The 288,358-nt window shown below is 37.4% G+C and overlaps 2 protein-coding genes across 2 annotated transcripts; both read right to left on the bottom strand.

The window, feature by feature from the left end:
• Positions 1 to 15,083: 15,083 nt before the first annotated feature.
• ALX1 (ALX homeobox 1) lies at positions 15,084 to 35,694 on the bottom strand. The gene is made up of 4 exons (XM_007516213.2): positions 35,301 to 35,694; positions 32,237 to 32,541; positions 29,196 to 29,324; positions 15,084 to 15,712 (listed from the first exon to the last, which is right to left on the bottom strand). The coding sequence occupies exons 1-4, from the start codon at positions 35,524 to 35,526 to the stop codon at positions 15,392 to 15,394; spliced, it is 981 nt and encodes a 326-aa protein (XP_007516275.1). The 5' UTR covers positions 35,527 to 35,694; the 3' UTR covers positions 15,084 to 15,391.
• A 19,838-nt stretch (positions 35,695 to 55,532) lies between these two features.
• Positions 55,533 to 277,121, bottom strand: LRRIQ1 (leucine rich repeats and IQ motif containing 1). The gene is made up of 29 exons (XM_060193536.1): positions 276,920 to 277,121; positions 275,690 to 275,702; positions 274,326 to 274,464; positions 271,767 to 271,878; positions 259,636 to 259,727; positions 257,416 to 257,533; positions 256,340 to 256,563; positions 250,111 to 250,185; positions 245,297 to 246,913; positions 243,357 to 243,509; positions 241,439 to 241,589; positions 215,588 to 215,781; positions 214,895 to 215,022; positions 209,568 to 209,641; positions 208,183 to 208,276; positions 196,822 to 197,001; positions 193,346 to 193,795; positions 189,739 to 189,946; positions 184,957 to 185,076; positions 161,629 to 161,718; positions 160,845 to 160,960; positions 160,224 to 160,319; positions 159,909 to 159,991; positions 148,338 to 148,439; positions 97,110 to 97,178; positions 89,257 to 89,389; positions 84,891 to 84,951; positions 78,358 to 78,478; positions 55,533 to 56,042 (listed from the first exon to the last, which is right to left on the bottom strand). The coding sequence occupies exons 1-29, from the start codon at positions 277,119 to 277,121 to the stop codon at positions 55,900 to 55,902; spliced, it is 5,358 nt and encodes a 1,785-aa protein (XP_060049519.1). The 3' UTR covers positions 55,533 to 55,899.
• Between the last annotated feature and the right edge of the window lie 11,237 nt (positions 277,122 to 288,358).

Below are 288,358 nucleotides of genomic sequence, written 5' to 3'. Positions count from 1 at the left end.
GATGCGACCACTCATTAGTATCTCATATGCATAATAGCCCTGCATTCATAAGAAAAATTAAATGCTAAAGTGACTTTTTGTCTCTTTAACAAATGGTTGCAGCCCTGGGGCTTGAAGCCACACCCTCAGCAATGCCAGATGGCTCAGTGACTAGCTTGTTGGCATCCATGAGCAGGTTCTTACCTGAGGCCCTGGGTCTCACCTGCTCTCTCAGATCATTCTGGACAGGTTCTTTTAAGCTGTCAGGCCACAGGCTGTTTCCAAGAAATCAAGAAAAAGAAACAAAAAGAAGAGAAGGAAAGAAGACACACACAAGACAAGAAAAGAAAAAAGAATAGGGGAAGGGAGGGGCATTGAACCAAGAGGCTGCTCATCTCCTGTGTCGTCTCCTGAGTTGGATACTCAGCATTTTTTTTAAAAAAAATTAATTTAATTCTTTCTTTTACCATCTGAAAAAGTCAACCTGGGGTAGAGATACCCCATTGACAACAGTTTATTATCATTTTATTGTGGAAATGTTAATTGACAGGGTCGTCATTATCACAAGGGTGTATGTCCACAACCCCCCAAGATAGATGTCATTACATTTCCCCCTCCAAAGAAACCTCAGCACTGCATTTATTATTTTTTTTCTTAAAGACTTATTTACCTATTTATTAGAGAGAAATAGAACACCTGGGCATCACTCTGGCACATGTGGTCATGGGCAATGAACTTATGACCTCATGCACACAAGTTTGTTGTTATACTGCTGCTGCAACAACTCTCAGGCCATCCCCAGCACTATTTGTTCATTTGGTGCTTGCTTGAGCACACATGTTACCATGCACAAATACCTGGGTTCAAGCCCCTGGTCCTCACGTATAGGGAGGAAGAGTCAATAGTGATGAAGCAGAGCTACAGGTGTTTCTCTTTCTCTCTCCCTCTCTACTCCCCTCCCCTCTCAAATTCTCTCTGTCCTATCAAACAAAAGAAAAAAAGGAGAAATGGCCAGCAGGAACAGTGGATTTGTCATAAAGGCACACAATAATATTGGTGAAAAAAAGTCCCCCCACATATGCACCCCTATGTTCATAGCTGCATTATTCCCAACAGCCAAATATTGGACGCAGCCAAAATTTCTATCAACAGATGGTGGGCTAAAGAAGTTATGTCACAAATATCCCATGGAATACTACTCTGCAATCAAAAAAAGATGATATTGTGTCCTTTGGGACAAAATGGACAAAACAGATGCTTAGTGAAATAAGTAAAGAAATGAAAGACAGGCAGGGGGAGATAGCATAATGGTTATGCAAACTGACTCTCATGCCTGAGGCTCCAAAGTCCCAGGTTCAATCCCCTGCACCACCATAAGCCAGAACTGAGCGGTGCTCTGGTAATAGAAAGAAAGAAAGAAAGAAAGAAAGAGAGAGAGAGAAAGGAAGGAAAGACAACTGACAGTTTCACTCTTGTGTGGAATCTAGAGGTTGGATACACATGGACTTGGGGGGAAAAAAAGGCAGAAGCAAGCAAAGTGTTTTTAAGACTCATAAGAACTATGGTGATGGGGCTGGGTGGTGGCACACCTGGTTGAGAGCACATGTTACAATGTGCAAGGACCCAGGTTCAAGCCCCCATTCCCCACCTTCAGGGGGGAAAGCTTCAGGAATGGTGAAGCAGGGATGCAGGTGTCACTCTGTCTCTCTCCTTCTTTATCTCCCCTCTTGTTTTCTGGCTGTCTCTATCCAGTAAATAAATAAAGATAATAAAACATTTTTAAAAGATTAAAAAAAGAACTATGGTGGTTATCTGTGGTTATCTTTGGGAGGTGGTAGTGTGGGGGGCATAACTTTGGTTGCAGGTATGGTATGGAGCTATATACACTGCAATCTTATAGTCTTATAACATTCTATTAACAAATAAAAAAGTTTCTGTTCTCCCATGTAGTTATATGTGCACTCTAATAAATGAGCTAGTTCCTGACCCTAGAAAAATGATATTAATAAAGCATTTCAGACATACACAAATGAACAAAGAATAATGCATATCTATGACTCCAACAACTCACATTCTCTGCTCTATCTGCAGTTAAATCTGACAGATGGAGTCAATTGCAGTCCTGATTCGGGTATTTATCCTTTCCTGCATCTGCTTATTGTTCAATGTATCCCTGTTGTGTTGGAGGGGGTGTGGGGATGGGAATGAAGGGATTAGACTTTTGCCGAACACAATTCAACCCAGAAGTGACTTGAAAATGGTCATTGGATTTAATTTGGTGATCCTGAAAAAAATTAAATTTCCATGGTCTAGGAAAAATCCAACTGTAACTTGAATGTGAGAGAGCCAAGGTTTGATCCCCTGCACCATCAATAGCCAGAGCTGAGCAATACTCTAGTCAAAAAAAAAGTAGAAATTTATTTATTTTTTTAAAATTTTTATTTATAAAAAGGGAACACTGACAAAACCATAGGATAAGAGGGGTATGACTTCACGCAAGTCCCACCACCAAACTTCCGTATCCCATCCCCTCCCCTGATAGCTTTCCTATTCTTTAACCCTCTGGGAGTATGAACACAAGATCATTGTGGGATGCAGGAGGTTGAAGGTCTGGCTTCTGTAATTGCTTCCCCGATGAACATGGGTGTTGACAGGTCAATCCATACTCCCAGCCTGTCTCTCTCTTTCCCTAGTTGGGAAGTGCTCTGGGGAAGCAGAGCTCCAAGGCACATTGGTGGGGTCGTCTATCCAAGGAAGTCTGGTTGGCATCATGCTAGCATCTGGAACCTGGTGGCTGAAAAGAGAGTTAACATACAAATCAAATCAAATCGTTGAACAATCATAGATGAAAGGCTAAAATAGTGCAGATGAAGAGTTGGGAGGTCCTCAATTTTATAGATAGCTAGTAGGCATATTTTAGTTATATTTCAGGGCCTGTAGCTATACTAGTGTTTTTTGCTTTGTTTTGTTTTTTGCCTGAACCTGAAATCTGATATGTAGGTGGATCCTAATTATTGTCTGGGGAGATGATGCCATGGCTGGGAGAAAGACCAGAAAGCTGGATCAGGGAAGAGAGTAGCTCCCTAATATGGGAAAGGGATATAAATATTGTAGTAGAAATTTCAATGTAGAAGTTTGAATAGTGAGTAACTGAGAACAGATACGCCTCCATAGAAAATCCCAACACCAATCCAGACATAATGAAATGACATGAAAAATTTTCTCACACTTTAATAATTGTTTTTTTTTTATTTTTTTTATTTAAGAAAGGATTAATTAACAAAACCATAGGGTAGGAGGGGTACAACTCCACACAATTCCCACCACCCAATCTCCATAACCCAACCCCTCCCATGATAGCTTTCCCATTCTCTATCCCTCTGGGAGCATGGACCCAGGGTCATTGTGGGTTGCAGAAGGTAGAAGGTCTGGCTTCTGTAATTGCTTCCCCGCTGAACATGGGCGTTGACTGGTCGGTCCATACTCCCAGTCTGCCTCTCTCTTTCCCTAGTAGGGTGTGTCTCTGGGGAAGCTGAGCTCCAGGACACATTGGTGGGGTCTTCGGTCTAGGGAAGCCTGGCCGGCATCCTGATAACATCTGGAACCTGGTGACTGAAAAGAGAGTTAACATACGAAGCCAAACAAATTGTTGAGCAATCATGGATCCCAAGCTTGGAATAGTGGAGAGGAAGTGTTAGGGGGGTACTCACTGCAAACTCTAGTGTACTTCTGCTTTCAGGTATATATTTTGCAGTAGTTTATGGATACGTGTGAACATATGCTCTCTCTCACAGAAACTGGTGTATATCTAGGTTTTGGGACTTTGTTAGAAAGTGAACCACCTGAGATGGAATTAGAGTATACTATGAAAGGTAAGGTCTCACCCGAGTAATGAAGCTGAAGGGTTGTCATTCCACATGTGAAGTCTCTGGACATAGTCTGAGGTGAAGCATGTTGAGGTGGCAATCGTTGCGTTGGTTAGGTTGTGATCGGCGGATGCAATATTATTTGGTTTGGATTGGGAGAGGCATACGGGAAAGTGGGCCCTATCCAAGGGTTCCAGGACTGGGGGAAGTAGGGGCTCTATAGTGGAGATGTGAGGTTCCTGCTCTCTTTGGGTTCGAAAAGACAATCGATAGTTAATGTTATCATCACATTATTTGGTAATTGGGTTAACTTTGAAAAGTCCTTTTGTTATGGTTTGCTGTACAGTATCCAGTATCTTGTATATAGCTGTGCTATTGGATGCTTCTAATCTACTTGGTTTAGGCTTTTGAGAGAGTCCGCATATCAAATACACAGCCTATATATTAAAAAAATTCAGTTTGTGTTTTGAAAAACTTTGAGACATACATAATAATTGTTTTTTAAACAAACTAGATTTGGTATATGGCAGAAAGGAGAAGTTGAAACATACTGGAGATAGTTAAAAACTAACAAGATGAGAACCTATGCAATCTGGAACAAAGGTTAGAATTAGAATAGCAGGGAGTCGGGCGGTAGCGCAGCGTGTTAAGCACAGGTGGCACAAAGCCCAAGGACCAGCGTAAGGATCATGGTTAGAGCACTTGGCTCCCCACCTGCCGAGGAATCCCTTCACAGGCGGTGATGCAGGTCTGCAGGTGTCTATCTTTCTCTCCCCCTCTCTGTCTTCCCCTCCTCTCTCCATTTCTCTCTATCCTCTCCAACAATTACATTTATAACAACAACAATAACTACAACAATAAAATAACAAGGGCAACAAAAGGGAATAAATACATATAAAAAATTAGAATAGCTCTTACCCTAAAATAAGCCAGAAGATTAAGAAAAACACTTCTGGATATAGGTAGGCTTGTAAATGTCGTAACAGGGAATTGACAGAGTTTCTTTAGGACTTTTTTCTTTGTGAACACGGTGCAGTGAGGTAGGGGAGCATTAAGATAAGAGATGTGAAGAGTGAGCAAACTTTGAAGTGTTAATGGAAAATAGGAAAGAAGTGTTCAGGCATGTGGAGGATCCCCTAGTGATCAATAATCAACATTTTTAGAGGATATACATTCTTCTAGCAGAGCTAATCTGCATACATCCCTCCTTGTGTTTTCTTTAGTGTTGTTCCCTAACCCATCTGAGGCAGGTGTGATAAAGGGAAAACAGCAGGCCTTTGATGGCACTGGCCAGAGAGTAGTTGAAAGAATAAGGACTGAGAAAACTGGTAAGAAATGTAAACTGACTGGAAGGGGGTGTCAGAGAAAACTGCTGAGACTGCTAGACTGAAAGACTTGATGAGGTCAGATAATGAGATCATTGAAAAGACTAAGTTAAACAGTTTTGGGGTGGTGTAGAGTATGGCCAGAGAACGGGACATTTCAGATTTCCACTTGGGCACAATTATAGATAACCTGAAATTTGGGGATGTCACCAAGAATGATAGGAATTACTGAAACTACAGACAAAACACCAGTGACAATCTACTTACTAAAGTTTAAAACTATTCTCAGTATTTGTCAGAATATAAAGTCAAATATTTAGAGGAATATATTTATTTTGCAAAGTACCCAGTATATATGGATTCTGAGCAAAATGATGACTTGGTCAACACCTCTTTGTTGGTGTTTTTCATTTCTGCTAGCTTGTCTACTTTGCCCCCATAATAATCCCACACAACCACTGCCAGTAGAAAACCACCTTGCAGGTGGGGGGGTAGATAGCATAATGGTTATGCAAAGAGACACTCCTGCCTGAGGCTCCAAAGTCCCAGGTTCAATCCCCAGCATCACCATAAGCCAAAGCTGAACAGTGCTCTGGTATTTCTCTGTTTCTCTCCCTCTCTCTCTCTCTCTCTCCCTCTCCCTCTCCCTCCCTCTCCCTCTCTTCATCTCTCTGAAAAATTAGATTTAAAAAAAAGAAAGCAAAGAAAACATCTTTGCTTCCTAAACACTGCCCCATACCCCTAGAACTTCCATGCTTATCACACTGGACATTGTTTTAATGGCTTTGATTTTCAAGCTGGTTCCTTAAAATTGTTGAGTAGATGAATGACTGATTTATACAAGTGAATTGAGAAGGAGCAAAGCAGAGAGAGCATAAATGAGGTTAACTTCCTGGGCCAAATACTTGTTCAACCACTTACTGACTTTATGACATAAGGAAATCTTGACCTCTCTGCATTTCAACTTTCTTATCAGAAGAGAGGTCTACTCATCTGTCACATAACAAGCACTGTTTAAGTGTTTGTTAAATAAATTAGTCTTGCTGAGTATGTGTTCTCCACATGCAACTGATGCAACTCCCAGGCGCAACACTTTAACAGAGAGTTAAGTCAGTGGAGAGAATTTCACACCAGTCAGCCTAAGTGGTGATATCTTCATACAAGTCACATTAGTGTAGACATCTCTTACACTTGTATAGTGCCATCTGCTGGTAATAATGATGATTATGACAGTAATAACTGGGTTTAATATTTGCTTCAGTATAATTGTTTCCAATTTTTTTAATTTTTATTTACGAAATGGAAATATTGATAAGACTATAAGATAAGAGGAGTACATTTCTACACAGTGGCCACCCCCAGAGCTCCATATTCAACCCCCTCCCTTGATATTGTCCATATTCTTTATCCCTCGGAGAGTATGGGCCCAGGATCATTGTGGGGTGCAGAAGGTGGAAGGTCTGGCTTCTGTAATTGCTTCTCTGCTGAACATGGGCATTGGCAGGTCAATCCATACCCCCAGCCTGTCTCTCTCTTTCCCTAGTGGGCATGGATCTGGGGAGGCAGAGCTCCAAGCAACATGGTGGGGTCATCTGCCCAGAGAAGTCAAGTTGGCATCATGGTATCATCTGGAATCTGGTGGCTGACTAATGAAGCTGAAGGGTTGACATTCTACATCTGAAGTCTCTGGACACAGTCCGAAGTGAAGCATGCTGAGGTGGTACTGGTTGCATTCAACCAGGTTGGGATCAGCAGATGCAGTATCACTTGGTACAAATTGAGAGAAGTGTGCAGGAAAGTGAGGCCCGCCCTAGGGGTTCCCAGACTGGGAGATGTATGAGCTTTATAGAGAAAGGGGAAGGTTCCTGCTGTCTTAGGGTTTAAGAAGGTAATAGATAGTTATTGCCATAACAAATTATTTGGCAATTGGTTTTACTTTGAAAATCCCATTGTTAGGATTTGCTGTATCATATAAGACCGAACCATAATTTATGTCCTTTTGTGCTATTTATATAGAGCTGTATCTTACAAAATAACACCACCTGTTGCTCCTGTTCTCCCTGGTCTAAGCTTTGAGGAAATTTAATATTTCAATGAACAAGCCATTAGAAATGTATGAACAGTTTGAGCGCACTGTTAAAATTCAATCTGACTACTACTTTGAAGTCTTAAGTGCTTAGATTGAAGGAACTTATACCCAGCCTATGGTCTATGCATCAAAAAGTTTGAGACATTCAATCCATTATTCCCCTCTCATATTAATTAAATAGTTATCCCAGCACCAAAAGGCTGTCTCTCCCCCACCCCAAGTGAACATCTACCCTCCCCCTCCACCCAGAGATTTTTACTTTGGTGCCATATTCCAAACTCAGACTCCACTTTGAGTTTCCCATTCCGTTCTTCTTTCTCAACATCTATTTATGAGTGGGATCATCCCATACTCATCTATGTCTTTCTGACTTATATCACTTAACATAATTCCTTCTAGCTCCATCCAAGATGGGTCAGAGAAGGTGGGGACATTGTTCTTAATAGCTGCATAGTATTCCATTGTGTATATATACCACAGCTTTCTCAGCCATTCTTCTATTGTTGGGCACCTGGTTTGCTTCCAGGTTTTAGCTATTACAAATTGTGTTGCTATGAACATAGACGTACACATCTTTTTGGTTGGGTGTTATGGAGTCCTTAGGCTATATCCCCAGGACAGAAATTACTGGGTCATATTGGAGTTCTATTTCTAGCCTTGTGAGAGTCCTCCAGACTGCTCTCCACAGAGGTTGGGCCAATTTACATTCCCACTAGCAGTGTTGGAGGGTTCCTTAGTCCTCACAACCACTCCAGCATTTGTTGCTGCTGTCATTTTTGATGTATGCCATTCTCACAGGGGTGAGGTGGTATCTCAGTATTGTCTTTATTTGCATTTCTCTGACAATCAGTGATCTGGAACTATTTTTCACATGTTTGTTAGCCTTTTGGATCTCTTCTGTTCCTTTTCTTTTAATTGCATTTAGCTCACACATCTTTTGCTTGTCTGATATACTACTCCCCTCCTATTATTTTGTTTTTTTGAAGATAGGTTTTGTGACACCATATATATATATATATATATATATATATATACACACACAGCGTTTTTGAAAGGAATGTCTGTCAACAAGTGCCTGGAATTGACTGGTTTATTTGCAAAATAAACAAAAACTTTTAAAGGGTTATTCTAGTGTCTAAATTGCTGAGTGGTTTCAAAACTCCTTCAGAAAAACAACTAAGACTGCAAGAATACAGTATTATAAGTCTATGGGAGATGAGTATTCCCCTGGAAGTTTACTAGTTAGATTCACTCAAGATTATGTCATTCATCTCAATAGAATTCAATGAAATGTACTCGGGGGGAAAGTAAGGAAGTTATCTTCTGACTGACATTATCCCACAGACAAGTAGCTGCTCTTTCCCTAAATGCCACATACCCCGTTGGTGCTTTCAGAAAGAGGATAGCAGATTTTTTTTTTTAAAGGAGGAAGGCTAAAGAGTAAGGGGAAATGATAAAATGAAAATCATGAAATGAGGAGTTATATTAATTAAAGGAGCTCATCACCTAATGGGTCAATGAGAGAGATGCAAAGTGTAACCAACATTTTTTCTTAGGAATTGTACATCATCTTTGAATTGGATTTTTCATTATTTTATAGTTCACACTAATGTTGATCTCTAGCTTTGTTTTATAAGGTGCTACAAAGCTGGTTTTATGGGTATCTTAAATGATTTCTAATTATGTTGACTTATTGGTACTTGATTTTTGATAGATGACGATAAATCTACATGATCTTTAAAATGTCTTTGAATTTCTCTTTGCATGAAAAGACTTACAATTAGAGATGGCATATCCCACATTTTAGATTCTTTTCAAGTGATGAGATTAAAAAATCTCTGCTACAGAGCTGTGTGCACATTAAAAAATTAAAAATGCTTCTGTTAGAGGACTAGGATAATGGTAACCACTCCTCCTCCACCCCCCAGAGGTTTGTTTGTTAATTGCTTTGGTCCACTTTACAAGGTCAAATCCATTCTCCTAATGACGAATCTCATCTGTTCTGGCAGAGAAAGAAATGTTTTCTTTCACTTCTACGTGTGGCAAGAGCTCATTCATCTCAGTAAGTTCTGAAGAAAAAATCTAGCTACATCAGAGAGAGGAGGATTCAAAGGGCAACTGATGGCCAGGAAGATAGATGGGATTCACTTTCCTGAGACAGACATTCAAATGGTAACAAGTGATAGAAAACAGCTCTATATTTCAGCATGATGTGTGTTCGCTCCTGATGATTAACCCCCCTGTGAGCCATCTGCATTTAATGGGTTAGAACGACTTTGTAGCTGCAGGTTTTTTTTCCTCCCACTGCTCTCTTATTTATTTGAGAGGAGACCCAACGTCACTCTTTAATGTAAGAATCCCTGCCAAGAGAATCAGGGGAAAAAGAGGCAAATTTACAGTCTAGTGTTGTTTTAAGCATTTAGTAGTATAAATAAGAAGTGTAGATAAATGTGTACAAGTAGACGCATAATGACCCTCTGTTTATCTTAGTTAACTATTTGCCTAAATTCCAAAGTAGAATTAACCCAATTAGTTTATATAATGGCTAATGCTGTCCCTCTGCTGAGCTATTAGGGATGTGCATAATTGATATTAGACAGCAAGTGGTGTTATTTTACTTCTGAGTCAAGCCTTGGGGACTGTGATTTGTATCCAATGTTTTTTGCAGATAAAAATCAGAATTCAGCGTTGAAATTAGTGTATCTCAAAGCAGTATACACAAGTGGTGTGATTAATGCAATTAAGTTGACTTCTGGTTTAAAACACCAGTAATGATAAAGGCTTTCTAGATGTGGTGCTATCGTATTCAAGACAAGTCACATTTTACTAGCATCTCATTAGTTTTCTCTGACTTAGAAAAGTCAACAGCCATAAGCACTCAGTAAATATTTGCTGAAGTGAATTGAACTCTGAGAACTGAGAGGTAAGGTGGCAATGATTATCAGTGACAGATCTGGGATCAGTCCTGACTCTATTCAGCTAAATCGTGACCTTGGCCAAAGCCAAAGTAAATGTCACCTGAAATAGTTTAAATCGGAAAAAAAATGTTCACACAGCGACAACTGTTCATCTGAGTCCTAGAACTATATAAGCCTCACAAGTTGTCTTTTGCTACTTATTTTTATTCTTAGTACCTTGACTAATTTCAGAGTTGCCCTTCTTAATTACATTTAGCTACATAGCTCTTTTCCTTAACATTATATATTTTTTTCCTAAGCTATTTCCCTGAATATTTCCCCTGAATATTTTCCCTGAATATTCCCTGAATATTTCCCTGAATATTTCAGAAAACATATCTACAAGGGGCTTTAAAAAAAATCAATCAATTTCACAGCTAGAAATAGAAGGTCAAAATGAGAGGAAACAATTCCTCTGGTAAACCTACAGGCAAGAAATTTGTATTATGTGAGACAAACATTAGCCGTATTAGGGAAGACAAAGAGTTAAAGATACAAAAAGAAGCATCCAGATGCTAGTTCTCCCCCACCCCCAGAATAAGGAGTAATTTTCCTGCAATAAACTCAGAAACTTTTTCTTTTTCTTGGTTAGAGATCAAGGGGAATGCTAGGGTGAAATGTTACAGGACTTTTCAAGCAAATTTCTGTAGATGGTTATTTTGAAGACAGTTACATTTTTCCTAAATATATCAAATTTAAGATATATATATATTGTTTTCTATCACTTGTTTCCCAACTAAGATATCTTAAAATGTCTCTTCTCTTTTCATATTGGGCAAGTTTCACCAAATGTCATCATCTAAGTGACCCAAATATTCTTTTTTTTTAGATTTTTTTATATTTATTTATTTTCCCTTTTGTTGCCCTTGTTTTTTATTGTTGTTGTAGTTATTATTGTCATTGTTATTGATGTCATCATTGTTGGATAGGACAGAGAGAAATGGAAAGAGGAGGGCAAGACAGAGAGGGGAAAAGAAAGACACCTGCAGTCCTGCTTCACCGCCTGTGAAGCGACTCCTCTGCAGGTGGGGAGCCGGGCTTGAACCGGGATCCTTACGCTGGTCCTTGGGCACCACATGCACTAAACCTGCTGCGCTACTGCCCGACTCTCTAACCCAAATATTCTTTACAATAAAAGCCATGGACAGTATTTATTCCATTCAAAATCTGAAGGCGCACTTATATATTACTGTAACATTATGAGCTTAGCCCTGCACATATTAATTGAGTTATTTGAGATTCAAAAGTTTGATAAAAAAAATTACTGGGTACAAACTTTTATATGGTTAACCCAAAAACTGGTTCAGTTAATAAGATAAAGTCATCTTTAAAATTAGAGAAAAGTTGTGATAAGGAATAAATAATAGATTGCTAATGTTTTAGCTAAATTGAACACAGCTTATAGAAATTCATTTGGGTTCTCTTGCAGAGAAAAAGAGACAAAAGTGCTATATTCTTCTAATTACTTCTTCATCTCTTAGGTATGGCTCAAATGTCACCTCTTCTCTCAATCTTTCCATGATTTAAACAGGGTTGAATAAATTGTCTTTTAGCTACATTCCAGCAGTATTTTCCATGAGTCACTCTTATGTCATGCTATGATTATTAACTGTACTGATAGTTGTTATACTTTTTGTCTCCTCAACCATCATGTTAATTTATTTAAGGTTTTGACAAAAAGGGGCTGCTAATGTTGGAAAAAAAATTGAGTTTAAATATTAAAAATAAAGAACAAATTAACATTTACTAAATAAGAAGAAACTTTAGAGCTGGTAAAAATGCATTTTTTAAGCATTACACTAATTACAATGAAGCATTTTTCAAATGTATATTCCAAATTATTTTTTTCACGGTTATAAGGAAATTCTATAGAATAAGAAATCAGAAGAAGAGGTTTTGGATTTAGAAGTTCCTTATACACTATAACTAAACATTTTTTAAAATTTATATTATCTTTATTTATTTATTGGAGACAGTGCAAAATTGAGAGGGAAGAGGGAGATAGGGGGAGAGACAGAGAGACACATGCAGCCCTGCATCACTACTTGTGAAGCTTTCCCCCTGCAGGTGGGGACCAGGGGCTTGAACCTGGGTCCTTGTGCACTGTAATGTGTGCTTAACCAGGTGTGCCACTGCCTGGCTCCCACATTAAACATTCCTTCATCTGTGAAATGATGACAATAATACCATTGTCACATAGTTGTGATAGTCAAATGAGAAAAGATACATCAAAGTACCCTGTTACAGTTTTATGCAACTTTTCCAGTTAAGGATGAGGAAAAAAAAGTCTCCAAGGAATTGAATGACCCACCTAAAGCTTTAAAACTGATTATGCTAAAATTAGGGTTCTCTAGAACACATTTTCTGTGACGCTGCCCAAATTATTTGGCCTCACTTCCAATGCCTAGTCCCTGCCTACTGTATCCTGACCTTTACCTATACACTAAAATGTACACACACTAAATGATTCATTCATTCACTCAGTCATGCATTCATTCAATAATAAATGTGCTGGGACTGCTTTAAAAGTTTCCATTTATTTAAGACCTACATACTGCCTGTGAGAGAGAACCTGATAAATTATTTTATTCCTCCTATAACACATGACCATCCACGAGGAGAAATAACCCGGTAGATACAAAGAGTTTCTTAATCCTTTTTGTTGCATGGCCCCCTGGAGCAGTTAGTGATCTTACCAACTATTTGTTAGATAATGTCATTTAACAATTATAATGCATATGCTTCAGAAAGAAGCCAATTATAATATATTGAAAATGTAGTCATCCAAAATATTCACAAAATAATTTCAGAATGAAAGTCTATGTGCAACTTCATAAATAGATTATTCTGCAACAAAGTAAAGGAAAAAAAAAGTATCATTGGTATTTCACTGCTCCAGGTCTGTACTGCTCCATTATCCATCGAAGTCTCTTAGTGGGTCATATTTGGTGCTCCAACACATATAAAGCTGTAATTTTATTAGTTTAGCAGCAAAACATAAAGCTCAGGAAGTTTGTGTAAAAATTGATCTCTTAGTCAAGTATTTGCAGCATGGAAGTATAAATACAAAATAAAACAAAACATTTTTCTAAGAATTATATTATTGCATGAGTCTTTCCCTTTTCACTTCCTTGGAAGTGAAAAAAGAGAGAGAGATGAATCTAGTACCCCCCTATAGTTTACACACACAATTTCATGAATTACCTCAAGGTTTTATAAGTTAAGTAACTCTTACACTTTTTAGGTATGTTATCGGGACTTAAGGCAAAGATTGAAGTAATTTGTTTTCTATTTTCATAAGAAGTTGTACAAGAAAGTAACCAATACTCAATATTCATATACTAAATACTAAACTTGCAAAAAATACAGTTTCCTGAAATTTCAGTGTTTATGAAAAAGATAAAATTTACCCAATTCTCCATTAAATGTATCTCTTAGAGGGCCCAAACTTAATCATGTTACTCAGGAAACAATACAGAAATCATCACTTAAAGCTTTTTAAATCTTTTTTTCTTACTTCTTTAGTTCACAAATTCCTACTAGCCATATATATACATATATATATTAAAAAACACATACTCTTAAAATACATGAAAGTTACTGCCTAGACAATCCTTTACACAAGCTCCTTCCTATAAGCATAATTCGCAAGGCCAAAGTTGAATGACTTGTCTTGGGAACAAAACTAAAAAGAGAGAACAAAAGAAGTAATAAAGAAGTTATTATAAAATCAGAGAATGTTTGTTTAGGACATCAGTTATAACCATCCTCTGCTTGATTTAAAATTTTACTACAGAAGATGTCTAACTGCTGTAAATAGTTTCCCACTAAGAAGAATCACTTAGTGCATTCAAATTTTTTTTTTCTAAAATTTAACTTTCAAAATTCATTTATTCTTGTCCTTTGGCCTTTAGGGCTTCCAAGTCTATCCTAAAGACTTTAGGAACCACAAGAAGATTCTAAGAAGTACAAAGAGAAGATCTTGCTCTGATCCAAGCCATGGAAGTCATCTTCATTTCAATTAATTTATTTTGCCTTTATGAACTTAAGAATCTTTCAAGGAGGTTGACATTTCACTCATCTGAGAAAGCTTGGAATGTGACAGGGGAAAGGGAGGAGAAGTAAATCAAAGAGGTTAGCAATTTTCCAGATGCGATGTATATTTCTTCTTTTCCACCAGAATTTTAGAAAGCTTTCTGACATTTTAATTCCCTACTCAAAAACCACAGTAGCAAAAAAAAAAAAAAAAAAAACCAAAGACATGCATAAACGTGCATATACACATGTCCATGAGATAAGTATAAATTCCAGTTCACTGCTCCTTTAGCTTGTTTCTTTCATATTTACTAGACATCGATCTATAGATTCTCATAGACACACTTTTAGCAACAAGTTTTGTAATTTTACTTTTACTTCTGTGTGATAACTTAGTCACACTATACTTTTCATTGAAAAAGTTGGCATTTAAAAAAATGGCTCTTGTGACTTTATTTTAGATTATACCTGAATATTTCAGTTATTGCCTTTCGCCACATGGTTTCAGGAAACAGTGACCCAAAATTTCATGCAAATGATGAGTCATTTTAGGGGACTTTTGTTGTTTGGGCTCTTTAGTTTTTAGGGGCATTTACAAAAATCACTGGAGGCTAAAAAAAAAAAAAAAGGTTGAGACCTGGAGATAACTTCTGAACCCACTGCTTATTGGAGCTCGAGAAAGAGAAATGGCAACTAACATCCCAAACTTCTGTGCTTCAATACTTATCTGACCGCTTTGGTATCTCAACATTTTCCTCAGTGCATCAGGTATTATTTTACAAGATAGTTCTTGTTATACAGAACCAACATAAATCAATCTATAACAGAGGTCTTTGTTTAATACATTTATTCTTTTAAGTTGAATGATCATATTTCATCAATTCATACAATAGGAAAAAATCTTACTACTAGAACAGAGTTTGTGGAGACTGGTGTATGGTAAATCTATTTAGTCTTTTTCAGAGATTCATTCTTAGGTTTTAATGTTAAATAATAACAACTATTCATTTAAGCTGGCCTCAATGTATATCTTGACCTTTAGCAATTCCACACACAGCAGCTTATTGTGGTATCCTTTAAATATGAGAAATAAGAATGTTTTACTTTGCCATTAAAAGAAAAATAAAAGAGTACTGTATGTTACATGGCCCATGAAATATTGGCAGTGTGCTCCTTGGCTTTCATTCGAAGAACTGCAATACTGGAAGACCTCCTTTCAAACTCTGGCTTTGTTTCAAAGGCATGTCCATTGGTAGCCCCAGTAAGAAGAGAGTCAGTAAAAAAATTGTTGAGGGGCACATGGCTGAACTGGTTCTGGTGGTTTGAAAACCCTGTGTAACTGGAATCTGTCCGAGGGGAGTGAGAATAAGGTGTCATACAGGAGGAAGTGTCACGTGGTAACATACATGACGTAACCACAGAACCACCACTTGCGTTTCCTGCCCACAAGTTGTTCTGAATCTGGAATACACAAAACAACAAATATTATATGTATGCATTCTCATTTTTCCTCCTTTACTTTAAACTATATCTAGCAAATTTTAAGACCACCCTATTGGGTGGTCTGTAATCAGAATTTGAGTACAAAAGATGATTACTGAAAAATTATTTGAGAGATTCTTCGAGTTTGTTATACTGTAATAGATCACCAAGTCCCACATACTTGAACCACATAAGATACTCCAAAAACATGTCAATCTTTTGAGCTAGTTTTTGTAGTAATGGTTTTTTATTTTTAAATTTTGTCGCTACAAGGATTATCGCTGGGGCTGGCTCCTGGCACTATTAATTCACCACTCCTGGATGCCATTTTCCCTTTTTCATCAAACTCATTTTGGAAAAAAAAAAAAGATTAATTTCTTGTAGTTTTGAATATGTTGCTCTATGAATATGAGAAACATACATTTGAAACATTTATTGTATAATTTGTGTGTGTGTGATATAGTAATATTGTAAAAGATATATGACATGTAAAACATATTTAGATTTTAAACCTTGACCATCATATAGTGGAAGGGTAGCTGAGCAAAAGATGAATATATCAGCAAAATTATCATACGGGTATAAATTAGAAATTACAGAAAGTGTTACATAAGATTAAAACTGGTTTATCAACTGTGCCCACGAAATTTACATGTCATATTTCTAAATCACTACAGGAAATAATTCAGTGCAATATCACCAACAAACAAATTTCTCTAAAGTTAAAGAAATGTACCGTGAGGACTTTAGAGTTAGCATAACAACTATGCAAACAATTTTCATGTTGAAGACTCTGAGGTCCCAGGTTCAATCCCCAGAACCACTATATGCCAGAGCTGAGCAATGCTCTAGCAAAAACACAAGGAAAGCAGGAGGGAAGAAGGGAAGCAGAGGAGGAAGGAAAAAGTGAAAGGGAAAAGAAATGTAACGTGAAAAAACACTAAACAGAATTAGCAATAATGTGAACTTTTAAGGAGAGGTATTTTAGATAATCTATTTAAACATGAAGAGAAAAAAAAACAGATACACAGGTATTACTGAGAGCCACAGACAGGTTCATGACTCAGTACAGAGCGGGGGGGGAGAGGGGGAGAGGAAATAGTGTAATATGACAGAGGTATGCCTTCAGAGAAGATGGAATTTTCAAACTGTGCCTTTTGGCAGCATTATTGTAATGTATAGAACTAGAACACAGAAACAATATATATTCATAAATATTTATGTATGGATTATTTCATTTGGCTTTTTTCTATTTTTGAAACCATAATTAGAGTGAAATAATTATTCAAACACATGTACAACTGAAGTTTAAATACTTTTTCTTTACAGAGATTCTGACCTCCTGCATAAAAATTCTGGTAAGGTAATATAGTACCCAAATTTAAATCATACTTTCTTTGACAACTTTCAATGAATATCAAAAAATATATACTAAGGACTCTTCTAGATTGTACTGGTAGAAATACTACTCTATCACTGAACAACTAATTTCATTTCTTAGATGCAATTTTAATAATTGGCATAATGCTCAACTCACTATTTTTTAGAAAATGGTTCTTTATATAACTCTAAGTTACTGTATGTTAAACTTGTGAGATATATCTACAGATATGATGTGCGTATTTCAAAATTCATACCATGGCCTATATTGTTATGATTTTTGCCAGTGGTTGCTGAATTATGTATCTCCGACTCAAAACGAGTGGCTGTTAATATCATTACTCTGTCAGACTAGCTCTTCTAACTTGATCTGGGTGATTTTCCTATGCCATTCAATCAGACGTTGTGCTACACTGCAAAAAACACAGTCACATGTCTGACAAAAGGGCTTTCATGAAGTGAAAGTGAACTTGCCTGTTTATTTTTGTTTAAAAAAATTTAATGAAAGTCAAAATAATAGCAAATTTTAATTACATTTCCTACTTAGTAAAGGATTCCTCAATCTACATACAAGTTGCTAGCATTTACTAACATCATCTACTTATATTGCAAATATAATTCACCAGTCAGGGGGAAAAGTCAATGCAAGCGATAAATGGAAATTAAGAATATCACTCTTCCCTAAAAATAGGAAAATCTATATAGAATAATCTGTACATTAAAAATGAAATTTACCTGTTTCCATGACAGAGAAGAAATTTCATGATGCATTTTTGTACACAGTAAATATGTCATGACTTTTCTGATAACCCAATACTTAAAAATTATCAAGCAAGTTAAATTTGTTACTTTTGGTGAAAAGAATTTCTAACATATAGAAATGTCATGTATACAAAACAACACACTAAAGAAGTATTATATCTAGACTTGAAAATAGTCAAATATTCACCGGGCCTGTAAGTGACAAAGCCCTTTTTTTTGGGGGGGGGGTGGTAATATGTCCTCTTTCCAAGAGATCTAGCTCCACTGGCCCTTCTTCATCTTACATATCTTCATTTGACTTTAGGGATCAAGTTGTTTGTTTGTTTTAATCAAAAGTTAGGTGCAAATCATAAAAGATAACCCCTGTGAATTGAGGTTTTGCTTCCTCTAAAACTTTTCCCCTGACTGTTCAAACATCTGATAATACCATTCAAAATTATGTTTATGACAGCTAAGTAATCAATTAATTACCTTGTATTAGACATTATTTTAAACACATTATAAAGACTTTTAGTCAAATCAGTACATCAAAAATTCTAATTAAGCATAAGGAATGGCTCAAGTGAACTGTGGTAAAATGACAATGATAATAAAATAAAATATGCAATTTTAAAAATGGGAGGTGGTAGGAAATACTAGTATAGCTTGTCTTTTTCGCAAATGCAAAAACTGTTTTTACACTTTCCACTGTGCCTACTTCTTGAGAAAAAAAGCACACCAGGGCGAAGGACATAGCATAATGGTTATGCAAACACACTCTCATGCCTAAGGCTCCCAGGTCATAATGGGTTCAATCCCCCGTGCCACCATAAACTAGAGTTGAGCAGTACTCTGGAAAACACAAAACACACACACAAAATGCACCTGTTTAAAAAGTATCCCATTTCCTCTTGGATAAAAAGTGAGCTATTAATGTCCTGTACATATCACTTCTATTTCTGTATCTTAAAAATGAAACAGAATAAGCATTCTTTTTACAAGGGCAATTAAAAATATTGTTATATTTCTAATATAATAAGTCTCTTTCATCTAAGCATTCCAGATATGACATGACTTCCAGACAGCATTATTCCAGTCACCTTCCTGTGGATTGTCTGAAGGTTACCAACACCCTTCAAATTTACCAAAATATGACATGTGTCATATTACAGTGCAAGGACCACCTGATCACTGTAGGCAATGCTTTCAGGCAGATATCTTTGCTCTATTTTGTCTACTCATACTAAAATTTGACTAAGATATCTGATTAAATAACAAAGTCATTTGATCTTGAGGTTTATTAAATCTACTATTTGGGTAGGTTTAATCTACTAGTGCCCTATCAGTTGTTTGTTTTTGTTTTTTTCTCATATAAGCAGTCGTTATTAAACTAGAACTGCATCTACATTACCATATGTATGTCAACAGGAAATCCATACCAAAATCTCACATTCTGACTATTTGCACTTGAAATTTAGAATGAAAGAATATGTTCTTCAGTAGAATCCTTACTTTTCATTTTTCAGACTAATTTACAGAAACCCTAAACATGTACTATATTCAAGGCATCTACAATCATGAACAAATCTATCAAAATAGTACTCACAACCTTCTTTCATGTTTACTTGAAGGGAATGTCTCTGTCTCTCTCTGTCTCTCTATAATACTCTCTCTCTCTCTCTCTCTCCCCTTATGTTTAAAAGTAATGTGGAGAAACTAAAAGCATTCCAATGTTTTAATGTGCTTTGCAAATTTTCTTTTAAGTTCTAGGGGTATATGTTGAAAATGTTGTCTAGGGAACTTGGCCAACAACCTTCCATTAGCATGAATGGAAGAGAAGCTGACTTACTACATTCCACTTTGAACATTTGCCTCTTAATGTTTTTCTAATCAAATAAAAACTTAACACTTAATTATGCCATGACTTACAAATTTTGGAGCAAAACTGCTTTTCTGTATAAATCTTTCCAAACTGAAATCGATTCATTTAGCATTTGTTTTTTCTTCCATGGAATTAAAAGTTATAGGTAGTTTAGAAGAGAACCGAAAAATATTGGGCTGCTGGAAAAGTCATGATGCATTTTTGGATAGAAAGACATAGAAAAACATACATTATGACTTCTGACAACCCAATATTTATATGTATGTAAAACATTTGTAAAACAATATGCATATTCAGAAAGTCATTTAATATTGAAATATGTTTTGCATAAATATGGTAAATAAAAAATTTAAGTATTTTTATTAAATTAAAAATATCACCTTAACTATAGATACTTAGTATAGATATTTATTCTTTACAACCAAAACTACAGAGAACTTTTAGTATGCTAAGTCTGGCATATATTTCTAAATACATTTTCTGATCTTACTGTGGTCATTTTTATACTTTAAAGAAACTTTTCACTTAGTCCTCCCTCCTTCATATAGGACCACTACGTGCCAGACATCTGTACATACACACATCAAAAAGTTACATACATATGTATGGCTATGTATGTACACATACATACAGTACTATTCTCATACACACTTCCGGGGGCCAGGGGGGTAAAGGCTGCTTTAAAAAGATAGAGATGAGGGATTCACAAGAATGTGATGTTACAACAACAGTTTTCTTGCAGTAAAATCAAAAAGTTGGTTTTGGTTTCACCTTTCTGACAGACTGTTTATACTTGTTGATTATTTCATATATTATTTGTACCTATTATACAAATTTATCGCTATTATGTCACTGAATAATAATATTTACCAGTTTTTAATATTGCTTTAAAAAAGTGCAAGCCATTCTTACAAAAATCACATGAGATATTCTTACCAGTATATGCCTTCCTTCGAAACACAGATGACAAAAATATAATGAAAGTCGTATGTTTAGTAACTTGCAGATCCTTTTAGCTCCTGACTAACTTAAGAATTTGATTAACTTTTCTAGTAACTACATCAGTAGGTTGCTGTCAAAAAATAAAAAGTAATTATCTTCCTAAATGGCAAACTTGCTACCCATTAACACACACTGAGACTTTGTTGATCTTTAAAAAATCCTAATTTGAATTAATTATATAATGAAAGGATTAATTGAATAAATTATACAGTGAAAAGTAAGAATGATTCGATACTACCTGGGTGATATGAGTGTACAATTTTTTTATTATAGCCTACTTATTTAAGTTTTACCATTTTAAAAAGAAAACATGCAAATATGTAGATTTTCAATGAGCTCTACATTTAAAAAATTCCCAAAGCACATTTTTCAATATGAATATTATTAAGCTGAAACAATTATAATTTTATTCATTAGGAAATGTTAACAATTGATTAAAACTTCGATTTTTTGAAATGAAAAATATGTAAATATCCTATACACCTCGAAACTAAGCTTTTCAGATCAACTCACTTAAGAAGAGAATAAAATAATAGCACTTAGTCTTTGCCATTTTCAAACTATCATCAGGTGTATTATTTTCCAAGTGTCCATTGTAGCATTACCCATAACATTACATTTCATGTATTTCAGTACATGTATGATAATTACTACTGATTCATCAGTGTTGAATTCATCTTAAGGACAAAATTCTCCTGTTAAAAGTTCTCCATTACAACACAAAAGTTAAAATTAAGTTTTCCAGTAACTTACAAATCAAATGTGCAGTTAACTACTCACAGAGTAGTTTTAATCTTAGCAACTATAACTCAAATCAAAATATAATTCATATGTGAGTTTTGAATTAATTCTGAAATTCCTTTGTAAAACTATTATATTCATCTTGTATTTATGTTAACTACTGTTGAAATTCTATTTTTATAATGTTCAAGTCAACTCTGAGTTTGTGCAGATGTTTTTTTCTATTTAATACTGTTATTTAGAATAACAGAGGCTTAATAAATACATCACAGACATATAAATGGCTTAAAATATAGAATAAGGGTCTTATCAACAATAATAGTGTGAACTACAGGTTTCAACCCACTGATATGTTCTAATATGCTTTTCTGGTTTTGATGGTTTAATTTTCCTGCTAATTCTTCTAATATTGGTACTCTGGTGTGATACACATACAAACACACAAGCATACACACACACAATCTAACACTGGGACTCCTTAATAATTTATTTTTCAATTTTTCTTATTATTGGTTTTAGTGATTGATTTATTGACTTATTTAAGCTTTCCTCTTAAAATATAAAATTGTTATGACCAAGTCAATTAAATTCAATACTTTAATAGTGGTCACCTTTCACAAACAAAAGAGAAAAATCAGTTACAGTTATTATTGAGTAGAGTAAGGCAGATTATAATTTAATATTATGTTTTCCTCAAAAGAGTGTGTTTTCATAATCTAAAATATATGTATCTTCTTTAAGGTTTTGTATTATCTACAAAATTAAATGATTCACTGTGTCCTTTGGGACAAATGGATGACTTAAAGGGGATTATGCTTAGTGAAGTAAGAAGTTGAAAGATATCTAAAGGATAGTTTCACTCATATATGGAAAATAGAAAATATAAAGGGATGAAACACACTAGCTTATAAAAAAAGTAGCATAACTGCACACTGTCTCTTAAGACTGTGAAAATTAAGGTGGATGTTGATGGTGGGTGCTTTTGGAACTAAACTCTGTAATTTTATAATATTGTAAAATAAATTACTATTTGTGTAAATCACCTTAATCTAATTGATACTGGCAAAATCTGCCTCATGCTATGTAAAGTTTACTTCAATATATACATATACAAAATAGTTCTCATGGATGTGTACTCAATTATATAAGTACTATATCAGCTACTTTACCTATTGTAAAAACTGTTTTTAATTGAATAAGAGACTATATATTTCTTTGACTTAAAAATGCTTAAGCTTACAGTCAGTAAGGATCTGTATATGACTTTTTGACCTAATGTTGTCAACATTTTTGTCGCCCCCTATTCATAAAGACAATTATTTATATCACATTAATTTCGCTTAAATAAAGGCAGATTTAAGATTAGTACAGAATATGGTGATAGGTGAAAAGACAGGATTAAAAATATCTTCATCATCACTATGGAAACTTCAAATTTTCATTCTATGAAGTGTAAATTACAGTGTTTGAAACAGAATTTGTTAAATTTGAAATGTTACACCCATCTTAATTTATGGTTTTTTTTTAATTTAAGAAAGGAGCCATTAACAAAACCATGGGATAAGAGGGGTACAGTTCCACACAATTCCCACTACTCCATCTCCATATCTCATCCCCTCCCCTGATAGCTTTCCCATTCTCTATCCCTCTTGGAGTATGGATCCAGGGTCGTTGTGAGTTTTAAATAATATCAAGGGCTACAAATTATCTTTAACTATTATCTAACTCTTGTTAGGCTGAAATTCCAAGGGAATGTATATTTATAAAGTGACCAAGAAAGCCACAGAAAACAAGATATTGTGTGCTTCCATCCTTGTAGACATTTGGTGAATATATTTTTAGTTATGATTCTCACTGGAAATTTTGATGGAAAAGAACTCTGCAATTCTTTTCACTTAAATTTTTGATGAAAATTATTTCCTCATGAGAAAACAATTCCATTAATTTAAAATATGCTCAAACTCTTCTAAAGCTATCATGTTTGGCTGTTTCAGTTTAAAGAAGAAAGTATGTTTAACTAACTTAATATTTCCCTAGGTCCCTATACAGTAAATTTACTCAACTATTAGATCAGTTTAAATAATCCAATGTAAGAGAATGCCCAAATGGTTGAGCTAGCTCTCTACAGTAAACAAAAATGAAAAATAACTGATGGTTGATATGTTAGTATTTGACTACTTGTTATATACAAAGCAATGTCCTAAATACTTCACATAAATCTTTGTGTAATCTTCAAAATAGAATATTAACTTTTATCTCCATTGTATAAATAAGGAGGAGTGTTCCTAGAGGTTATTTCATTTTCAAATCTTTTTAAATCTACTAAGCAGCATAGTCAAGAATTGAACTCAAGATGTATCGATTATAATGCCCATAGTGAGTCCCTTAATTTCTTTTCTTTTTCTTTAACCAGAGCACTGCTCAGCTCTGGTTTATGGTGGTGTGGGGCACTGAACCTGGGACCTCAGGCAGGAGAGTCTCTTTGTATAACCATTATGCTGTCTCCCCCACCCTCCTTAAATTTCTGACTGCCCTCAAATCACAATAATTAATTCCATAGACATTTTAGAAATCAACTTAATTCTATCAACAACAGAACAAGCATTATAATGATCATTTTACACCAACTCTAGCACCAACCATAGCTGCATTTTACAAATGGAGATTAAGAATTTAAGAAACTTATCCAGGTAGTAAATGACAAATTATATGTAATCTAAACCAAGCCTAATGGCATGAGATTAGCATTCTCTTTAAGAGTATGGTTGGCTATACAACCTACAAGAGAACGCTAATACCATCACACAAAATATTTTGCTTCAGTAAAATGATAATTTTAGAAAGACTTCGGTTTTAAAAAAATAAAATCAGAATTTAATGTCAATAGGTACTTTGTTGCTATATAAGCTCAAGAAAAAAATTAGTTTGCAAGTTTAATTTGCTTCAAGAACGGCTTGCAGAATTTGATGTAAATATCACCTACTGTATAATCTCTACATAAACTAGAAGGTTTTGCCTAGATCATTCTCAGAGCCCCATGCCTGAGACATGGGGCTGTTACATACTATTTGGGTAAAATAGAAATTACTTCAGAAGAAAAATAAATAAGTAAGTAAATAAATAAATGCTGCTATGCAGAATCTTTCTCCCTTTTAGGCGAGGAAGAAGTGAAACTCAAAGAGGGAAAGCTAACTGCTAAAAACCTTAACTTAGAAATCAGCTTTTTAAGTGAAAACTTATTTTTAGTTTTATAATCTACTCCTGTATAAAAACTAGAATGAATCAGTAGTACTTTATATCAACACAAAATAAGCATGGTTTCCTTAATAACATGCTGAAAAAGGGTGAGCACAAATTGAATAATCTTCATAACATTTTAGAGTGTGTAGGGTGATAGATATTTTATGCAGCCCACAAGAATGTCAATGAGAGAATAATTAGTGTTGACGGAAGGAGAACAGAAAGAGGGTTGAATGGAGGAAATAGGGTTTAGGTGATGGAAAAAAACAAAGGCAAGAAATTCCGTATTAGCAAAGAGGCTGGGTTTTAAAGTGTCATGTACTGGAGAACAACAGGTACTTAAATTTAGTTACATCATAATGTTTACAAATAGTAAGTGACACTGTGAGTCACAATGATAGACTAAAAATAACACTGGGCCCATGAGATAGCATTATGGTTATGTATACTTTCATGCTTGAAGGTCCAAGGTCCCAGATCAGTTCCTGTCACCATAATAAGCCAAAGTTAAGCAGTTCTCTGATTAAAATAAAAAAAAGACAAAAGATACTATTTCAGTATATTAAGATATATTGCCCTAAAGTAATATACTATTATTTATATAGTTATTACAGAGAGCATATTTTCTTTTTCTTATTAAGTATGACCAAGCTTAAGAAAAATAATTATCTTCAGTCATAGAAACATCTGTACTTTGAAAATAATTATTTTATCATTTTAATGTAGGCATCTTTATTATTAATAATTTAACCTGTTTAATAAAAACATACCATTTCACAGGCAGTGTTACACCCACGTGTGGCAGATAGCTCACTTCACATGCCACCAAAGTTTCTGTGTACGCCCCTCCCCACACACACACCTCTGATGGACACCAGGATTTCACGAAGACTAGGCCACTGTTTTGTTGCTATTTCTGTCCATGTTTGTATATTCTAGTTATCAATAATTCCTATTTCCAGAAGGACACTATGCTTCAACATTGAAACAGGATGATTTGATTCCTCAGTGATGAATTAGAGAGAAAATGTTGCCCCAGGAACCCAGGATTCCTCAACTCAGAAAACCTGGGTTCACATTAAATGAACTACTGACTGTAAGAATGTGGCCTAGCTTAAAATAGACCCTCAACTGGTAGTTATTATACTTACTTTCAAGGTTGATGCTAAATATACTGGTACTATAGTGCAATGAAAAGCACAGGAAACAAAACACTAAAATGTGAGAAAATATTAACTGCTGCTCATAAATAAAAGTTCCTATCCCATGTACCTATAGATACCTTTACACTAGGTTAGATTACTACCCACACTGAGCAGGCTTGAGGGGATGATTTTACTAAAGCATCTGTTTTGCATGTATTTCTGTGTATGCTTTTGCTTTCCTGCCAAATTTCTAATTCTTTATTTCTGTCCTGCCTCCAACATTTTCTAGTTTCCAATTCTTATTGTAATTAATTTTTTTCTGTAATTAGTAACAGTAAGTAAGTTCAATGTTTTATAGCAATGGGTTGTTGGATTCGATTTCAGCTCTGATTTTTCCCATTATAAAATGCTATTTTCAAGACACATGATAAAACTTTTTTTTTTATTTCCTTTAGGCTGAAACTTGGGGAATAAAATCTTGGCATAATTATTTTTTTCAAACAAACTGAAAAAAAAAAGTCAACCGCATGTTTCTAAGTTAAAATGGAAATTTCCCTTGGTTTTATCCAATAGCTACAGTAGGGAGTGAAAGACTGGATTTCAGAGTGTTTTTGGCAACCAAACATTACATGACTAACCAATACAGAAAAATACTATGGATCTTAAGGTATTGATTTTCATTATTGTAAATGAGTTGCACAGTCAAATAGCTTCTAAATATGATCTATTCATACCCATATTTAAATTAAGAGGTAATATAATTAAAACAAAAATTATGAAGATATCCCAGGGAGATAATTCATTAAAAAAAAAAAAATCACAGAATTTGCGAGGAGGCAACTTATAACATGAATCCACTGTTAAGTGAAAAAAAAAAAAAGATGACTTGTATGTGTGATTTGCTTATATCATTTTTTTCTGCTTTAACAACTAGATTAATTCATTCTGTTCATTAATAATATCTAAATCTGGGAGGCACGATGTCAAGAAAATTTAGGTGTATGTAGCTAGTCAAGAGTATGTTAAGCTATATTAAGCCTTTATAGAGAGCTTAATTGGCCTGGCACTATTCTGAATGTTTCATGCTATCCTGAAGAAGAAAGGTATTGTTCAATATAAGTCAACCAATAGCCAAGAACAGAGAAGTGGAAGACAAATGTGGGGTTTACAATGAAGAGTGAAGATAGACATAATAAACATACACACATACACACACACACACACACACACACAGTCAAGCAATGTTGGATAAAATTGTCAGTAAAACTATGTAAAACCCATTTGGAAAAAAATTCATAATTTGTGGCTATTTTTTCAGACCATAGCCAAGTGGTCAAAATTATACAAAGTATCTGCCATTTCCATTTTTACTGTCACTAATTCTGAATACAATCTCTACTTCTCAGTACTGAACTAGAGACTAGAACAATGGGAAATAAGCCTAGTGATCCTTGGTTATTCATTCACCACTCACTCATTCAGCCACATTCACTGGGAGTTTGTTGTGAGGGAGAATAGTTTGCACCTGGGATCAGGATTGATACAAAGTGAAATCTAGGTTCCAATTCCAGCAAAACTGAATAAAGTTACCTCTCAGCATCTTGGTTGCTTCATATAAAATAATAGAAACAACAGCACCTTCTATATCAGGTTGTTAGAGGATTAAATGAGTTTATATATTTCACCTACTTAAGCCAGTACTTGGTATACTCATGACTACAGTGATGTCAACAAATCAGTGTCTGCTCTCAAGGAGCTTACAGGCTAGAGAGTAAACACCCTCACAGCACTTCGTTTAGAATTCAACGAGGGCACTCCCAAATGTGTGGGGAATAAAATTTCATTAATCTTATAATGATAGGCATCTAGGAACAAATCATGACTTTAAATAGGAGAAAAATTAGGTAACTATATTAAGATAATTTCTTTTAATGGCAGGTAATGGCATTTATTCAAAAGATATCCATAACTTTAATTTTCTAGCAAACTGTAACAGAAAATCTTGGGCATAGTAGTCTGTAAGGAACCACTTGTTTGAACACTGACCAATTTCTTAAATTACCTGGGCCTAGTTTCCTAACTTTAAAAATGAAGGGTTGAACTAGGTGACATCTAAGGCTGTTATTTATATATCACATCAATAAATCCTTATAATTTCATTTAGAAGAGAGGTCTCAAGATAGATTTTTTTTAGTATCATATAAGGCATAAAAACACAAATAGCACAAAATTAAAGAACTGGATACATACACAGTATGAATTTGTAGTTAAAGAAAATGAATACCCTTAAGTTTGGGCCTGAAATAAGTTGGCTACTAGAATAGCCAGGTATTTCACAAGCTTATGTTTCAAAGTGGTCTCTTGCAATGCCTATCATTAAACAATAAGAAGGAAATAAAAAGATGGCATACTCCTTCTAATGCAAGTCTGTGTCAAGTACTAATTACAGTTCTGAATAGTATTCAGTAGTAACAAAAAGTAATAACTAATTAGAGAAAAATGTATTTTATTTAAATGCATTACAAAGTATTAAATAGTTCTCTGAATTAAATAATTACAAGAAAAAATCTTCTAAGTAATTTCTGAAACAAAGAGAGCATTATAAATGGAAGTGTTTCTTAGGTAATAAGTATTTTTGACAATGTCTGGTACTATATATGCTTTAAGTCATAAGAGGGCAAATAGTTCCTTGGAACAACGAGCAACTTCAAAGTTGAGAAAAGAGCATAAGAAAAGAATTATCTCCAAGTGAAATTTAATTATTCATAGGTCACCTTTAACACTAGGGTAAGGTAAAGATCATATAGCTGTGATCTCAGAGATGCCATGCCAAGTAATGTGTGTTTATTTTTAAAAGTTAACATAGGTTGTCAGTATGAATAATCAAAGTATAGAGAAATGTAAAAAGTTATATGATTGAGTGGTCCAGGAGGTGGAGCAGTAAATAAAGCATCAGACTCTCAAGCATGAGGTCCTGAGTTCAATCCCTGGCAGCACACGTACCAGGGTGATACCTGGTTTCTTTTCTCTCTCTCTCTTCCTACCTTTTTAATAAATAAATAAGTCTTTAAAAAATGTTATATAATTGGATGATACTGCTTCAGCTGTTGAAATGTGTAACATGGAAGTGACTTAAAATCTTTTAAAAGAAAGCAATAATAAGAAGAAGAAATTAAATATCTTAGTAAAGTGAAAATTTGACTATCGTAAAAGAGATCTTCTAAAGGTTCAGTTTTTCACTCTTGACCATTATATATGTAATAAAACCTGTATTAGCCCTTCTAAGAATCTACGAACCACATTTATTTCTCTCAGTTGTATTTTACTGTACCTGTGGGTAGCTATCAGTCCTTGGCAAAACTGATATGTCATAGGTGGCAGCAAAATGACTTTTAGCTTGTTGTATTTGGCCATAACGTTCTCTTTTTCTCCACTTGGCCCTTCGATTTTGAAACCAAACCTAATTTTAATAAAAGAAGAATTTTAGTTCAGGAATATTTGACAAAACAAACATGATGTTAAAAAGCTTCGACTCAGAAAGGTATAATAGCCAACAAAATTACTTTAAAAGTTGTCTCTTTATCAGAAAAAATATCCACAAATTTTACTTTCTATTATACCCTGACATAAAATGTCCATAAAGCAACATGATAGTCAAGAGACTCTGGGAAAATTTATTTAATATGTCTGAGTTTCTATTCTCATTTACAGAAAAATAAAAGGATTAGATTATGCAATCTTGAAGACTTCTTATAACTCCAAATTACTATAGACAATCTTCCTCTAAGGGAATGCTGCTAGTCTGGAAGACATTCATAACGTTTTAGTTCGGGGTTATGCACATAACATGAACCCAGCCAATCTATAACCACATTAATATCTGGGTCTGTCAAAACAATTATCTTTAAAATATGTCATAAAGTGAAGACTCTCCTGAGTTGCAGCCACACTTAGAAAAATTTCAACATAAAGATTACATCTAAAACATATGGCATCAGCAGAAACAACTACTTAGAAACAGAAAAGTTCTAACATTACATATTTTATATTGAGAATGATGAAAAATGTAGGTAAGATGGAATCATCTGAAGTTACATTGTCATTTTAAAATACACAACTGTACATAATACACAATTCATACTGCTAATAACATCTATATTCCATTATGTAAAATGTTCCCAAAGATTTATAATAATAACTACTCCCATTTAAAATATTTACAGGCAATACAAATGATGAAAGTAGATAGGTATAACCAAGTGACAAGAAAGCCTATGAGTTAGCGAGGTCTCTAAAGGGTCACTAATTTGTCTTCAACAATCACTCTCATTTTATACTAGAAATACTCATCATAACAACTATTTTCCTCAGAGAGATAAATATTCAGCAATTCACATTTACAGCTCTCCAGAGTCTTCATTTTTTTATACTTTAATATATTAAAAGAAGATACAGAAATCATATTCACTTTGGATAATGATATTTCTAGTAGTAATTAGAGGAACAAGTTTTGGGAGTCTCATCTGATAGGATGCTCAGAATATAAATGGTTTAGGAAAGATGCTAAAAATCATAAAGTGTAATTTATAATAAAGTCTCTCATTAAAACTTTCCTGGAATGCTCCCATTTTCAAATTCAATCCTAATGTTTGCTACCTTTACCTATACATTTAAGGCAACTATTAGTATCTGGTTTAATTAAAGTTATACAGCAAATTTTAAGAGATAACTTTGAACAATATTCATCAGTTACCAAATAAGAAAAAGACAGATGCCTGTTCACTTTGGTTTCCTAGAATACTTTTGGGATTTGTGAACTATCTGTTATGTCCAGGACTCAAAATAACAAAACAAAAACAAAGTACATTGCTGTCTCTACAAATAGGAAGGAGGAACAGAGTGAGGGACTTTAGTACTGAGGTTTGTTTGTTTTCAGTGAAAAAAAAAAAAAGGCCTTGACAACCTCCCTTAAAGGAGTGCCAATTACCACTCTAATGTGAAAAGTAGAAAACAGAATCTGAATAAATTGGGTTCAGAGTAACTCTCTGTGCATGCTCTTAGACAAAAATTAATCAGGGCCTGGTAAAATACAAAGGGGAAAACGTGCACTGTGCACAGCTGATCACTCTGTGTATAAACAAATTTTTCTATGGTTACAAGTACAACTAATTTAAATGTATGAACACAAAACAAAAAACATACATGTGGAACTCTAACTCTTAACATTCTAAAATCCCTCCTCGGCATCAACTTTCTAACATATTTACTTCCTGCATTTGGATAAAGTAACCATTGCCTGCACAGACTAAAGCAAAAATCTGCTGCGTGTTATTCCTGCAACACCATGTGCTTTCTTTAATAATGTAAGTATCATCTAGTAGTTAAATCTTCAGAAGAATACTATCACTCAACACTGTACAAAAATATTCACTATTTTTATTTAGCAATTTTTTTAGTGGTCTATGGGAGTTTTTAAAAAACACCTTTTTCCTATTTACATAGCTTGAAACACAACACAGAGTAAAAAGTCATTTTTCTAATTACTATTATTTGGGCATTAATAAAATTGAGTTTTAAATCATCAAATGGAGTAAAAATCAAATACACCCAAGAGGAAGAATTTTACCCAGTGTAGTTTTCTTTTTTTTAAAGTTTTAAAAAAATAGTTTGAATCATCCAATCTGATCATTTTACTACAAATTAAAAAATAGAATTCAGTATGTATTATAAAATTATTTTAAGAAAATCATTTCTATTGTCTCTAAAAAGAACATGTTAAAAATATATAAAGGTATGTATAGGAATGATACTTTTAGCTACTACTGGAGCTAGGTCATTAGAAGTGAACTCTATGAACTCCATGAGTAGTGAAAATAGGTTTTAATAGGAATATAAAATTTGGAATTTGCAACACTCATTTTGTGTTTTATTGTAGCTCCCATTTCAATATGTTCTTAGTAAATCATTATACAAATAACTTACAAGTACCTAGAAATAACAAAAACTTTGATAACCAATAAAGAAAAAAGAAAAAAGTGTGGATTTTTGAATAATTATAATAATAATTTGATAATTATGATGACTGAATAATTATGATTCTGGTTTGTCCTTTAAAAGTGACTTTAAAAATCAGAGATACGCTGTGATTTTTCTCTTCTTTTAAAGTGAATGTTAATTTGTTTATCTATGTAATAGCTTGAATATTCTTTCATTTTATGAGTTCTAAATCCTTTACAAAGAGGACATTTTTTAAGAATATCAATTACATTGCTTTATTAACATATCGTCAGAGAATCAGTGTCTTCCTTTGTGTCAAAAATAACACAACTGAAATATTACTCCCACCACCTGCCCACCACACAAACTTCCTACCTGAACCCTGGCCTCAGTGAGCTCTGTCCGCAGAGCAAGCTGTTCTCTGACATATACATCAGGGTAATGGGTTTTCTGAAAGACCTTCTCCAGTTCCTCCAGCTGCAAGCTGGTGAAGGTCGTTCTGTGTCTCCTTTTCTTGCTGCTGGATACATTGCTGTCACATTTATCCCCAAGTTCATCCAGTTCTCCTTTTTCTGGCATCCCTTTCACAGGAGACATTCTGAGACTACTACAGTTGTCCATAGCTCTGTTCAATTCAGTGTGAAGAGGTTGTCCTTCTACTTTACTGATCCCATAGTTCACTGTATCCAGGGGGGAAAAAACAACAGTTCTCAGAATTGTGAAAAATCTTGATGAAGGAATTAAGTGGAAGTAGTTTGGAACATGAAGAAAGTAGTCTGTTAATAATTTACCTCCTGCCAGCAATAATTCAATTACCATGTCTGTACAATTATTAATTCAGGTAATTGGGCAGGTTTAAAAACATTTCAAATGTGTAGATGAGAATCATAATTTACCAAAATTCATAATTCTATTTTACAGCAACAAATTCATAATTCTGATGCATATAACTATAATCAAGGTCATCAAATTAGGAGGTACTCTAATTTAAACACACACCATAATTTTAAAATGATTTTCCTTTTACAATACACAAACTTTTTTAAAAATGAACCAGTTTTAAAAAAAAATTCCTCCTCAGCAGAGCAAATTTAACTAGTTACACAACACAGGACAATCCAAATTCTTCTTCAAAGTTAGTTTCCTTCTCTACACAAAACCAATAGATTACAGATCTAAGTAAAATATGCTAATATTTCCACTATATTTCCAGTACTGCAATTGTATGATCACGTTAACATTTTTCTTTTCCTTTTTGAAAACGATCAACTAAATTAACAAATGGACTTCGAATTAGTTTCTAGAAATATTTCCTACAGAAAAAAAAAATTTAAGTATACTTCATCAGCTTGAAAACTGACTGGAAGCTCTTAAATATGTCATATTTATTCTTAACTCATGGGATGTGCTAAATAAAGACACCTTTATTTCTCCAACTTGCAGAGAAATCAAAACAACTATTAAAAGATTACAAAAGTTGTCATCTGACATTCAACTAATGGCATTCTGTTTACAGATGTGTAAATTTTAGTCCAATGCTCCAGATTTGATTGGAGGATGTTATGTGTGTTGTGCAATTAAAATATATATATATATATATATATATATATATCCAAAAGAATCCTATGGTACTGCACACACGGGCAGTAGATACATATAATGACATGGGAGAATTGTGTTTTTTTTTAAGTTTATGTCCACCCAGTAACAGCAATTATTACAGTGAACTATCATCTATTTTTGTTTTTAAATGAACTCTCACAATGTTTTCTTACAGCTGCTTTGCTACGTAAGTGATAATATATGCCGCTATAACCAAAGTGCCTACAAGGTTTTATGCAAAAGAAAATGTGATGTAAAACCAAAAGAGCCATGACTGATTAACAAACAATACGGTTTTGTCTCCGTGGGCAGAGTTAAATGGGGAACTGCAGTAATTAGGAAGGCTGGGGGAGGGCAACTGTCCTGTGGCTAAGTGCATCTCAGGAGAAAGATGGGAACTTTCCTACATTTAGTGGACTATTGTCTACATGGTGATATTCTGTATTTGTGTACCAAATCCATTCTAATTGTGTGACGTTTGTTTAAAAGTTGATAGAGCATAAAAATGTCTTACTTTTCTTCTTATTTTGAACTCCCGACAATTAATAGTATGATTGAGACCGACCCTGAAGTCAACGGAATATAACAGAAACATTCTCCTAAACTCAGCGCACTAAATTAACTTAAGTTTAAACTTAAGAATTCCTAAATAAAGATGCTGCCGTTTGGAATACTAGGAAAAAGCTAAAACTTCACTTTATTTAAATGCGCACGAATTTACTGTATTCAGAAATAAATGGATTGACTTAACAGATTTTCACTACCACGTGAGTATTTTTTGGTTTAAACTTAAAACAATAATTTGCAACGCTGAATAAAATAAGTAAATAGTTTTTTCAAAGCTCCCTATGTACAATTATTTACAAAGTGAGCTTCTATGAGTCAAACTTGTCAAATTTTGAACCTCCATTAAAATAGGGGGAGGGAGGCTTGTCATAAATATTTCACACTTAATTCGTTTGTTATTTTAAAGTGACCCGCTCCTTACAGCTTAACTGTGGAATATATACATTGATAAGGAAAAGTCCTCTTGGAATTGTAAACTTGCCTTAGCTGTCGCGATCTGAAAAAAAATAGGTTTGTATTGGGTTACAAGATAGAAAAGATAGATGGTTTGTTTTGATAACATTTTGACTTTGAGATACTTGGCCATTCAAAGTTGAATATTTCACCCAGAAGCATTCCAAAAGTCTTCCGAGATGACTTTTCATGCGAAGTCAGGAAAACAAGGGAATGCAGAATTTGGGAGTCTGAAGAGAACGAATGAGGAAGGATTCTTTGCCTGGAGCTATTTAAAAGTCATTTGATATTTTAGTAAAAGTTGTGTATCAAAAAACAAGCAGAAATCACAAATCCGCCTAAGCGAATCTAGCTCCCGCCAATGCCACAAAGAAAAGTATCACTACCCCACGGGAAAAAAATAAAATAAATAAAGGATTTCTCCTAAATCTTCTTGGTGGGGAACAGTGACATTCCTCTAAAGGAGCTAAGATCGCTTTCAGCTCCCGCAGCCGCAGCAGCGCTGCTGGGTGGGAGGAAGCGCAATCTGATTACCCGCTTATACTCGGTGGAGCGCCCCCTCCGCGCACCGCTGATCCTGGATCCAGAGGCTCCCGCACCCGCGCGGAGCCCAGCCCCGGGGGTGGATGGGGGGGGCAGCCAAAGGAGAACCGCGTGGAGGCAAACCCCCGTGGCGGGTCCTCTCCTTGCCCCCACGAAAGTCTGCGGCCGCCCAGACGCCGCGTCCACCGAGGCGCCCCATTCCCGAAGCCTTTCCTCCCACCCTCCCCAACTGGTCCCCGCAACTACAGTTTGCGGGCGGCGGCGGGCGACTCACCGCTGCTGTCCTGACAGGGCGAAGTCCTCTCCAGGCGCACGTGATGCTCGGCGCGGGGCAGCGGCCCGAAGGCCTGCACGCATTTGCCGGCCGCTGCTTTGCTGTAAAAGGACTCATTGTCCAAGGTCTCCATAACGTGCTCCAACGCGCCGCCTGCGCCCATGTAAAAGTCACTGTTTTTACTCGGCGGGCTCTTGAGGGCAAACTTCTCATTGAGGAACTCCATAGTCCTGGAAGTAGGGCGAGGATCTGGGGGGCACAGAGGCTGGAGAGCACTGGGGGAGGGAGGGAGCGGGTGGGCGGGAGGAGGGAGGGCCGAGAGGAGGGAAAGGGAAGCGAGCGCTGCAGCGCGCAGGCGGGCGGGCGCCGGGAGCAGCCCCGCTCCAAGCCCTTTAATACGTCCCGGCTGGAAAGGGGGCGCCCGAAGTTGCTTTTATATCTTGAAACTCAGCTGGGCTCCCCGGGCAACCTCCCAGTTCTAATGAATATGAAAATAGGCAGGCGGCTAACTCCACCCCGGGTCCCCCCACTCCCTCCACCCTCACTCGCAGGTCCCCCTCCCCCAGCTTACCCGGGCAGGGCGAGTCCTGGCCTCGGTTAGACAGACAGCTCCATTTCAGACAAATGCCAGGAGGGACGAGGCCCCGACACCCCGAAACATTGTCGCCGCGACAGTGGAATGGCATTTCGGAAGAGCTTGGTGAGATCGCAAAAGCAGTTAACCCTCCACTCCCCGAGCTTTGCGCCCTCCCGGGCCTCCAGCCCGGCCCCCTGGCCCCCACCCCGCCCCCACGCCGGCTGCTCCTTCCAGAAAGATTTAGAGGCGTCTTAAGTACTTGAAAGGAAGTATTGCTCTAAAGGGCTTTCATTCCATCCGTAAATCGTTTCTGTGGAAGGTCCACGTTAATCAGAAGCCCAAGAAGCAGGATACATGAGCATCTATTAACTTGGACAGACATGGTTGAAGGGGGTGGGGTCACTTCTGTTTCTAACCCGGAGGAGTTGGGCTTCCCCGGGCGCGGACAAATCCACGGCCTTTACTCTCTCCCTGGAACCCGCCGGCGGGTAGACGGGGTGGCTGGATCAGGGGAGGGAGTAGAGCGAGGGCCACTGAAACCATTAGACCAATATGGATTTATTTCTCCACCCTCCTCCTCCACCCCTCCCTGCGGTCCAGGATTTCTATCACTATCCATATTACTTTAAGGGGAAAAAATATCTGCAAAGGGTTCTTGGTGTAAATCTGTGGGAGGCCAGTTATACAGACGGGGTCGGGGGGAATTATGGGCATCTTCGTGGATCTTGTTTGTTTGCTTTTGTTTAAATTATTATCTTTCAAAGAGTCGCTGTGCGGTTAAGTTACTTGGCAGAGTGCGCGCGGGGAGCTTGGGTAGCGCGCGGAGCTGGGCACACTGGTGCTGTGCATGCTGAGCGCGAGCAGAGTCTGGGCCTAAAATCTGTGTGCTGGGGGGAAAGTGGGCCGCATTGCGGGATCAAAGCCGCCGCCCCCCCCCCACACACACACACCCCGAATGGCTTTAGGCTAGCCAGAGGCTTCCCACCAGGCTTCTGGAGGAAATGCGTCCTGCTTCTTGAGCACCTAAAAGCAGCCATTTGCGACTGGCGCCTTAAACTGGCCAGTCTAGTCCAAAATTACCGCAAATTAGAAACTAAGGATGGCGCCTAGCTAGGGAGGCCTCTGCACCTGGATCCAGACAGCCTGTCCCGCACAGGCCTTCACATGACCATCGCCTTTCCCCAGGCCAATGTGGAAAACACGGCGAGGCTTTGGGAACTCAGGGCAGCTGGGATTCTCCAGGGGGGGCAAGGTCAAGTCCAACCATGGCGGATATTCTGATGGGTTCGGGAATTTACACCCGCCTTGACGACTAGGTTGACCTATGTCTTACTGATAGACCACAGAGTAGGGGAATGATTGCCTAGCTCTGCGTACCACAGAGTTACCCCCTTAGCATTGCCCTAGACATGGAGCTTGTCCGGAACAACTGGATCGCACAAGGAGCAACCCAGGAGAGAGAAGAGAGCAGCCTCTGTTCCCTCAAAAGGCATTTGAGAGATGCAAGTTCTGATCTTCTGGTATCTGTTCATCCGTTCAGCTCGCCCCTGAGCTCTTTCTCTGGTTCTAGAGAACACACACCACACAGGAACCTCTTGGTGTATTGCTACTGCTACCACCACCACCACCACCACCGACCTCGATCTCAGAGCTGTGAGGCCAGCACCATCAAGGAATTGTTAAATTTCATGGGGGCGCAGTCAGAGAAAAGTTTTTCAGGACTATGTTCTGGAAGAAAGCCTGGCTGCACCAAACCTCTGGAACCTCCAAGTCTGGCATCTTCTGCTGATCAGGAGCATGGGGAGGGGGCAGGGAGAGTCAAAGGAAGATAGGAGGGGGAGTGACCAGTAGCACAGAAGGATGATTAAGGCATGGGGGTGCGCCCCTACTGTGTGTATCCTGGGCACTTTCTAGCGGGTTCCAAGGCTTTGATTGTCTAAATACTGGGGTGAATAGTTAAATCACATTCACTTTTGTATGGGTTGCTGGATTTTTCTTCTCTGCTTGTACCTTACTTAAGGTATTCTGAATATCCGAGTTACTCTGATAGAGTCAGGAAGTATAAGATAAATGGTCTTTTAATAGGGCTTTCAGAAATTCACAGCAGCGAGAACCATGCCTTGCTGACTTGAGGAAATATGCAGACAACTCCTAGTTATAAACTTAGTTATGATGTAGAACTTTGTCAGCTTGTTTATAAATGTGCATCTTAAGAGCCCCCAATTCCCTGAAAAACATTCATTGTCTTTTAAATGAAAGACATATGATGCAGGCTTTAGAGTACTTGTATCTCAATAAAGGTTTAGCTCATAGTGGAAACATAGGAGTGCCAAAGACAACAGCTGCTTACTAAACCCATTTCCACCGCATACCTCAAACCCACTTTTGATAGCAGTGGTTGGAGAGATAGGCTCAAGGTGTCACCAACCCCAGTTAACATCCCTTGAGCCCCTTGGAAACCCAAATTTATATTACATGGAATACTGTGTGTTTGGGGACATGTAACCACATGTGACCATAACAGAGGGAGCAACAAATGGAAAACTCCCATAACAAATGCTTAATCTGCAGTTTTTGGCAAGAAACTTGGTTTCTGGTTGCCAAGAGCTGCATTAAATGGATTTTCAGAGGTTGAGATGGAGTTTACACTAACTACATAGATCTAGCCATTGGAGCACTAATAATGAATTTAAAGTAATACTAATTAAAACAATACTAATTAAATGATTTCTTGAAGCTGGAAGGAGAGAGAACAAATCAGATAGGAGGCTGTCTCACCTTCCTTGAGATCTACCTCCCCCCCCCCTCCCTGATGCTCTGAGGATAACCTTCTTGGGAAATTGACCATAGCACTTAGATAAATACTTGCAGCTACTCTGCCTAGACCAGAGCTCTTTCCTGTTCAGCAGGCATTAAAAACCTGTTCCTAATCCTTACTCCATAGCCCAGCGCTCTCCAATTCCAGCATCCTGTTTGGTAGGAATCCTAGGACTCAGTGTTTAGCACCAGGGTTCCAATTTATTAAATAAGGCTCTAACTAGGATTATATCTCAGCAGACTCAGCCCACAACCCCCAGGCTACCATTCACTTCTTCACGCCACTTTCACATTTTACCTGAGAGAGTAATACTCATCTTTTTCTATATACAGAACCATGGCTCTAAATCCAGTATTCAGCTGGATTGGATCCATACCAATCAAGGAATCTACCTAGCATAAAGCTCCTACAGGAAGTGGTGAGTTGAGGTCTGCTGGAGAGAGAGATGAAGAACCCATCGCGTTCTTTTAAAGGCTAAAGATTTTTAGGACATCCTAGGAGTCCAGCTGGTGTTGCTACTAGTGTGTTTCTTCACGTCTCTCTGGTAAGGATGAGCCCCTTTGGAGCATCTCCTGAAGGAATGTGCAGAGTCCAGAAAACAACAGGCTAGGGGTTAATAAGACAGTGCAGGTTCAGCTCTCTGCTTCTTCAAAAATACTATTTTCTCCTCATCCCTCTGGAGGAATTGATGCTTCTAATATAGTGGGAAGCTTATCTTGTGTGACTGGGGTGCTTTCATTTGAAGTTACATTTAAAATTCCTGCACCTAGTTGGTGGTTGTTAGGTGCCAACACTCCAGTGACTTGGAATGTTCTTTTAAAAAGCTTTTTTTTTAAGTTTCCAAGTAACTGAGTAAGTTAAAAATTACTTGATAAATTCATTGAAATGTCTGTCTGCCACCCCCCCCCCCAGGTAGATTCAGATAGGTCAAGTTCAAATAAGAGACTGACTGACTGACAATATGACTGACTTATTTTTACATTCAAATTTTTCTCACGGTCCAAAAGCAGCTTTTAATACCCCTCCCCCAGGAAAATATATTTTTGGAAATGAAAAATATTTTGAGTACATACATCAAAGCAGTGTGGGTAAAGCATATACACAGGCCACTCAAGTCATCTTCTATCTCAAACTTATTGAAAGAAACATCACACTTATACAGTAATAGCAGGGGAATGTCAAGATAGAATTGCAAGAGTTTAAATCTTAGCACTTTCTCTTTGCGGTGAGAATCCGAGGCATAACAAGTAAAGCCTGGAAAATATGCATGTGGAATCAGATGAACTATGCCAAATGTAGAAAAACTAGGGTCTGGAGAGGGGAGGAGAAGTCGGATAGAGGAAAAACTCTCATGAAAAAGTACTAAAATAATTGAATGTCATGTATGATGGCAAGAAGCCAGGTGGCCTCATGTTGTGTGTGCTCTCTGCTGCTGTTTCCTTCCCTGGCTTCCATCTCCAGCCTTCCCACAGTTCTACAGACATAACAGATACAGAAATATATTTTGCATTGAAGCAGCTTAAGATTTTTTAACAAAATTAAAATATATCCACACAAAGAAACATTTAACGACACACACACACACACACACACACACACACACACACACACACACACCATCATCATCATCTATTCCTGAAAATACACTTACAGATCACTTATGTATATATACCTTTGTCACATTTAGAAGTCCATATTTTAATTTAAAGGCAACTGAATTTTAATCAATCCTGTCAGTATTCCAAGGGTGCTGTTAACAAAACCTCTCAAATAACCTACATTAAATTTACCTTTGATTTCAATAATATTATTAAATTTCAGAAAATCACATATTTCACAGAGCTCTGCTTGTTTTTAAATTTTATCTTGTTTCAGGCATAGTTTTCACATAGTTACCCTTTTCTTAGAAAATGATTAAATGTCAACTTTCTAAAAGGATGTGATTTTAATGTAAGCTCAAAGCTCTGTTTTCCTCAAAAGCAAATCTTTTGACCAATCCAAAACATAATTGTCTTCATTTATTATGGAATTGTATTTTATTACAGCCATTTAAAAAAGTTCGAATTCAATCCTGGTAATTTTAATTATCTTTGTTTCTCTCTATGGCTGTTGTCTAAAAATACATACACCCATAGTGGTTAGATTTCACCAATGACACATACTTGTAAACAGCATAAACAAATTAAACTGTATTCAATTCATAAAACCAGGTTTCATTAACAAATGATTTACCTTTTACCTATAACACTTTCTCACTGTTTGAGATACTGTATTGCTTAAACTTCCAATTTTTTTTGCTCTTTTTAAAATTGATTTAATAATCATCTACAGGACCTTAGGACAAGAAGGGTACAATTCCACAGGACTGCCAGCACCAGAGTTCTATAACCCATCCCCACACTTCTATTTTGGACACAGTTTTCCCCGATTTACTACTAGCTGAGTCATAAAGAGTTTATTTTCGAGAAGATGCTGTGCATACACATCCACGCATTGTCTCCACATTTAAGGGAGAGACTTCCTTAAGGATATCTATTCATAGACAAAGTTAAAATGACCTGAGGAAAATTTTCTTCTTCGATTAGAATTATACCATGTAAATATAAAGTCCATGGTCATTAAGCAACCCCCCTCTTCCATAAGTATTCGTATTCAATCTGGACAAGAGAATGCATGTCATTGTCAACAGCAAAAAAATCCCTTCGCAATCTCTATAGCCTAACCTCTTCACTGACGTGATATATATATTCAGATAAAAAGAAGAAAAACACACACACAAAATGTTGATCTCATCAAGGACGGTTCAGAAAGAAAGGGGAGGGAAAGAGGAAGGGCATATGCCAGATTTTTCAGTTCAAAAATCATTCAAGAATTTTAAAGAAAGGTAAAGATTAATAGTCATTCGCTTCTCCTTTTTGATAAGTGAATTTTAATGTTTGAAATATCCTAAGTCGAATTGGGAAACAAAAAGATTCTGTGTTTTGGAGAAGATAGCGGAGTTCGCGGGATGCCCCTCCAGTGCAGAGCCAGGGACTTGGAGCGCGCCCCAACCTTGCGCACCCGTGTCCCAGGGCCCTCACGATGCCCCCCCCCCCCCAGGCATCCCTGCTGCCCCACCTCACTCACTCCAGGGCTTTTTTGTTGCAAACTTGTGCATGAGGTACAAGTGACTCAAACCTCCGCAGGCAATCCCTGCAGCTCAGCTCCATGCACCAGTGGGCCACCACCAGGTGCGCTCCTCCTTGCGGGACCTACTGGGGGTGGCACGGGATAGGGAGAGCTTCTCGGGACTGCCCAGGCGAACCTCTGGGGGTAAGGGTTGAGTCTGCAAAAGCTGCCTGATTTGACCTTAAGGCAGAGTCACCTAAGGAACCAGGTCAACGGAGTGATTAAAGGCGCATCTGTGAAGGAGTCATCCATTCTGAGCAAAAAGAATGAAGTTTCGCTTCTCCTTCAAAGTTAAAAGAGCCTCGACGACTACAGAAAGAAGTTAGTGGTTAACCGATTTGCTGCTAATATTTCATCAGTGGTGCTTTCCCTCTTTTAAAGTCTAACTCTTGGGAAAACAACATATTTTAAGCTTTCCATCCAAATATTGATATTGGCAAATAGATCATCTAACCATCCCCGGGTAAGGACAGTGCCCTTTTTGTTTCACAAGTTGGCAATCAGAATTAATCCATATCACAAATTGCTGCAGATTTAGGGGGATACAGCTGGAAACTTTAACTCTCCTTGACAGTAGCGTGTGTTCTAGAATGTGAGTGTAAGCAGAGAACTGGCGCGCTACCTAACAATTCTGACACTGGGAATGGTCCATGTTTGCTGCCCAATTAGAGAAAGCCAGGTGCTATGATAGTTCCTAGCCGGTACCTAATGCACCAGGCAAGGGTCTAGTCTCTGCTTAAGTTCTTGTGTGCATATTAAAAGCTCCTTCAAATTTCATTGTGTTTATGATGTTCTTTTTGTTAAGCAAAGCTGACCCACTAACTTTTCAGGGTGACATCCCGCTGCTTTCCAGAACTGTGGTTAAAAAAGGACCCTGAGCAGATTACATCATCTGATTAGCTCCCCCAGTTAGATTCCCAGAAAAGTCCTCTACTCGAAAGTCAAATCACTTTTGCTACCTTCACTCTGTTTTCTGGGTTCACAAAACCTTATGAATGCAGTTTATTAATGAATGTCAGACATAGTAGACAATTAAGATATCTACTAGTTTATACCAAATACTTCAGTGAGTATTTTTCTTACAAGTTACTAAAGATACAAGAATTGCTTTTAAAACAATTATTTTATGTTAGATTCTTTCTGATAGCCCAATCACTCAAACAATACCGATAAAATTATTTTTAAAAGCTCAGTTTTTGAGGGGAACTTTAATTTTAAAAGGGTTTTTGTGTGTGGGGGGGAAATGTCTTTCATGCATTTACTTACAGGGAATCCAGATAATTCCAATAAAGTTTCTGACTGACATCAATGAAATCCTTTATTTTACACTGTATTTAATTGCCTTTTGGTGAGAGGCTTTACAGTTATTCTTTTTGCTACATTAAGAATTATTTCATAACTGAATTAAGTAAAATCTAATTATTCTGTTTTGAATAAGAATGCAATTTAATTTTGCACTTTCTAATGTTAGTAAAACTAAAACTTTGAATACTAATCTTGGCAAAATGAGCTAAGGGAAATACTTTATTAATGTAATTTTTGTTGTCATGAAATAAACTAGACCTATGGGCAATGTTTGAATTAAGCCATACAAATTTCTTTGGTTATCTCTAAGTGCTGGATCACAATGGAGGTGAACCATATAATATAGAAGGTCTTCTTTAAAGTATTTCACATAAGTGAACACTAGCATAATGTTGGTAATTAAAAAAAAATCCTTCAGGTAAGATCTACTTAAGGGTGCATTTAAAATTGATTCAATATTTTCATACAAAGTCTCAACTACAAATACTTCCTTCTCTTACAAAGCTTTTACAATTTATCTATTCTTAGGAGAGCTAGGAAGAGCTTTAAAATATAAGAAAAATGGGTGGCAGGTGTTTCTAGAGAAGGTAGAGTGAAGGAAGTGAGCTAAAAGAGATGAAACATCAAGTAAAATTTTAAGGTTAAAAAATAAATATAGCAGCTGGGGAAACAGTTCAATAAGTAGTTCATGGGACTTTCATGCCTGGGGTGACTGGTTCAGTCCTCAGCACTGCATGTACTAGAGTGGCACTCTGGCTTGTCTCTCTCTCTTCTCTCTCTCTCTCAGGTCAGACTCTCTCATTTGTAATGATTAGATAGTGTATCTATAAAACATGAATATAGGAGAGAGGAGACAAAGATCTTAAGAAATGATCCATATGATATAGATCAAATGATATTTTGAATATATAATGACTTTGTTTCCAAGGAAACAAAAGCAAATTTAACTAATGTTACAATAAAACAAGTTAAAGTCACATATCAAGATCACCATACACAGTCCTCATTCTACACTGTTATGCAGAAATCTAGAAAACTGAGTACTTCAACATTTTTATAGAGAAAAAATCTGTGCCCTTATAGTGTGCAATGGGCAAAAAGAAAATTCAGAAAGCATGCCTTTCAAAGAATGGCTAAAAGACATGCCAAAGAGTGTCACATTTATTGTATTTAGTTTAGTCCTGCCTGGAGGTGGAGCTAGAATTTATTTCAGTTAGAAAATATTACTTTGTTAATGTAAAAAGCAAACATTTTAACAATTAAGAGTTCCGGTGACTAACATAGGCTGAATCACAAAGCTGAAAACTACTGGACAAGAACGGTCAGAGGTAAATTAGTGAGGTGAGGTGCAGGTCTCTGTCAAGTCAAAGCTTCCAAAAATGTACTTAATGAATATAGTAGTGACATATCCCTGGTTTCCTTCTCAAAAAGCTCACAGACTATTTATTTGAGAATTAGGATTCATATTGTTTAAGGGGAAAATAATTTGAAACATTTTGGATTAAAGATTAAATTTAGAAGGGCGGGGGTGGTGGCACACCTAGTTGAATGCACATGTTACAATGCTCCAGGAAAAGAGTTCAACCCCCTGGTCCTCATCTTCAGGGGGAGAGCTTTATGAACGGTGAAACAGGGCTTCAGGTCTCTCTACCTATCTCTCCAACACTTTTAATTTCTGGCTGTCTTTATCCAATAAATAAAGACAATTAAAAAACTTTTTTCAAGATTACACTTAGAACATTTTTTTCTGTTAAATAAACATTGCATCATTCAGGCCCATCTATATTTTCATTATATATAAATACACTTTTAGGTTACCCAGTGACAGCAGTTTTGATTAACTGACTACACCTGACTTTAGTCAAAATGCCAGTGTATGCATATCTATTTCAAAAGCATCCTAAAGTATACACTCGATTTAGATTCACTGGATGTGGGTTTGATTTTACCAACAGCTATCTAAAAGATGGAGTGAATATCAATGTAAAATACATTGATACAGTTAAAGCACATAGATACTGAATATTAATACTACATATTTCTGTTAATAGAAATTTTTTAACTCAGGATGGAAAAGCATTGAATAAAATTATGAGGCAAAACTCATTCACAAAACCCAATTTCAAGCCTTAGTACCACCTTCAGAGTGCTTGGCATGGTGGGAGTGCCATTGTGTCTTTCTTTCTCTTTCTCTGCCCCTCCCTTGCCTCTCTGAGTGAAAAAAACAAAAACAAAAGCAAACAAAACTGCAGGGAGGGGGAAGCTTCATGAGTGGTGAAGCAAGGAAATGGCTTTTCTGTATCACTATACTTTTGACTCTGCCAATATCTATACAATACTTAGAAGCTGCTTCACTCAGATTTAAGAAGCATTAGCATATGTAATATCAGCGCTCAGTGGGCTGAGTATCTCCCTTTCTCTTTCCCTCTCCCCCCACCCCTCAAATTCTGTCCTATCAAATTAAAAAAAAGAAAAGTTGCTCAGGAGCTGTGCAATCAAGCATACACATGGTTCCAGCTCTGGGGGGAAAAGACTGGACACAGTGAAAACAAGCGAGTGGTGCCATGAAATAAAAATAACGAAATTATAAATAAAATCAAATTTTAATACTATTAAGTGATTTCATGAGAGAAAAGCCAGAGCACTGCTCAAGCAATTGCTGTGGTGGGTTTTAAACCTAGGTCCTGATGCATAGGAGTCCTCCATCAACCACCTCTATGGATCTAGATTTTAAGTATTTAAATTAAGAACTAATATTACCTCATTGTGATTGTTTGTGATAGGAAAAGGAGAAAGGGTCACATATGACAGCAAATTGTCCTGAGACCTCTATGTTCTGAGGCATGTGTACTTTTCCGAACTACTAGTCAGCTAGGTTGTCACCATAGGTATTACCTCTAACAAATTTCCCAAGATTTTTTAACTTTCAAGGTAAGGTTCCTATCCAAGTTCTAACATTAGTATCTGTGTAACCTATCAATATAATTACCTATGAAACTTTCAGATGCTTTAAAAATATTCTCATAGTAATCCACATATTGAAAAAAAGATTATATTGAAGTTATTTATTAGAAATTGGTGGTAGGAATTGTATACCTTCTTATACCACAATCCTATCAATCATCATTAAATCACTAATAAAAAAATACAATTTTTGTCAAGCCACAGCATTTCTAGATGGATACTTTGGACTTAATGTCTATGTCCCCTCAAGTTATACATGCTGAAATATTATGCTCTAACATGACAGTATATGGAGGTGGACCCTTTCGGAGGAAATTACATGAAATTGTCTTGAGAGTAGAACCCTCATAGTGAAATCAGTAGTGTAGAAGGGACATGAAATATCTCTCCCTGTCATGTGAGGATATGACAAAAAGATAGCCATCTGTTAACTAAGAAGAGAGCCATTACCAAGAACCCAACCATGTTGGAAACATGATCTTGAAAATTCAGACCTCTAGGACCATAAGGAATACATGTTTGTGGTATAATGCTCTCAGTAGATGATACTCTGCTATAGCAGCCTTAGCTAAGAGGTCTTTGATTGAATATTCCCTAAGCAGGTAATAATAGTAATCCCAAATTTTTCCAGCAATTACTAGGCTTAGAGAATTCAGACTAGGCCTTCTGGACCTCTCAGGGAACTCATTCTTTGGGGTGGAACAGTTTGTTCAGGAAATGGCTTTTCTGTATCACTATACTTTTGATTCTGCCAATGTCTATACAATACTTAGAAGCTGTTTCACTCAGATTTAAGAAGCATTAACATAAGTAATATCAGCTCTCAGTGGGCTCTAAAAAAAAGCTGATACCTCTGCGGTTACTCAAGTTTTCTACATTTAACACTAATAAAAAGAGTTCAGAGTACTTATTAGTACAGAACATTGTCTCTAGAGTCCTGTTACTGACTTTTCAGCCTACTTTCTTGAAATAGCTTTTAGTTGTTATGTGAAAAATAAAGTTAACATGTATGCCTTTTGTATTTCTGAAATTTCCTATATATATTTTCTCTGGTGGATGTTCAGTATGTGTGTATTTTAAGCACCTAATTCAACTGTCATTTCAAAGCAAATATAGAGAAGTCTGTATAAATACATATTAAAATACTTTTCGATCACTTCATGGAACTATTTACAGTATAAGGCATACAGAATTGATTCGGTTTTGGAGTTAATTTTACAAGTGTGGTCTGGATAGGCTTTTTTGTGTCTGTCAAGTCTACATTTATTTAGTGATTGTCACCCAAGGTGCTGAGCCAGAACCTTCTTATATACTTTGTCACTTAATCTCACAGCACCTTAAGAGTTATATTCTTAATTTAAAGGTAAGTACATGGACTCCACAAGTTTGCTATTTGCTAAAGATGAAAAATTATGTGAGGATTAGAATATTGGGCAGTTAGGTCACTAAAAACAAAAGAAGTTCCATTTACTTTCTTTCATATACCTTATGCAAAATATATACTAGCAGAATGAAATTACAGAATTGACTTATTACTATATTCTATTTATCATATTGAGTTAGTCTAAACTTTGGTTTCATTTTAAAATTAATAGAAACTGTCCAGTTGGACCACATTAAATATCTTCTTACATTTTTCTGTTGATACATGAATCCTGAGAGAAAATATAAGAAGAAAAATCTTGAATCTAGTAACTGTCAAAGGATACCCAATTTACATATTAAATAGCTAATAAGTAAAGTTGGTATTTACTAGTTTGTGTGGGGTAAATATAGGTAGAGATTTACTGAGACTTACACAGTTATAGTTAGCAACCAGAAATCATTTGTTATATCTTCGAACTTTTTTTTTCACATCTCGGCTTATAAAGTTTTCTTTTGTAAGGCACTATCTTCATATTCCCATTTGTTATATTAAATATATTTGGTTAAGTACAATTTTTTTATGTTTGATAATATGGTTACTAGACAATTTAAAATTACATTTGTGGCTGATGCTATAATTATATTATACAAAACTCCCCTAGAACAATTCTATGAATATCAGAAATTTGAAATTTCCCACTATAGTCTTTGCAGACAAAAATTACATTTCAGAAAATCCAGGGACATTTATTTTTTTTAAAAAATAGATTTTTACTCACGCACTCACCACTGGTAGATACATTCAGGCCTCCATAAAGAAAGTGTGTGGTTTCTCACCTTAGCCCTTGCTACATAAAAATGGTCATAGCTACATTTGCTAGTATGTAGGCAAGCTATGCAGATTACATTTAGTGATGATAAAAACAGGCCTTGAAATAACAAGAAAACTTGGTGTAGTGTTAATTGAACACTTTTCTCCAAAGCTTCATAAAAAGGATCTTTCTGTAGCACCTTGGGTATTGTCCAAAACCATAAATGACACAGTACCAGGGAAGCCCTCATGGTAACCTTCCAGAACATAGCAGACATTACCCTTTCAGGCAGCTTCATACTTCCGTCCTTACTGAGCTCTGAGTCCTCCTCATGTCCCCTTCCTCAGGTGGCCATTTCAGATTAATTCCCCAATAAAGAAATAAATTTAAAAAAAAAAGAATGTTCTTCTTACCTCAATGTCTGGCAGGGCTGTTAGTTATAAATGAAAAGTCTTATTTCAGTTTTTGACTTGGGTAAAATACTGGTTCCTAGGGACAGTAAATGATATTTGGGGAGAAGGAAGAATAGTGGTCAGGCAGTACCACATAAAGTATGTGTTGATTATATGCTTTTTAGAAGTCGTAAACACAGTACATTTGTTCTCATCCAAATGTATTCTATTTATTTATGCAGCTGTTATTGGCCTTTCTAGTTTGAATTTGGATACAAATAAAAATTTGGATACAAATTTCGATACAAAAGGATGCCAAGAATAAAATGGTTTGCATCTAAAAGCTCCATCTATGTCACAGTTCATATTTGAAAATTTAACAACTATATATTGTAAAGCTTATGATGTCACCTATAATGTATGTGCTAATTGTTTTCCTTGCCATCATTAACATAAAGGATTTCAACCTGATTTATAATATATATCTTATTAAGACATACACATCTACAATGTTTTAAGTTAAACTAATGAGAGTTGAATTCAGTCATATCATAAAGTTTAGAGCCACAATGGTTATCATCCATTTTTTCCAAAATGTTCATTTTCTATAGCATAATCAACATTCCTTGTTCTTAGAATTCTGTATCCTATACCCTGTGATAACTATCTTTTTGCTTGTTATCTTACCAATTATTTTCTGTGTGAAATTACCCTTCTTCATAGAACAACCTCTAATTAGTGCTATCCAACAGAAATAGTGCTAACTGTATGTAATTTTGAATTTTCTAGCACATACATTTTCTTATATAAAGATTTAGCTACTATATGAGAGAAGAGAGCACCCCTCAGCTCTGCATATGGTGGTTCCTCAGTCATTCAAGTCCTTTGCACTAACAATGAGATATGTCCTCAGTCCTAAGTGCATTATAAAAGTAAGAAACAGAGATAGATAAAATTATTTATTGCATTTCACTTAATGTAAAAATAATATTCCTTTAAAATGATTGATTTCCATGAGAGAGATTGAGAGAGAGAGGACAGAAAACAATCAACTCTGGCATCAAAGGTGCTGGGAGTTAAACCTGCTCTGAGGACTCAGACATGCTAGTCTGATGAGCTACCATTGAGTACTTGACATGTGCTGTGCATTTTCACACTTACATCATATTTTAATGCAGACTAACCATATTAAAACTATCCTGGGAAGTTGTGCGGTAGCGCAGCGAGTTAAGTGCAGGTGGCGCAAAGCACAAGGACTGGTGTACAGATCCTGGTTCTAGCCCCCAGTTCCCCACCTGCAGGGAAGTCGCTTCACGGGCAGTGAAGCAGGTCTGCAGATGTCTATTTTTCTCTCCTCTTCTGTCTTCCCTTCCTCTCTCCATTTCTCTCTGTCCTATCCAACAATGACATCAATAACAACAACAATAATAACTACTATAATAAAGCAACAAGGGCAACAAAAAGGGAATAAATAAATATATTTTTTAAAAAGTATCCTGGATCACAATGGAATACGGCTATTAAGAATAAGGAACCTACATTCTCCGACCCATCTTGGATGGAGCTAGAAGGAATTATGTTAAGTGGGATAAGTCAGAAAGATAAAGATGAGTATGGTATGATCCCACTCATCAACAGAATTTGAGAAAGAAGAATGGAAAGGGAAACACAAAGCAGAAATTGACTGAGTTTGGAGTATTGCACCAAAGTAAAAAAAAAAAAAACTCTGGGGGTTCGGGTAGGGTAGATCTTTGTTGGGCCTTATAGCCAGCCCCCCTGCTCTGCTTACATAATCATTGTTTTGCCTGAAATATCCCCACCATGTTATCGTCTCAGGGTATTGCTAATTCAGTTAAAACCATCGCAACAGTTGCTAAGGATGCTTCCGCCTTCCCAGGATGCCTTTTGGCTCTCCCCATCCCCTTTCCTAGCCAATCCTGTTCCCGACTTGCCACTTCCGTCTTTACCCTATAAATTCCTCTGCTGTTCCGGTTTTGCCCCTTTTCCTCTTCCGCGTCCTGACTCAGAGAAGACCTAGAGAAGGGCTGGTGGGGATAGTGGGAGGTGGCCATTTTGCTAGCTCCACGTGGCCTAAACCACTGTGCTTACACCCAACTCTGGGGTGTCCATGTGAATAAAGATTTGTGTTCCCGCTCTGCTAAAAGTTCCTGGTCTCTTTTTTCTCCCTCGCAACACAACCCAATAGATTTTCAGCTTTACTATAGGGGGGTGAGAGTAGGGACACAGATCTTTGATGGCTGGAATGGTATTAATACACACTATTAACTTATAGTCATATAAATCACTATTTCGTCGCTATGAGAGGAGGAAAATAGAATGAATATCTAGAAGTTTTTGATGCAGACTCCAGTTCTGAGTATATATTTCTGCAATCTAAGCACTTAAGATTTCAAATTGGTAACCTGATTGAATTTTAACAGTGGACTATAAAAAATAAAACAAAACCAAGTATCCTAGAGCAGCTAGGATGAATGTTTTGAACAGTAGAGATCTATATAATCAATCTGTATCTGTGGGAAATTAAGTTTATCTGAATCTCACAGTCATCAATAACAAAGATAGAAAAGGGGCAGGTGATGGTATACCTGGTTGAACACACATGTTACAAATGACAAAGACAACTCCATTTAGGTAAGCAAAAACATTATGATAGTAGATTTAATCCTTTGAAATGATAGACTTGTTTACCCTATTATTAATTAGTTAGAAGTTGGCCTTGTCAACCATCAGCTCATAGAATGTTTGGGAGTATTCTTACCATATACTGAAGCACTTTCACTAGATAGCTCACTTTCCCCAGATAGCTCACTTTCCCCGACTACAGACATGAAAACCGTTAAGTCCAGATAGAGAAAACCTAGTTGCCTCAAAAGATTAATGACATTTGGTAGAAAATATGACATTATGAGAATTATAGCAGCAGGTGATTTATCCACTTAAGAAATTTACATCAAGTGAATGATAAGTGGATTTTTTTTTTCAAAGAATAAGTGTGCTTGAGTGATAGTTCAACATGCTAGAACACAGAATTTGCATGCTTGAGGCTAAGAGACCCTAGGATAACACCCTGGTACAACCATAAATCAGAATTGAGCAATCCTTTTGGCCTCTTTCTTTCTGCTTCTTTTCTAAGTTACCAAAAAAAAAAAAATCATAGTCACATTGATTATAGCATACTATTAGCCAAATATATCCTACACATTTACATACATTAGTCTGAAACTGAAAGAGATGTAAAAGAAACAGGTTAATGACTCACCAGGTAGAGGGCATAAGTTATCATGCATAAGGGCCTGGGTTCAGGTTCCTGGCCACCACGTAGGAGCATCCACCCTGGAAAGGCTTCATGAGCAGTGGTATAGTGATGTGGTATCTCTCCTCTCTTTCTCTCCCTCTCTCTTATTCTCTGTTTCTTCCTCTCTTGCATTCTCTACATAAGGCAGACCCGGAGTCCCAGTGACACCTTGGTGATCCACCAAGAGAGATACAGAAACTACAACCTCATACGCTGATGTAAGAATTATAAAATAAATGCTTTTTACAACTGTTTATTATTTAGTTTGCTGTTTTAATAATAAAAAAAAAAACCTTTGATTAAACTGTGTGATCCTTGTCTGTGTCTTCCAGGATACTTTTTCTAGTTAAAATGTGCTCAACTTTGTTTTCTTCCCAAAAGAAAAACTTAAAACTGATTTCCAAATATCCTGGTGTAGTCTCTCGCATACAAGGCAAAGCAATGCCTATAGGGGTATTTTGGCTTTTATTATGCTATTCTGTACTTTAGTGAGTGATATACCTCTCACACACTTATGAGAACAGTAAGAAATAAAGATTTGGAATGTTTCTTGAAGCATCCAGTAACATCTTCTATAGTGCACCATGTGTATAAAGATGTGGGCATACAAGTTATCAACTATCAGCACCTTATGGGGAGTTGGACAGTAGTTCACCTGGTTGTATGCACACATTACAGTGCAGACTGACACAGGTTGAAGTTCTTGGTCCCCACTGCAGATGTCTCTCTCCCTATCTTCCTCTTCTCTCTCATTTCCTGTCTGTACCCAATAAAATTAATACATAAAATTTTAAGAAGACCTTATGGAATCATCAAACATCATGTATAACACTTCTACAAGTCTGTTATTACTGGTGCACTTTGCCATTCTTTTTTTTAAAGATATGTATTTTTATTTATGCATTCCCTTTTGTTTCCCTTGTTTTATTGTTGTAGTTATTGATGTTGTTGTTGTTGGATAGGACAGAGAGAAATGGAGAGAGGAGGGGAAGACAGAGGGGGGAGAGAAAGATAGACACCTGTAGATCTGCTTCACCACTTGTTGTTGGTATACTTCTAATTCTGCTTCTAAGACCTTCTGTTTTGATCATCACATTAGGTTTGCTTGCATTGCTTAACAGTGTGGTCTATTTACATAATCACTGTTTGACCTGACACCCGCCCTGCCTGCAGGGCACTGGTTTAATCCCCACTGGTTCACGCTTTTTCCACTCCTCCCCCTCTCCTAGTCACACCCTGTTTTCCACTGTTTAATACCACTGGTTTGCACTCTTTTCGCTCTGCCCCCTCTCCTAGTCACACCCTGTTTTTACACCCTACCATTTCCTTCCTGGAAAGTATACATGCAGATGAATAAAGCCAGCATGGCATGGCATTGCATTGCACTGCTTCCCAGCTCAGCCATGAGTCCCTAGTCCTCTGTCTCCCACCTGCAAAGCTAGCGCAGCATCTGGCGCCTGAACAGGGACTGGCAGCTTGTGAGATGACTCTTCTGCAGGTGGGAAGCCAGGGGCTCCAACTGGGATCCTTAAGCCAGTCCTTGCATATTCCACCAGCTGCATTTTAACCCAGTGTTACTGCCCGACTCCCGCATTTTGCCACTCTTACTAGATACAAATGATGATTGGTTATGAGAATACAGAAAGTGGGGTACAGGTAACAACTGATTCAGAAATCACTGAACATAAGCTGAAGAACTGGAAAAAATGCTATTCTGGATCAAGAATCTGAATAGTGCCTCCACATAGCACCCATTACAACCAATTCAAAATTCAGTGTCAACTAAGTGACATTATAAACTTGTAGTATCACCTTCCCAAATCATAAAAGAAATATTTATCTCATGTTTGCACTCCAAGATAGGCAAAAGAACATGTTATTTGATTTCTTTCAAACTGGACTAACTTTTCTTAAAAGTGTTTTGAACTAGGGCTTAACATTTTTCAAACCTAAGAGTCAATCTTTTTATTTTCATCAATGCAAACTTATGTCACATTGATGTTTGCTTGCTTGATGTGTCCGTCCTACTATGTGCACAGGCCAGGTTCAAGCCTGACCCTCACTACATTGGAAGAAGCTTCAGTGTTATGCTATCTTCCCTCCATCTATCTTTCTTCATCTGAGAAAAATTCACCTTGAGTAGGAAAGCCTCAGTAAAGTGAAAATAAAAACAAATAAATGAAGTTTGTTCTATGAATTTTAATGACTATTTTTACACTGAACACACACATACACACACACACACACACAAAACTAAAACAAAAACAAAAAACACCATCACAGAGAAAAACACAATAAGAAAACTATTTTATTGACATTTATATCAAGCATCGTCTACATATTTAGGAGCATCAACACTAATAATCTTCCTTAATATGATATGAAACAATTACCTAGATCACAGAATAGGGACACTGTAGACTAAAGTTATTTTTAGGTACTAAAATAGTTCAGTCCTAAACATCTAACTTCTCATAAAAGCCTTCTCACTTCATTGATTTAAGCATATGAACCATAAAACCCCACCAATATCTGCTTTAATGTGGTTTTCTCCTGCAAAAAAAAAAGTTCACGATTAGCTGAGATAAAATATTTTCCACTGGTATTTTAAGTTGGTTTGTGAATGCTGTTTGTAAAAAAAAAAAAAAATGACTTAATAGCATGTTCACAAAGCAACTACACAGAGTTGATGTCCCAGAGCTCAATTTCTTGGCCACAACACATGAATCTATAATTTCTTTATTGACTGACAGCTCATGGATGATTAACATTTCTATAGCAATCGAGTAAAGAGATATTTATAAGTTTGAAATACAATGGAGTTCCAAATATAGATGGTGGTACAAACTAAGTAAAGGCATCTCTTAATCTGCTTAGTTATTTTTGATGAAATATTTGATAAAGAATAGGAAACAAAAGAAAGGAAAAAAAAAAAACAAAGTCACTGGGTCTTATTAGATCACAGCATACTAGAATGTCACTGAACATAACTTTGAGAAAAACTTTCCATCTTGGAAAAGAAATAGAGCCTACAGAGCATGAAACAGAAATTTTGCACATTGTGTTCAGTAAGGTTCCATAAAACATTAATCACTCAGAGGCAAGAATTTAATAAAACTGACCAATCATTTTTGAAAAAAAAATTTATTAATGATAAGGTTGGGCTTTGAAAAAATTCTAACCATAATTTTAAGGGAGCTTAACAGAGAGGAAAATGCTATAGTATTTTTGAACTAGCAGAAAAGCCAACATTAGCATCTAACTTTTATAAATGATAAAAGTAACATATAGCTTATGAAATGTTATAAATTCATAGACACTAAAATATACACTTCATTTTAATTTAAGCTATGTTTTTATAACTCTAATATATAGAATATGTCTTATATTTTAAAAGACCACATTCATTACTTATTTTATATTACATCATATACCAATTTATCTTTGAAATATCTGATTATAATAGTATGAACAAGCAAAGCTTACATATGAATTTTTAAAATATCAGTGTCACTAAGATGTAGTAGTTATGTTATCTAATGTGTATGCTATTACAATTTATTATTGATAGCAAAAAGTCTTTAATACATGTATAGTGAAAATTTTAAACAAAAAATAAACTAGACAGGCAAAGTTCATTACACTATTTGTAGAATTAACTTTCTGGAGGACAACCCATGTGAACACAGCAACAGTTGCAGCACTATACAGAAAGGATTCGAAAAGTCCATTAGGAAATAGAATTCTGGAGTCTGCATAAAAATATAAATTAAAACTAGTACTCTTAAACTTTATATACAGTTGGTAATGTGCCAGATATCCACAAAGCTCTTGAAAATAAACCACTTTTTTCATGTAGTTTGCATGTTGACTCTTGCAGGATTACTTTGAAGTTTTCACCTTCTTTTTGCCACTTCCCCATCCACCACTGAGTTGAACAGGATTGTCACGAAATGATATACGTTCTTTCTTAGAAGGTCTTGTGTTTGATATCATTGGTGCAAGTATTCCCTTAACTGAAAAACCTAGACAGTGATATTAAATGTATATTTTCACTTAACTTGATCCAAAAAATATTTTAAAGTACAAAATCTGTTTGTCAGCAACTTGTATTTTAGAACTCTGTGATTTTCAAGTTTTTTTTTTTCAAAAAGTGTGTTTACTGAGTTTCATTTCTGTTTGCAGTATAAATTACATTTAGGTTAAATAAAAGGAACCAACAGAAATTTTAAATAGAGTAGTTCCTATCTACAATCCACATGCCTCTGATCTTTTAAGACTATGAGATGTTTCTTAGTCTTTAGACATTCACATTTGTTTATTTCAAAAGTTATATGTTAAAATTAATGTTTAAAGTTGAATTAAAATTGAATTAAATCTCTTCATAAAAAGGAAATCTTGGTAAAAAGAAAAACATATCAGATCTAGAAAGTAAAGAGATGGGTTCTGGTCTGGTTGCAAAATATACAGTTTTGTAATTCTCTAAGCCTTCATCTTATTTACATTACTGGGATTTTGTGTGGTGTGCCTTTCTGACCATACAGCATTGTGGCTAAGATCAGTAAATTGGGTCATGGGGTAGAGGTCAGGGTTTGCACATGTCCTGAGTTCGATTTCTGCCACCCTTGGCATGTGCTAGAGAGAAGCTGTACTCCAGTCTTTCTCCCTCTCAAAAATAACCAGATAAACCTTAAAAAAAAAAAAGTCTGTGAGAGTGCTTTGTAAACAGGTGCTATGAAAGGGAAGAAATTATAACTTTTATGCAGCAGGATAGAAGTTATCCAGAGAGAAGTAAGAAAAATTGTCAAGAGGCTAAAACAAATAGAAAGACTGGAAGAGTAGATTATAAATGATTGACTCCGCATGGCCCCAAGATACTGTGGCAAACAATACTGTTAAAGAATTATGATCATCTGCTTTAAATTGCCTGAGGATTAAGCAAAGGTATCTGAGGAAAGGGTCTGCAAAGTAACAGAGCAAGAAGCATTCCAGAACTCCCTAGGTATTGGCTGGACGCAAACCACGTGACTCTCCATTGTGATACTTTTGTGCTCAAATGTTTCTCGATGGTAGACATATATTTTCTCAAGATCAACACTCTTCTAATTAAAATTAGAATATACTCTAATCACACACATGTGAAGAAGCATTAAGGAATTTGTGGGGATGGGTCTATAGCTTTACATTTGGTACAGCACGATGGTGAATGTTGATTATACAAGTCCATTTTATATTTAAATTAAAAAAAACCACTCATTTTGGTTTTTATTGTTAAAAATGAATCAAATAGAAATTCAAAGGAATGCTGAGTACAGACAGACCTATGGCACAAGTTTATAATGGCATTAGAACATACAGAGTTGAAGAGTTTAGACTTTCATATGTGAATACGACCTCAGCAGGAGAAAGCAACAAATGTGGTTTCTGATGCCAAGTGCAGTTGGTTTCCATGTGCCAACCAGATTTATCCTCTTTTAAGCTACTTCCTACAAGGCAGTCAGCAGTCCCTCGATAAATGGAAAGACCTCTTTCAGTCATCTGGAATATGACTCATGCATAAAATCTAAACTTTCCTAGTGATAAAATAGTGGAATAAAAAGGCAAGGTAAGAACATGATAGTTTATCCATTTTCTATTAATTAGTCACATACTAGAAATATATATCCAAATACCAAGGCTGAAATGTCTGCCTTGTTATTACAAAACAGAAAAGCAAAACCAAACCAGTAACAGAAGCAGCAAACCCTCACCTTGAACAATGATTTTTTAAAAAATTAAATGAATAAACTGTCTCCTGTCTAGGAAGAATGAATTTATCAAAACACTTTAAGGAGAATGCTGAGCTTGGGAGGGAAGTAGAAGATCAGAAGGATAAAGAGAGCTACTGGGGCACATTTAAAATAAAAATATTCTGTATTACAGAAAAAAACAGATTAATAAGTGGATTTCTAGAAGTGCTTAAAACACATTTTGCTCCGATGATAAAAGCTAAATCAAGTTCCTTTCAAGTCTTATTTAAGGTAGTAAGTAGAAATATATATTTTAAGATAAAATTGAATAGCATGTTATTTAATATTTTGATGAAAATCTCATTATGGTATAAAATGCAAAATTTAATGCCTTTATTTTTAAGTACTTTAAAATGAAAGATTAGATTTAATATGTAAGAAGGGTGGAACTTTTTTTATTTGTGATTTAATACTGATTTACAAAATTACAAGATAACAGGGTAGAAATTTCTATACCGAGGATCAAAATATTTATAAGATCATATGCTTCTAAAATAATTTAAAAATGAAATGTTGACTTGCATTAAAACACAGCTTTTCTCTAGGCCAAATCCTCCTCAGCAAGATTTCTGTGTTCTAAAGGATCTTTCTATTAACTACAGTTATACTGTATGGTATCATTTCCCCAAATATTGTGTTATTGTCTTTGTTCTGTTGAACTTGTTGATAAATCAAGTAATTTTGCACTTGACCACAATGCAGTCATATTGAAAGGGCAGTTTGTAATTTTCTTATTTAGTGTAAAACCTGCAGCAAATAATAATAATTAGAATTTAAGATATTTGTGACAGTATAACAGAACTTCATAGTAATTCTGAATTTTTCAGTGGAATGAAACTGTAGAAATTAGTCTTAAATTACATAAACATATATGTGTATATAGCTTAAAAACAGTATTTTAGATATGATAAAAAGCTAGCATTTTACCATTCTATTATGTGAAAGTAAAATGGTTTGAGCAGTAGTCGATTTAGCTTGTTCTCTTATTGCAGTTAGTGAGTTTTTTTGTTTTCTTAAATTTATTGAACCACGATCTATGCAGAAAATGAAGAGTAAATCAACATATTTGTGAAGAAACTTCATATTGACATTCACTGCAAAGCTATTATTTTGCCTTGTGATTACTCTAAAAATGAAAAAAGAAAATAAAGAAGCAATTTAATACAGTCAATATATAATCAGTTGAAAATTACTACTCACATGAAAGTACAATTGTGAGAGAATCTTGCCTCAGAAATTAATATTAGAGCTAGACTTACTGATGGGGCTCATGAAATAAAAAAAAGATATGACTGATGGAACTTTGGAAAGCTTTTTCTCCTTATTCCTACATGATTGTTTTAGAGTTTATGTTTCTTCAACCAGTCTGTTGTATTTTTTTCAAGTGATCCTACAAATCCACCAATAAGTTTCTTACGAATATGCTAAAACTGTATATAGATAAGTATATAAGTATGCACTATCGTCTCATAAGTCACTTCTTTGCTACATAATCTGTGTTCTGCTAAAGATTTGTTCTGGTCTTTTAAACATTTCTTTTTGTTAAATCCCTGGTCCTTTAACAAATGTCAAGGTCTATATATGCTATGCTTACATAAGTAATTTAATATGCAAAATGCTTTGAATGACTCTCTTGGTATGTATAAAAATAACTTTGTTAAGCAGGTCAAAATAGAAATTTCATGATGTGTAGTAATACGTCATTGGATTACCATCGATACACCCAATACTGTGTGTATGAACACAGAAATCATTTCAAAGTTCTTCCCATATTGGAGTGCTTAACAGCAGATACAGCGTAAGTAAAGCATGGAGAAAAAAGTTCAACATTTTAATGAAAGTGACCAGAACAAATTCTTAGCAGCAAAGCGTTTGAATGAGTTAACTGGCCAAGTCAGAGGTTGAAGTAGCTATTGCAGTATTGAAACATTTGCTTTTTAAGGCCATTGCTATCTCCAGCCTTAAGTTATACTGATCATTACTGTTATCCACTACAATTTAAGGCAGCTAATTTAAAGTCTTACACTAAGAATGAAAATAGAAGTTAGCATACATATTTGCATCATATTCAGATTTTTCTAATGTAAGAGTGATTTTTGCATGTTTTTTGACAGTTTTCAAGATTTTCCAAGGAGTCAGTTTTGTCTATATCATAAAAATATAACAAAAATTTAAAAGATTCCAACTGGATAATGGCCTTTGTAATTATTGTTTAATACCCAATAGCAATTAAACATGTACATTTTAAAGAATCACATTTGGCATATTTTTAAAAAATCACAATAATGGCCATAATAGTATCTGGTGGTGTTGCTTAAACTTTGATGAATATAGTTTTTTAAATCAGCAAGTGAAATAAAATTCACTTTTTATTACATTTATTTAAATAAATATATATACAATTCCTACCTGAGTATGTATGGCAATACATATCATATGAGGCGGAATTTTATTTTGATAAGTATTGCATAGATTTTTACTTTCTCATTTTGCTTATTTCCTGATCTCTTGTAATGCCTATCATTCATGTTTCATGTAGAAATATTGAGACTACTTATAATTTGCATTTTTTCTCAGATTTTATCATTTTAATACAGTATGCTTTCTTCTTAAAAAAAAAAATAGTGTGGTTGTATCTGTATCAGACCGACAAGAATACAGTGCTAAACACACTGTCTTGCTCTGTAAACTCTGTGGTTTCCATGTTGATATTTTTTAGTTTTTATCATTTTTTTCTAGAGGCTTTTTTATCAATATAATTTTAGCTAAAAAATATAAGTAGATTTTCTTACTTTTCCTTAGAAGTAGGTTGGCCACAAAACCCTAAGGTGAACCAAAACTCTTCCTCTTCCTAGTGTTATCTATCTGACAGAACTCTGAGGACTGCAGCTTTCTGACTTCTCACCAAAGCTGTAGATACAGTTTGAATATCAAAACTTCAAAGTTAATTGTTAAAATGTAACTCAGTATTAGTTTAGCATAAAATTAAGAAATCTATAATGTATCTATGCATCTGTTTTCTGCTGCACAGCACGGGGTCTAAAAAAATCAGGCCCTGTGTCTTGTTCTTATCATCTTGAGAAATGTCTGTTGCCAGTAAGTATTCCTACAGGACTGTCTTCACTTCACTATACATGCAACCAACTGTTCATTAAGTGTTAGAATTAAAGAATAATGGTATAAGTAATGCCAATAATTGAGCATTTCTTTTAACTCCGATTGATAGTTTCTTTGAAACAATCCATTCTTAACCACAATATTTTTAACTTCTGACCAGTATTCTTGCCACACCCCTTATTTCCCCATGTTAATTAAGTTCATCCAAGTAATCTTTTAGTAAAAGTATGAATTTTAAGTAAATCCGAAAATGTGTATCCCTTAAGCAGTTGTCCCTTGGAATTTAAAAATTTAAAACCAAAGTTAGATTTTCAAGATTGCTTGTAGTCTCTGAAATATTTAATTACCTTCTTTTTGTCTTTTATTTACAATGTGTAACTACATTTAGCATATATTTCTTTACTGCTTGTAACTGGCAATGTTCTATTCTGCTTTCAGTGGAACTTCCATGCTGACCTTCTATGAGCCAAAAAGTACTCGTAATTGTCATCCTGTAGTTGCTTTCCATTTAACTCTATTCTTATAATTCCATCTTTACAGTCCTCATATGGAACTTGTATAAAACAAATACTTATTTCTACATTCCCAGATAGTGAAGATTTGTGGATAGGTTTCCCAAAATTTTTCATGGAAACTTTCATTACCCCCTTTCATGCTTATTAGTTCTTAGCAGGGAGACATTTGGCAATAATAAACATGACTAGCCTGAGGATTTATTATATTATTGCACTTCAGTTTCATTCATTTGACAAATGCTTTTCACATTTGCCCATACCCATTTATTTTCGCACCATATTAGCTAGTGTAAGAAACTGCTTTGAAAGCAACAGCAATAACAACCAAAAAGTAACAGTAGAACAGTTTAAGAATGAAAATGAAGGAAATGAACAAGGAGTAAAATAACAGTTAGAAGCATGAATCTTTAATCTGCTATCAATAGAGTATACATGGATCCTGTCTTCAAAAATGATAAACAAAATGTGTGTAGCTATTTTCTTATTTTCTTTAAAAAAATCAAAGAATAAGTGATGCTGACAAATGTACAACTAGTTCTCTCAAACAAGTACAGATGAATTTTGTCTTCTGGATAATGTCACTGTTGGTGAAACTAACTACTGTTTTAGATCTGTAAACATTATTCTGTGGTCACTAATAACTGTTATATTTAACTGTGCCTTGAATCGCTGTTGACTGTTTTATTAAAGTCTCTCAGATCTTGGAAACAGGCAGCATCAAGCTGTTAGCGATTTACTGTGTGCCTGTTCTGTGTTAAACTATCAATATAAATATATATTACATGATTCCACTTAGGTATAAACATGTTCTTGGTATAATAATAATTAATTCTGACGGTCCAGTTTTGCTTTTGGGGATATTTTACAGTTTGTTAGTGCTAATGAGTTTGTTTAGTTGTCAAATCTCAGAGGAAAATATCAAAAACCTCACAGATATGTATGCTAAAATAATTGCCTTAGAATATCAGATCAAGAAAAATCAGAATTTATCACTTCAAACAATAATAAAGCTTTAAAATGTAAAATTTCACATTAGATGCCAACTCTTGGTGAACAAAAACAGTAATTCTAGGAAATCTTGCTCTAGTTTCTTTAAACACTTCAGATTTTTTTTTTTTTTAATGTGAAGAGGAAGGGTTGTGTCACACTCACAAGAATACACTCTTTGCCATGTGTGAAGACCCAGGTTCAAGCACCTTCAGTGGGGGAATCTACACGATCGTTGAAGCAAGGCTGCAGGTGTCTCTCCTTCTATTTCACTCTCCCTCTCTATACCTTTGTCCCTCACCCCCTACCAAAAAAAAAAAAAAGTGGACAATAAAGTCAGATTTTATTGTGCATAAAACAAAACTATTTAACCCCGCTACTGCTTACAAAATTTTATCTTTGCATTATTTTATTTGTGGAAAAGTATAATGTCTATAGTAGAACTAAAGTTTGAACCTTCTTAGTGAGAAATCTGGTAATTAAGTTTTCTCCTACAACATTTTGCAAAAATGGCATAAATGGTGTCAATCAAGGCATTGTATTACTAGATAATTTAAGTAGAACATAATCATTTACAAGTATGCCTATCTACTAAGAGTACTAACTTAACAGTTTATTATATACTTAGCACTACCAAATACTGTTTGAAGAGAGTGACATTACTTTTTACCATGAAATCTACCAGGAGTATCATGTTAATGTCCATATTTCTCCCCATCCACTTTTTTTTAGTTCTTATAAATGCAAATTTAACACCCCTGAAATATATTATACAAAGGAGTAGCAGGAATTTAAGAGCCCATGATGTCTCAGATCTAGTAAATGATATTTACATCCTCTTTCAACCTAATTAAATCTCTCCAGAATACACATCACTCTCTGCAAAGATGAGGAATCAGAGACAATGCAGTGGCACACTTGATAGTTGGTATCTTGTTTCATACTCATGACAAAGCAAGCCTCTAGTATAATTATATCATAAAGAAAACCATTAATGCTGTCAATGTGAGATGTCTATCTGTTTTTATATGTCTTGGAATAGAAAAAAACCTGTTCATTTACTAGAGATAGGCCTATGAAATAAAAAGTAAATCAGTGAAAAATAGTGTAGGTTCAATTTCCATAAGAACATTTGTGAAGAAACACAAATGAGAGAAATTTATATCCATATCTACCTATAGCTAAATATGATTTCATAATCCCTAACACAATTTAAAAAACATGTATCTATTTTAAATATTTTATTTATTGGACAGAGACAGAGGGAAATCAAGTGGGAATGGGGGAAGATAGAGGAGAGTTAGAAGGCAACTTCAGCCCTGCTTCACTACTTGTGAAGCTTTCTCCCTGGAGGTAGGGACCAGGGGCTTGAACCGGAATCCTTGCACACTGTAATATGTGCACTTAGCAAGTCTGCCACCATTCAGCCGTAAGTTTCTTCTCCTTTACTTTTATAATTATCTTCCAGCTTACCCTTTAAGGTCTTTGTATATTAGGTGTTACAGGATTTCTAAACTTATTCAAAGAGCACTCTAATATTTGGGTAGGGGAGATAACTCAATTTGAGAACCAGTTTGCATGCCTGCCCAAATATTAAGAGTACTCTCGGAACAACTTTAGAAATTCTGGCCATTACCTTCAAAAAAAATTTAAAGGAATGATCCCATACTTGAATGAGTTTGGCTATATTACATGAACACATGCTTTAGTAAAATAACATTAATGAGTCATGTTACTTTTGAATCTTGAAAAAAAAATGCATGGAATATAAAGAATAGATTTTTTTAAATATTTCATTTTTATTTATTTATTCCCTTTGTTGCCCTTGTTGTTGTTTTTTATTGTTGTAGTTATTATTGTTGTTGTCGTTGTTGGATAGGACAGAGAGAAATGGAGAGCAGAGGGGAAGACAGAGAGAAGGAGAGAAAGATAGACACCTGCAGACCTGCTTCACCGCCTGTGAAGTGACTCCCCTGCAGGTGGGGAGCCGGGGCTCAAACCGGGATCCTTATGCCGGTCCTTGTGCTTTGCGCCACCTGCGCTTAACCCACTGCACTACCGCCCGACTCCCAAGAATAGATTTTTTTTTAAAGATAATATTGAAGGGTATATCATGAAATAGCTGAGAGGGTAAAAAGTGTATGACTTCCCAAGTGTGATGCCTCGGGTTCAATTCCCAGCACCACATAGGAGCACCATGGACAACATCAAGACAGCTCTGTGCATGGCAGTGGGTGCTTTTGTGTCTGTCTCCTGCCATTGGGTGACTCAATAACAACAATAGTAATAACCACAACAACGATTTAAAAAAAACAAAACACAAGGGCAACAAAAAGGAAAAAAAAAAAAAGGCCTCTAGGAGCAGTAGATTCATGGTGCAGGCACCAAGCCTCAGCAATAACCCTGGAGGCAAATAAATAAATAAATAATATAATATATATTATATAACTCTATAACTCTCTTTCTCTTTCTCTCTCTCTCTCTCTCTATATATATATATATATATATATATATATATCCATCTGGAATTTTGAAAAGAGACATTTCAAAAGCGATACCAAGGCTGGTAGAGGGTAGCAGAAGTTTGAGAGAGGCGCCAAGATGACAAATTGGGGAAGTAATCAGTAATCACTACACTGACCTTGGCTATTATACTTATTTATCTTCAACTTCACTACCACTTGATGAAGGGAATGCTGATTTACAAAACTGTGTCGTTGCAGGGTACGATTCTACAAAATAGGTGTCTGTATAGCTCACTCTCCACCAAATTATCATCTTTTCCCACTATAGGGGCTTAGGCCCTCAACCTCCCCTTAGGGCTCTCCTTTCCCCATTCTGAACCCCCAGATTTGCTGTAATAACTCTACAGTGTATGAACTCTGAATTGTCATTTAGTTGTTTCATAGATGCCAGTGATGGTATTGATTACTATACTTATATTTTTCTGACGTTGTACAGGTGATAGTCAGCGAATATAATTACTAGTGTAAAAAAATAGGAGGTAAAGTTCAGTTAGTATTAGTGTGTACATGTGTCTATTTACAATAGCTATATTATTGGTTTGACATTTTATGTAAAATTATAAATTTATGATCCAAGTAAAATACATGGTAAAATGAAAATGCCACATAATTATGGCTTTTCCTTAGCAAAGAGACTTCATAATGGAAAATGTTATTACTCTGGTTGACAGGGGACAATAAAATATTACAGCTACAGATTTTGTGTGTGTGTTTTAAAAGACTCCCTAAATTATTTTAAGCACTAGGAACTAGTCTGTTACCAGAATTAAATTCCTCTAAAAGACACTAGGCACCTCTACTTTGGAGAGTACTATATGGTCCTCAGGTCACTTTCGGGGATGTTCTTAGTATAGTTATTTACTAAGCTTACTGAATTATCTGTGATTTACTAAACTTTAGATAAACCTTAAAGGAATATATGATAGAGTGAGCCATTTAAATTTAGAGGAGTCCCTTATTTCTTTGTGTATGTGTATGCGGTGGTGGGTGGTGGGAGTCCTGATGTTTATTTGCTTTTTCTTTTGCTTTGTGAAACAATCCTATTTATCATGAGAGACAAAGAGCACCTGAACAGTTCTAACTCCCAGCATAAATTGAACCTGTGGTTTCTAAGGCAGGCAAATTATTACTCGAATAGGCTAAGCTACCTCTCCAATAGGTAGAGTCTCTTTAAAGAATACATAATTTGGGGGCCAGGCGGTGATGCACCTGGTTGAATGCACATGCTACAGTGTGCAAGGACTAGGATCAAGCGCCCAGTCCCCACCTGCAGGAAGGAAACTTCACAGCTGGTGAAGCAGTGCTACAGGTGTTTCTCTGTCTGTCTCCCTCTCTGTCTCCCCCCTGCCTCTCAATTTCTGGCTGTCTCTATCAAGTAAATAACGATAATTTAAAAAAATACCTAATTTTTGTCATCCAGTTAAGATTCATAGAGATAGAGAGCTCTGACTACAGATGTGAGTCATCTCACATTAATGACATTAGTATATTTTCACTCAGGTTTTCGGAGAGAGAGAGAGAGAGAGAGAAAGAGAAAGCATTAATTCACAGGAGGCATATTTCAGAAATGCAAAGACAGGCACTTTTTACTCTTTTAAAATAAATATGTAGCCATCATTTTTTTGATAGTAGATGAAATAGAGAAAAGAAGAGACACTTGCAGTACAGCTCCACCATTCATGAAGCTTCACACCTGCAAGTAGGAACTGGGATCTTGAAGCTGGGTCCTCAAACATAGCATAGATGAGCATATCTACCAGGTGAGCCACTATATTATGCTATACTATGTATGCCCAGGTCCATCATTTTCTTCAAAATGTATGTTTCTTCATGAGAAACTATAGACCTGGCCCTTTAAATAATATTTTCCGGGATTTGGGCGGTAGCACAGCGGGTTAAGCACACGTGGCGCAAAGCGCAAGGACCACCAAAAGGATCCTGGTTCGAGCCCTTGGCTCCCCACCTGCAGGGGAGTCGCTTCACAGGCAGTGAAGCAGGTCTGCAGGTGTCTATCTTTCTCTCCCCCCCCCCCCCCGCCCCCGTCTTACCCTCCTCTCTACATTTCTCTCTGTCCTATACAATGAGGACAACATCAATAACAACTACAGCAACAATGAAAAAGAACAAGGGCAACAAAAGGGAAAATAAATTAATTAATTTAAAAACATAATATTTTCATGTCAACCAGGGAGGTATATCAGTGGTAGTCCTCATACCTGAGGGCCTGGATTCCATGATTCCATTTCTGGTACTTCATAATGATGGAGTGGTAATGTGGTTAGTCTCTCTCTCTCTCTCCTCACTCCTCTCTCTCTCTCTCCACCACCACCATCACCACAACAACAAAAATCCCAGTTTTCTATGAAAAAATATTCTCTGATGCTAGGTTCTGATGAACTCTGTTGAACGTACTGCCATATACAAGCACCCAAATCCAAGCCCCTCTTCTGCAGCTGTAGAGGGGAAGCTTCATAAGTGATAATGCAGTGCTGCAGGACTCTCTCTCTGCTTCCTCCTCTGTGTTTCCCCTCCCCCTCAATTTATCATAGTTTCTATCCAATAAAATAAAATAGGGGGTCGGGCGGTGGCGCAGTGGGTTAAGCGCATGTGGCGCAAAGCGTAGGGACCGGCGTAAGGATCCCGGTTTGAGCCCCGGCTCCCCACCTGCAGGGGAGTCGCTTCACAGGTGGTGAAGCAGGTCTGCAGGTGTCTTTCTCTCCCCCTCTCTGTCTTCCCCTCCTCTCTCCATTTCTCTCTGTCCTATCCAACAACGAATTGCATCAACAAGGGCAATAATAATAATAACCACAACGAAGCTACAACAAGGGCAACAAAAGGGGGGAAAAATGGCCTCCAGGAGCGGTGGATAACCCTGGAGGAGGAAAAAATAAAAAATTTTTATTTTTCAAATAAAAATAAAAAATAAAATAAAATATATTCTCCATGAGAATAACAGATTTTTAAAAGCAAGCCCACAGATAAGTCCTCTAAGTTAAAAACATGACATTTCCATTAAAGTGGACAGCTACCTAACATCTTATTATTATATTTATTTTTTTATGTTATTTTCCTTTTTGTTGCCCTTGTTGTTTTTTATTATTGTTATAGTTGTTGTTGTTGTTGATGTCGCCCTTGTTGGATAGGACAGAGAGAAATGGAGAGAGGAGGGGAAGACAGAGAGAGAGAGAGAGAAAGACAGACATCTCAGACCTGCTTCACCACCTGTGAAGCGACTCCCCTGCAGGTGGGGAGCCTGGGGCTCGAACCAAGATCCTTCCACTGGTCCTTGTGCTTTGCATCACGTGTGCTTAACCTGCTGCACTACCGCCCAACTCCCTCCCTAACATCTTATTTCTTTGCTTTTTCTATAGTTAACAGTTTCTCTTTGTACAAAACATCATCGGCTTTATGAATAAATCTATTGACTAAGTTACTGGTACCTGCAAGTACTTATTTCCTCTTTAGTGTATTTAGTATTAAATGTACAAGCAAGATCTCTGAAAAGTAAATGTCTAGCTAAAGATTAAGCTAACCAGCATTTCTAACTATCACCATATGAGGTTTCCACGAGGTTCAAATAGGATTTTCCCCCACTTTTTCAAACAGTTTGTTGGGTCTGCACATGGTAAAGGAGGACCTAACTTGGTGATAGGATTTTTGTGCAGATACCTACGATGGAAGGATAAGAAAGTACGCTCATGTGACAATAACTGACTTGTAAACCATTATTTCCTTAATAAAACAAAAAATGTTTCATGTTATGAAGATGACAACTAGCAATACTATTTACAGTAGAATATTATGTAAGTAAATTATTTTAGTAGGTATGTGGAGTTTTCAGAGCCACTTTTTGGGTTTTCAAAATTCAAATTGATTTCTATATATTAGATGTCACTTCTCATAGATTATGGAATTTTTTGATCTTGGAAAATATTTTTTATTTTTTTATTTATAAAATGGAAATATTGACAAGACTATAGGATAAGAGGGGTACATTTCCACACAGTTCCCACCCCTAGAGCTCCATATCCAATGCCCTCCCTTGATAGCTTCCCTATTCCTCATCCCTCTGGGAGTATGGACCCAGGATCATTGTGGGGTGCAGAAGGTGGAAGGTCTGGAACAATTCATAATAGCTAAAACCTGGAAGCAAACCAGGTGCCCAACAACAGATGAGTGGCTGAGAAAGCTGTGGCATATTTACACAGCGGAATACTACACAGCTATTAAGAACTATGAACCCACCTTCTCTGATGCATCTTGGATGGAGATAGAAGGAATTATGTTAAGTGAGATAAGTCAGAAAGACAGAGAAGAGTATGTGATGATCTCACTCATAAACAGATCTTGAAAAATATTTAAAGGAAAGATTTATTTTTTCCCCATGATTGTTGTGTACGTTTAGCGATAATTTAAAGAGACAGTATAAATGGTTTTCTAATCGGGATCATCTAGAATTATTCTTATATGGAGATATTTTTTCGTTACAAACATGATTTTCATACTACAAAACATCATAAACAAAACTTCTGTTGCTTTTCAATTGGGAAATTGTTGTAGGCAAAGTTTACAGTTCTGGCTACAGATTAATAGAATTTAAGTCATAAGGCTTCTTGTGGCTTTTGTTTGTTTTCCCTTATTTTTATCTTCCCACATTAGCACAAAATACATATTTATATGTTTACCTAAGTTACTGTGACATTTTTAAATGGGTAAACCAAAAATAAAATAACTTCATTCATGTTCATAAAAACATGTGTGACAAATGGAATTCAAATTCAAATCCTGCCAATTCCAAGTTTCTTTCTATCAATCCAGGCTTTATTTTTTTCTATCTATATGTACCTTTTAACCAAAATCATAAACAAACTGGTAACTCAAATTGAAATAAAAAATTGTTCACTAATAGCTAAGCAGACACTAAGGCTACCTCTGGCTGTATATAAAAATGCAACAATGCTTATCAGTCGTCTCTTACCTTTAAATTTTATAACTGCAGTTTAGTGACAATTATATAAGATATTAATATTTATATTATAGCATACAAGCACATATTCATATGATAAAATTCAGTAAAATACTTATCTATTTTCTTAATGTAAGTGCCACGGTTGTGCTAAGCACATATAATTATCATTGTGTCATTTTTGAGAGAAATTGTAATTTACAGTAGTGCAATTTCACTCCGTAACATTGAGATAAATAGAAGCAAAATACTTGTGAAAAATTTTTGGATGGGTAGCCATGGGTGGACATGGGTGGACTTTATTCTAGTAACTAGAAAACCTAGATTTGAGCCCTCCACAACCTTAGGCCACCTTAATGTTGGGAAATTGACCTATGTACAGCTAAATGAAACACTACTTTCTTCCAACATAAATGCCAGACAAGAAATAGCCCTTTCAAATCTTCTTTTTATTTCCACTTTGATTTACTTTAAGTTTTAGAGGAATTTAGGGTTCAAAGAAAAATTGAGAAGGTGCAGAAAGGTCTCATATCTTAACCTACTGGTAGCCACCCCCAACTCACATACTCCCTATCATCTTCCCCACAAAAAACTGCTCTAAATCCAGCTCACTTTTAGTGTTGTACATTCTATGGGTTCAGAAAAAAAAATGAATGGCGTATATTCACCATTACCATACCAGTCAGTATCTTTCCTACCCAAATGTTTATTTAGTAGCTCATCTTTTTTTTTTTTTGCCTCCAGCGTTATTGCTGGGGCTCAATGCCTGCACCATGAATCCACTGCTCCTGGAGGCCATTTTTTACCCCTTTTGTTGCCCTTGTTGTGGTTATTATTGTTATTGTTGATGTCGTTCACTGTTGGACAGGACAGAGAGAAATGGAGAGAGGAGGGGAAGACAGAAAGGGGGAGAGAAAGACAGACACCTGCAGACCTGCTTCACCGCCTGTGAAGCGACTCCCCTGCAGGTGGGGAGCTGGGGGCTTGAACTGGGATCCTTATGCAGGTCCTTGCAATTTGCACCAGGTGCGCTTAACCCGCTGCGCTGCTGTGCCACCGCCCCACCCCTTAGTAGCTCATTTGTTAAAGAACATCCTGGTTGCTTCCAAATTTTGGCACTTATAGACAAAGCTGCTATAAACATCCATGTCCAACTTGTATGAACATAGGCTTCTAGATCCTGAGTAAGTACTGGTTTATATTGTAAAAATATGGTTACAGCAAACCATCTTCCAAAGTAGCTGTACCATTTCTGAACTCCCACCAGCTTAAGTAATGTGACTTCTATTACTTCTGTTACTCCTTAAGTAGTGTCAGTGTTCCAGATTTTGGCGATTTTAAAAGCTATGTAGTAGCAACTACTTCCCTGATTACATAGGCTGTGGAATGGCTTTACATATGCTAACTGCCAGTATATGTATTTGGTGCAATCCCTATTAAGGTTATTGGTTCATTTTAAAATCCAGTTAATTCCCCTTGTGTTTAAAGAATTCTTTCTATATTTTCTATGTTGGTATTTTATCAGATACATCTTCTGAAATATTTCTGTAGTCCATGGCTTGTCTTCATTCTTCCAATAAGGACTTTTGCAGATCAATAATTCTAAATTGTACGAAAATCCATCTGATCAATTATTTCTTTCATGGACTGAGCCTTTGGTGTTGTACTTAAAAAAAAAAAAACATTGCTATATCCAACTTCTAAGAATCTTCCTAGATTACCTTTTGAGTTTTAGTGTTTTGCTTTTTAGGCCTATAATTAATCTTGTGCTAAGTTTTGTGAAAAAGATTATGTATTTGCCAAGATACATTTTTTCTTTATGTAGATGTCCAGTAATTATAGCATCATTTGTTGAAAAGATTATCTTTGTGTGCTTTTATTCCTTTGCTAAAGATTAGTTTACTGTATTTCTGAGCTCTTTATTCTGTTTCATTGATCTTTTTCTATGCATTTCTCAATATTATAGCCATCTTGACTACTGTTGCTTTATATTGCATCTTGAAGTTGGACATATCAGTTTTCCACTCAATATTAAGTCACTTCTTCAATAGTATGTTGACTGTTCCAAGTCTGCTTCTCCGTTTTGTGTTTCCTTAATGGCTTGTATAATGATCTGTGCACATTTTAGTCATATAATTGCTTGCTATCATGGCACAGTTTATAAAGCAAGCCACAGATATATATAGTAATATCTCATACTTGAGTTTACTTAATGTGGGCTTACAAATATATATTATATTTATATAATTCAGCTATACAGCAAAGTATTTAGGAATATATATGTTTATATATATGGGTGTGCATGAATGTATAATATACTAGTATTCTGGACTCCTATTTTTAAATTAGATTATTGGATGTGTCTTTTAGGGTAAACTTTAATAGTTAAAACTCGACTTGTTACTTTAGTTGTCACCATTAGTCACTAATCTGATGATAGTATTGTGCACTAACATGTACTAAAGTATTTTTTAGCTTTGTACTTTTGATTATCAAGATTAATATTTCTTCATAGGGCTGTAAAATTACTTTGTCAATATATTGCAGGTAATTATAATGTTAGAACTGATTCAAAACACTCTCCAACTGATATTATATATTTTAAAATACTAAGGCCTTCTAAGGTGTTTTTGTTAGCTACTTGTCATCAATGGGAAAGTTCTATCTCTTCATTATAAATTCAAACACGGCAAAAACCAGGCTTCATTTTAAACCCAATTTTATCGTTCACTACTTCAGCTTCTGAACCATTCTGACTGGGTAAGAATTGAACCCGGGGCCTTGGAGCCTCAAGTATAAGTCTTTTGCATACCCACTCTATGCTCTCTGTAGGCTCTCTACCTAAAGTGTATCATTAGCTTTTCAAAAATGTGAGGACTTAACCTAGGGACCCATGTTTGCAAGGTATGTGATTTACCATTTAGCCAGCTCTCCATACTGTTTTTTGAGACAGAGAAACAGAGACCAAAGCACCTCTTCACCATCCATGGAGTTCAAATTGCTTTTCTTTGTTGCTCTTTCATGTGGTGCTTGGATAGATGCCAGGGTGTCATACATATAAGGCGTGTACTCTACTGCTGAGCTATCGCCCCCCACCCTTTGCTTTTGTTTATGCAAACTTTTGTCTATTTCATTACTTACTTAAATCCCAAATGTCATTTGAGGTACAGTTTGAATATACATGCTCTAGGAACCCTTCCTCACTTACTTCAGTCACATTACTTGCTGAAAAAATATTTTTCCATAATCTTAAAAAATATAACATATTAAAGGATCTACATTTCATGACAATTTAGGTATGCTCAGAGAAATTGATTTCAGGGGGGGACGGGTGGTAGCGCAGCAAGTTAAGCGCACATAGTGCAAAGGGCAGGAACAGGCTCAAGCATCCCAGTTCGAGCCCCCAGCGGCTCCCTTCCTGCAGGGGGAGGGTCTCTTCCTTCACAGGCGGTGAAGCAGGTCTGCAGGTGTCTATGTTTCTCTCCCCCTCTCTGTCTTCCCCTCCTCTCTCCATTTCTCTCTGTCCTATTCAACAACATCAGCAACGGCAATGAAAACAATAACAATAAATACAACAACAAGGGCAACAAAAATGGAAAAAAAAATGGCCTACAGGAGCAGTGGATTTGTAGTGCAGGCACCCAGCCCCAGCAATAACCCTGGAGGGAAAAAAAAAAAAAAAAGAAGAAGTTGATTTCAGGCTGATTATGCACTTATTACAGAGGTCCTGAGGATTTGTCATTCCCTGGCTAGCTTTTAAAATGGAGTTGTCCAAGCAACTGCAGAGATGATTAGGCAACTAGAAACCTAAATGCTATACAGTAAGCAGTGACCATTCTATAAATAACTCTTGAATAAAGGTACAGAAAATTTGTCAGTTTTATTCTATTCTTATTAAACTATATTTTGATCCACAGAAGAATAACAAGGCAAAGGACATGACAAAGAAAATATGGGTTCAAGTTGATTTCCCTGGAAAGCTTTTGTTCCCCCTCAAATTAAATAAACTCTGAGTGTCATTTATATTAGTAATCAAAGAAAAATAATTACTATAAGTAAGAAAAAATATTAAAGGTAATTTTTACAGTTATAAGTTATTGTAGTAATAGAAGTATTATTATTGCAATGAATTCTTTATTTTAAGTATTAAATGGGAAAATAAAGAAAACCAAAACCACTTAAGGAAATAAAGTAGTTTGTCTAAACATGAAAATCTCTCTATATATTCATTTTATCAATGACAATTTTTGAATGAGGATGTGAACACTTTCACTTCTTTTCAAACATGAGATAAATAGAAAGTTGGGTGACAGAAAAATCAGTGGCCACTTGGAAAAGAGCAGTTAAAACCTAAAAGGCAGGGATGGAAAGCTTGGCAATTCTCCAAGAAAAATAATACTACCGAAAATGACTGACAAGAAGAAAAGAAGTATTATTTGACAGACTTTAGCCTTAATAAAGTGACACATTTTTGATACAGAGAGAAAGCTTGAGGAAAAGAACTTTAAAAATAAGAAAGCTGTAACTGGCTGATTAAGGGTCATGAGTCATAGAACCCGAGGATTTTTGAAGGTCACACTGTTTATGAATAATAGGTTAAGTCACGAATTTTAGTTTAGCAACTTTTAAAAAAAATATGTATTTATTTATTCCCAATTGTTGCGCTTGTTGTTTTATTGTTGTAAATGACATTGTCATTGTTGGATAGGACAGAGAGAAATGGAGGGAGGAGGGGAAGACAGAGGGGGAGAGAAAGACAGACACCTGCAGACCTGCTTCACCGCCTGTGAAGGGACTCCCCTGCAGGTGGGGAGCCAGGGGCTCGAACTGGAATCCTTGAGCCAGTCCTTGTGCTTTGAGCCACGTGTGCTTAACCCGCTGCGCTACTGCCCGACTTCCGTTTAGCAACTATTAAGAGTAGATTTCTTATTCGATGAACTAAAGTCTTTATTCACACTGAGTTTGTTTCAGAGTTCACACCATTATTTTACTGCACTAATATTAGTATAACTGGTTTACTATAGGTAAGAAGTATTCTTTTCTTTTTTTTTTTTTAACCAGAGCATTGTTCAGTTTTGGTTTATGGTGATGTGGAGGATTGAACCTGGGACTTCGGAGCCACAAGCATAACCATTATGCTATTTCCCCCCGCCTCAAAAAGAAGCATTCTGTTTGGGGCCGGACAGTAGCACAGTGGGTTAAGCGAATATGGCACGAAGCGCAAGGACCAGCCTTATAAGGATCTCTGTTTGAGCCCCCAGCTTTCCCACTTGCAGGGGGGGGGGGGTCACCTCACAAGCGGTGAAGCAGGTCTGCAGGTGTCTATCTTTCTCTCCCCCTCTCTGTCTCCCCTCCTCTCTCCATTTCACTCTGTCCTATCCAACAACATCATCATCAATGGCAACAGTAACAAGGGCAACAAAATGGAAAAAAAGTGGCCTCCAGGAGCAGTGAATTCATGGTGCAGGCACCGAGCCCCAGCGATAGATAATCCTGGAGGCAAAAAAAAAAAAAGTATTCTATTCATAATAATTATAATTTAATATTAATGATTTTTCTACAATGGTTTACCTTAAATTGTAACTTAGCAGATAGATTTAGTATTTACAATTTCACTTATTGTTAACTAGTGGAATTAAAGTGATATTCAGCCAGTTTTAATTTTTTAAAGAATTTATTAAGAAATGATCTTTGTGATGGTAGGTGGTGGAACACACAGTAGAGCCAGTAGATCGCACATGTACACTATCTGTGAACACCCAGGCATAATCTCTTGGTCCCTACCTGAAGCAGGGAAAGATTAATGAGCCGAAAAGCAGTCCTGCAGGTGTTTGTCTTTCTTGTTCTCTCCCCATGCCCCCTTCTCTCTGTCTCTATCAGTAAAAGAACATTTAAAAAAAGAAGAAAAAAAAAAGACCACTGGGAATGGTGGAGTCACCATGGTGTAACCGAATCACATTGATAACCCTGTTGACAAAATAATTCAATAAATAAAAATAAAGAACTCTATACAATGATTCTGTATGTTTTGTAATCTAAGATGCAATGACATGTAAGTGCAAGATGAAACACATGTATTCTTAATAGAATCTTTAATATTCTGTAACAAAGAAGACAATTAGCTTACTTTGGCTTGTTTATTTTTTACCTATACTTCTCCAAAGTAACAGTAGATGATTTTAAATGTGCAATATTTAGAATTATTAATTAATATGGGTGGCATAGGTTGATTCTGTTATATGGCCTTAAATGAACGGAATGAAGATATGTAAATAATGCAGACACCTGTACTAGATAATTTTATGGAGGTGAATGAATTCTAAAAAATTTCTGCCTCAACAATATTGACGAATGAAGTCTTTCAGTAATCAAGCTCTAACATCAAGGAAGAAAAATTCAGTCACTCTTAAGAACTTTGAATCCTGGGAAATATTTAAACATTAGATATATTAAAATTAATATTTAAAATCAATTTAAGGAGCCTAGGAGATGGCACAGTGGTAGAATGCAGAACCTTTCAGTGCAAGGCCCCAATGTTGGAACCCTAGTGATGCATATGTCAGAATGATGTTCTGGCTTTCTCTTGCTCACAGATAAATAGATAAATCATTTTTATTTTTTATTTTCTTAAAGATTTTTAAAAGTATATATTTATTTATTCCCTTGTGTTGTCCTTGTTGTTTTATTGTTGTAGTTATTATTGTTGTCGTTGTTGTTGGATAGGACATAGAGAAGTGGACATAGGAGAGGAAGACAGAGAGGGGGAGAGAAAGATAGACACCTTCAGACCTGCTTCACCGCCTGTGAAGTGACTCGCCTGCAGGTGGGGAGCCAGGGGCTCGAACCAGGATCCTTACGCCAGTCCTTGCACTTTGCGCCTTGTGTGTTTAACCTGCTGCTACCGCCCAACTCCTGATAAATCATTTCTACAGGGCCCTAAAACATATCAAATGGAACATTCATGTGTTGACAGATTTAAACGACAGAGGTGTAGTAATGTCAGATACCTAGATGAAAAGCCAAAGTCAATTGGAAGGTTTCATTCATCTAAGCATAGCATGCACAGCATTACAAATTTCCTATTCAATACAAAATGGTTTTGTATGGGTGGATAAGTATTTTTGTCATCACTCAAGCCACACCACTACAAGACAACTTTTCCAAACAAAGATGTGTCAAAGACAGAAAGGGAGAGAGACATCACAACACTGAAACATCTTCAGTGCCACAGGAGGATGGGTAGGCGGGGGGGGGGGGGGGGGGGGGGGCGGTGGAGTGCAAACCTGGGCAGGGCACATGACAAAGCAGTCACCTTCCTTGGTAAGCTGTGTTGCTGGCCCAATTAAAATATTATTCAAGAATGCAAACACTTTTTACTAATAAGCTTAACATTTTGGAAATTATATTAAAATTTCCATGGTGTAAATTAAACGAAGTTAGAATCAATGAGGTTTTTGCTACCCTGAAATACCATGATACATACATAGATGTTTAAAATGTTTACTTTTTTTTTTCAGTTGATAACTACAATGCAGTACTGTTGAAATGTAGGATGTATATAGAAAATAGATTTCAGGGGCCAGGTGCTGGAACATTTGGCTGACTGCACATGTGACTATGTGCAAGGGCCCCAGGTTCAAGGCCCGAGTCTCTATCTGTAGGGGAGAAGTTTCACAACTGTGGATCAGTGCTATAGGTGTCTCTTCTTCCCCCATCTTCCTATGCCCCTCTCTGTCCTATCAAGTGTCAGAAAAATATAATAAAAATGAACATTAAAAAAAAGTAGAACACAAATTTCAGAAAAGTTTTTCTCCTTAAAGGTTACGATGTGTGACAGGTTTGCAAATGTTAAAAAAAGTCAGTACTTCTATTCAGTGGAAATAGTTTCTAAAACCATGGTAAAGTTCTAATGACGGAAACTGTGTGGAATTGTACCCCTCTTATCCTATGGTCTTGTCAATATTTCCATTTTATAAATAAAAATTATACAAAATATAAAATGTATTATCTAAAATTATATTTTTTAAGTTTCCTATAAAAGTTTACTTTACCTACAAAAGTCATTACATCAATGACAAAAGTCCAAGTATACTACTTTGATACAGAAATCCAAGTTTTTTTACAATTAGCCTAGAAATTTCTTTTAGAACTAAATGATCAAAGAATTCAATGTGATCCATGGGGGGTGAGGGAGTGGGGCAGATCACTGAGTCATAGAATACAATTCAAATAAAACCTGATGCTGTTAATTTTAGAAATAATTTAATTTTGTTTATATCAAAAGAAGTCATTTAAAGAAAGGGGGGATCCCAAGACACATTTGGGGGCAGCTCTGGTTGCTGGCATCCTACCCCCTATCTGTAAAAGAATGCTTGTTGGCATTAGGCTCCATCAATTCATTTGTGATTTCTAAATTAATTCTGAAGGAAACCACAACTTACTTGAAGATCCCGCTGAGTGTCTGTGTGCCTGACTTTTTTTCTCTCTCTTCACAGACAAAGCACTTCCACTGGTCATGGAAAAAAGGTCTAAATCCGTGTCTTCTCTGCTTACAAGTCTTGCCTGGGAGCAATGGGAGAGAATGTATACAATCATGAAACAAAATATGGCATTTTCTGACTGCAGCTCACATTACCCCAAATAAACAAACAGGCTCTGTCAAACAACCTTCTTCAAAATGATACCACAATCCTTTATTGCTGCCCAGGCAGAACAAATGCACTATGTCAAAGCATTTTTTGCAAATAAGAGCCGATTTTAAAATTGAGGTTTGCTATTTGAGTCTGTGCAACAAAAGAAAACAGTTTAGTACAGTCATTTTGATGAAAATCTATCTTAAAGGCAACTGATGAAACTTTAAATAGCTAACATTACTTATTTACCAACTCTTATTATTTAGTTGTTAATTGAATACTAGAATTGTTACGAGATATTTTCTGTAGCATTTATCTCTTACCACTTACAAGTATTAGCCTTCTCAATAAAAATCCTAGACTGCCTCCTTTTCATATTTGTTATTTTACAAACTAAACCTTTATCTTCCCATTCTAAGTATTATTACTATAAAATGGTTTATATTTAGCCTAACTTGGGAGCAACTTGAACATGTTTGATGTGACAGAATTAAATGCAATACAGTTAAAACCATCAATGAAAATCCCCATAAGATGACCTTATCATACACTGAAACCAGAATCCGAAGATAATTCTCTTTCAAATTCAGATCTCTGCCATCTCTTTTGGATTATCACCTTTTCAACTTCCCTCACACTCTCACAGTCATAAACTCACTGTTAAATAAGCAAGTTTGCTATTTCAAATTTAGAACGGGAACCATTCTATGTCAGTCATACTTGGCTGCATCTAGCTAAGTTATATAACCATAGTGTCAAAGACCTTCAGCAAGAAAATATTTAAGAGCAGAATTATTCACTTTCTAACAAAGTCCCATAACCTAGATATACACCAGTTTCTGTGAGAGAGAGCTTATGTTCACACATATCCATAAACTACTGCAAAATATATACCTGAAAGCAGAAGTACACTAGAGTTTACAGTGAGTACCTCCCTAACACTTCCTCTCCACTATTCCAAGCTTTGGGTCCATGATTGCTCAACAATTTGTTTGGCTTTGTATGTTAACTCTCTTTTCAATCACCAGGTTCCAGATGCCATCAGGATGCTAGCCAGGCTTCCCTGGATTGAAGACACCACCAATGTGTCCTGGAGCTCAGCTTCCCCAGAGACACACCTTACTAGGGAAAGAGAGAGGCAGACTGGGAGCATGGACCGACCAGTCAACGCCATGTTCAGCGGGGAAGCAATTACAGAAGCCAGACCTTCCACCTTCTGCAACCCTCAACAACCCTGGGTCCATGCTCCCAGAGGGCTAGAGAATGGGAAAGCTATCAGGGGAGGGGGTGGGATATGGAGATTGGGTGGTGGGAATTGTGTGGAGTTGTACCCCTCCTACCCTATGGTTTTGTTAATTAATCCTTCCTTAAATAAAAAAAATAAAAAGAGCAGAATTATTAAGTCATATGTTACATATCTCCCCCCGACCAGTGGCCACAATATTGTCAGCAGCAACATATGAGAGATCCAGCTGCCCCACAGATTTTCACATTTGGTATTAATATTATTATTTTATATTAACCTCAACAGTATATTTATAGTGCCTTCACTTAGAAGCCTTAACAATTTCCCTACTGGTTAATGCTGTGTAAAATATTTTATGTGCTTATTTCCACTTTAATATTTAATATTAATATTTAATATTCAATCCTTGCTCCTTTTCTAGCTATAATGTTCAGATGATTTATATTTTATAAATGACTACTGTGTTGGTTCTTTTATTTTACTTTTTACCAGAACATTGCTCATTTCTGGCTTATGGTGGTGCTGGGATTGAACCTGGGACACTAGATATCTTAAACATAAAAGGCTCTTTCTATAACCATGATGTTATCTTCCCAACCCTGAGATGGTGAATTGCTATGGGTCAATTTGACTGAGCTGTGGGTGTTCAGATATTACACATATTAAACATTATTTCTGGGTGTGTCTCTGTGATGATATCTGGATGAGGTTAGCATCTGAAGCAGGAAACTGAGTGAAGCAGGTTGTATTTCCCAATGAGGTTGGATGCCATCTAATTCTCTGAAGGGCTGAGAATTCTCTCTGCCTGATTGATGGAATTGGGACAGAGATCTGCATTCATACTAGAATTGACATAATCAGTTCTACTGACTCTTAGACCTTGAAGTACAGAATGGAATTTATATATTATTTCCTTATAATAATCTATAACATATACATATTTCTTTATATATATACATAGATGTATATATCAAACTGCCTATTTTCCAAAATTTTCTTTATCATTTTTTACTTTATCAACCATATACAAGAATTCTAGTTGTTTCACAGTTTTTCCACATCTATTTTGCCAAGTTGCTAATTTTAGCCATTTGAGTGCTAGGTAGTGGGACTCTACCACGATTTTAACTTACATTAATGTGCTTATTATTAAAATAGCTATCTTCCTTTGTGAAGTTCTCTAATTTTTTCCTGAGGGTTTGAATATCTTGGAGAGTTTGTCCTTATTATATATACATATATATGTATATATATATTTATACATGTATTCATTAATCCTTGCATATATACAATTTCACCATTTTTTCCCATTCAAATAGAAAGACAGTGACAGAGATACAGATGGGGCTGGGTCGTGGTGCACCTGGTTGAGTACACATGTTACAATGTGCAAGGACCAGAGTTCAGCCACCATTCATGGAGTTCCCTCAGTGCTGTCCATAGTGCTCCCATGTGGTGCTGGAGATCAAACCCAAAGTCTCACACATGATAAGATATGTACTTTCCCAAGAAGCCATCTCCCAGATCCTCCTCTTAATGTTTACTGAGAGAGGGGGGGGATATCAGAGCACACACAGCTATTCTGTGGCATATGTGATACAGGGAACAAACCTGGGGTCTTAAACATAAATCCAATCACCCTTTACTACTTTTCTATTACATGACAATATAGTCATAAGTCTTTTTCTGAACTCATTATTCATACTAATTGTCTTTTTTTTTTTGCCTCCAGGGTTATTGCTGGGGCTCAGTGCCTGCACCACTGCTCCTGGAGGCCATTTTTTCCCTTTTGTTACCCTGGTTGTTTTACCATTGTTGTGGTTATTATTATCATTGTTATTGATGTCGTCGTTGTTGGATAGGACAGAGAGAAATGGAGAGAGGAGGGGAAGACAGAGAGAGAAAGAGAAAGACAGACACCTGCAGACCTGCTTCACCGCCTGTGAAGAGGCGCCCCTGCAGGTGGGGAGCCGGGGGCTCGAACCGGGATCCCTACACCAGTCCTTGCGCTTGGCGCCACGTGTGCCCAACCCGCTGCGCTACCGCCGATCCCCACTAATTGTCTTATTTATCCATGGCTATGCTAGTGCCATAAAATTTCCTTTAGCTTTGTAATAAGGGTTTACATCTAAGACAGAAGTCATTCTTTTTCAAAATAAATTGAGTTTTATTCATCTATATACATTTTAGAATAAGACTTTTCAGGTTTCTAAGAAGGAATATAATTTTGGTTGAAATTGCTTTTTAATTTGTACACTTATTGGGAAACAACTTGTGTGTTTTATGCTTGTTTTATCCATAAATGGGAAACATACTGAGTGGCTGTTTTCTTTTTTCATTAAGATCTATTTATTTGTTTATGGGGGGATCATTCTAGAATGTCACCGTAACACATGTAATGTTGGGGACTGAACTCTAGACTTCATGCTTGACCCACAGCGCTACCTCCAGACTGCAAGAGTGGTTATTTTCATCTTCCACTCAGATTCCTTTTAACAACAGAGTCGGATTTCCCCACTTGCCAAGGAAGTTGAGGCCTGGTGACTATCTGCTGACTACCTCTCTGGAAATGGTCCTTGAGCTGCCTTGTCTAAGTTATACTCCATCTTGAGGAGAGACAGGAGCATTAGCGCCTGGTTCTCTTGATTCAAGCTAAGAAAAGTCAAGAGGGCCTCCTAATTACTGGAGTTCACTTCCTCTGCTACAACTGTCTTACAGTTAGGTCACTTTCTCCCTTTCCTCAGTCCTGCTTCCTTCATCCCTTGAAAGAGTATTTCCTGTTGTCTGGTAAATGGTGGTATGTGGAACTCGCAGGTATGGGGTTTTGAATCTGATGTGTGGTATTGCTTGTGCCAGAGTGATATTCTGGTGCTCTTTTTTGCTAGTTAATAATTTAATACATATGCCATTAAAAACTAACTTTCCATGGCCTGAAAGGTGCCACAGTAGATAAAGTATTGGACCCTCAAGCATGAATTCCCGAGTTCAATCCCTAGAAATACAATTGCCAGAGTGATCTTCTGGTTCTTACTCACAAATAAACCTTTTAAAAATAGTAACTTTGATGAATAAATACCCCCCACCTAGATACAAAAATATCAGACTATATTTCTTGCAGAACCTACACTATAAATGTATCTTCTGCAAAAGGATCTTTTAGTACTGGAGACCATGTTTAATTTAATTAATATAACTGTCTAGATTTATGATATAATACCTGATATTTATTCAAAGTAAGTAAAATGATATCCTGGCTCCATTTTTCTCATTGATATTTACAACAACATATGCTTTGAACTTGTTTGGAAGACTGACGTGTTATTTATCAATTTCCTCAAAAACTAACCTTTAATCTTCGATTATGTCTTATCCTACCTTCAATCTTGCAGATTAGTGGAGAGTTCTGGATGATATTTACACTTATCCCTATTATTAAAAATAACTCCACTGTATCTTAGTATGTGTAACTTACCGGTCAAATTACAATTCCTTTGTAGGTAACCTTTTAATTCACTAATTCTCTGCCTTATTATTATGATAATATGGTTTAATTCCAGGAATTATGATAGGCTCCACTGCATAACCAGCTGTCCTCTAATTAAATATGATCACTTTTGTTTTTGTTTTATAACTGTTCTTTCATTATAAGTATTATTCTTATATTTTGGATGAACCGACAGCACCAGAAGCTATAACTTTCCCCTTCCCTGTTTTCTCCTCAGTTCAGATCTATCTCTAGGTGTGCAATTATCTACCCTAGCACATTCTCTAACACTTCCCTTCCCTTCTGCTCTCCAGCATTTCTACCCTGGACCTTTAGTTAGCATAGTGTCGTCTTATTTATTTATTTATTTTTCTGTACTTTTAATTGGGAGGTTAATAGTTTATGGGTAGTTTCTCATCTCACCAATGTCTGTTGGAGAGGTTGAAGGGTTGTAAAGGAACCCTTTTATACTGCTGCAGGGAATGTCAGTTGGCTCAAGCCCTGTGGAGACCGTAGTCTCTTCTCTTCTTCCTTTTTTTTTTTTTTTTTTTTGCCTCCAGGGTTATTGCTAGGGCTTGGTGCTGACACTAGTTCATGGAGGCTTTTTTTTTTCCAGTTTTTATTGCCTAGGACACAGAGAAATTGAGAAGGGAGGAGGGATACAGAGGGAGAGAGAAAGATAGACACCTGCAGACCTGCTTCACTGCTTGTGAAGCTTCCCCCTACAGGTGAGGACTGGGGACTCAAACCCAGTTCCTTGCACGGGTCCTTACATTTAGTACTATGTGCCACCACCTGACACGCAATCTCTTCTTTATGCAAGTTCTTGATGCCATTCTGTGTCTCCACTCACAAAAAGAGAAAAGCCAAACATACAAGACTGGCTTTCTGTTCTATTGTCATTTCCTTGTTTTGCACTCAGTTACACCTTTTCACTGCTAAAAAAAATTTGAAAGTATCATGGAGTATTCGCCATATATTTGTATGTTGTGCAACATCAAGGGTGTTATCAGATATATTTGGATTTGTAATCTACTCTGTTTTCATTCATTTTTTAGAAATACAAAAGCCAAATGTAGCATCAAATCATTTATCTTAGCTATTAATGTTCCACAGTTATGCTTCAAAATTGGTGGCTCAACATTGACACAAAAATGTTAGCTTTAGTATTGATAGGTTTAGTATTAATATCCTCAAGTAGCAATTTTCCCAGGGTAACTAGGGTATCTATTAAAGTACAAGGAAATATTTGGTGAATAAACATTTCAAATCAGTACACAAATTTTATCAATACTATCATAATTATTTATTGTCCCAGTCTTTCTTCCTTTTACATGAAAGTTCTTTGATTTGTTGTTTTTAAAAATTTTTATTTATAAAAAGGAAACACTGGCAAAACCATAGGATAAGAGGGGTACAACTCCACACAGTTCCCACCACCTTCGTATCCCATCCCCTCCCCTGATAGCTTTCCTATTCTTTAGCCCTCTGGGATAAATACAGTTTGGATATTATAATTATTTAAACTAACTATAGATACATCTTTTAAGTGTCATTTACTGAACACTGGTGTCTACAGAATTTTTCTGTAATGTTAAGTAGATTTCTTACCACAAGCTGAACTCTTCCACCATTGCGTACCTCTGGATCTAATTCAGGCAAGAAGTGATTGCTGTAGAGTGACAATAACAGACATCTTACTGTAATACGAATATAAATATGGTCGAAGCATATGAAAGGAATGCAATGAAAAGTTTGGATGTAATCTCAGTAGCTTACAAATTACAATATCAGTTTTCTTAAATTGGGTTAAATGGAAAGATACATGCAACTTTACACATTTCCATATCATTTTAAAATTCAATTTGATATGAATTTAAATTTCTATTTTAATGCCACACTTCCTTGACAAACACAAACATATACAAAGATCAAAAATGTGAAAGTACCAATAAAATCTAACAAATTATAGACAATGTACATCTTTTGCTTACATTGATTTATTTCTCTTGTAAGAAGGGTAAAGCTTTGTACTTGAAAACTGCTCTAGTGTCTTTGAAGCATTATAGCAGTGCTTACAATTTACTTTGTTTAAAGTTAGAATACTGACAGTTGCCTTTTTTTTTTTAATTGCCACCAGGGTTACCACTGGGGCTCTTTGCCACGACTATGAATCCATGGTTCCTGGCGGCCATTTTCCCCATTTCATTTCAAACATTTTATGAGAGTAATTAATTAAATTTATTTATTTAATGAGAGTGAGAGATGAGAGCACTGCTCACAGTTTGCTAAAGGCCAGAGCCACAGGCTCCTCGTACATGCCGAACCATACTACCCTGGTCACTTTCTTTAATTATTATTTATTCTCTTATCTAATACATTTTCAAAAGAGACTATGCCTAAATACTCACACATTACTTAAATGTGAATTATTTAGGATTAAGGGATACTATTAAGAGTTTAAACATATCTAAAATATATTCTGAAACAGTTGCTGATATTTTTACATTATCTACAGAAATACGTTTAGTTCTCTGAATCAGAGCTGTTACAACTGATTAAAATAAATGGCAATTTATAGGTTATATTTACTTATAGTTCTAAATATGACATTTAATGATTTGACCAATTTCTTTTAAATACAAAAGAAAATTTTCTGACATTTTACTGACAACTATACTTAATAAGATAATTTTCAGATGCTGATGATTTAAGGGGTTCAGAAGAGAGCTTACTTAGTAGGGCTCAGGCCTGGTCATGCTTGTGGCATGGGTTTGAACTCTGATCTAACACAGGAGTGCAAAAACACTGGGGGAAGTTCCCCCCAAAAGAATGAAAACCTGAACCAGGAGTGGTGAAATCATACAGGCATGAGATCCTGACACCACCAACAAAACAAAACAATACAAAAAAAAACAAAACAAAACACCCCCAATTAAATGTGAATCATTTTACTTTTTGTTGTTGTTGCTTAGGATGAAATATGAAGTTACAATTCAGATTACAAAACATTTTAATTTCATTTTCATGTCTATATTTTAAAAGGAATTCCATGCATAGAACTGACGACATAGGAAAGTCTGGTTCATATGTATTTTAAAGGAAATTTATTTTTTAATATAATTTAACTTGTTAAATTAATTATTAACCTTGGATACTTTCAGGATTTTGTTTAGTTGTTATTCATGTATATAGTTACTATTCACAATTTCTAGAAACATTTCCAAAGTGTCATTTATATTTAAATTCAATATAAGACTGAGTATTTAACATGCACTTATTATATATTTTAACTGTCTTGTGAATATCTGCAGGTAAACTTAAAATCTTAAAATCTTAAAATGTATGTTAACAACCATATTCTTTGATTTAAAAAACTCCAGATCAGTGGTTATACACACACAAACACACACACACACGCGCGCTTTATACTATATTGCTATGGACTGAATTTTTCTCCTAAAAATTCCTATGTTAAAGTCCTAAGCCTCAATCCCTCAGAACATTATGGATAAAGGGCCTGCAAAGAGATCCAATTAAGGGTCCAGTCGGCGGCATACCCAGTTGAGTACAAATAGTACAATGTTCAAGGACCCACACAAGCATTCAGGTTTAATTTCCTGGCTGCCCACCTGCAAGGGTTAAGCTTTGCAAGGGCCAAAGCAGGTCTGCAGGTGTCTTTCTGTCTTTCTCTATTTCCACCATCTCCTTAGTTTCTCTGTTTCCAGTTGTGTTGTGTTGTGTTATGGTTGCCCTAACAAAGGAGTACATACATTCATGTAAACATTAATTGGTGTCCTTTATGGTTCACATATCCTTGCAAGTTGCTAATGGATAAAGATATTTGATATCCACAACTTAGTAGACTCTCCCCTCTATCCTGTGGGATATTGTAGACATTGCATCACTATTAAGGGGAAGGACAAGAACTAAAATATTACTGAAAGTTAGTTACATAACTGGCAAAGTGTCAGAGGCTGGGTTGAGTTATAATTTTAACTAACAAACATAAGGGACAATAAAAGTGACACCGGAGAAGGCCTACCTGTAAAATGTACTAAGTTAAAGAATGCCATACATTTTACTTTATAGGGTAGAGACTTTCTTTGGTTCATCTGTTGGTTGAAATAGAGACTTGAAAAATTTTAGAGTAAGAAAAATATAAGAAGTGATTAAGTATAACAAATACACAGCCTATATATTAAAAAGATTCAGTTTGTGTTTCGAGAAACTTAGAGACATACAATTGATTTTCCCCCTCTCATATTAATTAACTACTGATTTATATGTCTACATTTTGCTAGGAGTGTACATAAACACCATTCCCACCACCAAAGGACTGTGACCCATCCCTCCCGCCCACTCCCAACCCCCACTGGCCCAGGAAGCTGCATGTCTACCCCTCACCACTGGGTTTTTACTTTGGTGCCCTACTTACAATTTGATCAGGTCCTGCTTTTAGTTTCCCTTTCAGATCTTCTTAGTCAGCTTCTGTTGATGAGTGGGATCATCCCATACTCATCTGTATCTTTCTGACTTAGTTCACTTAACATAATTCCTTCTAGCTCTGTCCAAGATGGGTCAGAGAAGGTGGGTTCATTGTTCTTGATAGCTGCATAGTATTCTATTGTGTATTTGATATGCGGACTCTCTCAAAAGCCTAGACCAAGTAGATTAGAAGCATCCAATAGCACAGCTATATACAAGATACTGGATACTGTACAGCAAACCATAACAAAAGGACTTTTCAAAGTTAACCCAATTACCAAATAATGTGATGATAACATTAACTATCGATTGTCTTTTTGAACCCTAAGACAGCAGGAACCTCACATCTCCACTATAGAGCCCCTACTTCCCCCAGTCCTGGAACCCTTGGGTAGGGCCCACTTTCCCGTATGCATCTCCCAATCCAAACCAAATAATATTGTATCCGCCGATCACAACCTAACCAACGCAACGATTGCCACCTCAACATGCTTCACCTCAGACTGTGTCCAGAGACTTCACGAGTGGAATGACAACCTTTCAGCTTCATTACACGGGTGAGACCTTTCCTTTTATAGTATACTCTAATTTCATCTCAGGTAGTTCACTTTCTAACAAAGTCCCATAACCTAGATATACACCAGTTTCTGTGAGAGAGAGCTTATGTTCACACATATCCATAAACTACTGCAAAATATATACCTGAAAGCAGAAATACACTAGAGTTTGCAGTGAGTACCTCCCTAACACTTCCTCTCCACTATTCCAAGCTTGGGATCCATGACTGCTCAACAAATTGTTTGGCTTCGTATGTTAACTCTCTTTTCAATCACCAGCTTCCAGATGCCACCAGGATGCTGGCCAGGCTTCCCTGGATTGAAGACCCCACCAATGTGTCCTGGAGCTCAGCTTCCCCAGAGACACACCGTACTAGGGAAAGAGAGAGGCAGACTGGGAGCATGTTCAGCGGGGAAGCAATTACAGAAGCCAGACCTTCTACCTTCTGCAACCCTCAAGGACCCTGGGTCCATGCTCCCAGAGGGCTAGAGAATGGGAAAGCTATCATGGGAGGGGGTGGGTTATGGAGATTGGGTGGTGGGAATTGTGTGGAGTTGTACCCCTCCTACCTTATGTTTTTGTTCATTAATCCTTTCTTAAATAAAAAAAATTTTTAAAAAAAGTGATTAAGTCTATTCTGTAAGAGAATTTTTTTCTTTTTTGTGATTGTTTGCCAAAGCACTGCTCAGCCTCGGCTTATGATGGTGTTGGGGACTGAACCTAGGACTATGGAGCCTCAGGCATGAGAGTCTGTTTGCATAACCATTACACGATCTATCCTCACACCAAGAGAGAATTATTTATAACCTGGGAATGTGGTGTATTGGCCTTTGGCTATATAGTCCTGTTTCTTGTAGCACAATTAACCTAGGTTCCATTTTACATGATATGTTTACAATACAAAAATCTAATTTATATAAAGTGACCTCACCCTTTCATATTTCTGGAACTAGTTGCTTCATGAACTCTAACCTGTGTATGGAGCCATCGGTATGTATATTCCTTACTCTTTTCTAATTTTTCATTTTCAGTGATGTCCTTGTAGATAAAGTCTTCTTCTTTACCTAGTGAAGAAATACAGTTTTTAATTTGCTATTTAAAAATCAAAATCTGGCCAAGTAATTAAATCTTAAATCTTAGCTAAAATTTTTAACACACACACACAAACACACACACACACACACACACACACCTAGTACTTGGAAGCTAAACCATCTGTTAAAAAATGCAAGTCACTTTGAGGGATTAAAGTTTTTCTTCCTATATTTTCAGAACACACGTTGCATAGATAAGGACCTGGATTCAAGCCTGTCCCACACCTTCCTGAGGGAACTTCCCTATTAGTAAAGCAGTGCTGCAGGTGTCTCTCTTTCTCTCCTTCTTTATCTTTCCCTCCCCTCTCAAGTTCTTTCTGTGCTTATCCAAAGTGAGAGAGAGAGAAGGAGGAGAGAAAAGGCACCTGAAGATGTGGATTCATCAAGCAGGTACTGAGCTCAGCAGTAACACTGCTGGCAATTAAAATGATAATAATAATAATCTTTAAAAGAAAAGCATAACCACAATATTATAGGAAATATTTTTGGTATCTAAATTAGAGAAATGAGAGAATTTTGATAGACAGTAGAATTATAATATAAAAAGTGTATGTGTTGGGGGGGGAGATAGTAATGTGCCTGGGTTAAGTGCACACATTACAGTGTGCAAGGTTCTAGGTTCAAGCCCCTGGTCCTCACCTACAGGGGAATAGCTTCACAGGTGGTGAAGCAGGATGCAGGTGTCTCTCTGTATTTTCCCCTATCTCCCACTCCATGTTCAACTTCTCTGTTTTTATCCAATAATATATAAATATATAAATAAATATATTTTTAAAAGTGTATGTGTCCACCATCCCATGACTGTTCAGGCTTCTTTTAAAGTCTAATTGTGCCTTACTACCCTATCCATATGCAGAACTTATAAATTATATTGAAGGAATTTAAAGCAGGATTTTAACTCTAAATTATTTTAATTTATTTATTACTGGATAGAGATAGAAATTCAGAGACAATATGGAAATAGGGAAAGAGACAGAGAGACACCTGCAGACCTGCTTCAGCACTTGTGAAGCTTCTCCCTTGCAGGTGGAAACCAGGGGCTGGAACCCGGGTCCCTGGACACTGTAATGTGTGCACTTAGCCAAGTGTGCCACTGCCTGGCCATAGGATTTTAATTCTATATAATACTATATCTGGAGCTGTTAAGAAAGCCAACCTGCACTGTTTATCTGCATTACCATATACAGTACCCAGATTCAAGCCTGGCCACCACCACACTGGGGGAAGCTTCAGTACTGTGATATCTGCCCCTTCTCTCTGTCTCTTTCTATCTGAAAAGAAAAAAAAGTTACTTTGGAAGGATAAAGCCCTGGTGAAAACAAGAAAAAAAAAATAAAACCAAGCTTGGTTTGTGTGAGCAAATACATTCTTTAAGTTAGGGATATATTTATTGTAAGGGAATCAGTTTTTGATACAACAACTTTTTCAAAGTTGAGGAAGCATAATAATGAAGATGGGTGCAGAAAACATACCAGAGGACAAAATTACATGAGGTACAAACACAAGGTAACAGATATAAAAATGAATAAAGTTGAAAAAAAATCCCAACACAGTCGTGTTAATTTTACTAATATGTTGTTTTTTATTTAATTTATGGCCAATGTGTTATATTTTTAGTTCCATGGAAGAGTTGCTGTAGAGCTTTTCCTTCTTGATCTAAACCATTTAGGCTGCTTCTTTCTAAGTGCCATCACCTTGATGAGGGTCTTAATTGTGCAGACTTGACTGGCAGAACATCAGGGAATGGTACCTCTTAGAAGCAGTCATTGCTATAAAATTCACAGGAATAAACTTTGGTATTTAAAATGTAAATTTATTAATTTGAAATGTTCTTTCACTATTGATCTTTGTACATAGAAGAGTCCCCTTTTAGGGGCCAGGCAGCGGTGCATCTGGTTAAGCACACACATTACTGTGTGCAAGGAGCTAGGTTCAAGCCAATGGTCCCCACCCACAGGAGGAAAGCTTCAGGTGTGTTGAAGCAGGACTGCAGGTGTCTCCTCTGTCTCCCTCTCCATCTCCCCTCTCAATTTCTTTCTGCCTTTATCCAATAATAAATAGAGAAAGGAAAGAAGGAAGGAAGAAAGGGAAGGAGGGAGGGAAGGAAGGATAAAGGAAGGAAGGAAAGGAAAGGAAAGAAGGAAGGAAAGAGAAAGTCACCTTTTATTTGCAAGGTGTTTGGAAAACAAATACAGTGTGAAGTTTATTTTCTTTTTTTTTTTTTGGGAAGTCTATTTTCAAGGTTTGTGCACATACAAACGATGTACACATAAACTTAAAATTTGCCATTCTAAATTTTGAGAAAGACTCATTCATCACAGCTTCCTTTCCTTTAAAATTACCACTTTAATGACATGCCTCTAGCTTTCAATAAAAAGAGACATGAACAATTTGTTTGGCTTCGTATGTTAACTCTCTTTTCAATCACCAGGTTCCAGATGCCACCAGGATGCTGGCCAGGCTTCCCTGGATTGAAGACCCCACCAATGTGTCCTGGAGCTCAGCTTCCCCAGAGACCCACCCTACTAGGGAAAGAGAGAGGCAGACTGGGAGTATGGACCGACCAGTCAACGCCCATGTTCAGCGGGGAAGCAATTACAGAAGCCAGACCTTCTACCTTCTGCAACCCTCAATGACCCTGGATCCATGCTCCCAGAGGGCTAGAGAATGGGAAAGCTACCATGGGAGGGGGTGGGTTATGGAGATTGGGTGGTGGGAATTGTGTGGAGTTGTACCCCTCCTACCTTATGTTTTTGTTCATTAATCCTTTCTTAAAAAAAAAAAAAAGAGACATGAAGACCAGTTCACAGGAAAAGTTTCAAATTTTAATTTTTTTATTCTGTTACTTACCAAAGTTAACTTTCTTCTGTATTTTATGCCATCTATGTTTCTAAGACAGCCAGAATTATGTATCTAACCTTAAACCAACCCACACAAAGTTGCTATATTGGAGAAACAATTACTTATTTACTTGCCTCCAGGGTTATTGCTAGGCCTGCACTATGACCCCACTGCTCCTGGGTCCATTTTTAAAAAAGATTTTATTTATTTATTAATGAGAAAGATAGGAGGCTCAAAGAAAGAACGAACCAGACATCACTCTGGTACATGTGTTGCTGGGGCTTAAACTCAGGACCTCATGCTTGAGAGTCTAGTGCCTTAGCCACTGTGCCACCTCCCGGACCACCCATTTTATTTATTTATTATTATTATTTTTTACTTCATTGGATAGGACAGAGAGAAATTTAGAGGGGAGGGAGAGATAGAGGAGAGAGAAGAACAGACACCTGCAGACCTGCTTTACCACTTGTGAAGCAGACCCCTGCTGGTGGGGAGCGGGGAGGGGGCTCAAACCTGGATCCTTCCATGGGTCCTTGCACTTTGTACTGTGTAAGCTTAACCCAGTGGGTCACTGTCCTGCCCAGAGAACCAATTACTTTATATGTGAAAGCTGACCAATAAATCCATGAGCAGGCATTGTTTTTTGATAATAAGCCTTATAGATATCTAGAAACTACGAAGTAGATGACCAGTCTAAATAGATGTTGGACCCATGAGTTCAGTGACAAAATAATGAGGATTCAATGATCCTAATGAACAACTGAGCAATTTACCTAGTTTTGACACATGGAAGTAATTACTTTATAACAAGTCTATTTTTAGAAAAATAAAACAAGGGCTGGGGAGACAGTATAATGGTATGTAAAAACCTTTCAAGCCTGAGGCTCTGAGGCCTCAGGTTCAATCCCCAGCACCACCATAAGCCTGAGCTAAGCAGTGTTCTGGTCTCTTTCTCTCTAGGTATCTTATCCTCTTTGTCAACTCTTTCTCATTAAAATAAAAATATATATATTAAAAAAACAACAGGGGGTCAGGTGGTAGCGCAGTGAGTTAAGTGCACGTGGCGCAAAGTGCAAGGACAGGCGTAAGGAAACCAGTTTGTGCTCCTGGCTCCCCGCCTGCAGGTGGGCCGCTTAACAAGCAGTGAAGCAGGTCTGTAGGTGTCTGTCTTTCTCTCCTTCTTTCTGTCTTCCCCTCCTGTCTTGGTTTCTCTCTGTCCTATCCAACAACAATGATGACAACAATAATAACAAAGATGATAAACAACAAGGGCAACAAAGAGGAAAAACTAGCCTCCAGGAGCAGTGGATTCATACTGTAGGCACCCAGCCCCAGCAATAACCCTGGAGGCAAAAAAAAAAAAAAAAAACTTGGTGTATTGGTGAGCTATTCTTATAATAGTTCCTTTTAAAAACTCAAATTGAAGAGTTCTCAGCTCTGCTTCCAAACTTCATAAATCTTAAGGGGTTTTACCTCAGACCTTAGTCAATGTTCTAAACAATCCCTGAGGAGAGATGAGAGATGAGAGACTCCTCCAACTTATTTAGCCCCAAGGCCTTTCAATATATTGGCATGAGCTGATGAGCAGGCCCAGTGGAGAAATCGGCTGAATGTACAGTTCAGATGCTGGAGGAAGAAATTCTATTTCAACTAGACCATTTAAGGACTGCTTTTGTCCCAGAGGAGGAGGAGTAAGATTTGCTCTTTGAAGTTTGTAGAAGTCCTGCCTTTACCATCTTGTATAGGAAGGATAATGGTGATCTGGACAACTTAACTGATGCTTATTAGTTTCTAGTTAAGATGCACAGTAAATCTCTCCTTCAGTTTTAGAAGCATCATTCTGTCTATAGAAAGTGAAGTCCTTTATCTCCCATCCAAGTACTAACCAGACCCAACCCTGCTTAGCTTCTGGAATCAGACGAGATCGGGTGTGTTCAGGGTGGTCCTGTCACAGACAAGTCCCTTTATCTACTGTCCTTTTCTACTGTTTGGGTTATTGCTTCATTGATTTCCTGTATCAACTTAGGACATAATAGTCTTCCATTGATTGCTGTTATCCTATGGTAATGATAGCCTATATATGTTCATTTACTTCAAAGCAAAAAAAAAAAAAAGAGCGATTTGTGTTTTTATTGATTGATTGACTAACTATTTATTCTGGATAGTGACAGAAAGAATCTAAGAGGGGAGGGGAGCTAGAGAGAGAGGAAGACACAGAGACACCTGCACAGATGTGCCTCACCACTTCTGAAGCTTCCCCCTGCAGGTGGGGACCAGGGGTTTGAACCAGGGTCCTTGCCCACTGAAGCATGTGCACTCAACCAGGTGTGTCAGTACCAGGCACCTCAAAAACAATTTTCTACCTTCCCTTCCAGATTCTCTTTTCCCCGCTTGCCCAATCTTGAAATAGTAGACAAAGTTTAGACTGTTGATTTAGCTCTATGTTCTTCAGCCTACTATAAGATGACTTCCTCCCTCAGACCATTTCACTGCCACAAACCAAGTGACCTGGTGGTGGCACGCTGGGTTGAACACACACATTACCAGCAAGAGCCTAAAGTCAAGCCTCTGATCACCACCAACTTCAGGAATAGTTAGACAGTGCTAGTCGCGTCCCTCTTCTTCTCTCTCCCACTGTGTTCCTCCCTCCTCTCAATTTCTCTCTCTGTCCTACCAAATTAAAAAAAAAAGTGAAAATGAAAAAAATAATGGCCATTGGGTGTGGTGAATTCTTCCTGCAGTTATCCAAGGCCCAGCAATAACCCTGGTGACAATAAACACAGGAACACTCTGAGGTCACTTTATAAAATGTCCATAATGTACATAGTTCTAGAGGAAAGCAGGTCAACTTTATGAAGTTCATCAAAAGAAAGAAGTCCATTTTTTTTAGATCAGTAGAAACATTATTTTCATGAAAATCAAAATGTGTTCATTAAACCCATATGCTTCAAATAAAAAAACTTTTCTAAAATTTTAATATGGTCTAGTATCCTGAGATTAAGATTTAATTATCTTTTAGGGCACATAAACAAGTTAATTATTTATATTTCTAATACATATGGCAACTTTCCTGTGACTATTTTCTTTTTTCCATTAATTATCTTTCTTAGTAATACAATAATAATAATAATCTTCTTGGTTTTATGAATGGAGATGAATTCATTTCTTTGCCAAAAGGTCCTTGAGGACATAAGTGCATGCTGAGTACAAAGTTTCATGAAATGGAAATATTTTTGGCAACTCTGATAATGCTGATTCTATGTATCTAATGGTGGCAATATGAAAATGATCTTATTTAGATAAATAAGTGGCCTACATATGTTTATTAAAGATGGCATTGCATCACACCTCACAAATACGGCACAAATAAAACTGAAATTTGGCAAAAAAAAAGTTACACTAACAGAGTTTTAAATTCATCAACATCTATATAAATACTCGTTGATAGGCTGTTTATAGCTTCTTCCTTAACCAATCCAATCTGTTGTTGGAAAGTTGACAGCACTGGCATGAAACCAATAATTCTCTATGAGCTATTTGTGTATGACAAGCAACATCCCTATTCTTTAAACATATATCTTAAGATACATGTAATTGATCACGAAGGAAAAATGACTTTATGAATAAAGAAGGGAACTGTTGGTGCAAAAGTTTAGAGCAGAATTTGGGAATATAGCCAAAGCTAAATATAAAGGCCAAAGGTTCACTACAGCACTAATCACTCCTTTACATATTTCACTGTATTTTATGGCAGATAGCATGAAGAAAAAGTACTAGAGTGAATAATACTTGCTAGTTTCTGACATTTAAATTAATTTTCAAGAATTTGTCAGTTTGGAGGTTGGGGTAGTATATGAAGTATATGAATGGCTTTTATGGAAGAAAGAAAAATAAAAGTCAATCACTAAGTTGTAGCTTTTAAAATATGTAGATTTTTAAAGACATAATTTTAAATATTGTGGAGTTTTCAGATCTGAGTTAATCCCTGTAGACAAACAGAAATACCTTTTTATAAAGTAGGTGCAGCTGCTCTTATCCTATTGTAATTGAACCATACACAAGGTAGGTATGACTCTACCTGAAAGAATATTGTTTGCCACTTGTATTGTTCAGTTAAGTTGTAGCTTTTCATTACTACTTTTATAGTAGATTACCAAACACTATATAAGAAATGGCTCTTTGGGTCTATGAGAGCCACATAAGCAAAAAAATATCATGGGCTAATTTTACATTTCAAAGGGCTTACAACTGTTACATATATGAATCTAATTATGGAATAAATTAATTCAGTCTATAAAAGTGAAGTCTAGGGAGTCCAGCGGTAGCGCAGTGTTAAGTTTAAGCGCACGTGGCGCGAATCGCTAGGACCAGTGTAAGGATCCTGGTTTGAGCACCCGGCTCTCCACCTGCAGGGGAGATGCTCCACAGGCGGTGAAGCAGGTCTGCAGGTGTCTGTCTTTCTCTCCCCCTCTGTCTTCCCCTCCTCTTTTCATTTCTCTCTGTCCTGTCCAACAACGACAACATCAATAACAACAATAATAACTACTACAACAACAAAAAGACAACAAGGGCAAAAAAAGGGAAAATAAATAAATATTTAAAAAAGTGAAGTCTATACTTTTATTACTCTATCTGCTTAGGAAATGAACTGCACATTGTGTGTTTTTGTTTGTTTTTTACTGATTTACAGTGTTGAACAACTTTAACTCATTTTTCTTCTTTCATATACACAGCAATGATATAAACTAATAGAACACATATAACACCCAATAAAAAGGTTTTAATTTTTAAGTAAATTCCATTACACATAACTTTAATTCTATGTCAGCTGTGAATGGACAAGACTTACCCATCCTGGAAGCAAGGCTATCAGCAGGGGTTTCTAAATTCAGGCCAAGATCCAGGTTCCAGGGGGTCACTGGCAGAAGGAGGAGATTCCAGAATTAACCACAATACCAAACAGTATGATTTTCTAGGGGGTCAGTTTAGGAAGTAGTCTTTACCAGAATTCTAAATTTGTAACTTCTATTTATTTTTTAATGGATTTTATTTCATACTATATGAGAGCCTTAGTGTGTCTTTAATAAAGAAACATTAATTTCCAAAGATAAGAAGGGTACACAGTCCTAATTGATTTGAAGTTATTTCAAATAATTTTTAGCAATTGCTCAATAATAACCATGAAGGAGGCTCCACTGACAGGATTCTCTCCTGTTTCACTCTTCTCAATTTAATTATCCTTGGAAAATATTCCTTTATCCAACCTAGACTCCCTCAGGGAGTGTTAATATAGCAGGTCATCCAAACTTAGGCCCACCCGATAGAATAATGGAGAGTAGTCTGATGATGTAATTAGATTGGCTTTCAAAGAAGTATGATCGTAGTGGCCACATAAATATTACAGTCACCTGTTTTCTGTTTGGTTTTTGGTATAGTTTTAGACACCAGATTCCTGCCGTGTCAAGTAGTTTCTACTCTTTTGTGAAAAGACATCTCTCATTTTACACTTAGTGATATATAGTGCTTAATGAAAGCTCATGTCCTGTACTAGCTTTATCACAAAAGAAGTCAATTAATGGTAAAATATTCACACTTGATAGAAACTTGATTGGTTGGATTTAACATTTTTATATTGCTGTAATAATCATGGTTATTATTCACAGCTAAAAAAAGAACTTCTCGAGGCATGCATGTCCATATATTGATAATGTTTACCTCGTTCCCATTAACTTTCGACATCAGATCATGTTGTATTTGTCAAACTGAGCTCAGAGGTGCCACATGAAATACTGAAGTTAAATGCAACTAAATTAAAATTGCACTTGCATTATAAAAGCAAAGAGAAAATAGAAATAATTTTCTTTCATACTGTGAGCAACAACGTTTAGAAGTGAATAAACCTGGCCCTTACTGTTTTCTATAGTCAGTAATAAAGCAAAGTTACCTACAGCTTCCTGAAACTTTAAGTTTTCTAAACAGATGCATCATTAAATGTAAATTTTTATTATATTATCGTTAGAGAAGCACAATTTTATTGTATATAGCAGAACTGAACTGGGGGAAAGAATCAGGGTCTCAGTTCATAGATTTCATTTTTACTTGAAAAAGGTAAAAACACTACACTGGAGGCAGGGCGAGTTAAGAGCACATAGCACCAAGCTCAAGGACCGGCTTAAGGATCCCAGTTCAAGCCCCCTGGTTCCCCACCTGCAGGGGGTTGCTTCACAAGCAGTGAAGCAGGTTGGCAGGTGTCTATCTTTTTCTCCCCCTCTGTCTTCCCCTCCTCTCTCGATTTCTCTGTCCTATCCAACAACGACAGATGTTAGATAACACCAACAACAATAACAACAACAACAATAATAATAACAACAACAACGATAAACAAGGGCAACAAGAAAGAAAAAATGGTCTCCAGGAGCAGTGGATTCAAAGTGCAGGCACCAGGCTCCAACAATAATACTAGAGGCAAAAAACAAACAAACAAAAAAAAACACACTACTGGCCTAGGACTGGATTCATCAGGTGGAGTGCCTGCTAGACCATTCCTGCAGCCCAGAAAAGAACTCTAACACCACATGGAAGGTACTACGAAACTGGAGGAGGCTCTAGCATGAGGTCAGTCTCCCCCCTGCCCCCCGTCTCTCTCTGTGTCTCACTACCTCGCTGAAAAAGAGACCAGGGAGGGTAAAAATTGCATACGAGAAAATCACACCCGCATGCACACGGAATCACATTTCACACTAAAGAAATAAAGATAGCCACAATATGTCTTCCCTAAACTTAATATGTCTTTCCTAAACTTTAGAGAGAGAATTTGAAAGGGAAAGAAAAAGGTTAGAGGGAGAGAGGAAAAGGAAAGAGGAAGAAAGAGAGAGACTTGCAGGACTGTTTCACTGCTTGTGAAGCTTCTCCCCTGAACGTGGGACTGGGCCCCGGAACCTAGGTCCTTGAGCACGAAAATGTGTTCACTCAACCATGTGCACTGCCACCTGGCCACCAGAGTTATAATTTTATGTGACTTCAAGAGTTTCTTTTTTGAAGACAAAGGAAGAGGAAGAACTTGTTGCAGGATTTGAAGTTGGGAGACCTTAAAACAAGGCAATTTGTCTAACTTACCAGATTCTTTATTTTGTAATTATGAGTGTCAGAAAGCAAAGAAAACAATTCAAGAAAAACTCCCACATATTTGTTATGTGGTTACTACAATCTCTATGTAATTCCAATTTCAGTATTTGAGTTGCAGAACCTGAGTTCTGGAATCCCTCTTAATGACTTATTATTTTAGTGCCATATGCATAATACATACAAAATACTACATATAATATGTCAATGATGTAGTGGAGCACATACAGATACATTATAAAGATAAGAAATTATACAGTGATACAGAAATTATTTAAAATACAGGCGCGAGGTGGTGGCTCACCCAGTAGAGTGCACATATGACTGTGCCCAAGAGTCAGGATCTATACCCTACTCCCCACCTGCAGGGGAAAAGCTTTCTGAGCGATGGCGCAGTTCTGCAAATATCTCTCCTCTATGCCTCTCTCCCACCTGCCTCTGCCCAACCCCGTCTTTCATCTTCTATCAAAAGCTGGGATTGGTAGAGTCGTACAGACAACAAACTCCAGTGAGAATTCTGGTGTTAAAAAAATTTAATATTTCTATACACAAAGATATAAATGTTCAATGTGCTCATTGATGACTTTAAAAGTAGGCTGTTTACATTTAAGTGTGAAACCTTCCTTGGTTCTCCATATCACAAGATACTCATACCACTCATACCATACTCATACCACCTCTGTGATTTGTCCTCTCACTTATACATCATTCATGAATGCACAAATTCTTAATTTTTAAAACTTATTTTAAAAATCTATACACTTTCCTGCATGCTTCTCTCAATTCATACCAAATGATTTTGCATCCGCCGATCCCAACCTAATCAATGCAAGGAGTACTACCTCAGCATGCTGCACTTAAGACTGTGTCCAGAGACGTCAGGCATGGAATTTTAATTTCTTTATTTAAAGGGGAATTAATGTTTTACATTTGACAGTAAGTGCAACAGTTTGTTCATGCATAGCATTTCCCAGTTTTCCATATAACAATATAACCCCCACTAGGTCCTCTGTCATCCTTTTTTGGACCTGTATTCTCCCCACCACCCACCCCAGAGTCTCTTACTTTGGTGCAATATGCCAATTCCAGTTCATGTTCTATTTGTGTTTTCTCTTCTGATCTTGTTTTTCAACTTCTACCTGAGAGTGAGATCATCCCATATTCATCCTTCTGTTTCTGACTTATTTCACTTAACATAAATTTTTCAAGGTCCATTCAAGATCAGCTGAAAATGGTGGTCATCATTTTTAATAGCTGAATAGTATTCTATTGTGCAAATATATTTCTTTGTTTCTCTCTCTTTTTCCTCTCAATTTCTATCAAAATATCAATATATAAAAATAATTTTAACTGGAGTAGGGCACCAAAGTAAAAATCCTGAGGTGAGGGTAAGGGTGGATATTCAGCTTCCTGAGGCAGTTGGGGGGTGGGAGTGGGGGTGGGTGGGATGGGACACAGTTTTTTGGTGGTGGGAATGGTGTTTATGTACACTCCTACTAATTTGCAGTCATATAAATCACTAATTAATATGAGCGGGGAAAAATTGATTGTTATGTCTCAAACTTTTTTTTTTTACATTTTCTTTTTTTTTCTTTTTCATTTAAGAAAGGATTAATTAACAAAACCATAGGGTAGGAGGGGTACAACTCCACACAATTCCCACCACCCAATCTCCATATCCCACCCCCTCCCCTGATAGCTTTCCCATTCTCTATCCCTCTGGGAGCATGGACTCAGGGGTCATTGTGGGTTGCCCAAGATAGAAAGTCTGGCTTCTGTAATTGCTTCCCCGCTGAACATGGGTGTTGACTGGTCTCAAACTTTTTAAAGCACAGACTGAGTCTTTTTAATACAAAGGCTGAATCTTTGATATGTTGACTGTCTCAAAAGCCTAGACCAAGGAGAACAGAAGCAACCAGTGGCACAGCTATATACAAATAATGTCAAAGGACATAAATTATGGTGATGTTGGGTATTATACAACAAATCCTAACAAAGGAATATTTCAAAGTTAACCCAATTACCAAATAATGTGATTATAACAATAACTATCTATTGTCTTCTTGAACCCTAAGACAGCAGGAACCTCACATTTCCACTATAGAGCCTATATTTCCCCAGTCCTGGAACCTTAGGGTGGGGCGCACCTCCCTGCATGCTTCTCTCAATTCATATCAAATAATATTGCATCCGCCGATCCCAATGTAATCAATGCAACGAGTACCACCTCAGCATGCTTCACTTTAGACTGTCAGGCATGGAATGTCAACCCTTCACCCTCATTACTCAGGTGAGACCTTTCCTTTTCATAGTATTCTCTAATTCCATTCCAGGAGGTTCACTTCCTAACAAAGTCCCAAAACCTAGATATAGACCAGGTCCTGTGAGATAGAGCATATGTTCACATGTATCTATAAACTAGGGCAAAATATATACCTGAAAGCAAAAGTACACAATAGTCTACAGTGAGTCAGTATAAAGTTCCTAATGAAATAGTATCTAATTAGACTTAGATACCCTCCTCACCTACTTCCTATTACAGTTCCACTCCAAAGCTACCTTTAGCAAAGCAAGGACTGCAAAAGCTGAATAAGGGCAAGAGACTGGCATACTTTAACGATGACTCTTCAGTCACTATTAGGCCACCCCATCAGCTGGGGCCCTATTCAGGGAGTCCTGAGATTCCCAAACAGACATGATGGGCCTAGACCTCCAATAAATCCCTCTCTCCATTGTTACAGGCCATCTCTATCAGGAACAACAAAAAAGACCCCTTTGTGGGACCCCTATAGCACCTTGCCCTCAACTTGGATCAACAATGGTAGAGAATGTTCCATCCTCTGAAGGGAGGCTGGACAACATACTCTATGCTACACCTGAGGAAGATGGGTTGATATTGGGGCAGCTTAGAATGTTCCTACTTATGACCACAGAATGTGAGCTCAGATCTACAGGGATACAGAGGTCACATAGGCTCCTAAGCTGAATATGGACCCCAGATCAAATCAAATGGATAGGGTTTACAGTCAACAATATTTATAACCCTTTCCCATATTTGGGAGCTACTCTCTCCCTGATACAGCTTTCTATCCCTTTTCCAGCCATGACATCACCTCCCCAGACAATAACTTGGATCCACCTGCATACCAGATTTCAGGCTCAGAGAAAAAAAAAAAAAACTAGTATAGCTACAAGCCCTTTGAAATATAACTAAAATATGCCTACTAGCTCTCTACAAAATGGAGGACCCCCCCCAACTCTTCATCTGCACTATTCCAGCCTTTAAGTCCATGATTGTGGCTTTGTGTGTTAACTCTCTTTTCAGCCACCAGGTTCCAGATGCTACCATGATGCCAATCAGACTTCCTTGGACAGACAACCCCACCAACGTGTCCTGGAACTCTGCTTCCCTGGAGCCCCACCATACTAGGGAAAGAGGCAAGCTGGGAGTATGGATCGACCAGTCAATGCCATGTTCAGCGGGGAAGCAATTACAGAAGCCAGACCTTCCACTTTCAGCATCCCACAGTGACCTTGGGTCCATACTCCCAGAGGAATAAAGAATAGGAAAGCTATCAGGTCAGAGGATAGAATACGAAGGTCTGCTGGTGGGAACTGTGTGGAGTTGTACCCCTCTTATCCTAGGGTTTTGTTAATGTCTCCTTTTTTAAGTAAAGAAAAAAATTTAAAAATAATTTAAAATATATCAACAAAGGAATACTTTACAAAATAAATTTCACTTTATTATTATGAAAGTGAAAGAGGACAAAATACTACTCAAATGTGGCACAAGGTGATATGAAGATTTTTATTTATTTATTTATTTATTTGCCTCCAGGGTTATCACTGGGGCTTGGTGCCAGCACTATGAATCCACTGCTCCTGAAGGCTATTTTTTCCCACTTTATTGGATAGGACAGAGAGAAATTGAGAGAGGAGGGGGAGTTTGAGAGGGAGAGAAAAAGACACCTGCTTCACTGCTTGTGAAGCAACCACCTGTAGGTGGGGAGCCAGAGTCTCGAACTGGGATTCCTCTTCCATAGGTCCTTGTGCTTCATACTACGTGTGCTTAACCTGGTGCCCACGGCTCTGCCCTGCGATGTGAAGACTGAAGCTACTGCACCTCTGGTGCCCCAGACATGAATGTTCTGTACACTAAAAGATGGAGCTATCTCCTGGATAAGAGTCTTAATTTTAATAAATAGGTTTATCAGCACAATAAACACTTTTAGCATGTTTTAAAACAAACAACCCCATATCCAAGGCTACAAATATGTTCTTTCATATTACCTTATATACATACTTTTATTTTTTACATTTAATGTCATTAATAATGCCACCAGTTTTTTGTTTTTTTTTTTACTATGGGCAATTGTTTAAATACAATTTATTGAAAAGACCTACTCCACTAAGCAAGAATGAAATAACTCCTTTTTGAGTTTGTAAGTAATTTAGCAGTCTTACAAAATCATAATTTCATACCCATCTGGGTAAATCACCATCAATCTTATGTTGAGTAAGCATTCATGAATGAATTTTAATTATTGAATACTTGTCATTTCATATAATACTTTATCTTACTCCACAACTAATATCCTACCAAAAACAGGTAGTACCTCACTACACCACAGCACAGCACAACACACCATCCATACTAGATAATACTATGCCTCGCATCAGATGTGGCCATATAGGTCCTATTATTTGGCATGATATCCCACTTTTTAAAATCATTGTTCAGTATGTTTTGGATATTTATGGATTTTGACTTTCCATACAAATTGTAGATTCTGCCCTTTAACATCCAAATATCTTTCAACAAATGAATATTTCTGGGATTTAACTATAATTGCATAGTATCCATACGTTAATTTGGGAAGAAGTTATATCTTTGAATTTGTTCTTGGAACTTTATCTTAGATTATTCTTTTTTAAAAAAATCCCTCCATTTGGGAAATGCTGATTTACAGGGCAGTTTTCACATGAATGAGATTTTTTATTATCTCTCTGTGATATGTCTGTGCACTACTCCCACTACAAACTTAAGTCCTCAACCAGAATCTTGCGCATTGTCCCCAAACCTCTCTCAATTCTCTGCCTTTTCTTCCCACCAAAGTCCTAGGCTTGGTGCAACAGAACACAAAGTTTCTGGACTATTCTATGCTACTCTCATCTATTTGTCTATGCTTTAATCAGCATCACACCATCTCGATTAATACAATATCTATATCTATATGTATATGATAGAGACAGAGAGCAAGGGACTCCTGAAGCGCTGCTTGGCCGCTTATGAAGCTTTGCCCCTTGGGGAGCAGGAGCTTGAACCAGGGTCCTTATTCACTGTAATCGCTTGGACTCTACCAGGTCTGACACTACCCAGTCCCCAGTTACTGTAGCTTTAGAGAAAATCCTCAAGTTGAATATATCAGTCACACAACTGTGCTTTGGTTGGGCTGTTTTCATCTGGTGTCTCTCCATATAAACTTGATTCTTTTTTTAAAAAAGATTTTATTTATTTATTTATTTATTTATTTAAGAGAGATGGGAAGTCAGAGCATCACTCTGGCCCATGGGGTGCTGGGGATCAGACTCAGGCCCTCATACTTGTAAGTTCAAGTCTCTTTTGAGCCACACCACCTCCATATAAACATTAAGATCAGTTTGTCAGTGTCCACAAAACTGACTTGCTGTAACTTCATTAAATCTATAGATTAAAGTACTAAGGACTGAAATACAACATCTTCCTATCTGTGAATATGAAATATTTATCTATTTATTTAGTTCTTACCAGATCAGTATTTTTAAATTTTTTTTTCGATTAAGACAGAGAGGCAGGGATAGAGAGTGAATGAGACCATAATACTGAAGATTCCTTTAGTGAGTTGGGGACTAGGCTCTAGCCTGGCTCATGCACATGGCAAAGCAGTACACTCTCAAAATAAGTGAGTTCTTTTGCTAGCCCTCAGCTTAGTACATTACACTGTGTAGATCTTGCACATATTTTGATAGAACTAAGTATTAACTTTAGGGTGACAACGTAAATGGCAGTTTGTGTTTTTAACTTTCAAATTCCACTTGTTCTTCACTGGCATACAGGAAAGTGATTGATCTTCATAGGGTAATTTACCTCGTACTCTACAACTTTATTAGAATCATTCATTTCAAAAGTTTTCTTGTCAATTACTTCAGATTTTCTACAGACGAAAAACGAAGTCACTTGCAATGCCGTTTATTTCTTCTTTCTTAATGTATATATGTTATTTGTGTCCTTGGCGTTTTTGCATTCACTAGAACAAAGTTACAAAAAATGATCAGAGACAACTTCCTTTCCTATATCTGACCTTATTGGGAAAGCTTTTGATGTAGTCACCGTTAAGGATAATGTTAGCTTTAAGTTCCAGTAGATATTCTTAACAAACTGAGGAAATTATCTTCATTGCTGTGATGTTGACTTTTTCCCTTCCTTCCTTTTCTTCCTTTCTTTTTTATTTTATTGCCACCAGGGTTATCAGTGGGGCTTGGTGCTTGCATGACAACTCCACTGGTCCTGATGGAATTTTCTTTTCTTTTTTCTTTCTTATCATCTGACAGAGAGGAAGAGAAGTATCCTCCCATTAGGTGGAGACAAGGGTTGATTCTGGATTCTTGCTCATAGCAATGTGTGCACTCCAAGAGGAATGCCACTGCCCAGCCTTGCAATAATATATTTGATAGGACAGAGAGAAATTGAGAGGGGAAGAGGAGATAGAAAGGAAGAGAGAAACAGAGATAACTGCAGTACTGCTTTACCACTTGTGAATCTTCTCTGCAGGTCAGGACTTGGGACTTGAACTTGTATCCTTGGCAAAGAGCCACATTTGCCACCAACTGCTTCCCACACTAACATATTTTTATTAAATCAGTTTTTCTAAGTCAATTTTGCATATCTGTTATAAATTCCACTTGGTAATGGTACCCACATTCTTTTTTTTACTTTCTACTTTATTTGATAGGATAGAGATAAATTGAAAGTGGAAGGAGAGGGGGAGAGAGAAAGATAGACACCTGTAGACCTGCTTCACCACTTGTGGAACATTCCCCCTGTGGGTGGAGAGTGTGAGCTTGAACTGGGGTCCTCCGTGCATGGTAATATGTATACTCAACCGGTGCACCGCTGCCCCATCACCCCTAGATTTATTTTACAGGGGAGCAGGGGGAGGGACATAGAACTTTGGTGGTGGGAATGGTGTTAATATAACCTATTAATTTACAGTCTCACAAATAATGAATTAATATGAGAGGGGAAAAATGGATTGAATGTCTCAAACTTTTTGATGCATAGACCATAGGCTGGGTATAAGTTCCTTCAATCTAACCACTTAAAACTTCAAATTGATTTTCAGATTGAATTTTAAGTGTGCTCAAATTGAATTATTAGAAATACATAATTAGAAATACATAATTAGAAATACATAATTGAATTATTAGAAATACATTTCTAATAATGACTTGTTTTTTGAAATATTAAATCTCCTAAAACCTTAAACCAGGAAGAACCAAAGCAACTGGTGGTGTTACTTTATAAGACACAACTCTAAATAAATAAAAGGACATACATAAATTATGGTGCAGTTTTATATGATACAGTACATCCTAACAATGGGATTTTCAAAGTAAAACCAACTGCCAAATAATTTTGTTATATCAATAACTATCTATTGCCTTCTTAAACCCTAAGACAGCAGAAACCTTCCCCTTTCTCTATAAAGCCCATACATCTCCCAGTTCTAGATCCTCTAGGGTGGGCCTCACTTTCCTGCATGCTTCTCTCAAGTCATACCAACTGATATTGCATCTGCTGATCCCAACCTAATCAATACAACCAGTACCATGTCGGCATGCTTCATTTTGGATTGTGTCCAGAGACTTCAGGCAAGGAATGTCAACCCTTAAGCTTCATTACTCTTACTCTGGAGGTGAAACCTTTCCTTTCTCACAGGAGTCCTTAAACCCATTTCAGGTGTTGCACTTCTTAACAAAACCTCAAAACCTAGATATAGACCAGGGCTCATGAGATAGGGCATATGTACAAGGGTCCATAAGTCAGGGGAAAATATAGACCTTAAAGCAAAAGTGCACAATAATTTGCAGGGAGTCCATAAATGAAGCAAGCAAGTAGAAAAACCTAACAATACAACTTAAAGTACCTAATGAAGCAATTTCTACTTAGATCTAGATACCCTCCTCATCCACCTCCTATTACACATCCCTCAATCACTCCAAAGCTAACCTTGTCAGACAAAGTAAGGACTACAAAAGCTGAAGAAGGGCAAGAGACTGGCAGACTGTAAGGATGACTCTTTAGTCACTACCAGGCCACCCCATCACCTGGGGCTCTGATCAAGGAGTCCTTGATTCCACATAGACATGATGGGGCTAGACCTCTAACAGATCCCTCTCCCCACTGTCACTGGTCATCTCCATCAGGAACAACGTAACGGACCTCTCTGTGGGCCCCTATAAGACCTTGCCCTCAATGTGAATCAACAATGGTAGGGAATGTTCTATTCTCTAAAGGGAGGTTGGACAACATACTCTACCTACTACCTGAGGAAGATATGTCCTGAAATTTAGTGCAGCCTGGAATAGCTGTGACCACAGAATGCAAGCTTAGATCTACAGGGATGCAGAGGTTACACAGGCTTCTGTGCTGAATATGGGCCCCAGATCAAATGATGGGGTTTACAGTCAATATTTATATACTTTCCCCATATTTGGGAGCTAGTCTCTTCCCTGATCCATCTTTCTAGTCCTTTTTCCAACTATGACACCATCTCCCCAGACAATAACCTGGGTCCACCAGCATTTAGATGTCAAGCACAGGCAACAACTAGTAAAGTCATGGACCCCTTCCAATATACCTAAAATAGACCTATTAACTTTTTCCAAAACAGAGACCCCAAATCTTCATCTGTAATATTCTTGCCTTTAGGTTCCTAATTAGTCAACAATTTGTTCTGCTTTATATCTTAACTTTTTCAGTCACAAGGTTCCAGATGATACTATGATACCAACCTGACTTCTCTGGGCAGAGAACCCCAGCATGTGTCCTGGAGGCCCACTTCCACAGATCACTGCCCCACTAGGGAAAGAGAGAGACAGGCTGCGAGTATGGATTGACCTGCCAACACCCATGTTCAGTGGAGAAGCAATTACAGAAGCCAGACCTCCCACCTTCTGCACCCCATAGTGATCCTGGGCCCAGGGGGATAAAGAATATGAAGCTATTAAGGAAGGGGATTGGATACAAGTTCAGGGGCTGGGCATTGTATGGAAATGTACCCTTCTTCTTCTTCTTAAAGTATTTATTTATTGCCACTAGAGTTATTGCTAGGACTGGGTGCTGGCATCATGAATCCACTGCTCTTAGCAGCCATTTTTTTCTTTCTTTCTAATTTTTATTAGGTATGACAGAGAGAAATTGAGAGGGGGCAGGGAGACAGAGAGAAAGACATCTGCAGATCTTCACTGCTCCTGAAGCGGACCCCCTGTAGGTGCTCAAACCTGCCTCCTTGTGCTTGGTAATATGTGTGCTTTACTGGGTGTGCCACTGCCCAGCCCCCAAAAGTTAACAGACTTTTAAAGAGCAGTTTTATTTTACATAAATTTGAGCAAGTAGTACAGGAAAATTCCCACATTAATCCTCACCTCTTTTCCCCTATTAATGACATCTTGCCCACAAGATGATGGTCTTTCAGATAGAGTACTACCTTACTATGTTCAAGATCCTCATTAAGCTCAAGATCACCACATTAAGAAAATGTATATTAATTTGGCATATTTGTTAAAATTGATAAAAGATAAATAAGACAGATTTAGCATTCTTGGAATGGAAAAGTTGCTTGGAAGTTACTTCAGTCTCCTCCTTTCTCTGTCCTTCCTCCTTTCTCTCCCTCTCCGCTTTTTCTTTCCTTTATTTCCAAAAATATATCTCTTAGTAAGTGCCAGCTATTTTTCTTTGAAATAAGAAATGTACCCTTCTTATCCTATAGCCTTTTCCATATTTCCATTTTATAAATAAAAATTTAAAAAGATTTATTTTATAAATTAGATTTATACATTATATATATGGAAGATTAAAAATCTTCTTTTTGTTTTTATTTAGTAAGGGGGTAATTTTGGCATTCTAGAATGGCATGAACACAGGTAATATTCCTGACAATACTGAAAGAATGTGAGGTACAGTCTATAAAGGAACTTCTTGATTCCACCCCCAGAGCATGTCAAGTTTGATGGGAGAGGGCTGATAATTATTATGTCCTCTTACTGTTGAGCCTCGTCATTTGGTTTTCAACTACATCTGGAGACTCCAAATAGACATTTATGGAGAAATCAGTTCCCTAAAAAGAAGCATCAGTAAGCATACCCTGGAATTCCTTGGCTAGAGGAATATCTACTTATCATTCCCTGGGACTCTTACTTCCACTTGATTTTTGAGTCTCACCAATGCTGTACCTATAGATGTCTGGATGCGAGGTCCCTTGCTCTGCTCTGCTCTGCTCTGCTCTGCTCTGCTCTGCTCTGCTCTGCTCTGCTCTGCTCTGCTCTGCTCTGCTCTGCTCTGCTCTGCTCTGCTTTGCTCTGCTCTGCTACTTTAGGTGTCAGCTTACAGAGGAGGAAATAAATCAGCCAGAGAGTAAGGGCTGAAAGCAGGAAGACACTCAAGTAATTATCAGTAGTAGCTAAATAATATATTTCAATATTTAAACAATTAAGTCATATTTACATATTCCTATATCTGCTTTGTTTGTAATTAAACCTTGATTTTAAATTAATTTTTTACAGTGCCATTGCTTCATAAACACACTATTTCAACACTGCAGACATTTTTTCATTCAGATCAAGAGACAGTGAGGCCAGAGAGAGGGAGAAACCACAGCACTAGGGCTTCCTCCAATGCCATACACCTCCTGTGGAGTGAATGGGTTCAACCCTGAGTCAGACATTTGGTCTGGCATGAGCTCTACCCAGAGATCTCTCTTCCATCCTGTCACTTCTATTTCAATGCTTACCAACCTTTACAGCACTCTAATACCTATGACACTTTGATCTTGATGTTGTTTTTATTGAAAAGTAACAAGTGAAGGCTTTTATACAATATGTCAACTACAACATGGCTAATAGCAACTTCTTTCAGTTGCAAATATATTCTGATTGCAGTGAAGTTAAAATGTGCAAAAATGCATACCTGGAATCAAATAGCTGATAAATTATTAGTATATTGTCAGTATTCTCTAATTTGAAATGTAACTATAGACAAATCAATATTGCATCATTAAATTAACATATCCAGAACAAGAACTATGCTATAGGATTTTTGTTACTCTAATATAAATTTGAGATTTTTTTTTCTGAATTACTTCTATTTTCTATCAGGTGCCCATATGTCAATCATTATGTTAAATGCTGAGTAACTAATAGTGAAACAATAGAATCTTGAACTTCAGTAGCACACTAAATAAAAACATTTTAGTTATAGCTATTAAACATATGCTTTTGCACGTGATAAGCACAAAAGACAAGTCAGCCAGTCCTAGCTTCAGGGGGAGTAAATAAGAAGGGAATTACTTTTGATAGCTTAATCAGGTACACTGTTTTATCTTGTGCTTTCTGAAGTCCTAGCAGACTTTGCAATGCATCTCATGGCTCCTATGGGAAGTAGCCAAGAGATCAGACCCACTTCCTAAACCAGAGCAGATGTATTCTTAACTGTTTTATACATTATATTGAATTTTGGGTAATATTTCATTTGAAAAAAAGAGGTTTTCTGCTAAAATATAAAGTTTGAAAACCACTAATCTGGTGGACAAAGCACTAATCTCAGCATGAAAATGTTTAAATTCAATTTCCAACTCTACTGCCCATTTAACTTCAAATAGCCAAACCACGTGTAAACACATGACTGACAAACAAATGATTCTAAATGATTCTGATCCTAGCTTTCAGTTAAACTGTGGAGAAAATTTTGTGAATTATTCTATTTTGACTGCTGCGCATGAAAAAGCCTCTATCTTATCCTGTGATGACAATAACACTACAACTATCTATTTATTGGGCTGTTGGGAAAGTCCTGATGTATTTTTTCTATGTTTTTCTATGCAAAAATGTGTCATGACTTTCCCAACAGCCCAATATTATATGTAGAGACAGATCATAGTTTTCCCTCATTTGGGAAGCACATAAAAAGAATTAATATTACAATAATAATAATAACAATAACAATTATTATTAATGCTTTTGTTACTATTAATAACAAACCTTTTACCATACATTAATTTCATTTATTTTTAATCAATCTCGGGGCAGTGCTGCCCCCATTTTTAAAGTGAGAAAATGAAGGTTCAAAAAAGCCAAGTTTGCTTATGATGCCAAAGGTGAAGCTACAGCCTCCAGCTTTAGATCTCTGTCTCTCTCTATCTTTATCTACCTTTAAGTACAGCATATTACCTCTCTGCATCAAGTCTTCCTATCCCAGGTACGGTTATATTAGCGAAGTGGTTCACAAGAAAAGAGTGTACTTTTCCAAGGTAGACCGAAGTATAAAGGTAAAGTATTGCATACATACACTTTAAAAGGCACTAAAATTATTTGCCTATTAGAAAAAAAATGAGGATATTACAAAACCAGTAAACCACAATTCATTACTATCTGAAAGAATTTAAAATACTTCACTAGTTGTGAAGATGCCATGATTAAAATACCCAGACAGACGTATATACAAAATAACATAGCTCTACACTATGGGGGCATCTATGAGTAATGTAGATGTAACTCAGACTAACAGGGCTGACAAATCTATACAGGCAGATCAACCTTCCTGGCTAAGAACCAGGAGTTACGCTTGTTACTTAGAAATCTCAAGGGTACCATGCAATCAGAGGTCACAATCGAGGCAACAGAAGCAATGTCACCATATCAGAGAATGGGCCAATTCATATCTGGTCTCTGACAGTCACTGAGGTCAAGGCTTGTGGCAAATCATTGTATTCACCAGGAATATTCCCAACACACTTTTAGAATAGTCATCTGAACAAACAAGTCCAGGTCATCTGTAGGTTAAATCTAGTTCTTTCTCGGAGTACTAGAGCTTACTTTCTGATCTCAACTTCCAACAGTTTTTAGATTTACAATTTATAATTTTCTTTTGATAAACTAAATGCAGAATATTTTGTTTACTGACCTCAACTATAAGCCTACATTTAAATGCATACATTTAACACTTCAGTTTTATTCTTTAATAGGAAAAGTGCTCTTAAATTTGACTACAATAAATAAACAATTTCATATTTTATAGTGTAAAGTGAATTGTACTTAAAGACAATAACCTTATAATCAAGCCAAGTAGTCTTAAAATTTGTCAGTTAATTACCTCCTTATCAATACCTCATGGAAACAAAGTCAGAATAGTAACTTCTACTAAAAGATACAAAATTTACTATTAACTACCTAGTAATGAATATATAACAAAAGATGCTTATAAATAAGTAGTGACAACACACATTTACATCTGATATCAAGTATACATTAAAAATAAAAATATACTTATAGTAGAGTAGCATTCATCTTTACGTAAGAGATATGTTCTAAAAATTACATCTTCCTCAGAACATTATGAAACTTATCATTCCCTCCATGTTTTAAGAAAACTTAGACCACACTTAAAAAATTACCGTCAATCTTAGTCCATATTTTAATTTAACAATATGTAAAATATCATTAGTTACACAATTTAATATATTTATTGTTCATTTTACATAAAAATACTGAGATTATTCTTTCTATAAATTTTATTTACACTGCTTCAGAAGCCAGGATTGAAAAATTATGTATATTACAGTTCTTTTTTTTTCACATATATCCCAAAAAATCAGAAAGCCAAGCGTTTGATGCTTAACTTTTATTTTGTAGCTCACTCCTGTAAGTCCTTATAGTTAATACTTATATCTTTAATGTGTAGTTAAATATATATAATATGTACACAATACCATAAAGTAGTTCTAAGAGATAGACTTAATAAATTTAAAATATGGGACTATAAGACTAAAACTGTTACTAGTTCAAGTCAACTGGTAAGAGTAAAATTTTCATGGCTGTATAATTATTTTACCACCAATAGAAAAGCATGGCTTTTGTGATTAATATATCACATTTCAAAACCATATCTAAGATCATACTTTTCTCATTGTTTAATCACATGTCTAATTTTAGTTGCTTACTTTATAATGACTTTTAGAATATGCTAGATCAAAACTGAGAATTCATTTTGTTTGGTAGGTTGCATGATCCCTGTGAAGGTACAAATCTCAGTTTAGTTTAATTAAATCAGAATACATGCCAGCTATGGAAACTTTGCTCATTAAGTCTTACATTTTAAAATCAATATATTTAAGTTTAGTTCTAATATATTGTAAGTCCATAGGTTTATTAACTGTACAAGAAGAACAGTGTATCAAATGTATGTTAAACATTAAAAATATTATTTTAAGGAAACACTTCTTGACCTCATTAAAATAATTAACATTTCATAACATTATATTTCACATCCAAGTTACGGAAGAGCAAAAAAAAATTATCAAAACAAACTACAGTCAATTACATTTTCAGATCAGCAAAATGCACTTGTATGAGTCTTCCTTCCCTAATCCAATTGCCAAAGGCATTTTAGCAGCTTGAATAGGTGGTTAGCAACATTCCTGTCATACTTTCTGGAATACACAGGTTTCATGTTGCTCTTATTCTTTTATTGTTTTCTTTCTGTAGCTATGTCTTCTCATAAAGACAAAAGATTATACTCACACACATTAACACATACACTTACATATATGATTGTAGTTAATTTTTGTTGTCACAATGTTCAAGCTATTCTGGTGAGCTATTGAAGGATAATGTGACTTTACTTACTTGTCTATTTTGTAACCTGAATTACATTAAGACAAAGGGAAGGCTTTTAGTGCAAGTTAATCTTTTAGAGACTCATGATTTCCTATCCTACTGGACAACAGAATTAATGATTTGGGTAGTTATAAGCATGATGAACAAATAGATGGTAATAAGTTTCATTTCGATTCTATCATATTGAATATCTATAATTTCACCTTAAAAGGAAGAATTTTGGCTAAACTATCTTCTACTTTTTAAGTTCTATGACATTTGACTTGTTTCTAAAATTATCTGAGTTTCACACTCTGAGACCTGGGTCACAACCTTATTTAGGGACAGGAAATAGTTATCAGGTCACTGAATGGTCAAATGGAAAAGGATTTGAAATGCTTCAGCACTTAGGACTCTCTATTCATTGATATAATTGACTTCTATATTGTATAAATGTTGAAGTTTCTTTATTGGAAATAGTTAGCTTATGTCTATCTGATTATAGAAGTTTCAAGAAAAAAACCTAGAAAGTATATACAGATACTAAGAATATAAATGAACAATCTTACAGATCAATAGAAAAAGAGTGGTGTATAAGATAAGCACAGATATTTTAACTAACAATTTTAGTCCAAAGCTAGTATAATCTCCTTGGCAGTAAGGTATAGTACAACTGGAGGTAAAAACAAAGGAAAAGGGAATTCCCTTTTTTTTCTTTTAAAGTAGATGCTATTTTTCTTTTAAAATAGAACTCACAACTTCCTGAATTAATTTAGCAGCACCTTTTCCTATGAGGCAGAACAAAATCATATAAGGATTCTTGTATAATAACGATTAATCCAAGTTCATGATTTTTCTTTTATATTCACCTGATATTACTTATTTCTAATTACAAAAATTAGCAAAATAGGAGAATGAGAAACTATGTTACTATTTAATTTGAGTCATATAGCAATGATCAGCATCCCTGAAGTTCATAATCATAACTGGAAGTCAAAGTGATCACTCAACACAGTTTCCTACTACCATAGTATCCCTGACTTTATGCAGAAAGCACTTGGCTAAGAAAGGGTTGTTTTTAAACAGATAAAGAGAGGTAAATGAGAATTAAGTTGAAATATGGCATAAATAACTGACTCCTCAATGTTTAGAAGCCCAAGTGATGAACATTGATGATAATTGTACTAGGTAAAGACATTCCATAATCACATTAACTTTTCTATATATGATCATGAAAACATTAGAGATAGCTGTTTGATTCCCAAACGGTCAAGGAAGCTATCCTATCATTGATAGACAGAAAGTCAGAAAATTAGGCACAGATTTTATTTTTAAGTTTTATTTTATAATAAGAAACTGGGCCATTAAGAGTATGTAACCAAAGCTGGAGTGCGTGGAAGGCCCCTGCAGTCTTTTACAACTTTTCAGAGGCCTCGGTTGTGAACTGGGTTTGCACTCTGCCAGCAGAGCAGCTCTGACCCATGGAGAGCACTCCTTCAGATCAACACTGCCTCAGGCCTTTCTGCTTTCTCCAAGAAGTCTTACATTTCAGGCATCAAGTTGAATTTCTTCTGGAGATGATTAACCCAAACCCATGACAGATTTTTTCCAAGATATCCAACCCCTTATGTTTATTTTATCCTGGCTCTTTTTTGGATGTACTGGACACAAGTAACTTACTCATTTTACATGTTAAAGGGCTGGTGGAGAGCCATTAATTCCTTTAAAAATGAGAAAATATTTCAATGTCTCAGGCTCTATTATGTGAACACACATTAACTACATGATTTAAAATTTTAAGAAAGATGTTTCTCCTCTACTATAGAATTTTTTAAAGCATTTCATCACATCTCAAGATAGGGATCTTACTCTTTCTTAGAAAATGTATTCTCCTGGTGTATTAAAAAGCACAATGTTAGAAGGATCAGTTACTGTTTCCATAAGCCCAGTTTGTAGGGGGTTTCAACTAACCTGAATCTTGGCACACAATTTAGTTAATAGTCAAATAAAAATATATATAAAAGGGCCTATTTCATCTTGTATACTGGTCCTTGCATTTGTTTCTATTCCTATAACATTTTCTTCTTATCAAGGGTGCTATGAATTAAAGGAAAATAATTCAGGTGTTTTATGTCCTTCTCAAAGTAAAAATATTTTAATCTCAGTGGTGACTGGATGACTTTTATGGAAAAAGAGTAGTGGTATTTTTAAGCAAGTAAAATTTTTATACTTTGAAGACATGGTGCAAAAGGATAAGATATTTTTAGCTTGTTTTTGGAAAGCATACCCAAATCTTTGAAGACCCAAGTTGCAAATGTAGTGGAATTATTATTGTGAGCATTCATGCTATTAAAATAGTTTAATACATAAATTCAAAGATATAAAATATTGGGCTCATTCATATAGCAAAAGTAAGATCTATTCAGTGGTACAAATCAACATTTACTCTTAAAATTAACGTAGGTATATCAAAGGAAATATATAAAATTAAAGGAACAGTTTAAATGTATACTGTTCAATAAAGTCTCAATAAGCAAATTAAGGCAAGTATATATATTCCAATTTAATAAAAATTTAATCAGTTGGAAGTTTTATGTATGCACACATATAGGTACAAGAGAACAAATATGAACACAGCAAGCATGAACTAAATAAATAGCTTGAAAACACAGAGCTTTCATGGGCACAAATAATTCTATTTGAACATAGCAAGTTATTTCTTGGTAGTAAATCTGAGAAATTTACAAGTTTGAGTGAGATAAACTTTAAATTTATCAGTTGGGCGATGGTAAAATGTTGACTCTATGATAAATAAGCTTTGTTTCTTATAACTACTATAAGAAACTAAATTTATTTAAATTTAATTCTATTTAGCTAACATATAAATAGTATTTGATACTATCTCTTTAAATAGAAAAATCTCATGTACAAGTTAAGGTTACTGGTACAGAAAATAATAAAATTATATTTTACAAAATTTCAAGGGACAATTTTATTTTGAACAGGGACTGATAAGCACTACAAAATTATTTAAAAATTATAAAACCTAGAATCACAATAATCATGAAAAAATCGATTCACTGCTCTGGACAAGCAATTTTGGAAGTATTTCTTTTTCTGTTCATAAATTTAAAGTAAATTTTATCTTTATAAAATACATATCAATATTTGAATCAAAATATTTTATATCTAAGTAGGGGGATAAAAACTAAGTTAATTTTATAATTAGATTTATTACTGGAATGCTTAAAGGTATCGGTTTCTTCTTTAATTCATGCTTCAACGGGTTACCTAAGTTCAAGACCTTATATAGCATGAAGAAAAGAAATGACAAGGGATAGCATATACATTGGGGGTGGCAGGTTAATGGCAGAAGTGTGACTGATTGATTGATTGACACCACTTTAAGAAATGTGAATTAAAACTGCCTATCAATTTTGTCTAGCTCAAATTTAGGGTATGGATAATTTTCCAGAGTTTCTGTCTTGTCTGTTCACATAATTATATACATATCTACCTCCTCCTAGAAAATCTCTTTTGAAAAAACAATCACTAAGCAAAAACTTAATGTCCCTATAACATACATACCACATTCAAAAATATAAGTTTTAAAGTGAATCCAGTTAATGTAATGAAGCTTAAACTGTAAAGCCTTATTATAAATATTGTTCTTGATGACAGTAATGGGTAAAATATATTAATCTTACTATCATCAGGTAATAGCCCTAGTATTTCATCCGTGGTCACTTATTTAACTCTGTCAGCTATGTATCAGTTAATCTCATTACAACAATTTCACAATGGAAGACACAGACATAGAAAGGCTAAGTGTGGGAGCAGAATCACCTCTAGAAAGGAGTGGAGCTAAGTTTGATTTATTTCTATGTTGTTATTAAGGGACTGCTGGTTTTATAAATCTGTATTTATTTTTGTGAACTATTTCACCTTTTTCCATATTGCCATACCATGCCCACCCTCAAGGAGGTGTCTGTCTCCCTAGCCTCCAGAACACTGGTATTCTTTCTTTCCTCTCCACCCTCTACCCTTCACCCTCCACCCCTACACCCCCTACCCTCACCACCTACCTGCCTGCTCCCCCCAACACTTACACACTGTCTATTCCTCACCCAGCTGTCAATTCTGCTTCTCTCTTTCCCTCTTTATTTCCCGGTCCCTCTCAATTTCTCTGTCTCTGTCTAATAAATAAATAAAAGATTTTTTAAATGAGAGAAACAAAATTGCAAGCAAAAATCACTGTTATCTGAGAAACATAAAAACATATACTGGCATTATTGCTTATTTATAGTCTTCCATTAAGTGTCTCATAAGCTATGAAACAGTAATAGGAAGTTACACTGTTTACAGTGATGAAGTTTTTCAAAATCCTAAACCTCACAGCTGGTTGAGCTTAAGTAGGAAATGATAAAATGAATTCCAAAGTTTGTTAAATAGATCTAAGGGGTGACTGAAGACAGTGGGACCCAAAGCTTGAATGTGAACACTGAATGAGTTGTAAGTTTAAATTGGGAATGGGCCAATATCTGACTCTGAGTAACAGCAATTGGCAGGAAGAGTGTTTCTGAGAATCCAAAGATATTTTTGTTAACTCAGAACTGTTTATTAATTCAATAAATACTTACTGAGTTCCCACTATGGATGAATCTAACACTGTTCCTAGGTTCTAGGACTGGAAGGAAACAGAAATATGATTAAGACTTGATCCCTGACCTTGGAAAGATTTATAGGCAGGGGAGGAAATAGATAAATGCATATAGCTATAGCAAAGCGTTAAAGAGACATGGACAAAGGCCTAAGGGAGACTTGATGGAGTTAGGAATAACTGATAGATGAAATGACATTTATCTGAGTCATGAGGGCTAACAGAAGTCTGAAACAAAAAAAAAGGTAAAGAAAAGCATTAGAGATCAAGGAAACAGCATAAAACATGAATGGGAGATTTTGGGGGGGCGGACAAGCAGCCCATTATATTTGGAAATATATGAAGCAGTTCAATATAGTTTGGGACTATTTCAGAGGAAGGGAGAAGTGACACAAAGTGCTAGAAAGGTATGCTGAGAACAACAGTGTTGTACGCAGAATTAGTTTAGAAAGAATCGCAGGAGAGCTATAAATCATGGCATTTACAAGATTAAGAGGTATGGGTATTAGAAAACAGGCTGTGGCAAGACTTTGCTGTAAGAGATATTGCAGACATTGGTTGATGGAGGTGCAATGGTTTTTGGCTATTCTTTTAATATTTATTTATTTTCCCTTTTGTTGCCCTTGTTGTATTGTTATAGTTATTAATGTTGTTGATATTGATGTCCTTGTTGGATAGAACAGAGAGAAATGGAGAGAGGAGGAGAAGATGGGGGGGAGATAGACACCTGCAGACCTGCTTCACCACTTATGAAGAGTGACTCCCTTGCAGGTGGGGAGTCGGGGGGCTTGAACCCGGATCCTTACACCGGTCCTTGCGCTTTGCGCCACTTATGCTTAACCTGCCGCGCTACCGCCTGACTCCCCTACTTTGGCTATTTTTTTTTCCTTCCTGTTCTCACTTTTTGAAGGGTTAGTGGTTTACAGTATGGTTGTTTACAGTATGGTTGTTGACATAGCCCATGACATTTTTCACACACTCCCAACCTCCCTCCCCAGAGTCTTCTGCCTTGGGCAAGTATGAAGTGCCCAGACCAAGGTTCACTTTGTGTTTTCCTTTACTGATTTGTTTTGTAAATTCCACTTATAATTGAGATCATCTGGTATTTGTCCTTCTCTTTTTGACTTATCTCACATAATGGAATGCCTTCAAATTCTATCCAGGACGAAGTGAAGGAGATGACTTGATTATTTTTTTTGATAGCTGAGTACTATTCCATTGGATATCTGAACCATAACTTGCTTAGCCATTCATCTGTGATTGGACATCTATTTTGTTTCCAAGATTGGGCTATTAAAATTGTGCTGCATCCATATCAAATAATATTGCATCTGCCGATCACAACCTAACCAACACAACGATTGCCACCTCAACATGCTTCACTTCAGACTGTGTCCAGAGACTTCACGTGTGGAATGACAACCCTTCAGCTTCATTACTCGGGTGAGACTTTTCCTTTCATAGTACACTCTAATTTCATCTCAGGTGGTTCACTTTCTAACAAAGTCCCAAAACCTAGATATACACCAGTTTCTGTGAGAGAGAGCTTATGTTCACACGTATCCATAAACTACTGCAAAATATATGCCTGAAAGCAGAAGTTCACTAGAGTTTGCAGTGAGTACCCCCCTAACATTTCCTCTCCACTATTCCAAGCTTTGGGTCCATGATTGCTCAACAATTTGTTTGGCTTCGTATGTTAACTCTCAATCACCAGATGCTATCAGGATGCTGGCCAGGCTTCCCTAGACTGAAGACCCCACCAATATGTCCTGGAGCTCAGCTTCCCCAGAGACCCACCCTACTAGGGAAAGAGAGAGGCAGACTGGGAATATGGACCGACCAGTCAACGCCCATGTTCAGCGGGGAAGCTATTACAGAAGCCAGACCTTCCACCTTCTGCAACCCTCAATGACCCTGGGTCCATGCTCCCAGAGGGATAGAGAATGGGAAAGCTATCAGGGGAGGGGGTGGGATATGGAGATTGGGTGGTGGGAATTGTATGGAATTGTACCCCTCCTACCCTATGGTTTTGTTAATTAATCCTTTCTTAAATAAAAAATAAAAAAATAAAATTGTGCTGCAACCAACACAGGTATACAAAGATCTCTTTAGATGAATGTGTTTGTTTAATTTGGATATATCCCCAAGAAAGCAATTGCTGGGTTATGTGGTAGATACGTTTCTAGTGTTTGGAGAAGACTCTAGGTATAATGTTTTTATTTAGGAAAAGATAAAGAGAGGAATTAAGTATAATTCTAATTTTTTCTACATAAAGTAAATGGTTTGTGCTAAGAGAAACAGTATAGAAAGAACTGGCCAGCCTGGTGGAACTTTTAATTAGGTAGCATTTGAAGTGTGCCAAAAACAAAGATGGAGAGAAATCTAGTTGCCATTGTCTGTAAACACAAGTTATGTATGACAACTAAGCATTAAATCTCGGTGTTTTCATCATGCCAGAAGACTAGACCTGATTAATCCCTTCATGATGCTTTTATTGGCCTATTTATATAAGCTTTTTAATGGGAGGCAAAGGTTGCTTTATAGACAGTGACTGTATCTTATTCACCATTGTATTCTTTGGACAAATGTAATATCTTGCAAAGTAGACATTTGCTATATGAATATGTAACATATTTATTGACTGAATAATGTAAGAAATAAAAGTTCATATCACTAATAGTTAAAGAAGAGGAATAAACAGAGAAGTCAACTAAAAATGAGTGGTCAGATAAATAGGAAGATGAGAAGAAAAATGGGAAGGATGCAAACTGAGAAGAAAAATTCTAGGCAGGGGGCCAGGTAGCGGTGGTGCACTTGGGTAAGTGCACACATCACAGTTCGCAAGGACTTAGGTTCAAGCCCCTGGTCCCCACCTGCAAGGGGGAGGCTTCACAAAGTGGTGAAGCAGAAGTGAGGTGTCACTCTATCTCTTTCCCTCTCTGTATCTCCCTCTCCACTCTCAATTTCTCTTTCTCTAGACAATAATAAATAAATAAAAAGATTTTTTTTAAAAAAGAAAAGAAAACTTCTAGGGAGAAGAATTCCCAAGGGGAAAAAAGTAAGTAGAATGAAGGTAGAAAAGAGCTTTCTTAAGTCCAATTAACAGGCAAACCTGACTACCAAAAGGCATGTATTGGGTTGTCTAAAAAAGGATGATGTATTTTATTTGTTTTGTTTTTCTATGCAAATACAAGTCATGACTTCTCCAACAACCCAAGTGGCTTTTTTAATAGAATGCAGGGCTCTCATCAGACTGTATACTCAGCATAACTATAGAAAACAGCTGGGCATAAGATTATACATTTTACTTTATTGTCGTTTAGTGGGCTGAATTTTTTTTAATTTCTATTTTTTTATTATTCATTTAAAAAAGGAGACATTAACAAAACCATAGGATAAGAGGAGTACAATTCCACACAATTCCCACCACCAGATCTCCGTATCCCATCCCCTCCCCTGATAGCTTATTCTTTATCCCTCTGGGAGTATGGACCCAAGGTCATTGTGGGATGCAGAAGGTGGAAGGTCTGGCTTCTGTAATTGCTTCCCCCACTGGACATGGGCGTTGACTGGTCGATCCATACTCCCATAGGCTGAATTTTTTAGTACCTGTCTATAAATTGTATCTAAGTCTCAAATACAATAAGAGAAAATAGAAGGTTGAAATGATTTAAAAAAAATAAAAGATGTAAAACAAAATGAAGAATAAAGATCTGGATTCGACTAATACAGTGATAAGAAAAAAGAGAGAGATGAACAGTATCCTGAAAACAAGGCAGCATCACATTTTCAATGGCAGAGAAGCAGCTTTTGCATATGCTCATCTCAGGAAATTAGTGGATATCACAGAGGGTAAGTATAAGAGATGAAAGACAGGGGTCCAGGGGTGGCACACCTGGTTGAGCTCACATGTTATGACGTACAAGGATCCAGGTTCAAGCCCCTGATCCCCACCTGCAGGGGAAAAGCTCTGTGAGTGTGAAGCAGTTATTTAGGTGACTCTCTGCCACTCTTCCTCTCTATCAGTCCCTTCCCTCTCAATATCTGGTAGTCTCTACCAATAAATAAAGATAAGAAAAAAGATTTTTAAAAATATTGTGTGCGAGAGAGACAGTATGTGGGATATCATGAAATCAAGCAGATAACATCTGAAGATTTATCCAAATAAAAGATGAATTTTAGCATTGGAAAAATTTGTCAGGGCTGTGGACATAGCATAATGCTTATGCAAAAAGACTGCCATGCCTGCAACACCAAAGTCCCAGGTTCAAGCCTCAGCACCACCAAAAGCTAGAACTGAACAGTGCTCTGATAAAACAAAAACAAACCAACCAACCAAAAAAAAAAATACAGAAAAATTTGTCATAATTTATTAAGAGAGAAAAAAAAAACCCACAGTGAAGTTCAGAATGCTAATGGAAATAAAAGAAAAATGATTACTGCTATAGCCAGAGTACTGTGTTGAACAATACTTTCACACTTCATCATTTTTCTATGGACTCTATAGGTGAGAAACAAGTTATGCATACTCATAGCTCATAAACACCTTTTAAAAAGAATTTTGCTTTTCTTCCCTTTTATTTCTCTGTCTACAGTATTCACCCTGGCTCAAGCTACCACCTCCATGCTGAATCAGTGCAATGACCTTCTGACCGGTCTTAGGTTCACACTTAAGTCTCTTCTACTGTTCACCAGATATTCCATCAAAATTACTTTAAAAAATCTGACCACATCATCTTTTGCTTATAATGATGGCTCTTGGAATAGAAAAAGTCAAATCGTCAATCTAGACTCAAAGGAACTGATTAAAATTGCTACCTGCTGTCCACCTCTCCAGATTCATCCTACTCTTTGTTTTCTGGTTCTATTTTCCTTCTGTCGCTTGAATGTCCTCAGAATTTCTGTCTTTAAGATTTTTCCATAGGCCTGGCACACTTACTGCTACACTACTTTTCCTTTGCCTGGTTACTCCTACTCAAACTTCAAATTGAACCCCAGTGTCACTTTTTCTCTATCATTCTGGGCTAGATTTATAATGAACTTTCCTTACAGCTGTGTTACACATGCCAGGACAAATTTCCCCATCTGCTCTCACCCCTTTCCAGTCAGCTCCTGTAACCACAGCCTGCACTTATTTCACTCATAACCATATCCTCTTATCTTTTCACAGTGACAACTTCATGATGGACAGAAGATAACTATGTGCTAGTAGATTATACAGGGAAGGAAAGGAATTCAGTATTAATTTCTGCATTCTGAAGGCAAGCTCATTTTAATTTCTTCTAAATATTTTTTGTCCAATTCACCCAGTGACTTTATGTGGAATATATTGTTTTCTCTAATTAATTAGTGAAAAGGAGTCAAGAATGCCCTGTAGTTAAATAATAGGAAAGCTATCAAGGGAGGGGAGGGGATACCGAGCTCTGGTGGTGGGAATTGTATGGTTGTAACCCTCTTATCCTATGGTTTTGTCAGTGTTTCCTTTTTATAAATAAATAAAAATTTAAAAAAAGAATGTCCTATAGTATTTACTCTTGTGTTGGCCTGTTGGTGAAAATTACTGCTTTGCTATTAAAAGTGTCATCCCCCCTCCCTTTTATATTGTTTACTGGGGGGATGACTTGCAGTTCAGTTGTTGACACCTGGATACAAACTCCCATGACAAGTGGCTACAAAACATTCTCGCCCTCAAAATAAGTCCTTTTCCTCCACTGTGCATCAGGACTCCAAAACCCTCTTCATCACCTCACACTCCTCCCCAGCCATCCCCAGAAATCATTGCTTTGGTGCAGTACACCATAACTAGTTCAAGATTCACTCTGTATTCTCTCTTTCCTTGTGACTTAAGGTCTACCTAAAAATGAGATCATCTAGTATTCATCTTTCTCCGTTTGACTTATGTCACCTACTATGATTCCTGTGAGGTTATCCAAGATTTGGCAATGGAGATGTTTTCATCATTTCTACAATTGAGCAATATTCATTGTGGATGTATACCACAACTTCCTTAGACATTCATCTATCTGTAGTTCTACATCTAGGTTGCTTCCAAGTTTGAGCTAATGCAAACTGTGCTTCTAACAATATAGGTAGGTATAGATCTCTTTGTATATATGCCTTTGCTTCTTTTGGATATAATTCCAGGATAGGAACTGCTGGGTCATAAGAAAGGTCCATTTCTAGAATTCTGAGAAGTCTCCAAATGTTTCCACAGGGGTTAGACCCCATTTGTATTCATACCAGCAGCGCAGAAATGTTCCTTTCCCCTGACATTCTTGCCAGGACTCTTTTAAAAATATCATTTTACTGCAATTTATTTTTTATTTATTACATTTTCAAAAAAGCCAGATGCATAAATGAGTAATTTAAGAGACATTTCATTTTATAATTTAAAAAAAAAATCAAACATCAAGGCTGTATATGTTTTAAAAATAGAAAGTGGTTATACTAAAGTCTACTCTCCAGACCCAAATTATACTTTTAAAGCAACCAAGCTGCAATGCATTTGCCATTTCTCTATTAAATATTCTATTCATTATAATTTATTACATTACCTATTGATTTCACAATACAAAAGATAAAGATTAATCTATTTTAAAACACCTACCTGATATCTGAAGCAAATAAACATTTTTGTTACATCATAAATCAATGTTCTATCTCTATATGACTGCAAAATCACTCATAGCTGAATCATATAAGGTACCAGAAGATAAAAGTTAATGATTTTCTATAATTTCTGGGAGATATGAGAATTTTAACCTCAAGTCAAGAAATTTTCAGAGGGGGGCAGAGCCAAGATGGTGAATTGTAAGCAGTGGCTGGCGTGAGCTCCAACAAACAGAAGCTTGTGACCAGGGATTCTCTGGATAGGGTAGGATACTGGGCTGTCACAGGAGTGTGAATAAGGGGGTCCTAAGAGTGAGACCACTCTTGGGCTAGAAAATTATTTCTGAAGCTTACCCCTTGCCCTCAACCCCAGAACCAGCCCCCAGGGGTTGGAGAGCCACTCCCAGCAGGCTCCCCGCTGAGCTAATTTCTTTACCAAGATTCATGGCTCACCAGGGGTGTCATTCCAAACCTTTTCCTTCTATTTTTTTTTTTTTTTTAAGTGGCTGGAGCTCTATTTGAGTGACAAAATACCTGACCAATCAGAGCCTCACCCCTTCATGGGAAAGACTACCTGGAGGGTTTGTTTTTTTTTTTCCTTACAATTGGATACTTCTTACAATTGGCTGTCTTTGCTCAGGCTGCCTGATCCTGAGCAGTCCAAGCTGCAGGCTGACTATTAGGGTTTTTTACTCTATTCTATTTTATTATTACTATGTTATATACATGTGTCCCTTTTGCCCCCTCCTTTTTTAGGTTGACCAAATATAACTGTTGCTATTTTCTCCATTGCTAGGTGACTGGGTGTTCTATCCAGTGTAAGAGGAACTTGTATCTCTCTACTGCATCCCTTCACTCTCCTTTCTCCCTCCTCCTAGCTAATTTAAAAAAAAAAAACTCTTTCCATTCACTGCTTTTTTTTTCTTTTCTATTTCTTTCTTGTTCTTGTCTTCTTTTTCTCCTTCCACTTTCTTTTGATTTCTGAATTCACTGATAATCATTTGTGAATTATTTTGGGGAAGAAATCTGACTCAAAGTGGACTCTCTGTGTGTGCCTCTCTTCTCTAGTTCCCTCTCTCCTCTTGCTATCCCTAGAATTTACAGTGGACAATAGATTTGCATAATTGTCTATTCTTGATTTCCCTTATTTCCTTTCTCATTCTTTTTTCCTTTGGATTTGGTTGCTATTTTTTCTTGGACTGGAGGTGTTGTTTGACTAACTGGTATTGGCTGAACTGCATGAATCCGTGCTTAAGTTACTATTGTTGTAATTTCTGAGGTTAAAGGTATTTAATATAGCATGGCTTGTATTCAAAACACAACAACTGAAGAACGGCAGAACAGAAAAATAAAAAACACATCAATAAAAAGAAAATGGTTAAATCAAGAACAAATAAAACTGCTACCACAATGAATGGACCTACCCTATGATCCTGCTATTCCTCTCCTGGGGCTATATCCTAAGGAACTCAACACACCCATCCAAAAAGATCTGTGTACACATATGTTCTTAGCAGCACAATTTGTAATAGCCAAAACCTGGAAGCAACCCAGGTGTCCAACAACAGATGAGTGGCTGAGCAAGTTGTGGTATATATACACAATGGAATACTACTCAGCTATAAAAAATGGTGACTTCACTGTTTTCTTGGATGGAACTTGAAAAATTCCTGTTAAGTGAAATAAGTCAGAAACAGAAGGATGAATATGGGATGATCTCACCCTCAGGCAGAAGTTGAAAAACAAGATCAGAAGAGAAAACACAAGTAGAATCTGAATTGGAACTGGCGTAATGCACCAAAGTAAAAGATTCTGGAGTAGGTGGGGAGAATATAGGTGCAAGAAGGATGACAGAGATCCTAGTGGGGGTTGTATTGTTATATGGAAAACTGAGAAATGTTATGCATGTACAAACTATTGTATTTACTGTTGAATGTAAAACATTAATTCCACAATACAGTAATTAAAAAAAACTGCTACCACAAAGAATCAAGAGAGGAGCTCAGAAGAAACTCTAAATCAGTCAGAAGTAACCATAGATAAGAAAAGTATGCAATCAATAGTAAACCTAATAATCACAGAAATGAAGAAAACTATGGAGGAAAGGGCTATCAGAATTAGGGAACAACAGATGAGACCCTCAAGGAAAACACAAGCTACCTCAAGGTAATTAGAGAACTGAGAGCTGAAATAGCTGAACTATAAGGTCAATTAGCAGAACAAGATAATACTATAACTGAATTGAAGAAAGAAGCTAAGGGAAGGTAAATCAGACTAACAGAAGCAGAAAGCAGAATTAGCCAGACAGAGGATAAGCTAGAGAAAACTAAGAAAGAGTTAAAAGAGCTCAAAAAGAGATTGAGAGACACTGAAAACAACAACAGAGACATATGGGATGATCTCAAAAGAAGTAACATTCGTATAATTGGCCTGCCAGAGAAAAAAAGAGAGGAAGGGGAAGTAAACATTATAGAGGAAATTATAGAAGAAAACTTCACAGACCTAAACAACAGAAAGGACATTAAGATTCAAGAGGCTTAAAGAGTCCCAAACAGAATCAACCCAGACCTGAAGACACCAGGACACATCATAGTTACAATGAAAAGAAGTAAGGATAAAGAAAGGATCCTAAAGGCTGCAAAAGAAAAACAAAAAGTCACATACAGGGGGAAACCCATAAGAATATCAGCAGACTTCTCCACTCAAACTGTAAAATCCAAAAGAGAATGACAAGATATCTATTGAGCCCTGAATGAAAAAAGGTTTCAACCAAGGATAATATATCCTGGTAGACTTTCATTCAGACTAGATGAAGGGATCAAAACCTTCTCAGACAGACAACAGTTAAAGGAGGCAACCATCACCAAGCCTGCCCTGAAAGAGGTTCTAAAAGACCTCTTATAAGCAAGAACATCACCATAATACTTGCCATATATCAGAGCAAATAAAAATTATAGAATAATGGCATTACAATATTAAATCCATAATATCAGTAACTGTCAATGGCTTAAATTCATCCATTAAAAAGCACAAAGTGCGAGGATGAATCAGAAAACACAACCCAATTATATGCTGCTTGCAAGAATCCCATCTGACCCAACAGATAAACACAGGCTTAAAGTGAAGGAATGAAAACTATCCTACAAGCTAATGGACCACAAAAAAGGCCTTCCATTCTCATCTCTGACACAATCAACTTTAAATAAAGTAATAAAATATAGGCAAGGCCATTACATAATGATTAGAGGATCAATCAACCAAGAATATTTAACAATTATTAACATGTATGTACCCAATGAGGGCCCATTTAAATACATCAAACATCTACTAAAACAACTACAAAAATACATCAATAGTAATACAATAATAGTGGGAGATTTTAACACCCAATTCTCACACACAGATCAATGGAGCAGAGAATCAACAAAGAAACAAGAGAATTAAATGAAGAGATGGACAGACTAGACCTCCTGGACATTTTCAGAGTTCTTCACCCCAAAAAACTGGAATACACATTCTTTTCAAATCCACACAGCACATACTCAATGATAGACCACATGTTAGGCCACAAAGACAGTATCAACAAATTCAAGAGCATTGAAATCATCCCAATTATCTTCTCAGACCACAGTGGAGTAAAGCTAACATTTAACAACAAACAGAAAATTACTAAAAGTCACAGAATTTGGAAACTCAACAACATGCTGCTTAAGAACCGCTGGGTCAGAGAGACAGTCAAGCAAGAAATTCAAATGTTCCTGGGAACAAATGAAAATGAAGACACAAGCTATCAAAATATTTGGGACATAGCTAAAGCAGTACTGAGAGGGAAATTCATATCCATACAATCACATATTAGAGAACAAGAAAAAGCTCAAATAAATGACCTTACTGCATGATTTAAGGACTTAGAGGAAGAGGAAAAAGGAACCCTAAAGCAATCAGAAGGAAAAAAATCACTAAAATTAGAGCAGAAACGAACAACATCAAAAATAAGAGAACCATACAAAAGATCAATGAAGCCAAATGTTGGTTCTATGAAAAATTAAACAAGATTGACAAATCCCTAGCCAGACTCACTAAAAAAAAATGGGGGGGAGAAGATTCAAATAAACAAAATTGCAAATGATAGAGGAGATATCAAAACTGACACTACAGAAATCCAGAAAATCATGCGAAACTTCTATGAAGAATGTTACACCACCAAGCTAGAGAACCTGAAGAAACGTTAGAATTCCTAGAAACATACGCCCTTCCAAAACTGAATCAAGAAGAACTACAAAACCTAAATGCATTAATCACAGACAAAGAAATCGAAACAGTTATTAAGACTCTTCCCAACAACAAAAGTCCTGGTCCAGATGGCTTCACAAATGAATTCTACAAAATCTTCAGGAACAGTTAACACCTACACTTCTAAAGCTTTTCCACAAGATCAAAGAAACAAGAACATTCCCTTCCACCTTCTATGAAGCCAACATCACCCTGATACCAAAAGCAGATAGGGACAAGACAATAAAGGAAAACTACAGACCAATATCTCTGATGAATATAGATGCCAAAATATTAAACAAGATCCTGGCCAATGGAATACAGCAGTATATCAAAAAGATTGTTCATCACGGCCAAGTGGGATTTATCCCAGGAGTGAAAGGCTGGTTCAACATACGTAATTCAATCAGTGTCATTCACCACATCAATAAAAGCAAAACCAAAAACAACATGATTATCTCAATAGATGCAGAGAAAACCTTTGACAAAATTCAGTACCCATTCATGCTCAAAATACTACAAAAATGGGAATAGATGGGAAATTCCTCAAGATAATAGACTCCACATATAGCAAACCTACAGCCAACATCATACTCAATGGACAGAAGCTGAAAGCATTCCCCGTCAGATCGGGGAATAGACAGGGCTGTCCATTATCACCATTACTCTTCAACATAGTACTGGAAGTTCTTGCCACAGCAATTAGGCAAGAGAAAGAAATCAAAGGAATACAGATTAGAAAGGAAGAAGTCAAGCTCTCACTATTTGCAGATGATATGATAGAATACATAGAAAAACCTAAAGAATCCAGCAGAAAATTACTGGAAGTTATTAGGCAATATAGCAAGGTGTCAGGCTACAGTATCAGTGTACAAAGATCAGTGGCATTTCTTTATGCAAACACGAAATCTGAAAAAGAAGACATCCAGAAATCACTCCCATTCACTGTTTTAGAAAAATCAATAAAATACATAGGAATAAACCTGACCAAAGAAGTAAAAGACTTGTATACTGAAAACTATGAATCACAATTCAAGGAAATTGAAACTGATACCACGAAATGGAAAGACATCCCATGCTCATGGATTGGAAGAATTAATATCATCAAAATGAATATTCTCCCCAGAGAATATTCATATATAAATGTAACACGATGCTCATCAAAGTTCCACCAAGCTTCTTTAAGAGAATAGAACAAAAACTACAATCATTTATCAGCAACCAAAAAACACCTAGAATTGCCAAAACAATCTTGAGGAAAAGAAAAAGAAATGGAGGCTTCATACTCCCAGATCTCAAACTATATTATAAAGCCATCATCATCAAAACAGCCTGGTACTGGAACAAAAATAGGCACACAGACCAGTGGAACAGAATTGAAAGCCCAAAACTAAACCCCCACACCTATGGACAACTAATCTTTGACAAGGGGGCCCAAAGTATTAAATGGAGGAAGGAGGCTCTCTTCAATAAGTGGTGCTGGGAAAACTGGGTTGAAACATGCAGAAGAATGAAACTGTACCATCATATCTCACCAGAAACAAAAATCAACTTCAAATGGATCAAGGACATGGATGTTAGACCAGAAACTATCAAATACTTAGAGGAAAACATTGGTGGAATACTTTCCAACCTAAACCTCAATGACATCTTTGATGAAACAAACCCAATTGCAAGGAAGACTAAAGCAGAAACAAACCAATGGGACTACATCAAATTGAAAAGCTTCTGCACAGTCAAAGAATCTATCACAAAAACAAAGAGACCCCTCACAGAATGGGAGAAGATCTTCACATGCCATACATCAGACAAGAGACTAATCACCAAAATATACAAAGAGCTCAGCAAACTTAGCAACAAAAAAACAAATAACTCCATCCCAAAATGGGCAGAGGATGTGAATAGAGCATTCACTACAGAAGAGATCCAAAAGGCTAACAAACATGTGAAAAATTACTCCAGGTCGCTGATTGTCAGAGAAATGCAAATAAATGGCATACATCAAAAAGGACAGCAGCAACAAATGCTGGAGAGGTTGTGAGGACAGAGGAACCCTTCTGCACTGCTGGTGGGAATATAAACTGGTCCAGCCTCAGTGGAGAGCTGTCTGGAGAACACTCACAAGGCTAGACATGGACCTTCCATATGACTCAGTAATCCCTCTCCTAGGGATATACCCCAAGGACTCCATAATACCCAACCAAAAAGAAATGTGTATACCTAAGTTCATTGCAGCACAATTCATAATAGCTAAAACCTGGAAGCAACACAGGTGCCCAACAACATATGAGTGGCTGAGAAAGCTGTGGTATATATACACAGTGGAATACTACACAGCTATTAAGAACAATGAACCCACCTTCTCTGACCCAACTTGAATGGAGCTACAAGGAATTATGCTAAGTGAGCTAAGGTGGAAAGATAAAGATAGGTATGGGATGATCCCAATCATAAACAGAAGTTGAGGGAGTCGGGCGGTAGTACAGTGGGTTAAACGCAAATGGTGCAAAGCACAAGGACCAGCATAAGGATCCCGGTTTGAGCCTCCGACTTCCCACCTGCAGGGGAGTCACTGAACAAGCCATGAAGCAGGTCTGCAGGTGTCTTTCTTTCTCTCCCCATCTCTGTCTTCCCCTCCTCTCCATTTTTCTCTGTCATATCCAACAACAACGACATCAACAACAACAACATCAATAATAACTACAGCAATAAAGGAATTGAGAAAGAATAACAGAAAGGGAAACTCAAAGCAGGATTTGACTGAATTTGGAGTAGGGCACCAAAGTAAAAACTATGGGTTGAGGGTAAGGGTGAATGTTCAGCTTCATGGGGTGGGAGTTGGGGGTGAGACACAGTCTTTTGGTGGTGGGAATGGTGGTTATGTACGCTGCTATCAATATATAGTCATATAAATCACTAATTAATATGAGAAAGGAAAAATTGATTGACATCTCAAAACTTTTATATCACAGAGTCTCTTTAATACATAGACTGAGTCTTTGATATGTTGACTCTTTTAAAAGCTTAGAGCAGGGAGAACAGAAGCAACTGGTGGCACAGCTATATACAAATAATGTCAGAGAGCATAAATAATGGTGAGGTTATGTATGATACAGCAAATCCTAACAAAGTGATATTTCAAAGTTAACCCAAATGCCAAATAATGTGATTATAGCAATAACTATCTATTGTCTTCTTAAACCCTAAGACAGCAGGAACTTCCCATTTCCTCTTTAGAGCCTATATATCCCTCAGTCCCGGAACCTCTAGGGTGGGCCTCACTTTCCTGCAAGCTTCTCTCAGTTCATACCAAATCATGTTGCACCCGCCAATCCCAAGTAATCAATGCAACGAATACCACCTCAGCATGCTTCACTTCAGACTGTGTCCAGAGCATCAGGCATGGAATGACAACCCTTCAGCCTCATTACTCAGGTGAGACCTTTCCTTTCATAGTGTTCTCTAATTCCAATCCAGGGGGTTCACTTCCTAACAAAATCCCAAAACCTAGATATAGACCAGGTCCCATAAGATGGAGCATATGTTCATATGTATACATAAATTAGGGCAAAATATATATATTGAAAGCAAAAATACACAACAGTCTGTAGTGAGTCAGCATCAAGTTCATAATGAAAGTGTCTACTGAGACTTAGATACCCTCCTCACCTACTTCCTATTACAGTTCTCTCAAACACTCCAAAGCTAACCTTAGCAAAGAAAGGACTGCAAAAGCTGAATAAGGGCAAGAGACTGGCATACTTTAACGATGACTCTTCAGTCACTATCAGGCCACCCCATCAGCTGGGGCTTTATTCGGGGAGTCTTGAGATTCCCAAACAGACATGATGGCCTAGACCTCGAATAAATCTCTCTCTTCATTGTTACCAGTCATTCCTAGCAGGAACAACACAACAGGCCCCTTTGTGGGCCCCCATAGGACCTTGCCCTCAACTTGGATCAACAATGGTAGAGAATGTTCCATCCTATGAAGGGAGGCTGGACAACATACTCTATGCTACACCTGAGGAAGATGGGTCCTGATATTGGGGCAGCTTGGAATGTTCCTACTTATGACGCGAAGATAACAGCAGTTTTGAAACCAAAGAAAGACCCAACACTGGCCGCCAGCTATAGACCAATTTCTCTCCTCTCCGTGTGTTACAAACTCCTTGAGAGGCTGCTTCTGTCACGTATTTCTCATCTTACAGAGAAATTCCTATCACCCGCCCAAGCTGGTTTCCGCCCAGGAAGATCTACCTGCGAACAAGCCCTGGCCCTCTCAACTTACATTGAAAATGGATTCCAGAAGAATTTAAAGACGGGTGCTGTCTTTGTTGATCTCACAGCAGCCTATGACACGGTCTGGCACCGTGGTCTCCTAGTCAAGATCTCAAGATGCCTGCCTCCATGGGTGGCCAACACTATATCGTTTCTTCTCCAAAACAGAAGATTCCGGGTGCATCTGGGTGACAAGTCTAGCAGATGGAGACTTGTCTCAAGTGGCCTCCCCCAGGGCTCTGTTCTGGCTCCTACGCTATTTAATATTTACATCAATGACCTCCCAGAAACTTCTTCAAGGAAGTTCATCTCCGCCGATGACATCTGCTGTGCAACTCAGGCATCCAAGTTCCACATCCTCGAGGAAACACTCACGAAAGACATGTCTCTGATATCTGATTACTGTAAAAAATGGTGACTAATCCCTAGCACTGCAAAAACGGTATCATCTGTTTTCCATCTACACCATGCCTCAGCCTCGCGTGAGCTTAATGTGCAGCTTGGCAATACGAGAATCCGGCATGAAGCCCAGCCAGTCTATCTTGGCGTTACTCTCGATCGCACTCTGTCATTTCACGAACATCTCATAAAAACTGCAGCAAAGGTGGGCGCGAGGAATAACATCATTGCAAGACTGGCCAGCTCCTCATGGGGCGCGAGCGCTTCCACACTACGATCATCCTCTCTGGCATTATGCTATTCCACTGCAGAATACTGTGCCCCAGTATGGTTCCGTAGCCCCCATGTCCACTTGGTCGATTCCAAATTATATTCCTCCATGAGGATCATTTCTGGAATCATCTGTTCCACCCCGGTTCCATGGCTGCCAGTTCTTAGCAACATCACCCCGCCAGATATTCGTCGGGATGCGGCATCATCTAAGTTTATTTCCCATGTCTATGCTCGACCGGACCTGCCAATATACGTGGATATCTTCGCCCACCCTGTCCAACGCTTGACGTCTCGTCACCCAATCTGGTCCCCTACGCCTACACTGAACTTCTCTGTTCCAGACTCTTGGAAACAGAGTTGGCAGTCAGCTGAGGTAAAGAACAAACATCTCATCACAGACCCCTGCAAGCGTCAATCTGGCTTTGACCTAGCATGTTATGATTGGGCCCTCCTCAATCGGTATCGAACAGGCCATGGCCGGTGCGCCGCTATGTTCCATCGCTGGGGAGCCAGAGATGACCCGAACTGCCCCTGCGGCTACAGACAGACTATGACCCACATAGTTAACGACTGCCACCTCTCCAGATTCAAAGGAGGTCTTGAAACTTTACATCAGGCTCAACCTGACGCTGTTGACTGGTTACGGAAGAAGGGCAAATGCTAGAAGAAGACTTATGAACACAGAATGTGAGCTCAGATCTACAGGGATGCAGAGATCACATACGCTCATAAGCTGAATATGGGCCCTAGATCACATCAAATTGATGGGGTTTACAGACAATAATATTTACGCACCTTTCCCATATTTGGGAGCTATTCTCTTTCCTGATCCAGCTTTCTGGCCCTTCTGCCAGCCATGACACCACCTCCCCAGACAATAATTAGGATCCACATGCATATCAGATTTCAAGGTCAGGCAAAAAAAACAAAACAAACAAACAAACAAAAAAAAACACTAGTATAGCCACAGGCCCTTTGGAATATAAATAAAATATGCCTACTAGCTATCTACAAAATGGAGGGGCCCCCAACTCTTCATCTGCACTATTCCAGCCTTTAGGTCCATGATTGTTCAACAATTTGTTTGGCTTTGTATGTTAACACTCTTTTCAACTACCAGGTTCCAGATGCTAGCATGATTCCGACCAGACTTCCTTGGACAGACGACCCCACCAATGTGTCCTGGAGCTCTGCTTCCCCACAGCCCTTCCCCACTAGGGAAAGAGAGAGACAGGCTGGGAGTATAGATCAACCTGTCAACGTCCATGTTCAGCAGGGAAGCAATTACAGAAGCCAGACCTTCCACCTTCTGCATCCCACAATGACCTTGGGTCCATCCTCCCAGAGGGTTAAAGAATAGGAAAGCTATCAGGGGAGGGGATGGGATACAGAGTTCTGGTGGTGGGAATTGTGTGAAGTTGTACCCCTCTTATCCTATGGTTTAGTCAATGTTTCCTTTTTATAGATAAAAAATTAAATAAATAAAAAATTTAAAAAACAGAAAACAAATGAACAAATTTTTTTTAGAATTTAATCTATACTAAGCCTAAGATAACGTAAATGCAAATTCATCTTTAGACTTCCTTAAAGCAAAGTAGACTAATTGTTCTATGAAGCCACTCTGTTTATGAATTTGTTAATTAGAACTCAAAATATATAGCTACTAACAGATAAAAGTGACATGGCTACTAACAGATAATAGTGACATGGCAGTGAGATTAAATTTCCTTTCATAACCTTTTTGCTACTCACATTATTTCATTTTGTACACTGAATTTTATCTTTCTATGTTCCCCCATTAACTTCAAGATTGTTAGAAGGATATATCTACTTCTATGTTCATGTGTCAGAATTCTTTATATATACTTATTATATTACATATTTACATATGTATTTTCCGTATACATTTCACACATACATTTTACATGTATATGTATTATATATACATACTGTCATATATAATATATACATATTATAAACATCTGTAGGTCATCCCCAAACTGTTTTCCAGAGCAGTGTCTCTCTCATTAGTATGTTCAAGCACATTAAAACAGTCAGAAAGACTGTTGTCTAAGTGAAATTGCCAACTATGTTTTCTGTAGTCATACAGCACTTAACAAGCCTGGGTAAGTTGTGATGCTTGTACTGGTCACCATTATTTGCCTTTTTCCCTAGCTACAGCGTATGTATCTCTTTTTTACATTTTGTCTTTCATATAAGTACCGCGCGCTCACCGATTGCGCCACTGGAGTTCCCGTTTTGTTCTTGAGGCAGTTCTTGAGCAGCTTCCTGAGAAAGGTTTTATGGGAGATAAATGAAGATTTGACATGGTTTAATGTATTTTTTAAATAAAAATTCTTTTTATTTTGTTGGGGAAACTATAGTTTATAGAGCAGTTGTCGACAGATGGGTATAGTTTCTTATCTCCCCCATGATAGGTATCCATAAACCACTCCTACTACCAAATTAAATTCTTCTTCACCATCTTGAGTGGCAACCTGAAGCCTTCAGCAGCCCCTTCCCAGCCCAAAGTCCATTATTTTAGTGAAATTCAGCCAGTCCCAATTCCACCCTGTGTTTCCTTTCTCTTGCTGCTTCTTAAGTACTACCTTGAAGTGTAATTATCTGGTATTTATTCTTCTTTTAGCTTATCTCACCCCACATGATTCCTTCCAAAATACGGACAAAGAGACTATTTCCTCATTTCTTACAGCTGAGTAGTACTCTATGGTGTATATATACCACGACTTTCTTAACCACTCGTCTTTCTTTGGTTACCTGGTTTGCTTCCAGGTTTGGGCTACTGCAAAAAGCACTGCTTTGAACATAAATGTTCATAGGGGAACGTAGATCTCTTTGGGTATGTCTGTGTTCTTTGTTAAGTCCTTAAGGGACGAAATGCTAAATCATAAGGAAGATCCATGTCTGGCGTTGTGAGGAACGTCCAGACTGTTTTCCATAGGAGTTGAACCAATTTGTTCTTCCCCATATCAGCTCGTTGCTTGTCCTTTGCAATGTATGAAAGTCTCACAAGTGCAAAGTAGTATCTCACCGTTGCCTTTATTTGCCTTTGTCCAGTCTTTGGTGACTTTGTGTTCATCATCTGAATAGCTTCTTTAGTAAAAATTGTATTTATGTCCTCTCCCCAATTTAGTTTTTTGTCCATTTGCTGCTGAGTTTTGTGAGTACCTCCTATTTCTTGGTATTGGCCCTTTGTCTGGTACATAGCATCCCATTCAGTAGGGTGTCTTTCTGTTTTGTTTTCCACCATTTGTTGAAAAGACTCCTCTTTCTCCATTTAGTGTTTTGGGCTCCTTTGTCAAAATGAATTGTCCATAGATGTGGGTATATGTTTTTATATTTTTTAAGTTTTAGTAAACGTTTACTTATTTATTGGTAAATATACTGAGGTTCTAAGAGCAATACTGGGAATTTCAATGATTTCTGAGAGTAAGCTATTTTTCTTTCAGGAAGTCTTTAAAGCTTTTTTTTTTTCTTTTTCTTTTTTCTTTCCTCCAGGGTTATCGCTGCGACTCAGTGCCTGCTATGAATCTATGAATCCACTGCTCCTGTGGCCATTTTCTTGATTTTTTTAGAGGGTGGAGGAGGATAGGACAGAGAGAAATTGAGAGGGGAGGAGAAGGTAGAGAGGAGGAGAGAGACAGACACCTACAGACCTGCTTTACCACTTGTGAAGCGACTCCCCTGCAGATGGGAAGCGGGGACTCGAACCACGATCCTTTCACATGTCCTTGCGCTTCATTCATACCATATGTGTCCTTAACCTGGCATGCCACCGTTCAACCCCCTAAACCTCTTTTCTTTGTCCTGGTTTTATGACATTTTCCCAAGTTATGCCATAAATATGGGTTATGCACTGACTTCCTAATATTTAGTTGGACCTGTTGATTTAGAAAGTTGTATCCCTAATTTTTGGAAACTGGGAAAATGATTTTTCTGATAATTTCATCAATCTGCTTGTTTTTGTGTTTTTTCTTCTAGAGATCTTACTATTTCTCAAAGTTTGTATCTCCTGAATACGGCTCTTTAACATTTTTTTCTCATGTTTTCCATCACTTGTTTTTTGTTTGTTTTGTTATTGTTCCAGTTTTCTGGGAAATCTCTTTAACAGTCTTCTAACTTTATCTTCTGCCAAGTTTTCAGTTATGTTATCATGTTTTAATTTTCAAAGAGATATCTGTGGCTCTCTGACTTCTTTCTCATTATAGCATCTCATTCTTATTTCATAGTCTTTTTTTCTCTGAGAATAATAATGAAGTTTCAAAAAGAGCTTTCTACCTAGTACAGTGTCTGTTTCTTTCAAATTGATTATGACACAGTTACCTGTGTGTTTTCAGCTTTAAGACTATTTATTAGTGAGGACTGAGGAGTGGTGCACCTGGCTGAGTGCACACATTACATCACGTCAGGTCTTGAGTTCAAGCCTCCAACCTCACATAATGGGCGGAATCAGGGCTGCAGGTTCTGTCTCTCTTTTCCCTCCCCTATCAATGTCTCTCTGTCCTATCAAATAAATAAATAACTGTTTTTAAATAAACAGAAGGAGTCGGGCGGTAGCGCAGCAGGTTAAACACACATGACGAGGAGCTCAAGGACCAGCGTAAGGATGTCGGTTTGAGCCCCCAGCTCCCCAACTGCAAGGGGGGGGGTCACTTCACAAGCGGTGAAGCAGTTCTTCAGGTGTCTATCTTTCTTCCCTCTTCTCTCGATTTCTCTCTGTCCTGTCCAACAAAAACATCAATAGCAACAATAACAATAATGACAGCAACAAGGGCAACAAAATGGGAAAAAATGGCCTCCAGGAACAGTGGATTCATAGTGCAGGCACCGAGCCCCAGCAATACCCCTGAAGGCAAAAAAAAAGCAAAAAAACCAGAATCATTACTTGTGCACTTCATTTTAGAGTAAGGTATTAAAAGATTTATAGGAAATTATGAACACAGTTTCCATTTTTGTATTTGTGATTAATAGTGGGTTACAAGATTGTAACCCACCACCAAAGCTGAGCAAATGATTGAGGCCTATAGTTTCAGAGCTTCAATTTGGTGACCTGAGATTTATATTGGCAACACTTATGTCTAGATCTGTCTAATTTAGATGTTTCCTCTTGAACCAATGAGAATATCCATAAAGGCTTTTCTAATCTTTTCCATTATGGCCAAAGACATAGTGTACAGTGTGATTGCCTCTCCAAAACTCGTAAGTTGAAACTGTTAAACCATTGTGATAGTATTTGGATATAGGATCTTTGATGGGTATATCTGACTAGACTTGGTTATGGGTTAAGGGTCTCATGATGACATTAGTGGCCACAGAAAAAAGCAATCAGAAATAACTCTTTTGCTACACACATATATATGAACCAAGGAGAGGTCAAATCTACCTATCTGTAGTCAGGAAGAGAACTTCTACTAGCAAGTGAATCAGCCATTAGCTTGACCACAAAGTTCTATAGATTATTTATTTATTTTTTGTTCTGGCTATTCAAGATGACACAATTAGCATTTTGGGAGATGCTGAGCTGAGAGATGGCATAACGCCTGAGAAACACACACACACACACACACACACACACACACACACTGAGAGAGAGAGAAAGATAGAGGAGAGAAAGAGAGAGAGAGACTGACTGACTTTAACAAGGTACCAATGATTTTAAAGCAATTACAGAAGCCAGACCTTCAACCTTCTGCATCCCACAATGACCTTGGGTCCATACTCCCAGAGGGATAAAGAATAGGAAAGCTATCAGGAGAGGGGATGAGATACAGAGATGTGGTGGTGGGAATTGTGTGGAGTTGTACCCCTCTTATCCTATGGTTTTGTCAATGCTTCCTTTTATAAATAAAAAAAATTTAGACTTTCCAGATAGGATACTCGATCTTATCCTATATAAAGAATGAAGTTCACAATTTTTTCAAGGGGTAACCAAGGATTATTTATCTTATTACATACATTCCTTAACCCATTTCCAGAGGACCTAATATCATTAATTCCTGAGTTTTGAGCTTCAGTTTTCATATTTCATAATGGTTTAAACATTTGCTATCACAATGTTGTGAAAAAATTTAAATTTTAGTCTAGTCTATTGCTGTTCCTTCTTATACACTCATATTTATTAATATGTATCTTCAAATATTTCCAATAAATTATACAGGCTAAATGCCCCAGCAAAGCCTAAGTGGGGAAAAACAAAACAAAACAAAACTCCACTTAAGTTTTACTTACTGTTCTTTTTTTAATTCAAATAGAAACTGAGAGGGAAGGAGGTGAGAGAAAGAGAAAGGCTGAGAGAGAGAGAGAGAGAGAGAGAGAGAGAGGCAGACCTGCAGCATTCTTTCAGCACTTATGAAGCTTCCCTCTGCAGGTAGGTTCTGGGGGCTTAAACCCAGGTCTCTGTGCATTGTAACATATATGGTCTATCAGGAGTGTCACCACCCAGTCCCCTTATTACTATTTTCATATTCATCACCTTTATGTAGAAGACCATAGATTACCATTTAATTTTCAAAATGCAAATTTATGAGAAAAAAACTACAGACCTTCCCAATTGCAGACAAGGAGCCATAAAGAAGGCTCAGGTAGCAAGTGAACATCTATGCAAGATTCAAACCTGTTTCTCAGATTAAGTCCTTTGCCATTTTATTATCTGAGGTCATTTTCTTAGGAGGTTAAGTCCTTGAGGATTAACTTTATATGGTGTTATATCAATTTTGTGAGACATTTATAAGTTTATTGGCTATCCCAAAAATACAGTAAGTGTCTTGGTAAGTAGGTAGAAACCTGATATAAGTGAGGAAAATCCCCCCCCCCCCAGGTAGTAAAGGACAAAACAAATAAAGAAAGACTGCCATGGGATTCTTCTAAAATCGCCATATTTCCCAATGTGTGGGCAATTTGGACTCAAGAATGCAAATGTTCTCCTCTTTCATCTGTGTGACTGCAGAGTAGCAGCAAGTGGAAAACTGGCTGGCACAGGTGCCTTGCTTTCATTTTTGAAGTTCTGTTAGGCTTTCAGGGTGAAACCCACTTTCTTCTAGTATGTTGAAGATATGTTACATTGTCTATAAATCATCATCAACACTCATAATAAAATGCCACAGACTGGATACTTCAACAATAGTAGTTTTTTTTTTTTCCCTTCAAAGTACCAGAGATGAGAATATTGAGTTTAAGGTGCCAACAACTCTAGTCTCCAGAGATCTCTCTCTCCTTGGTTTAAGAGGTTCAGTCACTTAACTATGTCCCTATATGACCTTCTTTCTATATGAGCTCTTGACATCTCTTCCTTTTCTGGTAACGATAAGTTCTGTCTTTAACATACAGATGATCAACAGACACATGAAAAAATGGTAAATGTCACTTATCAGAGAAATACAAGTCAAAACAATGAGATACCCACTCATACCTGTGAGAATGTCATACATTAAAAGTAATGTCAGGGGGTCGGGCGGTGGCGCAGTGGGTTAAGCACATGTGGCGCAAAGCGCAGGAACCGGCGTAAGGATCCCGGTTCGAGCCCCCGGCTCCCCACCTGCAGGGGAGTCGCTTCACAGGCGGTGAAGCAGGTCTGCAGGTGTCTTTCTCTCCCCTTCTCTTTCTTCCCCTCCTCTCTCCATTTCTCTCTGTCCTATCCAACAACGAATTGCGTCAACAAGGGCAATAATAATAACCACAACGAAGCTACAACAAGGGCAACAAAAGGGGGGAAAAATGGCCTCCAGGAGCGCTGGATTCATGGTGCAGGCACCCAGCCCAGCAATAACCCTGGAGGAGGGAAAGAAAAAAAAAAAGTAATGTCATACATTAAAAGTGTGAAGAAAAAAGAATCCTTTTAACACTGTTGGACCAGACCCCCTGGAAAACAGATCGGAGATTCTTCAAAATATTAAAAAAACAAACAAAAAATACTTGGTGTATTGCACCAAAGTAAAAGACTCTGGGGTGGCACGGAGGGTGCAGGTCCTAGAACATGATGGCAGAGGAGGACCTAGTGGGGGTTGAATTGTTATGTGGAAAACTGGGAAATGTTATGCATGTACAAACTATTATATTTTACACTGTAAATCATTAATCCCCCAATAAAGAAATTAAAAAAGCATATGATTTAGCAATTACTCTTAGGCATCTATCCAAAGAACACAAGAACACATCCAAAGAGATCTATGTATACGCATGTTGATCACAATGCTACTTATGATAGCTCCGAATTGGAAATAATCTAAATGTCAAATGACTGATGAGTGACTAAGGAAACTGAGTTGTACAGACAAAATGCAGTACTATTCAGCTGTGAGAAAAGATGACATCTTCACTTTTGCTACAAAATGAATGAAGCCAGTAAGAATTGTGTTAAGTGAAATAAGTCAGAAGGAGAAAAACAAATAGAAAGCATTTTATAAGCCTTTTTAGCCATGTCTGCTTTTACTGATATTGAGTCTTGCTCCATGGAAATAAGATTGTGAAAAATCTCTTTTTAAATGTATATCTTCATATATTCTTTAGCTGCCCAAATAACTTGTAGCAGTTATTTTTACAGTTCTCGATACCTTATCACACCACTATTAGAATGTACTCTACACAGCTCTGGAAATACAAGACCTACTTTCAAACAATCATCACGATGTGACTCTAAACTCTTAGCTGGTATTAAAAGGGAGAAAGCTAGAGAAGAAAATGCTTGTAATCATAGAGTAAAAAAACTCCACAAAAGAAGATGGTTGGATTAGAGATGCTCTGAAGTAAAAGTACAGAAGTTAAAGGTCTTTTCAGTGCTTTCAATACCAAAAAACCTAATACAAAAACAACATCTATGATGTAGAAGAACATATGGTACGTGTAAATCTTCAGTTTTATAAGAGAAGAACTAAGGAGCATGTTAGTGATGACAGCACGAGACTGAGAATTAAGAAAACCTGACTATGAAATCAAGTGAAATTTTCTCAGATATTGGAAAAGCCAAAACTGAACCTGTCTGTCAAAGGAGATTATTGGACTCAATCCAACTTTTTCCCTGGCTTGTCTAGAATCCATCTGTGGTCAAAGCCTGAAATATGAATTTGACATTAGCTTTAGGAGTAGAAAATTTTTAAATTTTTGCAGATGAAATCAATGAACATTTATGTATTAAAAATAGAAATAAATGAGGTAACATTCTAGGTTTATTTTCAAGCTATGTGGAGAGAGACTGTCAACTACCTCAAAATTAAAGTGACTGGAAATGTGGTCACTCATTCAAATCTAGTGGAAGTTATGAGAAAAGAACATTGAACAAAACTGAGTATTACTTCCCATGGGTCTATAAATTTGTCTCAATTTTTTCTTAAATATTTTGACTTTATGTTTATGCATTTCAGGACAATATAAAACTTTGACCGTAATTACCTGCATTTTGTTTGATTTTTTTTTTTGCTAACTTTGTCTTGCTAAATACATTATCCCCTTCTCCCATCAGCTGCTCTCTATATGCTCATGAACAAGTCACTTGTCAAAATAAGCAATTCCCTCATCTATAAAACATTGAGTTATATTTAACCAATAATTAACATTAATGTTGAATCAGAAAATTCAAGCCTAATCAGCACAGAAGTATAACAAATACTACATAGTGGAAACAAGAGAAAAATATCAACTTTTAAATACTTTAAAAAACAACTTTGCAACGAGCATATATTGTGTATATTTGTTATGTATTTACAGTATGTATTTCAAATAATCTGTAAAAAGATTCCATTTAATCCCTTACAACTAGGTGCTTCTCTAGTGCTGTGGGGGTTGGACTCTAACACAATTAAGGATTATTTCACAAGTGAAGATTAATGCTGAACAGAGAAGTTACGTGATGTCCCCAAAGCCCACAAAGTTAATAGAAAATGGTAGACTGACGATTCCATTCATGTCAAAGTAACTCAAGATTTTGCACTTACATTTATTACACTATTTTGAATATTACTGATAGGTTAAGATAATGAAACCAGGAAAAAAAAGGAAACTTGTTGAGTAACATGCAAGGTCATAATGAAGAAAGTATCTGAAATTATTCTACGGCAAGATCAGATATTGAAACCCTCATGGTGGTGAAGACTTAAGTTCGTGGTAGGAGTGGGGTGCCAATGCCTATCAAGGAGAGAAAAGAGATACCCAGACTAGGAGGCAGCTGCTGGCGTGAGCTCCAATAAGCAGTGGCTTATTCCAGATGCTAGCATGATGCCAACCAGGCTTCCCTGGACAGAGGACCCCACCAATGTGTCCTGGAGCTCCGCTTCCCCAGAGCCCTTCCCTACTAGGGAAAGAGAGAGACAGACTGGGAGTATAGATCGACCTGTCAACGCCCATGTTCAGCGGGGAAACAATTACAGAAGCCAGATCTTCATCTTCTGTATCCCACAATGACCTTGGGTCCAGACTCCCAGAGGGTTAAAGAATAGGAAAGCTATCAGGGGAGGGGATGGGATATAGAGTTCTGGTGGTGGGAATTGTACAAAGCTGTACCCCTCTTATCCTATGGTTTTGTCAATGTTTCCTTTTTATAAATAAAAAATAAAGAAAAGAAATTGTACCCATGTTCTGTAAACCACTATTTGCCTAATAAAGTGATGGGGCAAAAGTGCCCTCTACTGGTAAGGAAGGGATAAACCATCTGTTAATGTGAAAACTAACTGGGTTGTGACCAGCCAGAAAATAGTGTGTCTCAGACAGAGCCACGAAGGCCAAGGCAGCAGCTACAGATATGAAGTTCAATGATCAAACTATCTTTGCTTTTTTTTCCTTACAAAAGGAAGTAGAAATATGCTAAGTAGGAAAAGAAAAGTTCTGCCATGTGAAGCATTTTTCCTAGTCCATTTCTTTCAAAAGGAAATATATATATATATATATATATATATATATATATATATATATATATATATGAAAAGAAAAAGTTAAGTAGGAAAAGCACTAGATTCAATTTACATCATCACTACATAAGATGTCAGAATGGTGCTCTGTTCTTATGCTCTTGCTAAACTTAATACATTTCAAAATATGTCTTTACAAATCCTTAAATGTCTGTTAATCACTAGATGATCTGGTATTACCTTAGGGCCACTTAGTGAAATTAATGATTTGTAAAATGTACTTGAGAGTGCAAAATATACATGGCAGGAAATGTTACAAATCCTATAGGTCACATTCTCTCTCTTTATTTTACATATTCCCAATATACCATGTACTAAGACAAAATTAATGCCTTCCCTTCATACACACAATTTTTGATGGGAGTGTGCCTTTTCCATTTCAGAGGACAAGAAGTATTTTAGGCTACATCTTTTCTGATTTTGATGCTCATGCTAGCTTAAAGGGCAAAGATGCTTCAAATACATATCTTCTTACACATTTCCTTTCTAAAGTGATAATGTTCTGATGAAATGGTAAGCATCTATGGAGTTCTTACTAATTTTAACAGAATTTCCATTTCTTTTTAAGACAATGAAATGGTAAAATTAAGACTTTCAGATGGCAATAAAACCTGGTTAAAACTGATGTTTTAATTTATATTGGAAACATTTTGATTCTAATAAAATAATAACCTCAGATGTTTTTGAATATTGATTTTGAACATTCACTGACCACCATTTAATGCTTTACTACAATATTCAGTTTAAATGAATAAATAAATGGTAAAAAAAATCTCCATATACCATAATATATTGATGTATTATTTTCAGTAATTTTCTTTTTCTTTCTTCCTTTTTTTTTTTTTTTTTTTGGCCACCAGGGTTATCTCTGAGGCTAGGTGCCTAGGTACCCACACGACGAATCCACTGCTACTGGCAGTCATATTTTCTTTCTATTTTTTTACTTGATAGGGCAGAGAGACTGAGAGGGGTAGGGAGATAGAGATGGGGAGAGGAAGACACTTGCAGACCTGCTTCATCGCTCGTGAAGCTCCTCCCATGCAGGTGGGGAGTGGGGGATTGAACTCGTGTCCTTGCACATGGTGTTATGTGTGCTTAAAAGAGTGTGCCACCATTTGGCCCTTCAGTAATTTTCCATACTTGCTTTGCCAACTATTCTATGTATATATTTTCTACTATATGCTTTATGGTGGACTCCATATCTTCCACTCTTACATGCATAATATAAATCTCTAGAAATGCATAAAATCAGAACAATTATTATTTTTGAGACCTTGCTGAATAGAAATGTAAAGCAAAATTCATCTTTTTAAAAGTGTGACACAAAAAGATATAAAAAACCAAAGTATTAAAATTCTAAATAGTTCACTTCCATTCAAAGACATTACTTCATTTCTGTTAGAACTTATGTAACAATAATATTAGCTAAACCATGAATATTTTAATTTTAAAGAGGAAGCAATGGCACACTGGCATTGACTCATTTTGGTGCTCATTTAAATATTTCTGTTCAGTAAGACCATATGATTTGCTTGAATGCTGAAATTAGATATAAAATGTACCTCATAGATTTGAAAATCCCTTAGTTCAAAAGTGAATTTTGGGAACTGAGTGCACATATTACAGTACACAAGGAACCAGGTTCAAGCCCGGGGTCCCTGTCTGCAGAGAGAAGATTCAGGGAGAAGTGGTAAAGTAATGTTGCCAGTATCTCTCTGTCTCTCTCTCTATCTCCCTTCTCCTCTTAATTTCTCTCAGTTCTATGAAATAAAATAAGGCACTAAAAAAGTGAACAGGGCAAGAGAGATATTGCAATTTTTCATTTATTGCCTCCTGTGTTATCGCTGGGGTTTGGTGCCTGCACTGTGAATCCACTGCTCCTGTAGCCATTTTTTCCATTGTATTGGATAGGACAGAGAGAAATAGAGCAGGGAGGGGAAGACAGAGAAGGAAAGAGAAAGAAAGACACCTGTAGACCTGCTTCACCGCTTGTGAAGCGACCAGGGCCCCTGCAGGTGGGGGAGAGGGGTCCAGGGGGTGGGGATGATTGCGTGAGTCCTTGCGCTTTGTACTATGTGTGTTTAACACAGTGTTCCACCACCTGGCTCCCGTAATTAAAAAAAAATTTTTTTAATCTTTTCATTTTACTTATTTATTATAGGAAAGAGACAGAAAGAAACTGGGAGGGGTGGGGGACATACAGAGGGAAAGAGACAGAGAGAACCTGCAGCCCTACTTCACCACTTGTGAAGCTTTCCCACTGCAGGTGGGGACAAGGGGCTTGAACCTAGGTCCTTGTGCACTGTCATTTGTGCACATAACCAGGTGTACCACTACCTGGCCCTAATAATGTAAAATATTTAAAATTCCAAATAGAAGGAAATTAAATTTATAAGCTTTACTATATTATTATATATGCATTGATAGAAATACTAAATTACTATTCTAACATATAACTACAAGAATCAGTACTTTTTAACTCCAACAACAATATTTGACTTTTATTTAATAATATTTTAAGGATAATTTTTCAAATATGTACGTTAAGACTGACTACTGAATAGGTTTAAATTTGTTTAAATATAATTTTCATCTTTTTTACCTTCCTGTGTATCTGTAGTTAATTTCCTACCTTCAAAGTAACCATCTCTCCTGGACTGTGTCTTCTTAGGAGACTTTGCCACAGAAACTTTATTTTCATTGCTCTTGAATAATGCTAGTCTCATAGTAGGATCTAGACAAAAAGAAGAATATTAAACAAAAGTTCAACTCTAGTTAATTTATCTATCAAATGGTTACATCTTCTGTAATGAAAATATTTTAAAAAATAAACTGCATTCTATAAGACTATGAAATTCTTTATGATTTCATTTTTGAAAACAGATAATATGAAAAGGTAACCAACCATTGTTGGTTTTCTGACTAAACATATAATTAGTGTTTACTACATATAGAAGAAATACTAACAATGTGAAAAAAGTAATAAAGTTTCTAGTTATGGTGTCATCTTTATTTGGAGAGATGATTAACTGTTTATTATTTTGGCTCCTTAACTGATTTTTATGCTGAAGTAGAGCAAAATTTACATAAATATAAAATAGGTAAAAACTGTTTACAATAGGAAAAATTATATGCCCTTTGATCCTGTCTAAATTATTTGTTGCTTGGATATAGAAGATCGAAGAAAAACAAGTAGTGGAAAAAGGAACTGGTAGGAGAAAAAACTATTTCATAAATTTAACAATAAACAGGTGGTTTTCTTTTTGCTTTAATATGCTGTATTATATAACAAAGAAGTTGTACAAATTCTATACCTATATCCCAAAGCATTATTTCTTAATTTTATAAAATAGTATGTAAGAGTAAAGCAATGCAACTTTGTATTACATTAAAATTCTATACAATGTGTAACTAGGGAATTGGTTTAATTATATTGTGATAAAAGGTTTTTTGCCTGTTGAAGAACTGCAAGAAAAGAAAGCAGTGATGTAAGTATGAAGGAGTATTATAAAGAGTGGAAAGTTATGCCTTTATATTAGGTTAACATAAAACCACAACTCATGGCAGTGTACATTTTTTTAGTATCTGATGTCATCTTGCAAAAAGAGACTTTAGGAATCTTTGACTAATATCTGGTGTGGCAGAATTGAATATGTCAAATGGAAAAATGAGATTTTAAACATAATAAAGTCTAAATTACATATTTTAAGAAAATGCTTAAGGCAGCATGTTTTAGCATGAATTAGTAAAGCAAAATATTGATACTTTCAGAGTTGTCTTTAAGCATAAGCAAACTGAAAACTTTAGTCCTATAGTAACAATTTTTTCTATATGTGTTTATTTATTTATTGGCTAGGGCCAGCAGGAAATCGAGAGACAATGGGGAGACAGAGATAGATTAGATAGATAAGTAGAGAGAAAAACAGATAGAGAGAGAGAGACACCTGCAATATTGTTCTATGACTCATGAAGCTTCCCCCCCCCCCGCCCACATGTAGGGACCAGAGACTTGAACCTGGGTCCTTGAGCATTGTAACACATATGCTTTACCAGGTGTGCCACTGCCAAGCCCTTCTGGTAGTAACGTATACTTACTAAATATTATTTATATATTTAAAGAGATAATGTATCTCTCATATTATAAAGACCAATATCTGAACATTTTTCATAACTATATGTGACTAAAGTATTATAAGAGTTGAGTCTTCTATATGAATTAAATTTGAATTATAACTGATAATCCTTTATGCATATTTAAATTAATAAGCATTATAAAGCAGCTAACTTATTTACACAATTATTGATATGTTGGTGAGAGAAGACAGATTACCGCAGCTTTACATTCTATATGATATGAAAAATGCTAATGATTTTTCTACACATCTCTCCTATTCTTCTTGTCAACTATTGATGTATTTCCTGAGCAAAGACATTACAGTTTCACAGACCTGAATTATATCCAAGTTCCAAACTTTACTTTAGTTACTTTTACTTTAGTTGTATGACTATGAACAAATTGTTTTTACCCTTTATCCTCCCTCAGTCCACATTTAAGTATCACTGTAAGAATTCATGAGATAACACATATATACGTATAGTGGTATCATGACTCATGGTTACAAAGTGTTTGTGTTCAAACAGATGTCAACTAGCAAAGATCTAATTACAAAATAGCATCTACAGGTTGTATTCTTGGAAAACAGCTTTTGAAAGAATAAAGTGAGATATATAGGAAACAGATCACAATTATTACCATAACACATGGAATAAATGTTATGAATCTTTTCTTAGTTCTTTGGCACTCCCTTGAGCAAATAATGGCTCTGTGACTCAGTTTCTTAATATATGAGACACGAAAAACAATAGTACTTGTCTTCACATTATCAAGACTAAATTGATGCATTTAAATATGGCTTAGCTCTATTTATGCAATCATTTACTTTCATCCAAGGTGTCAAGAGTCATTTTTGTATTTTACTTTTTAAAGAAAAATTCTTCTCTTAAAATATATTATAAATTAAAAAGGGATAAGAAGAAGAAGAAGCTAGAAGTATAACAATACTAGATGGGGAACAAGTCACTTGGTTCTGATAACAACTGAAAGTTCTATCGTAAATGCTTTGGTTTAATGTTTTAAAACTCTATTTTAATATATTTAAGTTTTCCATTAATAATGTCTGCAGAGAATTTTTATGAAGATATACTTATTTATTTTGCCTATTATTTTAAAAATAAAAAGTACCAGGGCCAGGCAGTGGCTCACTCAGGTGAGTGAACATGTTACTATGAGCAAGGGCCCTGGTTCAAGCCCATCCCTTCTCCTACCCCTGTAGTCACCTGCAGAAAATAAGCTGCAGATGTCTCTTTATTTCTATCTTTGTATATCCCTTTACCCTCTCAATTTCTTGCTAACAAATAAAAAGGAAAAAATTAATAAAAACAGCACTATTATCAATCACTCTCAGACCTCACTATTCCCATTATATTCAGTGTTATTCTGAACTGGTATGATCCTGTTACTGTTACTTCTTGCTATTGTTTTTTTTTTTAAAGAAAGCACATGTTGGTACACTGTGCATATGTGTTTATGTGCATAAGAAAGACCTTTTCCAAGCAAAGAAACTTTCAGGGTATGACATGTAGTTCTTTATTAAAACACTATTCCTAGCCTCAAAAAGACTCAAGAATGTCCAGAGAGAGTATTTTAAATACGGATTGTCGTTGACAGGAAAATAGCTGAACTAGCAGAGTTTAGGTCTAGCAGCTTGATTTGCCCAATCTGTTCTCCAGCACTGCATGTGATGCAGGGGTGCTCTGTCCTCCCTCTCTTTCTCTTCCTGTGTTTTTTATTTTTATTTTTATTTTTATTGCCACCAGATCTATTGCTGGGCCTCAGTGCTTGCTCAAGGAATCCACAGCTCCTGGTACCCATCCTCCCCCCACCTCTCCACCTTTTATGACAAGAAAGAGAGAAACTAGAAGGGAGAAGGGGAAGTCAGTAAGTAAGAAAGACACCTGCAGACTTGCTTTAAAGTTTGTGAAGCTTCCTCCCTAAAGGTTGGGACCTGGAGCTTGAAGCCAAGTCCTTGCATGTGGTATTGAGTGCTCTACTGGGGGTTTCACCATTCATCCCCTGCCTCCCCATCTTCAATGTAATGATCTCTCATGGAATTTAAATAGTAATTTTAAAATAATGCAGGCTTTTGGCACCTTTTCTTACATTAGAGTGCCAGTTTTGTACTTTAAAGTCTATTCCTCTGAGATTATCAAAGCAGATCTATATTGATATTTTTGTTCAAATTCTTTGTGTCTTTCAAGTGTCTGGGAAACCACTATACTCATTCAAAAATCATGAAACAGTTAAATTTCTACTAATTACATTAAATATATTTAAATGACCCACAATCCAGTCATGTACCTATACATAGTTAAATGTATTAGTGACTTTGTCTATTACAGATTTGGTTAACAGTGATTACTAAAACATTTACTATATGTGAGGTATGATGTTAGGCTCTGGTAATTCAGAGAGAAACAAGTATAGGTTTGGCTCTCAAGGATCTTCCTATTCATATAGCTCTTACTATTGTTTTGTTAAGAATAATACAAAAGGGGGTGGAGTGGTGGTGCTATGGTGTGCTTCGTTAAAGCGCACCCAGTGCAAAACACAAGGAACCCACTCAAGAATCCCGGCTCCCCACCTGCAGGGCGGTCACTTCACAAGCAGTGAAGCAGGTCTACAGGGGTCTATGTTGCTCTCTCCCTCTCTACCTCCCCCTCCCCTCTCAATTTCTCTCTGTCCTATCCAATAAAATGGGGAAAAAAAATGGCCACCGAGAGCAGTGGATTCCTGGTGCTTGCACAGAGCCCCAGTGATAACCCTGGAGGCAGGAAAAAAAAACAACAGTACAAAGTAATGTAATAGCTGATCAGTTGATCAATATTCTTGTGATTTATTTTTGGAAATTACAAAGGTAAACAGAAAAGAATCACCAACAAACTTCATTTTGCCATCATGGTGTCCATTATGATTTCTTACCTTTCCCACTTAGCATTCCTTAGTCACCTATTATTGTGCTTCATCTCTATTATACCGCATGAACTGCTTAATTTAAAAAACAAACAAACAAACAAAAACCTTATCAGAGTAAGGACTACAAAAGCTGAATAAGGGCAAGAGACTAGCATACTTTAATGATGACTCTTTAGTCACTATCGGCCACCCTGTCATCTGGGGCCCTACTCAGAGAGTCCTGGGATTCCCACACAGACATGATGGGCCTAGACCTCAAATACATCACTCTCTCCATTGTCACTGGTCATCTCCATCAGAAACAACATAATGGACCCCTTTGTGGGCCCCCACAGGACCTTGCGCTCAATGTGGATCAACAATGGTAGAGAAAGTTCCATCCTCCGAAGGAAGGTTGGATAACATACTCTACCACCTGAGGAAGATGGGTCCTGAATTAGGTACAACTTGGAATGTTCCTCCTCATGACCACAGAATGTAAGCCCAGATCTACAGGGATGCAGAGGTTACATATGCTAAATATGGGCCCCAGATCAAACTGATGGAGTTTACAGTCAACAATATTTATACACCTATTCATACAGCTACTCTCTTCCCTGATCCAACTTTCTAGCCCTTTTTCCAGCCATGAATGACATCATCTCCCCAGATAATAACTTGGGTCCACCTGCATTTAGATATCAGTCTCAGGAAAAAAACTAGTACAGTCATGGGCCCTTTGGAATATAACAAAAATAGACCTACTAGCTATCTCCAAAACAGAGACCTCAAATCTTCATCTGCAATATTCCAGCCTTTAGGTTCTTGATTAGCCAACAATTTGTTCTGCTTTATATGTTAACTCTTTTTTTTCAGCTACCAGGTTCTAGATGCTACCATGATGCCAACTGGACTTCCCTGGGCAGAGGACCCCACCAATGTGTGCTGGAGCCCCACTTCCCCAGAGCCCTGCCCCACTAGAGAAAGAGAGAGACAAGCTGGGAGTATGGATTGACCTGCCAATGCCCATGTTTATCGGGGAAGCAATTACAATAACCAGGCCTTCCACCTTCTGCACCCCATAATGACCCTGGGTCCACACTCCCAGAAGGTTAAAGAATAGGAAAGCTATCATCAGGGGAGGGAATGGGATACAAAGTTCTAGTGGTGGGAATTGTGTGGAATTGTACCCCTCTTATCCTATGGTCTTGACAGTGTTTTCATTTTATAAATAAAAACTTAAAAAAAAAAAAGTTAGCTCGTAAGCTCAAGGACACACCCAAGGACCTGGGTTCGAGCCCCTACTCTCCACTGGCAACTAGGATACTTCACAAGTGGTGAAACAGGGCTGCAGGTGTCTATTTTTCTCTCTCCCTCTCTATCTCTACTCCCCTCCCAACTTCTTTCTGTCCTGGCAAATAAAATTGGGGGTGGGGTGGGCGAGGCCGCTATGAGTGGTGGATTCGTAATGCTGGCACAGAGCCCCAGAAATAGCCCTGGATAAAATAAATAAATAAATATTAAAATAGCTTTTATCATCTACTGGACTGAATTAACAACTAAATATTAACATAATCTCAGGGCTAAAGAGATGTCAGAATAGTTATGCAAATGTTATGCCTAAGGCTCTGAGGCCCCAGGTTCACTCAGTCTGTCTGTCTATCTATCTATCTATCTATCTATCTATCTATCTATCTATCTATCACCACCATCAACTCTCACTAAAATAAGTTTAAAAATAAAATATAAGGGGCTGGGTGCTAGAGCTGGTTGACAGCATGTTACAATGCGAAGGGTCCAGGTTGAGGACCCCAGAGTACCACCTGTAGGAGGAAAGCTTTGCAAGTAGTGAAGCAGTGCTGCAACTAACCCCCCCCTCTCTTCCCCCTCAATTTCTGGCTTTCTCTATCCAATAAATAAATAAAGATAAAAATAAAATATAAAAAATATTGGTAAGGGATTTCAAGGTCAGAAAAACATACTTCAAAATTGAAAAAATTTTAAAATAAAGGATCGAAATATTAGCACTAGTCTATGAGAAACTTTTGGCTACTTAAAAAAAACAATCTCAAGCTATTTTTTTCATGGACATAAAATCAACAAATATTAACTGAACTCTTAACATGTATTTGACTCTTAACATGCGGCCTTTAAAAAAGCTGTAAGATTTTTTTTTTTTCTTGTCATCATTGGGACTTCACTGCTCCAGGGAAATTTTTTTCACATAGAAAGAGAGAGATAAAGACACCACAGCAAGGAAGCTCTTTTCAGTATGGTAGGGACTGGGTTTAACCTGAGTTGTGTGCATGACACAATTAGCTCATTATCCAAGTGAATCACTTTGCTGGCCCTGTACGATAATTCTTATCCCTATTTGTGCCTCTACCATCACAGTTTAATTAATTTTGCTTGATTCTGTTTTCATTCCATTAGCCATGCCATTTGAAATAAATATGATATAGGTAGGGAAACCACATCATGTTTTTATTCTTTAATTCTTAGCCCTTAAACTTATTAGCTATACTTAGACCTTATCATCAGAGTGTTTTCCACCAAAACTATTTTTTTTACACTTTGTTTTTCTCTTCATCCAGTTCACATCAGACTTGTCAGTAACTCTGCTCACAACCTTCAGTTAGCAAGGTTTTGATATAAAACTTTTACATGATGCTCTTCACCTCAGTACTACACTCTAACTTGTCTGGATACTTTCTAAACTCTAATATAGATAACCAAATTCTAAATTAATTCTTTGCTTGAGGAAACAATTACAAAACAAAATAAAACTACCGAAACAAAACCAGTTGTTACTGGTTTGTGATTATGACCATTCTAAGAGAAACAGCAACACTTACTAGGAGTTAATAGCAGTCAGAAACCAAATACAAATAAAATCAGTATTTTTTTGTTCCGTCTCCGGCTGCTGCTTCTCCTTTTTTAAAAAATCATCCAAAACTTAACAACCAAGAACTACCCCCTGATGACTGTTCATAAAGCATGTTACCTCAGCCTTTTCCTTCATCAGTCAGCACCCTCCCCGTTAATGGCATTCTTCTTCTATCTGTCACTTCCTCTAAATAACTGACCACTGACTTTTGCCATGCTTTTATTATCACCTTAAATTACCTCTTAGCTAATAAATACATGTACAAGAAGCAAACAGAATATTAAGTGCTTGCTGCTGAGCAACTTGCTTTATGGTTTTTCGTGTCAGAAACTGGAATTAAAACTTTCATACACCATGTAGTTAAGCTCCGCCTTCTTAAGGAATATTTATTTGTTAGGATGTAGGGTGTAACAGTTTCTATGTAATTACATTTCTAGGTTTCTATGTAATTAAATTTCTAGTCTCTGATCCCTACTGCCACAAGCAGGTGTTAGTTTCTTATAAGCAGGTTAGTCTTATATGGACAACGTTGCCCTCTGGTGGCTCAGAAAATCCAAATTTACAAACAGTCCACATATTGGAAAAATCACTAGTAAATTTTTAGTGTGTAACAGAACTTAAGTATTGGAGGTATCGTTCAGTATATTAGTGAGTTAAGTTTTAATCTGTGGTCATTGTTTGTTTTAGTCATTATCAGGAGGGGGGGACATCTCACTACCAGGCTGCATGCCATGAAGCATTTGGTCTGGCCCTGCAGACCACAATAGCAGGGGAGGGGAGGGGAGGATGAGGTAGTCAAGTAGTTTCATCCTTCAGATTTTTGTGTTCAACAACTTTCACTATTATAGTTTATATCTGTTATCAAATGACTTGCATTTCTCTGAAAGACAACTGCCAGTTGGCTGCACTTTATGTACAATATAAAGATCTAAAACACATGAACTTATTAAAGAAAAAAAAATAGCCAGTCTGTTGCTGAAATTGTGTGAAAATTATGCTGGTTATCTAAGTCAGACTGCAGGGGGCTAGAGGGGTGGTGAGTAGCCTAACTGTGATGGTGGATTGCACTGTGGAACTATATCCATGTAATCTTACAAATTTGTAAACCATTATTAAATCACTAGTAAAAATAAATTAAAAAAAAGAAATTCAAAGGGTCTGGGTAGTAGCACATCTGGTTAAGTGCACATTGTATCATATGCAAAGACCCAGGCTCAAGGCACTGTTCCCCACCTGCAGCGGGTGAATGAAACAGCAACTTCACAAGCAGTGAAACAGGTCTGCAGGTGTCTCTTTCTTTCTCTCTCTTTCTACCCCCTTGTCCTCTCTCAATTTTTCACTACCAAATAAAAATAGAAAGAAGAAGAAGGAAAAAAAAAAAAGGTCACCAGGACCACTGGCACTGAGTCCCAAAGATAACCCTGGAAGCAAAAAAAAAAAAAAAAAAAGGAAGAAAAATTCAATAAATCTAAGAATTTTTCATAATACTTAATCTTAATTTTTAAGCTAATCACTGTGTATGTCCTTCAAATGATGTTATAAATACCTAAATGGCCCTTTTTAGGCAATTTACATTAGCAAATACATTAATAATGTGTCAATGAATTACTAAACTAGAAAAATAATAGAAATTATTTTACTATAAATATTAGTCTTATTCACTCATGAGTACAAAATATTGTAAGTAGCACATCATTGTATATTATATGAACACATAGATTTCACCGATTTTATGTTTTCAATCTTAACTTGGCTGTATCTGTTGTAAGGGGTAGAGAAAAAAGCAAGAAAACAAAGTCCATCATTAAATTGCACATCCAGTATTCAAACTGTAATGAGCAAGCTTTTATTTTTATCAATTTTTCAATTAATTTAAAGCAAGAAAGCTTTTCATATTCAAAATCTCACACAATAATACAAATACAATTTGGTCTACATTCATGTAATTAAATTAGTAATAATGATACAAATTCTGTTAAAGTATTTTTGGATAGTTACTTAACATATTTTGCTAATAACCACTGTCAAAATGTTACACTAAAAATGAAATAATTAACTAGCGTTTCTAGATGTACTTTTTGAATTGTTACCCTACTATGCCCCCTTGTGACTGGTTAAAAGACATAATCATTTTGTCTTCATAATAATTATGTTTAATTCTCAACCATTTCTAAAGCAATGATTTTTTTATATGAACAAATATTACTCACTGGAACTTTTGCAAAACCATTATTTACTGTGCTTATTTATGTGTTCAGCCTAAAAATAAATTCATCAGTCATAGGAATTATCAATAAATATGTATTTCCAGAGACAGATTCATATGAAAAATCTAAAATGATAGATTTTTCTTAGCTTCACTAAAAAAGGCAGGTGGAAGCACATATCTTTGTAAAGTATCTTAAATGTAAGTAATAAATATTCATTATTTATATAATGAGTTCATAATTTATATAATAAATATTACTCATTATTACTTCTATTTGGGTGACAATCTCTAATTCATTCTGATATTAAAATTTCTCTGAATTCTTGATATAATTTATGTGAAGTTTACATAATGTTGTAAATCAACGTTCACTCAAGAAATTTCTAAAAATTAGATTTGTTCTGCTTTCAGAAACTTGTTATTCTTAAGACAGCTCTGAAAGAAATATTTGTTGATTCTATTGAAGATGAGTAGAAATATATACTTATCAAAGTTATAAAAATGTCTTTAAAACTACCTTGATTTACTATACTGGATTCCACTTCCCCAGGGCTAAAAGAGAGTCTCCTACCATTAAGGGTTTGCAGTTACTATGTTTCTGGCTATGCTCTATATATACCATATGTTTGCCATAGCATTCATTTCACAGAACTCTTAATGAACTTAATAGGGGTTTATAAAATAAGGTGCAGAAAGCACAAAGCATTTGACAAAGAGAGACTAAATTAACCTCAAAAATACTTAAAATTTCAGTATTTTAAATCTCACAAACTTTTAAGAGCATAATAAAATATGATTTATCACAAAGAGATAAAATTATAATATCACTAACAGAAAATCAAAAAGGAAAGTTGGGCATTTGTTAATATAAAAATAAATCATCCATAACTGGGAAATCAACAGTATTTTCCTTATTTTTATTTTCACTGATATATACAATATACATTACATCTAATATATATGTACACTCCTTAAAATAATGTGAAATTTCATAAAAGATAAAAATATATGACTTTACAGAGAGGTAAAATGCTAATATTTCTTAAATTTGTATAGCAAATTTGTATGACAAAAATGTGTATCACCATAAATCAATAATAAATGGACAAAATTTTAATTAAAAAAATCTTCTGAATGCTTCTTTGTCTATCTGCCTATGGCAGAATAGAATTATAAGGTTAGATATATTCCTTACTCTTCTCATGAGTGATGATAATTTTATGGAAACATTTCACAGACAGTAATATCTTCATAAAGTAAACCAATGAGCCAGATAAACACAAAACAGCTTTAAAATAGCATTTCACTAATATTGCATGTGAGCTAATTACTGAATATTCAGAAAGTTATAATTAAATGTAATGTTCCATGCAACAAATATGTCAAAATTTCAACTTTCATTTTAAATCTTTTTTTTTAATTTATTCCCTTTTGTTGCCCTTGTTGTTTTATTTTTGTAGTTGTTGTTGATCTTGTTGTTGTTGGATAGGACAGAGAGAAATGGAGAGAGGAGGGGAAGACAAAGAAGGGGAGAGAAAGACAGACACCTGCAGTCCTGCTTCACCGCTTGTGAAGCGATTCCCCTGCAGGTGGTCAACTTTCATTTTAAAACTAGAATAACCTGCCAGTTTTCCCTGACACTTACACACTACTCTGCATATTAAGAAATTCTATCAAAATGATTAGAGGATCCAAAGAAAGACATGAATTTAAACAGCCTGGCAAGGCTAGTTAGTAATCATGCTGAATGAGCACATGGAACAGATGTATTTAGAATCAATATATACCAAAACAATCCCACTTAGGAACAAATTGCAGTATATTTCTCAGTGCATAATAGGTAGACAATCAATAATGAAGTAGATAAGAAGCAGGGGAAGTGTGAAAATACCAATTAAAAGGATAACAAATCATTCAATGTAGTAGCAGTTTTCTCTAAGTCTTTTTCTTTGTGATTCTGGAATTATTATCATTGCTAAGCTCTTTTATCTGTGCATTTCACTTGTGTTCTTATTACATACAATTTTAGAAAAGGACTTAAAAATTATCATCAATATATAACACAGTTATTATTCCAAAAGATTTGATTACCTACCCAAGTTTTTCCTTAATTTCTTTGACTTCATTTTCTGTGCTCTCTTCAGCATCTGCTGAGCAGTAGAAACATCCTTGAACCCCCTATTAGAGGATTAAATTTAATAAAGGCAAAATAAAATAATCATATAAACATACATGTCTGGACTACAATATAATGAAACAAATTTGGATTCCCATTGCGGAATCCACATTTAACAGATGTACAGTTTCTTAAAAACTAATAAACATATTCTTGAAATCTTGAAAAATATCTTTCTTAGACATCTAAATATAATTTTTTAAAACAATATTTTGTGTAAAGTAGGCCACATACCATTCTTCTGAAATTTTCCCTTCTTTTTCAGATATTAGCACATTCTTTCTACTGGTTTTTGATTCAGGTACCCAGGACAAAGTACTACTTTCTGATCTGGCAATAGGAAAAAACACACACTTAACCGACTCAACACTAGTATATCAGCAGTTTCTAAAACTACAAACTGTTTATGTTGTCCCAAAGTAGGAAATAAAATCAATGTAAGTTACAGAAAACTTATCTTGAAAAGTAATAAAAGTCTGCCATTAATTTAAAATGTTTACATTTCAATTACTTCAAGCATATTTCAATCCTTTCGTCAAGAGTAATTTAACCCTGGAATTTTTATTCTAACCCTTATCTCTACCTATATAGCAATATTTAAAAGCTCACATGCTTACAATTAATTACATTACTTTACTGACACTTAAATATTGTAGTTGTTTTAATGTCCCAGCCTCATAGATTTTTCTTATACTTAAAACTCCATAAAAATCATATTCCTGACACAAAATGTTTTTACATCTACCAAGCAAGGCAATTCACATATATTTTTATCACCTTATTATTTCTGGAAAAAAAGTATATGTAGTATTCTAGTTCGTGAGTTGATCCTCTAAATGTCTTAATTTAGCTTACCTGCTATATGTTTGTTCAGATGAAAATAAGTTTTCTTTCTCATTACATAGCCATGCTTGAGTTGGATGACTTGGTAAATTAAGTGAAGTATCGTCACATTTTAAGGTTCCAGGGAACTTATAAAGAAAATATATATACATATATGTATTAAAAAACAGACATTTTAGCACTTATACTGTATTACTTTCCATGCATATTACACCAGATAATCTCCTAAGGAAAAGTCACATAAGCTGGAAATCTGTAATAAAATAAAAATCAACGAATTACAGATACAAATGTCCTTTGTTGTAGTTTTGAGGAAAATGCTTTTTGCTATAGTTTGCATATATAAAATGATTGATTGCAAAGATCTTTTAAAAAAAATCCCAGAAAACAAAAACTTCAAAGATTATCAAATAAATAACAGATATTGCAGTCCATTGACCTTTGACTGAGAATCTTCAGCTGTTGCCCTCTTAATGCATGTTTTTGTATTTTTAAAAGTGCTGTCAACTAGTGATTTCAGTCCACTGCCAAATATGCAGCTGAAGTATATCATTTTTTTTTTTGCTACTGTGAAATAAAGTGTTGAAAGAAATCCAAAATAAAGAAAAAAAAATCAGGAGCAAATGAAAGAAAAGCTACATGAAAAATTACATCTGGGGATGAGGAGGAAGTCAGAGGCTTCTAAAAGTAATTGTGTTTTTCAAGTCAATAAATTGCATTATTAATCACTCCAGCATAGCATAACCCTAAGAAATGAGCAAAGATGGAGCACTCAGAGGTTTCCATGACATGTTACCTTTGGCCAGTGCAGCTGGTTTGGGAGAGGCAGTGTTTGTGAAGGGAAGCGGGTGGAATCTGAAGCTAGCCATTCTTTCTCCAAGGCAGCCTGCACAAATAACAACATTAAAATGTACATAATTTAGTTTGAATAACTTTTACAAAGAGTCTTTTTTAAAAATGTCTTAGATGCTACATAGGTTAAGGATATCAGAATTTTTATTCCTAGGAAAATTTGCCTCTCGTTATTGTGAGGTGCTATGCAGCTCTTTAGTAAACAGCTAGAAAAAAAAAAAAAGGTGGGTGGGTAATATTTTTCATCTTCATTTCAGGTAAATGAGAAGAACTAGGCCTCTTATCAGAAACTTGCAAGTCCAGAAGGCAGTGCTAAAAGGAAATTATAACCATCAATCTTGTACCTTGCAAAATTGTTTTTCAAAATTAAAGGACATTTAAAGATGAACAAATCTGAGAAACTTTATTACCAGTAAACCTGAAAGAAATGCTTAAGAGAAGCAGGTTGAAATGAAAGGAAACAAAACAGTATTTCAAAGCTGCATGAAAAAAATTAAGATCTTAATAAAGAAAAGTACATGGCAATTACATAAGGAGCAATATTTGTTATCTCAATTCTTTGTTTTCTATTGATTTTTAAAAGACTAATTCATTTAAAAATTAGTTTTAAAGCCCATTATTGTCACAACTGGCTTATAACTACACATTTTTTATATAGTTTAAGAGACTAATGGATTTTAAAGGATTATGAAGTTCTTAAATATTTAACCACTGTTTTATTATTATTATTTTTCCCAATCATTTTATAGGGATGAAAATTGTTTTCAGCACAATTGTGGGTACATGGGTACAGTTTCTCAACTCCCTGATAGGAGCCTGCGAAACAGTCCCATACCCAACTTAGGTCCCCTTTTATTTCTTTTAATATTTATTTATTCCCTTTTGTTGCCCTTGTTGTTTTATTGTTGTAGTCGTTGGATAGGACAGAGAGAAATGGAGAGAGGAAGGGAAGACAGAAAGGGGGAAAGACAGACACCTGCAGACCTGTTTCACCACCTGTGAAGCGACTCCCATGCAGGTGGGGAGCTGGGGGCTGCAACCAGGATCCTCGTGCCTGTCCTCGTGCCTGTGCTACCGCCCGAGTCCCTTTTTTTTTTTTTTTAACCATTTTATACCAGGACTCCAATGATGCCCATAGTCCTCTGATTTGGTGCAGTACATGACACAAAGTTCAAACTTCTCATTTTGTTCTTGCCCTTCTTTCCTTGTTTTTTAAGTTCTGTCCATAAGTGAGATCATCCAGTATTCATCATTCTCCTTTGACTTTCCTCACTGAACATGATTCCTTTAAGGTCCATCCAAGATGAGACAAAGGAAATGACTTTATCTTTTATAAAGCTGAGTAGTATTCCACTGTTTAAATGTACCACATTTTTTCCCCATGATAGGTGTCTGCAGAGCACTTTCACCCCCAATTAAGGTCTTTTCCACTATTGTAAACCATGACTCCAGTGCTGTTTCTACTGCTCCCAGCCCCATATATATATGATTTTCAAAATGAGAAGAAATCAAATATATATACATCCCAATTTTGAGACTAAAAATAAGGCTACCAGAAAGTAAGCTTCAAGTAATATTCACACTTATGTGTATATGACATCCAGTATAATTCTCTCATTTGACACACTGCATTAGAACTTTCCTTCAACTACAAGTCAAAATAAAATGACTTTATCTTGCTCAGTACTTTCCTCTTCTAAATTAACTCATTACCTCCAAAAAAAAAAAAAAATCCTTTCTAATAGTATGTAGGTGCAGACACATACAAGTAATGCCAGGACTCACAGATTGTGTGACTTCACAGCTTCCTGGATAATCCTTTCATTCTTTCTATTTCAAAGACAGAAACAGAGAGAGAAAGACACCATAGCAGCAAAGCTGTCCCCAGTGCCACATGACTCCTGGATACGTGGCAAGAAACATGTTCTACAAGGTAAGCTATCTCCTGGCCACTCTTAGACTTCTTTGTAGCTCTCATAGCACTGAAGAAACCTTAAGGTTTGGACATTTAACTATTAGGAATTTCCAATCTCAATTTTTTTTTTTTTTGCCAGCATTACAAATCCATATCTCCCAGCTGTCATTATTCCTCCTCCTCCTTCTTATTGGTTTTTTTTTTTTTATTAGATAGGTAAGAAAGAAATTGAGAGAGGATTGGGAGATAGAAGGAGATAAAGATAGGTACCTGCAGACTTGTGGCAGGTGAAAACAAAAGCTTGCATCAGGTCCTTGTGCATGGTAATATGTGGGTCACCACCTGCCCCCCCCAAATCTCACTTTACAAACCCTCTTTCTTGATAAAACACATAGCAGTTTATATACTTGGAGATTAATATACCCTATCCATGTGCTTTGCTTTTTTTTTTCTAATAAGGCTTTACTTATTTAATTTTCCATAATATATTGTAATATTTAATGCTATGAGAGGTTAATTTAATATAGGTATTTAATATAAACACCAGACTGAAGCTTAACGCATTTTGTCTTCTCAAAATTATCACTACAGATTTATTTAATTTGACTCTGGCCTGAGACAAATCTAAACTTAATAGCGGTGGGTTTTGTATTTATGATACATTAACTTTTTTTCATCTTCTCTGGGCTTAGGTTCATTAAGATAATTTTATTAGTTGTTCACATGGTGGTTTCTAACAGCATAAGGAAAAGTGAAGAAATCTGCTAAAGTAAGTCAGCAAATAAAATATTAACTGAAACTTTATAATTCAAAAAGTACAAAATAAAAAATTCAATGTAGGTCACTATACCACATCAGAATTAATCACTTATTATTAGGTTGTTGTAAAAGTCATGATTTTTCCCCTTTTTTCTTTTTTCCCCCCTCTTTTTTCCAGCAGAGCTATCACTGGTGCCAGCACTCTGAATCCAATGCTCCCTGGTGGCCCTTCCTTATTTTATCTGATAAGACAGAGAGAAATTGAGGTCAGAGGGGAAAAAGAGAGAGAGAGAGAGAGAGAGACACTAGCAGATTTGCTTCACTACTCAGGAAGCATCCTTCCCTCAGGTGGGGGGGGGGCAGAAACTCAAACCCAACTCTTTGCACATGGTAATGTGTGTACTCTACTGAGTGTGCCATCTCTTGGCCCCCTTTTCTATGTTTTTCTATGCAAAAATGCATCATGACTTTTCTGACAGCCCAATACTTTACATGTTTATTATAAGATATGTTATGACAAATCAATAAGATATCTGCCTGAGAATAAGACACAGGTTTATTAAAACTTATACAAAAAGAATTTTTTTTGCCTCCAGGGTTATTGCTGGGGCTCAGTGCCTGCACCATGAATCCACTGCTCCTGGAGGCCATTTTTTCTCCTTTTGTTGCCCTTGTTGTTGTAGCCTTGTTGTAGTTATTATTGTTATTATTGATGTCGTTCATTGTTGGATAGGACAGAGAAAATGGAGAGAGATGGGGAAGACAGAGAGGGAGAGAAAGACAGACACCTGCAGACCTGCTTCACCGCCTGTGAAGCGACTCCCCTGCAGGTGAGCAGCTGGGGGCTCGAATCAGGATCCTTACACTGGTCCTTGTGCTCCACACCACTGCCCGACCCCCTACAAAAAGAATTATTAGGTGGGGTAGATAGCATAATGGTCATGCAAAGACTCTCATCCCTGAGACTTCAAAGTCCCAGGTTCAATCCCCCACACCAGCATACGCCAGAGCTGAGCAGCCAGCGCTCTGGTTAAAAAAAAAAAAAAAAAAGGAATTATTTAAAAGGCAATGAAATCTGGACACCAGTAACAAAAATCCCTTAAACATTCTTGCTTCAAGTGTTCAGTATGAGTAGTATAGAATAGTTGTTTAACACTACAAGTATGTTTGTACAGCTAGCACTCTGAGAACACAGAAACAGTGCTTCCCACTTGGCAGCACACAATACTGTTCAGACTCAAGAGTACAATAACTCCACTGATGCTATTTGTTCTGGGTTCCCAGTGGAGGCAGGAGTTAAAGTTAGTTTGTGGATGGAGCAACTCAATGTGCTGTTATGGCTTCTACATCCGAAAATGTAATATTAAAAATTGATGTGTTACAGTTTAACTTTGCTGTTCCATACATGTCAGAGAAGACCATCTTGATAGAGGAAAAAAGTTCTACTGTGACAAATTCTCTTGTTTGTTGTCTTGTGTATGATAACCCGTGGATAAGGATTAAGTGTGAGCACCTCTGTCTTACGATGGCCAGAGCTTTCAATCTATAAGTGACATTCTGTTGACTGTCAAGTCAAAAATGGTATGTGAATCATACCCCAAGGTAAAGAAAAATACCTTAATTTTAACTGACCTAATCATGGTGTTATCGACTGTCTTAATAGAGCCTGGTTGATAAAAAAAAATTTTTTTAAAAGAACAAAATGAGGGGGCTTCCACTCCGAGTCTTGTCCATCTGTAGTTTCTTGGAACTATGTGAGAAAATGCTGTCCCAGTAGCTAGGGGGAAAATATAGCCTTTTCAGACTTCTACCAGCATCTCACCCCAGAAGTACTGGAGACAGTACAAGCCCCAGACTGATAATTTTTTTTTTAAACCAACTGGAGCCTTGGGCTTCAAATTAGAGGCAACTTTTTTAGTGTTGGACTTGGGTCCTTCTTGACACACAAGTACCTACTGTGAAGGTACTTGCTTTCTACTGAACCCTTGTAGTAATAACTAAATGAGTGACCTATGGAGGCCTGGTATTAGCTATTTAGCCTGAGATGTAGGTGGGACAACTCAGATTCACTAACTAAAGAATCATGAAGATCACCTCAATTCTCACTTGTCAAAAGGAGCGTGTTAGCTTCCACACCCCTGTAGCATCTTTAATTTCTACAAAAAGTAGGAGTTATACTTCTCTGGGAAATCACATCTCCATTTCACTTGCTAAATGAAGACTGATAATTTAGAGAGAGCTCAATTCATTTTAGTTCCCTAAGTTAGGTCAGGTACAGGGATGGTTTGTTTAACTCACTTCTGGGCAGCCTCACAGTTTGGTTTGCCATGTGAAACATTACAGCTTGGTAGCCAAAATACATCCCCTTTTGGACTGTCAGTTGAAATAAGTCATAGCTGCTTATAGAAATGTTTTGATTTCTCATATAGATGACCATGATAAGGGTACATTCCTTGGTGAGACAGTAAGAATCAAATCAGTAATTGTTTCTGATGAAATATTTCCTCACTTATGATGGACTTTGGGGGTGTAGAACAGGACCCAGAAAGAGAAGAGGAAAAAATAAAAGACATTTAGAAGTAGTAACAGGTGAAGGTATGATTTAGAAAGGAAGAGAAGGCAAGACCATAGAAAAAAAGGCAAATATATATACATCTATATAAAGACAAATAGTTATAGAAATAATAGTCAACTCATATCTGTGACTTTGGGAGAACTATTGTAGCTTCCAGAGCCCTAGGGAATGGGGACACAGAACTCTGGTGGTGGGAATGGTGCAGAATTGTACCCCTGTTATTTTGCCAGTCACTAATAAAATAATAACAATAACAATTATTATTATTAATAATAGTAATAATAAAAAGACATACTCTAACAACACAAGGTTCTGCCCTGACTATTCCTGGGCATGTTCTGTATTTCCTCTACCTAAGAAAGTCACAGGCCAATAGGACTGACACAACTTCACGGTACAGCCAGATCAAAGGGGGTGTCTAACATATGCAAACTTAATCCTGGCAAATTTTATAAAAATGTAGTTGTGTCTCCTTTTTCTGAACCCCTGTGGAAGGTATAGGTGTGAACAGAGTCTGAAAAGTAAAAAAGTGAAGTCATCACCACTAAAATGGGACACTGATTTTTCAAGTGTATGAAAAACCACAGTTTTTCAATAACCTTTGAAGGGAATGCCTGAGAGGCTTAGGGGAGGGTCATTAATGATCTTTTATCATTCAGCTCATTCTCTGAGTCTTTCTCTACAAGAATAATGCTCTTGCAGGGCTTTCCCAAACTCCTCAACTGCTGCCAAGACCTTACATTTTAATTTGCTGCAGCCTCTGCCATCCATTCACAGGAGGCATAATTTGATTGTGGTTTTCATTTGTTTGTTTGTTTGTTTGTTTTGGGGGTTGACTTTAATGAGAAACCTATTAAGACAGCAGCAGAAGATGACCCTAGACCCTGAACCTTTTATATAAAACATCTCTGGAAGTTCCCTTCACTCCCATTCTCAGTCACCCCTTGGGATGGACAAAAGTCATTTGGAAGATGTCCCAGTCATAAATTACCATCAAGAGCTTAAAGCAGATGCCATTGTGGCTCTGGGAAATGTTTAAGCAAGCTTCAACTCACAGACCCTGGTTGCTCTGGGTGGTACAAATGACTTGTGCTTCTCTATGAGAACAAGTAAGAAGTCTGTACAATAGCTAATAAATCCGGTTATGCTTGCCTTAAAGCTTTAGAGGGAAGATCAGTATAGATTTATCAGTAGAAAATAACCCAGGTGGGGAGTAGGGCAGTAGCGCAGTGGGGTTAAGCGCATGTGGCACAAAGCTCAAGGACTAGCATAAGGATCCACGTTCGAGGCCCCAGCTCCCCACCTGCAGGTGAGTCACTTCACAAGCGGTAAAGCAGGTCTGCAGGTGTCTTATCTCTCTCCCCCTCTCTGTCTTCCCCTCCTCTCTCCATTTCTCTCTGTCCTATCCAACACCAATGATAATAATAATAATAACTACAACAATAAAAAAACAAGGGCAACAAAAGGTAATAAATATTTAAGAAAAGAAGAAGAAAATCACCCAGGTGTTGATAATGACAGTTATTAAATGCATCATGAGAATAAATTAGTGGATTTTTCCTAATCTATCAAATTATTCAGAGTAATCACTGGAGTAGATATTTATAGGAAAAATTCGTCTTGTAGATCAAGAAGTAGGTATCGATTGGGAGACAAGTTTTCACAGGTCTCTAATATTTCTCCATGATATACAATAGCCTTTGTTGCAGATTATCTTGTCAAGATGCTAATATAGCTACCACACTTGGAAGACAGAAATAGATTTAGTGTTTCACCTCTGGGCAGAAAAGAAAATTTTTGTTTGCTATCTGGTACAATAAAGACAGTGACTTCCTTTGGAGCACAGGATAGGCTGGTATGATTAAAGCCCTTTATAAAATATAAGGTTATCTAGATTTGGGATTCTGATGAAATAACATTTCAGATTTTCCCCGTGGAACTTGGGAGTCAAAGTGGAACTGATTTGAACTTGAAGAGGCTCCTGTGATAAGCAGTAAATGCCTGATTCCTTCTGCCAGCATCCATGAAGATGTGGTAGTCTCACTTGTTAGATTGCAGGCAGGACAAAATAAGCACTTGAAAAAGTAAGCTCTGCTGAATAAAATGAAAACAAACCCTACTCTTTCTGTTTTTTAGAGTCTTCTCATTTAAATCATTTATTAAAAGCATTCACATTGCACATAAGTATCAAATTAATATATAAATTTCATAATCTATTGATCCATGCTTTCTTGATACAAGCTAGCTGATCTGGACAGTTTAATATCTGCAACAGTTGTAACTGACTGAAAATATCCAAGTGTAATCCTATTATCTCCTAAATTTACAACTAAGTTGTATTTGCTTATGAATCTTTTCTTTCACCAGACATATGTTGAAAGTACTCTGTACTTGATGACTGTAAAGGGGAGAAGTGTGAACATACTATTAACATCTTAAAAAGAGGTATGTAGACATTTTACTTAAATAAATGATAAAAGGGGAGTCTCAGCCAAGACTTGCACTTACATAGAAGAAATTAACTGAAAGACAGAAATAAAACAGGGATATAGCAGTAACTTGGTTTTTCTATCTTTGGTTAAATAAGATGATTTTAAAATAAAGTGGTAATGACCTAGGTTCAAGCTCCTGTCCCCACTTGCAGGGGGAAAGCTTCATGAGTGGTAAAGCAGTGCTGCATGTGTCTCACTGTCTCTCACACACTATTTCCCCCTCCTCTCTCAAATTCTCTCTGTCTCTATCCTGTAATAAATAAATAGAATTAAAATAAAAGATTATACCTTAGATAAGTCTTCCCTAATCATCTAATTTGATTGAAGGCTCTATCCTAAAACCTTTTTGTAGAATTCGTTTGTGAAGCCATCTGGTCCAGGACTTTTGTTGTTGGGGAGATTCTTAATAACGGTTTCAATTTCTTTGTCTGTGATTGGTGCATTTAGATTTTGTAGTTCTTCTTGGTTCAGTTTTGGAAGTGCATAGGTTTCTAGGAATTGTTCCATTTCTTCCAGATTCTCTAGCTTGATGGCATATAGTTCTTTATAGAAGTTTCGCAGGATTCTCTGGATTTCTGTGGTGTCAGTTGTGATATCTCCTGCATCGTTTACAATTCTATTAATTTGAGTCTTCTCTCTTTTTTGTTTGGTGAGTCTAGCTAGGGGTTTGTCAATTTTGTTTAAGCTTTCAAAGAACCAACATTTGGCTTCATTGATCTTTTGTATGGTTCTTTTATTTTCGATGTTGTTTATTTCTGCTCTAACTTTAGTGATTTCTGTCCTTCTGGTTGCTTTAGGGTTCCTTTGTTCCTCTTCCTCTAAGTCCTTGAGGTGTGCAGTAAGGTCATTCATTTGAGCTTCTTCTTGGTGTTTAATATGTGATTGTTTGGCTATAAGTTTCCCTCTCAGTACTGCTTTAGCTGTGTCCCAAATATTTTGATAGGTTGCGTCTTCATTTTCATTAGTTTCCAGGAACATTTGAATTTCCTGTTTGAGTGAGTCTCTGACCCAGTGGTTCTTAAGAAGCATGTTGTTTAGTTTCCAAATTCTGTGTCTTTTAATAATTTTCCGTTTGTTGTTAAATGTTAGTTTTACTCCACTGTGGTCTGAGAAGATACTTGGGATGATTTCAATGCTCTTGAATTTATTGATGCTGTCTTTGTGGCCTAACATGTGGTCTATCCTTGAGTATGTGTTATGTGGATTTGAAAAGAAGGTGTATTCCAGTTTTTTGGGGTGGAGGAGTCTGAAAATGTCCAAGAGGTCTAGTCTGTCGATCTCTTCATTCAATTCTCTTGTATCTTTATTGGTTCTCTGCTTTGTTGATCTGTCTGTGAGAGTGGGGTATTGAAGTCTCCCACTATTACTGTATTACTATTGATGTATTTTTGAAATTCTTTCAGTAGATGCTTAATGTATTTAGATGGTCCCTCGTTGGGTGCATAGATGTTAATAATTGTTAAGTCTTCTTGGCTGATTGATCCTCTAATCATTGTAATGTCCTTGCCTATCTTTTATTACTTTATTTAATTTAAAATCTATCGTGTCTGAGATGAGAATGGCTGTTCCTGCCCTTTTTTGTGGTCCGTTAGCCTGTATGATAGTTTTCCATCCTTTCATTTTAAGTCTGTGTTTATCTTGTTGTGACAGATGGGATTCTTGCAAGCAGCATATGGTTGGGTTATGTTTTCTGATCCATCTCCCCGCCCTGTGCCTTTTGATGGGTGAGTTTAAGCCATTGACATTTATTGATATTATAGATTTAATGTATTGTAGTGCCATTGTTCTAAAAAAGAATTTGTTTGCTCTGATATATTGCAAGTATTATAGTGATGTTCTTGTTTATAAGAGGTCTTTTAGTACCTCTTTCAGGGCCGGCTTGGTGATGGTTGCCTCCTTTAACTGTTGTTTATCTAAGAAGGTTTTGATCCCTCCATCTAGTTTGAATGAAAGTCTAGCAGAATATATTATCCTTGGTTGAAACCCTTTTTCATTCAGGGCTCGATAGATATCTTGCCACTCCCTTCTGGCTTTTAGAGTTTGAGTGGAGAAGTCTGCAGATAATCTTATGGGTTTTCCCTTGTATGTGATTTTTTGTTTCTCTCTTGCAGCCTTTAGCATCCTTTCTTTATCCTTACTTCTTCTCATTGTGACTATGATGTGTCTTGGTGTCTTCAGGTCTGGGTTGATTCTGTTTGGTACTCTCTGGGCCTCTTGAATCTTGATATCCTTTCTGTTATTCAGGTCTGGGAAGTTTTCTTCTATTATTTCCTCTAGAATGTTTGCTTCCCCTTCCTCTCTTTCTTCCTCTGGCAGGCCAATTATACGAATGTTACTTCTTTTGAGATCATCCCATATGTCTCTGTTGTTGTTTTCAGTGTCACTCAATCTCTTTTTAAGCTCTTTCACCTCTTTCTTTGTTTTCTCTAACTCATCCTCTGTCTGACTAATTCTGTTTTCTGCTTCTGTTAGTCTGCTTTCCCTTGCCTCAGCTTCTTTCTTCATTACAGCTATTTCAGCTTTCAGTTCTCTAATTGCCTCAAGATAATCAGTATTTTCCTTGGGGGTCTCAACTGTTGTTTCCCTAATATTGCCATTCCTTTCCTCCAATGTTGTTTTCATTTCTGTGATTAATAAGTTTATTATTGCTTGCATACTTTTCTTATCTATGGTTACTTCTGGCTGATTTGTAGTTTCTTCTGGGCTCTTGTCTTCATTCATTGGAGTAGCAGTTTTATTTGTTTTTGATCTACCCATTTTTTTTACTTATGTGTTTCTTTTTTTTTATGCTGTTGTTCCTCAGTTGTTGTGTCTTGAGTACAAGTGACACTGTACTAAATACCTTTATGACAATTGCACTCACCAACCTCCAGAATTACAGTAGCAACTGAAGTAAGTATTGAAGTAGTTTAATCGTTACCAGTTAGCCAAACAATTTCTCCAGTCCGTGAAAAAATAGTAACCAAATCCCAGTGAAGAAAGAGAAAAGAAAGAGAGGATAGCAAGAATAGACAGTTATGCAAATCTACTATCCACCGTATATTCTAGGGGTAACAAGGGGGGAAAGGGAACTAGAGCAGAGATACACACATAGAGAGTCCACTCTGAGTCAGATTTCTTCCCCAAAGAAATTCACAAATTGAGAAAGGCAAAGAAGAAGGAAGAAGTGTATGACAAGATTAAAAAAAAAGAGAGAGAGAGAGACAAGAGAGAGAAAAGGGAGAAGATAAGAAAAAAAGAGTTGTAATTAAAGAGCAGTGCAAGGAACTTCCCAAATGTGTATCAGTGAATTCAAAAAAGCACCCTGTTTGGTGGTGTGGGGTATCCTGCTAGGAGTTGGTCCCCAGGGACTGCTTATGGGGGGGGGGGAGAGGTATGCTTGAAAATTAAAAGGAAGAAAAAAGATTTTTTTCCCCTACTCTAATTATTAACCCAAATTAAGTTATAGTCACCTCCTTGTCACCGCTATGACCCCTTATTGGCTGGCCTGCTAAAGGCAGAAAATCCTACTGTTCCAGGAGATGTGTTCGGAGTTCAGCGGCTAGCAGCTTCTCAGTCCGCCATCTTCCGGGAAACCCCCCCCTCCAGACTTTTTTAAAGGATTTCTCGAAAATAAAAACTAGCTCCAAGTCCTTTGATCCAATGAGAGCTATACTTAAGAAGTCTTTGGATCCGCCCTCAGGGTCGCGGTGGTCCCTGGAGACTCCCAAGAGAAAGCCCCCCGAGCTACAGTGCTCCCTCCGGGTCCTCTGCCGGCCGCCCAGCAGTGCTCTGCAACCGGCGGAGGAGCCGCCTTCCCGGGCGGAGGACAATGCCCGGCGCACCCGCCTTGCCCGCCGCTGCCTGGGAAGTCAGGAGCAGCCGGCCCGCTAGTCCGTGCCACCTTTATTCTAATTCTTAACCCAAATTAAATTATTGTCACCTCTTTGGTGTCACCACTAGGACCCCTTATTGACTGGCCTGCTAAAGGCAGAAAATCCTACCGTTTCCAGAAGATGTGATCAGAGCACACGCTGCTAGCAGCTTCTCAGTCCGCTATCTTCCTGGAACCTCTAAACCTTTTTTATTTTTATAGAAAGTTTAGATATTTTATAAATGTATTCACTGCCTTTCAGCTAAAAGTAAATATATAAGTTTTCTAAAGTCTTATCTCTTCTGTTCATTGTGGTAAGAATTATACCAGGCACTTAAAATCATTTGAGATCACTTAGGGAGTTGCGCGGTAGGGCAGCAGGTTAAGCGCATGTGGCACGAAGCACAAGGACCAGCCTAAGGATCCCGGTTAGAGCCCCTGGATTCCCACCTTCAGAGGAGCTGCTTCACAAGTGGTGAAGCAGGTCTGCAGGTGTCTATCTTTCTCTCCCCCTCTCTGTCTTCCCCTCCGCTCTCCATTTCTCTCTGTCTTATCCAACAAAGACATCAATAACAACAATAATAACTACAACAATAAAACAACAAAGGCAACAAAAGGGAAACTAAATAAATAAATATTAAAAAACATTTTAAAAAACACTCATTTAGGAGTTGGGCTGTAGCGCAGCAGGTTAAACGCAGGTGGCACAAAGTGCAAGGACAGACGTAAGGATCCCGGTTTGAGCCGCCGGCTCCCCACATGCAGGGGAGTCCCTTCACAAGCGGTGAAGCAAGTCTGCAGGTGTCTATCTTTCTCTCCCCCGCTGTCTTCCCCTCCTCTCTCCATTTTTCCATGTCCTATCCAACAAAGACATCAACAACAACAATAACTACAACAGCAACAACAAAAAAAATCAAGGGCAACAAAAGGGAATAAATAAAGTATAAAAATAACTCATTTATAGACATTTCAATCAGGTTGTGACAATATAATGTCAATAAGAACTCAGATCCATCTGAAAATGTTTATGTGTGTTGGGAGAACGAAGTTGCTGAGGATGCACAAGAGCAATCAGAGCCCTCAGAGCATAAGCAGAGAAGATCCCAGACAGCTGACTCTCATGCTGACATGAACCCATATTACTCTCCACATTTCCCCTCAGGGAAATTCCCAATTTTATTAACAAGGATATCCGAGCAGAAATCCAAGGCCCACTTGAAGCTGTTTCACTGGGATGAACAGCTGGAGGTTGAAGCACAGGGATAGAAAATCCATTTGAATTGAAGGACCAAGATTCCAAAGAGGAGACAACTACAGAAATCTGATTCAAAGTGATGCATAAAATTTTGACATGTGTTTTGTCAACTCCAAGTAGCATATGTGCAAAAAAAAAAAAAAGCCTAGAATCAAAGTAAAATAGCAACTAGGGGGGTGTTAACAAATTTCTTTAGCCATTTGGTATTCTGGAAATCAGAGACCACGTATAGGTAACCTGGCAAATACTCCACTTTCATTTGACACACCATATTAGCTCACCCAAAGGAAAAATAAGAAACAGAACAGTACTAACAAAACTTGAAAATAAGCCTCAAAAAGATGTCTTCCTATATAATATATAGCCATGAGTAAAATGTAATTCAGGAGAGAGAAAATCTTCTAGAATTTATACTTCTCACAAACAGAATGCCTGGTACTTAAGGAGAATTAAATGCAAAGTATAGAATAGACTCAAAATTCAAGAGATGAGAAGTCAAATGAATTAGCCAACAAGTGATACAGATATTACAATTAATGAAAAAGCATTGAGACCTCTGTGAGGCGTGGTTTATGGAGTAGCCTGGACCTGACCATCGCTCTCCCTGAAAGAACTATTGAACACAACAAGAGATCGAACTGGACAAATAATCTACAGCTGAAAAATATACAGCCTCAGGTGGGTGCCCGTGCACACAGCTGGGAAGGAGTGGGTTGGAAGACACGATCAAATCCAGTGCTCCAGTGCTCCCCGTGGGTGGTGGCTCGGTGCCCACCCATGCCATCTTGGACAGTAATGCTGTTATCAGAGCCCCCAGAAGATAAGAAATAGGAGCTTGAAACTTCTTAATCTTTGACTCAGGTTTTTGGTTTTTTTTCCCCCAGTCTGAGTTTAAGACAGACACAAAAATCAGATAGCCCACAATACCCCTCCCCCAACCACCACCACCTATCATACAAACAAGAGAATCCCAGAGATCATGACAGCACCACCTGCTGGTCAACAATAACCAAGACCATACATGTGGCAACAAAGAGAAGCAAATCAGATGAAATCCAAGAAATTCCAGATGCAGAGAATCTATCAGAGACAGACTATAGAAAGCTTATGAGGACTCTACAAGAGCTTAAGCAAGAATTGAATGAGCATTTTACTTTGGAATTAAGACACACAAAAGAGGAACACAGAACAGAATCTGATAAGAAGTTACAAAGCTTTAAAGAAGAACTTCAAGCAGAGTTCACTAAGCAGTTAGGAATCATGAAAGAAAAATTTCAAACAGAACTGCAAGGACTGAGAGACACCTTTAGTGCAGTTCAAACTCAGGTAGAAGGCTTAGGAAATAAACTCAAACATGCAGAAGAGTTTCCAATCTAGAAAACACAATTAGCCCACTCTTTTGATTCAAAGATGAGGGAGAGTAAAGGTTTAGAAAGAATGAAGCTACTCTCTGTGAAATTGCAGACTCCATAAAAAGGTCAAATATACAAGTTATAGGGATACCTGAGGAGGTTGTCCAGGTCAAAGGTCCAGAAGTAATTTTCAGAGAAACTTTAGCTGAAAAATTCCCTCAGTTAGGCAATACTCAGAAAATACTTATTTTGGAGGCAGACCGATTACCCAGGTTCATAAATCTTGGCTAATCAAATATAACAACATACTAAGAGAATGAACCATCAAGATCAAGTGGGATTCATCCCTGGGAAACAGGGATGGTTCAACATCCTTAAGTCAATAAATATAATCCACTATGTCAGCAAAAAGAAAGATAAAAATCTCATGATTTCATCAACTGATGCAGAAAAAGCATTCGACAAGGTGCAACACCCATTTATGATAAAGGCCCTTGAGAAACTGAAAGTGGAAGGGAAATTCCTTAACATAATAAAGGCTATATATGATAAGCCCATGGCTATGACAGTCAATGGGGAAAAAGTGAAAGATTTTCCCCTAAAATCAGGAACTACACAAGGATACCCACTCTCACCATTTTTATTCAACATAGTTCTAGAAGTCCATGCCATCTCAATCAGACAAGAAAGAGGTATCAAAGGAATCCAAATTGGAAAGGATGAAGTTAAACTTTCATTATTCACAGATGATATGCTGGTATACCTAGAGGACCCCGGAAACTCTGCCAAGAAACTACTGTAAATCATCAATAAATTCAGTAAAGTAGCAGGCTACGACATCAATACCCATAAATCTGTGTCATTTCTTTATGCAAAAGATGGGTCAGAAGAAACAAAACTGAAGGAAGCAATACCATTTACAACTGAACCCAAGAAGATCAAATTCCTAGGAATAAATCTAACAAAGGATATAAAGGACCTTTTCAAGGAAAACTATAAGGAACAGTTAAAAGAAATAGAGTATGACTCAAAGAAATGGAAGAACATCCCTTGTTCATGAATTGGGAGAATAAATATCATTAAAATGGCAATCCTACCAAAATGCAATCTACAGATTCAATGCAATTCCTATTAAAATCCCAATGACATATTTCTAGAAAATTGAACAGATTATTCAAAAATTTGTGTGGAACTTAAAAAAAAACAAACCACAAATAGCAAAAGCATTCCTTAGGGAAAAAAAAAAGAAAGAAAAATGGAGGCATCAAAAATACCCCAAATCATGTTATACTACAAAGCAGTAGTATTCAAAACAGTGTGGTATTGGAAAAAAAAATGGTCAGCTGGACCAGTCAAATAGGATAGTCCAGAACTCAATCCATACATGTACAGACATCTCATATATGACAAAGAGGCCAAATCTGCCCACTGGGGAAAAGAAAGTCATTAACAAATACTGTTGGCAGAACTGGACAGCCACATGTAGAAAAATGAAACTAGACCACCAATTAACACTGTCCACCAAATTAACTCAAAATAGATCAAAGACCTGTATATCAGACCTGAAAGTATAAAATATATTGGTGAAACATTTCATGATATTAACACTAAAGACACATTTGGAGACTTCACCCCATGGGCAAGGGAAACAAAAACAAGACTGAACAAATAACAAATTAGACTATAACAAATTAGAAAATTTCCATACATCAAAAGAAAACTCCATAAAGATAACTAGAAAACCCAGCAAATGGGAGAACACATTCACACATCATACGTCAGACAAGCGGTTGATAACAAACATCTTTAAAGAAGTCGTACAGCTCAGCAAAAAGAAAATGAACAACCCAATAAAAAAGTGGGCAGAGGGGCATTGGGCAGTAGTGCAGTGGGTTAAGCACACAAAACACAAGGACTGACATAAGGATCCCGGTTTGAGCCCTTGGCTCCCCACCTGCAAGGGAGTCACTTCACGGGTGGTGAAGCAGGTCTGCAGATGTCTATCTTTCTCTTCCCCTCCTCTCTCCATTTCTCTCTGTCCTGTCTAACAATGATGATATCAATATCAACAACAATAATAACTAAAACAACAAGGGCAACAAAAAGGAAAATAACTAAAATATAAAAAATAAAAAAGGGGGAGACGACATGCATAGACAGTTATCCAAAGAAGATATATGCATGGATCACAGACATATGTATAAATGCTCTAATTCACTCATCACCAGAGAAGTACACATTAAAACCACATTGAGATACCACCTCACATCTGTGAGAATGGCCTTCATCAACAAAAAAGGGGAGGGAGGATAAATGTTGGAAAGGATGTGGAGAGAAAGGAACTGTAATACACTGCTGGTGGGAATGCAAAATGGTACCACCATTATGGAGAACAGTATGGAGAATCCTTAATCAAATACAGATGGAAATACCTTATGATCCAGCAATTCCACATTTATCCAAAAGAGATAATATCACTAATTCAAAGGGATATATGTACCCCCATGTGCATAGCCACATTATCCACAATAGCAAGAAATTGGAAGCAACCAAATGTCCCTCGACAGATGACTGCATAAAAAAGTTATGGGACATATACTCAATGGAGCAATTAAAAAAAAAGATGATTTTACATCCTTTGGGATAAAATGGATGGAACTTGAAAACATTGTGCTAAGTGAAATGAGCAAAGAGGTAAAGGAAAGCTACAGGATGGTTTTAATCATGTGTGGAATTTAGAGAACTGAACACACATACTTAAACAACCAGACACAACACCACCCATATTTAGATTGGAAAACTATGCTGGTTACCTGGGGTGTGGGGGGAGGGCACAGACTTCCAGTGGTGGGAAAGATGTGAAATTTTAGTCCTATCACTAGTGATATGACATGCAGGGTAGAGGGGTAGATTTAATAGCTCCGGTTCCCTAACTGCCTAGACCATAACCCTAAGCACAAATATTAGCTTTTGCTTGAACACTTAATAACCTTATTTGCAAGATGTTCAAACTCAGATAATAGGATTAAATTGTTCATGGACCTCTAAAAATGTATCTGAAAATATAGCTCTGGAAATATCTATATCAACTACAGCTTTAGGCCAGACATATCAAGACCTTTTGGCTTTGTAAGTATCTGAAATACAAAGAGGTTCAGATACCACTAAAAGGGTTCAAAGCATAGTGAAGTCATGTATATTAATAATAGATACTAACCACTGAATTAGCATAGAAAACAACTCCCCCCACCTAACCTGGTTATAATAGTAATTAACTATTGATATTTTAATTCTTTCTAAGACTATAAGAAACCCTTGCATTCTCTTTAAGACCCTCATTTCTAGTAGTCCTGGTACTTCTAGGATATGCCCACACTTCTTGCTATGCCTTCTCTATGATTCCTTACCACCATACCACCTCTGTCACCTTCAACCAAATTGCTACTAGTGCTGCCACCCCACATTATGCTACTATTGATATCCTACAGTGGACTGTAACCAGAGATATCCAGTCTGAGAAGACAACCTCGCAACTCTTCAAATCTTGGGAGACCTTTCCTAACACATTGGACTACCTACATCCACATTAGATGGTCATTTAACTAAGTAACAGCTAGGATACAGGTGTACACATATCCATAAACAAGGGGGAAATTATATAACTCAAAGTCAAAGTGCTCAATAATAGTTGAAGGCATCATAAATTCTGTAATTGACTGGACTAAGCTGGACAGCCTCGCAGAAAAGCCCAAGAAGACAGATCCCAAAAACCTAACTCTGGATGGGCTCAACAAACGATACTCAATGCATAAACAACTGAGAGAAAATCTAAAATAATGAGATAAAGAAAGGATTACAAAAAGTTGGATAAAGGCAAGAGACTGGCACATTTAGTAATGGCCCTTTTGGTCAATATCACACCACTTGATCACCTGGGGCCCTAGTTAGGGAATCTACACAAATGATGGGCCTAGACCTCTATAGGACCCCTCTCTCCACTACCACTGGCTGCTTCCATAAGGAGTGGCATCTTGTGAGCCCTCCCAGGACCTTGTCCTCGCCATAAAGCAATTACGGTAAGGATAGCACCAGTCTCCAAAGGAAGGCTAAAGGTATCTTGCCCTGCCACTCAAAAAAGACTAGTTCTGTCATAAGTACAGCCTGAAATGTTCCTCAGATGTGACTATGAGCTATAAGCTCAAACCAATAGGGACTTAGAGGTTACATAGGCTCTGGTGATATATATATATGCCCTGGAGCAGGTAGATGGAGGTAAATAGTTAATTTTAGTCATAGAATTTCTTTTTAACTTTGCCCTAATCTGACTTTCTAGCTCTTTCCTTTTTTCTGACAGCATTCTCTCAGACTTAACAATATTCTTAACCAATCTCAGGCTAGCTACCAAACTCAAGCAAAACTACCATAGTTGTGAGCCTCCAGGAATATGCCCAAAGTGTTTTTCTTAGCTTTCTTCTACCCTAAAATCCCTAATCTCATCTTCTTTAATCTTAGTTATTGGTTCCTGTTCACTAACCATTTTTTTTTCCAACTTAGGTCATGTCACCTTCCAGATAACAAACTACAAATGCTACTATGACTCCATCCTGACTTGTCTGGGTAGACCAATGTGTCCTGGACCCTCGCATCTCCAGAGCTCTAGTCCACTAGGGAGAAACAGAAACAGGCTGGGGGTATGGATTGACCTGTCAATGCCCATGCTCAGCGGAGAAGCAATGACAGAAGTCAAAACTCCTACCTTGATCCATACTCCCAGGGGCGAGAAGTGATAGGAGGAAGATAAGAGGACTCTGCACTCCAGCTCCATCAGCACCCAGAGTGACAGAAGAAAAAGGAGAGGGACATATGGAGGTAGTGGCTTGGAGAGGAAGAGAGGATTGAATCAGAAAAGAAAGGGGCAACTATGTAAAATGTAGACAGTTGTAAAGATGATGGTTGGCCCATGTCTACAACCTTAGGGGAACTGCGGTGGATTGCAGTGGGGAGAGTGAAGATTCAGAACTCTGTTGGTGGGAATGGTGTGGATTCAAACCCCTGTCAACATGTAATTCTGTAATATAAAAATAAATTAATTAAAAATATGAAGAAAAATGGTAAAAAATAATTGAAAATGCTTACTTGACATGTCTTAGTAAATAAGAATCATCATATAGCTGAAATTTAAATAATCTAATGAAAATTCCAGAACTGAAAACCTTAATAACTGAAGATTAAGAATTCAGAACCAGATGAAAATGATTAGGTAACATAGGTGGGCTGATAAGGAAATTATAAGTTAGGTCAGTAGGAAACATAAAGAAGAAAATTAAATCAAATTAAAATTCAGAAGAAGAAAACGGAGAAATACAGAAAAGCATTTAAGAACACATATGAAATGCTAAGCAATTCTAACATGTCTTTTCAAAGTCACTGAAAAATGAGAGAACATAAAAATGATTAATTACATGAAGTGAAAAGACAAAGTAAAACTTGGACTAGGTCAAGGGTATTGCACTAAAGCAAAGGACTTCAGGGAAGGGGGTGGGAGGAGCTGCTGCATCATGGTGAAAAGGACCTAAGTTGGAGGTGGCAGGGCTTTGCAGACACATTTTTCAGGAATACGTGAACCTGTATCCATGTGTCAACAACTGTACCACCAACCATTAATTCCTCAATTTAAAAAGAAGGAAACTAGAATTGAGGGGAGAACTTTAATTTCAGTAAGTAAACAGAAAGATTTGACTTTCCTAAATGAGTGTGAATTAATAATACAGAGTCAAAGTATGAGTATTTAACAAAACTAAAAGTTGAGTTACAGAAGCTTGCAGTCACAGCACGAAAATTTATTACCCCTCTATCAACAGATAAAAGACCTTCCCAATTTACTAAATATTTAGATTTTTCACTTTTTTAAACACAATTGACTAAGTGAAATCACTGAGGTTTAAATACAGATACTTGGGGGCTGGGTGGTAGCGCAGCGGGTTAAGCGCACATGGTGTAAAGCGCAAGGACCGGTGCAGAGATCACGGTTCAAGCCCCTGGCTCCCTACCTGCAGGGTCAATTCACAAGCAGTGAGGCAGGTCTGTAGCTGTCTTTCTCCCCCCTCTCTTTCTTCTCATCGTCTCTCAATTTCTCTCTGTCCTATCCAACAACAATGACAGCAACAACAACAACAACAACAACAATAATAAAAGCAACAACAATGATAAACAAGGGCAACAAAAATAGGAAGAAGAAAAATTGAAAAAATAATTAAAAAATAAATAAATGAATGAATAGAGATATTCTTAATACTTGTATCAGTATCTTTAATATCAGCAGCCTTTAATATCAGCACTCCTTTTAGGTTAAGAAGAATTTTTTTTAAAACAAATATACTAAAGCACAGTAAAACTAAAAAGAGCAACAAATAACACCAATTATATATCAAACTCTTTCAGAAAATGTTGAAACACTTCTCAACCATATGTATAAGGCCAACATAATCTCCATATCAAAAATCTTAAGTATTTTGTGGGAAAGAAAATTAACAGGCCCAACCTCCCCTTACAGACAAGTGAAAATTCCCAAGCAAAATATTACAAAATTATACTCATAACACAAAAAAAACATTATAGCTACATAGGTTCATTCTAGGAACGTAATGTTTAATGTATAAAAACATTATGAATGTGATATACATAAAATATTTGACAAAATACAAATACAGACTTATCATCATCACCATGTTATTCTCTTGGTAAGAAGCAGTAAGAAGATGCTAAGGATGGTGACTTTTTTTCAGCCTGAGACTAAGAACAGACAAACACAACTTCTCATACCACCCCATTCAACATTTTTACTCAAGGGAGTAGAGTCAGGACAAGAAGCAAGAAAAATAAACAAGAAACATAAGCATTAACAAAGTAAAGAAATAGGGAAGGGATAGATAGCATAATGGTTATGCAAAGAGACTTTTATGCCTGAGGCTCCAAAGCCCAAGGTTCAATCCTTCAGCACCCACCACCACCACCATAAGCCAGAGCTGAGCAGTGCTCTGGGTAAAAGAGGGTGGGAGAGGGGAGCAAGAGAAAGAGAGAGAAGAAATGAAATTATTATTCTCAAATTATGTGATTGTGGAAATACAATATTCAAAACACTTAATAGATAACCAACTAAAATTAATCAATTATTTCAGCAAAATATCTGAATACAATGCTACTATTAGTCATGAGTGAAAGGTAGATCAAAACAACAGTATAAGACCACAACTTACTAGAATGGAGAAAAATAAACATTATACCACAAATAGCTGCTGAGACTGGAACTACTTAGAAACTCCCACATTTTGCTAATAGGACTATAAATTAGTACAATTACTTTGAAGTGCTGTTAGGTACCATCTCCTAAGCATATGTTATGATACAAAAATTCAGCTCTCAAAAGAAATGCAAAGACACACATCAAAAGATGTGTGCGTGAATATTTACAGCATCTCTAGTCATAATAGGCAGTACTATAAAAAACTCAACAGTAATCTATCAACAACAGGCTAGTCTATCTAAATAACAGCACAGGAAGTACTATATACAAAAGAGAGGTATTATATAGTTATACTCAAGGAAGTAAGTAAACTTCACAGGTGTGAAGTGAGGTATGAAGTGAAAGAAGTCAGACACAGAGCATACATACTATGTGACTCTATTTCAAAACAAAAGTTCAAAAATAGGCAGAACTAAGGAGATATTCATGTGTTTTATATTTTAATCTGAGGGGTAGTTTTGTAGGTACGTATCTAGAGAATACGGAACTGGGGGGCTGGACTGTGGCACACTGGGTTAAGCGCACATGAGGCAAAGCGAAAGTACCCGCACAAGAAACCTGCAGGGGGGGGCTGCTTCACAAATATCTCCCCTCCTCTCAATTTCTCTGTCCTATTCAATAATTTAAAAAAATGAAAATGGCCACCAGGAGCAGTGGATTCAGTGTTGGCACTGAGCCCAGTGATAACCCCAGAGGCAAAAATAAAATAAAATAAAATAAAGGAAACTGAACGCGCTAAACTAAGAAGGTAAAGGGTATGAGAACAGTAGAGTGCTCAATTTGGTAGGAGATATGAGAGTTAGAGAGAATTGATAGACAAATCTGTAGAGTTTCCTGCTTTATTATGGAATATTTGGATACCAACCTGAGGAGGTTGTTCTCAACTTGCTAGACAACAACAACAACAACAAATTAAAGATTGATCAGCATCTGAACAAGATCAGTTGTATGTAATGAAGAAAATTTCCAGGACATCATATAAATCTGGTCAAAGGACACATAGGAACTCTTGCAACTATTCCATGGCTACTTTGTGCACATTGTGGAAACTTATAGGGCAAATGAGGAAGGTGTTAATAAACATACACAGCTGCATTCTACTCAGCTACTTAAAATGATGAAGTCATCTCCTTAGCCTCGTTTTGGATGGAACTTGAAAGACTCTACTAAGTAGATATATGGCAAAAAGAGCAGGATGGATAGTGGATGGTCTCACAGGTGGAAAAGGGAAGGGAGGAAGGGAGAGAGGGAGGAAGGAAGGGGGGAGGAAGGAAGGAAGGAAGGAAGGAAGGAAGGAAGGAAGGAAGGAAGGAAGGAAGGAAGGAAGGAAGGAAGGAAGGAAGGGTAAATGGACAAGTGAATACAAAGTATGACTTGGACTGGATGTGATGCATTCTACCAAAGCAAAGGACTCTGGGGGGAGGAGGAGGATGGAGAGGGCATTAGGTCCCAGTACATGCCAGTAGAAAAGAACTTAAGTTGGGGGTGAAAGTGCTTTGCAGATGACTATCATGGTGAGATGAGAAATTATGTCCATGTATCAAAAACTATACTGTAACCCATTATCTCCCCAATGAAATGATTTCAAGAGAAAGCCCTGTGGGGGGATAAAAGGAATTTAAAATATATTAAAACATATTTTCTGAAATGTTACTTGAAAAAAAATCTTTAGCAGTGTTAAGAGTATAAACACCTTTAGAGCTTAGTTCTGAGACATGATACAAAAACTATCACAAGAGAAATTCTTTTATGCCTGGTTGGTACTTACTTCATCAAATGTAAAATCCTCTAAGTCTATATCTTCATATTCTTCTTCAGATTCTACATTCTTAATAGCCTCTAGAGCAGCTGCCAGTTTCTTTCGCAAAACAAAGCCTTTCCAAACTGCCTAAACAAAAATTTAAAGCATGTTATACAAGGTTATAGATCAAACTCCAAACCGAATTCTCTGTGTTATCCCATTAGGAAGATAAAGCATCTTAGACCTTAGTTTAATGGCTCAATAATCTGTTTTTTGAACTTTATGTGACACTTAAAACTGCAAGATAAATTAAACGACAGCATGTGTCTAAAGTTGTGAATCTCAAGAGACTTCCGTTGGGGTAAGCAGAAAAGAATCTGTAAAACTCCCTCAACTGCACATGTAGGTCAACCAATCAATTATCTGACAATTCCTACACGAGTCATTTTAAAGTAAGAAGAAAGAGACAGAGTGAAAACCGAATCTGCTAATTTTAAAATAATTATGTATAAAATAAACTAACACACATTTACTCAAACTTAAACATATATAACTGGTCATATTAGAGAGATTGATATCATGACCCCTAACAACTAATTTCATTTTAAAATAAACTAAACTCAGAATAACAGAATTTAAAATGTCTTTAGATTTTAACAACAAATTCCATTCTAAAATAAACTCAGAATAACAGAATTTAAAATGTCTTTTGATTTGAATGATTTTGATGAAGGAAAAGCTTCTGTAAATTTTATCTCCAAGCACAATGAAACTCTTTAAAAATGAGTGTTTTTCTTATATATATATATAGTCCCAGGGAGAGAGCTCCATTAGATATAAAGTATAAAAAGCAAGGTACAGATAAATGCACATGGTTCATCTGTGAAAGACTATAATATAAATATCTATTAAATACAATTATATATTTAAAGATCTATGTATACACTGATGTGTGTTTTATGTCTAAGGGGGGTAAAAAAAAAAAAAAGTGAATGTGTGGTCCGGGAGGTGGCGCAGTGGTAAAGCTTTGGACTCTCAAGCATGAGGTCCTGAGTTCGATCCCTGGCAGCACATGTGCCAGAATGATGTCTGGTTCTTTCTCTCTCCTCCTATCCTTCTCATAAATAAATAAAATATTTTAAAAAGTGAATGTATAAATTGTGAAATTAATTAAAAAATAAATTACTACAGAGATAGAAAACTGGTAGGAAGCTAAAGCAGAGAAGGCACACATGTCTCCTTATTACACATTACTAAGGTTTGACTTTGAAACTGTACACATTTAAGACAATTATAAAAACTGTTAAATACTAAATCAAATTTATTTAAAAAGTAAAAAAAAATGTTTCATGCTATGGGTACAACTGTACAGCATTACTTGAAGTGAGTTTAAACTAGACTAGTATGACTACATCCCTGGGGAAACAGACTCAGAAGACAATTTTCACTACTATAGATATGCAGAAAAACCCGTCTAGGAAACAAAACAAAACCTTTGCAGCATTGAGGTCAAGGAGCTAAATTGCAATCTCTAAAGCAATGAGCCAAGAACAGTCAGTCTCTGGGCCAATTAGTACCAGGTTCCAGTTTTTTGTTTTGTTTTTTTTTTTTTGGTCACTATTCTAATCCAGGAACTAGCCAGAAAAAAAGTCAAATATACCTCCCAAACTAGTTATATAAGATTTTCCCGCTTATCCTAAGGAACTCAACACATCCATCCAAAAAGATCTGTGTACACATATTTTCTTGGCAGCACAATTTGTAATAGCCAAAATCTGGAAGCAACCCAGGTGTCCAACAACAGATGAGTGGCTGAGCAAGTTGTGGTATATATATACACAATGGAATACTACTCAACTGTAAAAAATGGTGACTTCACCGTTTTCAGCCGATCTTGGATGGACCTTGAAAAATTCATGTTAAGTGAAATAAGCCAGAAACAGAAGGATGAAAATGGGATTATCTCACCCTCAGGAAGAAGTTGAAAACCAAGATCAGAAAAGAAAACACAAGTAGAACCTGAACTGGGGTTGGCATATTGCAGCAAAGTAAAAGACTCTGGGGTGTGTGGGTGGGGAGAATCCAGGTCCATGAAGGCTGAAAGAGGACCTAGTGGGGGTTGTATTGTTATATGGAAACTGGGGAATGTTATGCATGTACAAACTATTGTATTTACTGTTGAATGTAAAACATTAATTTCCCAATAAATTTTTTAAAAAGATATCCCCACTTCTTGTCTTTTTCATGTTTTCAACCTCAATTTAGAACATCTGTGGAGAATTCTCTCGTTTTTGCTATTACTGGAAAGATTTTCCACTCCCTAAGTCCAGGTGGTAGCACATTACCTGAGTTCAAGCCCCCAGTTCCCACCTGCCGGGATAAAGCTTCACAGGCTGTGAAGCAGTGTTGCAGGTGTCTCTCTGTCTCTCTCCTTCTCTATTCCTTTCCTTGACAATTTCCCTCTGTCCAAGCAAATAAATAAAGTTAAAACTATATGATTTACCACTCTCTTCCCTATTTTTGAGTCCATGGCAAAACAAGCAATGGGGTCTGACTTCCTTGTTATCATGGAACCTGAACAACTCCGTATTTTTTTCCATCACTATATAGTACGTAATTCTACTATGCATGTACATGTATATGCACACAACACATATACACAGGAGGTGGTGAGAAAAGGAATAATCATGTTAATGTTCTTAGGAGCAGGATTTATACAGAGGAAAAGTGATACAAGCAGAGAAATCAACAAGTAAAATTCATGTAGTCCTAAACTCCATTTTGAAATTTCATATGGACAAACAACATATTTTAAGCACACAACATTGGGAAAACCTAAAACCAGGGTGGAGTAGTAGTGGAGTCTCTAACTATCATTCCCACTAATGAACCTAAGATCTTTGGAGAAAGAATCCAAGCGGAATGGTGGCTCACCTGGTTGAGCACACACATTACCATGTGTGAGGACCTGGGTTCGAGTCCCAGCTCCCCACCTTACCCAAGAGTGGTTAAGCAAGTACTGCAGGTGTCTCTCTGTCACTTTCTCTCTATATATTCTCCTCCTATCTCACTTTCTGTCATATCAAATAAAGGGGAGAAAAAAAGGCTACTGGGAGCAGTGGAATTTTTAGGCAGGCATCAATCCCCTGCAATTACCTTGGGGACAAACAAACAAAGAACACACACATTATGGTGACTCTTTAGAAGATATCAGGTGCCCACACTAATGCAAACATTGATTCTAATCTTCTCCCTGTTTTTTAAATGGGTCTATTTTTTTATTGCAGAGTTTACTGAGTTCTTTATATATTAATGTTTTCATTAGTCCTTTGATGTATGGCATATGAATTCATTCTTCCATTTCTGTTTTGGTGACGATTCCTTTTGCTGTGAAGAAACCTTGCAGTTCGATGTTTTCCCATTGGTTTACCTTTTCTTTTGTTTTCCTGGCTGTTGGGCTTCAGCCTCTGAAGACAATTCCAAAGCATAGACCATGAAGTGCTTTGCCAATTATAATTTCCTGGCCCTCACAGAATTGGAGAAAACTTTGTTGCTGGCGTCGCTCTCAATCTCCCTGTCACTCTCTCTCTTTATCCTAAAAAGTCAACCCAGAGCCATGAAAACACAGCACTGACAATTTTTTTTTAAATCAGGTGGCCTGCCAATGTTCATTTATTGTTTGTCATTCACAGCTTCCAACAGTCACTAAACATAATCATCATTGTATAGAAATACAACGGAGCAGTATCTGCCAGCAGTATTTGCTTCATCATATACAAACTAGAAACTGTGAAGAAGTATTCATAGAAGCAATTTTAAAATTTATGGACACTCACGTAGCATGTACAATGATAGGGGAAAGAATAGCACACAGGCAAACTCTCTATACATGGACTTCATGGTATATGCTTTGGAAATGTCCTCAGACAATTCTTGTACTGTCACTCTGGGAGTACAACTGGACTTGTATTCAGCCAAGTTAAAAGCTATGCTGTAGTGGCTATTGCCAACATTTTTGGTATGTGGTCTGAGGTAGGAATTAGAAGATACAAGCAGAAACATAGTGCTAGTGCTAGTGCCTCACATGTCAGTACTATATCTGGGGCTACTGGCTTTTCATATGTGTTTAATCCAGATTTCAATCCAGGTCAATGTGATTTATACATCTCAGTTTGGCAAATACACCATTTAGGCATCAGTAACAGCTTTGTCTATGCACTGCCCTTAGGAGTACAGTCCAGACCCCTTGACTAGGTTGATCTCTATTGCAAAAATCTGATCTTGGTAGGTGACTCAAGTTTGTTCACTCTCTGGCTTCTTTTTTTTTTTTTTTAGATAGAAAGTGCATTTAAAGAACTTGAAAAAATTGGTAGCTTTTAAAAATGCATTCATAGAAATAGCTGCAAGTGTCATGAGACCTTCTTTGACTAATTAAATGTTATTGATGGTATTGAGTAGTCTGGAAAAATCATAACTATTTTTCTATGCAAAAATGTGTTGTGACTATTCCAGCAATGCAGTAGACGTGACAAATAACATATCTAAGCAGTAGCTTTAACTATGACTGTGCGGATCAGCTGTCATGAGCTCTCAGTCATCAGAACTGTATTTCCAAATTAGGAAGTACTCCATCAGACTACTAAACAGAAGCACAGCCAACATACAAACAGCCTGTATCCTTCAGGTCAGATCATATGTATGTATCAGTCACTGAAATTCAGAGGTTGTCTGTTTTAGAGAATAACCCAGTGAAAGGGGAGATACATATCTTTCATAAATGCTTCATGTTTCATGATTATTAAAACTAACCTGAATAAGAATAGCGGCATTTTCTCTCTGTTCTTGGAGAGTCACAACATGTTCTCTTTCTTCTTCCTTTAAAATAGCTTGATTCTTGATGTAGGAATTTGGCCAGGATGTGAGTTCTGTGGGAGCCGTGTGTGGTTTTGCAGAGAAACAAATCTGTTTGCATTCAGTATAATTACGCCAGTGCTCCTGGATTACCACAGCTGCCTTGCTATTAAGAAGAGGAAAAGAAAACATTTTTCTTCCTTCCTTCCTTCCTTCATTTATTTATTTATTTTTATCAGAGTACTGCTCAGCTTTGACTTATGGTGGTGCAAGGGATTGAACCTGGGACTTTGGAGCCACAGGCATGAGAGTCTCTTTGCATAACCATTATGTTATCTATCCCTGTCCCATTTTTCTTTTAAAAGCATACAGTTGTAGGTACGAGTAGCTTATAAACTACATTATAAATTTGGGCAATATAAAATAGTATTTAAAAATAAAAAACTTTTCTCTAGTCAAAGTCATGGGAGTAAGAAGAGTATAGAGACCATCAAATCTAGAGAGAAATGGGTCAGTAGCTTAAACAGAAACATGGGTATAAAGGAGTTTTGCTTGTTTCTCCTAAGGGAGATGTTAGCAAGAATTTATATCATACTAAGGATGCTGATGCAGAGGAGGGGGAAAGCGGTGAAGAAATAAAGCTAGAGCAAGCCTATGTCAAGTGGGCAAGAGAAGATGGGTCCTATTCAGTAGTAAGAAGGGCTTCACCTAAGAGGAAGAGCTCATCACATCTTGCTAGTGTCACTTTCCTCCCTGCTCATGTGCAAATAATTAAATCACATTCTTACAAACCTAGAGTACATTCTAACATTCTCCCCAGCCTACATCTGCTTGCTGATCTCTGGCACTGAGTAAAACAATGTTGTGGCTTGTTCGTCTGTCTGTTTAACCAATAAGTGGAGACAAAGGCAGGCAGGGATTATAGAGACCACAACACTGAAGCTTCCTTCAATTCCTTGGGACCTGGTTGGAACCTGGGTCATGTACATGGAAAAGCAACAGCACATTATACAACTAAGCTATTTTGCCTACCCTGCTTTCTCTCTGCTTCTTCCTCCTCCTCCTCCTTCTTCTTCATGTACTTAGTACTTTCTAAAAATATTTTATTTATTCATGAAAAAATGGGCAGAGAGAGAAAAAACCAGAACCACTCTGGTACGTGTGCTACCAGGGATTGAATGCAGGACATCATGCTTGTGAGTCCATTGCTTTATCCACAGTACCACCTCCCAGACCACACCCTGGTTTATTTTATTTTGGTAGTTTATTTTCTATGGCCCCTTAGTCTGCCCAAAACAATATTAACAACAGTTGAATAAAGCTGTACCCTAATTATAAGTGGGCTCTTGATATATCTTATTGTACTCTCCTTAATTTGCTAGATTTTCTTTTTATCACATAGATTTTTGAGGGATATTAACAGGATAGAGTAAACATGTTGATTATTCTGTCCTGCTACAAGGACAGGTGCCTGGAGTGCCATGCCTATGACCTGGGTGGGAGTTTAGGCATAATATGACACTAAGGAGGAAATGTTGGTGCTATGGTATCTCTCTCCATTTTCATTATTGCAACTGTTGACTTTTTAATGAGAGAGATACAAAGAGAAAGACAGAGAGAGAGAGAGAGAGGGAGAGAGAGAGAGAGAGACCAGAGTGCTACTCAGCTCTGGTTTATGGTGGTGGTAGGAATTGAACCTAGGACCTCAGGGCCTCTGACATAAAAGTCTTTTGCAGAACCATTATGATGTTCCCCAAGCCCAGTGTCTCTCTGTCTTCTTCCCTCTTCTCTATCTATCTAACTATCTGAATGAAAATGTGGCCCAGAGCAGTGAAATCACACATCCACAAGTTGCCAGTCATACCATAAAAGTAAACTTTCTGTAGATGAAAGAATTATCAGGGGAGTGAGTGAGCAGAGCTTGGTAAATTTCCACACTGTTCCACATATCATTGAATTTAACACAAAAATGTTCCAACTTAATTATTTCTTCAGGTCTTCATTTCTGTATGAAGGCTTCCTTGTCATTTAAAATTTAAATAAATTCACATTTTCTCTTACTAATACATCTTTTTTTCTTTGTCACCAGTGTTAGTGCTAGGGCTTGGTACCTGTATAGTTCTACTGCTTTAAGTAGTCAGCCACTACCCACCCCCTTGCCTCTTTCTTTCTCTCTCTCTCCCTCCCCCCTTTCTTTCTTTCTTTCTTTCTTCCTTCTTTCTTTCTTTCTCTTCTTTCTTTCTTTCTTTCTTTCTTTCTTTCTTTCTTTCTTTCTTTCTCTTTCTTTCTACTTTTCTTTCTTTCATAGGTGACAGGGACAGAGGGAATGAGAGGCAGAAAGGAAAGATACCTAAAGTTGGCTTTGTTTCTTGAAATAGAAAAAAAAAAAGATTTCTATTATAACCTGTCAACATTTTTTACAAGTGTGCCAACTAAAAGTATAAAAAGTTGTGGTCTGAGAGGTGGCACAGTGGATACAGCACTGGACTCTCAAGCATGAAGTCCCAAATTCAATTTCCAGCAGTACATGTACCAGAGTGATGTCTGGTTTCCTCTTTCTCTCTCTCTACCTCTCTTCTTCATCATAAATAAATAAATAAATAATCTTTAAAAATAGTTTAGAAATGTAAAAAGTAAAAGAAAAAATACTGTTCCTTTCCTGCAAAGTAAAGGCTATCAATTAAAGAAATTGGCAAGATATAAACAAAAATGTTTTAAGGGGCTTCTAAGAAACTTTAGAATAGGAATAGATGTTAGTTTCAAGATGCCAAACAATTCAATCTAATTCTTACAAAAAGAATCCACACTGACAATCCTGAATAAAGAGTAAAGATGACTAGCTACCAGAGTCTACTGTGTTCTGTGTCATCCACCACCAGTGAATGTAAAAGAAGCTGAGTCTGACCATTTTTAAAATTTTGTTGGCTTGGCAGTAAGGCCAAAAGTAAAAAGAAAGAACAATGTTGACAGGCCAAAGCAGAAATCAATCTTTGCTAGTTCAAGAAATAAAGCCAAGTATGAGATTATTAAATGTGTTTAATAATGGGCAGTTATAAGATTAGTTCAAAGGATGTAATGCTACTTAATAAAGCAGTTATGATAAAGATTGTAACATGTATTCAAACACCTGCAAAGACTACTACTAAATATTTATTAGATGAATAATAAGTAGGACAACGTAAAATGAAAATTTTAAATAAAACTGTCTAAGTAAAATATATTAAAAATAAAGTCACATGAGCATTCAAAAGAATTCTTTACATTATTTCTAACATAATGTAGCATTTTCGTTTTTCTTGTAATTTTACTTTTTTAGAGATTAGAAGGCAGAAGTTAATTTAATATTTACTCATTTTAGTTAAATGATTAGCAAAGTAAATCAGAATCTTTCAGATTTCAACCAAACTAACGAACTATTCAAAGTTGAATATATCAAAACCATAACTAAGAGAATCAATATGTAATATAATAGGGAGATCAATCTTTCACTGTGCTATTTTTCATAATATTAGGATTAGCTATAAAAATGATAAAGCATATAGCCAAAAATTATCTAAAATCTTACATCTTTTCACGATGTTCAATACTTTGGTAATTCCTCAGCAGAGACCTTGGCATTACAGTTTCCGTGCATGGAAAGCATTTGGTGGGAATACTGTTGGTCTTGGAGCTCTCTTCTGTCTTCTGCTCTATATTTTCTTGATTTCCTCCTTTATTTGTTTCACATGAAGAGGAGTTGATTAATGGGGAGTCAGGAGAGTCAGAGTCCCTCCAATTCTCAGAAATAGCCGGTGAGCATGGGTTATATTCAGTTGTACAAGAGTGTAACTCTCTTGTTTGCAGTGATCCATCACTACTGGTAGAGGCCAAATGATTTTGCCGAGATTCTGATTCATCTCTCTTGTCCAGACTTACATCTCCAAATTCATGTGCCTGTCGACATTCCTTACTAAGTGCCATCAATTTCTTAAAATAAAGGCAGAGATTCTCTGCAGCATCTAAGGTGAATGTATTTCTGAAAAATAAATAACAGCATTTCATAATAATTACAGATCAACTGATTAAAACGTGCATATTTTTTGAAAATTCTCCAGTGTGACTTGACCTGAACATTGTACTTGACTCACCCATCATTAAAATTTATTTCTGGTTGTTTAGATTAAAATTGATCTCATTTTCTAACAAAATTAAAAAATATTTACTTAGTAAATTTAGATCTGTCAATCTAGAGAAAATGCCTGAAAGTTTAAGGGACACTTTTTGTAGGTATTTTTGGTGTATATGAATGAGAAGAAAGAAAAAAAACCTGTTCTTTCCACCATAAAAATGAGAAAGTATGGCAACTTAAATCTAGAGAAGTTATTTTTTCCCCTCTTGTTGCCCTTGTTGTTGTAGCCTTGTTCTGGTTATTATTGTTGTTGATGTTGTTCATTGTTGTATAGGACAGAGAGAAATCAAGAGAGGAGGGGAAGACAGAGAGGGGGAGAGAAAGACACCTGCAGACTTGCTTCACCGCCTGTGAAGGGACTCCCCTGCAGGTAGGGAGCCGAGGTCTCGAACCTGGATCCTTACGCCCTTCTTTGCTTTTACGCCCATCTTTGTGTTTTGTGCCACGTGTGCTTAACCCGCTGCGCTACCGCCCGACCCCCTAGAGAAGTTATTTATGAAACAAGAGTTTAAAGCACTTTTTGCACTGACTTTTGCCATACAAAATATTTGTACTGCACTTTTGAACAAAGAAGAGAAAGATTTTACTCCCATTTTCCTTGGAAAAAGAATTCACTGCAAGCAGAATTCAAATACTTCAATGCATAAATCCTTTTGATTGTAATGAAAAATTGTTGGCTTTCTAGCTTATTAAAGTTATAATTTAGTAATCAACATTCATGCTTATATATTTAAGACTCTCAGTAGTAAACACAGCATTTTTTACTTGTATGAGTACAAGTACACACTTATCTATTTCTGCTTCAGTTTTTTAATGTATTTTGGATGCATATTTGCAGATTATCTTCAGTAAGTATTCACTGGTTGGCCAAGTCCTTTTTTCTAAAAAATAATGCAAAATATAAACAAAAACATTTAGCTAGATCAAACAAAATGGAAGTTTTGATTATTTCCTGAAGTATAGAGGCAGCTCTCAGTCTTCACAAGGGAAGCTATTTAACATTATAATATGCTCCTCCAATACATGGCATTTATGTTATACTTCATTAATCTTACCAGCTAATAATGCAGACTATGGGATGTCAGTGACTTGTGGGTGGATTCTGAACTGAAAAAAATAATGTGCTTTTGTCATTGCAATGTTAAAAATCAAACTTAAACTGGAATGAAACAGATTTTCCAAATGAATTGAGAAATATAAATTTCAACTAAAGAATGACACAAGTTCATCTCTGCATTAAAAAAAATTGCACATGACAACACATACAAGGCTAAGTTTAGATTTGCAAACAAATAAATGCAAGAAAGTGGCCTCTTATTTAAAATAAATATCAATTACAACAAGTGGGTCTATTTTGAAAGCTGCAAGATTTTTTATAAGCTGAATAGGTTACTATCGATATTATTTATATATGGAAACCAACTCATATAGGATGCACATGTATGAAGTCATAAATAACGTTAACTAAAGCATTACTTAGTAATTAAAATTATTTCAGTAATCAAATTTAGATAGCTGAAAGCACAAATTAGGTTCAAGTTATAGTGGCGTCATCACAAGTAAAATAGAAAATTTCCCTTTCTATTTGCTCTATTGAAACAGAAACAGAAAAAACAGTATAGCGAGTAACTGTAAGTTATACATACAAATGCATTCAAAAGTAAGAACAGAGAACAGAGAATAATAAAGCCTTTCTTTGATGCTGTTTTAGGTCCACCTTTCTACTTCCACCTTTCAGTACATTGTCTGTGTGACAGTCTTTTCTCAGCTCTTGCAATACCTTAAATTGAATTTATGTGTAACAACACAAGATGTATAACAAATATTACATCTATTATAAAACTTGCATTGTTACCTATTAGCTATTTATTTAATTTTCATTTATTTTATGTTTTATGAGGATAAGTGTAGTAAGTTTATTACGTATCTTGCTAACAGTAATTGTATTATTATTTTCTTTAATAGAGAGAAGTTGAGAGGGAAGAGGGAGATAAAGAGGTAGAAAGAAAGATACCTGCAGCCCTGTTTCCCTACTGACAAAGCTTTCTTCTTATAAGTGGGGAGGGGGGATTGATCCAGGACACTAGGCTTGGTAACGTGAGCTCAGTGAGGTATGCCTCCACCTGGACCCGTGCTAGATTCATTTATGACTGATAAACTGAACTTGCATCTTGTCTTAAATATACTTTTCTCCCGGTTCAAGCCCCTGGCTCCCCACCTGTAGGGGAGTCGCTACACAGGCAGTGAAGCAGGTCTGCAGGTGTCTATCTTTCTCTCCCCCTCTCTGTCTTCCCCTCCTCTCTCCACTTCTCTCTGTCCTATCCAACAACGATGACATCAAAAACAACAATAATAACAGCTACGAACAACAATGAAAAACAACAAGGACAACAAAAGGGAAAATAAATATATATATAAAAAATACTTTTCAAGACTAGGTGGTGGCACACTCAGTTGAGCATACATTACCATGCGTAATGACCCAGGTTCAAGCCCCCCAGCCTCCACTTGCAGGGGCAAATCTTCATGAGTGGTGAGTAGTGCTGCAGGTGTCTCTCTCTTCCTCTCTACCCTTTCCAACTCAGTTTCTCTCTCTATGCAGTAAATGAATAAGTAGATAAATAATTTTTAAAATATTCTTATGGATCAATTTATTTTTAGCTAATATTTTAGATTTGAACTATAAATTATACTCACAGCACATAGTAATGCATTTCAAACATTAAATGATGAAACCCAGAAATTTCTCTCAGATGGTCACTACCTCTAAAACATACCGTCCTACTCCAAAAACATTTGGTAGTATTAATATCGCTTTTAATCATACATATATTGCATTATTTCTTTTAAATATGGCAAGGGAAAGGTCTTACCCATTTCCAGTAATATAGTTTTCCAATAATAAGTTGAATTTTCTAATCTGGGACTGACAAAGTACCATAAAATATTCCAATTCTGGATGATAGCAGTCATCAGTGTAGCTTTCTGAATGAGAATTTAGTATTTCATCATCGAGTATCCTTAGAGCAGGTAAGAGTTTAAGTAGAGAACTCCTATCGAAAACAGAAACAATAAGAAATCATGTTATGGGGGGAGGTCGGGCAGTAGTGCAGTGGGTTAGGCACATGTGGCACAAAGCGCAAAGACCGGTATAAGGATCCCAGTTCGAGCTCCCGGCTCCCCTCCTGTAGGGAAGTCCCTTCACAGGGGTGAAACAGGTCTGCTGCAGGTGTCTTCCTCTCCCTCTCTCTGTCTTCTTCTCCTCTCTCCATTTCTTTCTGTCCTATCCAACAACAACGACATCAACATCAACAATAATAACCACAACAATAATAAGAAAAGGCAACAAAAGGGAATATAAATAATAAAAAAAAAGAAAAAAAAATCATGTTAAGGTGATATAAGTCAAAAAGAGAAGGGTGAATACACAAAGTAAAACTTGGACTGATTTTGGCACATTTCACGAGAGCCAAGCAGTCTGAGGAAGAAGGGCAGGGAGAGGGTTGGAGTGAGGGGTCAAGGTCTTGGCATATGATAATGAAAAGAGCCCAAGTTGGGGGTGAAAATGTTTTGCAGACGCCTATCATGGGGAAATGAGAAATTATACTCATGTGCCAACGACTGTAATGTAAACTGTTAACCACCAAATAAAACGATTTAAAAAAAAAACCAGAAATACAGTCAACTAACATTCAACAAAGAATAAAATGCAATAAAATGAAAAAGGCAAATTGTACTAGAAAAGCAGTGCCCACATGAAAAAAAATCTAGTCACAGGCTTTTCCCCCTCCTTAAAAATAATTCAAAGTGAATCTCACAGAAAAATCCCCAGAGGTACTAGAATATAAGGGCAAAATCCTACATATTCTTAAATATATCTATAACTTCTTAAAATAACAGATGCACAGCATAGTAAAAAGTAATCAGTTAAACTAGTAAGTTTGAAAAAAAAAGTTCTACTGGAAGACAATATCAAGCAAGAGACAAAAAGTCATACATCAGGAGAAACTATTTGTAAAAGGCATATCTGATAGACTATATATAAAATATACAACAAACTCCTAACTCAAGACAATAAATACCCTGATTTTAAAAACGAAGCCAATAATGTTGAACTATAGTCCTAGAATCTTATGATCTTGTAAACCATTATGTAATCCTTAATAAAATTATATTACATTTTTAATTAAAATAAAACAAATGACTCATCAAATCTCAAAAATAAGAAAAAAGACAGAGAGAAAGAAATAACCAAAGACCTTAAAAACATCATACTATAGGAGATATAAAGTTGCTGGTGGCAAAGCCCAAGGACCAGCGTAAGGATCCCAGTTTGAGCCCCCGGCCCCCCACCTGCAGGGCAGTCGCTTCACAGGAGGTGAAACAGGTCTGCAGTTGTCTGTCTTTCTCTCCCCATCTCTTGTCTTCCCCTCCTCTCTCCATTTTCTCTGTTCTATCCAACAGCGATGACAACAATAATAACTACAACAATAAAACAACAAGGGCAGCAAAAAGTAGTAAATAAATAAGTATTTTTTAAAAGTTGCTGGTGGCATTTGTGAGAACCCAGGTTTGAGTCCTAGCTCCCCACCAGTAGGGAGAAAGCCTCATGGTCAGTGAAGTAGGTCTGCAGATGTCTCTTTTTCTCTTTCCCTCTCAATGCTCCCAGAGGGAAAGAGAATGGGAAAGCAATCAGGGGAGGGGGTGGGATATGGAGATTGAGTGGTGGGAATTGTGTGGAGTTGTACCCCTCCTACCCTATGGATTTGTTAATTTATCCTTTCTTAAATAAAAAATAAATTAAAAAAAGAACTGCTTCATAAAAAAATAAATAAAAATAAATAAATAAATAAATAAATAGAAAAATGGTCCCTGGATCCGTATATGCAAGCACCAAGCCCCAGAGATAAATTTGGTGGCAAAAACAAAGCAAACAAACAAAAATGGGACCAGAGGAAAAAAAATAAATACAGAGATGCTCCAATTGGTATCTTTAGGACATTGCAAATCAAAACACAATATATCACTAATTATTGGAATAATCAAAAGTCAAAACAATTAATATATCAAATGCAGATGAGACTATGAGGAAAAAGAAATTTTCATTAAGTCTTGATATATAAACAAAAATGTATTATAAAAGTAAAAACATATTACTACTACTATTATTATTACTATTACTAGTCTTCACTGGGAGTTCTCTGCTCTGGGCTGTCATTTTCACATCAAGAGATACAGACAGAGATAGACAGCACCAAAGCTTCCCCCAGTGCAGTGGCAGCTAGGCTTAAATCTGGGCTGTGTTCATGGCAAAGCAAGCATCTTCCCACAAGGAAACTATCTCAAATATAAATATATATACTCTTATCATTCAATTCAGCTACCAGGTTCCTTGATACTTACCCAAATTAACTCAAAACTGTAATTGTACAAGAATCTGCACATAGGATGCTTACAGAAGCTTGACTGGTAATTTTCAAAATTTGAAAATAATCATGATGAACTAATATCTTAAACCATGATATAGCCATACAGTGGCAGATGATTTAACACTCAAAGAAATGAGTATCAGGCCAGGAGTAACACAGTAAAAATTTTAATGCATGTTACTTATGAAGGAAGTCAACCCAAAATGGCTATATAATTACTACTATGTGACATTTTGAAAAAGTAAAATTGCAGAGGGAAAAAAAATAACAGTACCAAGAGGTGGTGCACCTGGTTAAGCACTCACATCATAGTGCCAAAGGACCTGGGTTCAAGCCCCAGGGCCCTACCTGCAGGGGGAAAGCTTCACGAACAGTGAAGCAAGACTGCAGGTGACTCTCTGTCTTTATCTGCCCCTGCTCTCTCACTTTCTCTCTGTCTCTAGCCAATAATAAATAAATAAAATAGTAAATAATAATAATAATAAAACAAGGGAGTCGGGCTGTAGTGCAGCGGGTTAAACGCAGGTGGTGCAAAGCACAAGGACCGGCATAAGGATCCCGGTTCGAACCCCAGCTCCCCACCTGCAGGGGAGTCGCTTCACAGGTGGTGAAGCAGGTCTGCAGGTGTCTGTCTTTCTCTCCTCCTCTCTGTCTTCCCCTCCTCTCTCCATTTCTCTCTGTCCTATCCAACAACAACAACAACAACAATAATAACTACAAAAATAAAACAACAAGGGCAACAAAAGGGAATAAATAAATAAAATAAATATTAAATAATAATAATAATAAAACAAAACAGAACTAGTGATTCCCAGGGGTTAGGGTAAGGGGAAAATGAATAGGTTGACCACTGAGAGCAGTGAAATTTATTCTATATGCCCCTATATTACAGATATCATTATACATTTGTCAAACCCCACAAAATGTATTACACCAAGTATTACACTAGGGGCAGTGGTGCAACAGGTAAAACACACAAGTTACCATGTGCCAGGACAGGTGTTTGAGCCCCTAGCCACCAACTGCGAGGATGGGGGTGGGTGGAAAGCTTCACAAGTGATGAAGACTGCAGGTGTCTCTCTTTCTCTTCCCTTCTCTCATCCTATTTCTCTCTGTTGCTATCTCAATTTTTTAAAAAGGGAAAAAATGGCCACTGGGAGGGGTGGATTTTCTTGCAGACACCTAGTTCCAGCCATAACCCTGGTGGCAAAGAAAAAAAAAAGAAGGCAAACTCTAAAAAACTCTAGTCAGAGTTCTAGCATTAGCTCTTTCTTAGACTATATGGCTAATGTTGGCATATCCATTCATGCAAACACTGAGCAAAATCCAAGTTCAGTTATCACTTTTGAAGTGACTCATTCAAACAAAAGTGCTTACAGTCAATCAAAATTATACCTCCTTATGCACACATGTGATCTTAGTAGTTATAGTAATAAACAAAAGATCACTACTGGTAGGTCTGAGCTCATCTAAGCAAAAGAGAGAAGCAGCCACTTTGATATATTGACGTTATGAAACAAGTTAGTAACTCCCCATCTTCTTCCATTCTATTCAGAAGTAATGTTTTTTTTACCCTCTTACAGATATTTAAAGAAGGAAAGAGACAGCAGTTAGGGTTGGCTCTCCAATATAATTATCAGAAGTTTTAGCAGTGTTCACAAGGAGATAAAATACCAATTAATAAAATTTATACTCATATGTTTTGAGTGTTTGTAGTAGATGTAAAGCTAGCAAATGCTTGCCAAATCATAAACAGTCACAAAGGGTTAAATAAATGACATCTATGTGTTTCTAAGATATGATTTTGGAGGCGGTATTATAGTAAGATAATGGCTATTCATCACGGAGGTGCTGTCATCAGTAGTACTCAGCACGAAAGTACAACATTAAATATAAGATGAAATCTTTGACTGAAGTTCTCATGAAAGCAAAGAATTACCTCCTGAAATTAAAACTATAACAGTCAAAATATAATGAAAGGATCAAATAACTATACTATACTCATTATACAACCTGCATTACCTTATAAATTTTTATCAAAGTAACGTGCCTCATTTTCTTGAAGATATGACCACAGCATCCAAATAACTTATTATAATTAAAATGCTAGGTATGAAATAGAAAATTGTGAAATGTGATAATAAATGGAACTGAAAATAAATTTATCAAAGTTCATCTAGTTTTAAAAAATGCACAAATTCTATTACTATCCTACTTCTTGGCATTAATTTCCCCCAAAGGACAAAGACAAGACTTCAAGGACTTGATAGAACTAACCCATGAGAATAAGCTGGGTCTCTAGAATTCATCTGTTTATTATGTGGAATGAAATATGCCAGTGACAGATTCTAGTCTTTGAAATAGGTACAACTTGTTAGTAAAAAAAAAATTAATGAAAGAGATTTTCTTCTTCTAGTTAGGTGAAGAAGTATCAACAAATGGAAGATTGTTTCATCCCATTTGATCTTTTGTTTCTTGGCTGCTGCTATATTGAGAACAACAGAATCTAATAATCTATTTTTTATCTTAAGCACTCTAACTTTTTTGAGGTGAAAACTCCAGTCCTCCAAGATGGTATTTGAAGAGGTACACAAGAAATGTAACTGAAAGACTTTGTAAAAGTAGTTATGCCAAGGACCTATACTGGTCATGGGTTCAAGAAAATCTAGCTGAAAGTTGCTCCAATTCCATTACTGTCTCATTTTTTTGAATTTATTTCCAAAGCTATAAAACAACAAAGATAAGGCCCCGGGGATTTGACGGAAATAGCCCTTGAGATTCACCATAGTCTCCAGAGTGGACCTGGTCATTAAAAAGAATGAGGATTGACAGATTATAGTCATTCTAGACAATGGGTTCAATGTTGGTACCATATATAGTCTTTCTTATAACTTAAAGAAAAAGAACTACTGAATATAAGGAAAATAGACTACCACATAATCAGAATCAAAGATATTCAGGTTTAAGTAAATAAAAAAAACTACATATTAACAGTAGACCTTGGTTAATGTTGTTAACTAAGAAGTATTATGGGTCCTGGCAATTACTGCCAGTGATCTGTCCACTTATTATTAACATTTTCTAGAAAAACCAATAGTACATGACAAATATATGAGAACCAACAACCAACGTTTTTTATATTGATCACAGGTGTTCTGGGGGGTTAGCTAGGTGGGTAGAGTGCAGGATGTGTGTGTGTGTGTGTGTGTGTGTGTGTGGGAGAGAGAGACAGAGAGAGAGAGAGACAGAGAGAGAGAGAGACCCTGTGCTCAATCTGGCACCAGATATAAGTTGTGATCTGGCTTCTCTTTCTCATATAAAATAAATAAAACTGAACATTTCAATAAAAAAGAAAATAGCGTGGGATGGGTGGTAGCACAGTGGGTTAAGCGCACATGGCGGGAAGCACACAAGAACCAGCTTAAGGATTTCAATTCAAGCACCAGCTACCTACCTACAGGAGGGTCGCCTCACATGTGGTGAAGCAGCTCTGCAGGTGCCTTTCTCTCCCCCACTTTGTCTTCCTGTCCTTTCTCGATTTCTCTTTGTCCTATCTAGCAAGGACAGCAATAATAACAACAACAACAAACAACAAGGGTAACAAAAGGGAAAAAATAGCCTCCAGGAGCAGTGGATTAGTAGTGCAAGCACTGAGCCCCAGCAATAACCCTGAAGGGAAAAAAAAAAAAAGAAAAATAGCTGATGGCACAATAAGGGGCTGCATTTAATGTAATCTGAGAAACAAACATATCCGATTAATAACCAAACCAAAATTTTTCCAGAAGTATATTTCATTTAATAAAATAAATTATCAATGCCACAGGTAAATAAAAAAAATTCAAAAATAATACACATTAAGTTAATATCTAACTGTTGTGAATGATATTTCTTAGAAACAGTTCAAGTGTTTACTAATGTGAAATCACAAGGGGAAAATTAATATTCTATCATCTAATACTACATTTTGGAAAAATTTGTTGACATAGATGCAATTAAGTATAATATTTGAACTACATGGAATAATCTAGAAAATATGGACCAAACAGGAGCCTGAATTTTACACTTGGAACTTTTTGATATATATTCATCACCTCTATAATTAAAAAGTTCCTAGACCATCTATTTTTTGAGAGAACATTTTGAATTCATTGAGTTATACAATTTTAGTTTTGTTAGTTATTTAAGGCTGGGACACCATTTTGAGTTTTTTAATTTATTGCAAAGGAGTCAAATTATTGCTAAAAATAGTTTTGTAGGGCAAGACAACTATCAAAAGTAGTGATATCCCTAAAAGTTATATTCAGAAGTAGAAAGATGATCTTTTAAAACTTCACTCAGCCAACATTTATATCTTATGGATTCACCTGGAAAACTTAAAAGGAGAGACTCTCTTTCACATAATTTGGTTTAAAAAATTCCTGTCTTGATTACTAAGCACATATAAACCCTGAGATTGTGAATAAAGCTGAATCACTTACATGAGGAAAAAAGTTTTCCAATGTCACAGTTATTTACTATTTCACTATAGACACACTCCACACTGGCTTTGCTGTAAATCAGATACCGTTTTAATTTGTTTTAATATATAAGAAGCTCTGTAATTCTAAGTGACGAGTGTCACCACTACCAAAGTATTTTCCTGAGCAAACAACCCAGAACATTTTATTTCAGCTGGTGAATAGCTGTTCTAAATCTGCTGTTAGACATTCTATGAACTACCTCTTCACTTATTATGGAAAGTGTTCTTAATAAAAGTGTGACAGTTAAGAAAAAAGTTAGACAGCAGTGAGCGTTGTATTTTAAGCAGATTTTCTCTGTGTTTAAAGGAACAATTCTCAGATTCTGTGTACACATACTAATATATGAATTGGCCCTAAGTTCAAATATTGCTTTAGAAAAGCCTATGAGGAGTGTATTACAAAATGTTGCACCAAGTTGATTCATGTTGAAAATGAAGTCTACGAATACAGTGAGGGCTCAGCATTCGTTTTTCCAGCTGGGCTCCTCCTAGTCAAGGGCTGAGTCAATATTTCACTTAGTGAAAACTTCCTGGTGAATATTCTGTCACTTAAGAAGTTCTATTAATCATTAATGAATGAAACACATTCCCAAAGGAGATTCCAAACTGAGTCTGTAGATTAAGTTTTAAAAAGATATATATATATTTTGTGTGTGTGTGTGTGTAGTACATCAGTTTTGTCCGTGTTATCACTGGCTAGACTTGAAAGTAAAAAAGCCATTTGGGAACATCTATAACTAATCCCTCTGTTGGTATCAGGGGGTTACTTAAAGTTCATTAGAACATACTGCTTAAAGTTTGAGCTAGACTTTTCATTGAGAAATTCATGTCAGATATAATACTGGATTTTAAAATTCTTTAGATAAATGATTGTCTTCTAAAAATTACAAGACTGTACTAGGCTAACTGATTTAAATGAAACTTAATGGTTAAAATTTCTGAATTGGTACTACTGTAACTTAGAAAAGTTAAACTTGGGAGCCAGAAAGATAGCTCACCTCTGAGAATGTCTGTTTCGGTATGAATGTGACCCAGGTTCAAAGCCCCCAGTACTGAATGAAGCACTGGTTCCATGATATACATCTCTCTCTCTCCCTCTCTCTCTCTCTCTCTCTCTCTCTCTCTGAGAAAAAGTTATCTCTGAAGCACTGGTTCCATGATCTCTCTCTCTCTCTCTCTCTCTCTCTCAGAAAAAGTTATCCCAGAGTGGTGAAGCCCCTTGACCAAAAAAAAAAAGTCACTTAAACATAAAAACTATACATAAGTGATTTACATTAATATTACTCATTTTGTTTATTATTTTTAGATAGAAACAGAGGAAGTGAGGCAAAAAGAGACAGGAAAAGAGACTGCAGCACCAAATGCACTGAGGGCTTGGCTTCAACCCAGGTTGCATTCTGCAAAGCAATGCACTAAGTGAACTATTTCGCCAGCCCATATTAGTCATTTTCTCTAGTGTTATTTCTAATTAAATATAGCCTTTAAAATATGAAGTACAGGTGGCCAAATGGTGGCTCACCTGTCTTGAGTCCTGATATTATCATGCATGAGGACTGAGGTTCCAGTCACCAGGCCACACCATCAGGGGGAAGCTTCAGGAATGGTGGAACAGAACCACAAGTGTCTCTACTTCTCAGCCCCACCTCCTCCCCCTCTCTGGCTTTCTGGCTCTCTGGTTCTCACACTTTATAAAGAAAAGGAAAAAATGGTCACCAGAACAGTAGAGTCATGCAGGCACTGAGCCCTGATGATAATCTTAGTGACAAAAGTTGAGAAATTTTACAAATGTATCAGAAACTATATTCACTGAAAACCATTAATGCCTGCCAATAGAAAAAGAAAAATAATAAAACAGAAAAAATGAAATAACCTATGAAGTATATATTATGTACATACATGCACATAAAGTAAACACAGCAAAATGTGGATGTATACCTTGATAGATTTATAACAGATATATACAGAAACCATTACACAATATACTTACCACAGTTCATTAAAAAAACACAGGTGTTAATCTGCCATATGAACAACAATTAAAAATGATCTGAGTACTAAAGATATAATTTCTTTCTAATTGTTACAAGTAGCAGCACTGAGCTGTCTAGATGTAAACTGATTCTGTATCAGCGAGAGGATTCATGTTTCACTATTCAACAACTAATAGGAAAACCATGGCCCTCAAAAAGCTTTTTCTAAAAATGGGTACTGCTGCTTTCTTTTTCTATGTCTCCAGGGTTATCCCTGGGCTGGGTCTTGGTGCTGGCACTATGAATCCACTTCTGGTGGCCGCTTATTCCTTTTTATTGGATAGAACAGAGAAATTGAGAGTGAGGGGGGAGAGGGAAGGGGAGAGGAAGGGGTGGGAAGAGGAAGGTGAGAGAGGGAGGGAGGTGGAGAGAGGGGAGAGAAGGGGAGAGAGAGGAGGAGAGGGAGAGGAGAGGGAGGGAAGGGAAGAAGGGAAGAAAGGGAGGAAGGGGAGGAAGGGGGAGGGAAGAGGGAGAAGAAGGGAGAGGGAGGAGGGGAAGGGAAGGGAAGGAGAGAGGGAAGGAGAGAGGGAGGGAGAGGAGAGACCTGCTTCACTGCTTATGAAGTATCCCTACTGCAGGTGGGGAGTGTGGGGGAGGGGGCTAGAACCCAGGACCCTTGTGCTTCTCATTATTTGTGTCTAACCAGTACGCCACCCATCTGCCAGATTTAGATGATGTAATTACTAGGTGAAATGAAACTATTTATCAAATATTCTTATAATAAATAATGTCATCAAGAGGGCTTCACCACTCCAGGTTGCCTTTTCAGTTAGAGTCAGAATAGAGGGAGAAACACCAGAGGACCAAACCCCCCTCTCCCTAGCCAAGTGCCACAGTATTCCTAAGTGGTACTTTGGTGTTCTGAGCCTGAGCCTGAGCAGCACAAATGGCAATAGCACAGCGGGTTAAGAGCACAAGGCACGTAGCTCAGGAACAGGGGAAGATGGGCATAAGGATCCCGGTTTGAGCTCCGGGCTCCCCACCTGCAGGGGGTCACTTCACATGCAGTGAAGCAGGTCTGCAGGTGCCTATCTTTCTTTCTCTCTCTCTCTCTCTCTGTCTTCCCCTCCTCTTGGATTTCTCTTTGTCCTATGGAACAAGGACAGCATTAACAACAACGACAATGATAAACAACAAGGGAAACAAAAGGGAAAAAAATAGCCTCCAGTAGCAGTGGATTCATAGTGCAGGCACTGAGCCTCAGTGATAACCCTGGAGGCACACACACACACACACACACACACACACACACACAGAGCGAGAGAGAGAGAGAGAGAGAGACACCCTCCCAGGTGAGCTATGTCATTGATCCAAAGTTTCTCTTTCTGTTGTTGTTCTACTACATTATTATTATTATTATTATTATTATTATTATTATTATTATTATTATTATTATCTTGGAAGCACAGAGAGAAATTGAGAGGGAAGTGGGAGAGAGGGAGAGAGAGAGAGACAAGCCGGCAATGCTGCTTCATCTTTTTTACAACAGGTGGGCACCAGAAGCTTGATCTCAGGTACTTGTGCATGGCATGGTGAGCTCAACTGGGTGCACCACTGCCTAGCCCTCAGAAGTTTCTCTTTTAAAAGGAAAAATAAACCCGAATTACTGGCAGATAGAAAATAATCTTAATAAGACATATCATCTGTATGACTTTAAGGAAAAATGATTCTCAACAAGTGTATTTCTTTTTTTTTAATTTATTCCCTTTTGTTGCCCTTATTGTTCTATTGTTGTAGTTATTATTGTTGTTGTTGTCATCATTGTTGGATAGGACAGAGAGAAATGGAGAGAGGAGGAAGAGACAGAGGGGGAAAGAAAGATAAGATACCTGCAGACCTGCTTCACTGCCTGTGAAGCGACTCCCCTGCAGGTGGGGAGCCAGGGGCTCGAACTGGATCCTTATGCCAGTCCTTGCGCTTTGTGCCACGTGTGCTTAACCCACTATACTACCGCCCGTCTCCCAAGTGTATTTCTATAAATAAAAACAACCTAAGTTAACATACTAAAATCACTGCGTAATCAATGGTGCAAATTGGACTTACAGTTTAAAATTTGCATTAGTTCATATAAATGCAACTAAATATGTCAGGCTGTTTGAAAGTTTTAAGTTGCTTTACAAAATTCATTTGTTGAATGACTTCTTATTCATTATTAACTTTTTTTCTAAGTAGCTGGTATACACTGAACCATGTTCATCAGAGTGTGTTTTCTGCTACAATACAAAAGGGCACACACAACAGCAACAACCTTCTTACCTCCAGTTTATTTCCTGAAGGAGTGGGTTTCCTGTGAGAAACAATTCACGAAGAGAGTAACATGCATCAAACCACCTCATTGCACTTGTAAGATCTAAAAACAAATGAAAGTCACTATGAGAGGTATCATATATGAAGAAAACATCAAGCATTTTAATTAGTGGGAGTAGGTCTGACTTGGAGGGAAGAGAGGACAAGACTGTGGAAGAAATGGACAAATATATGTATATAAATACAGACAGGTAGATATAAGAATATTTATCAGCTCATGTCTGTAAGCTTGAGAGAACTACTGCAGTTTCCAGTGGAGGGAGTCGGGACTCAGAACTCTGGTGGTGAGAATGGTGTGCAATTATACCCCTGCTCTCCCATAAGTTTGTAAATTAATATTAAATCACTAATAAAACAAAAGAAAAAAATATATTTATATATACTGAAACATAATTCCACAGATTGATTATATAGATCAAAAGTAGAAGCTGTGGGTCAATCTAGGGGATGTTATCTAGTAATTTATAGTGGAATTACTCTGTGTTAAACTCATTAGAGACCTGGGAGACAGCATAAGGGTTATGCAAAAGTATTTCATGCCTGAGGCTTCTAAGTCTCTGATTCATTCCCTAGCACCACCATAAACCAGAGCTAAGCAGTGCTCTGGTCTTTCTCTCTGGGTCTTTCTATATTTCTTTTTCTCATTAAAATAAAATAAATAAAATGGTTTTTAAAACTCAATATATACTTGTTCAGTTATAACTGCTTCTTTGGATCATATTTTTTCTTACAAAGACTCTAAGTACATATAAGAAAAAAAACCCTAGGGGGTTGGGTGGTCGCTCAGTGGGTTAAGTACACTTGGCACAAAGCTCAAGGAAGGAGTAAGGATCCTGGTTGGAGCCCCCGGCTCCCCATCTGCAGGGGAGTCGCTTCACAGGCGGTAAAGCAGGTCTAAAGGTGTCTTTCTCTCCCCCTCTGTCTTCCTCTCATCTCTCCACTTCTCTCTGTCCTATCCAACAATGAACAACTTCAACAACAACAAAAACCACAACAAGGCTACAACAAGGGCAACAAAAGGGGCGGGGGAATGGCCTCCAGGAGCAGTGGATCCATGGTGTAGGCACCTAGCTCCAGCAATAACCCTGGAAGCAAAAAAAAAAAAAGAAGAAGAAGAAGAAGAAATGGCTATAAATCTCCTGCTTATCTGAGTTACGGCTGCAATTAGAGACTTTCAGAGGGTAGAGGAGAAAATTTTTCTCCTTGAATACTATGCTATAGGTCTGTTACCTGTAAATATCAACATCTATTCATTTTTGCTCACAACACCTTAACATGTTGCTCACAACACCTTAACTCGTTCTAAAAACCAATGTGTGTATTTTTAAACTTACCAGAAAGACAGTTGTTGCTGACATCTAGTTTTTCCAAAGAAATAAAATGAAAAAGTGGTATAATTTTTGTCAAACTGAAAACAAAAACACAGAATTTATAAGATGTTCACATGCAAAATTCTTAATACTATTGCTAAAGCAATATAGAAATGAGATAATTATATAAAACTATACAATTACACACACACACACACACACACACACACGTATTTGGCAAAATAGCTCACTTGGATAGCATGCAGCTTTGGCATGCCCATAACCCAGAATCTAGCCCATCCCTACCACACTAAAGGAAACTTTGTTACCATGGTCTTTTTCACTCTCTCTGCCTCTAAGAAATTATTATTAATGTGTATATATATATATATATATATATATACATACATATATATATTATGTATTTATATAACTACCTTTATAAATATTTTGCACAAAGTAGTAGAATTAGTGACAACACTTATAATTATTTAACATGTCATAAGATTCCAAGTACTGACTGCATAATGATATATTTGTAATAATTTAGAAGGAGAAATTATCGTGAAGTTATCAATTTCAAGTCACAAATGTGCACACTGATGTATATTGTCACACAAACTGAAATGTGGCTTGTTGCTACTATTCTATGTATTTGTCTTTGTAGAAGGCCAAATATACACAGACTTTATATTATCACTCTGCATTTTTTAACTTAAATGCATAAATATTTAGGAATAAAAAAAACACAAACATCTATTATCTGTTATCTTCACTCTTCTCAGTGAAAGAGATAAGTGACTAGTCACTGCTTTCTTGTTGTTTAAAATGTTTCTTTTACTAGATTTAAAAGTATCTAGACTTATACTGAGCAAAATATAAGCAATGAATTGAAAGAACACAATAATCACAAATTGCTTTACATCAACAGAATGAACTTAAATTTGGTAGAAATATATAATAATAATTAAAATAAATACTCTTATCAATGCATGCATTATCAAATTCTAATAATAACACATTTCCTAACTACATTTAACAATTTGGCATTTTCTAAATTACAATTATTGTTAAGAAAAAAAATACATTTCCAAGCAAGGAACATAGAAATATTCAAAATATTCACTCCTTGGAATAAAAGCTCTCTAGTGAATAGTAACTTTAATTTTATTTGCATTTCTGACTAGGATGAGTCTGCTATTACTCTATAAAGTATGATCACATAACCCTGGCTATTTGCAAAAGTCAACTCATCAAAACCTTTAAAGATTCCTTTGCATAAAACATATTCTAATCACAAATATGAGTATTCTGACTTGAACCCACCCATCCACTGGAATTCTATACATTGGTAATATAGAGTATTTTAGGTATAGGAAAATTATGCACTGATTTCTATTTCTCTTACTTTCTTGGTTTTTATGTTATGCTTCCAGTTGTTCTGGTATAAATATTATCTTATTTTAGATCTTACTTCTAACAATTCCCCGCTATAGAAAAGAAAATAGTATTATACCCAGGTCAGAATCCTACAGAATAATACTGTGACTAGAAGTCTCTGGGGATCTGGCACAAAACTAACCTTTGTATTGACCTTGACTCCTCACTTGTACTACCCTGTTCTGCATTAGCAGAGAGACAGAAGATACTCCTGATGAAAATACAGACTAAATAATGAGGCAAAAGATCTGTGTGTAGCCAGTCACCGTACAACATATATAGCACTACTTCTTATGTTATCCAGAAGAAAAAAGTTTAGAGTTAACAAAGGAAAATAAACACTGATGACTACATTTCTAGAGAAACAGTTGTACATGAATTCTTTCATAATAAAATCGACAGCAGTGGCTTGTGTACATTAAGAGAGAAAGAAAGAAAAAAGAGAGGAATAAAGAGAAAAAGGGAAAGAGAAAGGAGAGAAAGAGAAGAGAGAAAGGGTGAAAGAGTAGAGGAAGGGAGAGGGGAAGATAGAGAAGACAGAGGAAGAAAGAAAGACAGCTTAAGGTTTGATTGATACATGGAAGATTTAAGTCCTGATTTTATGAATTTCCTACTCGGGCATGTTCTGGATTATTAAAAATTTAAGTTCTTTAAGGGAAAACATGATTATCATAAATGTATTCATGAACAAACATGCTATTCATGCCTTCAATATATTTCTAATACTAAATCTTTTGTCATTCTACTGAAAGAATTTTCACAATTTAATAGATTTGATTTTTTCATTTTTCAATTAGCTCATGATATATAAGCTACATGATATCATGTAAGTCATATGGAAATATAAAGCTAACATATTTTGTATGAAGATATCATGTAAAAATAATCAAGTTTTAGAAATAATAATTCCTTTTGCAAAAAATCCAAAGTATAGAAGTATTTGCTTTGGTCAAATATTTATGTAATATAAAATTTTCTTTTCCTATAGTCATGCTTCAAAAGCATGTTGACTTCCCTTTTAGAAATTTTAATCAAGAATACTGGCTATTCAATTGCCTTTATGACTATTCATTAGGGTGGTAGAAATTTAATAGCAAAATTCTTTTTTTTTTAAACCTCTAGAACTTTTCCTTTTACTGACATTCTCTGTATATTTTTTCCAAGAAAATTCAAACCAGAGAGACAAAGGACATTAGTGAAAACCTAATACCATTTGACCTTGTCACATTAGCCCTGGGCATAAAAAAGATATAAATTTCAAAGACGACAAAAAGCAAAAGATTTGTACAATGAGCAGCCAATGGGTAATAGTTTCCACTTTCTGCTCCTACTTAGGGTCTCAATGGAAGTAGAAAGGCTTATGAAGCCAGAGTCTCCACCAGTTAAGACTCCACTAAGTTGAACTTAAAACAGTCACATGTCCTAATGAAAATTTAAAACAGAAGTCGGGATGAAACAAGTATTTCAAACAATATGTACTAAGTATCATTCTTTATATGTATCCCATTTGTTGGAAAAAAACATATGGACTCATAATGCCTTCCTTGTGATGAAAAGTTATCAAAAATTTCAAAACATATACATACACACATATAACTTCATACAAACCACAAATCCAAATATCAATTGATAAAACATTTCTCAGATTCTCAAAATGTGCTGCCATACATTTTCCTTTTGGATTGTCAACAAAATCCCATATAACAGAGAAGAGAGGTATTTCTTCTCCTCTTACACGTGAAAAATAAAAATGAGGTTCAGGTAATAAGGATTATTCAACAATAACTTGTAGCGAAATTATAAATTTAAGAATTCAAATCCAGACCTAATTACCTCAGATTTTTACCAAACTTGATATGCTTCTAAGAAATCTTTGACATGTACAAAAGCTTAATATAAAGTGGATAATTCCTGCAGTTAATGGTGTGCGATTATCATGAAAAAAATCCCTGGCTGGAAGGGGTGTAGGTAGTATGATGGTTACATAAAGAGACTCTTATGCCTGACGCCCCTCAGGTTCAGTCGCCCACCCCCCACTCCCAAACATCATAAGCCAGAGCTGAGCAGTGCTCTGGTAATAAATAAATAAATAAATAAATAAATATCACTAGCTGGAGATTATTTTTGCATCATGATTTTAGGAAATAATTCTACTACTCTGCAGTAGTAGTGTAATAGCTTGTTTCTCTACATCTCACTTCTCTGGTCACCTCAGACCTTCCTCCTCTCTTCATTCTCACATAAATAGCTACATTGTAAAGAGACCCATAATTAGTATACTCAAGTGGAAGTGACAGTTTATTAAACAATTAACATGATCATATATAATTTTACCTCTTAGGGATATAGTGTTAAGATCAAAAGATTAGGCTCTTCTATACCTAAGAGATTTTTAGAGCCCGGAAATATACCACTCAGCTTTATAGTCCCGTAAAATAGACAACAGCCTCAACATTCACATAAACAAAGATAAGCAGATAAAATTCTAAGGGTTATTTGGAGTAAGTATCCCAACTATTGTTATCAACCCTAAATATCTGAGTGGTCTAATTTTATAACTCCTAGTCATATCAAATCAATACTGAGGGATACATCCTATCACAGTGCTAGGGTAAAAGTCTAGCAGCTAGCATTAAGGCAGTTTGTTTAAGTATAATATCCCTTGATGATTAAAATTGTCCAGGAAATTAAAGGTATGATTCCTAGAAAACTATTCTTGATGATGAAGAAAACTTTAAACTCTTTACATATTATATACTTATTATTATGGTTTAAAATACATTACCATAAAATATATTAGATGTATACATCACAGTTTTTTACTACATATGTCCAAAGCACAACTAAGTGTTTCAAAATTTATGTCTTAGTTGGAAAATAATGTGAAAAGACCCAGTGGGTTGGTGGTTGTCCCATCTCACTTAAAGTTTGTTATTTGTTACAGCTGGCTCTGGAATAGATGCCTTTTTCAAGTCAAAGCTGCTTTCATAGTTTTAGATCTGAGTTTTAAAAATTGAGAGAATTTTTAATCTATATTTAGTTTTTCATTTGTCAAATAGTGGAATAGTCTAATTGATGTATGCTCCAATTAGTTGGAGCATACATGTGCAAAGGATGAATACTATTGTGGAGGTAATCAAGACAAAATGTTGTTGTCAGGGGAAAATGTATACATATAGGGTTGTCATTTTTGCTTCTTTTTCAAGAATTCTCTAATTCAAAGAAGCAACATCTTATAAAAGGTAGTGCCTTTCCCCTATTCCATGTGCCTTTGATGAACAAATTAATCATATTAACATGAATAGGACCCAATGAAATATCAAGCACATACACATGTTGTGCTCCTGTTTCGGTTTTAGACAGTTATTCTCTGCAAAGATCCAGATGTTTGGTGGTTTCAAATGGATCTTCTGTGGCAGGTACCCATTTCCATTTAATGTTAAGGTATTTTTTTAAGTGTTACTTTATATCCTTAGGGAAATCAAATTTAAATCAATCTTAACAGTTACAAAAAGACATGCAAGTTGAGAGCAGATTAAAAATCTTACGAGCAGGACTTAATAAGTACCATTTGAGAGAATGAGACATCCTTCTGAATTGAATTAACTGCCTCCCGTTTTCCAAGGACTGTATTCTTTACAAATATAAACAAACCTGCCCTGAGATTTTTCTACAGATACATCTTTGAGAAGAAACAAGATGAGCACAACATATTGACAACTAAAATTTGACTCAAATTTCAAGGATTTGTCAACATACTATTTCTTTTAAATTCTATAAATAATATTACTTATGTGTGAACTGATTGTGATAAACTTTCATTGAATTAATGGAGAAACCTAATAGATATTCTATTTATGAAGAGCATACATTTATTCTTTGTGTGTACTGCTTAAGAAAATGGTCTTTACCTGTTTTGAGACAGAGTGAGGTTTTGCAGTAACGGAAGCCAACACGAGGAAAACGCTCCCACAGTTGAAATGCTGTTATCATCCAAGTGCAATTCTCTTAATAGAACATGATTTTCCAAGGATGGAAGCTAGATTTGAATTGGGGTCAGTTAGCTCAAATCAAGCAAAATATTTTCATCATTTGGCCAAAGTAAAAGAACAAGACCCCTCCACACACAGACAAAAAAAAAAACAACCCAAAACCCACAATAGGTACTTTTCTAGTAGATGTCACATCACAAATCAAAATATAACACTATAAATTTCTTACTCTCAACAAAATTCCAACTATAACTACATAATAAATTTGTGTTTCCAATAGGAAGTATTTATTTAATGGCAAAGTTTAATTAGAATTTCATGATAGGTAAATGTAATCTCATTTATGTACTGAAATGAAACTGGAAAATGACAGCTTGTTATATTTCAGTATGTTGAAAACTAATGTTAAATTAAAATTGCAAATATTTAATCACAGTGAACATTTTTTAATAGACATAGAGGATGGCAATTCCAAGTAAACTGGGTAACAAATGCAGCTACAGCAAAAAAAGGGAAAAATTAAAATCAACATAACATAATTTTCTTTTGATCAAAATTTCAATTGCATATCTTAAATCAATTTTATCACTGAAATTAATTCAAAACAATTACCTCGCTTAGATAATTTCCCTGGAGCTTCAGTATCTGGAGCAAACCACAACTTTCGATGCCCTCTACTTCAGTAAGGTTGTTATATGAACAATCAAGGTAGATAATGGTAGGAGTATCACAAAGACCCTTTGTACTAATTAATTGATTGTGATCCACAACAAGTTGCTGAAGATTTTTCAAAGACTCTAAACCACCTGGAAGAAAAATTTTACATCATTTACATCAGGTATTCTGCCAGATTCAAATGGAGACCTTCATACACACAATGCAGACGTATAAAATTATAAACACTATTATCATATAAATAAAACAACTGTTAAGAGTCATAACCCCACCCTCACCCAAAGGGAAAATAAGAAAGGAAAAACTTCCAATATTATCCTAAATAATAGCCCCTGTTCATGTATCAACATTTCTAATTGAAAGTGAATACTTAGGCCAAAGTTCCTGATGAAACATTATAAAAAATACTATTATTTACGGAGTCGTCGGGCCATAGCGCAGAGGGTTAAGCGCAAGTGGCGCAAAGCTCAAGGAGCGAAAGAAGGATCCCGATTAGAGCCCCGGCTCCCCACCTACAGGAGAGTCGCTTCACAAACAGTGAAGCAGGTCTACAGGTGTCTGTCTTTCTCTCCCCCTCTCTGTCTTCCCCTCCTCTCTCCATTTCTCTCTGTTCTATCCAACAACGGCATCAATAACAACAACAATAATAACTACAACAATAAAACAACAAGGGCAACAAAAGGGAATATATATTTTTAAAAATACTATTATTTAAACTTGCACCTTGGAGACAGAAGTTTAAATGACAAAGTTATATGTCAATTAAAAAGTGAACTAAATAAAAAGCTAACATTAAGTACTGCTTGCTTTATTTTCATAAATCAATGAAACAAGAGAGATATGAAAAGACTTTAAGAAAAATGGCTTTTGGGGGCCGGGCGGTAGTGCAGTGGGTTAAGCACACACGGAGAAAAGCAAAAAGACCAGTGTAAGGATCCCGGTTCCAGCCCCCGATACCCCACCTGCAGGTGGGTCGCTTCAGGGGTGGTGAAGCAAGTCTGCAGGTGTCTTTCTCTCCCCCTTTCTGTCTTCCCCTCCTCTCTCGATTTCTCTCTGTCCTATGCAATAATAACGATAATAATAACAAGGGTAACAACAAGGGCAACAAAAGGGAAAAATAGCCTCCAAGAGCAGTGGATTTGTAGTGCAGGCATTGAGTCCCAACAATAACCTGGAGGTTTAAAAAAAAAAAAAAAAGAAGAAGAAATGGCTTTCAATTCAGTTTCAGGGCCTTCAAATTTTTCATCCTTACCTAAGCTGCAATGTACATTCAAATGCCACTTTTCTACACAAGATATCAAGCACAGATCCCCAAGAAGAACAATTAGTGATGATATTAGAAGAAATTAATATGATGGCACACTGTCTTCACGTCTTTTAAGATTGTTACAAGGACTCTTTTTGCCTTAATTAGCTAAGATTTTATGGATAATACTATCTAATAAACATTAGTGGAGACTTAAGATTTTAGCTCACAGGTTGTAAGGCTAAAACTAACAGGTACCTTTGAATAAGCTACAAAAAGTTAGCACTAGAAAAAATATGTAGATTTATAGTCGAACAAAATAAAATGCCCTTCATCAAATATGTCTTAATTTACATTAATGGACTTAATACTTTCACTTTTTCAGAGTGTCTCAAAAATACTGTTTTTCATGAACTCATTTAGCAAGAGAAATGCATTTGTGAATGTAAAAGTTTCATGGAAGATAAAAATCTAGAAAATGTTATTTAGGTTGACTATTGAACTATATAAGCTTCCATAGGTACTACTCTGTTAAATGAAATAAGCAATTCTAAAAATGAAAATACCATTTGAGTCTGGTTTAAGCTCTGGTAAGCAGAACATCTTCAGTAAGTATTACACATAGGAGAGTCACTGAAGCTAGTCTTCAGAGAATGAAGCCTCACACTGATTTTCCTATGAAAGCCCCATAATTTTATAATTGTCGACATACACACGAGTTTCCCCCTTTTTAAAAGTCCTTTTTGATCATAATTTATATTTAAAGAAATAATTATGCACACAACTAAATTTACACAGCAAATTTATCCTGAAAACTTTAATACTTTTAGCTCAAGATTTATTCTTTTAGTAATATAATGACCTACAGAAAGAGTAAATAACCCGCTTGTATTATAAACATAGAAATAAAAGAATCAAGTAACATTTCCAAGATTTCAAGATAGCTTAATTCTATATATTTTAAAAATTCAAGTAATCTAATACAATTATAAATATAGTGTCAACTATTTTGTAGAGGTACACTTCAAGAAATATTTTATCTCAAAAATTACAATATCTTAAAAAGTTTGTGTTAAGTAACTTAATATTATGGATAATTATTGTTTATAAAATATTTCTTATAAAGATGGATACGGGATGATACAGAAGTTAAAAAAAAAAAAACAGAAAGGAAAACACATAGCAGAACTTGGACTGGATTTGGTGTATTGCACCAAAATAAAGGACTCTGGGGCAAGGAAGAGTGTTTAGGTCCTGGAACATGATGGTGAAGGAGAACCTAGGTGGGTGGGTAGAGGGTTCTGTGGAAAACTGAAAAGTGTTACATATGTACCAACTACTGTATTTTACTGTCAACTGTAAACCATCAGTCCCCCAATAAAGGGAAAAAAGAAACACTTCTTACCTGATAAAATTTCCCATAGCATGATATAATGGATGCAATGTCTATGAAAAGCAGGAAAGTGCAGAAACAAGCCAAAAGATATTCTAGAATTTGCATCAGTTTTACTCTTATGTAATGAACAATCATTAATCTAGTGAAATGGATTTTTTTAAAAGGTACTCTAGGTAGAAGGTACGCTAGTGAGTCGGGCGAAGTACAGTGAGTTAAGCACAGGTGGTGCAAACAGCAAGGACAAGTGGTGAAGCAGGCCTGAAGGTGTCTTTCTCTCCCCCCCTATCGTCCCCTCCTCTCTTGATTTCTCTCGATCCTATCCAACAACTATGGCATCATCAACAACAACAACTACAACAACAAAACAACAAGGGCAACAAAAGGAAATAAATATTTTTTAGAAAACAAGATAGGCTAATTAATACAGATTTTGTAGTTGAGAAAAATAAAATGCCTTCCAGATATTTAAACATCTTCATTTGCTCTCATAGGTCTAGTGCTTTTACTTTTTTGGAGCTACTCAGACATAGTATTTTCCAATTAGCTCACAGAGCATGAGGAATCATGGATTTGTGAAATATTTCAAAGGTCACTCAAGAAGAGAACATAGAATAAGGTAAATGGAAAAGTGTGCTAAAAGAAATGTTTAGTAAGAGTGAAATATACAACTGTCAATGGCATTTCAATCTGCACTGAGTTATATGCAATCAATCGTTATGAGCAACAGAAGCCAAAGGAATCTGACGAGGCTTTGCTAGTGTTGAAAACCTGAAGTCTGTTGCCAGAAGCATTAATGGAATAATCAAGGAGGTGCTCAGAGTGTAGTGGAAGCAGGAACAATTTGTGCAAGCTATTTTAAGGCTGTTTGATAATGAAGAGAAAGTTCTCCTGAGTCTTTTAGGTAGCCCACAAAACCCTGTGTGATCTGCCTGTCATTACCTCTCTGAACCCATCCTCTTCTAGCACACCTGTCCTTGTTTCACTCTGACACGCTGTGGTTCCGCAGACACACCGCACATGCCTCCAGCGTTAGGGCTGTCTCTGTGTGTCAGAAACCACTATCAGTGTGCATTATGGTAGTCTAGAAATAATTCAAGTGGATTAGCCAATTTCAAATATAAAACAATACCATAATTATCAACCGGTATATAAAATGTCAGACTTAGTCCATTGAATAATCTGTTGGAATTTCTAATCTAGTTAATTACTATGACTTTAAACCTGAGGAATATCTGACCATCTCTACTTCTAGAAATCCATTATGTAGTAGAATACATATAGAATTATAAAATAATACATACAGAGGCCCCTTCACATATATATGTATATATATTAATTGCCATCAGGGTGATAGCCTGCATTAGGAATCCACTGCTCCTGGCACCCTTTTTTTTTTTCTTTAATTTTTATATAGACAGAGAGAAATTGAGATGGAAGAGAAAGGTAGATAAGGAGAGAAGGGGTCAGGTGGTGGTGCACCTGGTTGAGCACACATGTTACAATGCACAAAAGATTTGAGCCCCTGTCCCCACCTGCAGGGGGAAAGCTTTGCAAGTGGTGAAGCAGTGTTGCAGGTGTCTGTCTTCTCCCTACCTCTTCCTTCCCTCTTGATTTCTGGCTGTCTCTACCCAATAAATAAAGATTTAAAAACAGTAATAGAAAGAGGAAAGAGAGAAAGAGAGACAGCACTGCTTCATAGCTTGTAAAGCTTCCCCTGTACATGAGGTCCAGGGACTTGAAAGCAGATCTTTGCACAGGGTAATGATGTGTGTGTTCTACTGCCTGCAATGCTGCTTGGTCCCTATTTTAATTTAAAATGCAGTGGAGAAAAGTTAAATATCCACCAGTAAGGAAAGAAACTATGGAGTAACAATAAAATGAACATGCACAATCTTCAATATGAAGTAGTCTGGCATAGAAGGATGTCGTCAACAGCATTTGAAACCAAAGTTGCATACAAAGCTGGCTACTAAGGAAATCTTAATCTAAATCTACCCAGCAACGTGGAATTGTTGCATAGAACAATGTCTGTGTTAATAAGCAGATGAGTTGTGGTGGTTTTTTTCTTTTCTTTTTTTTTATGGACTGGTGGTTGGGGGGTTGATATTTTTATTTAGCAAATCACTGCTCAGCTCTGGTTGATGGTGCTGGCAAGGATAGAACCTAGAAAATTGAAGCCTCAGGCATGAAAATCTTCTTGCATAACTAGTATGCTATCTCCTTGGCCATGACAGTATTTATTATAAGATTTATTTTTATTTATCTGGGAGAGAGAGAGAGAATGAACAAGAGCATCACTGACATATGTGATGCTGGATGAACTCAGCACCTCATGCCTGTGAATCTAGCACTTTATCTGCAATGCCACCTTCTGGGCCAAAATAAGCAGCTTTTATCAGTGGTTACCCTTGCAAAATGAAAGAGAAATAAGAGACAAGGTATAAAAAGGGAAAGTTTTGTTATTTACATTATACACTTCCCTACTTTAAAACTATTCAAATGAAAATGTTCTTCTTTTAAATTTTTTTATAAAAAGGAAACATTGACAAAACCATAGGATAAGAGGGGTACAACTCCACACAATTCCCACCACCAGAACTCTGTATCTCATCCCCTCCCCTGACAGTTTTCCTACTCTTTAACCCTCTGGGAGTATGGACCCAGGGTCATTATGGGATGCAAAAGGTGGAAGGTCTGACTTCTGTAATTGCTTCCCCGCTGAATGTGAGCATTGACAGGTCGATCCATACTCCAAGCCTGCCTCTCTCTTTCCCTAGTGGGGCAGGGCTCTGGGGAAGCAGGGCTCCAGGACACATTGGTGGGGTCGTCTACCCAGGGAAACCCAATTGGCATCATGGTAGCATCTGGAACCTGGTGGCTGAAAAAAAATTTAGTTGACTAATCATTAACCTAAAGGCTGGAATACTGTAGATGAAGATTTGGGGTCTCCGTTTTGAAGATAGCTAGTAGGTCTATTTTAGTTATATTCGAAAGGGCCATAACTATACTAGTTTTTTCCTGAGCCTGACATCTGATATGCAGGTGACCCAAGTTATTGTCTGGGGAGATGATGTCATGGCTGGGAAAGGGCTAGAAACTGGATCAGGGAAGAGAGTAGCTCCCAAATATGAGAAAGGTATATAAAGGTGTTGACTGTGAACCCTATCGATTTGTTCTGGGGCCCATATTCATCTTAGGAGTCTATGTAACCTCACCTGTGTACTTCTTGTATAGTATTTAAAACACACACAAATAAGTATATGGGGGAAATTCAGGCAAAGTATTGACTATTACTATTGTTCTGTAATTAATCTTCATGACTACTATGAACACACAAAATAGTTGTGAAATAGAAGAAAAACTTTGGAAATGTTATTTATTCATTCATTGTAAGGGCTTGTTCTGTTGCCAAGATGGGGGAATTCTCCAAAGACAGAGCAACATAGACAGTTCCTAGATTTTGAAATGAAAGGTTCAAAAGAAATTCAGTAAAATGCTAAAAAATATCTCTAAAAAACTGATCTAAATATAATGTGAGACATATATGTGTTTTTATAAAGCAAATATTGATTACATAATCTAAAAACCAACTTGATGAAGATGACCCACTACTGGTCATCCCTATCAGGAACAACATAATGGACTTTTTGTGGGCCCCTACAGGACCTGGCCCTCAATGTGGATCAACAATGGTAAGGGACTGTTCCATTCTCCAAAGGGAGGTTAGACCAGCATACTCTACCACTCAAGGAAGATGGGTCTTGCAATTAATGCACCCTAGAATGTTCCTAGCTGTGACCACAGAATTTGAGCTCAGACCTATAGGGAGGGATGCAGAGGTTACACAGGCTCCTGTACTGAATATGGGTCACAGATCAAATTGATGGTTTTTTATAGTTAACAATCTTTATATACTTTTCCTATATTTGGGAGTGTCTCTCTTCCCTGCTGCAGCTTTCTGGTCCTATTTCCAACTCTGACACCATCTCCCCAGACAATATCTTTGGTCCGCCTGCATGTTAGATGTCAAGCTCAGGCAAAAATAAGTAGTTATGGGCCCCTTGGAATATAACTAAAATAGACCTACTAGCTTTCTCCAAAATGGAGACCCTAAATCTCATCTGCTATAGTATTACCTTTAGGTTCCTGATTCCTAAACCATCTGTTCTTCTTTATATCTTAATGCTTTTTCAGCTACCAAGTTGCAGATGCTATCATGATGCCAATCTGACTTCTCTAGGTAGACAACCCCACCAATGTGTCCTGGAACTCCACCTCCCCAGAGCCCTTCCCCACTAGGGAAAGAAAGATTGAAACAGGCTAGGAATATGGATTGACCTGCCAACACCCATACCCAGTGGAGAAGCAATTACAGAAGCCAGATCTTCCACCTTCTGCACGCCATAATGATCCTGGGCCCATGCTCCCAGAGATATACAGAACAGGAAAACTTTCAAGGGAGGGGATGGGATACAAAACTCTGGTAGTGGGAATTGTGTAGGGTTATACCCCTCTTAGCCTATGGTCTTGTCGATATTTTTTATTTCATAAATAAATTTAAAAAATAAAATAAAAAATAAATAAATAAAAACAAGAGCAATGGGAGTCGGGCAGTGGTGCAGCAGTTTAAGCACACATGCGCAAAGCGCAAGGGCCGGTTCAGGGCTCCCAGTTCGAGGCCCCCAGCTCCCCACCTGCAGGAGGTTGCTTCGCAGGTGGTGAAGCAGGTCTGCAGGTATCTGTCTTTCTCTCCTCTTCCTCTCTGTCTTCCCCTTCTCTCTCCATTTCTCTCTGTCCTGTCCAACAACAGCGACAGTTATGACAACAAGTAACAACTACAACAAGCGCAACAAGGGCAACAAAATGGGAAAGAAAGATGGCCTCCAGGAGCAGTGGATTCGTGGTGCAGGCACCGAGCCCCAGCAATAACCCTGGAGGCAAAAAAAAAAAAAATTAAATTAAATTAAAAAACAAGGGCAGGGAGTCCGGTGGTAGCGCAGCGGGTTAAGCGCAGGACCTGCGTAAGGACCCTGGTTCGAACCCCCCGCTCCCCACCTGCGGGGGGGGGGGGGGGGTTGCTTCACAGGCGGTGAAGCAGGTCTGCAGGTGTCTTTCTCTCCCCCTCTCTGTCTTCCCCTCCTCTCTCTATTTCTCTCTATCCTATCCAACTACAACGACAACAATAATAATAACTACAACAATAAAATGAGAGCAACAAAAAGGAAAATAAATATTTTTTAAAAAATTAAAAAGAAAACAAGGGCAATAAAAAAGGAAAAAAATAGACTCCAGGAGCAGTGGATTCGTAGTGCAGGCACCGAGCCCCAGAAATAACCCTGGAGGCAAATAAATAAATAAATACTAACCTAACAATAAAAGGACATTCTCTAAAAAAAAATGTGTAACAGAGGTCTGCCAACAATCGCATAAGCAAGCTTAAGAGATGGTCTTATTTTATTTTTATTTCTTTGTAGTTTTTTAGATATAGTCAAAGAGGCGAGGAAAGAAAGTGAAAGACCAGCTACAGGACTATAGCATCATTCAGTGTGGTGGTGACAGGCCAGGGGGAGTGGAAGATCTGGGTCCTGCACGTGGGGAAACAGCACACTCCCCAAGTGAGCTATTCTGTAGGCCCCTAACAGCATCTCCTGGCCTTGAGGTAGTTGGCGGTCCAGTTTGAAAACTTGACTGAAACCTCATGAGAGACGTTGAGACAGAACCACCCAGCTAAGCTTCTCCCAGGTTACTGGTCCACAGCATTGTGAGGTAATAAATGTCTGTGGTTTCAAATTGCTGAGCATTGGTGGACTCTGCTTCACAACAGTATAAAACCAATACAGTAAGGAGCCTATTCTAGATAAAACATGAGACAAGAAAACATGCTGAAAATGCTTTGAACTATAAAAGAACAGTACAGAAATTCAATGTAACAAGAGTTCAAAGATACTAAAACAACAGATGTAGGTAAGTAAATGGACCAAAATAGCACCACGACAGAACTAATAAATAATTTTGGAACAACGTTGTAAAGAACAGAGTGCTGAAGACTAAACTGCCTAGTAGGAAGAGAGAATCACACTAGAATAAAATGTAAAGAAAAAGAAACATAAATTAATTAAATAATAGACATCATAAAAGAGAAGGAGTCAACCAAAATCCGGATCATCTGTCTTTCACTCTCCTCCTATCTTTCTCATTAATAAATAAGTCATATCTTTTTAAAATGACCACTCTAACCATATACAATTGTAATGCATTCCCTATCAAGGTCCCACCAAGTTTCTTCAAAAGGATACAATAAAATATTAAAAGTGTCTCCTTTTTGCTTAATGCCACCAGGGCTATCGCTATTGCTAGGGCTCAATGCATGCAAGACGAATCCACTGCTCCTAGTGGTCATCTTTCCTTTTCAGCCTTCCTTCCTCTCTTTCTTTTCTTATATTTTCTGTTTTTATCTGATAGGACAGATACAAATTGAGGAAGCCAGATCTTCCACCTTCTGCAACCCACAATGACCCTGAGTCCATACTCCCTGAGGGATAGAGAATGGGAAAGCTATCAGGGGAGGGGATGGGATATGGAGATCGGGTGGTGGGAATTGTGTGGAACTGTACCCCTCTTATCCTATGGCTTTGTTAATGTCTCCTTTCTTAAATAAAAAAAAAAAATTGAGAGGAGAGGGCCACACAGTGACACACTTGGTCAAGTACTATCTATGCACAAAGACCCACACAGAGACTCAGGTTGGAGTCCCCACTCCCTACCTGCAGTGAAGCAGGTCTGCAGGTGTCTGTCTTCCTCTCTCTCTCTCTATCTCCCTCTCCACTCTCTGTCCTATCGAATAAAATAGAAAAGGGGGGGGAAGACCACCAGGAGCAGTGGATTCATAATGCGAGGCACCAAGTCCCAGTGATAACCCTGGAGGCAAAGAGAGAGAAAGGAAGAGGGAGGGAAAGAGAAAGGGAGGGGGGGAGGAAAGGGAGGAGAGGGGGGAGAAACACCTGCAGGTGGAGGAGCAGGGCTCAAACCCAGGGCCTCAAGCATAGTAACCTGTGTGCTTAACTATGTGCACCAACCACCAAGTCCCCTACAAAAGTTTACCTTGAGCCACAGAAACACCTAGGATGGCCAAAGCAATCTTGAGAAGAAAGAATAATACTGGAGAAATCACACTTCCTGATCTCAAAGTATAAAACGGGGTATTGTGATCAAAATTGCCTGTTACTAGAACCATAATAGGCAGAGACCAGTGGAACAGAACCAAAAAATAAACCATAAATAAACCCCCATACCTGCAAACAACTAATTTTTGACAACAGGGCCTGAAACATGAAATGGGAAAAGATGAGCCTCTTTAACAATGATGTTGGCAAAACTGGGTTGAGACATACAGATGAATGAAACGTGACCACCACATATCACTATCAAAAGTCAATTCCAACTGGATCAAAGAATGAACATTAGCCCACAAATTATCAAATACATCAAAGAAAACATGGCCAGAGCACTTCACAATCTATGCATCAGGAGTGTTTTTGAAAACTCAAGTCTGATCGCAAGAAAAACTAAAATAAACTAAAAGGATTATACCAAACTGAACAGCTTCTTCTCAGCAAAGAGAACTATCACCAGATAGGAAGACACCCCACAGAAGGGGAGATCTTTATATAATATACACCAGATAAAGTGTTGATAACCAAAATATAAAAAGAACACTAAATAGGAACTGTCAAATAAGAGGTGAAATCTGTGAGCCAAAGCCAAGAGAAACAACAAATTATAAAAGTCATTGCTAAATATTACATACATAGATAAAGGTAGATAGATATGTTTATATATGTACATATATAGAGATATGATGGTTTAAAATTTTTCAACACCTGATACTGATCAAAAGCCACAGATTTAAGGGGAACTTACTCTTTTTTTTTCTTTTTTAAAAATATTTATTTATTCCCTATTGTTGCCCTTGTTTTATTGTTGTAGTTATTATGGATGTCGTCGTCGTTGTTGGATAGGACAGAGAGAAATGGAGAGAGCAGGGGAAGACAGAGAGGGGGAGAGAAAGATAGACACCTGCAGACCTGCTTCACCGCCTGTGAAGTGACTCCCCTGCAGGTGGGGAGCCAGTGGCTCGAACTGGGATCCTTATGCCTGTCCTTGCGCTTTGCACCACCTGAGCTTAACCCGCTGCACTACCGCCCGACTCCTTAAGGAGAAAATTATTAATTCAAGCAGTTATAAACCAACACAGCCTCATAGAACTATCACAGTAAATTTATGAAAACAATGAACAAGGAAATAGTAAGAAAATCAGGGAACCAAGCAGCGGCACACCCAGTTAAGCACACATAGTGCTCAGCTCAAGGGCCTGCGGGGTTCAAGACTCCAGCTCCCCACGTGCAATGGAGACGCTTCACAAGCCGCCAAGCAGATCTGCAGGTGTTTATATTTCTCTCGTCCACTCTATCTCCCCCTTCCTTCTCAATGTCTCTGTCCTATTCAATTTTTTTAAAAAGGAAAAAAACAGCCACCAGGAGCAGTGTATTCTTATGCCAGCATTGAGCCCCAATGATAACACTGGAGTTAAAAGGGGAAAAAAAAGGAGTTAAAATAATCTTCCAAGAATCATCAGTTTGATGTATATAAACCTAAGTGAGGCAAGATAGAATAAATTCCATGACAAATACGAGTCCTCCCCACAAAACATACCTTTATGTGCATGTGTTAACATCCTTACTGAAATAAAACCTGAAAGAATAACCAGAAAAAGACACTAAAGGAAATACTAGGGTATATTTTTTTAGGTATAAGAAATATTGTAGAGGAAAGATTAAGTAGAAAACAATGGTCACATTTTAAAAAGTAAATGTATCCAGCTAAAATCCTATTGATTTGATAAAATGATGACTCAAGATATTCCAAATACACACATACACGACCTGATTAAAACATGCAGCAGGAGCAAATAAAGGTGCAAGGGAGGAAACAAAGTTAACTTTCCTTAGCTCCTGACATTACCTTGGAAAAATTAGAAACCAGCAAATAAATGGTTATACAGAAGGCATGGTGTGGTATTTATAGTAAGTCCAATGATTAACCAAATAATATATAATGTGCTATACTAGAAATAAAATGGAATAATTTAAAGCCTCGTTGTTTTCGCCAGGCTGGCTTCACGGGCGGGTAACAGACGACCTGGGACTCATGGCTGGGTTGTATGCAGTATCTCTTTATTCATGCAGGACACAGCGCAATCTATACCAAGCTAAGCTAAACTAACAACTAACTAAAGTCACAATGCTGTCTTTAATATATATTATATTTGCCAAGTAGGATGGGAACAGGATGTGACATAGAGAGGGTGGAGAGAAAAGTGACTGGTGAATATCAGGATGTGACAAGGAGAGGGGGCGGAGCAGGCGAGAATTCTACCACAGAACCACCAATGCCCTGGAGGGAAGGTGGTGCTTTATGTAAATGTAAAAGTGATTTATGTAAATAGACCACAGCTTTGAATGGGATCAAATTAATCTCATAGAGACATACTGGTGTTTAAGCCAGGGGGAGCTGGCATACTATCCAACAATCTGAAAAAAGGATGACAAGACTAAAAACAAAATGTCAAGTAGTAAGATAAAATTAAACTCATATGGGAATCAGGTGGTAGCGCAGCAGGTTAAGCACAGGTGGCGCAAAGCTCAAGGACCAACTTAAGGATCCCTGTTAGAGCCTCCGGCTCCCCATCTGCAGGGAAGTCCCTTTACAAGCGGTGAAACAAGTCTGCAGGTGTCTATCTTTCTCTCCCTCTCTCTGCCTTCCCCTCCTCTCTCCATTTTTCTCTGTCCTATCCAACAACAACATCAATAATAACTACAACAATAAAAAAGGGCAACAAAAGGAAATAAAATATTAAAAAATTAAACTCATACATATCAGTAATTTTATTTAATATATAATTGCACTTAAGATATCAGAGACAGCTATAAAATCAGAGCTAGACTTTATCAGAAAATATAGATAACAAATTAGATGTAAACAAGAAATTTTCATCATCTCTCAAAGTAGCATTCCAAATATAAAACTTGCAGAAATACCATAAATGAAAGAATAGAAAAGAGATATTTTGGAACTGTTTAGCCATTCATCCTCAGTGGGTCCAGCATGTTTCTTCTAAAGACATTTTTAAAAGTCGCCTGAAGTCAGAAGCATTTTCATACTAATTCAAACATGATTTTTTTTTCACTTGCTCAAAAGTATACTGTGGAGTTTTCCAGAGATTCATAACGTGTGGTATTGCAACAAATTGAATGCAGAGAGAAATACAAGAATCCAGCTGTCCTGTGTGAAACTAGTCATTTAAGAGATTTGCAAGTTTGTAAGAATGTCCCTCTACCCAGTACATGTTTTGGTTAAAAAAAATAGTATTTATAAAAATTTAAAAAGTTATAAATGCAATGTCTTTATTGCCTTAACCTCATAATGAAAAAAGAAATCACAAAACTTTGGTCCTCTTTCAAATAAAGTAAATTTCATAGAAATAGCCAACATAGTTAAAGTGATTCAAGGGTGGTTCTTAATAACTTCACAGGTATGAAAAGCTCTAGAATCCAAAAGACTGTGAGTGTGTTCATATCAGATACAGAAGATCAGGCAAAAACATCACCGCTAATGAAAAAGGATATTTACAGGGCTCGGGTGGTAGTGGAGCGGGTTAAGCGCACATGGCGCAAAGCGCAAGGACCTGCATAGGATCCCGGTTCAAGCCCCCAGCTCCCCACCTGCAGGGGAGTCGCTTCACAGGCAGTGAAGCAGGTCTGCAGGTGTCTCTCTTTCCCTCCCCCTCTCTATCTTCCCCTCCTCTCTCCATTTCTCTCTGTCCTATCCAACACAAAAAACATCATCAACAACAGTAATAATAATCACAACAAGGCTACAACAAGGGCAACAAAAGGGGGAAAAATGGCTTCCAGGAGCAGTGGATTCATGGTGCAGGCACCGAGCCCCAGCAATAACCCTGGAGGCCAAAAAAAAAAAAAAAAAAAAAAGGAAACACTAAAAAAAAGAAAAAGGATATTTACAAATGCTAAGATTGTTATCATCACATTATTTGGTAATTGGGTTAACTTTGAAAAGTCCCTTTTTTAGACATACAATCAACTTTTCCCCCTCTCATATTAATTAAATAGTGATTTATATGACTACAATTTAATAGGAGTGTACATAAACACCATTCCCACCACCAAAAGACTGTGTCCCATCCCACCCACCCCCGCCAGCCCAGGAAGCTGCATGTCTACATTGTCTTCTCGAACCCTAAGACACCAGGAACCTGACATCTCCACTATAGAACCTAAACTTTCCCCAGTCCTGGGACCCTAGGGTAGGGCCCACTTTCCCATATGCTTCTCTCAAATAATATTGCATCTGCTTCTTCTTCTTCTAGCGTTTGCCATTGCATCTGCTGATCGCAACCTAATCAACACAACGAGTGCCCCCCCAGCATGCTTCACTTCAGACTGTGTCCAGAGACTTCAGGTGTGGAAGGACAACCCTTCAGCTTCATTACTCGGGTAAGACCTTTCCTTTCATAGTATTCTCTAATTTCATCCCAGGTGGTTCACTTCCTAACAAAGTCCCAAAACCTAGATATACACCAGGTTCTGTGAGATAGAGCATATGTTCACACATATCCATAAACTACTGCAAAATATATACCTGAAAGCAGTACTACACTAGAGTTTGCAGTGAGCACCCCCCAACACTTCATCTCCACTATTCCAACCTTTGGGTCCCTGATTCTTCAACAATTTGTTTGGGTTTGTATGTTAACTCTCTTTTCAGCCACCAGGTTCCAGATGCCATCAGGATGCCGGCCAGGCTTCCCTGGACTGAAGACCCCACCAGTGTGTCCTGGAGCTCCGCTTCCCCAGAGACCCATCCTACTAGGGAAAGAGAGAGGCAGACTAGGAGTATGGATCGACCAGTCAACGCCCATGTTCAATGGGGAAGCAATTACAGAAGCCAGACCTTCTACCTTCTGCAACCCACAATGACCCTGGGTCCATGCTCCCAGAGGGACAGAGAATGGGAAAGCTATTGGGGAGGGAATGGGATATGGAGATTGTGTGGCAGGAATTGTGTGGAGTTGTAACCCCCCCATCCTATGATTCTGTTAATGTCTCCTTTCTTAAATAAATAAATAAATAAATAAATGGAAAAAAAAGACAAATGCTAAGACTGGTCAGCAGAATCAGAGCAATTATATACCAGCATGCAATAGATAGCATGGCCTTTAATACATATCCATGAAAATACATAAGAATATGGAAACTAAGCTACAATCATCATGATATATATATATATATATATATACACATTTCTCCATGATTACACTAAGATCAATATCCCCATTTAATTGGCAGGTTATGTGGCATAGTAAGAAAATGAATAGGCTGTAGGTAGGCTGTCCCTAAATTTGAAGAAAAATACCTATTACAAACGAGTTGTGAAAACACAAGCAAATGATCTAACTTCTCTGACTCATACATTCCTTGTAAAGTGGCAGTGGTTTCATGTTTATTGGGAAGAGCTGCTGCCATTCCCTAAAAAATTATACTAATAAAAATCAAGAACTAAACTATAAGATGCAGTGAGCAAATAAGACATCAAGAAAGATTTTTGAGCTAAAATTTGGAAAAGACTGAATTAGTACACATACAAAAAAAAATGTCTTTGCTGTTAAATGAAGAGTGAGAACTTAGAACAGACTTAGAGAAGTCGTACCTTCAATACCACTACTTCATCAGTCTAAGAAAATGACTCCCAGGCAAAATCTTTCTTTTGCAGCTTCCTCACACAAAACAAATACTAGTTACAAAAGTGAATTGAGACTGTTTCTCAAAGAGCTTAAATAGAATAAAAAATTTAAAGAGTCGCTTAAATATGCTTGAATTTACTGCTTCAATACATCCTTTATTGGCTGTTTGAAAGCTTCCAAGATCCCACAAAATAAAACTGAAGCCAAGTGTGTTTATCCCTCAAAGGGGCCTTGCCCATGGCAAAATTAGCATTTGGCTATACTTGCTACAAATATCTATTTCAAAGAATTCCTCCCACAGAAATGAGCCAATGGTCTAATAAAACATTCCTGCCACAGGGGGTGAAAAAAAAAACCCTCCTATAAGGAACAGCAAAATTAAAGATGTTAAATTGGACTCGGAGTTTATACTAAATAAGTATTTGGTAAAGATCTACATCCTTCAGCTACTCAATGGTTGCTATGTCTGACAATTCTGTTCTAGATTCTAAGTTGCACTGGAGATGTAAACTTTTTTTAGGATCATACATGTTGTACAGTCAAAAAAGCAATACTAAAACAGGAATCAGGCTCCCCTCCCCAAGACTAACCAAGAGTTGGAGGAAAGATATGTGGGTCTGTTTTTGTATCTGTAAACTAAGAAAGCTAGACTGGTAAAAATCTGGAAAATCCTTTTTAGTTTTGGCATTGTGTTACGTTCAAACATAGAGAGTGAGCTAGTGCCATCTAGTGGAGGCTAGGGGATTTATTAAGTACAGAATAGTGAAAGTGATTACAAACAAAATTTCCAAAACTTTATTGGACTTCATACTTTTTTTCCCCTTTAGTTTCAAAGACAACATTATGGTGGCAAGAATTTTCTGGCACATTTTCCTTATAATCCACAATGCAGTAGCCATTGCTATGTGAAAATGTTTAATTATCCAGTAAGACTAGTGTCATATTTGCCAAAGCAACTGAGACAGTCTGTAAATAGATCAAAGAGTGAGAGTGGAAATATTTTAACTATCTCTGTTAAGTGACAATAATGTTTTCTAGAAATGTTTGATCTTAAATGTATAAATTTAAAAACTGTTTGCCTGCATTAACATTTTTCTAGTATAACACTTTTCCTAAAATAGCAGACAGAAACTTTATAGATGAGAAAGACAAAATTACTTACTCTTTCATAAATTAACAACCTATTGATTTTCATCTTTACATAAAATATGCAGTGTACAGAAATTTACTCAAATGTACATTAACATCTATCATTACTTTAAATATACATTAACATCTATCATTACTTTACACATTTGCCAAAAATCAAGGTAGCAATGTGCTTTGTTTATTGCTGCTTGACCAGCAATATTCTACACTGTAATGTAGTGAATAAAAGTATTTACACACAGTAAGTACTCCATAAATTTTCTCATTAATAAATTTATTATCGTATAAACCTAACAATAAATACTTTATCTGCTTGGAAGTCATAATAATGTGGCAAAATAGTAATACTCAATTATTAAACACATGATTATCAGGGATCTGTAGAATGAGGCCATTAAAATCATGCAATAGGAGTATATGTCTAACTTTCTAGTTGTAAAATGTGCCAGCTATGTGATCTTATATGATTCACTTATATCTGTGTGCTTCAACTGTATTATCTGGAGGGGGGAACACTTATAAGCACCTGATTCAAAACTCTTAAGTGGCATACAAATGAATATGCATTAACATTTAAAATAAATGCCTCAAGGTATTAAAAAATGCTATGTAACATTATATTATTGTCATTTTTCTATAAATAAAGCTTATAAATAATTTTGTTACATAGCACGAATTCATCAATCTAATGTCACAAAATCAATCCTGCTACAAAATCAATAAAATCCTATATAAATATGGGGCAACAAATAAAACTAGATTGTAAATTATAAATCACATCTATTCATTGAAAAGCTAAATAAAAAACTCTTAACTAAAAATACAAAATATTTGACATAAGCTAACTTTATAAACTTTAATGATCACTTAAAAACTGTTTTTCCACTGCCAGGAGATACTGAGCATTAGACCACTGAATATGCCTGTCTGAGGCTCCAGAGACCACAGGTATAAGACCCAGCACCACCAGATGCCATAGCTGAGAAGTACTCTGTGCCACTAGCGAACTCATTGTCCCCCTCCTCCCCCTCTGCTTAGCTCATACAAGCAAATTCTTAATAACAAAGGGATGTTTTTCCATAATATCAAAAACAAAGTTTTGCCAAATTTTAGCCAAAAATTTAAATAAATAACATCATGAAATGTAAATGCAATCAAATTTAAACTGAGTTATAGTAGAGTTGTGTGACTTACTGTAAAAAATTTTAATAAAAACTATAATGTATATATACACACAATGGAATACTATGCAGCTATTAAGAACAATGAACCCACCTTCTCTGACCCATCTGGGACAGAGCTAGAAGGATTTATGTTAAGTGAGCTAAGTCAGAAAGATAAAGATGAGTATGGGATGATCCCACTCATCAACAGAAGTTGAGAAAGAAGATCAGAAAGGGAAACTAAAGGCAGGATCTGACTAAATTGAAAGTAGGGTACCAAAGTAAAAACTCTGTGGTGAGGGGGAGGGTGGACATTTGGCTTCCTGGGCCAGCGTGGGGGTGGGGGTGGGGGTGGGTGGCATGGGACACAATCTTTTGGTGGTGGGAATGGTGTTTATGTACACACCTTTTAAATTGTAGTCATATAAATCACTATTTAATTAATATGAGAGGGGGAAACATTGATTGTTAGGTCTAACAAAGGGACTTTTCAAAGTTAACTCAATTACCAAATAATGTGATGATAACAGTAACTATCAATTGTCTTCTCAAACCCTAAGACAGCAGGAACCTCACATTTCCACTATAGAAACTAAACTTCCCCCAAGTCCTGGGACCCTAGGGTAGGGCCCACTTTCCCATATGCTTCTCCCAATTCTTATCAAATAATATTGCATCCGCTGATTGCAACCTAATCAATGCAGCAAGTGCCACCCCAGCATGCTTCACTTCAGACTGTGTCCACAGACTTCAGGTGTGGAAGGACAACCCTTCAGCTTCATCAGTCGGGTAAGACCTTTCCTTCCACAGTATTTTCTTACTCCATCCCAGGTGGTTCACTTCCTAACAATGTCCTAAAGTCTAGATATAGACCAGGTTCCAGGAGACAGAGCATATGTTCACACGTATCCATAAACTTCTTCTAGCGTTTGCCATCCATAAACTAGGGCAAATATATACCTGAAAGCAGTACTACACTAGAGTTTGCAGTGAGTTACCCCCCCCCCCAACACTTCCTCTCCACTATTCCAACCTTTGGGTCCCTGATTCTTCAACAATTTGTTTGGGTTTGTATGTTAACTCTCTTTTTAGCCACCAGGTTCCAGATGCCATCAGGATGCCGGCCAGGCTTCCCTGGACTGAAGACCCCACCAATGTGTCCTGGAGCTCCGCTTCCCCAGAGACCCACCCCACTAGGGAAAGAGAGAGGCAGACTGGGAGTATGGACCGACCAGTCAACGCCCATGTTCAGCGAGGAAGCAGTTACAGAAGCCAGACCTTCCACCTTCTGCAACCCACAATTGTGGATCCTGGGTCCATGCTCCCAGAGGGACAGAGAATGGGAAAGCTATTGGGGAGGGGAGGGGATATGGAGATTGGGTGGCGGGAATTGTGTGGAGTTGTAATGCCCCCTTCCTACGCTTTTATTAATGTCTCCTTTCTTAAATAAATAAATAAATTTAAAAAACAATAATAAAAAGCTTGTGTGATTAGTAAATATTTGATTTCATCAACATAAAGTGAATCTAATAAACTTAGATGTGTGCATTAAAAATAAATAAGAGTTCGTATCATTAAAATATTCTTTTGAAATTCTGCCCCAAAGCAGAATCAGTTATAGAAAATGTAAAGATGTAGATAGCATTCTTTTAGTTACTATAAATTTGGTCTGAACACATATTCTTTAATTCATATAGGGTGCTTCTTCTTTTTTTCTTGCCAGAAAATAAAGATGTAGAGGTCTCCAACATGTTAAAATTAAAGGTAATAACAAAATATACCCTTCATTTTTCAATTAACAGAACAAGACTTTAAACTAGAACATTTGAAAAAAAAAAAGTGTATTTCACATTGTTTCTAGTTCTATAAGCAATTTACCTGGGATTAAAACCATTTAGTATAACAATTTCTGATGAGTTGCCTTTAACAGATTGACAGACACTATTCTCACATGCAAGTAAAATAAAATCATGTCCTAATGTTTTCTATTAAGTAATCAGAGCTAACATTAAATACTAACTACTGCAGTAGCTACTGCTTAGAGGAACTGAGAAAGGTTAAACTTGCAAATACAACTACAGAATATATGGTCTTGCTTCCAATCTTATTTCACCACCTTAAATATTATACCATGGAAGAGTGCCTTACTAAGTTATATATACAAATCTATCTTTGTGCCCTTTCATAAGAATTCTTAGCATCAATCTATCACTGAAAGACAAAGAAAATCTATGCTTTTCACTCAGATCAACCAGAATCGCTTCTAAGTCGTTCCTGAAGATGAAAAACAGACTCCAAAACAAATTCCAAATGGTCGTCAGAAAATTTACTTTCCCGTGCATGCTCTTCTCACACTCAATAAATACAGTGTTTTCATTGTACCCAGCAGACAGCCAAGCATTTGTTACCTTGTTTGCTCTGTGCTACATGGAGATACCTTAGGTACATCAATTAATAGCATGGCAGTTTTCACATAAATCTTGAAGATATCCTATCCCAGGAAATCCACTAGCTACAAAAAAAAAAAAAAAAGTCCCATTCAGCACTGCCAGCAATGGAGTTGAAGTAAATGTGAAATCAAGCATTTCTTACTATAAATAATAGCCTTTTCCTTTCTTTTTCTTTCTTTTTCTTTCTTTTTTTTTAACTTGCTTCAGTGTGTGTCATTATATGTATTTAAACTAAATATCTTAAATAAGAGTTGGGATCAAAAGGACTGGTGTTTTCATATGGGAGAAGTTATCCATGGTCTCAAAGTAGGCAACACAGACACAAGAGCACGTGAATTCAAAAGGGACCACTATGCATTATATTTCCCCTTTCAGGGGTCCCCCAACCAACCCATGCTCCCTAACACAACCACACGACCACAGTATTTCAGTCATACCAGGCCTCCTTTCCTACAAAACATCACATTTCACTCATCTATTATATATTCATTACCTACTACATAAAAGGAGGTAGGAGGAGGTCAGGAAAATGACTCAGTGGGAGGGCACATACTTTGCAAGTATGAGGTCCTGGGCTTGATGCCTGGCACAACATAGTACAGAGCACTGCTCTAGTCCCTCTCATTATTAAAATTACATTTAATTTAAAAATTACATAGGAATTGAGTGTAATGAACAGGGATGAAAACACAATCTCTTTGCATATGAATTTTTTTTTCTTTTTGCCTCCAACTGCTGGGGTTTGGTGCTGGCAGTACGAATCCACCACTTTTGGTGGCCATTTTTCCTTCCTTTCATTTTTAGATAGGGCAGAGAGAAAATGAGAGAGGATGGGGAGACAGAGAGAGGGAGAGAAAAACACCTACAGATCCTCTTCACCACTCGTGAAGCAATCACCCTGCAGGTGGGGAGAGGGGGCTTGAACCTGGGTCCATACTGCTTTCACTTAGTAGTATGTACACTTAACTGGGTGCACCACCGCCCGGCCCCCTATATGAATTTTTCTATTTTGATTTTTTTTATTCAATAGCCATCCCTTAAAACTTTTTACACCTTTGATTTTTTAAAAATATTTATTGTATTCTTTTGTTGCCCTTGTTATTTTATTGTTGTAGTTATTATTGTTATTATTGATGCCGTTGTTGTTGAATAGGACAGAGAGAAATAGAGAGGGGGGAAGACAGAGAGGGGGAGAGAAAGACAGACACCTGCAGACCTGCTTCACCATCTGTGAAGCGACTCCCCTGCAGGTGGGGAGCTGGGGCTGGAACCGGGATCCTTAGATGGTCCCTGCGCTTTAAGCCACCTGCACTTAACCTGCTGCACTACTGCCCAGCTCCCACATCTTTGATTTTTTAAAAGGAAACTGGGGGGCCAGGTGGTGTCACACCTGCTTAGGTGCACACACTGCAGAATGCAGGGACCCAGGTTCAAGCCTTTGGTCCCCACCTGCAGTGGGAAAGCTTCACAAGTGGTGAAGTAGAGTTGCAAGTGTCTGTTTCTCTCCCTCTCTATATCCCCCCCCCTTCTCAGTTTCTCTCTGTCTCTATCCAATAATAAGTAAAATTTTAATTTTTTTAAGCAAACTGCATGACTCCCAATGTAATGGCATACAGGGTACTTGCCTATGAAGAAGTCATGTTAAAATGATCAAATTTAAATCTAATAAAGGACCCGTAAGCTAGAGCTGGCAAGATAGCTCATCAAAGATGCCTGCTTTGCCATGCACAACCTAGGTTCAACAGTTTGCATAACACTGGAAGAAACTTTGGTGCTATGACATTTTTCCCTCTCTTCCGGTTTCTCTACCTGAAATAGCAAGCTGGAGCAATGAGGACCTGGCGACAGAAGAAAAAAAAATCGTAAGATGAATTCTCCTTATAGAAAATGCTGGGAGTCGGGCAGTAGCATAGCGGGTAAGCTCAGGTGGTGCCAAGCACAAGGACCGGCATAGGATCCCCATTAGAGACCCTGGCTCCCCACCTGCAGGGGAGTCGCTTCACAGGCAGTGAAGGTCTGCAGGTGTCTGTCTCTCTCCCCCTCTCTGTCTTCCCTTCCTCTCTCTATTTCTCTCTGTCATGTCCAACAACAATGAAAAACAACAAGGGCAACAAAAAGGGAAAATAAATAAATATAAAAAAATTTTAAAAAGAAAATGCTGACTATAATAAATTAATTTTAATTTATTTTTATTAGTAGCCTAATAATAGTGTACAAGATTCTAAAATTACAGGGGTATAGTTCCACATGGCACTCTTCCCCCCAATGATAACCAATGGTTTGTGCCAAATATTAGAGATAATATCTTTTTCTTTTCTTTTTTTAATAACTTCGTATGTTTCAATTCTTTGTATTGCACATATGAGCGAAATCATCTAGTAGCTGTCTTTCAGAGAAATGCAGGTCATCTGGTAACAGATATAAATTATAGCAGTAAGAGTCTTGAACACAAAGACTAAAAAAGACTAAAAGATAAAATTCCTTGACTTTCCATCTTCTGTCTCCCTCAATTTTTTTTTTTTCATTCAAAACCCAGAGTGGGCAGTAGCAAAATCTTTGTGCAAAAACGTTCATACCTAAGGCTACAGGGCTTCAGGTTCAATCCATAAACCAGAGTTGAAAATTTCTCCAGTGAGAAGGAAAAAATAAAAGAGAGAGGGAGGGAGGGAGAGAGGGAGGGAGGGAAGGAGGGAGGGAGGAAGGAAGGAAGGAAGGAAGGAAGGAAGGAAGGAAGGAAGGAAGGAAGGGAGAGGGAGGGAGGAAGGGAGGAAGGAAGGAAGGAAGGAAGGAAGGAAGGAAGGAAGGAAGGAAGGAAGGAAGGAAGGAAGGAAAGGAGAGGGAGGGAGGAAGGAAGGGAGGATGGAAGGAAGGAGAGAGGGAGAGAAGAACAAAGTCAGGGGGATGAACTCAAGTCCTTTTAAGAGCTCTCTTATGAACCCAATTTTCTCTTTATTTTTTCTTTTTCTCTTTTTAATTTAGGAAGAGAGAGAGGGAAAGAAGGAAGGAATAGTTGAGATGCCACAGAACTGATCCCATAAAGCTCCCCTGGCACCTTCCAGGGTGTTTAGTGCCAGGGTTCAAACCCAGATCTTCACACAAGGTAAAACCAATACTCTACTGGGTAAGGTGTCCCCAGTCTCTACCTGGGTCATTCTACAATAGTTTATCCCACCTCTGCAAAAAAAAAACCCCAGCTCATTCAAATGTACATAATACAAAAATTGAACACTCACCTAAGATACTATGTATCACAAGGACACAGTAATTATTTACAATATGTGGAGAAAAAAAGTAAATTAGAAAAAAGCTGCAAAGTGAAAGAAAATAACACACAATATTACAAAAGAAATTTCAACTTACATAAGAAATGTGATGAATAAAAATATGCATAGTAAAGAAAAAGCTAGGCAGATACCTGGAAGTGGTTGTTAACGCAAAAAGAGTAAAATAAAACTGTTACAGGTAGAGCTCTGTAAACAAATACAAAAAAGGGAGTCGGGCAGCAGTGCAGCAGGGTAAGTTCATGTGGCACCAAGCACAAGGACTGGCATAAGGATCCTGGTTAGAGCCCCCAGCTTCCCACCTGCAGGGGAGTGGCTTCACAGGCGGTGAAACAGGTCTGCAGGTGTCTATCTTTCTCTCCCCCTCTGTCTTCTCCTCCTCTCTCCAGTTCTCTCTGTCCTACCTAACAACGACGACACCAGTAACAACAACAATAATAACTACAACAATAAAAAACAACAAGGGCAACAAAAGGGGAAATAAATTTTAAAAAAAGAAATACAAAAAAAAAGACAAAAATATTTCAGAAATGAACGCGCACACACACACACAAAAACTCAAGGTGTTACATACCTTGCAAGAATGCAAGATATATCCTTATTATCTTACAATTTTCTAAATCACTAATAAAATTTTTAAAAGAATAAGAAAAAAAGAAAAAAGAAAAGATGTAGGAAAGATTTAAAAACTTCTAGAGAGAAAATGACATCATTTACAAAGTCAGAGGGGGTGTTGTACTGCACTAAAGCAAGGGATTGTGGGGAGAGATGGGAGTGTGCAGGGAGATGGGGTTTGGGGTTCTTGACGACAGTGGGGGGTAGAATAAGACTATGTAGCAGATACTTGTTACACAAAACTAGGAAAGTTTACACAGGTATAAACAAACATGCTAATTCATTAAACACCTCTCCAATAAAAAAAGAAAAATTATACATTTATGTGTATACACACACACACACATATAAAGACAGAGGACTACATATTCCTGTCAATGTGTTAAATGTAAAAGTATTATTTATATATATTCTTATCATTTATATGGAAATTTATTATATATAAATACAGATAAGAGCCTTTTTAAAACTTTCTTGTCTTAACCATTCTTTGAACAGCATCTGTATAAAGCAAGAATTTTAAAGTAACAAAATGAACAATCCAGAATGGGGAACATTGCAGAGGGCAATGAGAAATTAGGGGTAATGTGACAGGACTGGGGCAGGTTAAAGACTTTCAGGACTTATGTAGACAGGAAATGCTATGTAATCCTTGAACTATGAATCAGATCAACCCAACTAATATTTGAAAAAGGAAGACAGATATAATTATAGATGACTGGCTGAGATGAGGAATCATTATCACCTTTATTGGTTGCTAAGTAAGAAAGGCCCATATAACTAAAAGCTATCTCCCATCATATGAAGGGATATATAATAATTGCACAGAAGCAATTATTGAATATTGGTTATATAGAGTTTCCACACATCGCTTTTGAAAACATTTGAACTATTCCACAATGAAAAATGGAAGACAAAGGAAAACATAAGAAAACAAAATTGATATCAAAGCCTAAATAAAATCAAGCTTAATTATAAAAAGTAGGTTTACTTAAACTCCCGTGTCCAGTCCCATCCCACTCCCTAATGTTTCTGTCCAATTCAGATTTTCTAAAGATCAAAGAACAGAGAAGAGAAAAAAAGAATGGTGCCTCAAGTCGGGCTAGGGGACAAGGTTTAAACTACGAGTAGTGAACCAGAGTAACATTTTTATGTAGTTTGTAACATGCTGGAAATCCTCGACTATTAATTACCCACCATTTAAGCTTCTTTTATATATCTGGAGCCTATCACATGACCTAATGAAATAGTAAGACAGACAGTTAAACAGTGAGATTTTAATTTTAGAATATCACACTAGAAGTAGTAGAGAGGTGAGCTGATTGCTGTATGCAGAAGAGGTAATCTGGGTGATAAGTAGTGAAAGCAGGAAAAAGTTCAGAAGACTTGACAGACAAGGAAGAGAGGTGAGGAAATGTTAGAAATGAATAGCAAAAGAAAAAATTCTGACATAAGACAAGTCATATGTGATAAGAGTACGATCCCAAAGATAATGACAACTAGATCTATAGAAAATAGAATGGACTTAAGATATTTTGCTGTTGAATTATAGGAATTATAGGGTAAGGACATGGAAGCAAATATATTTTGATCACCTGGTATTTAAATGAAGTAAATAAAGCAAAAATCAATGGCAAATATCTATACATTCAAATCTGGTGTTCTTACCAATTCGAGTGATTTTATTATGTGAAACCTCAAGATTTTGGATATTACTGCAGCCATCCAGACCATGAAAAGAAGTGAGTTGATTTTTATTGAGAAGAACAACACAGAGATTTTCCAAATTTTCACAGTTGATAGCCTCAATATGGTTTTCCTGAAACAAAATAGTAAATGTAATTAGTATTATTTCTGTGGCTTACTAATGGCTCCTTGGAAGCTTGAAGAAAAAAAAAAAAGGTAGGGGGTGGGAGTGGATGCAGATAGAGAAATCTCCAAAAGAATGTCTGGGTAAGAAGCCCTGTAGTGGCACACCAGGTTGAGTACACATATTACTGTGCACAAGGACCTAGGTTTAAGCCCCTGGTCCCCACCTGCAGTGAATGAGGGTGGGGAAGGAAGCTTTTATAGCAGTGAATCAGTGCTGCAAATCAATCTCTCTCTCTCTCTCTCTCTCTCTCTTCCCCTTCCTCCCTCCCTAACTTCTCTCAATTTCTGTCTTTACTTTCAAGAAAAGAGAGAAGGGGTAACAGGAGAGGGGAGAGGAGAGGAGAGGAGAGGAGAGGAGAGGAGAGGAGAGGAGAGGAGAGGAGAGGAGAGGAGAGGAAAGAGAGAGGAGGGGAGGGGAGGAGAAGGGAGGGGAGAGAAAGGAAGAGGGGAGGGGAGGGGAGGAGAAGGGAGGGGAGAGAAAGGAAGAGGGGAGGGGAGGGGAGGAGAAGGGAGGGGAGAGAAAGGAAGAGGGGAGGGGAGAGGGGAGGGGAGGAGAGGGGGAAGGGAGAGGGGAGGGGAGGAAAGGAAAAAAAAATAACCACCAGGAGAAAAAAAAAAAAAAGCCACCAGGATAGGTGTGTTCATACTGCAGACACTGAGACCCAACAATAACTCTAGTGCCAAAGAATAAATAAAACATTACAGTAAACAATATTTATGTTCCCATATCTGGGAGTTACTCTTTTCCCAGATCCAGCTTTCTGGTATTTTTTCCAGCCATGACATCATCTCCCCAGAAAAAAAACTCGGATCCACCTGCATATCAGATTTCAGGCTCAGGGGAAAAAAACAAAACAACAAAAAGAAAACCTAGTATAGCCACAGGCCCTTTGGAATATAACTAAAATATGCCTATTAGCTATCTACAGAATGGAGAAAACCCCCCCCCCAACTCTTCATCTGCACTACTCCAGCCTTTAGATTCATGATTAGTCAACAACTTGTTTGGCTTTGTATGTTAACTCTCTTTTCAGCCACCAGGTTCCAGATGCTACCATGATGCCAACCAGACTTCCTTGGACAGACAACTTCACCAATGTGTCCTGGAGCTCTGATTACCCAGAACTCTGCCCCACTAGGGAAAGAGAGAGGCAGGCTGGGAGTATGGATAGACCTGTCAATATCAACGCCCAAGTTCAGCGGGGAAGCTATTACAGAAGCCAGACCTTTCCACCTTCTGCATCCCACAATGACCCTGGATTCATACTCCCAGAGGGATAAAGAATAGGAAATAGGAATTGTGTGGAGTTGTACCCCTCTTATCCTATGGTTTAGTCAGTGTTTCCTTTTTATAAAAGAAGAAGAAGTAGAAAAAGAAGAAGAAGGAGGAGGAGGAGGAGAAATAAAATAAAATAAAATAAAATAAAATAAAATAGAATAAAATAGAATAAAGGGCAGGAGATGAAGCTCACCTAATCGGACACTTGCCTTGTTATGCACATGGCCCAGATTTGAGCCCTTGGCAGCACACCACATGAGCACACTACAATACAGGGGTAGCTTCAGTGCTGTGGTATCTATCTCACTTCTGTTCTCTCTCTCTCTCCACATGCCTGTGAACGTACACATGTGCGTGCATGAGAGAGACAGACAGAGAGAGTAAAATTTAACCTGGGATGGTGAAATTGCATATACACAAGACCCAGCAGCATACCTGTGCATCAATATATTTCAATTTTTTGCAGCTACTCAGGCTGCATAAGTCAGTGAGTCCACAGTGTCGAAGAGATAGAAATTGAAGATTCATACACTCAGTCAGTGTGGAGAGATTACAACCTGGCAAATCTTGAAATGTAATTGTTGTGACCTAGAAAATTGAAGAGCATTGGAACTATATTAGTCTTGAAATATTTGAAAAGCTCATCTAAGGAAAGTAATTCTGCATATCAAGCCCACATTTGTTTTATGAGCTTGTTTTTTTTTTTGTTCCATACATAAAAAAGGCAAAAATAATGCAACCACAGATGACCACATCAAGTTCAAAAGTCATATGTTTCTCTCCCTTTCTCTCTCTCTCTCTCTCTTTCTCTCTCTCTCTCTCTCTCTGACATACCATATATGATATAATCACTAACTCACTCCAATGTTCTTCCACATTCAGTTTCTTTGTGTGACATGTTGTTGGCATGATTTTCAGGATTGCACCACAAAAACATATAAGGTTTGTGTTGAACAACAGCCTTAAAAATCCACTATTCTAGGAATACCCAGAAAGGACAAGTAGTCCTAACAGGACAGGGATAAGTTTTTGTGTCCAATTTAGCATGCCTAAACTAGAATTCCTCCACTATCCTCCAAAAATTAAGAAAGTTTTATTAGCGACATTATGCTATAATAGTTGAATCATGCAATACAAAAATATTCTGGGAGCTGGACAATGGTGCACCTGGTTTAGCACATGTTAGTTACTCTTTATAATTTTGCTTGAAAATTTCGGCTCTATAAACTTAGAAGATAAGCAGAATTAAGTACAATTGTTTCAAATTTCAGACATTGTTATAGTACAAGAATAAATAGTAATGTCTTCATCTAAAAATCCTAGGATCTTCAATTTTAACCTCTCCTTTCACTGCACTTGTCAAATACAGAGAAAATTACTTCATTCTGACAAGAGGAACTTAGGTCTGTCCCATTACTAATGCAAATTACCATCAAGTAAAAAGTTTCTAGAAATCTCCATTCTTAGAAGCTTATTAATGACCACCAGACCTTGTAATACGAACTTTAAGATATCAACGAAAGCTTTTGGTTGTGTTCTAAAAAGGAAAATACTCCCCAAAACTTTAATTTAGAGATCTCTTAAATGTATCTCCTGTTCAAGTGGTGCAATATTTTTTTTTTAGCAACTTCACTGAGTAAGAGTAAAATGTTTTCGCTACTGAAAAGTCCACTTCTATACTTGACCATGAAGTTGTTCCCTTTGTCCAGACTGGACTTTTAGTAGTCAAATCAGTGTAGTTTACACACATGATGATATTTGAAGATGGACATCTGGAACATGACTAATGTGAGAGCATAAAGTTACTTCAATCTTAGTAAAGAAGTCAATGCAGTCTACACACACTGATTATCAATGATGCATACATGTAATGTGGAAAATGTTAGAATATAATATTACCTTAATTTAAAAAAAAGGCAAGTTTAGGCCAGGGAGATATCACAATGGTTGCATGAAGAATGTTTGAAAGAGTATGTACAATCCCAAGCAATCGTTTGTCAGAGCTGAGCAGTGCTTCAGTTTAAAAAAAAAAAAAAAAAAAGAAGCGCAAGGACCAGCGTGAGGATCCCAGTTCAAGTCCCTGGCTCCCCACCTGCAGGGAGTGGATTCACAAGCAGTGAAGCAGGTGTCTTTCTTTTCCCCCTCTGTCTTCCCCTCCCCTCTCCATTTCTCTCTGTCCTATCCAACAACGATGACATCAATAACAACAGTAATAATAACTACAGCAACAATACAAACAAAAGGGCAACAAAAAGGAAATAAATAAATCTTTAAAAAAAAATATATATATATGGCTTTAAATGCACTCTAATATATTTTTGATTTATATAGAGAAAATCCATTGTAAAGAAATATTCACACTATTTTTAAAATACCTGCTGTAAAGTATTCCAAGGGCCACACTGAAGAATTTCTAATGTATTCAAAGGGGGCATCCTGTTAACAGGGCATTTTACAGCTCTCTTTCTCTTAACAATAGTCCTTTGTTGACTTTGCTTAAAGATTTCAAACCAGGGTTTAAGTGATTTAATCCAAGCTAGTCTCTTTTCTTCAATACAAGATAGAAGAGTTGATTTTGGCAAAGTGGGAGTCACAATGCTTACACATCCAACTGTATCTTCACAACATTCTTCTGGGATTTCTTTATTCTCAGATATGAGAGATTTTACTTCTGAAAAAACCAAAGATTTTTTTACATTACTGCAACTTACATCTTCACAAAGAGCATCTCTCCCTAAAATACAGCCTTGATTGTTTATTTCTCTACCTAAGTTTATCCTGGCATCAGTGATATTTGAAATCACGTCATCATTCTGAACACTGTCTTTTGAGTTCTCCTGAGTTTCCTCGGGTGTTAAGTCAATTTCTTTTTCTTCTACTACTGTATTTTCCTCCATATTGTCACATTTTTCTAACTTTGGGGGCAGAAGGTTTTGTTTCGTGGCAATCACTGGAATATTTTCTTCATGTGACATTTCATTCTGTTCGGATGCCTCTTCCTTTTCTGTATTTTGAATCTTGGTCTGTTGGCGGTCTTTGAGGACTTCCTGTCCTTCACTACTTTTCATTGTATTAATTTCCTGGCTATATCCTAACATGGCGATTCCCTGGGTTTCCTGCTTCACATTGTTTCTCAGAGCAGTCTCCATGGTTTCTTCCTCTTTCATTTTTGACTCTGGGTCTTGTAGCTGAAACCACTCTGTCATATTTTCTTTCAGATTGGCTTTTTCCAATTCACTTTCTTTGTCTGTATTTTCCTGTGCTGTTGCTTGGTCGGCCAGTGTTTCTGCTTCCTGTTCAACTAGGTTTTCGTTTTTTTCGTCCATTTTCCAGTTAGCCAAAGTGGCTTGGTTTGATAGATAGTCTCTTGGTTTCACTTGTATTGATTCTTTCAAAATAAGTTGTCTACAAATATTCTCTCTCTTTTTTGATGCTTCAGTTAGCCAGAGAGGTACATGTTCCCACTTCCTTGACTTCTCGTCCCCTAGTTTTGTGGCTATATGATCTTTTTTCTTTGCTGTATCTTCAGCCGTTAAATGTTTAGCATTACATTCTCCCTGCTTGAATGTTCTACTCGGTGCTGGTTGTTTGCTTACATCTTCTCTGAATTTTAACCTCTCTTTTTCTTCTCTGAGGATGTTCTTCTTTTCCTCATATTCTCTTTCTCTTCTTTTCCTTTCCTCCTGTCTCTTCTTCTTCCTCTCTTCTTCCACTCTTTGCTGTTCCTCTAATCTTTTTTGTTTCTCTCCTTCTATCTGTCGTATTTTTGCTTCCTTTTCCTTCCACTCTAGTGCTTTCCTTTCCTTCCTTTCTACTTGTTCCTTTATGATTGGGCCATATTTTTTGTGAAGAATAAAGGCTTTATATTTAGCTTGGATTTTCACAGCTGCTTTATGCCTCAGTTTTAACAGATGCATCTTTTCTTTTTCCTGAAGGTCTTTAAATCTTGTTCTTTCCTCTTCCATTTGTAAATGTAATTTCCTAATAAATTCCTAAAATAAACATAAATACTAATCAGCGCAAACCAAATCTTCATTGTTATTAAAATATCTTAAGAAATACAGATTACTAAATAAAAATTTTAAAAAGAAATGTGAGGAAAAAATAAATATAGATTACATTTCAGTCATCATAAAGTTACTAAAAAATTCAGTTAGAGGGAGTCGGGCAGTAGCACAGTGGGTTAAGCGCACGTGGTGCAAAGCCTAAGAACCAGCTTAAGGATACCTGTTCCAGCCCCTGGCTCCCCACCTGTAGGGGAGTCGCTTCACAGGCAGTGAAGCAGGTCTGTAGGTGTTTTTCTCTCGCCCTCTCTGTCTTCCCCTCCTTTCTCCATTTCTCTCTGTCCTACCCAACGACAGCAACAACAACAATAATAATAGTAACCACAATAATGATAAAACAAGGGCCACAAAAGGGGAAAAATGGTCTCCACGAGCAGTGGACTCGTGGTGCAGGCAGGAGCCCTAGCAATAACAATGGAGGCAAAAAAAAAAAAAAAATTCAGTTAGAGACCTACCACGGAGAGATACAAAACTGTACCCATGTGACAATAATATTTTTTAAGATAGAAAAAAGAGACCACAGCTTCCTTCAGTGTGGTGAGGGCCAGGATCAATCCCAGAGAGTGCACGTACCAAAGCATCAAGCAGTCTCAGTGAGCTATTTTGCCAGTTCAACAATAGCCTTGTAAATCATTAGTTCCCTAATGAATGATTTGAACAAAAGCAAAAGATTATCTAACCAAAAAAGTTCACTTAGGGGCCAGGCAGTGGCGCACAGAGTTAAGTGTACATAATACAAAGCACAGTGACCCACACAAGATTCTGGTTCCACCTGGCTCTCCACCTGCACGGTGGCCACTTCACAAGCTGAGAAGCAGGTCTGCAGATGGCTATCTTTCTCCCTCCCTCTCTATCTTCCCTCCCCATCTCAATTTCTCTCTGCAATTTTCTCTCTATCCAAAAAATGGAAAGAAAAAAAATGGCCGCCAGAAGCATTGTTTTCATAATGCAGGAACCCAGGCCCAGCAATAACCCTAGAGGTAAGAAGAAAAAAAATCACTTACAGAAACTAAATTTTTTATTTTAAAAGATAATAATAGTTTAAATATTGATTTTTGTTATTTTAATAGTGGTTTAATAATGATTAATAAAATACTGTAAGATTAACAGGGGTACAATTCCCCACAGTTCCCACCACCAGAGCTGTGGGTCTCATCCCCTCCATTGGAAGCTTTTAAATATTTAGGGACATTAATGAAGTTAGAATGATCCTCTAATATTATAAGAATGCTAAGGCATTCATAAATTAAAGAATTTTTTGAAGGCAGAATACATATGAAATTAGAAGGATACAGAAAAAAAAAAAAGCAGTCAAAAATTGTGTAAGAAAAAGGGACTTCAAATTTTCTGAGATGAAGTTTTTGATAATGGAAACTCTGAGAGCTAGCAGAGGACCATAGAAGGGAATTATATTGTGAAACTTACAGATAGGCAAATATAGATAGAACACACAGATAAGCACCATGAGAAACTGCCTTGGCCATACATCTTATTCCTTCTCAGATAATGAGTTCATACGTGATTTTCTTTGTAACGATTATACTAGGAGGGCACTGATGACCTTTCAATGTTCAGGCTCATTTACTCTAAGTAATATGAACTATTTTAATCATTGTCACTGCCTCTACTCTTTCTGCTTCATTCCTTATCTACTTTTTTTTTAAGATGGCTATTACACATTTTTTATCTTTTCACTACATGTCATGTATTTCTTTCTTTTTTTAAAATTAGAGGGTTTTTTTATTCCCTTTTGTTGCCCTTGTTGTTTTATTGTTGTAGTTATTATTGTTGTTGTTCTTGATGTCGTCGTTGCTGGATAGGACAGAGAGAAATGGAGAGAGGAGGGGAAGACAGAGAAGGGGAGAGAAAGCTAGACACCTGCAGACCTGCTTCACCGCCTGTGAAGTGACGCCTCTGCAGGTGGGGAGCCGGGGGCTCGAACCAAGCTCCTTACGCCAGTCCTTGCACTTTGCGCCACCTGCGCTTAACCCTGTGCGCTACCACTCGACTCCCATGTCATGTATTTCTTGTGCTGTTTTAGCTTTTGCCACTTTTTTGTTCTATATTTTAACATACTTGTCTCCTATTAGTTTGGCTTCAATTGCACTGATGCTTGCACCTCGGCTGTCAATTCTACTGTTGAATTTACAAATTAAATTTTTACTTTGATCAATGTTTTTGGCATCTCCAGCAATATTATGTATGCATAGGTTTACGCCTGAGAGCCAACATTTTTGTCTTTTTTATTTGAGAGACAGATGTGGGGGGGATTGGAGAGGAACAACACATAATACTTGGGCTTCCCCTGGTGCAATGGCACTCCTATATGGTGCCAGGGCTTGAACTGGACCAGATATGGCAAGGCACTCACTGGGTGGGTCAGCTATCATCCGATCCTCATCTTAATCTTTTAGAGTGATACTTCTTTTTTAAAATATTTTATTTATTTAGTAATGAGAGGGATAGGAGGAGACAGAAGGAACCAGATATCACACTAGTGCATGTGCTGCTGGGGATTGAACTCAGGACCTCATGCTTGAGAGTCCAAGGCTTTATCCACTGTGCCACCTCCCGGACCACAGAGTGGTACTTCTTTATAGATGTTAATTCTCTTTTCATTTCACCTTCATAACAATCTTTAATCATAGTGAAATGTTAACAATATTTCTTCACATCTTAAAAATATTAGAATTAAAATTATATGCAGACAGACTCATCATTGAGTTAGCTTATTTTCATTTGTAAGACATTCTGTCTCTAGGAGTTTCTGAGGATTAATGAAATTTTTACACTTCAGTAAATTACATCTTATACCAGCCAAACAGTATTAATTTTATATTTCTTTTTAAATTTATTTTATTTGATAGAACAGAGAAAACTTGAGAAGGAAGGGGAGATGGAGAGGGAGAAAGAGAGGCATGTGAAGCATTGCTTCACCATTTGTGAAGCTTCCCCACTACAGGTGGGGACCAGCACCTTGAACCTGTGTCCTTGCTCATAGTAATGGGTGCCTTAGCCAGGGCAGCCACCACCCAGCCAGAGAGTATTACTTAAAAGTTTCCACTTTAATAACAGTCATTTATTTCAAATGGAGAATGTTTTCACTGACTGAAAGCAATAGGTACCTCATGTTCCTTAAATTTCTCTTCCCACATTTTCTCTTCTTTATGGAGTTCATCATTCATCTTGTCCTGTTCCTTCTAAACAAATAATCACATTGAAATATTTTCAAATATAAGAGAATATGATGTTCATAACATACTAGTCTTACAACACGAGTCTATAAACAATAAAGACAGCAGCTTACCCAGTGGCCCTCAGTAACTAGTACTGAGATAACTTTCACTTCATTTAAGGTGCCAGAGCAATGTTCCGGAATGTCCCCATTTTAAATACCTAAAGATGTTTGCCACCTGGGAAAGTTGTATTATTTATGAGCTCATGAAGACTCACACAGTAAAATGCATTGGGTGGAAATACTGTTAGGCAATGCAAACTCAAGTTAACACTTGTCAAATAAGTTTTGTATTAGGAATGGTTAATGCATACAATTTGTCAGTTCTGCGGTAATGTTTTTTTTTTCTCTCTCTCTCTCTTAACAACTCTTCTTTAGCACCTATTTTGTTACAGACCTGCAAACAAACACCAGTAAAATATAATTTCTCCCCTCTGAAACTTTATCTTTAAAATGAGGATGTTGGATAAGAAGCTAAATTTGGGGAGGGAGGGAGTGCAGACACCTATCACAGGGAGATATAAAATGGTACCCATGTGTTAACTGTACAAACAAATGTATTTACTGCAAACCATTAATCCCCCAACAATAACAACAAAAAGAAAATATAAAAGGGGAAGCCAGTCTTTGGAAAAAAGAGAGGTAGTGGTGAAGAGATGGGAAGTTTACTAGTGGTGAATACATACATAAGTTGATAGTAACCAGATATGAAATCAGAAAAAAAAAAGTTCATAACTGATACAAAAAGCAAAGGAGCAGAAGCTACCTGCTGCAAATAAGTATTTATATTCCATCATTATAAAAGTGTGGCATTTCTGAAAGCACTATGAAACCTTCAAGCCCAAAGCATAATAAAGCAAGCATCTAGGAACACATTAAATTTATGAATACCATGTATCTTAACAATTATATGATAAAATGCAAAGTACTTTCAAAAAATTGAGTTAAAATTCTAGTTGTTATTAAATCCTTTTTTTTTTTTTTTTTTTTTTGCCTCCATGGTTATTGCTGGGGCTCGATGCCTGCACCATGAATCCACTGCTCCTGGAAGCCATTTTTTCCCTTTTGTTGCCATGGTTGTTTTATAGTTGTTGTGGTTATTATTGTTGCTGTTATTTATGCCATTGTTGTTGGATAGGACAGAGAGAAATGGAGAGAGAAGGGGAAGACAGATAGGGATAGAGAAAGATAGACACCTGCAGACCTGCTTCACCACCTGTGAAGCGACTCCCCTGCAGGTGGGGAGCCAAGGTCTAGAACTGGGATCCTTAAGCAGGTCCTTGTGCTTTGTGCCACATGTGCTTAACCCACTGCGCTACTATCTCGCCCCTTATTAGATCTTTTGTATCATCTAGACATATAGCTGAATACTTTGCCCTTGTAACAGTCAGTAGATTTTTGTCATAAAAACAAGTAAGTTTCTATGATTTTGTCAATGTTTCCTTTTTATAAATAAATTTTTAAAAAGAAATAAAAAAACAAGCAAAAGTGACAACTATCTCAAGAGAATTTTAAAATCTCATATTTTATAAGTCTGAAAATACCACTAACAATAACAGCAGTTCTTCTAGCGTTTGCCCTTCTTCTGTAGCCAGTCAACAGCGTCAGGTTGAGCCTGATGTAAAGTTTCGAGACCTCCTTTGAATCTGGAGAGGTGGCAGTCGTTGACTATGTGGGTCATAGTCTGTCTATAGCCGCAGGGGCAGTTCGGGTCGTCTCTGGCTCCCCAGCGATGGAACATAGCAGCGCACCGGCCATCGCCTGTTCGACAGCGATTGAGGAGGACCCAATCATAACGTGCTAGGTCAAAGCCGGGTTGACGCAGGGGTCTGTGATGAGGTGTTTGTTCTTGACCTCAGCTGACTGCCAACTCTGTTTCCAAAAGTCTGGAACAGAGAAGTTCAGTGTAGGCATAGGGGACCAGATTGGGTGACGAGACGTCAAGCGTTGGACAGGGTGGGCGAAGATATCCCCATATATTGGCAGGTCCGGTCGAGCGTAGACATGGGAAATGAACTTAGATGATGCCGCATCCCGACGAATATCTGGCGGGGCGATGTGGCTAAGAACTGGCAGCCATGGAACCGGGGTGGAACGGATGGTTCCAGAAATTATCCTCATGGAGGAATATAATTTGGAATCGACCAAGTGGACTTGGGGGCTACGGAACCATACTGGGGCACAGTATTCTGCAGTGGAATAGCATAATGCCAGAGATGATGATCGTAGTGTGGAAGCGCTCGCATCCCATGAGGAGCTGGCCAGTCTTGCAATGATGTTATTCCTCGCGCCCACCTTTGCTGCAGTTTTTATGAGATGTTCGTGAAATGACAGAGTGCGATCGAGAGTAATGCCAAGATAGACTGGCTGGGCTTCATGCCAGATTCTCGTATCGCCAAGCTGCACATTAAGCTCACGCGAGGCCGAGGCATGGTGTAGATGGAAAACAGATGATACCGTTTTTGCAGTGCTAGGGATTAGTTGCCATTTTTTACAGTAATCAGATATCAGAGACATGTCTTTCGTGAGTGTTTCCTCAAGGATGTCGAACTTGGATGCCTGAGTTGCACAGCAGATGTCATCGGCGTAGATGAACTTCCTTGAAGAAGTTTCTGGGAGGTCATTGATGTAAATATTAAATAGCGTAGGAGCCAGAACAGAGCCCTGGGGGAGGCCACTTGAGACAAGTCTCCATCTGCTAGATTTGTCACCCAGATGCACCCGGAATCTTCTGTTTTGGAGAAGAAACGATATAGTGTTGGCCACTCATGGAGGCAGGCATCTTGAGATCTTGACTAGGAGACCACGGTGCCAGACCGTGTCATAGGCTGCTGTGAGATCAACAAAGACAGCACCTGTCTTTAAATTCTTCTGGAATCCATTTTCAATGTAAGTTGAGAGGGCCAGGGCTTGTTCGCAGGTAGATCTTCCTGGGCGGAAACCAGCTTGGGCGGGTGATAGGAATTTCTCTGTAAGAGGAGAAATATGTGACAGAAGCAGCCTCTCAAGGAGTTTGTAACACACGGAGAGGAGAGAAATTGGTCTATAGCTGGCGGCCAGTGTTGGGTCTTTCTTTGGTTTCAAAACCGCTATTATCTTTGCACGACACCAAACTTTGGGCATAGACTCAGATTCCAAGATGTGGGACAGGAATGAAGTGAGCCACTTCTTTGCCGCGGGGCCCAGGTTAAGAATGAGTTCTGGGGTGATGTTTTCATAGCCAGCAGCTGTTCCCGGTTTAACCCTCCTCAAAGCGTCCTCCAGTTCAGACAGTGTAAAGGGAGAGATTTTTGGAGATGGACAAGACAACCAAAGTGGGATGACCACTCATGGGAAATTTCTCTTTTCAAGACTGGGTCGATCTTAGCACGTCCAACTTGAGTTAGGTGACTGGCCACTGAGTTTGGAGATACGGGAGGATGGGAGACGGGAGGGGGTTGGCTACCGGCACCCAGTCTGTGAAGAAGCTTCCAGGCCTTCCTACTTGAGTGGGTGAAGTTCAGACTTTCCGTGAGTTGTTGCCAGCGGGCTTGGCATGCTGCATCCAGGGAGGCAATGAGATGGTCAGCCACATCTGGGTCGCCCGACTCATCATACTGCTTTAGTAGTCGCTCGCATTCAGCATCAAGACAAGGCGTATAGTTAGCGCGTCTCCCATGAGGAATGGCTTGGGAAGCTGCTTTGAAGATGGCTTGGCGGAAGCGCCTGTAGGAATCTTCAGAGGGGATAGAGTTAATTGGAACTGCAGGAATAGATTTGTTGGTAAGATCACAGTTTGCTTTCCGAAAGTTCCATCTTAGTTTCTCCGAGCACAGAATCAGTGGGAGCTGGAGACCAATGTGGATGATAGCTGGGCGGTGATGACTGTGCGGGAAAATCTTGAGAACTTGTCTCGTAGCGGGAAAGGCTTGGCCGTTGACTGTGCTAATCCAGCACAGGTCGGGTGATGAGTCTTTATTCCATCTAGCACTGTGAAAAGAGCCTGGCTATTTGGGATCGTATAATAGGGAGAGGTCATTCGCTGAAGCCCAGTCGGCTAAGATAGAGCCGTCAGCACGAGTGGAGTAATATCCCCAGTCTTGGTGATGACTATTAAAGTCTCCAACGTAAACGGCTGGGTGATTCGGGCTAGGCAGGACCTCATTATCCCATGAGGCACTGGGAGGCTTATATACGTTGACAAGCTGAATAGTTCCAATAGTAATGGAGTCGTAGGAGGTCGAAGAGGCCGTATGGTAAACGTCCGCAAGACACGATTTGGCATAGATGGCTCGGCCGTGTTTAGGATGGAGATTATAGCATATTAAATTGAATCCACTGATGGTGAATCGAGCAGCTTCATCGACTGCTATATGCAACAGCAGTGATACATTTCAGTACAAGGAAGCAAGTGCTACTCCTGCAGTCTGCACCACTGCCCGCAATAAATTGTAATTCTATTCTGGAATTTAGAAGAATAGCTTCTAATTTTTGGAAATGTCTACATTAATATGGTCTGAAGAAAAGACAGTACAACTGAAAAGCTCAAGATTCTTACTGTTATGAAAGCCGTGGCAAACTGGCAGGACAACACTTAACTTGCTTTTGTTTACTTTCAATAAGAAAGTAACAATTTACTCATGTAGAGACCTAGAATCCACTGAGTGGCCTAGGAAAGCACATGCTAATGATCTTATACTTAACAGTCAGCACTAACCAGTTCTGGCTAATAAATAAGTCAATGTTAGATAGAGTTTATGATACAGAAATCAACCCTGCCTACTATCCAGACATCGGATGGGTGCAGGTGGCCCCCAAATAGGGTCCAGAAATCCACCACTTTTTTTTAACTTTCTTCTATATTTTTTTTCTTTATTGGGAGATTAATTTTTTACAGTCAACTGTAAATACAGTATTTTGTACATGCATAATATTTCCCAGTTTTCCACACAACAAGATAATCCCCCACTAGGTCCTCTGCCATCATGTTTCAGGACCTGAACCCCCCCACACACACCCACCCCAGAGTCTTTTACTTTAGTGCAATACACCAACTTAATTCCAAGTTTTCCTTAGTGTTTCAACTTCTGCCTGTGATTGAGATCATCCTATATTCATCCTTCTGTTTCTGACTTATCTCACGTAACATGATTTCTTCAAGCTCCATCCAAGATGGGCTGAAAATGGTGAAATCACCATTTTTAATAGTTGAGTAGTATTCTATTGTGTATATATACCACAACTTGCTCAGCCACTCATCTGTGGTTGGACTTCTGGGCTGCTTCAATCCACCACTTTTTAAACATGTCACTATACAGTGAGTTGAGAGTGCTAACTCTTGGGACATGAGTGAGATTACTCAGAAAAAAAAAAAACTGCACAAGATTCCATTATACCTAAGACTTTCTATTAAAAAAAGAATGAATTATTTCACAAGGAAAAGGAGGTAAAAGGAGGAGGGAGAGAGAGCGAGAGAGAGAGAGATGCTGGAGCCCAGCTCAGCTCAGGCACATGATGGCATCAGGCATCAAACCTAGGTCCTTAGGCTTGCAAGTCCAGTGCCCAACTGCTGAATTAACTCGTTGGCTCTCCTAATTTTTTTTTTTACTTTCTTTATTGGGGGATTAATGTTTTACACTTGACAGTAAATATAATAGTTTGTACATGGATAACATTTTTCAGTTTCCCACCTAAATTGTTTTAATTCAATGAATTATCTCAGTCATAGGGATGGGACATAGAATTTTATCTATATAGTTAAACCACCTCAACATAGTACATTTTATATAATGTACTCTACTACAGACTACATATAATGGCACGGCATAATTAAGAAAACTCTGTTGCCTTTTCCGAAGATTAGAAGAATATAAAAAGTAACAGTTTATAATTTTAGCCTTTCCTTGAAATTGTATAGGGGATCCAAGATCAAGAAAAAATACCTGAAATTCGAACAAATTTCAGTGAAAAACAATGAAGTCTATATAAATGTTGTTCACCCATGGTTAATTGCTTCCATTATCAGGAATAGTTAAAATTAGAAGTCATACAAGAGAGCGCTCACTATACAATACAGCAAAACACCAGTATTCTTCAGACCTATTGAACCAGAATCTGTATGAAAAACAAAAACACCTTACCTTCTGCATATTCTCTAACTTCTTCTTTTCAATTTCAAATTGCTTCATCCAGCAGTATCTCTTGTCCTCTTCTTCTTGAAACTGTTTTTCTTCTCTATCCCTCTGAGCTTTTAGACTTTCTTTCTCCTGCTCTTCTAGTTCTTTCTGCTTGTCTTGCCAAGCCTCAAAAGACTGTCTACATCTTTCTTCTACTTCATAGTATCCAAAATTTATATCAGTGTCATCTATATTTACGAAGAGAAATAAAATTCTTAAGACCAAACTTGTCAAAAGTGATCCAACATAACCCGTAAAAAGTTTCAGAGTAAAGAAATAATGCTGATTTATTTATCAAAATAAAAAGTGCTAGTACACAAAGGGAAAGCACACTGTGAAATAAATGTGGAAATTCCATACAGTTAAGATAAACAAACATTTCACTGTAGTCAATAAGGAAATCATATAAATTGCCTTAAACCATTCTACAAAATATAATCTGTGCATATAAGTGCATAAGTGCAGTTAAAATTTATGAGACATTGTTAAAGAAAACATAATAAATTCAAGACTGGGCATATCTATTGCAATCAGCCCTATATATGAAGAAATTTTACATATATCTAAATTAATCATGTCCAAAAGGTATAATTTACTTAAGCCTTTACTAGGCATAAAGGAATTTGTGATAATACATATGTTAATATGTAAAATACATATTATATATACATTGTATATATTAATATATATGATGATAATATATATAAAAATGTATATACACATTATTTTTAGTGCCAGACTTTCCCAGATACACCATTCCACTGCTCTAGGCATACATATCAATCCTTCTTCACAACATATTCAGAGAAACAAAGAGAAAGAGGAAGAGAGAGATGGTTTATGGGTCCATGACACATTGCATGGTGGTCCTATGTGGTACCAGGGACTCAAATTATTCCTGAAAGAAGTATGGTAAAAGAACAATTTTTAAATATCTTGACTGTGTTTTCTAAGGGTCAAAAGAAAAAGGCCATTTTTTCAGGTAACTATGATCAATCACATAAAAGTTACCAAAAATATCATTGAGCAGTTTAGTATACCTGGTAAAGCATCTTCATCCACAGACAAGTCATGAGGACCAGGCTCTGGAACAGAATCATGACTATAACAGTGGGTTTCACTTCTCAGAAATTCTTCTTTTTCTATTTCAGCTAGCATCTAAGTAGTTAGAAGAATACCAATAATTAAAGAAAACAGAGAACAAAACTATTATTTTAATAGTACAGTAAAGAAACATATCCAGGGGTAGATAGCATAATAGTTATAATGCACAAAGACTCATGCAAGAGGCTCCAAAAGTCCCAGGTTCAATCCCCAGCACCACCATAAGCCAGAGCTGAGTAGTGCTGAACGGGAAGGAAGGAAGGAAGGAAGGAAGGAAGGAAGGAAGGAAGGAAGGAAGGAAGGAAGGAAGGGAGGGAGGGAGGGAGGGAGGGAGGGAGGAAGGGAGAGAAAAATGAAGGAAGGCTATCTAGAACTTTATTTACTTCAAATCTCTCCTAATTATAATTTTATAGCACACTAAAAATTATTCTTTGTGGTCAATAAAGATATTGTTCCCACACAAGCAAGCTACATTTTATCATTCTTACATTTTTCAGAATTCTAATAACTCTCTAGAATTCATCTATAATACTCAAATTATTTGGCAATGATTTCAAATGTCTGTACTCATCATGCTCTCTCTTTCTTACCTGTAGAAATCGCTCACATAAACAAATTGTTAATACATTCAATATGTTTTTCTTTTTCTTTTTTGTTTGTTTTTTACCAGAACACTGCTCTATTGTATGGTGGTGTGGAGGACTGAACCTAGGACCTCAGAGCCTCAGTCATGAGATTCTATTTGCATAACCATTATGCTATTTCCCCCACCCTATTCGATATGTTTTGAAAGTAGAATTTAACCTGAGTGATGCATGTCCTAATTTTAATTAACAATTTTCCACTTTACTTCCACCATGTACTAGTTGGAAATAAACAGGAAATCCAAATGCAGTAGTACAACCCAAAATTAACATTTCAAGTCTGAATGTTACCCAAAAAAGATATGTAAGACACATACATACATGGGATTTTCACTTCATGTCACAGAGTCAGACAAAATTGGAGAGTGGTAGAATGAGAAGTAAAAGTGAGTCAAAATTGTTAAGCCTAAGTAGAGAATTTCTCTTCAGTTCATTATGGCTGGACAGGACTTAGGTTAACATAAAAAAATGGTAAGTTTCCCTTCACTCTCTCATTTTTGTTTATTTTTATTTTCAAATAGTTTTACTGGGGAAATAATGGTTTACAAGACTATGATGGGTGTCTTACACAACACTCACTTTTTATTTATTTATTATATTATTATTATTTTCCATCAGGAATAATAATTATTATTATTATCATATTACTATTGCTAGAGCTCAGCTCTTGCACCACTGCCATGCTTCATATGGTCTTTTTTTTTTATTAGAGGGAATGAAAGGGGAGAGTAACAGAGAGAAGAGGAGGCACCCACAGCACTGCTTTACAAGTCATGAAGCTTCCCTCCCGTAGGTAAGAACTAGGGGACTTGAACCTGGGCTTTGTGTCTGGTAAGGTGTGCTCTCTACCCAGTGAAACATCTCTTGGAACCTTCGACCTCAGGTAGGAGAGATTTTACTATCTATAAATATATGATGTTCCACATTTAAGATTTTCCTAAATTATTTGAAGCCTCTTGTTATTTAGATAATAAAATTATGCTCATAGTATATTCATTGTTTTCCTAAGAATTTTTATGGGAAAATATTGTGTAGTATTATTTCTGTCATTCTTCTTCTTATTATTACTATTTTTTAGTATTTTATTTATTTATTTTGGGTAGAGAAAGATAAAGGAAAGGCAGAGAAAGAGAGAAACCTGCAGTATTGCTTCACTGCTCATGAAGCTAACTCCCCTCGAAGGTGGGAGTGGGGGCTTGAACCCAGGTTCTTGTGCACTGTAATGTGTGTGCTCAAGTGGGTGGTCCACTGCCCAGCTCCTTGTAACATTACTTCTAGTATTTATCTGTATATATGTTAAGCTACCAACTATTGATATTAAGTATTATAATAAACTACTGTCTAATATTTTTAAAGACTGAAGTTTGAAAGGTTTTACTTTCTATGCCAGCAGAAAAAAAATCATGTTTAATATGATTTTTAATGTTAAATTAGTGAGTTATCCTACACAAAAAGAAAATTAAATATGTAACTGTAACACGGAGTCCTTATAGTCAAATGTAGAACATATACCTTCATTAACAGCTCTGGATTTTCTTTGTTTTTGGTTGATAAATCTATCCTTAAGCACATATGGTCATTAGAAGCTGTCCCATAATTATAGCCTACAGAAAGAAAACAATATTAATTTAAGCATCTGAGTCAAATGCCAGACATTTCCATTATCCCTCTATCTCCAATTCTATCATAGTATAGTCTTGATTAAGCAATTCAAAATACAAAAAAAAAAATGGTAGTGATAATGAAGAATAAAGTACAGAGGAAATCCATAAACTTTATTATACAGGGAAAAAGACAATGAAACTTTTAGATTATACTAATATATGATCACCCTTCACATTCTAGACTTAAATTCATTTTCATTCATTTTCCACATAGATGGAATGGCTTCTGTGAAGATTTGATACCTTGGTTAGATAATCAGCAAAGGTTCAATTCTACCTGCCACAAACTAGCAATATAACCTTGCACGGGATATTGAAAACATTGTAATAAAAACAATAGTTTGAAAGTTAAAATTGGAATCTGATGGTGGGCTGGGGGCTGATCGAGTATAATGCACATTTTACTGTGTTCGAGAAGCCAGGTTCAAGCCCCCAAATACCAGATATTAGGAGGGAAGTTTTACTGGTGGGGCAGCATTGCAAGTGTCACTCTGTATGTCTCCTTCTCTCTCTCTCTCTCTCTCTCTCTCTCTCTGCTTTCTCATCCTCTGTCAAAAAAGAAAAAGGAAAGCAGAAATGTCTTTTTATCATCAGTATAGATGCAACTGTTTCATTTTCTTGTTCAAATGTTATATCATTGTTGGTATGTATGAGACCCCTTCTGTTTCATTTGGTTTAAATCTCTCCTGCTTAACATTATTCTATTTATATAACCGCTGTTAACAAGCACCTCTCTCCAGGGCATTGGTTTAATCTCTACTGTTTCATGATATGTTTTTGTTCTACCCCCCCTCTTTGTCACACCCTGATCTCTTCTTTGTCACACTCTGATTTTTGCCAGTCACTTTTCTCTCCACCCTCTCTTTATCACATCCTGTTTCCACCCTACTTGGAGAGTATAAAAACAGCTGCTCTTCTAATTAAAGACACTTGGAAATTGCTTTCCGGCTCCGAGAGTTCCAGAGTGTATCTCCTGCACCAGGCTATCAAAGATGACGGTGTTCATGCCCCACGTTGGGCGCCATATGTCGTTTTCGACGGGTTAGGTTGTTTTCGCCGGGCTGGCTTCACGGGCGGGTAATAGACGACCAGGGACTCATAGTTGAGCTGTAGGCAGTATCTCTTTATTCATGCAGGATGCAGCACAATCTAAGACGAGCTAAGCTAAACTCAAGGTAAAGTACAGTACAGTACTCTAAAACTCACAATGCTGTCTTTATATATACTTCCCAAGTAGGGTGGAAACAAGATGTGACGTAGAGAGGGTGGAGAGAAAAGTGACTGGTGAAAATCAAAGTGTGACAAAGAGGGGATCAGGGTGTGACAAGGAGGGGGGGTGGAGCAAAAACATATCATGAAACAGTGGGGATTGAACCAATGCCCTGGAGGGAGGTGCTTGTTAACAGCGGTTATATAAATAGAATAGTGTTAAGCAGGGGGGATTTAAACCAAATGAAACAGAAGGGGTCTCATGCATACCAACATATCATGATAACATTTCCTAATATAAACTATTTTTTGCACATGACCATTCTGCCAGTTAATTGCCCATGCAAGCCTACTTTGTTAGATATCATAGATTTTCTTCTTTGATACCTAACATAACCTTTCTGGAATGCTTTCCTATGTGAGAGACTAAGAAACAACAAGAACAAAATAATATTCTCCACCTTCTTTCTTTTCGATAGGACAGAGAAAGATACACACCTGCAAACCTACTTTACTGCTCATGAAGAGGACCCCCTGCAAGTGTGGAATGGGGGCTTGAACCCAGATCTTTGCAATTGGTAATGTGTTCACTTAACCAGGTGCACCACTGCCCGGCCCCCTAAAATGTTTTTTGAATTGTTTTGTTTTTGTTTTTTGCCTCCAGTTGCTGGACTCAGTACCAGCACTATGCACCTGACACTTCAGGTGGCCTTTTTGTTTTTCCTTTTCATTTGCAGGACAGAGAGAAATTGAGGGGGAAGGGGAATATAAAGAAGGAGAGAAGACGAGACACCTGTAGACCTGCTTCACCACTTGTGAAGCATTCTCGCTCCAGGTGGGGAGCAGGGACTCAAACCTGGGTCCTTGAGCATATCCTTGTGCTTAGTACTATGTGCACTTAACCATGTGGGCCACTGTCCATCCCCTAATAATTCTTTTTTTTTTTTTGGAAGCTATCAGGGGAGGGGATGGGATATGGAGTTCTGGTGGTGGGAATTGTGTGGAGTTGTACCCTTGTTATTCTATGGTTTTGTCAGTGTTTCCTTTTTTTTTATAATTTATTTCTTTATTGGGGAATTAATGCTTTACATTCAACAGTAAATACAATAGTTTGTACATGCATAACATTCCCCAGATTCACATTTAACAATACAACCCCCACTATGTCATTCATCATCTTTCATGGACCTGTATTCTCCCTACCCTCACACCCACCTCAGAGTCTTTTACTTTGGTGTAATACTCCAATTCCATTTCAGGTTCGACTTGTATTTTCTTTTCTAATCTTGTTTTTCAACTTCGGCCTGAGAGTGAGATCATCCCATATTCATCCTTCAGTTTCTGACTTATTTCACTCAACATGATTTTTTCAAGGTCCATCCAAGATCGGCTGAAAACGGTGAAGTCACCATTTTTTACAGCTGAGTAGTATTCCATTGTGTATATATACCACAACTTGCTCAGCCACTCATCTGTTGTTGGAAACCTGGGTTGCTTCCAGGTTTTGGCTATTACAAATTGTGCTGCTAAGAACATATGTGTACACAGATCTTTTTGGATGGATGTGTTGGGTTCCTTAGGATATATCCCCAGGAGGGGAATTGCAGGGTCATAGGGTAGGTCCATTTCTAGCCTTCTGAGAGTTCTCCAGACTGTTCTCCACAGAGGTTGGACCAATTTGCATTCCCACCAGCAGTGCAGGAGGGTTCCTTTGACACCACACCCTCTCCAGCATTTGCTGCTGTTACCTTTTCTGATGTATGACATTCTCACAGGAGTGAAGTGATATCTCATTGTTGTCTTGATTTGCATTTCTCTGACAATCAGAGACTTGGAGCATTTTTTCATGTGTTTCTCGGTCTTTTGGATCTCTTCTGTGGTGAATATTCTGTCCAAGTCCTCCCCCTATTTTTGGATTGGGTTATTTGTTGTCTTGTTGTTGAGTCTGGCAAGCTCTTTATATATGTTGGTTATTAAACTCTTATCTGATGTTTGGCATGTAAAGATCTTCTCCCATTCTGTGAGGGGTCTCTTGGTTTGGGTAGTGGTTTCTTTTGCTGTGAAGAAGCTTTTTAATTTGATGTAGTCCCATAGGTTTATACTTGCCTTGGTCTTCCTTGCAATTGGATTAGTTTCATTGAAAATGTCTTTAAAATTTATGCGGAAAAAAGTTCTGCCAATATTTTCCTCTAAGTATTTGATAGTTTCTGGTCTAACATCCAAGTCCTTGATCCACTTGGAATTTACTTTTGTATTTGGTGAAATACAGTGATTCAGTTTCACTCTTCTGCATGTTTCAACCCATTGTTTCCAACACCATTTGTTGAAGAGACTCTGCTTTCCCCATGTAATAGTCTGGGCCCCTTTGTCAAAGATTAGATGTCCATACGTGTGGGGCCTCATTTCTGGGCTCTCAATTCTATTCCACTGGTGTGTCTGTTCATGTTCCAGTACAAAGCAGTTTTGATGACAATGGCCCTATAATACAGTTTGAGATCTGGGCGTGTGGTGCCTCCAGTTCTGTTCTTTCTTCTCAAGATTGTTTTGGCAATTCTAGGTCTTTTCTGGTTCCAGATAAACATTTGTAGCATTTTTTCTGTTCTACTAAAAAATGTGCTTGGGATCTTGATGGGGATAGCATTGAATTTGTAGATGGCTCTGGGTAATATATTCATTTTGATGATGTTAATTCTTCCAACCCATAAACATGGAATATCTTTCCACTTCTTTGTGTCTCTTTCAATTTCTTTGAGTAGTGACTCATAATTTTCAGTATACAAGTCTTTCACTTCTTTGGTTAGGTTTACTCCTAGGTATTTTATTGTTTTTGTTGCTATAGAAAAAGGAACTGATTTCTGGATTTCAATTTCTTCTAACTTAGTGTTTGCATAGAGGAATGCCACTGACTTTTGAATGTTAATTTTTATAGCCAGACACCTTACTGTATTGCCTGATGATTTCCAAAAGATTCTTGCTGGATTCCTTAGGTTTTTCCATGTATACTATCATGTCATCTGCAAATAAGGAGAGTTTGACTTCTCTTCAAATCTGTATGCCTTTAATTCCTTGCTCCTGCCTGATTGCTATGGCAAGAACTTCCAAAACTATGTTGAATAGTAATGGTGATAGTGGGCAGCCCTGTCTAGTACCTGATCTGAGGGGAAATGCTTCTAGTTTTTCACCACTGAGTATGATGTTGGCTGTAGGTTTGCTATATATAGACTCCACTATCTTCAGGAATTTTCCATCTATTCTCATTTTTTGTAGTGTTTTGATCATAAAGGGATGTTGTATTTTGTCAAAGGCTTTCTCTGCATCTATTGATATGACCATGTGGTTTTTGGTCTTGCTTTTGTTGATGTGGTGGATCACATTGATTGATTTACGTATATTAAACCAACCTTGCATGCCTGGGATAAACCCCACTTGGTCATGATGAACAATCTTTTTGATATACTGCTGTATCCAGTTGGCTAGAATTTTGTTCAATATTTTCGAATCTATGTTCATCAGAGATATTGGTCTGTAGTTTTCTTTTTTGGTTGTGTCCCTGTCTGCTTTTGGTATCAGGGTGATGTTGGCTTCATAGAAGCTGGCAGGGAGTATTCCAGTGTCTTCAATCTTCTGGAAGACTTTTAAAAGTAGAGGTATTAGTTCTTCTTTGAAAGTTTTGTAGAATTCATTTGTAAAACCATCTGGTCCAGGACTTTTATTTTGGGGAAGATTTTTGATAACTGTTTCAATTTCATTAGCTGTGATGGGCCTGTTCATGTTATCCACTTCCTCTTGACTTAGTTTTGGAAGTTGGTAGGTATCTAGGAAATCATTCATTTCTTCCACGTTCTCTAGGTTAGTGGCATATAGTTGTTCATAGAATCCTCGCATGATATGTTGAATTTCTGCAGTGTCTGTTGTGATATCTCCTCTTTCATTTACTATCCGATTTATTTGGGTATTCTCCCTTTTTTGTTTTGTGAGTCTGGCTAAAGGTTTGTCGATTTTGTTTACTCTTTCAAAGAACCAACATTTACTTTCATTGATCTTTTGTATGGTTTTTCTATTCTCAATGTTATTTATTTCTGCCCTAACTTTAGTGATTTCTGTCCTTCTGGTTGTTTTAGGATTCCTTTGTTGTTCTTCTTCTAGGTCTTTAAGATGTGCAATCAGGCTGTTTATTTGTGCCTTTTCTTGTTTCCTAATGTGTCCTTGTATAGCTATGAACTTCTCTCTTAGGACTGCTTCATCTGTGTCCCAAATATTTTGATAGCTTGTGTCTTCATTTTCATTGAACTCTAGAAACATTTTGATTTCTTCCTTGATTTCCTCTTTGACCCAGAAGTTGTTAAGAAGTGTACTGTTGAGCTTCCACATTTTGGGACTGTTACTAATCTTTTGTTGATTGTTAAGTGTTAGTTTAATTCCACTGTGGTCTGAGAAGATGCTTGGGATGATTTCAGTGCTCTTGAATTGGATGATGCTGTCTTTGTGGCCTAACATATGGTCTATCCTTGAGAATGATCCATGTGGATTTGAGTAAAATGTGTATTCCAGTTTCTTGGGATCAATGACTCTGAAAATGTCCAATAGTTCTAGTTTATCTATCTCTTCATTTAGCTCCCTTATGTCTTTACTGATTTTCTTCCTGGATGATTAGTCAAGTTGAGAGAGTGGGGTGTTGAAGTCCCATACTATGATTGTGTTACTGTTAATATATTGCTGTAGCTCTTTCAGTAGAAGTTTGATGTATTTAGATGGCTTCTCATTGGGTGCATAGATATTAATAACTATTGAGTCCTCTTGATTGACTGATCCTCTGAGCATTAAGTAGTGTCCATTCCTATCTTTTTTAATCTTACCTATTTTAAAGTCTATCATGTCAGATATGAGAATAGCTGTTCCTGCCCTTTTTTGTGGGCCATTGGCTTGTATGATAGTTTTCCATCCTTTCACTTTAAGTCTGTGTTTGTCTTGTTGCGTTAGGTGAGTTTCCTGTAGACAACATATTGTTGGGTTGTGTTTTCTGATCCATCTTCCTACTCTGTGTCTTTTAATAGGTGAATTCAGGCCATTGACATTTATTGATATCAAAGATTGAAGATATTTTAATGCCATTCTTGAAGAGTTTTAGAGTGTTTTGATATATGTCCTATTTGTGGTGGTCAGGTTGTTTATAGGAGACCTTTCAGAACTTCTTTCAGGGCAGGCTTGGTGATGGTTGCTTCCTTCAACTGTTGCTTGTCTGAGAAGGTTTTGATGCTTCCATCTAGTCTGAATGACAGTCTAGCAGGATATAGTATTCTTGCATGAAAGCCTTTCTCATTGAGCACTCGATAGATATCTTGCCATTCTCTTCTGGCCTGTAGTGTTTGTATGGAGAAGTCTGCTGCTAATCTTATGGGTTTTCCTTTGTAGGTGACTCTTTGTTTTTCTCTTGCAGCCTTCAGGATCCTTTCTTTATCCTTATTCCTTTCCAATCGAAGTATGACATGTCTTGGTGTCTTTAGATCTGTGTTAATTCTGTTTGGGACCCTCTGGGCTTCTTGAATCTTTATGTCTTTGGTGTTGTCTAGACTAGAGAAATTTTCAGCTATTATGGCCTGGAGAATGCTTTCTTCCTCCCCTTCTCTTTCTTCCTCTGGTATGCCAATAATGCGTATATTGTTTCTTTTGAAGTCATCCCATAGGACTCTGTTGTTGTTTTCAGAATCTCTTAATCTCTTTTTGAGATCTCTTACTTCTTTTTTAGTTGTCTCTAATTCATCCTCAATCTTGCTAATTCTGTCTTCAGCCTCATTGATTCTATTCTCTCTGCCCTCTACTGCTTTCTGGAGTTCATCTATTTTGTTGCCCTGCTCTGATACTGTTTTAGCTTGTTCAGCTAGTTGCCTTCTTAGCTCAGCAATTTCAGCTTTCAGCTCTCTAATAACCATGAGATAATTAGAATTTTCTTCCATATTCTCATTTGTTGTTCCTGCATTTCTGATTACAATTTTTTCAAATTCTTTACTCACTCCTGTTATTATTTCCTTAGCTAATGTTTGGATGTTGAGCTAATGTTTTGTGCTTCACCCTCTGGAGGACTTTTAGCTGGACTCTTGTCCTGGTTCGAGTCTCCGATATTTTTTCTTGTTGTTTTAACCATTTTATATATTATGTTATGAGTTCCCTTTATCAGTTTTAATAAATTATTGATCACTATTGCCTGGATTGACTTGTGTCTAAGTAATTTAATTAAAGGTATTACTGTGGTGGAAGTTAACAGTTTTTTCAATCCCTGAGTTGGAGCTCAGTGGTGTTTGTTTTTCTTCCCTGTAGGCTATGGGAACCTGAGGGCTTTTAAACTATCAATAGGCTTCTTAGCTTAATCACTGACTCCTGACCAAGAGATAAAGCAGGGTGTGGCAGAGATGATCCAGTGGTTATGCAAAGAGACTTTCACAGCCCCTCAGCTATGCCACCGAGGTATAGGTCTTCTCCTGAGTTTCCCAGTTAGATCTCTGTCCCCTGGTGTCCCTCCCTGTCGCTGCTCCAGATTCTGAGGGTAGTAGCAATGGAGACTCAAGAGTTGCACTTGGTGTGTCTCTGGGGAGTCCTTTCCTCCCTTCAGCTGTCCCCTTGTTGGTGGAGCAGACTGGAGGTGGTGTCTCCACTGATAAACTGTTGAACTTTTAGCAGTCACTTAATCTCTCCTTAGGCCCCTCTCTCCTCTCTGTCACCAGCCACGCGTGTTTGTACTCACGGGTGATTTACTGGGTTCCTGTGGTCATTCTAGTCCTGTCTTGTTTTGGTCCGGGTGGTTTCCTTTGGTATTCCTAGTTGATTCGGGAGAGGAGAGGAGAGAAAGCGATCTGCTGCTCGTAGCTCCGCCTCCGGAAGTCGAATCCTCCTAATAATTCTTTATATATATCCAGTCATACAGTTACTTAGAACAAAAATCTTGAAATCTAACTCTTTTCTTTTTAATTAGTTTTGTATTTTATTTACAAATAATTTTTTATATATTTATTTTGGATTGAGACAGAGAAATTGATTGGGAGGGGGAAGGCAATGGAAGAGAGAGAGAGAGAGAACTACAGCACTGTTTCAGGACTCTTGAAGCTCTGTCCCTCCAAGTAGGGACCAGGGGGCTTGAACCCAGCTCCCAGTGCACTGTAATATGTGCACTCAGCAAGGTGTGCCACCACCTGGCTCCTTTTCTTATTATACCCATCTGTCAATATAACTATTTTGTTCTTTCTACCTTAAACATGGATTGTTCAAATGTGGGCATTTTTGTCATTTCTACTCCAATCATTCACATCTTTAACCATACTATTACAATACTCTTGTAGTAGACTATTACTACCTTCAAGACATCTTCTCTATACAGTCACCATAATTACTGTTTCAAAACATAAGTCATATTTTGTCACTCCTTACTCAAAACCCTTCATGCATGCAGAATTCTCAAAGTCTACACTATGATTTATTGCTATTGCTGTATATGATTTATATGATCTAACAACTTAATTTCCTAGATACAACCACCAACATCTACTGACTCTCAAAAATAGTAATCCTACCCAGCATGCATTGAACTTTGCAGTTCTCTGTAAACACAATTTATTTTAGAAATTTACCTGGTGGGGGGGGCAGGTGGTGGTGCATCTGATTAAGTGCACATAGTATGATGTGGAATAATGCACACAAGACCTCAGATTCAAGCCCACTGCTCCCCACCTGCATGGAGGATACTTCACAATCAGTAAAGCAGATATGCAGATGTCTATCTTTGCTTCTCCCTCTCTACCTCCCCTCTCCTATCATTTATCTCTGTCCTATCGAGTAAAATGATGGGGGGGTGGAAAAAGTGATCACCAGAAGTGGTGGATTTGTTGTGTGGGCACCAAGCCCCAGTGACTGGAAGAAGGAGGAGGAGGAGAGAGGGAGAGGAAGAGGAAGGAGAAGAAGAAATTCACATGGTTTACGTTCTTACTCATTAAAATATCCATATGGCTTACCTTTCTTTAGACAATGTTTAAATATTGCCTCCTCGGAGAGCCTTCACCTCATTTGCCCCACCTAAAGTGGTCATCTCCGACATAAACGCTTAATTCTGATTCTTCTCTTCATCAAAGTTATCATGGCTAAAATATTACATCTTTATGATAGGCTTAGACCTCTAACAGATCCCTCTCTACCATCACTGGTCATCTCCATCATAAACCCTCCTGTGGGCCTCTACAGGACCTTGCCCTCATTTTAGAATAATAGTGGTAGAAATTGCCCCATTCTCTGAAGGGAGACTGGGTCAAGCTACTCTGCCACTCCAGGAAAACACGTCCTGAAATGAGTGCAACCTAGAATGTTCCTAGTCATGAACATGGACTGTGAGCTCAGACTGACAGGGATGCAGAGGCTAAACAGGCTCCTGTGCTAAATATGAATAGACATGGGCCCTAGGTCAGATCAGTGGGGTTTACAGTTATCCGTACTTATATACTTTTCCCCATATTTGGGAGCTACTCTCTGCCCTGATGCAGCTTTCTGCTCCTATTCCTAACTCTGACACCATCATCCCAGACAATACTTAGCCCACCTGCATGTTAGCTGTTGGCTCAGTGTTGGTATGCTTCTAATTCTGCTTCTAAAAACCCCTTCTGTTTCATTTGGTTTAATCCCCCCCTGCTTAACACTGTATTCTATTTACATAACCACTGTTAACTAAGCACCACCCTCCCTCCAGGGCATTGGTGGTTCAGTGGTAGAATTTTTGCCTGCTCCGCCCCCTCTCCTTGTCACACCCTGATATGCACCAGTCACTTTTCGCTCCACCCTCTCCACATCACATCCTGTTTCCACCCTACTTGGCGAGTATATATATAGGATTGTGTTTTTAGTTTAGTTTTAGTTTAGCTTGGCTTAGATTGTGCTGCGTTCTGCATGAATAAAGAGATACTGCATACAGCTCAGCCATGAGTCCCTGGTCATCTGTCTCCGCCACGAAGCTAGCCCGGCAGCTCAGGCAAAATTAGTAAAGTCATGGGCCCCTTGGAATATACCTAAAATAGACTTCCTAGCTTCTTCTAACATGAAGACCCCCAAATATCACCTGCTGTATTCTTACCTTGAGGTTCCTGATTATTAAATAGTTTGTTCTGCTTTATATCTTAATGCTTTTCAGCTACCAAGTTGCAATGCTACCATAACACCAAACTGACTTACCTGAGCAGATTGCCTCACCAATGTGTCCTGGAAGCCCACCTCCCCAGAGCCCTGCTCCACTAGGGAAAGACAGAGACAGGCTGGGAGTATGGATCCACCTATCAACACCCATGTCCGGCAGAGAGGCAATTATAGAAGCCAGACTTGTCACCTTCACCCCAAAAATAATTTTGGTCCATACTCCCAGAGGGGTAAAGCATAGGGAAACTTCCAGTGGAGGAGATGGGATACAGAACTCTGGTGGAGGTAATTATATGGAATTGTACCCCTTTTTCTCCCACAATCTTGTTGATCATCATTAAATCACTAATAAAATAAAAGCAAAAATGCATACTACATCTTTATATACTCACTGTATGTTTCTGTACCTTGTACCATTAGGATAAAAGCCAAGCCTTTGTCTGGTCACTGTTGTATATTCAGTGAGAGTGAGGATACTCTCACATTCATAAAATGAGTACCAATGGTGGTCCGGGAGGTGGTGCAGTGGATAAAGCACTGGACTCGCAAGCGTGAGGTCCTGAGTTCAATCCCCCACAGCACATGTACCAGAGTGATGTCTGGTTCTTTCTCTGTCCTATCTTTCTCATGAATAAATAAATTCTAAAAAAATGACTACCAATAAATATCCACATTGTAATCTACACCAATATTTAAATTAATGGCACTGAATTTTTAATAGTTTAAAATAAAGTATCATGAATATTTTGTCATTAAATGTATAAGTGTCATCTTCAATGAGTGTGGAGACACTATGGAACTGTGTTTATATTTATATTGTTACCATTTCTCATCATAAACGAAGTCATCATTAATTCTAGTTAAAATTGATCGTTCTTTTATTCTAGAATATTTCCAGGAGTCAGGCAGTAGCGCAGCTGGTTGAGCACAAGTGGCGCAAAGGGCAAGGACCAGAGTAAGGATCCCAGTTTGAGCCCTCAGCTCCCCACCTGCAGGGGAGTCGCTTGACAGGAGGTGAAGCAGGTCTGCAGGTGTCTGTCTTTCTCTCTCCCTCTCTGTCTTCCCCTCCTCTCTCCATTTCTCCCTGTCCTATCTAACAATGACGACATCATCAACAACAATAACTACAACAATAAACAACAAGGGCAACAAAAGGATAAATAAATAAATAAATATATTTCCAAGAAACAGATTTTTCTCAGTGAAAGCCAATACATATTACTAGGCTTTTAGAGTATGCTAATTTTTGCTCTAAAAAAAGATGTATAAACTGATGCTTCTAAAGCATTCACATGACTAGTTCTTTTTCCTCGAATGTAAAGTAATAAAATGTCTGGTTTAAATATGCCTGACTGACGATTGTCGGTGACTAGCATTATTGGAGATACAAAGGGAATTAGAATGAAACTGAGATCAGCTGAAGGGAAAAAAATTGAACAGTCCAGTATACAACAGATACTATTTTAGAGGTAACAGCATATCCGTGTACATGTAACAGACAGAACTGCAAGAAGATTAACTTACTAAATTATAAAGTATATTGGAATAACTACACGTTATTTCAATCCAAAGAAATTCATCTTTTGCATGAAAATTGTTACCTACTTAAGCCATCAGCATCTTCTATGTCCTGAAGAATGAGCTCTTCAACACTTTTACTCTTATTCTTTATGGCATTAATACAGTGAAGAACTGACTCGGGTAATTCATCGAAATCCTTAAAATAATTAATAATAAAAAGAATTATACAACTATCAAAATTTGGAGTGTCAACTATTCCCTCCTTTATTCTACACCAAAAAGTTGAACATACCATGTACTGATATTAAAAAAAAAGGGGGGTTCTATATAAAAGAACAGTCCATGGGAATCAGGCAGTAGTGCAGCGGTTAAGCTCATGCCGCAGGAAGCACAAGGACCAGCGTAAGAATCCCATTTCTAGCCCTGGACTCCCCACCTGCAGGGGAGTCGCTTCACAAACAGTGAAGCAGGTCTGTAGGTGTCTGTCTTTCTCTCCCCCTCTCTGTCTTCCCCTCCTCTCTCGCCATTTCTCTCTGTCCTATCTAACAACGACGACATCAATAGCAATAATAACCACAACAATAAAAACAACAATGGTACCAAAAGGGGATAAATAAATAAATAAATAAATATTTTTTTAAAAAAACAGTCCAGGTAAGTACTTTTGGCTAAAATGAGTTTTACAGTCAGGTGATTCAGAGTTTTCTGTCTCACGTAAGTTAACCTTGCATTAAAAAATATAATGAAGGAAGTCGGGCGGTAGTAGACCGGGTTAAGCGCAGGTGGCGCAAAAGCACAAGGACCCGCTTAAGTATTCCCAGTTCGAGCCCCGGGCTACCCACCTGGAGGGGAGTCGCTTCACAAGCAGTGAAGTAGGTCTGTAGGTGTCTATTTTTCTCTCCTCCTCTGTCTTCCCCTCCCCTCCTCATTTCTCTCTGTCCTATTCGACAACAATGGCATCAACAACAATAATAACTACAATAATAAAACAACATGAGGAACAAAAGGGAACAAATTAATTAATTAAAAATAAATTTTAAAGTATATATAATGAAAAATACTGAATTTCTTTTTTTAAGTTTTTTAAATTTTTTTATTTATCCCCTTTTTGTTGCCCTTTTTTTAATTGTTGTAGTTGTTGTTGTTATTGATGTCATCATTGTTGGATAGGACAGAGAGAAATGGAGAGAGGAAGGGAAGACAGAGAGGGGGAGAGAAAGACAGACACCTGCAGACCTGCTTCACTGCCTGTGAAGCGACTCCCCTGCAGGTGGGGAGCCACAGGCTGGAACCGGGATCCTTCAGCTGGACCTTGTGCTTGGCGCCACTTGTGCTTAACTTGCTGCGCTAAGGTAGCCCAACTCCCCTGAATTTATTTTATTTTATTATATGTTATTTTATTTATTTATTAATGATAAAGAAAGTAGGAGTGAGAGAAAGAAAGAACAAGACATCACTCTGGTACATGTGCTGCCAGGGATTGAACTAGGGACCTCATGCTTGAGAGTCTATAACGCTTTACCCACTGCACCACCTCCCAAAAAATACTGAATTTCCAGACAGAAATACACAGGTTCAATGTGATCTCCATTAAAATTAAAGATATGAAACAGGAAAGCAATTCAAGTTAAGGTGGCCTATTTGATATTTAGAAACTATAAAACTATACTGGGGAAAAATTTCACATAATGTTGAAAAAGAAATGATATACATAGGTGGACCATATATAAGCATAAGATATATGTAAAAGAAAGATGAGGAATCTATCAAGAAATGGACTTTTCAACAAGTGATACTGTAAATGCAATTAAAATAAGTGTGGGGAAATTTCAAATTAGATCTGTATTTTATAACATACCTGAAAATAAATTTCTGATTGGACTAAACATTGAAGTATAAAAGAATGGTTCCTGGATGAACTTTATAAGTATATTAAGACTAAAAAATTGCAGAAATGAGAATCTAGTATGTTTCCAAGAACCAAATATTTCCATAGATGTAAAGACTTTGCATATATTTTGCTTTTCATATATATGTACCTAACAACATTAGAAAGTTAAGGATTAAGTAAAAAACATTGTGGAAATGAAAGCATATGTGTATAACATGTGTAACAGCAATCTCATTAAAATACATTCATATATATTTACAGTTAATTTTTATCAGTATTATTTATTTATTTATTGCCTCCAGGTTTACTGCTGAGGTTTGATGCAGGCACTGCAAATCCACTATTCCTGGAGGCCATTTTTTCCTTTTATTTCCATTTTATTCAATAGGACAGAGAGAAACTAAGAGGGGAGGGGAGTTAGAGAGGGAGAGAGAAAAATAGACACCTGCAGACCTGCTTCACCACTTGTGAAGCGTCCCCCTCACCCCCCCCCCCCCCGTGCAGGTGGAGAATGGGGGCTCAAATCCAGATCTTTGCATGGGTCCTTGGGCATAGTACTATGAGCGCTTAAGTGGGTGTGCCACTGCCTGGCCCCCTTCTCAGTATATTTTATATTTAACAAATATACACAGTGTAAAGGTGATCCTAGGTTAAATCAGTTAAATATATTAAACACGCTGAGGAAAGTAAGTATTCCTGAAAGCGATTTGAGTTATTCAATTAAAAACTAAAAGCTAATACTCAACACTTACTGAGTTACTATCATTGCTGTGGATTTCTGAGATTGAGTCACTGTCAATATCTTTTTCCAAGGAAGAAATGCTTATTTTATCCAATTCAGCTTCTATTTCTTCGTTAAGCTTGACATCATCATCATCGTCTTCCATTATTCTACATAATAAAATGCAGAAGTATTTAAAGAAAAATTGAAACTAACTTATCAGTCAAGACTAAGAGTTGTGGTGGGGGGGCAGGAGGTGGTGTACCAGGTTAAGCGCACATATTACCAAGCACAAGGACCCTGGTTCCAGGCCCCTCTCCTCACCTGCAAGGGGGGCACTTCACTAGTGGTGAAGTCTCTCTCTCTCTCTCTCTCTCTCTCTCTCTCTCTCTCTCTCTCTGTCTCCACTTCTACCTTCTCCTCTCTTTGATTCTCTCTGTCCTATCAAATAAAATAGACAAAGGAAAGAGAGAAGGGGGAAAGGACAAGAGAGAGAGAGAAATAAAATAAAATAACAATGGCTGCCAGGAGTGGTGGCTTTGTAGCACAGGCCCTGAGACCAGCCATAACACAGGTGGTAAAAACCGAACCAAAATAACCACAAAAACCTAAGAGTTCTTTAATGTCCCAAATCAATCCAACCTAATCTATGCAACATGTTTAAGCTTAACATTATCACACTTAGTGACTGCAAATACTAAACAACACTGTTTTATCTCTTCAATCATTCATTCATTTTAAAAAATGCCCAAACTCAAGGAGCTAAGTAGTGGCACACCATCCACAAGGACCTGGGTTCAAGCTCGCATGGATCTCCACCTGCAATAGGATAGCTCAAGCAATGAAGCAGTGTCGTGTGTGTGTGTGTGTGTGTGTGTGTGTGTGTGTGTGTGTCCTTCTCAATTTCTCTCTGACCTATCAAATGAAATAAAGTTTACAAATATTTTAAAACACTGTTAATGAAGCAGCAAGAGTACAGAGAGATCAGAGGAATGTTCTGCCGTTTTATGTGAGACTGAGGATAGAACCCAGGAGACACGTGTTTTTAATTTTCTCTTCAAATGGGGAGACAGCCTGAGGAACAAAATGGTCCCAGGTTCAGCTTCCAGCACCACCGTCAGCAAGATCTGAGCAGTGCGCTGGGTGGGTTGGGTGGTGGTATGTGTGTGTATTTTCCTCTGTAATTTTCTCATTAAGATAAATAAATATTTTTAATTAATAAATTGTTCTCTTATCAGTGTTATAATGTTAACAGTCAGAAGTTCAAAGGTAACTTGCTATAAATTATTCCCATGAGAATGAGTATTACTGGAATTTTAATGGCTCAGATGGGTTAGGAAGTCAGTCAACTCCATTTTACTTTTACATTAGACAGTGATCTCCTCAGCCTCTTACCCTTTACTATTAACTGAGCAGATAAGAAAACCAAGATTTGAAGGGGTTACTTAATTGTCGGTCGCCATCATGTCAGTAAGTACTGAGAACAGGAAACTAATTTAGAGATTCTGACTCCAGCCAGTGTTACTGGCACTACAACGATCTCACAAAGTTGCCAATCTCTCCATCTGCTCAGCAATCATTTTTCAATTCTCCATTTCAACTTTCTTCAAAATGCAGATCATAATGCATCCGTAGGCCAATAAATTAATTACCTTTAGGCCAGAAATTATTTTTCCTAGTTTTCACCAGAGCACTGCTCACTCAGTTTATAATGGTGCTGGGGATTGAACCTGAAACCTTGGATCCTCAGCCATGAAAGTTATTTGCATAAACATTATATTATCTCCACAGCCTTGATCAGCAATTTTTACTACTAATATTATTTTTTTAAAAAGATACGTAAAAGAAAAATATTAATATATTTTATAGACTAAGGGTAAGACCTGTTTAAAAATTCATTTGTGTCCATTATGTCTGTGTTTAAGCGCATGGACGGCAATGCAATTTCAATCATCTATTTGTTGTACTATGAGTCTTGGTTTCAAAGCCTGAGAACTCTGTACTGATCTGCTATTGAATTGCATTTAACAGGCTGTATCTTCACGTTTGAAATGCGCGACCAGCATCTCCAGAACTGACGGGAGCCCGGAGCCCCGCGGACCCGCACAGGCATCCCTCAGCCGCGGGTTCCTCTGTATCTGCCCGACACCCTGACCTGCAGGACGAAGCCGGCTCCGGCTACACCCCACAGCTCGGCTTTGTCCCCAACACCACACACACACAAACACACAGCCCAGACTCACCCACCAGAGCTAAACCCCTCGCCGGCTTGGAAGACAGCGCCCAGAACTTCCAAACAAAGCGTAACCATGACTACAGCCAATCCAAAGGAGGCTAGACGGGCCTTTCCGTACGGGTGCCTGAGCAGGACAAACTACCTCCATTCCAAGTCGGCCTGATGGTAATAGCCACTCGAGCACTGCAAAGTTGGGTTTTGCTTTTTTTTTTTTTTTTTTTTTTTTTTTCCCACCAGGATTATAATTTCTGGGACTGGCTGCCTGCTCCAAGTCTCCATCGATCTCAGAAGTAGAGAGGGTGAGAGGGAAGGAAGAGGGAAAAATTCCCCTCGTAGGTAGGGACCAAGGGCTTGAATCCAACCATTAGGCTTCCTGCAGTGTGCTTTACCAGGTGGGCCCCCGCTGCCCATCTGAGCATCTGTGAAGGTTTCACCATTTACATAACCCTGGAGTTTGTAATATACAAACAACAGCTCGCTCCCCTCTCCCACCTCCCGTATCACTGTATCGACGAAATGTTGATTTATAGGAATTTTTGTCACCACAAAGGTACATCTTTCTCCAACCAAACCATCATCTTGTTCCACCATATCGACTGAGGTCCTCAACCTGCACTCAATAATATTCCTTTACCCCTTGTGAGTCCCCAACTCTGCTGCAATATAGTCCACTGAGGCTTCACCCTGTTTCTTACAGCCAATCTGTGTGGGAGAGCATCCAGTGTATCTGTGCCGCACTTTTTTTTTTTTTTTTTTTGCTGCACTCATTTTTTTATTGTTGTAGTTTTTTTCTTTTTTTTTTTTCCTCCAGGGTTATTGCTGGGCTCGGTGCCTGCACCATGAATCCACCGCTCCTGGAGGCCATTTTTCCCCCTTTTTGTTGCCCTAGTTGTTGCAGCCTCCTTGCGGTTATTATTGCCATTGTTGACGTTGCTTTGTTGTTGGATAGACAGAGAGAAATGGAGAGAGGAGGGGAAGACAGAGGGGGAGAGAAAGACAGACACCTGCAAACCTGCTTCACCGCCTGTGAAGTGACTGCCCTGCAGGTGGGGAGCCGGGGTCTTGAACTGGGATCCTTACCCTGGTCCTTGCTCTTTGCACCACATGCGCTTAACCCTCTGCGCTACAGCCCAACTCCCCTGTGTTGCGCTTCTTAACCCATTCGTATGTTGCTGGGCACTCGGGTTGTCCCCAAATATGGCCTATTACAAATACCACTGCCACTAACAAGGATATTTTGTTTTTGTCTTTCAACTAACACTTCCTCTCCACTATTCCAACCTTTGGGTCCATGATTGCTCAACAAATTGTTTGGCTTTGTATGTTAACTCTCTTTTCAGCCACCAGGTGCCAGATGTCATCAGGATGCTGGCCAGGCTTCCCTGGACTGAAGACCCCACCAATGTGCCCTGGAACTCCGCTTCCCCAGAGACACACCCTACTAGGGAAAGAGAGAGGCAGACTGGGAGTATGGACCAACCAGTCAACGCCCATGTTCAGCGGGGAAGCAATTACAGAAGCCAGACCTTCCACCTTCTGCAACCCACAAGAACCCTGGGTCCATGCTCCTAGAGGGATAGAGAATGGGAAAGCTATCAGGGGAGGGGATGGGATATGGAGATTGGGTGGTGGGAATTGTGTGGAGTTGTGCCCCTCCTACCCTATGGTTTTGTTAATTTGTCCTTTCTTAAATAAAAAATAAATTTAAAAATAAAATAAAAACAATTCTTTGATATTTTTATTTATTGAATAGCGACAGTCAGCAGTTGAGAGGGAAAGGCATGACAAGGAGAGAGACAGTCACCTGCAGGGGCTTGAGCTCACATTGTGGGAAGCACTGGACCCTGTGCAAGGATTCCAGTTGGAGCCCCAACTCCCCACCTGCAGGGGTCTCTTCACAAGTGGTGAAGCAGATGTCTCTCTGCCCCTTCCTCCTCTCAGTTTCTCTCTGTCCTATTCAAAAGAGTCAACTGCATCACTGCTTCACCACTCACAAAGCTTTCCCCCTGCAGGTGGGGGCTGGGGCCTCAAATGGAGTACTTGCGCTTTGTAAGTGGACTCAGGCAGGTGCAAGTGACACCACTTGGCCCCAGTAACATGGATTTGAATAGATCTTTTCAGATAGATGTGGTCTTTGGATAGATGGCTAAGAGGGTCAGTAATACAATAGGGTGAATCTGCATGTTTTTAGGAATCTCTGAATTGTTTTCCACAGTCTGCATTCCCACCAAAAGTAATTGCTTCCCTGCTGAACATGGTCGTTGACTGGTGGGTCCATACTCCCAGTCTGCCTCTCTCTTTCCCTAGTAAGGTGGGTCTCTGGGGAAGCTGAGCTCCAGGACACATTTGTGGGGTCTTCAGTCCAAGGAAGCCTGGCCGGCATCCTGTGGCCACCTTGCCACATCCTTGCCAGCATCTGTTTCAGTCGTTTTAGACACAGTTTGTTCTCAAGGGGAGTCAGATGGTACCTCGTTTTACCCTGACTTGCATTTCCCTGATAATCACTGATTTAAACTCTTTTTTTTTTCATATAGCAATCTGAATATCTTCTTTAGGGAAGTACCTATTCCCTTCCCCACATTTTAAAGGTAAAGACAGGGAAGGAGAGAGAGAGAGAGAGAGAGAGAGAGGATGTGTGTAAAGGAAGCCCCAGAACCAAAGCTTCCTTCAGTATGGTGGGGGGGCTCAGGCTTGAACTTGGGTCTTGCACTTGGCAAGGCAGTACAATATCCAAGTGAGATATTTTGCTGGCCCTCCCCAGTAATTGGGGTTGGTTTTTTGATAACTGAGTTTTGTGAGTTATTTTATATCTTTGTTATTAGCCCTTAGTGTGTGGCATCCTTTCCCACTCTGTAGCATTCTGAAGAAGGCTTTAGAAATAAGAAGCACTTGTCCAAGCCCATAACTCAGTCAAGATGATGTCCAGCATCAGGGGATGACAGAGGTAACCCAAGAGAACGCCTCTGGCACTGTGTTCAGTGCATACAGACCAGAGAGACAATGCAAGCACAGAGGATTACATGCATCACTTGGTTAGAAAAGGATCTTCGGGAGTTGGGCGGTAGTGCAGCGGGTTAAGCACACATGGAGCAAAACACAAGGACCAGGACCAGCATAAGAATCTTGGTTCCAGCCCCCAGCTCCCCACCTGCAGGGGGTCACTTTGCAAGGTCTGCAGGTGTCTGTATTTCTCTCCTCCTCTCTGTCTAACCCTAACCCTAACCCTAACCCTAACCCTAACCCTAACCCTAACCCTAACCCCTCCTCTCTCCATTTCCCTCTGTCCTATCCAACAGCTATGACAACAATAACAACTACAACAAACACAACAAGGGAAATAAAATGGGAAAAAAAAATGGGAAAAATAGCTTCCAGGAGCAGTAGATTGGTAGTGTTCGCACTGAGCCCCAGCGATAACCCTGGAGGCAAAAAAAAAAAATGGAAAGAAAAGAAAAGAAAAGAAAAGAATCCTCTTTCTTTGCTGCAGGCTCACTTCCTGTCTGACCTTCCAGGTTCCAAGGCAAATCTACTTCACAGCAGTCACTTGCTTGGGTTACTTAATTTTAAGTTACAAAAAGGTTACTAAGAACTTGAAATGATTTTTGTAGTTAGTCCACATTCAATGGGTGGAATGACTAATTTTCCCCATTCCTTAAGTGTGTGCTGGTGGTCACTTTCTCAAAGGAGGGGAAGTAGCCTTAGAATGTAATAGCTGGGAGCCTGGCGGTAGCGCAGCGGGTTAAGCGCACGTAGCGCAAAGCGCAAGAACCAGCGTAAGGATCCTGGTTCCAGCCCCTGGCTCCCCACCTGCAGCGGTGTCGCTTCACAGGCAGTGAAGCAGGTCTTCAGGTGTCTGTCTTTCTCTCTTCTTCTCTGTCTTCCCCTCCTCTCTCCATTTCTCTCTGTCCTATCTAACAAGGATGACATCAATAACAACAACAATGATAACTACAATAAAAAATAACAAGAGCATTAAGCACAGGTGGCGCAAAGCACAAGTACCGGCATAAGGATCCCGGTTCAAGCCCCCGGCTCCCCACCTGCAGGGGAGTCGCTTCACAGGCGGTGAAGCAGGTCTGCAGGTGTCTTTCTCTCCTCCTCTCTGTCTTTCCCTCCTCTCTCCATTTCTCTCTGTCCTATCCAACAACGACAACAACAATACTAACTACAACAATAAAGCAACAAGGGCAACAAAAGGGAATAAATAAATAAAATAAAATATTTAAAAAAAAATAACAAGAGCAACAAAAGGGAAAATAAATACAAAAAAATTTTTTTAATATTAAAAAAAATAATGTAAAAGCTAACAAACACCACCTCAACAGCAAAGCGGTGAAGGGCAAACAAATGAGCAGTGCTAAGTTCTACTGACAGTTGTGCTGGTGTGAGGAGTGGCACTTGGCCTCTGTGTGACCTCACCCTAAAATCTGTAACTTCAATCTAGTCATTAGACAATGTAAACTCCAGCAGAGGAACATGCTACAAATTATCTGATGAGTACTTCCTTGAACTTTCAAGGTAATCAAAGACATGGGAAGTTTGAAAAATTCTTGTTTCCTTCCTTCCTTCTCTTTCTTTTAGAGAGATAGGAGGGGAGAGAAGAGAGGGGGGAAGGAGAGGGAGAAGGAGAGGGAGAGGGAGAGGGAGAGGGAGAGGCAAAGAGAGAATACAGTCCTCCCTTCTCTGATTTGGTGAGGCGGGGGGGGGGGGGGGGGGGTGCTTAGAGGTGACTGAAGAATCTTCCTGAGCTCTATGGAGCTCTGTGCCTTACCAACTTCTGGTTTCTAACTCTTTTTAAAAAAATCATTTAAAACTAAACATTCATCCTTCTCTTTCTGGCTTATCGCACTCAACGTGATCCCATTGAGATCCATCCAAGATGTGGCATAGGAGGTGACTTCATCATTTTTAACAACCGCATAGAATTCCACTTGTATATATCATGACATCCTTGGCCACTCACCTATGAGTGAGATAAGACAGAGGGAGAAGAATTAACACTGGATGGTGTCACTTTGAGGTGGGAATTAAGAGGCAAGGGCAGTAAGGGAAAACATAAGGTGAAAGTGGACCAGGTGTGGTGTTCTGCACCAGTGTAAAGGATTCTGGGGAAGAAGAAGAGGAAGGGTAGAGAGGGGGGACTAGGCCCTGGAACATGATGCTACAAAAGAACCTAAGTTGGGGTACAGAGCATCTGCAGATACCCACCTACCACGGAGAGACAAGAGGTCGAACCTGCGTGTCAACAGCCATACTGTAAACCATCAGCACCCTCCCCCCATCAAGTGGAAACCCTTTGATAAAAAAAGCAAAATGAAGGCTTGTTTGATATCATCAACGAAAGATAATGGCTTTTTTAAAAAGTCTTTAAAAATAATGAAATGAGGCCCAGGTGGTGGTGCACCCAGTTGAGCATACATGTTACAGTGTGCAAGGACCCAGGTTCGAGTCCTCAGTCCCCACCTGCAGGGGGAAAGCTTCACAAGTGGTGAAGCAGGGCTGCAGGTGTCTCTCTGTCTCTCTCCCTGTCTATCACTCCCTTCCCTCTTGATTTCTAACTGTGTCTATCCAAGAAATAAAGATTAAATTTTTTTTTAAAAAAAATAATGAAATGAAACATCCTGGGACAAAAAGTGCTTATTGCAGAGTTAGGCCAAACAGTTTTGCTCCATTGTCTCTGACTGTGTATGGAGACACACCTGCATCTTTAAAAAAATTGTACAGGTGAAAATTTTATTTTTCTTGGGCAGGAAATTCCTGATGTAAAAAGTGGTAGAGGAGAGAGAAAGAACGAAAGTTATTTTTAGAATGCTGGTTTAAGGTCACTGCCATAGGCTTTGGTCAGAGAAATTGCTTCTAACCCACCCTAAGGGCTTCTTTCTGCCCCTTAAACAAAGTTCTGAAAGAAGAGGTAGGGCCTTTTTGTCAGGGATATTTCCTCCCTCCTCCCCCCCACCCACTCTGGTTACTTGCTTTTGTTTTAATGGTTTGCATCTTTTTAAAAAGAAAGCCCACAAATTCTGAAGGAAATTCATTTACCACCTGTTATCTCATAATTCTGTAAATCAATATTAAATCATTAGTAAAAATCATTAAAATATTAGCTACCCCACTTACTGTAACATCTGAAAAGTCATGACTTGTTTTGCCTGTGTTTCTCTATGCAAGAATATATCCTGACTTACCTGACAACCCAATGTTTAGTAAACGTAGTCTTGTGATTATTTAAAGGCTACCCTCCTGCAGGTGGGGAGCCTGGGGCTCAAACAGGGATCCTTAAACCTTTCCTTGGGCTTCATGCCATGTGCACTTAACCCACTACACTACCACCCGGGCCCCCCAAAAAAAGACAATTTTTAAAGCTAATTTGTTCAATGAATCATAGGAAAAGAAAGTCTTACTTGAATAACTTCTGCAATCCACATATTATAATCCTCTCAATAAAAAAACCAGTACTCATTTTTTTCCACAAAATGCTTAGAAGCAATCTGGACTGTGGTGTTTGGCCACCTTGTGGAAATAATGCAGAATGTATTTGCATAGAGAACATTTCAGAAAAATCTTACGCATTATTTAGATATTAATAACTATGCATGTCATTTCATTAAAAAAACAGAGAAATTAAGAGAGAGGTCATAGACAGGAGGAGGAAATATAAATTAACTTAAAAGGAAAATGTAGTCGCAGTCATGATCTGTAGAGTCCTGTAAGAGATTAATTTTAGAGATAAAAATAATAGTAGAAATAAAAATTAAATTCAGTCAAGACATCATAGCAAAAGGAACCATTTTCTGAATAACTTATACAATTCACGTGTTAAAACTGTATACAAAATTTGTGCGCTGAGTATACCACAAAACGCTTGAGGAAAAAACCTGAACTGTGGTGTTTTACTGCTACCTTGTGGTCAAATCACAGAATGCACCTAAATAGAGAAAGTTGGGCTCTCCGTTAACAATGCATATAATTTCATTTTTTAAAAAAGAAGAAAAATAAGGAAAAAATAAAGAGCAACTTAAGTGAGTGCTGGGTACCTTGAATGTCCAAGATTGCAGGATCTATCAAAACGACTCTTATGCCCGCATGGTGCAAGCTTAAATTAGTTTTAAATTGAAATTATGGGGGTCGGACGGTAGCGCAACGGGTTAAGCTCACATGGAACGAAGCGCAAGGACCAGCATAAGGATCCCAGTTCGATCCCCTAGCTCCCCACCTTCAGGGGATTCGCAGGTGTCTTTCTCTCCCCCCCCCCGTCTTCTCCTCCTCTCTCCATTTCTCTCTGTCCTATCCAGTAACAATGACAGCAATAACAACAATAATAATAACGACAACAATGATAAAAAACCAACAAGGGCAACAAAAGGGGGGGGGGGAATAGCCTCCAGAAGCAGTAGATGCGTGGTGCAGGCACCGAGCTCCAGCAATAACCCGGGAGGTGGAAAAAAAATTGAAATTATAAGTAAATTAAAATTACAAGTGAAAGAAGACATGCTCAATGTGCAGACTATAAACTACTAGAAAAGTGGGAAGATTCTGAGACCACAGGCAGCCAGATGATGAGTGAAATACATTCAAAGGGAAAAAGCAGCCTTACCAGATCTGTGGCTCATTCAATAAATCCTTTAATAATCCATACACTTCGTATAAAAAAAAAGTCCACCATATACAAAACGTTTGCTGTCAGCATCCCCTCTAGACGCTCAGTCACAAGCCGGACTCATTTTTTCTGCCCCCTTGTGGACACATTGTAGAATGCATCTGAACGGATGGACAGTCTGGTGCCCCCAAAATAGTCTTTAGATAGTAATAACTATACATACAGCTTCCTTAGACAAGGAATGGAATGACTAGGCGGGGGCCAAGTCAGGGCTAGAGAACAGGAATTGAATGGCCCAGGGTCCAGGTGCATCCCTGCCTTTATGGTGTCTGCCTAGTGTTGCGGGCCTTCAGACCTCTCATTAAATGGACACATGTTTTGAAGAAATGTAAACACCACAGAATTCTTAGGAAAGTAACCAGTTGAAAGATTCTAAGGAAAAAGTAGCTGACCATCATCTTCAAATGGTGTTGAAGCCTAATTCCTGAGATACAGCAAAGGATAAAAAAAATAAAATAAAAAGATACATAATTTTTAAAGATCTTAAGTTCAATTTGCTCTATGCCATAGGAAACTCAGTCAATTCTTGAACAATCTGTGCAATTCACATGTCGAAACCCATTTAAGTACTAAAGTGCTTTCACTGTTGACGTAAGACTCAGAATCAATGTCAACTTTGGTGTATTGTTGTGACCTTGTGAACAGTACAAAGGAAACAGCTGAAAAGAGAGTTGTGGGGGAAATCCCTAGTAGTCATCAGATATTGATAACTGTATCTTTTTTTAATTGGTGATTTAATATTGATTTACAGAATCAGAAGATCATAGGGGTATAACTCCATCCAGTTCCCACCACCAGAGTTCTGTGTCCCCATCCCCTCCCTTGGAAACTAAAGCGGGTCTCCTAAGATCACCAATAAGGGCTGATTCTTTTTCTTTCTTTTTTTTTTTTTGCCTCCAGGGTTATTGCTGGGGCTCAGTGCCTGCACTATGAATCCACTGCTCCTGGTGGCTATTTTTTCCCCTTTTGTTGCCCTTGTTGTTTATTGTTGTTGTGACGACTGTTGTTATTGCTGTCATTGTTGTTGGATAGGACAGATAGGACAGAGAGAGGAGGGGAAGACAGAGAGCAGGAGAGAAAGATAGACACCTGCAGACCTGCTTCATTGCCTGTGAAGCGACTCCCCTGCAGGTGGGGATCCAGGGGCTCAAACGGGGATCCTTGAGCCCGTCCTTGCTTCATGCCATGTGTGCTTCCGAGATCAGACGAGATCGGGCGTGTTCAGGGTGGTATGGCCGTAGACTGCCATGTGTGCTTAAACTGCTGCACTACTGCCCAGGCCCCAGGACTGATTCTATAGCTAGCTCGCTCTCTCTCTCTCTCTCTCTCTCTCTCGCCATATATATATCCCCATTTTTTCAATGGTCCTGCCTCCACTTCCATTCTTTTCTTTTATTTCTTTTTTTTTCTTTCTTTTTTGGATAGGACAGAGAGAAATAGGAGGAGAAGACAGAGACAGAGAGGGGGAGAGAAAGACAGATACCTGCAGACCTGTTTCACCACCTGTGAAGCAACTCCCCTACAGGTGGGGAGCCAGGGGCTCCAACCGGGATCCTTAGGCTGGTCCTTGTGCTTTGCACCACGTGCGCTTAACCTGCTGTGCTACCACCCAACCACCCCCCCTTCACTTCCTTTCTAAGTCACCCCTACTTTCATAACTACTTCGGGATGTCTTCTTTCCTCTTCTCTCTCAGATTAGAGAAACTGTGCCTGTCCTCTTCTGGTGTTTTCCAAATGTGCTTCCCTTTCATTGCTGGTATAAAAAGAATATTCCTGGACAAACACTTCGGGTCCTAGTGGAGAGCAGGTACAGAGCCCTCTGGCTTACTTCCCCAGTCTTTTACCCCTCTGGGAATTATGGACTAAAGTTTTTTTGGGGGTGCAGAAGGCTTCTGTAACTGCTTCTCCACTGGACACAGGCATTGGCAGGTCGAACCATTCTCCCAGCGTGTGATAACTATATCTTTGACTCCCTCTAAAAATAACAGAGCAACTGGGAAAGAGATTCAGTGTTCAACAATCAGGCCTTGAATTTCCAAGGTGCGTCTTTGCCCCTCTGTGCCTGGCCATCACTCTGGGCCAGATACCGCATTAAAGAGATACACAACATTTTAAATGAATGGACACACGCCTAGTGTAGAGATCAAATACAACTTAGAGAAGCAGAGAGACACTGGGACACAGGAAGACTGATGAAGTAAATGAAGAGGAAAGAAAAGTCGGTCATGATCTGTGCAGAGGGACAGCAATAATAAACCAATTAAATAAATAATTATAAGTCCATTTGCTCTGTATATTACGACCAGACAATGGTTTCTTGAATGAGTCTGCTAGCAATAACTGCACTTTGACTCTTCATCAAGATATGTAGAGACCTTGAGGAAGAGAACATGAACAGACTGATAACTGGAACCACTAAAAGGAAAAAGTAAGTCTTTCAAGATTTGGAGGAGAATGCTGCAGGAGCTGACTTCCAGAGGCACAGAGTGGTTAAATGGATAACATAAATTCACAAAATCAATTCATTCAACATCACAGGAAATCAAACTGGTTCTTGAGGCATCTATGCAATCGCTGTGTTAAATAAAAATCCACTGTGGGGGCCCGGGGGGCGGCGCACCTGGTTGAGCACACATTTTACAATGCGCGAGGACCCGGGTTCAAGCCCCCAGTTCCCACCTGCAGGGGGAAAGCTTCACAAGTGGTGAAGCAGGGCTACAGGTGTCTCTCTGTCTCTCTCCCTCTCTGTCTCCCCCTTCCCTCTCAAGTTCTGTCTGGCTCTACTCAATAAAGATAAAAAATTTTTTTTAAAAAAAAATCCACTGTGAACAAACCAAGGGCCGTCAGCATTCTGCAAAACGCATCAGGCTGGCACAACTGTGAGTTTTGCTGTGAACTTGCAGGCATGCCACAGAACGCATTCGAATAGAGCAGATTTGGGGAAACCCCGAGTAGTTTTTTTTAATTATTATTCTCTTTACTAGTTATTGGGTAGTCAGCCAGAAATCGAGAGAGAGTGGGTAGTAGAGAAGGAGAGAGACATCTGCAGCCCTGCTTCACTCACAAAGCTTTTCCCCTGCAGGTGTGGACTGGGGACTCAAACCCTGGTCCTTGTGCACTGTAACATATTCCAGAGTTACAACTAAGTAAATAATAGTAAAGTCTAAGTATTCAATTTACAAGGTAAATTATCTATTTCTTGAATAATTAGTGTAATTTACATGTTAAAAATCCACTATGTACAAAGCCCGTGCCTTTAATGTTGCTTAAAATACTCAGAGGTGAGCTGTTCTTTGGTGTTTTGCTGCCACCTTGTGGCCACACTGCAGAATGTATCTGAACAAGGAGATTTCCGAGATCCTTATGTAGTCTGTGGATATGAATTACTATACATGTCACTTCATTCAACAATAAAGCAACTGAGGAGGGTGAGCAGTGCTGGAGACCAGATCCTGAATGTCTCATAGCCCGGGTTCAATCCTCTTGTGCCTGGCTAGTGCTCCGACCCCTTGATCTCTAGGGAATGAGTTAAGTAATATTTTAAATGAATGAATGGGATGCATTGGATCGACCTTCCCGTGGTGGATCCCGTGAGTACCCATTCATTGGGGAAACTGACGATCCTTCCTAGCCGACTGAATCCACATGGATCCCAGTCACTTTCAAAGCCATTAACTGGCTACGGAAGAAGGGCAAACTCTAGAAGAAGAAGAATGAATGAATACATGCACCGTGTAGAGATCAGCAACTAAGTTCAAACCCAGAAAGTTTCTGAGAACGAAGGCAAACAGATAAACGAAGTAAATTAAAAGGAAAAGGAATTGATCGTGATCTGTGCAATCATGCAGAAACACAATTCCAGAGATAGTTAATAACTAAAAATAAATAAATAATGACTAATAAACTCAATTCATACGACACAGGGACCGTTTCCTGGATAATATGTGGAATTCACATATTGGAATTTACTATGTAGGAAACCTGTACCCTCAATATTCCACAAAATTACTGTAAACATCCTGGACTGCTGTGTTTTTCTGCCCCCTTGTGGACATGCCACAGAATGCATCTGAATAGAGAAGCAATTATAGAAGCCAGAACTCCCACCTTCTGCACCCCATAAAGAATTTTGGTGCTTGGCTCTATATGTTAACTCTTTTTTCAACCACCA

This window comes from Erinaceus europaeus, chromosome 7 (assembly GCF_950295315.1).
Source record: "Erinaceus europaeus chromosome 7, mEriEur2.1, whole genome shotgun sequence".
NCBI lineage: Eukaryota > Metazoa > Chordata > Mammalia > Eulipotyphla > Erinaceidae > Erinaceus > Erinaceus europaeus.
This window is presented reverse-complemented; position numbering and strand designations above follow the sequence as displayed.

Excerpts from the sequence above, each read along its gene's own strand:
- LRRIQ1 (XM_060193536.1), bottom strand. The coding sequence starts at position 277,121 with ATGGTGGAACAAGATGATGGTTTGGTTGGAGAAAGATGTACCTTTGTG. Across the intron at positions 215,023-215,587 it reads AGGGAAATTATCTAAGCGAG|CTTCCATCCTTGGAAAATCA; the intron begins GTAATTGTTTTG and ends ATTCAAATCTAG. Across the intron at positions 84,952-89,256 it reads AGTTCCAGAAATATGAAAGG|CAATCACTTCTTGCCTGAAT; the intron begins GTGAGGTCACTT and ends GTCACTCTACAG.
- ALX1 (XM_007516213.2), bottom strand. The coding sequence starts at position 35,526 with ATGGAGTTCCTCAATGAGAAGTTTGCCCTCAAGAGCCCGCCGAGTAAA. Across the intron at positions 29,325-32,236 it reads TCACTGAGGCCAGGGTTCAG|GTTTGGTTTCAAAATCGAAG; the intron begins GTAGGAAGTTTG and ends TATTAAAATTAG. Across the intron at positions 15,713-29,195 it reads GGACTGATAGCTACCCACAG|ATTCAGAACAACTTGTGGGC; the intron begins GTACAGTAAAAT and ends TGTGTATTCCAG.